We start from the raw sequence: 217,041 nt of genomic DNA, 5'->3' as shown, positions 1-217,041 counted from the left end.
TTTAAAATATATGTGTTCAAGTATACTTACATCATCAGGAAAACGTCGTCTAGGGGATTTCGTTAACACTAAAATCTATTTGTCATAAATCATACTTTTTAAGTTATGCCATTATGAAAAAGTAATAATATGTTAGAGCCTGATTGTTCATTTAAAGTTGGGTTCTGTATCCGTATAAAATAAGCTTCAAGAATTTTTCTTTTAAGAAAATCCCGAGGCGCTTTTGAAATTATTTTCCGCATAAACCAGTGACCACTATATGCAACAACATGCACGGCTGGCTCTGACTTTCCTTTCATTGATTCATGCTCTCTCCAACGGATTTCTGCATTACGGATTGTTTCGCCAATGTAATTCTCGCCACACGAGCACACTCCTTCGTATATACCACAGGATGGATATTTTTTTTTTCTGTTTTTTAAAGGAAACAAAGATTTTACTTTCTTTGTTGACTATAATACAATAAAAATAAAACGGTTATCAGTAAACTCATTAAGTTTGTTAATAATTTTTTTAACATCCTTTTTATTTTGTTCTCAAAATAGTGAAATGTGAAAAATGTGAAAAAAAAATGTGAAAAAAAAATTTTCTTTTCTTCAAACAACCATTCAGGAAAAAAGTCACCTTCTTTTCGTTGAAATTATTCCATCTACCATTGTTTCGAATGTATTACCTTTTCTAATAATGTGTGTATCAAGAAATTTCGTTGGGTTCTTCTTGACAGTCAATTTAATATTTGGGTGATAACTCTTAAGTGGTTCATATAATGAATCTCATGTTCATTTCTTTTTCTTTTAGTACATATGTCATCGACAAAAAGATTGTAAAAGTTTGGTTTTATGAGTAACACCGCGTCACATTCCATTTTATTCATGTATATTCCCGAAAATGTTACGGAAATGGGTTCCCCCATTGGGCGACAATTTATTTGTCCAATCAGGCGACCATTTACAGTGAATATGCAATCAGATGACAATCGGATAAGTAATTTTTTAAATATGCTTTCCTTACACATTGGTTTTAAGGCTTTTTCACATAAATTTGGTGGCATATGTAATTTATCGTATCCATTACAGGAATACTGGTGAAGAGTGCTTTTACATCGTAAGATACCAATTGTTCGCCGTCTTATTTTATACTGTTATTTTAGTAAATCAGAGTAATTGTTATGTCTACCGACTTTCCTAATCCCGACTGCCTCCTTTTGTACTTATTCTTGGCTTTCTATAAAGATTGCAAGGTAAATTACTGTATAGTAATTTAGAAGCCAATGAAGTCATATTAATGGTCTTGATAAACTTCTCAAAGGCTTTTGATACTATCTGTTGCAACAAACCAAAGAAAATGACTTCACAAGGTTTTTCTGTAGATTTTCTTACTTGGACCCTATCTTATTTTTCGGATAGACAACAGTTTGTGCAAATTGATAGCAATAATTCAAATCAATTACCATCATTATTCGGAGTACTGCAAGGTTCAATCTTTGGCCCCATATTATTCAATTTATACGTCAATGATTTGCAGGACGCAGATGATACAACGATTTATAGATCATGTGAACTTGCAAATATTGTGAATACAGAAATTTCCATTAACTATACACTAAATGAGCTTGACAAATGGGCCGAAGAAAATTCTCTTTCGGCTAATGTAGCAAAAACTAAATTCATGTTGATTTCGACCAAACGCTTGTCCAATATTCATATTTTTAATGAACACAGTTCGACGATCAAGCTAGGGAGTACTCCACTTAATCGTGTTGAGACTTGTTCACTATTGGGACTAACAATTGATGAACACTTTAAATGGAACGTACAAATCGGCAAAACTTTGAAAAAATGTTATGGGAAAATATCTGTGCTACGAACTTCACAAGCTTCAGACTACGAAAAGAGTTAATTGAAACCTTAATTTTTTCTCAAATTGATAATAACGACTTTACCATGTCGCTGAGTGAAGCACAAATGAAAAGATTACAAAAACTTCAAAAGGTTGTATGTAATTTTGTTATTGATATGTCCGTTGCTCGCCAACCTCGTTCCCAGGGCATATTGTATCTTTTCTGATTCCGGGACGGCGATACGAACATGGCCCTGGAAGTGGCTGGTCCGATATAACACCTGATTGGCTACATAATTATTGGGTCATACAAAACATTTTGGCAAGGCGGCGAGTCTGTGACGAACAAGAGGAGAGGAAGCTGTTCGTATTAAAATGGCGGAGGGGCTGTATCAGTATCATGTTTTTTTTTTAAGTGAAAAATTTAATAAAAAGCGTTACTAAGCATTGAGAGTATAAAATAAGACATCATAAAGTAATACTGCTTACATGACAATATTTCAATAGCTGGGAATGTTTAATAAAGCTAGAAAAGTAGCTAGCTAGCACACTATACCTAGCAAACTATCAAGATAAGAACAAAAGAAAGAAACTCAACACGGCCAGGTTTAATTTGCAGCTTTATGCAAAGAATGACGTTACATAAAATTACTAGCTGTGAGACCTAGTACCGCCCACGTCCAATAATTTTTTTCCAATAATAATTTTGCAGAAAATATTGAACAGTGTTTTTTTTACAAAATATATGTATCATTACGTTTTAAATTATATCAGGTTGTTATTAGTGGACATGTTTTATTACCTTATATGCTTTGGTTACAATAAAAAATATAAAAAGCCAGTAGGTTAACCGTCGGAGCCATTTTATCATTGACTGCACGTTTACCCAGCCTAATTCAAGAAAATTCAAAGTGCAATAACTTCGGTAAAAAAATAAAGTTATTAACTTGAAACTAGTTATGGAGTACTTTTAGACCAATCCGATAAAACATAATTTTACGCAAGGCATAAAAAAAGTACACAGTCATTTTGAGGAAGAGAAAAGGTAGGAAGATTTTTTAACGCTATAAAGAAATTTCAGAAAATCTAACTCAATCAAATTTTAATACACACTTTCATTAAGCGCTCAATCTGGCATATGGTTATATCCAGGATGTACTGAAGATAGTGGTAGATATTGAACAGCTCACCACTGTGATATATTATCTCAAGAGTTTTAATACTGATTACAAAGCAGCGAAAATAAAAAAAATAACAAAAAAGTCTAAACCGAGTATATAGTATATATAGCGTCCCATAACTTCAGTAAATTAAAATATTGACTTTAGATTTGGTATGATATGGTTTTAGGTTGGTTTGATGAAATTGAGCAAAAAATAGTTCTATTATTATCGTACTTTCTTAGCCGTATTTAGCGACGCCGATAAGTCATTTTTGACAGCATATCAATTTTGACTAAGTGTCGATTTCAATTTTCAAACCAGCATAATGCTTTTGATAAAATTTTCGGATTCTTTATGTTTTAAACAAAACAAGAAGCCCTGGGGGCTCTAAAAATTTCCGCTCGCTACCAAAATATTTGATAACAACCAGCTAATTCGTTGTGTTATCGTGCCAAACATTCGAAGAGGTTTGGTGCATGAAGCTCTGAAGATAAAGCACACAAGTGACACTATGTCTTACAGCAAACGCAAACAAAACGAAACATGTCAAAATAAACTCACGTTTTAAAAGAAATTGCTAACTAAAAATACAGCCTATTATTCATGGTTAAAGGTCTTGCAAAAAGGTATTTAGTTAACAAAAAATCAAAATTTTGAAGTGACCATTATGTTCAGCATACTTCTTTTGTTAACTGTGCCAAATTTTGTTGAAAACAAAGTAGTTTAAATTTTTGGACCAATTTTAGCCTAAAATGACATTTAAGGTGGCAAAAATCAAAATTATAATGTGACCATTATGTTCAGCATACTTTATTGTTAACTGTGCCAAATTTTGTCGAAAACAAATACCAATTTTGGCCTGAAACGTCATTTAGATGACTTTCCAGTGCTTAAGTTTAAAACTGTGACATCGCAATTGACCATTTGGGACAGGGTTAGTTAGTTGTCAGTTATACCAATACTATCCTGAACGACGTGAAATCCCAGGGTCGATTTTTTCTCAAAAAATGCTCCGAAAGAAAAAAACGACGGTTTTAAAGAATTTCCTACGCCTTCGGGCGCGGAAATTCATAAACCTTTGTTTTTGGGTATCTGTGTGTGCAATAAAATGTGAGCTTGTTAAGTAAAAAATAAAAAATTTCTGCCTAGCTACTTTCAGTCAGGCACCTAGATTGACACAACTATTTGAAAATTATGTAGCCATATTTGAACCTTAAACAACCAACGAAGTGCTATGGTCAGACGGGCAAATCATTTATCAATTTCCAAGTTTCTCCCAACTACAAGTTTCGCAACCCAGTGCTTGCTAGTCAACGAATTCAGTGAAATACACATAACTAAATTGCTTAAATTTCTTCAAATAAACAGCAGCCTAAATAACATTATTGTATATTAATACATTTACACAAAACAATCAAGGGCAGTATGCGAGAAGTTTGTGTGTTGCGATGAGAGAAATCAAAACAAACTCGCCGCACGTAAATGTGACGTAAAACGCCAATCTCGCTTAGCTCTGCAAGGTTATCTATAAAACTTTGGTTAATTGAGACAAATCTCATTAAATATTACAAACAGAAAAACTGTGTATTGGAGGGTCACGTGACGAGGCCTCCTCCAGGGCCTTGTTCGTATCGCCGTCCCGGGGTCAGAAAAGATACAAGATGCCCTGGAGGACGAGGTTGGATGCTCGCTTTTCCGATAGTTTATTCTGATAGTTTGTCGAATCAATTCTTTTTTTCACGCGTTTTATTATCTTTTCGATTTTTATTTTCATTTTGTTTTTTTGCAGCTACTGCCAATTTCTCTTTGCGATGTGATTCCCTTTGGCTTGACACTCGCGTATACGCGATTGAAAAATAGATGGCGTATCGTCCGCTTTAAATATTGAGAGAAATTCTATTGACTTAATCATAGTACACGCTTAGACTTGCCTACATTATTCCTGATTGAAAAAAAACTTTATCGCAATTTCCAGTTAAATAAAAACACAGAAAACAACCTGCCGTTATCTCGTCCAGCTAAAACAATCACTCATCAAGTTTTCATGGCAGTAATGAAAGGGATACCTACCTAACTGCATTTAGCATAAGAATTATTGATTAAGAATTTTGTTGAAGCCAAACAGCATTTGACTACTTTTACTTTTTGACTTGGCAAAATAGAAGACAACCCTTGAAGTAAACAGAATTGTTTGATTTGATTAACTATATATTTATCAAGAAAATATGAAACCCTTTTGAGAAGTCTACTATTTTCATCAAATATTATAGACAAGGTAATGTTAACATGAAGCCTGCAGTTTTATGATTTCGTAAGTTCCTGTAGGGTTCTAAGATAAAACATTGATGCTTTACTACAACCAAAAAGTATAGTCGTTAAATTTTTAAAGTTAATGGGAGCTTTTTTGAGCAATATAGACGGATTTTATCTACACGCATGCTGTTTATGCTTTATAAACCTCTTACTAAAATCAGCAGGCAAAATAATGCAGGCGGTAAACGGTGGACCGAAGTCTATTGCCTGTCGATTTTTCTGATTTTTCCCGCACAAGTGCGAAAATCCTTTAAAATTAACAATGCTAAGCTAACTTGAAAGCCACCGTATTTCCGTCAAGTTGTAAGGTAAAAACTACCTAGCCAATAATACATTTCTCACTTTTATCCAGCTAAATCCAGCTATAAAAGAAATAAAATAATTTTTTCAGTGGCTATCTCAGTGACTTTACAATCAGCAAGAATGATGGCGAACATTTGGCCACAGAAAGTTCTGGCCACACAAAGAATACAATCTATTCGTAAGCTGCCCAACATAATCAGATTACTTACAATCTGTATAAAGATTGGTCAAAAAATTGGATAACAATGAATAGAGGCATTCTTGTTGGCTTTTGAGAAAATAGAAATTAAAGGTTAAAATTTGATGTTAAATGTTTCAGCCTAAATACCGTTGTTCTTATTCGTTGTTCGGCGTTCACTGCCTTCCTCTTTCCCAGGCGATTTTAAAGATTCCACCTCGCGTGAAGGAAATCAATAAAGCTTTTGTGCTGGATGACGAAAAAGCCTTGTTGTTTGCCTATAACTTGATTCGCTTGTGCGTTACTTGAGCTAAGCATTCAGTTTGCAGTCACATCTATCTCTTTAATAATAGCCTTTTTTTTTCAGTCTCTGCGCGGACCCCCCCCCCCACCCTCATTTAGAAAGACTTGCTACGGAAACACTCTGCTGGGACGGGTAAATTTAAAAAACGGGCGAACCCGTGGATTTTCTCATGGACTAATGACTGGTCTATATTATAATACCCGTATACGTCCGTCTGTCACGCAAAATGGTAGCTTAGCTGCGCAAGTAGCGAGACGCATGCAATGCGGTATAAAAAGGACGGCGCACCCGTGAGTTTTGTCACGGGCCACCGACTAGTTTCTACATATTCTTTGACCAAGGATCTCAACAAATGTTGCCCAAATTGAAATATCGTTCACAGAACGCACGCAATGAATACAATTTAAAGAAAGATTCCTCTGTCGCATTTTTAAAGAATAGTCAATTGATTCTTTTATGTTTACTGATAAATTTATCTGTTTGCTTTTTTCCGCCCAATACAGTAATAAAATTTTTCTAAAAATGTCAATAAAAGAGAATATGGCTATGTAGCATATATGGTAAACTCGCTTTATATTGCTATTTCTCTTTCAATTTAAAAGTAAAAACAGTCCGATTTTTTTCTTATTTTGTGTTGTTATTCTATCTAGGATTCGAAGTCGGCCATTACTTCATGTTTCACTTCGCTTAAAATGTAAGTAACAGTCGACGCTCGATATCTTGAACTGTTAGGGGACCGAAGAAGAAAAATTCGAATAATCGATAGTTAGAGATAAAGAATAGTCGAGATATCGAGCGTCGAAGGCTTTTAAAGTTTGAGATATCAAAAAGCCGTAATTGTTTACGACAGTTTACGTTCTTGATTAGATTGCTTAGCTGAAAACGAGGAGCAAAGAAAAAAGATTGAGCATAATAGTATGTATTTGTTACTAAAAGAAAAAACAATGCTTTAAAGAGAATTAGTCAAATTATTATCTGCAAAAAAAACATAAAATACTACCAAAAATTCACAAATGTAAATTCAGGATAAAGTGATAAAATGAGCTGAAGGGTACGGAAAAATAGTTGGAGACAGCTAAAGCTCGAGATAACGGAGTTCGGGATATCGAGTGTCGACTGTACTCCAAAACCACGTTTAGAGATTGTAAAAGTTTCCATTATTAACAATAGTATATTTTCACACTATTTTATATACACATCATTTCTTTTGTTTCTTATTTGTTTCTCAATTTTTTCACAATTCATACCAACCCAAATATGAGAAGATGAACATCGTCTTCTTCGTTTCTGTGCAGTAACACTTGGAGCTTTCGTTGTCCTAAATCTTTTTTTATATTCCGATTTGGAGCAAATGGAACACCACAAGTCATAATTGTATCTCTGTATAGAAATACCAGTTTTGCAATTATGGGTTCGGTGGCACTGTAACTGCCATGTCCTGAAGTCTAAAATGGGATAAGAAGATTTTTCAGGTAATCTTTCTTTTCAGCAACGGCCTGTAAAAAGGGGAAAAGCTAAAAAGAGAAATGCTTGGGTTGTAACAGTCAAACCAATTTGGAGTGTTCAATAAGATCATGTATGGGTAGCGCACAGAAGAGTTAGAATATTGCAGGTTTTTCAGGATACATCCACGTCAACCGTCCCCTCGTTATCTTTAGTACGTATTAAATTTCGCAGACACTGCCAAAATAAACGACGCAACCAATATCGGTTAAGGTAAAGCTCCCAGCCACGTTTTTATCGTAAACTACTTTCAACGCCCATAATCTCTTTGCTTCGCCTATCTTTTTTTCTGAACTTATATTATGAACGAACATACACGTAAACCATTAAAAGGAACAACAGAACCTTTATTGCGCGGAGTTTCAAAATAGTTTATGTTCCTCTTGGAAAAAGTAGAATCACCCAATACAAACAAAAATAATATATCGATGTTGAAAATATAAACGTTTGTGGAGTACTTTGATAAGTATACCCTTGTTAAATTTACGTAACGTAAAATATGTGGTAAGTCACGCAAAAGTATATTGAATGGCCAATAAAAATATCGGTGTAATTTGAAGAAACATTTTATTCTCCTATTTTTAACGAAGGAAAGATAAAGTTAGGTTTATCATCACCTAAGTAAACACAGTTGGTAGAAAATTAGAACACAGATCTATACAAAGTTGAGAATTTTCAAGGCTGGCTTTTAAAAAGTATACTGTAAGTATAATTTCTAAGTAGCTAATAAAACGTATTCTACACGTCACTTGTACAATTAAAAACATGAAAACATTGAACCTGTTCTATTTCAGCCCCATTTTTTTAACGTATGCATTAAGTAAAAACCTTTTGACGTTTTTGTAAAAGTATGCAACTTTTTGTCTTTATTAAAACAGACTTTTTTTAGATATGGCGAAACGTTTTGCTTTAAAAAGCTTTGTAACTCTTGAAAAATTGTCATTGCGCCAAACAAAAAAATTGAAAAACAATTTTGGAGCATTATATTCTCTTGATATATCCTTATAATTATCTCTTTAATAATAGCCGTCGTCTGTCTGTGTGTCCGCGAAAGCCGTGTCCAGTAACGGAAACACGAAATTTTTAAAATGGGCACCAATACCAAATGCGATATATTTCTGTCCCCTTTGTTGCAACGAGTTAATTTATAGGACGGGCGACCCCGTGGGTTTTTCCACGAGCTAACGACTATCTATATTATAATGCCCGTATACGTCTGTCCGTCCGTCCGTCTGTCTGTCACGCAAAATGGTAGCTTAGCTGCGCAGGTAGCGAGACACACGCAATGCGGTATAAAAAGGACTGGCGAAACCGTGGATTTTTCCACGGGCTAAAGACTAGTATACATTATAATCTCGAAAACCCGAACCCGTTTGTGCCGTATTATGTAATAAACGGCTCATTTTGTAATAAAGTAAACAAAAGAAATTATTTTTAAAACAGTTTAATCGTTGCCTCCATTATGTAGAGCTTGAAGCTCTGATCAAGAAAATGTATAGGAATGTGTGCTTTTGACGAAAGGTTGAAGAGATGCTAGAGTTTAAGTATATGTTGATGGCGTCATCGATCTATCTATTTTAAAACGCTTGGGTTGGCTCAGAAGTAGCCTATTAATATCAGGCCATACAGGTTAAATTCTGTTACTAACACGCCTAATATGATATTTTCAATTATTTCTTTTACAGAAATTAAATTGATCATTTACAAGAGATACAAATGTTTTCTTTAAGGTGGTACAATAATATGCAATAATATAAACAATGTACTGCATAATGCATATGAAGATACTGCTAAGGAAAGTAGTTTCCTTGCAGCTAAAGAAACGAAGAAAAAAAATCTCCAAAAATATCTCACTGGCACTGACATGGCAAAAAGGAAGACACGCATCAATGAACGGTGTTGTAACCCTGATGTCAAAAGATAATGGAAAATGTATTGACACGCATACACTATCTAAAAAATGTCAAGCTTGTTACTACTGGGGAGGGTAAAACTAACAAACCTGGTTATTTTGATTGGAAGAACAATCATGTTTGCAATGCAAATCACGATAAATCTTCAGGCTCTATGGAAGGTGAAGATGTTTGGACGTTCCATCGAAAAAACAATTTGAGATATACATCGTACATTGGGGATGTGATACCTCTCTTTCAATGAAGTAGTTGCCACACAACCATATGGTGCAGATATTGTTATTGACAAAAAAGAATGTGTAGGACATGTGCAAAAAAGAATGGGGAATAGATTAAGGACTTTACGACAAAATAAAAAAGGTGCAGTGTTATCAGATAGGAAAAATTATGTGAAAAGGAAGACTAACTGATAAACCAATAAATACACTCCAAAACTATTATGGAATGGCAATAAGGCAGATTACAGATAACATTTATGCAATGAAGAAATCTGTGTGGGCAGTGCTATACCACATTTTAAAGATCGATGATGTAAAGGAGCGACTTAAGTTTTGTTCCCTAACACCCAACAGCTGGTGTCTGCGGCAATCAGACACCAGCTAACTGGTGAATCTAAAGTAAAGTTAAGTTCACCTTGCGTGAGTGATCATGGTTGTCCACGACACAAACTCACCAGTCACTTTCTTATGGTTCATGCATTTGCTGTCCTAAGGCGTATAAGTGACTAGTTAAGTAACTAGCTCTACACAATACTGGAACAAGTTCTTTGTTCATCGACAGGTCATTGCTGACGCCAGTCAAATTAAATGACAAACTTTTATTTATTTCTTGCTTAAATAGTTTTTTTTCAATGGCTTAATCGACTAGTCTCATATATGTTAATATGGCAAGTTTGTCTGTGACTGAAAATCCGAACCAGAAGAAATTCGGCTTACCAAAGGTGTTTTTTTACTCGCAAAGAATGCGCAAATAAATGTAATTTGTTAAACATTACGTAATTACAAATTTTATTCAGCTTTATATTTATGAAGCAAGTAGGGCGCTCAACGAGAGAATGGTACGTCCCGAAAACAACTGATGCAGACTAGAGGTGATGCAAACAGTTCAGATTTTGTTGAATAGAGTTAGTCCTTTTGCTGCTGCCTACAGATACATGACTGAGATTAAAGCTGAAGAGTTAAATCAGGCAACAGTTGCAAATCGTTCTTCGTCTTAAGTGCGCATGTATATTAGTGTTGTAAGCGATCAAAGACGATATAAATTGCCAAATCACTACGAAGTAGCTGCAGTGTTTGTTGGCCAAGATGAAGCTCCTCCTGAAAACAGGGATGTTATTATGAGAAGATTAATTACGAAATATGTCCATATTGTCTGCGAGCTTGGATCCAATGGCTTACCCTTTGTTTTTTCCGAGTGATGAACCAGTTGCCAGTACACTGGCCTAATACTATCATTTTTAATGCATCATTTTGTTGTTGGATTGGTTTGGTAGCATGTTATTTCCAACATCTACAAACTCTGTAAATTTCTAACGTTAGTACGTTCAAAACAGTTTGAAAACACTTGAATTTTTCAATGGAATGTTTACAATTCAAGTGTGTCAATAAGAAACATTTGCAATTACAGGTAGAGCAGGGCAAAACACAGTTACTCATTTGACCAGGTGAAATCAAATGGAACATCTTATTCTTTCACATCAATTCTTAACTATTCCCTGAATCTGAGCCTGTCTTCGATTCTAAATTCCTTTATGATTAATATTACAATATCCATTTTGCCCTCTTTATCAATATTTTTTCACCACGTTTTGGCTTTTCGTCATCTGACAAGCACTGCAGACCTCTTGTCATCCGCCATTTTGTTTTTAAAGAATGAATGAACGATCAAACTTTCAAACGTTCAAATGTTGGATGAAAGAAGTGTCCACAAACCTATAATCTTACCTCATCCAACAATAAAGTTTTTTATCCAACGTTTCATCCAACATGGAAGAAGTGTGTTGGATGAAAAGTTGGACTGGTTTGCCTTGGCCTTTACGTCGGAGGATTAAAATCGCCAATTGGACAGGGAATTATCTGAGTACAGGGTGCTTTAAGATATTTATTTCGCACTTAGACAATTCGGTAAATCGCTTACTGATTTTAATTTTCATGCTTCTCCTTATGCCACAGAAAACGACTAAAGAGTCTGTGTTTATTTGACGAAGCCCCCATGATTCCCAAGCATGCTTTTTCTGCTATAAATCGTCTTTTACAAGACAGGTATAATAATGACCTTCCATTTGGTGATTTTTCACAGTTGCTGCTTATTGAAAATCAACTTATGTTGTAAGGATGTGCTTCAAATTTTCAACATATGGCACTTAATAGACAAATTTTGATTTCTTCGCAACATGGGAACAATGCTGGGTGAAAAGAAAATGCTGCATGGCTTCTGCAGCTTGAGAAAGGTGTTTTACCAGTTCGGGAGCACCATGCCAAGGCATGTAATGTTAATGCTTGCTTAGGAATTTTTCACCAGAAAATATGGCATCTTCTGTATCACTGACACCTACAAATACTGATTCGCTTATCATTAATGATAAGGTGTTGGCGTTGTTTCTTGGTGAAGAAAATTACAGAAGTTTTAATCTATTCCTTATACAAAATGCTTCCTTAGATATTGCGTTGTAACACAACGAATAAAACATGCAATCAATCTTTCAGGTTTTAGAGAAATATCGCCACTTTTACAACCAACAACATTAATAAAACGATACATTATTTTTATTAGATCCTAAAAATTCCAAAAACATTTGAAAATCCACCACCTCAATTCACCATACTCAATCATTTAACATCTAATCAATCCACTATTTAGCAAGATCCCAACTAGTTATTAAACTAACTGCCAACAAATTACAACGACCTAACCAGCTAAATGCATAAAATAACAAGCAATTACCTGCATAATAAAATCGAAACAAAAACATAATAAACGATAATTTGGTTTTCGACAACTAGTTAAAGCAAAAATAAACGACCAGCAATTCCTCCATTACAAAATATCTTTTCTCTCCATACAAATAATACAATAACGTCGGTTGATTGACACTAGTACCTATTTGGATCAGTAGCTTCTCCTTCCAACCATCCAACTTACAATCCCATGCAAATATCTTACAGAGTTGCCCACTTGCAATAACAATTCACTATGCTTCCTTGGTCTTTAAAAACCCTGATAAATACTATCTAACTTAATCGTAATATTATTCTAATAATCTAGTCTTATCCTTATTAATACCATCAAGCACATCCTGCAACTCATTCATCTCTTTCCTATATTGAGAACTGAACAATGTTTCCCCCAATGTTCTATTGAAACTTTTGATAATACCCTGAGTTCTATGTTGTTTTGAATCATCTCGTTCGATGCATGTGGAGTGTTTTTGAATAATCTCGTGATATAACAATAAAATTCCTCTTCCTCGTCGATTATTAATATGTCAGGGTACTATACTAAAGAACCGGAGTGGATAGATATAAAACAGGCGATGTTTATAAAAAGATATGGGTTGGATTATTCTTCCGTTCCCATTGCCAATCGTTTTTGAGATAAAAGGAAATAAGTTGTTTTATAAAGTCCAGGGTTCTGCAGATTTGACAAATAACGATGGCAATTGAAGGCTCTGAGAAAATTGTTGCAGGTCTTGACTAAGGGGTGGCTAGAAAGTTTTCCCTTCGATGTTATTGACAAAGAATTTAAATCAAGGCAAAATTCGTTGGAAGGAATTAAGATACAAGAGATAGTGGATAGGATAACGCAGGTGAAATAAATAAGTTGGGGTGATGAGTTGGTTGGGTTTGTGGATGAGATTGTCAAAAATGCTGGAGATGTGAGAAACATTGTTACGGAAGGACAGACGCTTGAGTTTAGCAAGTAATAAGGGAGGTTGTTGGTCTCGATAAGTTGTTGCAGGGTATTAGAATTGAGTTAAAGACTGATTCAGTGAAATATGTTATGTGGAGTATCAAAAATAGAAAACTATTATTATTATTGAGTTGAGTGATGATTATTTTGAGATAAGGCAGTATGTTAAGGATAGACTACAGAGGCTTCAGGGTGAACTGATATGCATAACAAGGAAATATCAATTTTAAAGAGCAAGTTGTCTGGTGAGGCTGCAAAGATTAAGGTGTCGTTAAAGGTGTCGTTTAAGGTATCTAAAATGTAAAGACGTTGTAAAGACGTTAAGGGAGCATGGGATAACCATTGCCTCTAAACCATTGTGTTAGCTATGGAGGGTGGTGGTAACGGTAGTGGTGTTTATACTGGTGGTAGGTGCAAGTAAGTGGATTAGGAAACAGTCGGGAGCTTTGTCTGGGTTATTGGGTAAAATTGGAGAGAAGGAGATACAATTCCTAGTTTTATTCGGTCTTTTGTGGCATGGGTGTTTAATGCTGCTAAAGAGACTGCAAAGTTCGTTGCTGATTATTTATGTACGACGACATTTGCTGGTATAGGGGAAATATTTATATTTTATCTCACTAGAAAACGAATATTTATAAATAAAAATCGGTGTGATTTATCCGATTGGGAATAGAAATGATAATAGAATTGGCGGTTATGCGTTAAAAGTGAACGATTTACATAAACGTCGGAAATATGTTAAGTCCAAGGACTTTTTTGATACTGAGTTTTTGAATGTGTTTCTGAATTATGTTTTCAGTATCACACGTGCCTGTCACTAGGGTGTCATTAGAAATAGTGTGGATGTGGCATTATTGAGCAATGATAGGTATTTTTGTCATTGGTCTGTTCAGCTTTAGTTTGCTATTTATTGTGCCTGTTTCTGCTTAGGTGTTTCTGCCAGACATTTAAAGTAAGTTAGTGAGATGTTAAAAACTTTTTATATGTATCATAATACAATCTCTTCAGGAGAAGATCCCTGGTGAAAGAGCATTTTTTCAATATTATAATAATTGGTCAGGTCATAATAGTGTTTGTATTGCATATTATGCTGTTAGGGACGTGAGATATGGTTCTGAGGGGTTGTTTTATGTACTGGAATAAAAATGGTCAGGGTGATTGATTGGAGAATTATTTGTATTTACGGTGGATAATTGATAAAAGTAGGGGCTTGACGAAAAATCCTTTAACATTGATTTCTGAAATATTGTTATTTGTTCATCGTTAGTCTGGTTGGTCTGAAAAGAAGTAATTATTACTCGAATGCTAGGAGGGGTTATCTACAATAGCTTGAGGTTATTGTTAAGAGAGTCGTTGATTGATTGTTGATGATGATATTAGAAAATATGAGATTTTGTTATAATATTCCAGTAGTAAAGTCGATTTTTCTGTGGTTTATGGTATAAATATGTTGCCGTCAGATATTTTAGTCAGACTTGATGATGTGGAGGATTATATTTATAACACTCTGCTTTCGGAGGTTGCTATGAGGAGGGGGGCTAATATTAGGGTTAATAGTTTTCATGTTTATTTTACATACATATGCGCTGTTTCTGTCCGTCATTATGCTGATGTTGTTGGTAGTCAACACGTGGCCAAGGTAAATAGATCCTTGAATTTCGGGAGAGCATGAGAATGAGAAGTCTGCGTTGTTTTTTTTGGTTTGTGGTGGAATTCGATTATTTTTAGATTTAAGTAAATGCCGAATGAGATAGCGATGATGATTGGTTCGACTGTGGTTAATGCTGCTGCGTTTAGTGGTGGTGGTGTGTTCACAAGAAAACGTAGTGGTAGTGATGAGGAGAGGATTAGACGTAATAAGACTTTGGTGAGACTACGAAAACCAGGGATAGATTTAGATATAGGATTTGCATGATTAGTAACACTTTTAAGGAAAATGCTATAAGTGAGTTTGCCGGATTTGACAGAACCTAAGTTGAGTGACTATTATGTGCTTAGCAAGGAATAGAAGATTGGGGAGATTATGTTCTTTGTTGGTGGGATTGGATTTTTGGGAAATTATTTTTAGGGTAGGCAAATGTATGTGAGGATTACGCATATTAATAAAGTTTGTATTATGTTATATTAGGAATGTCTATGATATTGGGGTTAGGCTGGTTAGTGCAATTATTTTTAGTGTTATAGTGTTATTGTGGATTAGAGGGTTTCCTAAGGCGGTAAAGAGAAAATCTTGAAGGCGGGATTTTATATATTTAGTCAGCTTATGGAACTTGTTGGGGGGTCAACTTCGATAGGTAAAGTGATAGCGCCAGTATTGATGCTGATTTCGTTGTGTCTAAATATTTGAGGGAAACGACTGTGAAACTTTGTACGTTTAATGGTATTAGGTTGTTGTCATTTAGATTGAAAAAGTTAAATAGTTGGGATAATTTAGTTGCTGGTGTGAGGTGTACGGATTTATATACGTAGCAAATAGGTGGGAAGGAAATTCATTATGGTAAGTCTTAAATATTTATTTTAAATATTTATAATGTAGATGGTAATTGAAATAATATTGGTATGCACTATCACATCAAGGTTGCTTTACATTATAAAAAAAATCTGGGTGAATAAAATATAAGGCTGATAGTGTTTGGAATTTTTGTTTTACTACATTGGGGGAAGACACATTTTGCAAGTGCAAAAGGAAATATTGTCGGGAGGAATGAATATGGGAGATTATTATTCGAGTAAGTTTGCGTTGTGGATTGATTTAGAGCTACCGAGGATGTCAGGCTTTATAGATAAAACATTCTCAAATCTTTTATTTGAAAATGTTTATGAGGGATCCTTGTTCGGTGTTAAATGTGGAAATTTAGTAGTCCTTTTGAATATATTGTGTTTTTGTGTTCTACTTTAAGGTGAAATAAGGAAGTGATTGTCGGCTGATGATTGTATATTTTTGTCGAAACTAGACGATAAATTGCTTCAGGTTATTGGGTTATTTAGTAGGGAAATGGCTTTTTGCAAGATTCTGTTTGTTGTAGATTGCTGAGTTGGGTAAGAGGTAAGAGGAGACAACCTTTGCCCGTCTTCAGTATAAGTGGTAGGCATAGATTACATTCTTTGTGGTTGTTGACTTAGGTTTATTCGGCAATACTAACAAATATTACAAGGTAACAGAAGTTGCTTTTTTTATTTTAATTCCTATCAACATCTCGATAATTATATGATTGACGAGGAGATTAGTGTGATTGGTAAGAGAAATGATTATTAAGAGATTGAAAGAGACTAAAAGTACTCGTGTTTATATATTTGATTAAAGTATCCAGTTGGTTAGTCACTTGTTCAAGGTTTTTGTATTAAAAAATAATTTATTAATGTTAAATTTATTGTTTTCCTCTCACTACCCAGACTTTTGAAAATTTTCCGCGTTTGTATTTTACATGTAAATTATGCGATATTGTATTTAGGACCCTCTTTTAATCCATTCAAGCTGGAGAAGTTCTTCTTGCTAGTGATATGTAAACTAATTGTCGCACGGTGAAGACTGCAAGTTCCTAACCCTTATTATACCTGGGGTATGGGGCACATTTACATCAAACTATATGATGCTATATATACAACAGCGTTTTAAGCTCTATACAAAATAAACAACGAACATACAAATTTTTCAAAACAATTTCTCGTATCTTGACCGATCTTTGCTGACGTCAGCAAAATTGTTAGGCTCTTATATCATACATTCACCTTAACTGATCGTCAAAAGCACATGCTTCTATATATATTTTTTTGACCGTTTCAATCTCTACACTTTAGAAGCAACAAGTATACAAAACATTTTGAGTACTGACGGATGACGCCATCGAATGTTTTCCTGCCTAGAATTTTGTTACTTGTCTCAATATTTATTTATAACTTTCATCTTAGTTGTAATAAAAAAGAAATCAGGGGTATTGAATAAGTAAGCAGGGGAATAAATTTTGTGCTGGCATTAATATAAGATGTGGTATTTGTTATAAAAATACTTATTGCATGTATGTTGGTCACTATCAAGCCGACACAAGACGTCTAAAGGACGTTTAAATTAAGTCTATTTTACGTCTTTGAAGCACACGTTGCTGCTAGCCGTCTTCCAAACCTCTTTTAGACGTCTAGTTATATCGTGTTTAGTTACGACGTCTAAAAGACGTCCTTTCTTGGCTTTATAAAAGACGGAATTTAAAAGGTATTTAAAAAGACGTTTATTAGACGTCTTGTAGAGGTATAGCAAAAAATGTCATTTGTAAGACGTCCTTTAAATCAATTTCAAACGAGAATTTTTTTTCGATGTGTTTTGATTAAAACTTGGACGGTGGTTTATCCTGGAGATATCTGTTTTGTTTATTCATTTTTGAAATAAAATTAAACAAGAAACACTGCACTAAATATAAACCTTATATACTTTAGTTTAAATTTATTTTTGTAAAATATAAGTTCAAAGCCTGTCTAAGTACTTTATTAACTTCCTAATTCAATGTTTTTGTGATTAAAGCAACGACTTTCGTAACAACAAGGCTTTGAAGAAAAACTGTACATTTTCGGTAGGTTCGCATACATTTTTATACCGTGAGAGATAGTTTTGGAGATTTTAAATAAATCTCTTTAGATTTGGAAAGTTATTTTTTTATGCATCTTCTTCATGTAGCAATATGAAGAAGATGTATATATGATTGTAAACCGTAAACACAGGTTAAAGTTAAAGTTTAGATAATGTTTGGGTATTTATTGCAATCATTATTTGACTCTGGGCTTAGTTATTTTTTTCTTACACAACTGTTCCTTATGTTATATAACACTTTCTTATAAAACTTTTTTTTGGAAATTATATTATTTTACAAGCAGGTTCTTGAATATTTTTATCATCCTGGATAAAAACCATACAATATTCTCAAATTTTTTTTGGAAAATACTATGCTTATTTTTTACAAAAAAAACACAAGTTATGTTTCGACGTCTAAAAGAAGCATTTTACGACGTTCAAAAGCGTTCACTCTAGTCGTCTTTAAAACGGTTTAATAAAAACGTCCATAAAACGTCTAAAACTAGTCTATTTTGTTCACTTTTTAGACGTCTTAAGTGCGTCCATTACAAGACGTTTTAAAAACGTCTTTTCCTCGACGTCTAACGGGCGTCTTGCGAAAGACATCTTAAAAGCGGACAAAATGGACCAGATTTAGATGTTTTCTAGACTTCGATGCATGGGTCTTTAGACGTTTTTTAGACGTCCTTGTGGGTGGTTACAAAGGGGTTTCTAAGGTCATATATGGGTTCTAGGGATAGATTACGAAATAGATTTGAGAGAAATACTCCACCAGAATGACGTCATATTTTTTTGCAGTTTTGACTAGGCATACTTGTAGAAAGTCTAAATACACGCAGATTCCAGGTAAAAAAATAATTTGATGAGGACATTGGGTTAAGAAAAGACGTCTAAAAAGATGCCTAAAATTGCTCAATTTCCTAATTTTACAATAAATGTCAACACACAATAGATTTCTCAGGTATTACTGAAGATACTGACTTAATTCTCAGTAGATTTACTTACTGGATAAAAAAAAATATTTATTATAAAAACAATCAATTTTAATCACGTTATTGGGATCAAAAAAAATTTCGTGTGTTTTTTCTGCTAATTTTCTGTGGCAAAAGGTACATGCAATATACCGAAAGAACTAATTTTAAATATTTTCCTGATTTTTTTTTGGTTTACGGAGTTCTTTTCCTGCAAAGATTTCTAAAAATAAAGTGCAGAAATTTCTTATTTTTAAAATGTAAACTTAATTTGTTCCAAATTGTGGTTTTGGCATTTTCGTGTAGGAGTTTTTGGGCAAAGACATAATCAGCATGCTGAAAAACTGACTTTTGTTGATTTAGAATTGTTAACACAAACATTTTTTTAAATTTAATGAATATAAAGTTTTGTGCGTATAGCCACATTCAATACACCAAAAGATCTACTTTGTTGTTTTCGATTTTATAGTCTTTGTAAGCTATTTCTTTCTTCTTTTTGACATTTTGGATTAACTTATTGTTGTAGAAGGCATATAAAATATGCGTATAAAAACTGTAATTTAGCAAACTTGTGTTTTACCACTCAATTTTTACTTTTTTTTAAAAAAGACCTTTGGGACAAGATGGTATGAAATAGACCAAAATATACCTGATCTTAGTTGTTTTTAATTTACAGGTTGTGGCTTTTTATTATTATTATTATTATTATCATTGAACAATATTGTGACAACATTGGGATCAGAAATGACGCCATTTCAGTTACATGGTATTTACTTCAAATCTCCTCAGTGATAGGGTTAAGCGTGAGAAGCTTGGGGTTAATGGCACGAAATTAATTTTGCTCCAAAAAAAATTTAGATCATTTTTACCTTGCACAACTTGGTCATCGATAACATCTGCACCATCATCATCGTCATCTTTGTCGTCGTCAGCATCCTCATCATTCTCATCATTAACGTTATCAACCTCATCATTGTAGTCGTCATTAATCTTGAATGCTTCATTAACTGCGTCTTCAATATCATCTTGGTATTCGTAATATTTGTAGGCGCATTCTAAGAAAAATATTTTAAAAAGTGATAAAACTATCAGTAAAACTATCCATACACCTAAAAACTTGCTACATAACGTAATAAAAAAAGGTTGTAATTTGACAGGGGATAGGATATAGAAGTAGCACATTACCTGTATTCCAAAATAAAGCAAGTAAAAAAAAGCTTAATGCTATCCAGGTTGTTCTCGTCATTTTGACGAGCAGAGCTATACTTCTACGTCTTAGATCATCGAACAGAGTAAAAATAAAACATAAAAATCAGTTGTTATACTCTCAGTGATGGGAAAGTACTTACGGTATTTCGTTTGTTTGTTTTTTTAGTAGAGATGTATCAGCTATACTTTGTCTGACTCCTCCCTACTTCTCTATTTCCAAGTAATTATTACCTAACCATAACAATGTTGTCAAACACATGTTGTGATGAAAAACACCATGTAACAATTTTAATACTACTAACATTGGAGAAAACATAACAACAGAAACATATACAACAGAAACATATACAACAGCGTGCTGCCAGAAATGAAAACACTGATAAAAGATGAAATCACAGGAAACCGCTAGACTATATGTTCAATTGAGTCAATTGTAATGATCGTTTTGAAAGAAAACATTGTTGAATGCAAAACGAACCATTTATTGAAATTGTTGGAAATAACTACCACGCAAATAAAATAATTTCAAAATTTATAGTGCGGCAAATTACCGGTGTTTGTTAAATTAGTTTTACAACTCAAGGGCTTAATGTAAAGGTGTGTAACTAATGTCAACAGAAAATTGTCGTTTGATGAAATAATATACATAATAACGTCATTTTGTGTTTATCTTGTTGGTACTGTTGGTGGGTTGAATTTTACAATGGATTTGAACAGCTTTTTTAGCAGGTTATTTTGCTCTGTTTATCTATAACTTTGCTTATAATGGCCGAACATTTTTGTATAATTTAGTTTAATATTTATTTTATACTTCTTATTTCTGTTTCATACCTTTCCAACTACTTGAAGTTTCTCTGACTTTGAAACGAAACTGAAAGATGGACTTTCGCATCACAAAATGGGTATCGTTTTTGCTCACATCATAACCTTTTCATAAAAATATCTCTATATGTATAATAGCCGTTGTCCATCTGCCAAACCCGGGTCGTGCTAATGCACGCACAAATCTTGCAGCTGCAAGTCATAGATGTCACATATCTTTACTGACTTTGTTGGAAACGCTCACGTGTAGTGAACCAATCACGATGCGTGATTTTTACGGATAACCAATGAGCCAGTTTCTCGCGGCATCCAATTATCACGAAGGAACATTAAACGACTAGAGCTAGATTTACAACAATCATTTTGAATGATGTGTTGTTGAGGTTTGACATCTATTTTTTTTTTGTCACATAAACGCATTTAATTTTTGTAATATTTGTTTCTAATAAATCGTTACATGTTGAGATAAGTATATCAAGATAAGTATATCATGTTCTCCATGTATAGATTTAGACAAACCAATTTTATGATTTTAGCTACAAACATACATCGTAAGAGTTTTATTTATGTTGTTGTGTTAAGACTTTTTTTCAGTTTTGATAACCTATGACCTCAATTCCTGCTAAACATGTAAAGCACTCACTTTTTAGTGGTCTAGTTTATGGCGATGTAACTTTGTGGTTATAACCCTCGCACCTTGTGCGGAAGACTGAATTTCAGTTCCCCTCAGCGGCGATTACATATGCGCGAGTGAATGTTATTATTGCACCGGGTTAACGGGAAAGTAGGGAGATGTTACGCTGTGCGGTCTATTGAATGTGGCAAGCAGTTTTTCGGTAGTTGTTCGGTAGAACACGGACCCTTATTAAGTTTGCGTAGCGTAAAATCAACATCTAAGCCATGACCCCTCCTGGCAGAATAATTCCTTAAAAAAAACATCTTGAAAAATATTTGAAAAACATCTTAAAAAATATTTACAGCAACTTGCTAAAAAATCGCGACGTATAGTACATAATGAAGACCTACTGATCGATTTGGAGACTGGTGTTGTAATCGGTTGCGAAATCGATGATAAACGCATGTAGTTTTGTAGGAATATTTTCCTATAAACCCCAAGACATCATATGGGTACCCAATTGGGTACCCCTCTCAACTATACTTCTACCTATATCAAATAAGGTAGGGGTTTATCTAAGTACCGCTGACAATCTGTACAGATTGAAGTTTTTTTTAAATTTCCTCTTGACCTTCTTGTCTGCCCTTTGCAACTAGCTGAGCACGTCCCCGCTCATTGATATTATTGACGATACGTTTAACTCTTTGCCTTATCTGTTCCTTTAATACCATATAGCGCTGTTTTTCCTGCATTATTAAGCTAAACTCATAATCACTGATAACACCATTTTCGATTGCCTTTGATATAAAATCAACGACAGAATTTAACTTTTATTCAGCAAGTAGCCTTATACTTTCATGTTTCTGTGATTTTGCGCCTAACATTTTTGAAGCATTCCTCAGGCCAGCCTGCCCTATTCCCATGGCTAATGCAATACCTCCCATAGCAATAGACAAGGGAGCTACAAATCCCGTGGCTGATGCACCAATGCCAATTCCTGTAGTGATACATTTAAACTTAATAGTCCATGGTCACAATAGCGAACCCAGGTGCCATGCATCTTGAACTTTTTTGCAAGTCCGTCCCGTTCCTCGATGTCCTTGCGTAAATATTGTTCAATCTCTTCAATCTTTTTTAATCGGTAGACGTGACTTTCATCATCCTCAGGCGCGCTTGACGGTAAGGTAGGATATAATTTCATAGTATCATCCGTGTTCTTTCATTATATAATTCTATAAGCAACTGCATCGTGAATCCTGTAAAAGATGCGTTTTTTCCAGGGTGATAATCGTCACTCAGCATGAATTCGAGTCTGTCTGTCGATCCTTTCAGAGCAAGATATGTCGGAGTCTCGAAATTCCATGTAAGCATATCTCCCCAAGCATTTAACTCTTTGGTGGGCAGCATCGCGAGAATCTTTGATTTTTTACCATCAAGGAAACAATTATCTTCATCAATCTGAGGGCAAACTAGTCTCAGCCGAATGTATACATCGCTCTTGTAGTATACATCATAGTCACCTTTCGTATAATTCTTTCCGTCAATAGGATCATTCAAACCCATGAGCTCTTGCAGTGTTCTGTTAATAACAACTTTAAATCCGTCATTTACAAGTAGTCGGCAGTAACCATAATTCAACACAAAATCTCTGCCTTTCCATTAGCCTGTTTGTTGATAATAGCTGCTAGATCCTCGATCTTGTACAAAGGAGGAAGCAAAAGCATCCTTGCTAGGTTCTGGCGCAGACAATTATACAGCGAGGCAAATTCTGCAACAAAAGTTTGAAAGTATGGTTCGGAGAGAAGAAAATGTAGGGTAAGGCATAACACTTTACCAAAAGGTGTTCCACTATGCGCAAACTCCCGTCAATTTTGCTGTCATGCCCAGCGTGTACATGTTACCCTCAAATATGAATCTTCGTATTGGTAAAATTGAGGGTTATAATAACAATGTCTTGATTGCACCTGCAAAGGCAAACATTGGGGTTCAAGCTAATCTAAACAAGATGAAGCAGCCTGTTGAGACCTCAACTAAACGCTGCCCGCCACAGGTGAGCCACGTTATCCGTAAACATCACCTAGCGGCCCCGCAGGTGCACGAGGCAATAGAAGCAGAGCAACATGCAGATAACAAGGCTGTCTTGGTTACGACCGGAATAGGTCTCATCATCCCTTATATCTGGTTAAAGTAGGAAACATTCGTGTGTGTTTGCTTTGCACACACGACTCTATTTACGATCTTTTGCCATGTACAAATGCTTAGCCACAAATTTGACAACTTTTGCAGCAACTCTAAAGAAGAAGGAGACTATCGCATCCCCATGATACCAGGTAGTGCTATCCCTGCCAAGTATTATAAAAAAAATCTAAGTCTTTCAAGTTGTTTTCGTACAAAACGTTTACTAGCACTACCGCTTCCCGCTGCTGCAGCAGCAGCTGCTGCTCCACCTCCTGTCGAGGCTTGCACAATGGTGGATATGAGTAATCCAACAGCTGAAAAGTTGTGAAGCCTAGATCCCTTACAAGGCCGACCTTCAGGTTCGTTGTTATTGCACCAACTGATCGGAATTCCCCGCTTTTTTGATACACAAGGCCGGTTATATCTACACCTTTAAAGACAAGCCGATCCCCCTCCACTCGAAATTCATGATATTGTCTCGCAGTCGATAGCGTTAGTGTCTCCTCAAGATGGTCATAAAGAGCGTCGATCTTCGATTGTTTGACCCGTTCCATCTGACGAGTTAGCTTGGTGCCCTCCTGCATTTCTATTTATTTAGGTGTTTGCGTCGAGCTAGTGCCAGGCTGGGATATTTTCCTCAGGTGTAAAATCGTCTCCTTTATATGTTGGATTATCCATTTTATTTTAACAAAAAATCATCTAATAATAAACTAGCTATGAGTAATAACATATTTTGAAAAACCCTCGATCCCTATGCAGAATTAAGAACGATGTTTGCAATTAGGGCGTAAAAGCAGCGTGTAAAGGTGATTCATGTCCCATCTACAATCAATATGTCAACGTAACAAATATGGGACAGAATGATGTCATTTTTCCTCGGAGCCTTAAACTCTTGTTAAATCTCGAACTAGCTGGGTCAAACACGAAGCGTATTATTGTTTCCAATATCGGTAAGAGCCTGGGCATCTAAATTCGAGCGCGAAAACAACTTGATTCAAGGAGGTATTAAACCTAAAGATGGTACTATCCGTGCAAGTAAAAACTAGCGAAGACGAAGAAAAAGCGATCGCTGCAGCCTATGGTAATACTTTCTGTATCCCTCTGGGAAAGATGTTTGATTGACAAAATATTTACTGTTCTACCAACCTGGATTACACGACAGGTTACAATTTGTTATTCATTTTGCATCGTATGGATCTACTGCAGCAAAAGCGGCAGATACTACTTACAAGATCACCAATAATTAATTAGGGTTTGATAAAGTAAACCACGACGGGCTTGCAAGTGCTATGGTATCACGCTATAATTTATTAGCACTACCCTTTGAGAGAATACTTCGAAGCAAGGTGATCACCATTAAAAAAGAGAATACCAACTATAATCTCCAAATTGATACCCCTGCGAAAAGTTTGAAAGGTGTCCTATTGCTGTTCGTAGACCTGTTAAAAGTTAAAGCGTACTCTGGGTTGAACGAAGTATTCTACAATCCGAAGATCGACAATATATCCATCACTGTTGAAGGTGAACCCAATGATCTATATTCGCACGCAGTGCTTGGGGAGGATCAATTTGAGCAAATTGTGAATCTATTCGGTCGGCATGATTCCACGGTAACAATAGGTCAATTCATGACTGAGAGATATGCACTTTTTATCGATTTTCGATCATCTCCTGATCATAATCTGCATGGTACTGGGAGACCTTTACAGAGATTGTCGGTCGGTATCACACTTAAGATGACGAAGAAAGCCGATGGAACAGGGGATGTTAAATGTTATATCTATCTGCTCCAAGATGCCCAACTGAGCATTCTGGATGGTAGATTTCATAGCGTCGAGTATTAAAGTTTTAAATAAATGGCTCAAATAGACATTGTTTTAGAGCCCCATACTACAATCTTTACAGGACCAACGTCTTGTGGGAAAACACAACAAGTCTTCTAGAAGGTGAATACAAAAAAAATGTTCACAATATAGTTATTCGTTACCCGACTATACAATGGAACAGCATTTACCTTGATAGATCCTCCGTTTTGGAAAGATGATTATATATTTTTGATCTACCCCAAGGATCAAATTTTTGAATGGATTGAAAAACTATCGTCACTCCTAACTGGCGAAGATACTATGTTCATTATCGACGACTGCATAGCAGACGAGAATCTCGATATAAAAAGACAATCTCTGCTTGAAATAGCGATTTTAGGCAGACATAGAAAGCACTCTTTGTGGCTCCTTTTAAAGTCTTATACCGCTTTACCGAAAAATCTTCGAAGACAAAAAAGCAGCTCTTCCTCTGGTACCCACACGAACGGTCAGATATGAAGCTTCTTGATGAAGAAATCAACATGATCAGCATTTGGGAAGAGATCAAAACTCAACTGAAAAAATCAAAACATGCCTGCTTGTACATTAGGTTGGAGCACCCTAGGAGTTATAGAATTCTCGAGCGAATGGTGGTTTTATGGATCGATTTGGTCCACAAAACTACGATCATTGATGTCAACTCAGCAGTGTACCCGCGGAACCCTCGGTTTAAAGCATATAGCTACATCAACAACTAAGTTTAGTGGTGTTTGTATGCATAAAAGAAGTGAATTTCAAAACCCCCAACGGTTGGGGTGTTGATCTGGACCTAAAAATCACCAGAACAAATCAGATATTTTTCTATCCTTGACAGCCGCGTTGGGTTTCCTGAGCTCTTTTCTACTTTATGTAAAAAAAAAATTTTTCTTGGACTATCCATGAAAAAAATATGTTCGGTTTAAAAAAATTAACATGATAAGAATGTATCTTGTAATGGTTGATTATTTCCAAGGAATACAAGTCCGATCCTTTTATGTCCAGGATAAAGATCAATGTATCGTTACCTCTGATGTATGGAGAGGTGTAGGATATAAAGAAAGGCTGGGGTACAAGCAATAAAGCCACTTGTTCCTGAGAAGTATAAAGCTAGGCGACGCTATTACTGGTCTCGGGGGTGTCCTCAACTCTGAGTATACCCAACCAAACACAGTTTTGCTGACGGAACCCGGACTTTATTGTTTCTTCTTAAGGTGTGGTAAACCTGAAGCAGAACAATTTATGGAGTGGGTTGTAGAAGAGGTGTTGCCTAGAGAAATGCGAAAACTTGCTGGGATTGTTAAAGAAAAAGATACGGCTCAGGAAATCCTTGGAGATGACCTTCAAGTTGAAAGAGAGCAGAATGTAGAGCTACGCCAGGAGATCGAACAACTACAACCGCGCTATGTTCCATATCGAATTCCTATAGATACTGTGCTATGTGTAGTCGATAAGAACGATCTTCACGAGCATGGAATGACTGGCAGACATAACCACTACATGATCCGATCTCAGCATAAACAGCTCACGAAGAGAATAAATCTTCTAAGAGTAAGGTACCCTGATATGATAGTAATAGAACCTGAATGCGACAATCCTAATGCCGTACATGCACGGAGCCTATTCAAAGAAGATATCCTTGGCACGTACAATTTTACATGAACCACTGTACACTGCCTGATAAAGATACGTGGGAACTTTTCGAAGAGATGTTCGGTATCGATATGGTGTAAGCAGGCGATAATTTTGTGACTTTTTGCGAGTTACCAAAAAATAAATAAATAATATTACTTAATCACTATGGATGTAGAAAAAAGTAATGGAATATAAAAACAAATATGGAAGCATACGTACAATTACAATTTACGGATCTTTACAATACCTCTGTACCTTTGTTATAATGTTGTATCAAAGCAGCGCCAGTGTCTGGTTATTGCCCGCAATGCTTGGAAAATTTTAGATTTCGAAATGGATTATACTACGAATGATTTGAGTATCCAATTGATGAAGATGAACAGCTTTTACACAGAGTAGCAGCAAGAAAAAAAGCATGGGCAACATTCGCAAGACTTGAGATCGACATGGAGTTAGAAAATGATATAAAACGATTAGGTATATGGTTAGTGCGGGTGTGAACAAATACGGTGTTATGTGTTATGAGGTTATAAAAAATCAACAACTAAAGTTATCAGATTTAGCTGATTTGGAAAAGATAAGCGGAATCCTAACCGAAGCGCTCCAATATGTTCCAGAACATTTGAAGACAAAGAAAATTCTCGGCTATGACCGGTTCAGAAGTCTGCTGGTTGAAATCAACCTTAATGATAACGACCCAAATGTAAATTTTATTAAAGTCATAGATAGCCTACTGGTTGACATCAACCTCGATAACGAGCCAAATGTTATTAAAGGAATCGTGTATGGATATCCGTTCTATACCTTGCACCCCTATGATTATCTGCGAGTATAGGGAATATATACAGGTAGGTTCTTGTAAGTCTCATGAGACTTAAAAGATGACAACAACGCGGAACATACCATTTCACCACTTCATGATACGCTCTGGAGGTATTTCGACATCTTCTGGTACTAGCATTAATTCTTCTGCAACAAAACTACGGTTGGGCCCTTCTTTCAAATAATACAAGACACGACTATTAGGGTCTGCTACAATACGATCCAGCCTATACGTCCTTTTGCTCCAAAAAGCATCGGTTGCACGTCTTTTTTAGTCTCCATGCTCTTCTCCAGGTTGAAGTAGATAGAAGTAGAGACCATCCTCTGGTAGTGGCTTTTCCACGTGGAACTCTTCACTTTTCACAAGTGGTACGTCTTTCAACTTGATAGCTTTTGACGGTTTCATTCCAACCATTATAGCCTTACTATTGTTGAGGTTTTTCACCCAACAATACTAATTGGGTCCTCAGTGACCTCTGCAAGCACTTTGTTATACGACTCAACGAACTCTGTAAAGGTGTGATGATGCTTTGTGGTGGTTCTAGAAATTCTCACCCCTTTACCTTCCAAAAGTTTTGTTACTTCCGATTTAAATTCCGAACCGTTATCGTATTTTGATGGATTTTCTACCAACCCAAAGATGTTCAGGCTGATAGTAAATGCTACTCAACTTTTCTGCATCTTCCTCTGTAACGATATGTTTTGCTAGTGACTTCTTTACTTTGACATGTTTATTACATGTTAAAATGTGTGCTTTTTTATTACAAATATTTATACGCTGCACACCCCGGAAGAGCTAGGTACAATGAAGGTAAGTTCACCGTCCTGTTGATGTTTGGAAGGGACATAGAAATCAGACAGCTTAGGGGCTTTATCAATTGTAGCAATGTAGTATTCTCGCGTACTCATCTCAATTTCTTTCGAATCATCACCTGCTTGCCTCTTCAGCTCTCGTTGTTTATTATTCCAGTCCATTTTTGCTTGTCTATCGCGCACCCACTGAGATTGCGCAGCCTGAAATTCCTCTATAGCCTTATCGTGCCTCTTTCTCTCTTCTTCGCCATTACCCGGAAGCTTCCTAAATAGGTAATTACTTCCGCTAAATGCTAATGCGTTAATTGCTGAAACGGCTACAAGAAAGCCGATAGTCGACATGTTTATTATATTTACTTATTTGGAAGCAAACATTGTTCCAAAAAAGTAAATTCACCCAAAAGATAAATCCACCCCTTTTTCACAGCCATTTCTCGACCTGCACGCCCTGCTGCGAAGTACCCTGTCATTTTCAACATATCGGTTATGTCCATTTTTGCAGAGGGTCGTGTAATCCATAAAAATCTCTTACCTGCCAATGCATACTCGAGTGTGAAGTCTCATAGAGCATATCGATAATTTCTTTTTCTTGTGGTGTTATATTGGAAGTCATTTATTATAGTGTTGAAGAAGGCATTTTAAAAATATCTATTTTCTGAGGTTGAACTTTTTTTCAATAGGAGGCGGCTGCTCTGATGATTTTTCCTGATGCTGCTGCTGTTTTTGTTGCTTCAAAAATTTGCACTAAACACCAACAACTACTGTAATAATTACCGTTACTGCTATCGCTCATAAAATGGCGGTAGAACTTGATCATGGGCTTGACAAGGTACTTGATGTACTTGGTATTGAACTGTCCCAAGAAGAGTGCCTCAGTTATTCTTTCTTCTTCATAAGTGTTGCTAGATTATGACCTTGTGCTACTCGACCTGGATTCTTTATAGGTTTTGTAATTATATGCTGTTCTGCACCCTGTTGTGTACTGTCGCTCATTTATTATTATTACACTTATATAGAAGATGTACCTCTATAAAATTTCAATCACACAACTCACACTATTCTCGATAAAATTCAAATCATTTTTCTTATATAAACATTTCAAACACTTTTCACCTAGCTCTAACTCACAGACATGGACTGGAAAGCTACCTGCAGGCGGAGTGATTATAATTTTTCGATTCACAGCTAAGCCATAACTGAGTAATGTGTCAAAACTTGGCATAACCCCACATTGATCATATACTTCATGTAACCCTACAACTACTTTTAACGTATTCTTAAAGATAGGGTAAGAATTACAAATGTATCCTTCAATCTCTTCCTACCGACACGAACTCAACATAAAACTCAATACAGTCATAAAAACTGGGGCGAGAATTAGCGCACATGCAGCGGTGGAGAGCTTCAGCTAGGGCTCTCCATCGCTTTATGCCCTCTACTTCTTACAATATTGTTCCCCATCTTCTTCTTCTTCTTTTTAAGATCTTCTCCGCTTATATTTTTTTGGACAGCTGAGTGTAGTTAATTCTATGAGCAGCAACGAGAATGGGCGCTAGAAATTTACCAAAGGCAGAGTAGATGAGGATCCCCAAATCAGCCATACTATCCTTGATAATTGGATCTTCCTCGATATCTCGCTTTAAACCCTCAGCACTATCAATTTGAACAACATTCCCTACAATATTGGCGTACAAACTAATTGCATGCGAAGAGAGTACTTTAGTAGTTTTTTCTCCCTTCTCATGACTTTCACGTTGAACATATTCCGCATATGCCTTTTCGGTTGCACCGTTTGGCGCCTTTTCTACGAAGCCCTCAGTACACTTCTTCGGTAAAAGATGTCCTTTGCCTTTGCGTAGAGCATCCCTCAAAGCTTGACGTTTATCTACTTTTTCCGGCTGTTGCAAGGCTTCTGCAGGAGTATCAACAACATCAAATATGTTCTGCGAGTATTCCACTCAGAACCTTTGGTTTTCCATCTCCGAGATGTTTTTTTAGTGCTGTCCTGCTTTGCAGGCTTACCGTGCTTGGTCTTGATACTCTATACAGAATGTCGTGCTGGTCCACGCATTAACGAACACACCTTTTTAAGTGTGAACTTTCAGAGGCCGTTCCTGCACACTGACATTTTGGCACAATTTTTCCCAGCATGATACAACCAACAAACTGGGGCTAGACAGCCGCTTCCAGGTAAGGCATGCTCTAGCCTGCGCATCCCTACCTTTCAGCCAGGAGCTAAGCCTGGTACCACATTTCTACTATATTCTCACGTTTTATATAGCCATTCAGTATTACCTTGAGTATTGTACGTGTGGCAAACGACGCATCACCGGGCAAACCTTCGTAGTGTAGATATACCGATTACAACGCTAAAGCTACCATATGCACATTATCCTCTCAAACGCGACGTTTATCGTAGAACGCTGAAAACCCTTGATTATTCAGAAATGTTGTAAACATTTTTGAATAGATGAGACAAATGAGGTTTGATCTTGTATTTACCGCTTTATACTGATGAGGGGTGACTCAGTTGTGCTTCGTAGTGTAGATATACCGATTACAACGCTAAAGCTACCATATGCACATTATCCTCTCAAACGCGACGTTTATCGTAGAACGCTGAGAGCCCTAGCATACTTTGCTCATATGTGACCATCCCTTGATCATAAACTCTGAACTCTGTATTTTTTTCAGTGTCTACATGTTCTTTCAACGCGTTCATATATCGTTGCCATATCATCTCGTTTTGTTTTTTTGACTTTACATCAAAACTTGATGCCTTCTTTTCCTTCGACGAAGTAGCACTTGGGTGTGTCTGCAACCATCCTAAACCCTATAAATTCTAGTTTGAATAACCATCCGGTGCGTTTCGAGTAATCGTCCGTCACCAGCCAGTTTTCCACATCTTTTTCGTACTCCTCGAGCAGCTCAGAACGCAGAACATCTCGCAATTCTTCTCCAGAGATGCCAAAATAAGCAGAGTCGGTATCCATATAGATATACTCGAAGTCTTGACGATCTACATACTTATCCAAGAAATCGTATTAAAATTTAAGCATGCGAAGTTTTGCAAGTTGGTACACTGCAATCCCACATTGGTAGGCTCTGTCAATGCTACGCTTGCGCTTGCCCTCTCTAATCTCATAAACATCGCCTATCGGCTCCAAGTCTTCGAGATATGGATCGCTTGATCAATCTTCTTTTCGTTGCTCGTGAACATTGTATTTACATGTCTTGCTAGATCTTCGATCATCTTCCCGTAGAATGAATTACCCTTAAATTTTGGTGTGTCCCCCGAAATCTTTTTATCTGATATTTATCCGCTTCGCGTCGTGCATTCGCGATTTCCTCAGGAAACCAATCAAATGGCTTACCTCGCTTATACTTGAGAATTTGGTGGATAGCTGTCACTTGTAAACCATGATCAAGGTACCATTTTAGAAGAGGTGTATAGCGCAGGATCTTTTCTGCTTTCATCACCCCAAGGAGCTTACGTGTGAACACGCTTGCGTCCTGTTGCTTTTAAATAATCGTGCATATGCTGCGGAATTGCTTAATCGGGTATCTCCTTTACCACAAATAGAGGCGACATCTCGGAGAATTTCTCATGCAATTTCTCATCCGCGGGTACTTCAATGTCAACTTGGACAAACCCAAACAAGGAGCCTGCTTGCACACGTCGTGTTAGTTTCTCAACTTTTTGCGGCGACTTAGGCTCAGCAATCGTGATTAATTTTTCTTTACAACAAGGAAAGTCGTATATCAGTGTGCTAGGTTACAACATGTTTGCATCTAAACCCAAAATTGTATTGCACTGTTTTGCCTTCGTGTAGATGTAGGATCTGATCCCTGTCACACCACGCTCGTGGTAATTACAAAATACGATCGCCGGATCTCCTAACATACCCGTTTGTAGCAGCTCATAAGCCTCGTTCTTCGTACATTCCGTACAGGCTTTCTCTTTGCAACCTTTACAGGTCTTGCTGTAGCAGTCTTCTTTAAACTTGTGGTTACAAGGTTCACCAGGCGCATAGAGCTCGAACTTTGGGTTCAACTGGAGCGACTTGTTCAGCACATATCTCATCGAGATGCCCGGGATACTAACTGCATCTTTCAAAATGTCGATATCAGCTCCGTAATATTGACGTCTGGTTTTATCAACTGCTTCGATGAAGGGTTCAACGTCGCCCATGTTGTATTCACCTAACCAGTCCATCATTGTGACACAGCCTCGATTATAGAATTATGTGCAGAAGGATTCGTACTCCTCGGGTGATAGTGTATTTTTATCCTTTAATCGGTTATAGAAGTCCTCGTGTGCGACAAGTCCAACGTGATTCAACTTGTCATAACTAGAGAGCCAGTCGTATGGAAACACGAGCTTTTCTAGCTTACATTCGAAAGACTTGCACCATCGTTTTTAGCTCATCCCTGGTGCAAGAAAGTTTTTGATATCCAGAAATTTCAAATTTGATATTATCACGAACATATAATTGTTGTCTTTCTTTGCAACCTTGACCTTTCGCTTTCGTTTTTCGCAATTTGCTCAATAAAGTAGCGCTTGATCATATTTTCAACTGTTGAACCCAATCACAGCAACCTGCTTCATCCATTCGTTCCACGCATCCTGGGTATTTTTGGGAAGCATGTCGAAATCTGTAGGTCTCGGGTACATTATTTCCACTTCGGCCACAATAAGAGCGTGTCTCTTTTTCAGTTCTTCCACAAAAAGTTTCAATAAAAGTTTAGGATCTTCATTTTCTAAGAACGTTGGGTAGTCATTCAAACTATCGTGAATACCGACAGTATATGTCTCGAAAGTTATGTCAAATCAGATGTTTGGTGGTAATTCAGAGGTGACGAGAGCGCCTCGAAATCAAACACGATATAATGAGGATACCTGATAAATTTTATGTCGGTTGATCTTGGAGGGATTTTCACATCCCCACACTGTGATGAGGTTGTATCCCTGTCTGCGTATCATATTTATGTATAAGGCTCTGGCTGACTGGGGCATCCGTGCCAGTAACATTCGTGGTACTCGTACACGGTCTTCATGATAGGATCATAACCGTCTACTTTCCACTCCTTCCCTTTTTCATCACATATCACAAGTTCACTACCATGACCACATAAAGCATGATGTATATGTCTTCCTGTTTCCCCCGACATGTCTTCTAACCATTTAGATGCATCATAGCTATAACCTTCACCATAGAATATCTTCTCTGACCTGTTTTTTTTCAACACCTTGATATCTTTAATGTAGAAGCAGTGGCCTTCCAACAATCTAATAGTGATGTCATCTAACCCTTTCTTATGCTGCTTCTGAACATAAATAAGTCGCCATGGTGCTTTCTCCTTGTTTGATTTAGGTTCATATATTTTGATGTTGATTTTAAAGTGCTTTACAATACCTTCCATATCCACCAGCTTTGTAGGGCGCACATCCTTACGCTTTAGCTTGGAGTCCTCGTAGTACTCTCGGCCCAATGTAAGAGATTCCTTTGTTAGGCGTTCCACGTTCTACGTTAGCCCTATTTATTACCGCTAAACATCTCCAGAAGCATAGATTGTCCGTTCTCTCTTTACCATCCATAGCGTAGATACATCTCTTCTTTCCCAGCCAGTCTGAAAGGGGTCCGCATCTCAACAGAGGCTCACGCGTGCTTATGATCTTGATCTGTACATGATCGAAGACGATTTTCCCTTCATATGCTCCTAGGGCCTCGATGGTTCAGACTGGTGGTAAATATGCCTTGCTCCAAAACTCACCATCCTCCAGATCCAGACGCTTCATTTCACATTCCTCTATGAATGCTTCAATCTCTGCGATGCTTGATAAAGACTTGGAGCTCTTACTTTTGTGATAGAAAGATACACCACCTCCACCTTGGTGAATGTTGCAGCTGAAACTGTAAACAAGATTTACTCGCATATCTATGTATGGTGTAATTTTTCGCATGATCGCATCTGTTATCGGTTGGTTCAGATTCTTGTTGATTCTCCAAGTTTTGACTCGAGTTCCATCTTCCAACATATTCATGTCGTGTTCATCAAATATGTGTTGGATGTCTTCAACTCCAGTGTAGTTTTCTTGGTTGTCTTCGGCATCATGATAGTCTTCCTGTGCCTCAGCTTCGATTTCATCATGTAGTGTTGGCTTTATTGAAATTTGCTTCTTTACTTTATTGTAATAATAAGTAACAGTATCTCGCACACTATGCAGTCGATCGGCAAGAGTATCGCGAGTTGACGCTACTGGCGCTGATACAGTGTCGTATAATTTTGTCATTGCATTTCTAAACCAACTCGTGTCTCTTTTATTATATACAGATTTTATTTATCAATAAATTTTTTAGATGGACAGAAAATTTTGAATTAGGGGATTTCCCTTGTTCAGCATGATGCCGTCGGATTCTGTCAGATTTATCAGATTTTTGCGCATGCGCAGATGTTTTTGCTGATGTCAGCAGAATTTATCATTTATAATAATTTATGATTTCATTGATTTTACGGGGGTGTCGGGGGATCTCTAGAGAAGCGGTGGGGTTTACGCCTGAACCCCAAAAGTGTGATTTGAGCAACTCCCTGTACGTGCGGCACGTAGTGTAGTGGGTTCGTCTGCGGCTCCCAGTTCTGGGGACCGCGGATCGAATCCCGCTCACTGCCAGGCAGTATGTTAATGATGAACAAAGTAGTTCTCTTTCAATATGACTTACACGCATTATACTCGCCCATCATGATCAGAGATCTGATCGGGGTGAAGCATTCTCTGTTGAGAATGAAATACGGATGTGCTATGATAAATATTCAGCTATGTATATTTCCTAAAGTTGAGAAAAGCTTCTTTTCTGTCCTAGCCGTACTAAATTTAAGCTACACTCGTACTGTAAAGAAACTATACCATGCTTGACTATTCTAAAAGTTACAATAGCTTCATAAAGTTAACGTGACGTGCTTGTTACGCGACTCAGTTGACATTAATAAAAACTATATTAATTTCTATTTGACTTATTTAAACCACTGTTATTTTCAGCCAGACTTAGTTCAGTCCATGTTCATTCCTATTGCAGTATTTTCAAAAAATAATGTCGCAGAATCAGGAACTCAGCAGACACTCAATTTTTAAGGGGGATTTAAGACTCAGAAAGAGTAAAAAAAGACCTCTGCTTAAGTAATAAATATTAACTATGATAGATAAGTAATCTTTTTTTTACTACAGGGTGAATGAGTGCGCACGGTTACTAACCTTTAAAAAAAATTAGTCGATTTAAGGTGAAATTTTTTACCTTTTATGAGTTGTATTAATATTTTCCAACAAAATCGCGTTAATTTTACCACAGTTGAATTCTTTTCGCTCTCGCTCTTTCGACCTCTAATCCCTAGCATGACAAAAGAAGCAATTATTTGCGTTAATTTTTGATAACGGTAAAATATTTTAGGCATTATTTTGCGTAACAAAATATTTCTATTTTTATGTGATTCTTAGTAGTCAGATCATGTTTGAATTATTTAAATATCTATTCTAAAGAACAACAAAACGCACATCGTTCGTAAACTTTCTCGCACATCCTGCTGTATTTTTGCTCTCTATGTAAAACAATAAATCGCTAATTTGGCAGAAATCGGGAGTAAGTACATGCGAAATACAAATATTCTAGTTCTAGGCTACTGTTTTAACATCTCTAGACAACGGAGGTACGGTATATCTAACACACGGGTAGTTCAAGTATAGGAAGTACATGTTTTGTAATCTAAGATAAAAAATACAGTATTTATTTTTAAAAACTTATTTTTCTTAAAAATTAATTATTTAGGGAAGTAAAACGCACACATTAAATGGAGTTCGCAAAACAAGGTAAACATTTAGAGACAATATTGTATACTAGTCGTTAGCCCGTGTAAAATCCATGGGTTCGCCCGTCCTTTTTATACCGCATTTCATGCTTCTCGCTATTGCGCAGCTAAGCTACCATTTTGCATGACAGACAGACAGACAGACAGACAGACAGACAGACAGACAGACAGACAGACAGACAGACAGACAGACAGACAGACAGACAGACAGACAGACAGACAGACAGACAGACAGACAGACAGACAGACAGACAGACAGACAGACAGACAGACAGACAGACAGACAGACAGACAGACAGACAGACAGACAGACAGACAGACAGACAGACAGACAGACAGACAGACAGACAGACAGACAGACAGACAGACAGACAGACAGACAGACAGACAGACAGACAGACAGACAGACAGACAGACAGACAGACAGACAGACAGACAGACAGACAGACAGACAGACAGACAGACAGACAGACAGACAGACAGACAGACAGACATGCGTATACAGGCATAATAATATAGATTAAGATTGGGTCGGCTTGAGATTTGTGAGAAGTTGCAATTATTTAATATGTTAAATAATTTTAAAGAGATTTGCGCCTATTAATTATTCAGCCATAGATAGTAAAAATAAATAAAAGATTAATAGTTTATTATTTCTGAATAAATCAATAGATTCTTTTGTAAAAGTAAACAATGTCTATTTGTCACATTTTAAGCAAGGCATACCATGGAAGAATATATAATAAGTTGTTAACCAGTGGAAAAATCCACGGGGTCGCCTGTCCTTTATATATCACATTTCGTGTTTCCGTAACAGGACGCGCCTTTCGCGGACACACAGACAGATGACGGCTATTATTAAAGAGATATGGATATATAAAGGTTCTTTCAATTCAAAAAGTATGCTAAATAAAAGTAGTTATGTGCTGAAGTAACCTGAGAAAATTTGGGTATGGTTACACAATCAGCAGCAGTCTATCAATTGTTACTATACAATTTTTTTGAAACAATCATTATTGCATCAGCTGCTCAGGTATGTACTACATGTCCACGTGTAACAATAGTTTTGTGATTTGACAAACACGGTATGTCAAGGGTTGGTGTCTTCACGCATTACCATGCAATAGATACATGATTGCAATTTTAAAACAAGCAAAATTTGGAATTTTTACAATCAGCTGCCGTTGAATAAATATAGTTAAAATTAGTTGGTATATAATAATTCTCCTCAAGTCAGGTTTATGGCTTTGATGATAACATCTACAAAATCAATATACTTAGCATATTTTCTTTATTTAATTTTGGCACACCCATAACTCACAGAAAATAATTTACGTGAGGACTATCTTTAAACTAAAACTGTAATTCTCTGACATAATACGTCATTTTCCCCAAGAAAACATTTATTACAATGTCTTTAAAATAAATACTGAAAATGTTACTCGATATTGAAGATGCTTTGCGCATATCGTTCTAAGTAGGACAGACAGGACCAATTCATTCCAACGTAAATCAGCACAAGATAGTTTTATAAAAATGCTGGTAACACCAATTGCTTTACCATAGCTTAAATTTCTAGAATGAATCTCTCTTTCTATGTATAAATATGAGTTTATAGTCCTCATGAAGTGACATCTTTCATCTGCTGCAACAAAAACATTTACATTATCCTTAAAATTTAAGGTGAGCATTCCAGCTGTTAAGCCATCACCTTTTACGTTTTTAAAGCTACGTTAATTAGTTAGTTAGTTTTTTATGAAGCACAGAATGTACAAAGAATATATAATTTAATTGAAGACAGCGAAAGCATGCAACTATAGTATTAAATTAAAAAATTGTCTTTGTTTCTTTCCCGTGTGTAAAATTTATGTCTTATATAATTCAGTTAACGTTGATTAAAATATTCGCAAGGAGGGTACATTTCGTTCAACATTGTGATTTCTTTTCGGAAATGGATACAGATAGGCTACTTCCTCACGATGTTTGTCTTGGGATAACCCAGGATCACAGAATCTTCATAATGATATATTTTGCAACAATGCAACAATGCAGTTATTCTGTTTCGGCCATTTGCATTTTCCTGATTATAAGGATTTCAAGAGATTTTTAGGGGTAGTTGCAAATAATAGCCAATATCAAAGCCCCTGACAAAGGAGAAACTTTGGCACGCATGTGTCTAATAGATAAATATGAAACTCAGTAAGTATCATAGCCATCAAACGCTTATGCTGTATAAAGGAGTTATTAAAAAAAACATTTATATATTACATAGATTTTCGAGGCAGCAACCTGCTAAAGCCAGCTAACAATAGCTATCCTTTTTTATTCCTATCCTTTTAAGTTCTATTCAGTTTGTTATATTATTATTATACTTTTATGTTAAGCTGGACTATCTAGCTCAGACTAAAAAGGGAAAGTAGCCATATTCAGTTTGGCCTACGATAAAATTCTTAATCAATAATTCCTATGCTAATTGCAGTTAGCTAGGTAGCTGCACCTTTTATTACTGTCATGAAAACTTATTCTATAAAATAAAATTGCTGAGTAATTGTTTTAGCTAGATCGGGTATCGCCAGACTATTTTCTATGTTTTCATTTAAACCGAGACTGGAATAAAGATTTTTCGGAAAAGGGTACTACTCCTTTATGGATGTGCGACATGGTGTATATCTATACCTGTGTACAAGTGCCCAGCCCGGTGTCATGGTTAATTTTTAAACTTCCACATAGACTTATTCCGCAAAATAAAATATTATTTATTGACTGATTTTTTTCGCTATGACAGGGTAACAACGCGTTGTAAACTGTGTTTTTTTTTCCGCTAAAGTTGTAAGTAAGGTTATTATTAAAAAATATATTACACCTGAACCACCGACATACTGCATACCTGTACTAAAATACTCCACCTAATCGTATGTCACAGTTTACGGCTCTTATTAAGCGCTCCACCAACTGTTTAATACCGAGTCTCACAGTTACTTGCGACTTGACCCGTAGTTTCGACACCGGGTGCCCCGTCTAGTTTCTTTAATAATTTCTTTCTGTTCCAAAGAGTTACGCCGCAGATTTATTTTAGAAAATTTCCATAGAACTCGATTTTTACGGATTTTGTTTTAGAACTAAGCTACGAATGACGACAACTGGTTAGTTAATTTAGGATTTAGCATTGCAAAAGGAATAAGAAAAGAACGGCATAATGGACTGCAATAAAAATTAACTATTTCCTGTTTTTAAATAATTACATAATTACATATAATTACGTAACTATTTACTCAATTTACATATTATATATATTTTTATTTTTTTTGACTTTTTGCAAAGAAATAGAAAATCCGTGCATCAATCCTTTCAGATTTTATCAAACAGACGAAATTTCTATGTGTTACGGAAGAGCTGTAATTTGGGAAGTCAGCCTAATGAATTTCTTCAAGGAGTTACATCGAGCTGTTGTGATAATCGTATAGCTAAACAACATCCATTTTTTAGCATGTAGCTAATTTCAATACTCCTTTCTTCTCTTTATCATCATAAAACTTCGTTAACAGAGCAAAACTTGTAAATGCATTAATCATGTGTTTAAATTCACTTTTGACTGAAGCTTCACTTTGCTTACAATGCTCCTTGGGATATAAATTCTATATAAATTCTTCTTTAAATATTAAATTGATTCTGGTATTGTAAGTAACACTTGTCGTTCAGGTAACTGGATTGCATGTCGACGGTAAAAACCAATGAGCTCAGGTATTGAGTTGAATTTCTAGATAAAAATGTAGAAACTTTTGTTTTCTGTTTAAAGACTGCCAACTTCATTTTTAATAAGCCTTTAGGTTGATTGTTATTTTAATTACTGCTTGAACTGTTACCTGGAGCCTGTGCAAATTTGTAGCTGTATTCAAACAATCATTTTACCTAACAGCCTTTTTTTTACCAGCAATTGCAAAATTGTCGTATGTGAGTGTTTATTGACATTTTGACTGTCACATTGACCATTAAAACATACCGAACATAGTGATGTCATTACCCTTTCAACTGGTTGTAATTTAACACTATTTTAGGCTAAAATTGGCTAATAACAAATTTAGATAAGTATGGTAATTTTACCTGGTTAACAAAATTACCAAGGATATAGTCGTCAGCTTCATCTTTTGTTATGCTAAAAGATAAACTTCGAAAGATATTTTCTAAAGTTAAGAAAAGCTTCTTTTCCATTCTAGCCGTACTAAATTTAAGCTACACCCATACTGTAATAAAACTACACTATACTTGAATATTTTTAAAGTTACAATCGCTTCACGAAATTAACGTGACGTGCTTGTTACGCGACTCAGTTGACATTAGTAAAACCTATGTCAATTTGAATTATCTAAACAACTGTTATTTTCAAGCGGACTCAGTTCAGGCCATGTTTATTCCAATTACGGTATTTTTAAAAAATAATGTCGCAGACACTCAATTTTTAAGGGACAGATGGGATTTTAAACTCAACGTAAAAAGGGTAAAAATAAGTACTCTGCTTAAGTAATAAATATTAACTATGATAGGAAGGTATTTTTTTTTACTTCAGGAAGGATGGGTGCCTTAGCCTGTAGATTTTTCCACGGGCTAACGGAATCTCTATATTAATAACCATCGTCTGTCTGTCTCTGTGCGAAATTGTAACGCAAGTAGCGAGACACAGGCAACGTGGTATACAAAAGACAGGCTAGCCTGTGGATTTATCCATGAAGCACTGGCTAGTTTCTTAAAGACATGTCATGTTCTACTGCACTTTCTGAGTTGTCTCTCTGCTGGTACTATGCTATTTACATTAAGTAATATGGAAATAAACAAAACAATCTTACAGAAGTGGAATAATACTTTGGTTATGATACGCAAGGATGAGGTAACCAGAATCCGTTATAATCACCATGAAAGCTCCTTCCTAAAAATAAACACACAATGAAGAATTAATACCTATTATGCCTTTAATTTACTTTTATTATGCATTAAACATTATCATCCCGAAGTTACTACAAAACAAGCTGTTCATTTTTGACTTTAGCGATTGACTTAAAATTGAAAATACAAATAATAAAAATACAGCCCTTTTGTTATCTTTGCCTTAACAATGATTTAAATGCAAAAACCATGATTTAAAAATCTTTTTATTGTAATAACTGCCAACATGGCATTTTTAACAAATACTCGTGTTGTTTTTGCTTTCTTATCAAAACAAAGTCACTAATGTCGAAAATCAACAACTCGTGTTGTAGCCCCTTTGAAAGTAACGTTTTTAATTCTCTTTTTAATTCTTAAACTTAATCATTGGGATTTTAAGCAACTTTTTTATTCCTAATTTTACGTACAATTGATATCAACCTGGAGGTAGCAAGATGGGATTTGGTATTCCATTATTAGAACAGTCTAGAATTATCCAAAGCAGTAAAAAAGTAAACTAAAATGGCTACTTCCTAATGCTCAGTCGTTCCAAAAATAATATAAATATTTTAATAAACATTTTAAGATTAACATTAGAAACGTTCTTAGAAGCATAAGAATACCTGACATAAATATATATATACCTCATCTCGTCGCTTTAACTCATCTTGTGCTTTTTCGGGCGTTGCTTCACCATCAAACCAAGGATAATTTCGAAAAGCCTCGCTTTGAGGTAGGATTCCTAGAAATGATTTAAACATGTTGTAAACGTGCACATTTCTTTATAACTCAGTCATACTTCGAAGCAATATTAAAGATAAAATACAAAATAATTTCTTAATTCGACCGGGTGTGATGCGTCCACGCTCGAATGAGCGCCTACCCTTTTTGTTATTTTTTTGAGCGTCCCTATCGAATAAGCGCACAGAGGCACTTGTTCAAATATTTTTGAATTTAAGAAAAAATGAACACAGCTTTCATCTTAAAATGATCTACAACATAAAATTTCATGTCAAAATGTGTACATCTATACATCTAGCTATATTCTCAATTTCTTCTTAACTTATTCTTTTGTAATGGTACCAAAAGTATTGACACAATGACGACGAGACGCACGTAATGCTGTATAAAGAGACGGGCAAATCTATAGAGTTTTCCACGGGCCGATTAGTTATCCACGGGCCGACTAGTTTATAAAATTCTTGATTTCCTACCCTTCACTGTTTGTGCATTTGACGCAATTGATCCACAAATGATTTCATAGGGATTTTCATCTGAAATAAAAGAATATGTTATAAAGTGGCAAATTTCTCCCCATTATCTGCCACCACTGTACAACCTCCCCCCTTCTATTACTGCCCAACTAACTTTAAATCCAGCCATTATATAGTTACAAATAAACTGCGCAACAATACTTCAATGCAATCTAATTCCAACTTAATATTACCTTCAATAGTGACTATTAAACTGTCTTTTTCTTATTTTTTTTGTCATAATACTAAAATTTCACACTTTACCATTTCCATCAGACCATTTCCGACGAAAAACAAGTATTAAAGGAAATAAATTACATTTAGTTACAAAGGGCCAACTATTAAGGTTTGAATATAGCCCTGTTATTTTTAATCATGTTAGGCTTTACAATCCAACTATTAAAATTACCTCCAATTGCAATGCAATAATATATGTAACAACTTCTTAAACTGTTCTTTTCATAATTTTTGTCTTCATACTAAAGTTCCAGTAAATTAATCCATCGCTATATTTCAATTTATCGACAAGGTCAAATAAATAATGAATCAATTTTACCTTGTGATGTATCCAACGAAGCTCCGTTAGATGGTACGTCGTATTCTGAAGGGACAGGAACGTCATAGATTGATGATTCGTTTTGTTTTGTTGGCATAATTTCATACGCATTATCTAATTAAAAAAATGAGTATAAATGAAAATAATTTGTCTTCGGTTACAAAAGTGCCAACTATTAGAAGTTTTTCATTAGCTCTATTAAGTTTCACTCTAATTATGTTGTAAATTTTTATTTATACCGCCGCCATTTTACAGATTAATTTTCTTTATGATCTTGAATGACATATCTTGTTAACAATGTGGTATGCAACAAAAATTTAGCTAAGTTGTACATTTATGTCGTTGATAATCTCATTAATAACAGTCACATTTCGCCTGTTTGTTTGTACGCAAGAACAGGTCGTGTTACGGACACACGAAATGTTTGTGCACAGCCTGAATGGTTAAGTTTTAAGTTTTTTAGTTTTTCGCGTAGTTTCACAAAAGTTAAATTTAAATATTTTCTTCTACACGCGACATGTCAAGTCAACTTATAGTATTCCCTTGATGCAGTTTCTTTGTTATAAATATGTATACTGAGAAAGTTGCAGACGATTAATAATGCCTTTTTGGAGAAATTAACAAAATAAGTTTATGATGAGAGAAGAACAGTAAATGTAAGGATTTACGTAGATGGATTGTGTGTTGACTAGTTTATTCCCGCCTTTTAATTAAAATAATTAAATCGAATGATAAATAAAGAAAAAAGCAAATAAGCAAAATAAAATTGTCTAATGATTGTCACACAACTGTCGCCTGTGTTACCCCGGTAGCAAATGCGATAACGTTTCTTTCAAAAATTATTACACTCATAAGCATTGTATTGCTGGGCTCGATTCACTGGATTTGCGACATATTATGTACCTGCACTAAGGCATGATTAAGTGCTTAACCTGATATTTAACATTGGAAAGGCTTAATTGCTGTAAGCGCTTCACTGGATTTGTGACACGCCGCTACTTGCACTAAAAGCTCAAAACCTCTACGGACATGGCCCACCTGCACCTAAGCGCTCGGCCTGACATTCATCGCTTTATTTATGATGTCGTAACCCGACGTTTCGACCCTTGATCTCCCTGCTGTGGTAAAAATAAAGTGAGTAGCTTACAGTCGAAATTTTATGAATATGTTTTTATTTTTAATATTTATTAATATTTAATTAAGTCATTTAATATAATAAAAACTAATAAATAGATAAACTACCTTCTTTCAACATTTCATACCCATCTGATGAAGATTTCTATTAAGAAAAAAAAAGGTTACTCCAGCTTTCTGAATAAATTTAAAATTAACAAGAAGCCCTGGGGGCTCTAAGAATTTCCGCGCGCTACCAAAATATTTGATGAAAACCTGCTAATTCGTTGTGTTATTGTGCCAAACATTGCATGAACCTCTGAAGATAAAGCATGAACTGTGCATGAACCTCTGAAGATAAAGCACACCAGTGACATTATATCTTACAACAAACGCAAACAAAACGAAACGTGTCATAATAAACTCACATTTTAAAAGAAATTGCTAACAAAAAATACAGCCTATCATTCATGGTTGAAAGTCTTGCGATTGAAACGTTTTTGGTCTTAAACGGCATTAGTTGACAAAAAATCAAAATTTTGATGTGACCATCATTTTCAGCATACTTTTTTTATTAACTGTGTCAATTTTTGTCGAAAATAAAGCAGTTTTAATTTTTGGATAAATTTTGGCCTGAAATGACATTTAGGTAAGAAGAAATCAAACTTTTGTACCATAATCATTTTCAGCATACTTTATTTGTTAACTGTGCCAGATTTAGCCGAAAATGAAGTGATTTCAATTTTTGGACTAATTTTGGCCTAAAATGGCATTTAGGTGACAAAAATCAAAATTTTGATGTCACCATTAGGTTCAGCATACTTTTTTGTTAATTGTGCCAAAATTTGTCAAAAATAAAGTAGTTTTAATTTTTGGACCAACTTTGGCCTAAAATGACATTTCAGGTGGCAAAAAACCAAAATTTTGATGTCACCATCATGTTCACCATACTTTTTTTGTTAATTGTGCCAAAATTTGTCAAAAATAAAGTAGTTTTAATTTTGGGACCAACTTTGGCCTAAAATGACATTTAGGTAACAAGAAGTCAAAATTTTCATGTCACCATCATGTTCACCATACTTTTTTTGTTAATTGTGCCAAAATTTGTCAAAAATAAAGTAGTTTTAATTTTTGGACCAACTTTGGCCTAAAATGACATTTAGGTAACAAGAAATCAAAATTTTCATGTCACCATCATGTTCAGCATACTTTAATTGTTTACTGTGCCAAATTTTGTTAAAAATAAAGTAGTTTCAATTTTTGGACCAATTTTGGCCTGAAATGACATTTAGGTGAAAAGAAATCAAAATTTTGATGTCACTATCATGTTCAGCATACTTTATTTGTTAAGTGTTCCAAATTTTGTTGAAAATAAAGTAGTTCTAATTTTTGGACCAATTTTGGCCTAAAATGACATTTAGGTGACAAAAATCAAAATTATTATGTCACCATTATGTTCAGCATACTTTTTTGTTAACTGTGCCAAATTTTGTCGAAAACAAATACAAATTTTGGCCTGAAGCGTCAATACTAGACTTCCCAGTAGTTAAGGAGCTTGGGTACGAAGTTTACATCTGTGACGGACCAACGTGAAATCCCAGGGTCGATTTTTTCTCAAAAAATGCTCCGAAATAAAAAAACGACGGTTTTAAAGAATTTCCTACGCCTTCGGGCGCGGAAATTCAATTAAATAAAAACGTTTTTTTTTTATAAATTTTTGCCTAAAACTTTGCAGAACAACCACATGCTCATCATGTCCAGAACATCTGTTTATAGAAGTTAGTTACAAAGTACCAGTTTTTACTCTTATCCTCTAATGTTGAGTTATATGGTTCATTATTTTCACACATTTGCCAAACTGGTGGTTAGATTCAGGAACATGATTAGATCTTTCTCTATGTTGTGATGGCGCGTCCATGGTCACACAGTTTTATCAAAAATAATAAAGAAGAAAAAAGTGAAAAATCAAAATATCTATTAGTTGAATAACACGACAAAATTATTTTTTTTTTATTCCTGACCTTACTGAACTAATTCATAGGTTGATATAAGATAAAAAAATAAAGATTTGTAAATAAAGCCGAAACCGCGATCTTGCACGCTCGTTTTGTTGTTGAAAATTCCCGGTCTGTGTATTTATCAAATTTGGCGCCCACAAACTTTATTGTTCGAAGCTGGAAGTATGTTGTAAAATAGCGAACCAAATTACAAAAAAAACATTATTATTAGCCCTGGCCGATGTTTATAAAGTTCCAAGAAGTATTAAGCTGGATTTCCATCAGTGCAAATTCTCTTATCGCTCTGGCTTTTTTGACCCATTGATCTTTTTTCGCACTAGTGGAAATTGCAGAGCGACACTTTTTTTGCTCTTATCGCCCAATTTCAGTGCGATAGTCAGAGCGACAATTATCAAAAAGTTTTGATATTTATCGCTCTGAGTTTTCGCCCAAAAGTGCAACTTCAAAGAAATACCGAATGTCCATTAAAAAAAATTGAATAGATTCTATTGAAATTTAACTTCAGCACATGCTTACACGTGTTGAGTACAAGAAATAGTTTCATATGTGTTGTGAACCGAGCAGTGTTGTAAAAAAAGTATTTATAAAATGGGAAAAACAAATAGGTGCGACTTAAGGGAAGATGAATATTTAGCAGAGGCTGTTCGAATTTTTTCATGTCTGTACGACAAAAGTTGCAAAGAGTATCGAGAAAAAGATCGAGTGGCAAATGCTTGGAAGAATGTTGAGGAGGAGTTAGGATGTGAAGAGGGTAAAGTTTATCCTTGTTTGTCAGTTCAATGCGCTACATTTTTGCGCTGTTAAAACTTGAGCGTATTCAGCTTGTTCTATTACTTATTTGGAAAAAAAATGTTTTTAAATTCAACTGTTTTAAGGTGAAGCTATTCGAAGATGGGACAACTTGAAAAAAAGATACAGCAAGAAAAAGAATAACCTAAAAAAGAAATCTGCATCGGGATCAGGTTTGGCTGACGTTGAATCATGTGTCAAAGATTTGAAAGAATACTCTTTTTTATCTTGGCTTGATAAGCATTATCAAATGAGAGACACAAAATCAAATATAGCGGCTCCGGAGGATGAGGAAGATATTGATTCTTATTCGGAGGCAGTGGTTGAAGATTATTTAAATAACGAGAATGACCCTGCTACAAAATCACCAAATTTGGCCAAGATGACAACTATTGATCCACCATCTGTTACTTCAACAAAGAGGAGCGGGCGTAAGAGTACGAAAGAAGAAACAGAAACGTTTGCTTTGAAGAGCATCGGCGAGGCTTTTGCATTGAAAGCAACTCAACGTGGTAGTGCTAAAAAGGACGCAGATGGCCTGTTTGGGGAAATGGTTGCTGAAGAATTAAGACAAGTATCTGGGCGAAGCAAGATTATGCTAAAGCACAAAATTCAAACCGCAATCTATGAATGTCAAATGGAGGCTTGGAATGGGTCGCAGCCTAAACGACAGCTACACATGATGTCCCCACCCTCAACTCCTAGTTTTGGTAATTCTCTCCATTTCAACGCCTATGGAAGCCCCGTATACCAGCAACAGCAGCCATTGCATGAAGATAAAACCGATCATAAAGGGTATTACACAAATTTGTTGAATGAAAAACAATAGTTTTTTTTTGCATAAAACAAAACTGTAAATACAACATTGTAAAAGGTCTTTTCAAAATATTTATGTACGCCTTACATGTCGGTACTGCCATTCAACAGCACCCTCTTCACTATTCACAAAATCCTTGATTGCTTCCCGCATTTCTGTAGCACTTCTTTCTGGCCGGGAGCCCCGTACATTACATAAGACATAAAGACATCCTTCGTTCTGCCCCACCTGTCTTCTCCATTCCCCAGGCGTAATCTCCCTATTCGTGTCTGTACTATCAACAAAACTATTTGGACAATACATTGCGGCTTCAGTTTGGCGTAAGTAATTGTGTAAAGCAATTGCTCCGAGCGTAAAATTTTCAACATTTTTACCGATGCTTTTATTGGGCGGCTAAATATTCTCCATCTAGCCCGCAATAAGCCGAACGCGTTTTCAATAACACGCCTGGCACAAGAGAGGCGATAGTTATATACTCTCTCAGGCTCGTTCAGCTTGCCAGGATATGGGCGCATCATATTTTTCTTTAAGGGGAAGGCTTCATCTCCAACTAGAAAATAAGGTAATGGGTCAAATTTACATCCAGCTAGTGACGGAGGTGGTGGGATTTGAAGGGATTGATTTTCCAGTTGCATTCCAATTTGACTCTTTGATAAGACACCACAGCCGTTGTTACTTCCATATTGTCCTACATCTACGAGAATGAAGTTGTACTTAGCATCACAGACTGCTAACAGTATGATGCTGTAGAACCCCTTGTAATTGTAATAGAGCGATCCTGAATTGGGAGGGTTTTCCATGGCAATATGTTTCCCATCGATTGCCCCTATACAATGTGTGAAATTCCACGTGTCTTGGAATTCATTTTCGATTCTTAACCACTCTTCTTTGGACATAGGGGGTCTTACATATTCGCTTAGGTTCTCCCAAATTGCTGCAGCTGTTTCAGACAGAATTCGTGAAATAGCACTCGCGCTAATGCGAAAGTTGAATGATAGAGATTGTTGAGAATCTCCTGAGGCAAGATAACGTAAAGTAAGAGCCAAGCGTTCAGCTGCAGGAATTGAATTTCGAAAATTTGTGTCTCTTTTTTGGATTGATGGACCTACCAGAGACAATAAATGTTCGAATCTATCAGGAGACATTCGAAGAAATCTATGAAATAAAATATTAAATAAAGTTTCAAAGAAAGAAATAATAGAAATGCTCTCCATAACTATCAAAAGGAAGCAAACTTGGAACTAAAATTTACTAGATACCTAAAGTAAAATTCTCTATCGTGCAATTTCATTTCTTGAAGCAGTTGATTATACACTCCTTTCAATTGTCTTTCTCTATAAATTTGATGAACCCAAGAAAATGGCGATTTTCTTCGTCTCTTTTTCCTTATACTTCTAATGACTATTAAGGCATCTACAGCTTCTTCTTCTTCTGAACTGTCTGCCATCTTGAAATGTGTGTGTTCACATAAGAAAATTTCGCACAAAAAATAATTTGTATTGGCATGCTATCGCACTGAAACTCATTTGCAGCGTAGAACTCCTGTCGCACTAAAATTTTGTGTAATTTTAGAGCGATAGAAAGATTCGCACTGGTGGAAATCCGCCTTTAACGAAGGTTATAAAATGCTGGCACTACGATTATATGTATGTAGAATATTTTTGGCTATCTTGAATTAAATATCTTGTTTCTGTGTTTATTGGTAAGTACATCTCAAACTTGCTTCTTTTTGCCCTACATGACCATAAAAACTTTGTGAAAAATGTCTCTAGGACAGAATATGAATATTTAGTATTTAAACAGAAGTTCCTTAATTTTTGCTACCTTGATTACAAATTATGTTGTGGCTGTCACAAAAAGAGTTTTTTTTCGGGCTCCCTTAGCGAGTTAAAAAATTGCTGGCACTACGATTGTATTAAAATATTTTGGATTATCTTGAGTTAATGATATCATTTTTTGATGTTTAAACCAGATTTCCAATGAAAAAAAAATGATGCGCGAACGAGTTCCGCTTTTTATTTGCGCGTTCGATGGGCAAGGTTGTCACGCAAGCACCAGCGTCATTGTTTTCTATCTCCTCATTTTGTAATTTCTTCTATCATTTCTCTTCCAGCCTTTTCTCTTCATTTTGTTCATTTCTAAAAGAACTACTTGCAATTTTAAATGGTGATTGATTAGCAACTTGCAAAACACTGAAATAAGATCCTGCGAGATTTTTTGTTGTTGTTGCTGCTGCGACACCATCTTGCATTTAAATGAAATGTATAAATGCTCATTCAGCAAAAAAAAGAAAATCAAGAGTCCTGATTGGTCAAATTCAAAAAACGATACGTTTGTTTTTTTTCTTTATTGTGCGCATGCGTCGTTGAAAGATTTGCTCTAATAAACGTATTATTTATTTCCAGTTATTTTAGTAAATTTAGGGATATAGAAAATTCCTTAATTTTTGTTCTACCGCTTAAAATTGATTTTGTGGCTGCCACAAAATAGCTTTTTGTTCGCCTTTTCTAAAAAGTATAATCGAACATCAGAAGTACAGTAGAGTCTCCATAACTCGAACCTCTATAACTCGAATCTCTCCTTAACTCGAACAAATTCGTTGGCACCGTGAAAATTTCCTAATAAACTCTTATAAAAAAACCTCTACAACTCGAACCTCCATAACTCGAATCTTCCCTTAACTCGAACAAATTTTTTTGTCCCTTGGAGACTTTTCTCTCCATAACTCGAATTTTCTGACATCATAATCAAAATTCGAACAGTTTTCCTGATAAATTGGGTCTAAAAATCTTGTTAATACGTGTTTTGCAGGCCTTATTATTAATTCGAATGATTAATGATGCGTCATCCAAACCTTTCGAACGTCTTTTTCGAACGTTTTCGAGAAAATCTAAAGAATTTCAAAAGAAAGACACTCTCATAACAATGTCGTCTGTGGCAGGATCAAAGCGTCGAATTGACAATAAGTCGTGCAAAATCAAGTACAAAGCTCTTAAAGCGTTGGAAAAGGGTACTGCGCCAAAGGATGTGGCAAAAGAGTTCAAAATTCCTCCAAGCACCCTGTCAACTTGGAAAAAAAATAAAGAAAAGATTTACAAGCAGTTTAACAAATACAAAATACAATACTTTCATTAACCTAATAGCCCCCTTAAAGTTAGACTTAAGATTAAATATAACGTTTTTATCCAGCTGGTTCACGTAAAGGGAGGATATTGCGCTAAAAGTTGAAAACCTCTACAACTCGAATGTCTCCATATCTCGAACGATTTCCTTTTCCCCGTGGCTGTTCGAGTTATGGAGACTCTACTGTATATGCTTACCAGAACCGTGTAGTGATTTTTTGCCGATGGGGGTGGAAACTCTTCTGTGTCTACTGCTGCTTTTGGTGGTATCAGAAGCTGGTGGTTAGTCTCTGGCGATGAATAATTTTTTTTTGAATTTAATGCAAGTTTTGACGGTGTAAATTGATTATTAAGTGCTACTGTAGGTGACTTACTCTTTGGTTTAGTTACAGGTGATGCCGATTGTTGCTTTAGCGTGTCTGTTGAGTTTGGTAATAGCTTCTTTGGTTTAGATGCAGTCGGGGGTGGTTGTGACTTAGAACTTGCCAGCTTCGTTGGTTTCGTTGGTGGCGGTGGTGGGGGCTGCCCTGACAGCAAATGTAAAGTTCGTTATTAGATGTTACAAGAATGGTATAAGGAGGAAGATGTATAACTTGCAGGTTCCGAAGGGCAAGACTGTAATAATAACCTTCAATGAAACATTCAAATGAAACATTAAAAAAGATTTTAATGTGCTCTTATCCCAGGATATTGCCTTATTAAAGAAGTCACGTAAAGATAGGAAAGGTAAAATACTACGAATAACTGAGTTTTGATGCTTTCCAGAAACAAAAACTACAGAATTAGTACTTAGTACTAGACGAAATAAATTTTTCCTCACACTTTCTGATATTGAAATGGCTGACCTTCTAATATGTATCTGGTATAAAAAATCGTCTCTATTATAGACATGACTGTCTTCAATGCTAAAAACGGGTTTGGATTTTTTAATTTGTTTAATATAAAAAAAGAGCTGATTTACTCACTTTTATTGTTCCCTGCCATGGGTTTCACATTCTCTGAGTTCGTTTGTTTATTCATGTTGCGTTTTAATTGCCTTTCTAAAAAAATTCAGAATAAACTTTCATTCTTGCAGTCGAAATAAATATCCCGCATATCCTCTATTAAATAGCCGGAGCTTTTTTTAGTTTTTTTGTATTTTATCACATAAATTAACCCAAATTTTTTTGTCGTGTAAAATGAGCTTTATTGCTGTTCAAAACAATGTTTATTTCACATTTCACAGTGTGTTTTGTTATTATTATTATTATTATTTGTGATTTTGTTATTAGTCCTTTTAAATTCTTATCTTCACACCAATTTTAGGTATTTCGCAAACGCAAATATAACTACCATTTTCTGGCCTCTTTCTTGTGTCCCTGTGATGCGGGTGCAAAGTATTTGTGCGCCCTGTTCACACAAGATATTTGTAACAATAATCAAGGCAGATAAGACTTACTATCCTCAACTTATTGTTAGTGGAATCGTTTTTGAATAAAATTTCTATTTATTACTTATCTTGCGATTTTGTTGTTGTTCTTGTTGACAAGGAAATTCAATATTTTAATAAACGTCTTGGTCAAAATCCCTCACCCTCAAACGTGGGAAAAACTTTTAAAAAAACGATATATGACCCTTCCCTATTATATCACTATAAGGGTAGGTATATATAATTCATGAAAAGAATGCATACAAAACAGCAGTATAAAAAACCCCTTTGTATGTAGTGCAGCAGTGAATTCGGACTTGGAAATGTCCGTATTTATTTATTGGTAACTACACTAATCACTAGGATGCAGCTGAGACAGGATAAATGTTGTTTTTTATCATTGCGTGACGAGCGAATTGTTTACATTTTGAAGCTGCCATTACAGCTTTTCACGCTGGTATCGCAGAGCAAGTTAAGTGGACTATAAATGTGACACTATTTTGGGCTTAGGAAATTTACTTGGTTTTGTTAATTAAAGATTTTGTTTTTAATAAAGTACATTTTAAAGTAAAGAAGATGCAGAAGCTGCATAAACTATCTCGCTATAAAAAAGGTGCAACTAAAATACGTTCACAATAGTGACACACCCATTTCTGTTGTTTAATTTACACTCGGAAAAAAACAAAATGGTTTATATTACTTGTTCTGTGACCGCAAGTCATGCTAGATTTTAAAGACTATTTAAGGCCAGTCACTAAATGAACATTTTGGACACGATAAAAACTTAAGGAGTTAAAATACACAAGAAGTAGCCACTCAGTCTGCGGAAATTGAAAGCAACTAATTTGGGTGACCAACGATATTTAAAAAAAGAAAAAAAAAATTGAGAAAACGATTTCAAAAATGTGATGCTTTAAGGTATACACGCTTTTTTATACAAAAAATCAAAATTCTAATTCTTAAAACCAAATTCTTTTAAAAAAAGCGTGTATTGCTACATCATCAGCAAGATAAACAATAGAACAGTGGTGGTTATTATAACGAATATTAAAGGTTGCTGACAAAAGAAAAACGGGGAGAACGGTATGTTTAGTATTTCTTTAAAAGAAGAAATAACACTTTTTGCGCTCACGAAGTGTTAAGCAACACGCATTCGAAAATTATCCCCAGTCAGCAAAAATAAATCCGTGTCGTAAAGCATATTTTTTTAAAAAACTTGATATTAGCTTTTGCAAAACAAAACTTATATGTGCTTGCAACAGCTTGTAATACATTCACGAAAACTTTTGCACCACAAGCAACAATATTGATTAAATTAATATGTTTTGAAAAAATGTTCCGCACGTATATGTACTTGTGTATCGCTAGTCTGTTCAGATTGTTGCTTCTATATTCTGCAAAATAAACAAAGAACACAAAATAATCCCAAATACGTCTTGACAACTTAAAAATGCTAAGATAGGCGAATAAGCAACCGGACCCTACCTAGAACGCAATCTATACACCTATTTTTTATGATAAAAACTTGAATTTAGTTTCGCTCATAAATTCACAGACGAGAGAAATACTTGAATCCTTCCTTTTATCAAAAGCATATTTCTACTTAATTTTTACTTGATGAAATTTGTGTGGGTCTAGCTTCGCTCGTAAATTCACAGACGGGGGAAATACCCTAAATACTTCCCTTTGTTAAATGCATATATTTCTTATTCTTCCGCCTCCATTCCATATCAAATCTCGCGAAATTAGGAAAAGGCTAATATCTAATAAACGCAAAATTTTGTTATTCTGTTACAACAACACTGAATGACTTCATCCTAACAATTGTTGTTTAAATATTTCTTAAATTGAGCCTTGATGATTCTTTTAAAAAGAATTTGTTAAGAAAAATGTATGTACAATTAAAAAGAGTGGAGCATAAGCCTAGTTAAAACTTTTTTACCACAACTTTAGCACACTCAACTTTTGATGTATGTTTATCTAAAAAGTGTTCCATACCTTGTTTCTCTTCCGACTATTCACTGCAAAAACGTTTTTACACTACCTGTTTATATAATAGTGTAATAAAATATATAAAATATAATATATAAAAAGAGTGTTTTTCTATTAACTATGATCTGAAACGTTACCGAAAGTTTTTCTATTAACTATGATCTGATAGCCTGAAACGTTACCGAAACTAGTTATATTCCTTTTAATAAATATATAATAGCTTATTAAATGTAATATATAAAACACTCCAGGTCCAGTTTATGTATAAAAAACATTTTCACGCTTTTTTTATGTGATATGAGGCTGTTTGTTCTTATTTTTTGTTTTGTTTTTTGTTTTTTTGTTAGCTAAATTTGTTCCTAACTTGTTGCTAATATGGGTTCTATACGCATGGGGCTGTTTTTATTGTCCTCATTTTTCGTTAAAACCTTACTCGAGTTTTTCTTTTTATATATAGCTGAAGTGTCGAGCGCAAACCAAAAGATAACAAATTTATCAAGATTGAGTACCGTTTAGGCAAGAATTTTATTTTTTGGTGTTGGATTTAAAAAATTTATAGCTATCATTTTGTTCTTTTAATACATTAATTTTGGTTTATTCAGCGGTTTTTCATAGTGGAGGGGAAGCCCCTTGATCAATAAATTCTGAATTTGGCTGTTCTACAATCTCATCCCCAGGGCTTTTATACGCCTATGATATGATGGGACGGCTCCATCAGAATATCATAGGCTTAGAAAAAAGCTCTTACTTACCTGCATTATTATATTAAACGAACGAAAGAGATAGCAATATAATTTTACGAATGAAATACCGAACGTCTACTTTATGAAGAGAATGATGTACTATACTCATTTATTTCAGTAATCAGTACCTGTATCCAGTGTTAGTGTACGACATGTTCCAAGAGCGAAAATCGTCCATAATCTTGTTTTTCCAAATTTCCAGGTAAGAGATATCGGGAAAACAGAAAATTGGGAAATCAGAAAATCGGGGGTTAGTCACGTTAAAAATACAATGCTCAAAACATCACAAAAAAGGTCTATCAACAATATTTACAAGGTAAGTTTTAAGAGGGAGGTTCACGAAGCGAATTGGACGGCAAATTTGCCGGCGAAATGTATCTCAGCATGCAACCTCGATCCCAGGGCTCTTTTCTCTCTTTTTGATATAAGGACGGCGAGACAGAAATAGCCCCGGCACTGGCCGATCTTAAACACCGCAAAATGTGCGGTGTTTGCTCGAATACCGGCCGTATTTTAAGCGAGCGAGACAAACTACCAGACAAGCTCGTCGAGTTCATGAGGTTGATTGCTTCAGCGCAGCAATACAAATAGAACACTTAACATATTTATTCACCAGAATTTAAATCTCTTTGGAAGAATGTAAAATAAAAGGGTTTTTGTTAAAACCAAAACAAGTCAAAGCGCTTGATTTTCTTTTAATTGGTAAAGATGTTATCAGTGTTCTCCCTACTGGCTATGCCAAATCTTTAATATATCAGCTTTTACCGTATTTATACCCTGTAAAAAAGAAAAAGAATATAGTTATCGTCGTAAGCCTACTTAATTCCATAATCGAGGACCAAATTGCTATTCTGAAGGGTAGAGGAGCTTCTGGTGCAGTTTTACCTAATGCATATGAACAAAATAACAAAGAACTACAACCTCTTTTTTCAACATCTAAAATCTCAGCTAATACAGAAGACAGCTGTGGTCAAAAGTTTTCAGAATTCATCTGGTAATTTCAGTTATCTGTTTGGTATCTTTTTTATACATATTACAAATATATAGCTATCTATATAATAATACGCCAGTTCCGTGTGTCTGTGACAGGCAAAGTTGATATCGTCATTTTCCTTTGATGTTGCCGAAATTCTCTTTGAAGTCGCCGAAAAAATTATGTCCATTTTGCTAGCGTGTTTACTTTGTTTACATCACGTGATGAAAACGACTCAATTTGATTTGCTGAAATAAATTTAACGGCTAACTTTCGAAAAATGGTGTCCTCTCGCCACCAAAAAACCCCACAAAAGAACTATCTTGAAAAAAGTAAAATAAGTAGTTCAAAAAAGCATATTTAAAAAGAAATAAGTCCAAGTGAAGAAGTCGAAAAGTGAAGTTGGAAGTGAAAGTGGAGCTACGTGGAGCTAGATGTAAAGTAAATTTAGAAGTAGAAAATAAAAGGCCACCAAAAAAAGCACAGAAGAACGATCCCTTTACCTTGAAAAAGGAATAATGGTGGTTTAAAAAAGCATAGGTTTATATTTAAAAAAAAAAAAGAGTCCAAGTGAAGGAGTGAATAAGTAGGAAAGTGAAGTGAGAAGTGGAGCTAGATGTAAAGTAAAGTTAGAAGTAGGAAACAAAGGCTAGAGTTTAAAGTGGATTTGAAATCACAAATAGTAAGAACTTTGGTATTTATAGACGTTTGGTTTTTTTATGTCGGTGGAGCAAGCATTTCCCAGGAAAAGCCACAGTTTTATATTTTACCGCGTATGTAGCCATATTTGTTTACGTTTGTTGCATAATTCATGTGCCCTGGCGCGTAACTAATGTATTGTCCTAAAGTTCAAAATGCTACATAAAGCTGTTGGCTGACTAAAAAACGGAAAACTTTTGTTTGTTGAACTGTAGCTATAGTCTTATTAATTTTACATTAATATTGCTTCTCTTTATATGTGTTTTACTAAGCATAAATAGCTAGCTTTAGTTTTAGGTAAGTGTTCCCAGTTTAATTATATTTAACTGGGTGTCTTATCTACTGTTAGCTAGCTAATCTTAGCCTCAAAGTCCAGCTCCCCATCCCATGGCTAGCTCTAACCTATGACTTCTGTTGTTATTCCCTTTTTTAATTATCTATAGCTAACTACTATAGTTTCCAAATTTCTCTTCTATTATGAGGACGAATTATGATGTAACAAGCTAGATAGCTACCTTCAAAAACTTATTTTTAATTTTTGAAAAAATAATTATTTTTGTTGATTTAGATGTGTTTCTCAAAAACCAATCTGTTCTACATTTTGTGTAAACTTTTGTTTACGAACCGTATACAATGTTTCCAAAATAATGATCTTTTTTAATTCAAGTTTATTCTTTGCTTATTGATTTTTTGTCATTTAGGTTCAGAATTGTTGATAAAGGGTAGTACGGATCATCATACTAAAAAAGAAAAATTCTTTAACTGGCTGATTTTTACATTTGTGTAAATTTTTGTGGGAGAGAATGGTATGCAACTGAAATGACTGATTTTTGAAGATTTACATTTAATGTTTTCTAAACTATGGCTTTTTCATATTTTTGTATAAGCTTTTATGGGAAAGACAATATTTAAAATGTGTAAAGAACTTATTTTTGTTGATTTGTGCTAACTTTTACAGGCCAACTTTTTGACATTTTAGAATAAAATACTGAGGGTTTTCAACATAATCACTTATAAGATGTACATATTTGAGATGCGTTATTTCTGACATTGTTATTATCTGTGGTGTTGTGTTGTGTCATTACCTACTGCCACCATAAATATTTCCTGAAACTTAAAAAAAATATGGGAGATATATTTCAAACAAATTTATAACTGAAAGATAGGTTTTCCTTTGTTAAACTACCCAGAAGACCAATCATAATTATTTAAGAGGGCAGCATGTGACCAAACCGGCTTGTGCTTATTGGTTGATTCTGATTCGGGGTTTGCTGTGAGGTGTATTTTAATTTTATGGATTTGTCGTGACATTTGTTTAAGTTTAAGGTTTCGTTTGAAAGAAACTGAATTAAATATCCTCAAAAAAATTAGTTAACTAGGCTATTGTTAAGCTGGCATACACGAATCGAATAAGGGAAATACCCTTTTTTATCAGAAATACCCTTTTTTATCAGAAATAAAATTTTACGACCTAACAAACAAGAAAAATCATTCAGTTTGATCACACACTCGGATCGTTACAAGATATCGGAGAATTGAAAGCTAGTTGTCAGTTGTCACTATAAAATATCCTGGAAAGATTTGCGCTGTAACCAAATCTCCAACAAGCGGGACGAAATTTATGCGCAGCATCAAGCATAAAATAGGTTCGTCTGCTGTAAGATTCTACGTAATCACTCGAAGATAACATGATAAAAAAGGAAAAGGCCGAACTGATTAAAGGCAATTTTATAGACTCTGGTGTAATTTTGATGAGACAGTAATTTTAGTAACCTGATATATCAATTATAGATTACCATGGAAAAGGGAAATTCTCGGGTGCCTATTTTGCTTTCATATTCATCTCGTGGAGAATTAAGATATCTTAGAAAGCATATTTGCTTTCCTTGACTCCAATAAAAAATTTCTAAAGTGTTTGATCCTGAAGATTTGCAGGTAATGCGTTTATTAGATCGCAGCAGGCTGGATTTACCAATTTTTGAATCATTTTCTGACAGGCGCGAGAATTATGGCGTTGTGTACGATAAATAAACGTCTTGGGTCATTTTATCAAAGTGAACATAAAAATCCCGTTTTTCTGTACGTTGTGTTAACAATTAAATGCAACGTGTAGGGGTGGGCCTAAACTTGGAGGAAGAAGGTTCTCCAAAAATAGATTATCAAGTTTAGAAGGTTTTGAAGTAACATATAGAATCTACGTTTGAGCCTTTCATAACATTTCCATTAATAATTTTGTGGGTAACCGAATTAAAAAAAATGGATTTTCGGAAAACGAAAAGAAAAGCACTGTAAAGTTCTAAATAAAGCACCCGATGCAAGTAAATGAAGAGAAAACCTCGTTCCCAGCGCCTCTTTCAAAAAATCTTAGGAATAAAAGGTAATAGAAGCGAAAAAATAATACTGATGGGGTTTTACATTTTATATAAATTTACATAATTTACAAATTTATCCAAAAAAAATTGTGTAGTGAGTTACATCATGGAAAGATGTGACTCAATACACTATTTTTCCTTTCTATCTTTATTTATCCACCATAACAACGAAATATTACCACAAAAGAGGGTTCTAAAAAAAATCTTTAACCTATGTATGTATTCTAAAATCACTTTCGCCCAATTTATGTGTCCTTTTACCGAAAGATAACTTTTATTTCGCCGAAGAGTACAAAGCACAGCCGCAACATTCCAGCCTGTTTTTAAAATAAGTGCAGCGTCAGCTGAAATTTAGAAGTTCTTATATAAAAAAACTTGTATTCCCATGGAATTGAAGCTTCGAATTTTACGCAATCATCCTCGGCACTGCATATACTTTTACAGAATTATGTTAACGTCAGCAAAACGAGCGAGCGATGCAATTTAATGGCGTGTTTGCGATGAAACAAAATGAGCTCCGGGATAGAGTTGAACTTCTATAAAACAATAAAATGATTTTGTATGTATACCTGTAAATTTTTCCATACCCTATGACTACTTACTTCTAAAAACAAATATTTTTTTACCTGATTACAAAAATCAGCTAGGATAAAGTTTTCATCTGTGTCTTTTGATATGCTAAAGATAAATTCGAATGTTACAACCACTAAAAAAAATCTATCAACTGAAGAAAGTATTAGTATATAAATTTATAAAACACTCCCCCTCAAGAATTTGCGGAACCGAATTCAAAAATACTATTTGTGTTTTGATCATTACTTTTGACTAATAGCAACCTCGTCTCCAGAGATAATTAATCTTTTAAGTGAGACTGGCGCCTCAAGTAAGCTCTAGGGCCTTGACATCAGGTAACAATCACTGAGAACGAGGATGCCAAAATAAGAAAAGTATTCCATTAAAATTATTTTATTCTTTCAAATAACGTTCTTAAAAGTAAGTACAAAAAAAAATTGGTAATTTAATTTGACGTACAGCAATTAAAAAAAATTAGCTACAAAAAGTTGGCAAAATTTTATAAAATCACCAATTTTCTTTTTAGCCAATATTTTTGCTCTGAAACAAAACATACTTACGTAAGTTGTACGATCTGTCCTCTGTGATAAACAAGCAGTAGAAATTTGAAAGTCGTCTTATGCACCACAACAAGAAATGCCCCTTCCTAGATTTAAAACAAGTAAATAAATTCTACTGTGATTTTGACATTTTCAATTCACTTCCTTAAAAAAGATGTAATTTTAAAATGTTAGACTTTACTACGCCTACGCTAGATGACGTTAATTCTTTTAACTTGGCGTAAAAATGACTCTTAGCGGAAGATTGTAAACATCAAACTAGAGGAATTATCATTTTTAAAATTAAATAATGTACACAACAATTTTAAAGAACCTTTTAAAAGATCTAAAAAAACATCAAGAAAATGGTAAGCTTGGTTTTTATTAGCATTAAAATTGTTGAGCAACTGTTGAATCAGTGCGACTTTAATAGAAACACATTGCCAAAGACGTGTTTTACAACACTTTCTGCATTCTAATGGCGACCTTTAGGCAGAGAAAATCTATTTAGTGTTTTCATCGCTCAATGTAAAGCAAAAAATTGCGCGACAAATATTATTACCGGCAAAAGCTTTCGCTAAACTTCTCACAACAATTGGTACTTCAGTAGTGCAAACATATTTACCTCACCCAGCTGACACAACATGTCTTCTGCTTCTTCAGTGGTCGCGTTACCTTTGAACCAAGGATAGTTCCAAAGAACTTCAAATTGAGGTAAAATTCCTAAAAGAGGGTTATAAATACTATCATTGCTAAGTTTTTAAGATATACAAGTACAAACTTTAATTTTCGAGGGACTGTCAATTTTACATGCTATCGTTTTCCTGCAAGTCTTTAATATCTTCTCCTTATGGTTTTTAGTGAAACTATAGTTAAGATTTTCTCGTGGAGGGAAAAGAATTAAAGCTATAGTTTGTTATATCTTTGAAGAGTAAATAATATACATGACAATAGAGTAAGTTTTAATAACATACCTTGCATCTGCTCTTTATTTTCATATTCGTTCTGTAAAAAAAAAAAATTAATTTATGGTATTTTTATTAGCATATTTTTCTTATTCGCAATAGGGCAAGAATAAGCACCAGTTCGTGTCATAGCTTAAACTCCCTAATGGATATGTAGTTTGTTAGCGCAGTTCTAAGAACTGCATACCTATTACGGTAGAGGCCCGTACAATTCCCATGAATAGAAAGCATGACTTGATATTCAAGCAGAACTGCATACAGAGCATTATTGTTATTTGCTATACCTTTCTTATTTAGGCTTTTTCGACAGTTTTTATTAGTAACTCTTTATATGGTCAAGATGTTTGTCATTTAAGCAGAAAGCATTGATTTTAATTTACCTGATTAACCGCCTGTGGCTTAGGAGATGTGTGAGAGGTACTAATGTCAAAAACGTAAGCATTTGGAATACATTGTGTCCTCGATGAATGTATTTTGTTTCCTGTACGCACTAAAAATATAAAAATAGTTTTATCAGTACGAAAAAATTTTATAGTATCATATACAACTCAATATCTTATCGATATAATTCTAAAAATAATTTTACTACTAAAAGCAAGTTACCTTATAAAACAACCCCTTTACATTCGAACTTCAAGTTTGATATTAATGATTGATGATTGGCATTAGGATAGAAAATTTAAGTTAGTAATTCAAGTACTGTTCAACTTACATTTCCCCATCAGTTCTGATAAAAGTGGATTTTTTTGGTTTGGTTCTTCCTTAGAATGTAGAGAAATTACATCATCATATGTTTCATCATTTGTTTCATCTGAAAATTAATATATTTTTTCAGAATACTTGTCTACATAGTTTCTATACAACATTTTTGTTTTTTGTTAAATTTTGTATCGAATGTACAGGAATCAAATCATTATATATCCTAGCAGAAAATTCTCTCACACAACACTACATCCTAGGTTGCATTTTAAGACGCAAATATGGTAAATATATAGTAAGCTACCTGTTGATGCAGATAACAAATCCTGCTGATTTTGATAAATAAATGAGGTGATGTCATCATATTCGTCTTCATCACTCGATATATTTGTATACAGGGATTCTTCTCGTCTAGCTGAAGATGAAATTGGTTCATCAACAGTGTCGTTGTTGCTTGCAATCGTTCGGTAATTTATTTCCTTTTTAGGAATACAATTTAATTCTTTCGAAGAAAGTTTCTTCTTTTTATTTCTATCTTCAAGAATTTGGTGATAACTGCTAGCCCTACCAGGTTGAACTGGTGTTTGGCGTGGATTTGGGATAGGTAATGGCAACTGCGGTCTGTTTAGTAATGGCAGTGGTTTTTTGGCTACTGCTGCTGGTGGGAGCATGGGCTGTTTTGGTTTTGATTTTCTGTCACCAGGCCGGTTCCGTATGCGACCTAAATTGGAAGTAACAGATAGTACATCAGAAGGGATACACGAGAATATTTAATGTAAGTCAAAGTAGTAATAACTATTCGTAGATTTAACAGAATTTAAATAGATCTTGGAGTTCCTCCAAGAATAGATTGAAGCTAGGAGGATAGATAGTCAATAAAAGAAATATAAAAGTTAATTAAAATAAAATAAGCAATTCGAATTATTCAGGTTTAAATGAAGTGAAAAACAATATTTCAAAAAGTCAAACGAGTCAGCATGCTTTAAAAGATACATCTCAAATCATACATCGAGATGCACAAAACCATGCACAATCATGTATAATCATACACAGTGGTACACAATCATACAAAGTCGTACATAATCATACACAGTCGTACATAATCATACACAATCATGCATAATCATATACAATCATACACAATCATGCATAATCATAGACAATCATGCATAATCATGCATAATCATACACAGTGGTACATAACCATACACAAGTTTTACGTAATACAAAATCTCCACTTACTCTTATCACTTCCTGTGGAGTTCTCGTAGATTCCCTGATTTGGCTTCATTTCTGAAAAAGTAATAGAATTTTGTGTGCGATACCTAAAATGTATATACAAAAGTTCAGCTTCTGCAAATTCAGTGCTTCATTTATAAACTATAGTTATTTAAATGGATGTAGAAGTAACGCTGATAGCGGCTGAAAGCAACTATTTAATTATAAGATCTATCTAGGGTTTCCTTGCTAAGATGTATATAATATGCTTATTGAACAAGCTTAGCGAATACAATAAGAACATAGCTAACTGCTATACAGATAGAAAATTAAAGCTGTTTGAGTGGGAGTTTAAAAAGTTGAGAAAGTTTCGTGTCTTTATTAGATCTTGTTATACGCTGTGTATAGCTATATGTTTGTGTATAGAAGATGCCTATATTCATTTGTTTCGTTTCCGACATTTTTTTTTAAAAGTATAACAAAGGTTGTATTAGTATAGACAGATGTATAAAATATTTAGCCAGTCAAGTGCTGAGAACTGCGGAGTCTAAGTTAAGTTATCCAAACATGATGTAACTGGCGGGTTGGGCTCTTAAAATGGCTGTAAACTTGAAAAAAAATCTTTAAGTGTCTTTCAATCTTAAAGTTGTTAGCTCAAATTGTAGCTGCCCGAAAAAATTTAAATCAGCCTGTCCGAAATTTTATACAGACAAACTTAATAATGGCACAACTAAAACATCTTACAAAACTGAAATAAACCCACAAAACATTGAAAAAGTGCAGACAGAACCTTATTAGTGTTATCAAAACCAGGGACCCCGTACAGGGGTAAACTCGCTTTTTTTTCCCGCAATTTAATTTGACTTTGTAATAGTTACAACCAGGTGATCCAACTGTAATCCCTGTACGTACTAAAGCTATGCGTACTAGAAAATTGCTCACTGCAAATTAGGATCTTGTCCAGTGTGCACTAAAATGTCGAAGGTGCATTAAAATCACTTAATGCACACAAGTTTGTCGTATACTAAATTGCGTTACTGTAAGGTTAATTTTAAAAATGCTTAACTTACCAATGTTTTTTGGCGGTTATGTCAGATATCAATCGACAATATTTCATTTTATAGTAGCATGGTTTAACAACTTGTGCTATACTGTTTTTACAAAAAAAATACAAAAAAAAAACTGCTATCAATGTCCGTCTTGTCTGAGAATAAAAATGAAAAAAGCAGTAAAAACAGTAAAAACGATAAAAACAAACAAAAAATTGATCAACTAGAAATGCAACAGTATGCAGACAAGGTGTGAAGTGACTTCATGTGGGAGCTAAATAAGACATGGCACAGTTCAAAACATTAATCCCACTTAGCTAAACTTGAAGCAGACTGGACGGCACAGTGACTAAGATAGCCGCTGAGAGTGCACATCGCCCAATAGCTGGTATCGTCTATTAAGAGAAGTACCCTCTGAGCGCCTTCATAAGAAGAGACATTTTATCGATTTTTCGAATTTCAAGTGGCAGTGAATTATACAGTTTACACCCTGCAAAATAGAAACTCTGCCGGGCGATTTCTAGTTTGACCCGAGGTAACCTGATAATGCAGCCGTTATTTCGTGTGTTATTGTCATGTTGTTGGCTGACAAAATAATTGTCAAAATGTTCAGATGTTAGTTCATTTAGTAGACACTTTTTAACGAGTACACAAATATTACGGTTGACGAGTCCTGTGATGGATGGAATATTATCACTCTGGACAATCGATCTAGCACGGTTCTCAACCGATTTTAATTTGTTGAGCTGTGTATTTGTGATAGGTATTCTCAATGCACTATTATAAGTAATTAAAGGTACAATCATTATCGAGAAAATATTGTGTGCGGCTTCAGCGGTAAGGTACGGTCGTAATCCTTGTAGTAGGCGTAAACGGCTGCTGGCGCTTTTATATGATCGGTCGAAGTTGTCATTAAGCATTAACTTGCTGTCGATTACTGTTCCCAGATACTTATATTCATATTATTCATATTCTCATATCGTGTATTTTTATATTGTGTACAGAATTATGTCTTCTTTGCTTCTGTATTATATTGGCTATACTTTGCAGTGCGCGCAATTATGTTTGCTCCTGCTCAATAAAATCTTTGGAACACTAATTTATTATCATCAAGTGCCTCCTGATACTGCTTTCTAGCGCTCTGTAAAGTTACCAATGTGACCACGGCGCATTAAAATTTTGATTTAGCTGAAAGATGGCAAAGCAAACGCCTATAGGATTTTTAAGCGAAAAAAAATGGATCCAAACTAACTTAAAAAATCTGCTAAGCTTAGCATATCCTTCGAGGCTTCCTAATTTTCAAAATATTAAATGTCTAGTTTTTAATAAAAAGGACTTGTTATTTTTGAAAACATCGGCCAAAATCCAAACGTGGGAAGACAGTGATTGTCCGTGTTGTTGGGAAATAATAATAAAAATAGTAGCTTCTTGTATAAATATACATAAAAACATGTATTTTCCATTCCTACGCAAAGAACAGATTTTGACAACAAGTCACGCTTAATCGCGCTACTGGGAAATTTTTTCATGATAACATATCTTGGCATATAACCCGAACTTAAAAGGAATTAGTTATACTTGTTCTGGCGCTTTGTAAATTATCCACATGCTAATGACTAGTCTCTGTAACAAAAACCTTTGTGTGTATGTCAGCCAAAACGGGGTGCTGCTAAGCCACGCACGAAATCTCCAAGCTGTTGTGACGGGGGAATTCCCGTCGATTAAGGCTAATGACAATTCTTTATATTAATAATCGCCGTATTCTGTCCTTGCGCGGGAAAATAGTCGTTCTATGGAAACACGAAATGCAATATACAAAAAGCCGGCGAACCCGTAGATTTTTCCACGGGCTACCGACTACTTTGATTTATATTCCGTTATGTAAGACGGCCACCTATCAGATCTTTACCACAGATCTTTTTAGATAACCCAAATAAGAAGGATAGGTCTTTAGAAGCACTATGAGTTTTTTAACACATTTGTGCAACTTCATCCCCAGGTTCTTCTACGCCTATAATATTCTGACGGAACGGCCCGTGCACAAACACTAAACACATAAACGGTAAAATTTTACTTCTGTTGAAGCATATATTACTCTGCACGAAGCACATTGAATGCGTAAATATAGATCAATTTCTGCTGCACGAAATTACCACACTGTAAAATTATGCTCCCTAACAAACACAATAAATACTAACCTCCGTAGCTATTTGTGATGATTGATTTTACATAAGCATAAGGCGGTTCATTCATTTCTTTTTTATTTACAATTCTAAAAAACATTACTAAAAATAATAAAAAAAATTCATTTACTACCAAGTAAAAAATCGAGACTAGACATTCTTGCCGAGAACTCATGTTTCGTGTAAGTATTAACTTTTGCGAATGAAATTATTTCGCGTTTATAAATTTTGGCGAATCGAGGCTAAATGTATCAGCATTTGAATAGCGTTCTAACGTAACATTGGAAAAAGCTTAGATTTTTATCAAAACACAGGCAAACTTTTTATAAAGGCGCAGGAAATGTCCTAGGTAGTTGTAAAGTAAGGGAATTGAGATAAGATAATAAATAAATAACACATCGACGTTTAGCATTATTGATCTTAGGACTTTCCCTGCTTTTAAAACTTCCTACTTTATTAGGGTTACACTTATAAATGGATGAGAAGTAAGCGAGACAACAACTCAAGTAACGAGAATAAACCGGTGATTTTATGGCTAAAGAATTTATTAAATTTGAAATAAAAAATGACACTTAGACCCTGAAAGACGTCGATACACGTTCGTCAGTGCACCTTCCACGGCCCAGTGCTTTGATGTCCTTAACTTTTGACCGGTACCAATTACCCTATTTGGTATGATCCTAGGGGCATATACCCGCGTTTCATAACTTTTAACAGACTTTGAGTTTTGACAAACTTGGAACAATTGTATGGTTCAAAACATATCTTCCGATTTGCGCACATAAAATGGATAAGTATTGTCAAAATCCTGAAAAATCCGATATATTTCTTACATCAGATCAAAGTCGTAAAATCGGGGAAAACGGACAGGTGGCAAAACTCAGCCGAAGATTTTCTGAAATTATCTTATATGACCAATAGAACAGAAATTTGTAGCATTTTTCATTCTAAAGAATTCATATGACGGTTTTGAGCAATGGCTCATAATTTGTGACGTCATCAAACGGTGAAGTCAAAATATTTGGAAAAGGATTCCAGTCGTAAAATACTGATAATCACAAAGTTTCAAATTTGAATAAGGGCGCGGGCAACATCAACCCACCCTTCCACACCCAATTGACAACACAACGTCAAAAAAGGTTAATGCATATAGCATTTTGAAAATCTAAATCAAAGATTAATAGTACTGAAGATTAACAGGGTATGCTTTTAATTGTAGTACTTTTAGGCTGTTTTTAAAGACATATTAGCAAAACGTTTTGTAATTCTTTTTAAAAAAACGCTCAATTAATGTTTGCAACTCGAATGTTTTTTTGTGGGAAATTAACTACTTTCATTTTGTATTTTTGAATTTTTCCCAATGACAGTGATAAACAAAAGAATGTTTCAGCACATTTTACTAACCTTCTTAAGGACTTTGAAATGTTTTTGCTATTTGTTTTTGCGAAAATGCGAACTATTTTGTGATTGGTAGCTCGCTCTTACAAAGAAACGGCGAAATAATGTTTACGATTGAAAACATGGATCGAGGTACTTTAATCTTGTTTGCATATTGAGCATATTCCCAAAGGAATCTGGTAACAAAGTGTTTCTGCAAAAAATATACTACGTGAAATATTTTAATTTACGTTAATAAAAAAGATCATCGCTTCACTCATCATTTTTGCGATTCATCAAATTTTGCTAAATTTCGTGGAGCTTAAATTTGCGATTTAATTTTTAAATTCTTATTTTCGGCAATTAATTTTGCGAATAAAAGTGAGTACTGTTATAATTTCTGCCAGCAAAACTGTTTCCCTAAAGGTATTTCAAGATTTTAAGAATACAAAGGAAATTTTTCCGTGCAACCAAAACAGTCTGAATAACTAAAATTGAACACTACAGGAAATTTAAACTATTATCTTGCAAATATTTACACTTCAAGGATTTCAGAATCACAACTCTTACTGACTAGTACGTTTCAAGCTAGCTGATAAAAGGTTTTTCAATCTTTAACATCCACGGTTAAACTTTATTAAACCAAAACTCCTTAATTTTACACTCGACAACAATTTGACGTAGCGATGTAAAAAAATTAACATCAGTATCGGAAAAAAGTCAATCCAGATATATTCGAGATGCGCAAGAAAAAAATGGAGGCACTTTCGTTGCAATAACATTTTTAAATTAAAGAAAAAAAATAGAATAAAAATATAACAAAACAGCAATATTTTTTAATTTCGTAATTTCGCTGTAAACTAATATGTCCGCTGAAAACACGATTTAAATTGAAGGAGTCAAAAAACTGAAGTATTGAATTAAAATGAAACTCAATTTTACGTAACATAATAAAATGACACTAACAAAAATTATGTTTGCTAATAAATAACTACACGTATTTTTTTAAAGAAACCATTGAAAGGCTCTGGTACTGGCAGTTTGGTAATTTTGTGAAAATTTTAATACTGCATGTTTATTTGCTTTCTTAAACTCAAATTGCATCCAATAACCTTGTCCCCACTATTGTTACCATTGTTCTATCGGATGAAAACAAGGATTGGAAAACCGTGCGATTATACAGTTTAAAAAGGTGATGATACTACAACATGATATCGAATGAACTTACCATCGACTTGTTTCGTTTAAAAAAATATTATTTTATGGAAAATTTAGTTTCACAAGTTTCTTAATTGACTTATACTCAAAAAAAAATATCCTGTACAGGTTTCTGATTTTTTGAAAGCTCTAGCCTCTAGTTTCTTATAAACTGGTTTCTTTTTAAAAAAATGCGTGTACAACTCTTATTTTTGTCCAATCCAGCATCAACACACTATAAAAAATACTTCTTTTTTACCAAAACATTTACATCACGTCCAACCAAGCTTAGGACATTTCTTATGTGTTTCTTAAGAATAGTTAATGCAATCCGCTCTTTCAAAGTCGGCGTAAATACACCATTGTTCGATTATTACAAGCTTGAAAAAAGTCAAGACCTGGTTTCCACTAGAGTTTACTTGTTTAGTATGTCAATCACGTATTGGTTTCCACATGCTAACACTTCCTCTTTTATCGCAGTTACACTCTTCACCAGTTCGTCATCGTTAAGTTTAGCTTCATGTAAGGAACGTAATTTTTCTACAAATTTTCTGATTATCTCATCTCCTTCCTAATAAAAATAAAAAAATAAAATACAAAATAACAAATACAAAATATACGGTCATACAAAAACGTGCTGAGCAATCATGTTATTAGCATTTAATGAAAGATTCGTTCGTTTATTAATCAAGATTACATATATAAACGATGTCATTTCATGGCGCTCATGTTCAAGCTTCATTAATCAAACTACATTTTCTTCACAAGATTCTTCTTTTTGCTCTACATTAGAAACGAAAATTATCGGATGGAAAAACTTTCGAATTTTTTTTTTGTCCGAAAATTTTTTCGTCCGAAATTTGTCTGCCAAAAAAAATTCGTCCGAAAATGTTGGTTTTTCTAAATTTTTTTAAAGGACAAGTGCATAAAAATTATATATAGGGTAATCAGAAAATCATTATTATTTTCGTTATTTTCACATTTGTCTGAGGCTCTATCTGTAACCCTAAAGACCTTTTTTTAGATCTTGATTGAATATATGTACACTTTAAATGCTTCTACCCTTCTTTTTGTGTCATTTGCCGTAATCATTGCTTTTGATATTTAGTTAAAATTCGTTCAGAAAACTCACCCATACATTTTTTGACTTTATAAATCCTGTTCAAAATTTTTCCGCTAAAATAAAAAATTGTGTCCGAAAGTTTTTCCGCCGAAAATTTTAGTTCTTAATTTATTTAAACTAAATTTGCGTAATTAAGAATTTCGATATGTGGTAAGATTCAATTTTGTGAAGCAAGAAAATGAAACAATTTTCATGGTATTTATTCTCCGCGATGTTATTCTTTTTATTCACTTGATAAAATTATGGAGGTATAAAAAACCTCCATGGTAAAATTAATATACGTGCAGATTGGAACAGCAGGGGTAGATTTCGATTTGTTTCACAAGACTGCTTTTCTCGTGACAAAAGCTTAATAAAAACAATTTAATTTTTTCCCCATCCACTTATACCTTTTTCTCAGAGCGACGTTTCTTAGCATCTGGTTCGCCGGACAATGCTTCGTTGTCTAAAACGAATAAAAAATCCATATAGTCGGTGTTTACAAAATTTCAAACTTGTTCCAGCGTGTTTAAACGTAAGTTTATCTGCTGTTCATTTGTGGCGTAAATATCTCGTGAAAAATGTAAGCACTCCATTGATTTCACACAAACTCACATATATTTTAGGGGGAAATATATAAAGCATTATTTACTTCAAGGTATTTTTGTTCGAAACATAGAAACAACCACAAGATCTTATCTCTTTCATCTAAATAACACGATCAGGGAAAGTTTGATTGTTACACAATCCCACAATGCTTTCAATAAGTTAATTTCGTATCACACTGACACACTAAAATCATAACTCACACTGGTCACACTCCTTGTCATTAGATAACACTTGGAAGTCCTCTAATTCCTTAGCCTTTTCTTTAGCAAAGTCGACCACGTGTTTCGGGAAATGAGCTATTTCCGCGACATGTATACCAAAGCTTTGGTCACACACACCAGGTTTAACTTTATACAATAGAGTTAATTGTTCTTTCGATGTTAAAGCGGTGACATGGAAATTGCGTACTGTTGATATTTCATCAGCAAGTGATGTCAACTCGTGAAAATGAGTCGCAAACACGCAGAATGACTTAATGCTCGTCGAAATGTGCCTGATGTATGCAAAAAGAAATATATATTTTTAAAAAAAATTTGTAAAACAAACAAACAAAAAAGCAAACAAACAAACAAAAACAAAGAGCCGCCAGCAACAACAAATTTAAAGTGCAAATTGGTTCTCTAACCCGCAAAGATAAAAAAAGTCAACTCGCTTACTCTGAAATTGCCCATGCCAAACCAAATCCATCATAGGTGGATGTACCGCGTCCAAGTTCGTCGATAATAATTAACGAATCTTTTGTAGCAGCCTATGTATTGACAACGTAAACAAAAATAATGTGAAAAAGACGAAGTAAAACAACAATTCTTCTGTCGAAATAGTAGAACAGCAAATTATGTAAAACAAGACGTTTTTACGACTGCAAATATTTAAGTAACGTAACCTAGACTAAAGCATGTTTACCAATTTCAGTGTTTTTTTCGATATTTTTGGGATGATTTTCAAGGTCTTTTATTATAGGATTCCGAAGCACAAAAAAAAACCAACTACGCAAAAAGTAATGAAAAAAAGTGGCGGGCCTTTAAATCTACGCGGAGTTAATTACCTAAAAGGAGCAAATTTTTCCGAACAGAAATTTTCTCTTAATATATTTCCGCGACTTGTGTTTCTAAAAATCATGATCCGTGCAAAAGATATTTTCGCGAATCGAGACGGAAAAAATAATTAAGTGGAAAATATTTTCCTCGATTTTTTTAATAGAAGGCAGATTTCACGTAGGTTATTTTAGCGATTTAAGCAAATATAACACTTTTGAGGGGGCTGAGACTACTTCAAATCTCTCGCATTGTTAATTTTGAGAAAATCTAAAGGACTTTTGTTGATTGATGTTATGTATCAACAAAAGCCTTGTTTTTTATATGTATTAATTACAACACTTCTTATTTTGAAAAAAAAATTCGAGGAATATATTTTCGTGAGTTGCTAATTTTACTTAAATTTCGCGAAAGATATTTTCGCGACGTGACAGCTTTATTTTAATTTTGCGAAATGAACTCAAATTCGCGATAACGCCTTCCGCAAAATTTCTAAAAGCAATAATTTCTTTCCCTAATTTATTTTCAAAAAGCTGCGAAAAGTAAGAGGCAATGTATCATAACTAGACAAAATGATTTTTAAAGTATTTATAATTCAAGGTTTAAAGTTCTTCTCGGGAGAATAATTGATACTAAGGGGTCATCCATAAAGTACGTCTGCACCTTGGGGTAGGGGGAGAAGGGGTAGCAAAACTGGAGACAAAAGGGGACAGGGGGAGGGGGTTTGGGAATTTACCCATAACCGGAGATCCTTTACAGACTTCTTTGTATTTTTTGTCGATTCAGTTGCGCCCCAGTCTGATTTTAAGGTTTTCAAGGTCACCAAATTCAACTAGATGAAGTTTTGCGCTCATACTCTTTTCTCTTTTAAATATAGTATTTCATAAAAAAAGACGTGTTATTCTTGTTCTAAAGACAGCTTACATATATATTCCTGTTTGTCCAAAAGACTTATTATTTGAACACCACGAGTATTTCAGCTCGTGGATGTCAAGTCGTCACAACGAGACTCAAAGTGAACCTCGTGTGTACCTAAAACATTACAAAAAACTACATACCCTCAATATGGAGGCTGTCTCCAACATTTCCGACATGAATGTAGATACTCCTTTCAACTGACTATCGCCAGCACCAACTCGAGCTAAAATACTATCCACTATGCTTATTTCAGCTTGATCACATGGTACAAAACTACCTATTTGCGCCATTAGAGTGATAAGACCAACCTAAATTTAAAACAAAAATAATGTTTACATTTCGCAACTATTAAACAAAATTTGATTTAGCTACAAAAACCACCAATAGAAATCATTTTTGTGGATTTTGTTCTCAGGAAGAAAAAAAAAGCCAAAAAACGGGAAATTTCAGGTTATAAATAATAAGTCTATTGTTAAGAACAATAGCCAGCCTGGTTAGAATTTTGCTATTCTTATAAAAACATGCGCACAGTGCTATGTCAAACGAGCAAAGCAATATGTCTACGCAATTAAATATACCTGTCGGATATAGGTAGACTTTCCACCCATGTTGGGCCCAGTGATAATAAGAAACTCTTGATCATCTAAATCAAATGTAAATCTAACACGTTATTAATTAACCAATCAAATAAGAGAGAAACATCTAGTTAATCAATCAAAATTAGAAAGAGCTTTTTTAACTTTTAATTTCAATGTTTATTTTTACAATGGGCGAGTGGGAATAAAGTACATTTCTGCTTAACATACGTTCAAGGTCACAATGCGTTGACGCAGAAACAAAGCACTATAAATGATAAAAATTAAGGGGAAAAAATGAGTATATTGAGAAATTTCAGCAACTTTTACCCCGTTCCGTACAATCCTTGTTACCATTAATTTTTTCACACTCTGCATTTAGAACCTGGTAAAAATTATCTAGATATCACTTGAAAATTGTTACACTTCTTATTGAAATAATTTCACAAAAACAATAACACTGGAAAATGATCAAATTTTTACTGATTCTTATTTGTCTTAAAAATACGCCACGTTCATTGGAAACATAATCTTTCAAGACAGAAATAATCGCCGAATCAAATATTGAGATTCTTCAAAATTTGTATTTTGATGAATTGGATCGCAAAACGTAAATCAACTTTTAAACAAAAAAAAGCTCCTAGTATAGAAACAAATGAAAAATATTTCAGGCTGACAATAAATAAATAAATAAATAAATAAATAAAGACCAAAATGAAATTCGCTATTCTTTTGTAGGAGGTTTGGTATCTAAGTGTATCAAGTGTAGGTTGTGAAAAATTTTAAAAAATTGATTTGCATTTTACGAATTATTTTTTCTTTTCTACCAATTAATATTTTTCTTATTTTATATTTGCTAAAGTTTTAAAACCCTTTTAACAAACATGCTCACTCGTTTTAAAAACATTTAAAGAATGTAAAATAAAAAATTTGGGACTTTTTGTCATTCAATGCGTTTTTTTAACGTGCATAAAAAACTATTAAAGAATATCGGCCAAAAAAAATTCTCTTAATTTTCTTTCTTTTCGCTTCTGTAAAAAAAAACTATAAAAAAGTATTAAAAAATATTGTGTTTGTTTTTTTCATTTTCTTTTTTTCGCTTCCACCAAAACAGTTAATAGCAAAATGATAAATTATTTGACGTGCCAAAACCTTTGAAGCTCTCAGATTTTACAAACTGGATATAAAATGACCCAGGGATCTTTTAAAATTTTATAACAAAGTATGGATGACGTAATAATTCTCCAATCATATCGAGTTATGTTAATATCGCGCGAAAGAAATTTATCTTTCTGCAATCTACACAACATCCGCCTGAACAAAAAAAACCTAAAAGAAGAACATATCCCAGCTGCTTTCAAAATAAAAAAAATTTGTTTTCTCTTCATTTTAAAAATATTCTGTTTTTCTTTCATTTCTCTCATTAATATATTCAAGACTTCGTCACAATAAGAACAAATTCGAAAATTTACAATCACAAATAGCAGCTGCTTTAAAAGCCATTAAATCAGGGGGGTAACGCGATATTTTTCCAGGTGAGAAGGGATTATTTACATTCTCTGTTTATTATTATTTTTTCCCAAAATTATTTGTTATAAATAAAAATCATAATCATAAAAAAATAACAGTCTCATTTTTTTATCCCACAAAAAAAGAAATAGGACAGTGAGGAAATATCTATCTATCTTAGCCCCCTTATTGATACAGGAAATTGCAGCTAGGAATTTCGGAATTATAAAGGAACGATTGGCTAATCCATTTCTTTCCTTTTATCTCTTAATGAAAAAAGAAAATAGCATCTCCTTTCTCGTGTGTGAGTACAGGAAAAAATTATAACTTATTCTCTTGGTGCCATATCAAGAATAAATACTTTGAAAAATAACAAAGAATAACAAAGAAAGTAACTTTAACAATCAACCAAAATGGAAAAAGAAAATGAAGAACGCAATTGGTAATAGTGATTTCACATACACTCGCTATCTCCTGTCGAAAAGAAAACAAAAGCTTTACATCTCAGAACTTTTTCACGATATGAAAAAAATGCATTTCTATGACAGTGACTGGAAGTTTTATTCAAATTTATGACTGCGCGAAGTGCTGATGTCAGCGTTTTCATATGATAATACAGCTTGCAAATTACACTCGATATGTCTGGCTTGCTTAACCGACAAACAAAGAAGTCACTACCTCTTAGATCGTCTTCCGTCTTCACTGAGATTAAAGGATTCACGGCCCGCACGACAGCCTTCTTGACGTACTACAACGACCACAGGAAAGAGATCGAAGGATTGTTTGTGTTTCCGCTGGAGCACACACACATTGTAGCAGAGTTTGAAGCTGTTGTAGAAGGGCATTACATTTTTGCTGACATCAAGCACACTTCAGATTTGATTGAGAAAACGATACTACACAGAGATGAAGAGATGCATGATGGGATATTCAATGTGTCAATAGGCAAAATTCCACCTTGGATTATTGTGGAGATACAAGTTACTACAGTTTGTGAAGTGGGAGTGTTGTTTTATGGAGATGCACTGCGATACACATTGCCGCAAACGTTTTCGCCAAAAGTAACAACATATGAAAACGACAGGAACGACGAGCCGTATAAGGCTGTATCCACACTTGGCTATAGTTTTCAATTAGAAATTCTAATCGAAGCGCCCTGCTTATTATGTGGGGTGCAATCAAACACTCATCAAATACAAGTGGATGCACCGCCCTTGTCACAAACAGGTTCCAAATTACGTGTCTCTTTGCCCGATGACTTTGCATCCACAGATTCGATTTTTGAGCTTTTAATGTTTCTATGTCGTCCAAGAGAGCCGTATATTATCATAGAAGAACCCAAGACGGAGGATCAAAAACAAAATGAAAAAAATCCCATCAGTAACATTATGAGCAATCCGATCCTCATGCTAAGCTATTCACCTGACATATCAAACTTTGAAAAAGAACTCCATGATAATTCCACCAATCAAGTTGGTGAATTCATTCTCATGATAAACTTTAGTACATCGCTTAACGCCACTTCAGCCAATCAATTTTTAGAATCATGCATGCTGCTTTTGAAATGTCTGCCGTCAAATTGCTTTTTTAATCTGTTAGTACTGACCTCTTCATATGACACTCTTTTCACAACAAGCCAAAAGTACTCGCAAGAAAATGTAGACAATGCACTAGCTTTCCTAAGCTCTTTGAAAGCACACGATCACAACGCGTCACTATTGGAAGCGTTCACGTGGCTGTATCAACAAGAGGACGCGAGAAGTATCCCCCGACAAGTTTTTATCTTGACTAGCGGAAATATAAACAACTCAAATGAGTTGAGTGAGCAAGTTTCGAGGAAGCATCACATAGCGAGGTGAAACATAGATTTTTTTTGTTTTAAACTGCTTTTTCCATACGTGAACCAAATTTTCAACCAAATTTGATATCTGACAGAAGTACTACTGTCTTCCCAACTTACTCTCCCTCGCAAGTCAGAAAAGAACGCCTAAAATTAATTTCTAAGGATACATAATTTTAGATCGTGGGGACATTTTTGATGTGAAATTTTTTATCACTATCTTTCATATATTTATACTATTCTCTTAGGCAAATATATAACGAGACATACAATAACTGGCACCAATAAAAGATCTGTAAATCTCTACTCTGATTAGATAAGAAATAATTTATCCCGAGCAGACAAATTCGACAACCAAACAAATGGATCTCCTCTCCACGGAACATGCAGTACACTTCGCACTGCTATCAATTGTTTTCGATCTATTTACACATCGATTCATCCACTCATTTACTCACTCGCACAATCATTTTACTCATCCACTCATTCACTCACTCGCACACTCCTTTACTCATTCACTCATTCATCCATTCATTCTAACACTTTTATTAATATATTTTCTTACATTAGATGTTTTACATTCCACTTCGGCTCGTCAAACAAAAAAAGAACATTGGAAAGCATTGCAACGGTAACCAAGGGACAACACTACAACATCAGTGAAGGAGAGCGACCACACAAAAAGGTTAGTGAATGCAACTTACTTTGCGCGGAATACAAGAAAGTGGGGTCGAAGATCCAGGGGACCTAGAAGATTGGCCCTGGTACGCAGGGCAAATATTCAAGTTTAAAATATTAGTTATTAGTAATACAGGTAGTAATAGCTGTCAGAGTGCCAAAAGATTTACACGATAGGTAAAAAGGGAAAGTTTATTTCAAATTCACTATAGAAAAAATGTTTAGATAGTAGCGCAAATAGAGATCGTGTTTATAAAGCTTTATTAACTAGTTTCAGACATGTTAAAAAAAACTGGATTAACAGAGCCATCCAACTGTAAATGTAAAAGTGAAGAAGGATTTATACTTTTACTTCTCTCCTGTTTGCCTTAGAACGCAAAGAACTCTTTCCGACTCATTCATCACATTATTCTTCTTCTGCCAGCCTAGTTAACTAAGTTTTCTCGACGGTTAAAACCCAGTTCAACACCGTATTCCTCCTGATTTATTCACCTATACCTGTACGAAGCAGACATGTAGTTTAATTCCGTATAGGTATGCATACTCCAAATAGAACACCTGCTCTCATCGTTTCAATATACCGAGATATTACTTGTCTGGTCTTGGAAACGTTTCCATTTAAAAAATAGCCTGCGCCCAGGGTGTCGGGTTCCACCCACTAGAGTTTTATATATATTTTTTGTCTTTTAAACTTATTTTTACTTTTGAATATTTTATTTTATTATAAACAGATGTAATAGGACAATGCAACGATCAAAGCACAACAACATACCAATATCCTCTTTTCTCTTTACCTTTAGGTGATTGAATGTCTTGAAAGAGCTATTCAGCCGGCTATTACAAACCTAAAAGTAGCCTGGATTCTACCCGACGCTTACGACGTTATTTACACGCCGGAAAACCTATCGTGTTTATATCTTGGAGATCGTATGAACTTGTACGCCATACTTGCGAATAAAGAAGCAGAATTAAATAATCGAGAAAAACCTAGTGGCTCGATGAGTTCAGTTAAAGAGTTCTGGTTCGATGACTTCGACCCGTTTGAAGAACTTGTCGAAAAACAATGCTCCAGCCATGATTTATTAACCAATGAGACGACCGAAGAGAACACCCCAGGGAATAACAACATATCACAAAGCTTCTTAAGAGAACACATCGAACTTCCTACGCAAGAAAATGAAAACGAGGTCTTCCTCACTGAGGAAGAAGTATCGCGGTTAGAACATAGAATTGGATGGAATAAACGTTCTTCCTTAGATAGGGTGCAGTCATGGAAAGTTTCAAAGTTTCCCGAAAACAATGCGGTTGATTTGGTAAACGACAAAAAAGAGACCTTTGACAGCAACGATGTGGATAGGCTTTACTCAAAATATCATACCAATCGCCGGAAAAAAAGCAGTGATGGAGGAGAGAGTATAGGAAGTTCGAATTCGCAAGGCTCAAATATGAGCAGCGGGAGTCACTTAGCTTTCCCAGGGTACCCAACAAGACTGAGTTCGTGCAGAAGCGTCGAGGCTAGGTCACCACATGTACCCAAGCACAGCGACGACCCAGTTACCTTCACGTTCAGTGATCACACGAAAGACAGATATACCAACATGTCAGCGTCAAACGAAAAAATTTACAAGGAAAGAGAATTCAAAGCAAGAAAGAAGTTAACGCAAGCACTTATCGACGAGCATGCTAACACACATTTACTCGATCAGTCAAATGAAGATGTCATCGAGCGCCTATTGGAAAGCATAACAACAGAGAAAAGACACAAGTTGGATGATTGGTTGAGACTACAAGAGGAGATGACTAATTGCAATTGGCCTACAATAGACCAGGAGCAGAGGAAATGTTTGTCAGAGAAAATTATATGGAAAGAAACTCACAGAGACAGTGGCATAGGACATCGGTCTCTATCTGAGCCAAGAACAAGCGACATGGAAGATGAGCACTGTATATCTCACAAAAAGAGTGGGCAGTTTTCCAAATCCTCGAGCGGATACTTCGAGCAAGAAGCTAACGAAGCTACAAACACGCATTGGGTGGACTCTGAAAATCGCTTGAAAAATGTCGACACAAAGCAACCAACTCGCTCACAAAATTTCGCAAGCATTCCAGACTTAAGTAAAAAACCGATCAGCGAGACAAAACAACATAAAAAGAAAATACGACCGCGATTCATGTGGAATGCTATAATAGACAAAGTCAAAACCCTAACAACTGCAGTGACAGAAAGATCAGGTGAAACTAATTTTAAAGTAGACAAGAATTTAAAAATAAAAGAAAAAATTAAACGATTTGATGAAAACTTCGACACTAAAAACTCCAGCAAAACTGAACTAAGCAAGGACTCAGAACAAAGAGAAACCGTATTAGTCTCCACAACATGGCCACAAAGCGAAGCACCCTCAACGAATGTGGGAAAAAGCGAATCGAGTAAGAAGTATGGTAGATCGAGACAAAGATACATTCGAAATCGGCCGCGAATTGAGAATTCTCGTACAATAAGTACCTCATCAATGTTTGAGATCGGCCAATCAGAAATCGGTGACGTTGACAATCTGCACTTGTTACCCAGTCATGCGTTAATTTACTTGTCTGGTCAATTTGGCAAACGATCATTCAAGCGAATCATACCGTTCCAGTTGGTTTTCAGTGAATCAAAACAAAGCACGCCTTCAGAAACAACCGTGCATCAACTAGCGGCAAAATCAATCATACGAGATCTGGAAATCCAAATGGATCAGGATGAAATGTTAGTTAACAGTGGTCGGAATTACGTCAAAAATTTGATTAGTGACGTCAGCAGTTCAGCACACATCATGTCGAAATATACAGCGGTGGTTACCATTGACGACAAATCAAAAGAGAATGAAATACTGAGTGTTCTGAAGTACAACGAACACAAACTTAGGTAATAAAAGATGGAAGTTCTTTCAATTTTAATAAGAGAATGAAAAAACTACAGGTTTTTTTAAAACACAATTTATAAAAACAGGAGCCTCAGATTCAGCAAAAACATTAGAACAAAATTTTAACAGATTCAAGTTTAAATCATTATTTTAAAAAAAAATGAGAACAACTCAAGGCTAAATAAATTGCCATAAAAGTAGAACATGATGTGAATTCTCTTGCACTTGTCTTTCAAGTTACCAATAACTGATTTTACTTGTGATCATTTACTTTTTTCTACAATAACTACAAAAAAACTCAATTTGGCTTGATTGTTCATCAACAGAATTCTACTAGCAACAAAGTACCCATTTTTTATTTAAAACATCAATCTCGAAGAAATTTGAGGTTAAATTTGAAAGTTGTGTGTTTGCCATTAAAAACTAAATAAGAACGACAAAAGGTTCGTACAATAAGAATAGCCAGCCTCAGGTCAGATTTGACTGATTCTTTTATATAAAAACGTGTACGACAGTGACATGGTAAATTAGATGGATGGATTTAAACAGTGAGTGGCAGATACAACATTACATCAATAAATTAAATCTCACAATACATAGCATTTCACATTGAGTTTGCATCAAGTTCTGTACAAACAGTCCATAAGGAGGGGGGAAATTTCGCGCAAGTTACATCGCCACAATTAAGGATTTTATAAAACACTTTTTTATCAAATAAATAAAAATACCCAACGAAAAATAGAATTCGAAAATTTAATTAGCGTCCGAATAATTTGCGAATTTTTAAGGTCATCTACCTTTTTTTAGCATTGTTTAATATTGAATTTTTGCTATCTTCCGTAGTTTTTGCTCGTCATTATCTCGCAAACCATTTGTCATTAATAATGATCTACGTCGCTCAGTGGATGCGTTAAATCTCCATGACAAGCAACCTTTATATGAGATCAATAGCGAAAAAAGCGGTACCGATAGTACAATATGGCACACCAAGCTTACGCTAAAGCGACCCTACTACAGTCAGCAAAAAATAGACAACAAGAATTTGTCCACGTACAATTTCTCAAGTCAAACAAAATACCAAGACAAAACACTCTACATGAAAATGGTTGACTTGATGATCTCAGACGGTAACTGGAGTTTGACTCACCTATTCGCCGAAGTGTTAGCAATAAACTTTTCTCACTTACGGGAAAGTTGCCCGTTTGCAGATCCAGTATTGAAAAAGGGGAGTAAATATTACGAGAATTTATACCCGGTCAGTGACGTATACGAAAGCGTCTGGGCTACAACAATCGCACTAAATTGGCTACATATCTATTGTAACGAGCATCGCGATGAATGGGCGTTGATTGAAATAAAAGCAAAACAATGGCTGAAAAGACAAAAACTACCCAAAGGTTTTATGTTAGAGGATTGCTTTCTTATTTCTCAGCAGACATTAAAAATTTTGAAAAGTACATCTAGAAGAACTTCAGTAAGCTCGACTACCACATAACATGTGTTGTCTTGATCTACTCTATAACATGTACTGCCTCGATTACTAAGATTTTTTTTCTGTTTGTGTCTGTTTCTAACTAGGAGCTTCCATGCCTGCATGCATCGGATATAAAAGTCATTTAACTAGAAAGATAAAGTATTGCTCAATCTGTCTATCAATACGAAGACCATCGTAGTTGTTTGAAGTGTGGCTTTTCTGTCCAATCTCACTTTATTCAATTTGCCCTTTGAAAGATTAACAGTTAAAGATGAAAGTTTAAAGAAATAGAATACGAGTTTACCGACATTGTTTTAAAACTTTTAGAAACCTTTTATATTAAAATCTCTTAGATTATTTAGCTACAAAAATGTTAAAAATATATATCAGAATTAACTTTTTTATGAAAAAAATTAATTGTATATATTATACATATCTGAAAAATGGGATTTTTTTTTCTTATATAACCACAAAGTTGTGATATTTATCCACAGTACCAGAGAACTGCACATCTCGATAAAATGTTCGCTATAGGTTCTTCTATATGTTCTAAGGGAAATCACAACTCGCAATTTTCGTGTATATGAGCCTACAACGCTTACAATCCCTTATCATAGTGTGATTTTATGCTCTATATTTTTCATCCGCATGAAACTAATCAAACAATCCTAATAAACTACTCTTTATCACTGTTCCAAACAAAAAGATTGGTCCAATTACCTTTTATTAGGCTAACATCATTTGCAATGAAAGAGACATCATCTTGAGCTTCTAAGCAAGGATGCCTTGATCCTTTCAAAACAATTTTCCCTTTACCTAAACACATACAAAAAATTATATCCAGTTTACGTTGATGTAACAGGGTCACCATTTAATTTCAAAATGTAAATTTGAAAGAAAAAAATAAATTTCCTGACGACTTTGAGAACCTAGGTGTGAACAAAAAATTGGTTCAAAAAATTATTTTCTAGAAGTTTTTGTTTTGCAAATTCCAGGAATTCTTTTAAAGATGGCCAGACTATGTAGTCTCATAAGGCAAATATGTTTTATTGCTGACGACATATTCTAGTTAGAATATAAAAATTAACGAGCTTACCTTTTGGGTGCACCACAGGGCGAACGTATGGTGTAGGTGCTTGAGACGCCACTGTAGCAAAGCTAGAAAAGTTTATACTTTGCATCTTACGTTTTTGGAAAGACATTTCATTTAAAAGTCAAAAAAAAACATTAGCTATGTAATCGGTTGTTTTGTTTGTTTTTCTCTAGAGATATTAAATTCTTCGTATATAATATAGAGATATATATATAATATAGAGATATTAAATTCTTCGTATATTTTAGCTATTACACTTCCCACACTACCATTTTCTACCCCTCTTAAGGATAGGTGGGCGGTAGCAGATACGCCCAAATATAGAAGACTGCTTTTTGATACTGTTTGACTATACGAGATCTTTAATTCCTAATATTTACGAAATAATTAAACATCATTGGTGATACTGTTTTTGTGCTTTAACAAGACAACTGCAATATTATGGTTGTCATCTTCATGACAAAAAAACTTAAAGCAAAGCTAGATGGAGAAAGCAAACATAGATTAACAAATTTCTTTCAATTGGACGTTACCTTAATAAGACATCTAGGTAAGCGATTTGATCACTCAGCGTTTGCAATGGATCCGAATAACCAGCTAGAAAGAAAAAAGTTTTAATAGCTAAAACTTATCATTGGTAGCCAATCAACATCCATTATAAACTAGTCGTTAGCCCGTGGAAAAATCCACGGGTTCGCCCGTCCTTTTTAAACCGCATTGCGTGCGTCTAGCTACCTGTGCAGCTAAGCTACCATTTTGCGTGACAGACAGACGGACGGATGGACAGACGTATACGGGTATTATAATATAGATTCTGTTGTTATCTAAAGTTTTAATTGACACTATCGAAATACTAATAGTCCTTTCTTATATTCAATTAGCAATCATGTTGCTTATTTTCAAGACAAGGAAGAACTATTCAATAATTTATATGGTGGTTTCACAAAGTCATACTCAATTGCAATATGCTATTTGGAATGACAGTAAATCAATCCTAGGATTAATTAAAGGCAATCAACTTATTAACATATTTCACCTCACCCACCTGCTATTTTAATAACTTCATTCGCAAGTTGTGTTTGCAACTCAGAATAAGTATCTTTATGAGATTTATATTCGATGCCAAGTGATTTTAAAGAAGAGTTTACAAATCTTACACCATCTTTTCTCGTCTCAACGGTAGTGTACTTCTTGTTATTGCGTAGCGCTTTTTCCTCCTAAAAAATAAAAGAAGTAAAAAACATTAAGCTATAGTTGCTGAAAACTAGTAACAATAACACCTTAGAACATTTCTCTCTATCCCCGGCAGTTTCTTAAAGCTCTTGTAGATTGACAACTCTAGAGCAAAAATTCAACAGAATGAGAGCACAAAAAGAAGTATCATTCAAGCATATTGTTTTAAGTTATTTTTCAGATATATGTCCCAAGCTTTTGCAGAATGTTCCATATAGGTACCAACTGAAACAAATAATGTTTAAGGCATTTTCTTATAAAAATGTTAAAAGTTTAAGAAACAGAAAGAACAGGTTAGAATTTGTTGTAAAGTTTACAAATGTTTGTCATAACCTAGACATGATTAAACTAACCTTCAAGGTGACACGAAAATAATGACCCAGTGGGCTGTTCGATTCTAATTTGATCGTTTTACCCTTTTCCAATCCCAAATCTCGAGCTGCTTTGCTTAACTCTGATTCCAATTGTGTAACAACATAATCCAAATTGTCTTTACATTCTTGAAGCGACTCATCAAACTCAGCTTTGATAAGATACTCGTGATTCTCGACTTCATCCAAATCAACAGTAGTTTCAACTAACTCCATAAATTTTGAGAAATCGTTCACAGCGTCCTATAAATAATCTAGGGCTTCAAAAAGTAGAAATATTGATACTTCGTTTCTTTGAATAATTGGCGTTTAGGCTCGCAGATTGTGTACCGCAAATTGAAAAAAAAACAAAAAATATATAAGCATATGTTAAAATGTTCTTCTACGAATAATGAAACAGGAAACATGTAGTCAAATGCACCAAATTTAGTTAAATTGCACAGAAGACAAAGAAATTTCAGAGGAAAGAAAAAGAAATAAGACACAACTGATTCTATTGTATTAAAGCACGTTTATGCTACCGGGTCACAATTCCAGTAAGTTTTTAAATTTCGGTATTTAAAATTATGCTAATTATAACATAACATGATTGATTTTCAACAAAAATTCAATAAATGACTTGTTAATTTTTTAATAGATATGAAATCAATAGAAAGTTTATTTACATGTCGAAGAAAAAAAAAAGTTAGACTGAAATAAATGTGTGTTGAGAAACATTTTATATGCATCAAGGTGACACTTTTAAACACATTTCAAGCTACTTTAGGGTACACTAAGCTTTTTTTTTTAGAAAACTGCGTTTTAAAAAGGTTAAAAGAATGTAAAATGTGATTGACATTTAGAAGAAGTTGGCTGAGAGTTTCGTCTTTCTATTTCACGAATGTATAAATAATGACAAAATTAAACAAAAAAATTAAACACGCATAGAATTTTAGTTGTGTATCCCCTCTTTTCATTCCCTCAAAGCTGAAATATACTAAGACAAAGTTGCTTAAGATAGCGGTTAGGTTCTTACCTGAAATGGCTTACAGAACACCTCCTCCATTATCACCTTATGTTCACCATCATACTTTTTTAGTGTTGTCAGTAGATGGGGCAATTGTCTGATGGCTTGATACACACGCACGCAATCCTAAAAAAATGTTGTGAATTTGTTACATATACTAGACATGGTAGCAAATTACCTCCATATGACTGGCTTTAATAATTATGGAAACCATTTTTAAATATAACCACAACAAATGGTTCATTATTCGATGGTTCAATTTAAAAACTTATAAATATGTAAAAATCATGCATATAATGAGATTATGGAACACAGCTTCTAACATACCTGTAGGTTGGCTCGCTTTTGTTGAAATTTTTTGGACAATCGAGACAAATCTGGTATTCGCCTTAGTGAACCATCCTACACATTAAAAACAAATACTTATGCAACAGCAAATATTTACATAATTTGTTACATCTTAAAAAGCAAGACATTAAAACTACCTGCACAGAAAGTCGTATATCATCATTGTTGAAAAATATATCAACAATATCAAGTCTTTCCTCTAAATTTGAAAAACAAAATGATTTTTCAATTGCACAACCAAACAGTTTTGAAGTAAAGTTTAAAACATTACCAATTTTTTTTGCATCCATTAACGGTTGTTTTACCCACTGCCCAAGCAGACGTTGACCAGGAGTTGTTTTACACAAGTTTAACAAACCGGACAGACACATAGTCTTGTTTCCTCCTGAAATTTTAATTAAAATAGTTCCAATCATACCCAGCAACAGTCACAGCAGCTTTTGCCACAATTTCTAATAGATCAGTTTGATTTTGGAAACGATATTACATTTTGATACTGTAGACAATGAAATCCTTAAGACTGCATGTTTCTTATAAGAAACCAACCCTAAATTGAAGCATTACTTCAAAATTCTGACTTGAAGCTTTCTGTTACAAATCACTTTATGAGTGGCCCTGAAGAGCTACAAAATTAAGTTATGCTCCAAGCGGGATTATTCAAGGAGGACCTATTATTTTGCAAAATTGATATGGATACTAGAAACTTATCAATCATGTATGGTAATCCAAATATCTTATACCTTTTACAGATATAAAATTTCACTTCTAGCTTAATACAAAAATGTAGTCTTACCATCAGTCAATGAAGGCAGTATGTTTAATGCTCGAACAGCTGCTGCATCAAGGCGCATGTACTGACTTAAATCAAACGACTTTAATGTGTACTGATGAAATGCTGAGTCATCAGACAGAAGCTTAAAAATGTAAATAAAATGCAAAATTCCACAAAATAATTATCAAATTACCATACACAAACTCTTTTGCTGCAATGTAAAATCTGCATAATCTCTTTAGTAACTCGGAAACTTGAAAGTGAATATGATAACTGCATGTGCATGCCTACTCTTTTTTGGATTTTAGTTTTCCTAGAAACTGTTTGCTTTCAAAGAACTGCAATGAACCTGAGATTTATCAATCACATTTGTGTTTCGCAAACTTCTCTGACTAGTTTATATATTGATTGATTTAAAAGTTCAGACAATTACTTTAAGTAAAATCCACAAAACCAAAAATGAGTGAAATAATTAGTTAAAATTGTACAATTTTGATATATATAGATACCTCACACCAAGAAAAAAAAACATTAAACATATACCTCCAAATACTTTATGATTGATGATAGACAAGATACTGCATGAGGCAGGTCTAACTCCCCTAAATAAATATAAAAAAAATTAAAGTTGAGACTAAATTAAAAATTGGTTTAATAACACTGTTCACTGTGCTGGAATCAGCATTTAAGTTTACTTTAATGCTGCTTTTTTAGTATTGATTAACTTGTGTTACATTTTGTAAAAACAACCAATTTAGGTTTTGAAACAAAGGTCTAAACAATCCTTTTGTAGCTATATGAAAATACATGTAGGAACATATATACCGTGTGTTATTTATGTGTGTGAGTTATTTTTGTTTCTATAATAGAGTATATAATACACACACATGACCGAATTGGCTCAAAAGTTTTATATATATATCTATGTATGTATGAAAGTATAAACATGAACATATATATGAAAGCATATATATGAACATATATATGAAAGTATCTAATATAAACGTATATATGAGAGTATATATATGAAGGTATATATGAAAGTATATATATGAACATCTATATGAAAGTATATATAAAATCCAGAACACTAACGTCTTGCTGCACTGCCGCATGAATTTGATTTCAATAATCTATCCAAATCCTGAGTAACATCTTTTGAACTGAAATCAGCTATAACAAAAATAGTAATTGTGCTGCAAATGAAAACAAATAAGAGAAAGTGAGTCAGGGAATCAAACATTCATTAAAGCAAAAAAAATATTTGGTTCTTTTTGTTTTGGTTCTTTTTGTTTATATCTTTAGAAAGTAATATTTAAAACTTTTATTTTTTTACACACAAACTCTAAGATGCAATTCTTCCTACAGTAGGAGTGGTTTGCAATGTGTAACATTTCCTTTTTTTTAAAGACATAACAGAAAGTAAAAACTGAGAATAAACCCTACCTTTTTTAGCTTCCGTGACCAAAACATTAGATCTCTCCAACACAATCTTTAACTTGCTGCCTTCTGCACTTAAATCTTGTCGTTGAATCAGACATTCTTTCGGACCCACCTGCATAAGCAGTGTCTTAAAAATAAATTAATGGTGTGCATAATGTTATGGAAAATGGCAGTTTTAATTTTTGAAAATGGCAAAACAGAATCGCCTAAAACATATAATGCAGATTTATAGGGCAGGTTAGCAACGTCGAAATGAGCTAGTCGCAGTTTCTGCATTGTCTACAATTATAAAAGAATTAACGTGATGGCCCACAAAACTCCAGGACAACAAGAAAATGGGACATGCTGTCAGCAGAAATTATCACAGTCAGATCTAAACAAACAACTCAAGATCATAAGTCCTATGTCTGTAGTTAGTATTGACAAGTTTAAAGCATGTGGGCCTAATATTAAAAGGCTGAAAATCATTGCTTGTGAGTAGTTCTTTGAAAATAATCCTGTATTCAAAAACAATATCAAATCGTAATGTCTTCTTAACCGTTTGAACCGTAATTTAAGCAGTTTTTACTAATTATTTTACCACTGATGTTTCAAATTAAAGCCTAATAAAGCCAAACCTACTAGTAACCACTTGTATAAGACAAACACTTGTATAAGACAACCACTTGTTTTAAATGAACACATTTTGGGTGCCCTCAAATGTATTTTATGGTCATTTGCTATTCTTTAAAATGACCTCCTGCTTAATAGGACCAGGAATTGTTATTTTTCATCTGGTAGACAGAATGATGAATACAAAACAAATGACCACTTTTTTCAACCATGAAACAAAAGCAGAGAAAAGCAGTTACATTTATATTAGAACTTGTTATAGATCACAAAGCTTGCATAATTTTAAATTCACATTCAACGTGATCATGCTTAAAAGGAAAAAAATAAGGTTGGCTATCTAAAAGAGGTCTTTTTTAAGATAACCACCTGCGTAAGATGACCACTTCTTTCCAGTTCCCAGAGTGACATCTTATACAGGTTTCACTGTAAACTGAACCTTAGTTTAAACACTGAAGGGTAAGAGTTCTCTCTGCAATTATATCTAGGTTATCTTATAATAATAAATGTAAACACTTATTTTCACCCTTTCAGACAAAAAAACTTACTTCCACATTAGAAAATTGATCGTTGTCTGAAAATTCACACACATTAAAGATCTGTAAAGCTGCATCTGCAAAAGCTGCACCAACAACCTAAAAAAGATATTTTTCAATGTTACAAGTGATTTAAAAACACCAAGATGGTGCATTTATTCAAATAGCTCACTTAAATTTTAGATATCCATGAGAAAATACTGGTGAAGACTTTAATATCTGTGAAAATTTTTGCAATAGATTAAATAAGGATACTAAAAAGTCTGTTATTGGTCAACAGTATAAGACTTATTCTTATTATTATATTCTTTCCATTATAACCCAATATTAAATAGCTTATATGTTCTAGAATGTAACTGAAAAAAATGCATAGGGAAATTTATTCCCCTCTCCTGAGTCTCGTAATATAGTTTTCCTTGGGAATTCTATAAACTTAATGTAGCGATGATTATGCTTCACCAACATAAACGTTTTACTACACCGAAATAAACAGCGAAACAATCTTTACACTGGATTTCATAAAAAATATTTCATTGATTCTGTAGACATATTTTGTCTTTCTGACTACATCGACTACTCTATCAGCAATGAGGACACTACAATTTCTTTGCAGGACATTTGGTGATCAGATGTGTAGTTAAGATTTTCACCAGTATGTGTTGACTTGCTGTATGCTGATACTGATAAGTTAACACCGTTGTGGGACATTAGTGTTAAAAAAACTAGATTGAAAATATTTTAAAAGACCTTTGTCTATACTGCAAACAGACAACACTCTTTGCAAGTCGGAAATTGTTGCAGGAGAGAATTCATCTGAATCATGTTTTGAGAAATAATCTGCAGAGTAGAATAACAGAATTAACGGGAATATGCATGCAGTAGTGTTGGGCAATTATTACAACCAAATATCGAAAATGAGATTGAGCAAAGCCAAATATCTCAAGAAGTTCTTAAATAAATCTATAAACAAGTGGTTGTAGAAAATACTTTCATTGATACATCAAAGTAGGTTATGAACATCTCTTTCAAACAATTATCAGAGCAAGAAAACAATGTTCTATCGATCTATCTTACCTTATCTTATTGACTAACTCTAACAATTTTACCAACTACAGAACAGCTTTTGTAAATAGCCAAGGTACTCAGCATTTGCCAACATAATAGTCAACGTATTTTTAAAACATATAACCACTAAATTTATAAAATTTAATAAAAATTTAATAAAAATTCTGGAATATTAAAAGCTCTTAGTGAAAATGAATTAACATATTTTTTGCGCTTTAGGTACATCATTAAATCGTTGCTGAAAACGTTCAGGCATTTTTTTATCACATCATGTCCCTGATCACAAGCCTTTTTAGCAAAAAAACACATTTTTCATAACTTTTATAATATCAGCTAAGTCCTGGTTTGACTCCGGAAATAGACAATTCCAGGGCTTGAAATCTGACGCTAGTCCGCGAGTCAGACTCGCGCTGGGACTTGCGTAAGTCATGGTGACACGAGTCCACTTGGACTCACGCTAAAAGTTTAGAAAATAAGGTTTAGCTATTTAGATTTATTCAAGCATATTTTATTGTGCATTAATTTTAGTTACTTTTCAGTTAGTTTCGTTGTATGTTATAACCAATTAAGCGATAGTAAAGAGCTTTTATTTAAACTTAATAACCAAGCATAGTAAGTAATGTCCCATCCGCCATTTTGCACATTATGCCAACGTCGCTATGTTTTGCTGCCCTACGACGGTCAGACTTACCAAGTTAAATCCTGCGATGAAATCGGCAGATTACCCTGGGGTTGTGTAAAAAATGTTTAACTTTCAGGGGAAAAACCTAATGTACTTTCGAAAGTAGAATTATGTTTCTTGTACAGCTGCTTATAAGAACATTCTGAATGCCAAATACTTGTGTAATTGATAACCTGATTTACTTTTGTAGAATTCCTGGATGCTGCTTTTGTCAGAGACGCGAGGTTCCGAATTTTACAAAATGACCAAGAACCAATACTATGTAACAAATTTTAAATATAGAAAAAATATATATATCATGTTTTTGTGTTTAAAAAAAAAGAAGTATATATTAAAAAACGGTTTTTCTCCTTGTTATTCATTCGTCACCTGCATGTTAACAGCCAAGCACGTTGAAAAACCTTATATCAATAGTGGCTAAAAATAACATCTTTTGAAATAATAACAATAATCGAATATGGAAATGGAACATCAGTTTGCGAGGCCAAAAAATTCTTTATCTTATAATCGAAAATGGAGCAAGCAACAACTTCAAAAAAAAGGATATCAAAAATTGCATTTTTAAAATGGCCAGAAAGATTAAACAATTTGGAACCAACTTATAACGAGGATGGCACATTTGTGATTCCCACGAAGTGTAACATTTGTAAAAAAAATGTGGACAGAGTGAAACATTTATATATAGGAAAAATTTGTGATGATGTAATTAAATATGGAATACAGGGTTCCAGTTGGATGCTTAAGTTTAATTTTGAACGACACTTTAACTCTGCGGCCACACAAAATGCCTAGAGCTAGACACTGGTGTATCTGCTATCTCAGAGCAGAGCAGTATTGATATTTCTTTTGGGACATTGAGGCAACGTGGGTTAGAGGCTGTAACACCACTCTTTCGTAGGGCTCTTCATATTGGTAGGAAAGAAAAACCTTTTACTGAGTTCGCAGATTTGATAGAACTGAACAATGACAATGGAGTGCACTTAACTACGGCATACAACAATAATAACAGTTGCAAGTTGTTTATCCATTTAATTGTGGAAGAATTGCGCAACGACATTCGTACAGAAGTTAGTAATGGCAAATCTAACTTCTGTAGTTGGCTCATTGATGGGTCACAGGCTGCTAAAAAAAAGCCAACATACGAGGGTGAATTATTATACCTTCGAACAGCCCCCCATTGCAAGCCAAAGATTGAACTATTCGATTTTGTTACTATGAAGCTTTATGTTTCCGTAAATGCAGCAAATTTATATCACGCTACGCTAAAGTCGCTTATAACGATTTTTAACCCAACATTTGCCAGTAATGATGATACAACCTTTAGAAGACTTGGAATTATAAATGAAGAAATATGTTATGCAGATTATTGGCGCGGGAGCAGATGGAGCGAGTGTAAACTTCGGACGTAGAAATGGGTTGCTAGCTAAATGGAATCACATAGCGGAGTGGTTAGTGAAAGTCTATTGTTTCTCACATCGTCTCGAATTAGCTGGTGGTGTCTCTCTCTATGAGCATTATGGTGACGTAGACGAATTTTTAACTTTGTTTTTCCTTCACTTTCAAAATAGCTCCAAGGAATGGACTGGTCTGCAAAAAGTGGCTGAGCAGATTGGCTTTGTTTTAATTTCAATTCCGAAACCATTTGGAACTCGATTTGTGGCGCATAAAAAAACAGCTCTTTATGCGATGCGAATGAATTGGGTACCACTCATCATTTTTTTTCCTGACAAACGAGAAACTCAAAACTGTGAAGAATCCGCTGGTTGGTTGAGAAATTATTTTTTGAATTTTGTGTTTTATATGCATTGTCATGCCTATGCTGACATATTGGATTGGATGTCATCGGCTTCCCTTGCATTACAGACTGGTAAGAACGGGAAGTCGATATCGGATGTTGCAAATATTGTCCAGGGTTTATGCTTGAAATTAAAAACCATGCAAGCTGATCCTGGCATTTTGGAAAGTACATCTGTCGATCAATTAGCAACAGCTACTGCAGTTCTTGAAGAAGATATTCCCCAAGTGGGAAGACACGTCAAGCTGGCACCCTGCAAGATTGTGACCGCTACAGAGCAGTCAAATTGATGGCTAAGTCACCACTAACAAAAAAAATTGAAAGTTTCGACGAAGATTTTGTTTTCACTGTTAAACCTGATGCAGTCAACTTAGTTAGCCAGCGAAGAATTTTAGCATCATCTTCGTTATTAGAAAGCCTTGGTGAAAGATTTTCCGAATTCTCCGATGAGTCCAACTTCTGTAGTTGGCTCATTGATGGGTCACAGGCTGCTAAAAAAAAGCCAACATACGAGGGTGAATTATTATACCTTCGAACAGCCCCCCATTGCAAGCCAAAGATTGAACTATTCGATTTTGTTACTATGAAGCTTTATGTTTCCGTAAATGCAGCAAATTTATATCACGCTACGCTAAAGTCGCTTATAACGATTTTTAACCCAACATTTGCCAGTAATGATGATACAACCTTTAGAAGACTTGGAATTATAAATGAAGAAATATGTTATGCAGATTATTGGCGCGGGAGCAGATGGAGCGAGTGTAAACTTCGGACGTAGAAATGGGTTGCTAGCTAAATGGAATCACATAGCGGAGTGGTTAGTGAAAGTCTATTGTTTCTCACATCGTCTCGAATTAGCTGGTGGTGTCTCTCTCTATGAGCATTATGGTGACGTAGACGAATTTTTAACTTTGTTTTTCCTTCACTTTCAAAATAGCTCCAAGGAATGGACTGGTCTGCAAAAAGTGGCTGAGCAGATTGGCTTTGTTTTAATTTCAATTCCGAAACCATTTGGAACTCGATTTGTGGCGCATAAAAGAACAGCTCTTTATGCGATGCGAATGAATTGGGTACCACTCATCATTTTTTTTCCTGACAAACGAGAAACTCAAAACTGTGAAGAATCCGCTGGTTGGTTGAGAAATTATTTTTTGAATTTTGTGTTTTATATGCATTGTCATGCCTATGCTGACATATTGGATTGGATGTCATCGGCTTCCCTTGCATTACAGACTGGTAAGAACGGGAAGTCGATATCGGATGTTGCAAATATTGTCCAGGGTTTATGCTTGAAATTAAAAACCATGCAAGCTGATCCTGGCATTTTGGAAAGTACATCTGTCGATCAATTAGCAACAGCTACTGCAGTTCTTGAAGAAGATATTCCCCAAGTGGGAAGACACGTCAAGCTGGCACCCTGCAAGATTGTGACCGCTACAGAGCAGTCAAATTGATGGCTAAGTCACCACTAACAAAAAAAATTGAAAGTTTCGACGAAGATTTTGTTTTCACTGTTAAACCTGATGCAGTCAACTTAGTTAGCCAGCGAAGAATTTTAGCATCATCTTCGTTATTAGAAAGCCTTGGTGAAAGATTTTCCGAATTCTCCGATGAGTCCAACTTCTGTAGTTGGCTCATTGATGGGTCACAGGCTGCTAAAAAAAAGCCAACATACGAGGGTGAATTATTATACCTTCGAACAGCCCCCCATTGCAAGCCAAAGATTGAACTATTCGATTTTGTTACTATGAAGCTTTATGTTTCCGTAAATGCAGCAAATTTATATCACGCTACGCTAAAGTCGCTTATAACGATTTTTAACCCAACATTTGCCAGTAATGATGATACAACCTTTAGAAGACTTGGAATTATAAATGAAGAAATATGTTATGCAGATTATTGGCGCGGGAGCAGATGGAGCGAGTGTAAACTTCGGACGTAGAAATGGGTTGCTAGCTAAATGGAATCACATAGCGGAGTGGTTAGTGAAAGTCTATTGTTTCTCACATCGTCTCGAATTAGCTGGTGGTGTCTCTCTCTATGAGCATTATGGTGACGTAGACGAATTTTTAACTTTGTTTTTCCTTCACTTTCAAAATAGCTCCAAGGAATGGACTGGTCTGCAAAAAGTGGCTGAGCAGATTGGCTTTGTTTTAATTTCAATTCCGAAACCATTTGGAACTCGATTTGTGGCGCATAAAAGAACAGCTCTTTATGCGATGCGAATGAATTGGGTACCACTCATCATTTTTTTTCCTGACAAACGAGAAACTCAAAACTGTGAAGAATCCGCTGGTTGGTTGAGAAATTATTTTTTGAATTTTGTGTTTTATATGCATTGTCATGCCTATGCTGACATATTGGATTGGATGTCATCGGCTTCCCTTGCATTACAGACTGGTAAGAACGGGAAGTCGATATCGGATGTTGCAAATATTGTCCAGGGTTTATGCTTGAAATTAAAAACCATGCAAGCTGATCCTGGCATTTTGGAAAGTACATCTGTCGATCAATTAGCAACAGCTACTGCAGTTCTTGAAGAAGATATTCCCCAAGTGGGAAGACACGTCAAGCTGGCACCCTGCAAGATTGTGACCGCTACAGAGCAGTCAAATTGATGGCTAAGTCACCACTAACAAAAAAAATTGAAAGTTTCGACGAAGATTTTGTTTTCACTGTTAAACCTGATGCAGTCAACTTAGTTAGCCAGCGAAGAATTTTAGCATCATCTTCGTTATTAGAAAGCCTTGGTGAAAGATTTTCCGAATTCTCCGATGAGTCCAACTTCTGTAGTTGGCTCATTGATGGGTCACAGGCTGCTAAAAAAAAGCCAACATACGAGGGTGAATTATTATACCTTCGAACAGCCCCCCATTGCAAGCCAAAGATTGAACTATTCGATTTTGTTACTATGAAGCTTTATGTTTCCGTAAATGCAGCAAATTTATATCACGCTACGCTAAAGTCGCTTATAACGATTTTTAACCCAACATTTGCCAGTAATGATGATACAACCTTTAGAAGACTTGGAATTATAAATGAAGAAATATGTTATGCAGATTATTGGCGCGGGAGCAGATGGAGCGAGTGTAAACTTCGGACGTAGAAATGGGTTGCTAGCTAAATGGAATCACATAGCGGAGTGGTTAGTGAAAGTCTATTGTTTCTCACATCGTCTCGAATTAGCTGGTGGTGTCTCTCTCTATGAGCATTATGGTGACGTAGACGAATTTTTAACTTTGTTTTTCCTTCACTTTCAAAATAGCTCCAAGGAATGGACTGGTCTGCAAAAAGTGGCTGAGCAGATTGGCTTTGTTTTAATTTCAATTCCGAAACCATTTGGAACTCGATTTGTGGCGCATAAAAGAACAGCTCTTTATGCGATGCGAATGAATTGGGTACCACTCATCATTTTTTTTCCTGACAAACGAGAAACTCAAAACTGTGAAGAATCCGCTGGTTGGTTGAGAAATTATTTTTTGAATTTTGTGTTTTATATGCATTGTCATGCCTATGCTGACATATTGGATTGGATGTCATCGGCTTCCCTTGCATTACAGACTGGTAAGAACGGGAAGTCGATATCGGATGTTGCAAATATTGTCCAGGGTTTATGCTTGAAATTAAAAACCATGCAAGCTGATCCTGGCATTTTGGAAAGTACATCTGTCGATCAATTAGCAACAGCTACTGCAGTTCTTGAAGAAGATATTCCCCAAGTGGGAAGACACGTCAAGCTGGCACCCTGCAAGATTGTGACCGCTACAGAGCAGTCAAATTGATGGCTAAGTCACCACTAACAAAAAAAATTGAAAGTTTCGACGAAGATTTTGTTTTCACTGTTAAACCTGATGCAGTCAACTTAGTTAGCCAGCGAAGAATTTTAGCATCATCTTCGTTATTAGAAAGCCTTGGTGAAAGATTTTCCGAATTCTCCGATGAATCCAGCATTTTTGGCAAATTATCTTGGATGAATAATAGAAACTGGGTGTCGATTGTTGAATCAGGAACAGCCAATTAACAAGAGCAGGCATTGGCCCTTGTCAATTTTGGAAAGAGTGATGTTGAAAGCTTGTTTAACCAGTTTAAGGTTCGTTTTGTTCAATTTTCTTCTTTTCTTTTTCTATAAATAACAAAGGAATATATCACCTTTTAATAAATCACATTTTTTCCTTATAGGTACCCTTAGAAAAGGCAGGATTAACTTGTGTTGCTGATTTGCTTAAAGAGTTTGAAGATTTCAAATTCCGATACCAAGATGCAACGCAGCGCAGAAAGGATCCTGCAGAATTTTGGGCGAATGCGTATATTGAGACACATCAAGTGTACTCAAACTTATTTTTGATGGTAGAATTGCTTTTATGTTTCCCATTCAGTAACGCTATAGTAGAACGTGGATTCAGCACTGTTAGGCGCATTCTTACGGATTGGAGTGGGAGCCTTGGTCATGACACAATCAAGGATTTATTGATGGTTGCCACACGAAAAGAAGGCCTCGAATCTAAAAGTAATCGAGAAAATTTAATTACGAAAACAGCTGAGAGATTTATAGATGGAGACGGTGAGTCCGATCGAGGACTAAGCAAACGACGAATTAACAAAGTTCTTAAAGTTGAACCACCTTCAAAGAAATCTAAGCTGGATGAAGAATTGTTGTGTTTTCAGCTATCGGACAGTGATGAAGAGTGACACTGACTTTATACTTACTTTGTTTTAAGACTCTTTTGTTTCTTTTACAGTAGATCGTTCTGTTTTTATTTTTGATTTTGTTGACCTATCGTTCTGTCTTTACTTTTGATTTTGTTGAACAAAAGATCCAAAACTGATGAGATTAAATTGACTTCTCCTGGCTTAACAACCTGTTAGTTCTAGTTTTTCCTTAAAATAAACCCCTTTAGCTTACATATTTTGGTGGATGGTTGCTGTATTTCCATATGTAACAAGTATTGGGTTCTTTGTTCAGATTATATTATTTTAAAAATGTGATTCAATTCATGTCATAAAACAGGTTCCACACAGAGTGGAGTAAAGCAATTGTCACACTCATAAGACGATTCTCTTCCCAGTCGTTTTCTCTTAGGAGTATTATTTCGCTGATCCATTTCCCTTCTGGCGGAAACATATACACGACATGATCGACTAACTCGATATTTTTTGCTTCTTGAGATATTTTTCTATGGAAATCTCAGGGCTTGAAATCTGACACCAGTCCGATTCGCGCTGAGACTCGCATAAGTCAGGGTCATGGGAGTCACAAGGGACTCTCGCAAAAAGCTTAGAATGAAGCTTAGCTAATTAGATTTTTTCAAGGATATTTTATTGTGCATTTTTAATTTACTTTATTTACTAAATGTTCTAGTCAAACTTATTAGGTTAAATGCTGTAATTCTATGTGTAAAAAGTATTGGGTTCATATAAAAAAACTTAGCAGAGATTATATTATTTTTAATATGTTTAATCATGTAATTTTGTTAAACATGAAGTAAAAAAATAACATTCAAAAAAATTAAACGCTTGTTACTTATTTTTACGAGATTCTTAAAAGACTCGGTTGACTGGCGCAATGTATTTGACGCGAGTGTGAAAAGACTCCCCTGAAATGGGTTGGATTTCAAGCCCTGAATGTCTACCAGAAAGTCTGTGTATTTCTAAAGAATTAGAATTAAAATTGACCGTAAGCATGTGACATTGCTATCCACTGCTTACAACTGCCAACTTAGTGATACCAGGAAAAAGCATTGTCAAACTAAGGAGAAAATCGGGAGTCCTGATATCATATGTATGTACAATAAATATACGGCTGGTGTTGACATGGGGCAACTCTCGTAACTTCTTGTCACCAGATTTCCATTGCCCCATTTTTCAACTAGGAGGGCTTGGTTCCTTTCTAGCTTTCTTCGAACTAGGTTCTGCTAATTCATCATTATCAGTTGAACTTTCATCAACACATTCTTCCTCACCATCAGAAAATCCAAAAAAATCTCTGTCTTCACTATAACTCTGGCCAAATAATCTGTTAATTGGATCACCACTTGCTACTACATCCTCATCACTATCCTCTTCAAGGTTTAGTTCATTGATAAAGAAGCCAAATAAAGCATTACTGCTGCTAAAAGGCAAAGATCTAGAGCCACAGCTAACGCTTAATTCAGTCGCCATCTTTGTTTTAATTTTGAAAAGTAAGTCTGCATAATAATTTAAAAATCATCAGATCAGGCGTAAATGAGAGATAAATTATTCTAATGTTAAAAAATCGATCTTATTAATTTTAAAGATACCGGGCGGCTGTGAAGGCCGTTCAAAGTTGTCCTAATAAAATCCTGGACCTGTCTGGGATCAGAATTATTTTAGTGTAGCAATATCCCAGACTAGTCCGGAAATGGGACAAGAAGGGTTAACAGTTATATTTTAGAACAAAAGTACAGACACAGAGAATCACTGTTTTACTGCAATCCCCTAAAATGTCGTAAAAACCATATATTTTAGAATGTTTTAGCTTATTTTACACAGAAATTTACCATTTTTGAGCAGTAAAGATTTTACACAGAAAACTGACTTAGTCACATTTGAAGGTCTATTGTTCCTTCTCATTGCGCAAAACATCAGAAAAACTCAACTCAAATCAACTAAAAATTTTTGGACCAGTTTTGGCTCATTTTGCACAAAAAACTTCCATATTTAAACCGATAAGATTTTTTTTAAACAAATTGACTATGTCACTTTCGAGGGTCTATTGTTATATCTATCTTCGTGCAAAAAAAACAGAAAAAACTAATGATTCAATTCTAAGAAAAACTGGTAACGGACACAAGGACGCATACAGGTTATTTTACAGTAGGTCAACAAAATTACAAGTAGGAAAACGGCAAAAATCAACAAACTGAGAAATGTTGAAACTAAACAAACCCTTTGTCCATTTGCATCACTTGCAAGACGAAGACTCATTACTATAGCAGATGCTGACATGTCAATATTGTTGAAAAGAATTTCTTCAAATTGTTGCAAGTTTCCAGGTGATCCCTGTAAAGCAGTAAACAAATTACATTAATTGCAGACTTTTTTCATTTAAAATCGATATAACCTCTTCCAAGTCCTTTTATCACAAGGTACAGAAATTAAATTGAAATTAAATTAATATAATAAGTGTTACCATCTTTATAGCTTCCTATCTTAAAAATACAGACATTTCTCGTAAAAAGATATGATGCCCTGTTATTACATTTTTTGAAACATTGTTACTGAAAGTATGTGACTAGTTTGTAAACACTGCAGCTTTTTATTTATAATTTAGAACATTTAACATTTAATCTATATATTATATAACTGAAATTGAATTGATGTGCATTTACATACACATGATCAGGTAAGGTGACACTATTATTTAATCAATGCACCTTAGCAAGGATGTACAAATTACTTTAGGAAGTGACAAATTGGCATTAAAATTTCTTACTTTTCCAATAAGTTCCCATTGGTTAGATTTGCTTGCTTTGTTTCTGTACAGCTCCACGCGATATTGCCAAGTAAGCAATAAGTCCCGAAGGAATGTTTCAAAGTTCATTTTACTTAGCACAACGGATGGAACCTTGGTACTTCCTTAAAAAATAAAAAATATGCGATACTGAGATGACCCAATAAAATCATGTATAACGTACCAACTTACAACTTTAATGTTTCTTTCCATCATTATGACTGTTTTTAAGGATTTGTGCCATATTATACGAATCACACGAATGCTAGGGAGGTATTTAAAAACTAGAAACATCTACTTACAACAAGGAAATGGATTATAACTACAATTCTGGTCAAAATATGTTAAGACAAGACAGCAGATCAAAGTTTACCACCACATAGGGTATTTCAAATTCACCCATTCGCATTTTGAAAAGTGCACTTGCCAATGCTCAGCTTGTATTTAGAATTTAGGATCTTAGGTTAAATCCAAATTCATTAAATGTCCTGTTGCTGATGTCAACATGGTCATTTTTATGAATTTTAGTACCTTCGTAACCTCAATGTGGATTAGTTCGTTGTGCTGGCGTACAACAGAATACGCCCAGCAAATATGAAACACTGTTCTCCTGGCCTGTGCTTGTACAATTCTTAAGTTTACAAACTACAGAGCATTGACAATCACACTTTTGTACATATGTGGAAAATAACAAAATAAAAATGCCATAGTCTAAATACTTTTGTTTAAGATTGTAGATAGAAGTGTTTTCAGAGATATTTGTTTATTCTCTACAAAATGATGGAAATTAAATGTTTACTCAAGGTTTTACAAATTTTTCAGATCCTGATTATCTGTGGCTGTCTTAAATGTATTAGCATAAGATCGCCAGAACAGAATGAAAAACTGAATTCACAGGGCTAAACTATTTAGAATTTGAAACAATAGACTATTTTTCTTTTTCTTTAAAGGTCAAATGTCATAAGAATTTAGCATGGTACACAAACCTTTCCCAAGCTCTTTGATGACAGTATAAGTTTTGAAAAATTCTTTGGCAGCAAATTTTGCATCCTCATTGTGAACCGTGTAATATTCCTTTAATAAAAAAAATGTGGTTTTGCAAAACAATGGCACATAAAGCTCTCTATTTAAGAGCAGAGAAAAGATTTTTAATGACTCGCACACTACAACAATGTTAAAACACATACAACATGTCTAAATATGAGCAAAAATAGGTTCTGCTCAGGGTGTAATCCAGTAATCTCAGTGGCTATTTCCTAATTGAAATTTACCGCAAAATTTTCCAATGTAATGAAGCTATTAGCTCAGAAATATAGCAATTCAATAAGCAATGTTACTTTTTGGAATTATTAAAGGAATAAAATTTCACTAGTACACCACACAACATTATTTCATTTCTAAACCAAATAATCTTTTAAATGATATATGGTGGTGGGTGTAGAAATAAAACATGCAAAACTTTAAGATATAGAATTACGGTTATCAGATGCTACTTTAATCTGGAATTGAACTGTTTTAAAGCGTTGGAGAAGATAAATCCATTATCTCCCCTGGGACACATTTTGTACTACATCTGGGAGATCCTTTAATAAAATTTCCAATTTTGATCCCACAGCCACTATTTCCAATTTTTAAATTACATCCTGGTGCTGCACTCACCCCTCGGTCGAATATTCTTAACGTTGTGCTTGGTTTCTAAAATTTAATAAAACAAAACTCAAATGTAACAGTTATTTCAACACAAATTTTTCGATATCATAACCATTCCATGAAACAATCATTATTTACAAAATTATCAATAATCTGTGTACTTAAGATTTAGGCCTAAAAATTCGTACTAGTTTTATTTTGCTCTAAAACGTTTAGTGTGAAAATTTTAAATGGTGGTACAAACAATATGAAAAACTTTTTTTAAGAATAAAAACAATTACAAATTATTTTACACTCAAATAAAATTCCAACTGGTTCCAATTAAAGTCACATTGATAAAAATTAATTTCTTGTAAAAAAATCCTTCTTCTTTACTTGCAACTATTATTATACTTAAATGTACCTCGTGTTTTTTAAAATCAGGTTGTTTAGAAAAAAAGTGTATTTGTTAAAAAGCTAATTAATTTAATACTACCCAGGATCCACCCAGGCTTTGCCAGACCAACTGAATGCCAATTTTGCGGAGTTCATAGTTCGTTTGTTTTCATTAGTTTTGTCAAAAATATCTAATGAAAAACTTTCAGCTAGAACAGTAATATATATTTCATTATTGCATAGTCATGAAATGTGCGTTTATTGCATTACATTTCTATAACAAACAGGTGCTAAAGAGAACCATAAATATTGGCTATTGAAACAGGTGCCCATTATGACAGAATTTGTGAAAACCTGAATTTTAAAATTTTTTGTGCAGGTTTTAAGTTTTTTTAATTCTTGCACAGCTGGGTTTAGCACACATTTCATTTTTGCGCACTTCTTACAGGAAAATACAATAAAACACACCCAAATATGTTACACATCTTTAAAAATATTTTACAAACTTAACAGGTTTGCAGAGCTAATTAGTGCTTAATATATTTTTCAATCTTGGACATACACCAGCCAACACTGCTTATATTATAATTTATGTAAAAAATGATAAAAATCTTAAATTTCATTTTTCAACCTTTTTATACAAACTAAATTTGTGCATCTTTTGAAAAAAATATTTTAGACATAATTTTTACACAGTCAAATATGCAAAAAAATAGCATTTCACACAACCAATTGTTTATGCAGTGTCTCTGCATGAAAATTAGTGTGCAAAAAATTCTTGCAAATTAACATGATTAGATGCTTAGAATCTAAGGTGTTCGATTAAGCAACATGCGAAATCATATAAAATGTATAGCTACCATAAATTCTTTATTTACCCTGCATTTATTTTTACTCTTGATTTTTAGCCCACTTCGAGAAGATAATTTACATACAAAAAATTAATTAAAACAGGGTAGCTAGTCAATTAGCAGGGTAGCTAATCATTTCTTACTTTGATATTTTCTTAATAATGCTGCCATGTTTCCCACCACATTCTAGACTTAATGCTTGTCTGTCATAACACTCTTCTTTGTTACGATAACTCTAATTAATGACAAATAGTGAGTTGGCTTCTTGTACATTGCAGAATATACAAAGTTTAACAATACATTACCACAAAACAAAAAGTTGTTTGGTTGTGCCAGTTGTATTTCAACAAAGAGCAAACCTTGAGGTAATCGCTATCACAGGTTTAACTACTACTAAAATCGAATGGGTGTTTTCTGCGAGGGTTATTATATAACTAAATTCTTGTTTATAGAGGTGGCCCTAAACAAAGGTTTTACTGTATTTATTAAAGAAGACTTGAAACAGTTTGAAAAAATAAAAGATAAATGTTGCTTACCAGAAAATTTTTTTTTACAAGATGCACTGTGTAGTAAATCATTCTTACCTCACCTAAACTGGATAAGTAGGATAAAAAACCTTGCTCTCCGATGTTGTCAGCTAAAAGTAGAAACATATATAGCATGTTAATCAACATTGAATATGAAATTCATTAAAAGAAATATGGCTACAAAAATTGCACGAAATAATATAATAATAATTTTTAATAAAATGAAATTACCAAAGGAAATTTGTTGGTTTGATTGAAGTGCAGCCATCGAAATTCCTTGTTCATGAAATTACTCAAATCAAAACATTTACACGTGCTTCCAGACTACTTTCCCGCGTAGCCCCTGCGATCACTCCCCTAATGTACCCATAAATTTGTACTTTGGTCCACGGTGGAGAACATTCTAGTTAAATATGGTAGCTTGAACTGTGTGAAAATTCTCAGAAAAATTTTAATTTTCGCAATCTCAAGTCCTTGCATCTGGCGCGTTCCTGACATTACTGGATCTTTTTCTTCCCCTGATCAGTAGTCCTGCCACTTATCTTTTAATATCAATGTCTTAAAACATGTTGCTTATTAATATCAAAATAAAAAGGTGAGTCTGGAAAAAAAGAAGTTTTTGTCCTGTGGCTAAAACTTGTGTTTTTATTTTATGATGATATAGCTAGTTTAAAAAATAGTAGTCTGAAGAAATACCATTCAGAGTATAGATTAACCAGCTCTTATGAACGTTGCACCATTCAGAACTGATACCACATTATAATCATATGCCAATTTGTGGAAAACGTCACAACCAACTGAATGCACAGATGCTCTTTTTTCCATACACTGCTCAATTGTTAGTGGATGGTTATTTCGCATTTTAAGATATAAGTTGGCACAAATGCTGGACTTAGTTCTGCTTAGTTGGTGACTTCAAATTGGACTCCACATAGCTACATGGTTTTTGTCTTACAATGCAATACACCTGTACGATAATTCAATTGTACATGTGTTCCTACAGCTCTCCATCGTTTTACAATATCGGAAAAAAAGGAGGTAAAAATCGTGTTTTTATGAGATTTTGTTAGAGACGAAAGCGTTTTTTCTCCATTTTTTTAACTTCTGTTGTATCAATTTCTTTCAAATTTTCAGGAAACGTTAATAATAATAATAAGATACAACTTATGTGTTTTTTTCATTAAAAACAAAGTGCGGCAAGAAAGTTTATCATGAAAAAACGTGTTTTCTCATTAATAAACTCTTATAAAAGTGTGATGTTTACCTCCTCTGATCACTAAAAAAGCTGCGATGGAGTGTTAGTTTTCCTGAATTATCGTAAAGGTGTATTGATGCTTTAGTCACTCGTGCCAGAACACTCCATCTTGCTCAATCGCTCCAGATTTCTTCCGTGATGGCTCCCTTTATTATACATCACAATATTCTGATCTCCTTGAATTCCTTTAATATTACAAACCTTTTCCTAACCTCAATAGCTGAGTATCAACGGTTGAGAAGCTGTCAACACCAAATTATTGTTATTAGGTGTTAAAATTTCACAGCAATTGTTTTTTTTAGTGTGTTGTTTCAGCATTGCTGTTGTCAGAAAAACCATATATCACTTATTGGGTGCAGAATTACATGTGAAGACAACTAACAGGGATTATAAAAACACGTATATAGCTACCTAATTTGATTTGCTCACCTCCCTAACTGAGCAAGCAAGCATGTGAATTTAGTTTTGCCCAGGTCAACAAGCAACAAATAAGTGACATTTTTAAGTTATTCACAAAAAGTAAAATCCAGCAAAACTTTTTACAAGTAAATTACTGCAAAAATGACCCTTGAAATAAAAATTAGTGCCATTAAAACTTTGAGTTATTTTTTTTTAATTTTGGCCTCTTAAGCAGGAGGGAATGAGATAACATCTGTTCCAAGTAACACTTTTTGATTTGTGGCTCACCCACTAGTTAATAAATCTATGAAACCAGTTTTTTTATAACAAGGCCTTCATCACAGGAAACAAGCATTTTATTAATCAAAAACAACAGGACAAATGTTTAGTAAGTATAGCTCAGTTTTGAAGCCTGTTTTTTTTTTGAGGACAAAATTTGTCACATTCAGTGTGTCTAAGATACATTGAAAAATTTAAGATGTGGCTTTTATGTGGCTTAAAACCTAGAATATCTTAAAAAAGCCTTTTTGATATAGTTATGAAAGTTGTTTAAGAATACCATCTTTCAGAGTTTTTTTCCCTGATTGTGTCATAGTTTTTTCATCTGTGTGCTTCTTTTATAAAAACCTTAAAAATGACATTGTTATAAGAATGGTCTAAATTTAGTCTGATGTTGGATGTTCTTTTACTTTCGTAGAACTAAGGATGAAATTGTTTTTGTTAGCATTTTACTTTTTATGTCATTTGTGTACATTATGCAATCTAGAAAATATGCAAAATGGAAGGTAACACACAACAGCAGGATGGAGATAAACACAGTACTTCACCAGAGCTTCCAGATATAAAAAAAGTTCAAATAGAAGATGTTGAAGATGAAGAGAATAAGACATCTAGTACCTGTGAAAATAAAAATTTAAATACGACCTGTGAAAATAAAAATGTAAATACGACCTGTGAAAATAAAAATGTGAATGCAAAGAAAACAAAGAAAGATTATGAAAATTACAGTGGAAAGAAAAATACTGATGAAACAGAGGTTGAGGAGATTTTAACTGAAGATGTTAAAAAGGTATAAAGCATACCAATTTTCCTTAAATTTTGTGTTGTTTGCCGCGAAACAAAAACTTGCACTTGAACCTAGGTTTAGAGCAATGGTGTTTTTATAGAATTTGATGTTTCTGAAGAAAGTCTTTGTTGTCTAAGCACTAATAAAACGGAATTTTTTTTTTTAAAAAAAATTGAATTACCATTGTTTAAACAGCATTTGTAAATAGATAAAGAAAAAAGGCATATAGAGTATGTCTTCTATGGTTAAAATGTTTCCTTTATTTTTAGCAAAAACACGAAGATGCTTTGGAATTTAAAGAAAATGGAAATAAACTTTTTATGGAAGCAAGTAAGTGTTATATTTATTATATATGGAGAAATGTCTAGGTTCACAAAGAAAGAACTATGTGTGAATATTTTTTTCTGTGTTTAGATTTTGAAAAAGCAATCACTCTCTACTCGAAAGGTGTTGATATGTGCCCTAAATCATATGCAAAAACCTTAGCAATTCTTTATTCAAATAGAGCTGCTTCCTATGTAAAATTGGTGAGTATTGTTGTGGTCAGAAAGGGATGTTTTCCGCACTTCCCTCTATTCCTGCTTCTGCCCCTTAACCCAGGCAAAATAACTAGAAAACAGAGAATGTGGGGAAAAAATTCTTGATTGTTAGTCTATCTATACATCAGGTTTATTTCGGGTATATTCAGTCTCTGCACTGTATATAATTATTACATTTAAAAGACACCACCCAGCCTGCTAAAAATATCACTCCCAATTACTTTTCACCCCATATTATATTTTTCTTTTCAGTAATGTAACAACCTAACTGTTATCTATTATTTATTCTATCTTTTATTATTTATTATTATTATTTATTATTTATTGTTATCTGTTATTGTTTATTATTTATTATTATTTGTTAGTATTTATTTTTAGGAACAAAAGGAAATGGCAATACAAGATTGCACATTAGGTGAGTTATATCATCCATTTCGGACTCACTAAAATATATTTCATATTAATTTGTGTACAAATTAATAAATATATAGCGAGAGGTCGTGGGTTCAAGTCCCACTCGATCCATCATCTTTGCAGCACTTGGGAAGATAATGTGCATGATTACTTATACAGAAATTAATAGTTCTTTCGAATGTAAAAATTGAAAAAAACTGTCCAAAAACATTGCATTCCTTATTTGTGAAAAACAGAATAGTGAAACCCTTATTAAATGGATGTCTCTTTAAAACAGACAGTTTTTTTTTTGTTCCTGAAAAGTTTTTAAAGAGACTTTAGCAAAAAGCCCTCTCTAAGGCAGACTCTTCGATAAAACACTCACCCGATATATATGCAGACATTTTGTCGAGTCCTGCGTGAGCATTTGTCCGGAATTAACCTGAAAATCTGATATTTATTTACTTACTTTTGTTCTAGCATTTTTATGTATGTTCATTTCACGGGATAGCAGTTATTATTACTGACACTTTAATCTGTATGTCTGTCGCAACTTAAAAATCTTGAAATAAGACTAGGCTACCTTAAAAACCATTAATATTCATCACTTCCTGGAGACAAATCTAAAAAACTTTAAAATATGAATAGAAATATTCAAGAATTCTTATGTTAGTTACTTTTGTTGTGGGTCCTATTAGAAGGAGTTTGGAGTATCCAAAGAAGTAGGAAGATTTGCTCCAAGTTAATAAACATTTAGTAGTTGTGGTTTGGGGATTTGGAAGAAATATCTTTACACTTTTTTATCTGTTGAAATTAGGAGTTACAAGCAATTGTAACAATTGTTTTTGTTGACCATAGTTACTTAATAGTTATGGAATTAAAAACTCTTTTAAAAAATTAATAGCCAGGATTTGATAGAAAAATGACGGGGTAAAATTTAAATTAATATGCTTTGGACTATGAGGCCCTAAAGGGCAGTCTGTTTTAAAAAAGACACCTTTTTTATAGTCAACAAACTGTCAGCTGGAAACTTGAGCTGCGAATTGGTAACTGAAAACCATGTTTGTTAACAATATATGACTGCTTTCAATACTGACCTATCCTCAGGAATTTTGACGGTTCATTCATGGGGTTGTTTTTGCCTGGTTTTGCCTGCATATGTGCTGGACCCATCCTTTAAGGATTAGGCACAGGAGAGAATGTAATGTCTTGGTAGTAAAATGCTGTGTTGTGCTTTTTGTAATTGACTTCCCCTATGTTTAAATTTTTGGGTATTTTACATTACCTAATTTTGTTTCTGATTATAAATCTTGTGTCTACATATGCATTGAAAAGAGCCTTGTTAAAAAAATGGTTATAACCTTGACTTCAGCTGTTATAAAATTTCGAAACCGGTTGAGGACCTGTAAAACAGTCGTCTTTAGAGAGTCTCCACTGTAAACAAAATAATTATTTATTTATCTTACGCAAAAGTTAGTAAGTGACGCTATTCTTTCTGTGCATAAATGAATACAAATAGGGTTGGTTTGAGTGATGTTTTTTTCCATCAGACTTTTTTTACGATTTTAGCATTGGAGCACGATTCATACTACACAAAAGCGAGATTACGTCGTGCACAAATGTTTGAAGCTGTTGACAGATTGGAGGATGCTTTGCAAGGTACGATTTTTTACATCATTCTTCGCAACTCCATTGTGTTAATTATTGTAAAACATTTTGCCGTCACTAGTTTTATAAAAACAGACCATATTAAATAATTGGATTGTCAAGAGCCTATTACTTTTACAGCTGGGAATTTTTACGTAATTCACATAGAACCGTGCGAATGTTCATTTCGTTTGACACTGATTTATTTCTGTTGCATTTTTCCCATGTTTGTTTGTTTTGTATTTGTGTTTGACTCCCCATAGTTTGTTGTCAAATTTTGAGAGGAAAATACGCTATTAGAACATGATGTTTTTTAGATTATAAGGAAATATTAACATACGACAAATCCTGTCAACAAGCAGGTGAAGCAGCATTGGTAAGTTTGTGTAGGTTTTTAAAAAAACTTTTATCCTTCATGAACATTTCCTTATCTTTTTAAACCTTTTTTAAAACCTTATATTTTTAGCGTCTTCCGGAACAAATAAACGAAAGAAACGAGAAACTTAAAGCAGAAATGTTTAGTAAGTAGAGTGTTACAACTCGATGTTTTATTTGTTGTGACACAGGCTACCAAGCAAATTTGGAATCCATAATTTTGCGAGAAATTTAATTTCGCGTGATTATTGCGCTTTTTTTTTCCAGGTAAACTGAAAGAGCTTGGGAACATGTGCTTGAATCCGTTTGGATTGTCAACAGATAACTTCAAAATGACGCAGGATCCCAATACTGGTGGATACTCCATAAACTTTCAAAAGTGACCCATATCGACAGACCAAGTATCATTGTGAGCACAGCACGGAAGCAATAAAAAGAAGATGGAACAGTACTTTAAGCTATATAGGGAAATAAAGAAACTCTGGATGAGCTTTATGTTGTATATTATTTTAATGAATCTAAAGAAATTTTAATGTAATCCATGCAGCTAAAAAAGTTAATTTTTTTCCTTGAAGTTTTTTATTATTAGGAGAATGTAATATAAAAACGAAGCTGTGAACTGACTGTCTAGTGCAAAGTCATATGAACCAAGGCAAAAAATCGCATTGAGTCGTGAGCGCTTGTGTAAAAGTCCTGTTTTTTAGCGGGCATGGCGACATAAAATGTTAATTTTTGTCACATAAAATTCTACTTCCGTCTGAGTACACTCTTTCATAGCGTCAGTTCCGTGACCATTTTATTCTGCAAAATACTAATTTTTCAGGAAAAGCAGCACCGCTGTGATAGGTAAACAATATGGTGGCTGATATGTACATTGGAAAATCTCAATGGCGCCACATAAAGATTGTTTTAAATTCTCCAACATTTTGTTGCTAATATAGCAATTTTATTTTTGGTAGAACCAAAGTATTGCATTACGGTGATAATATTTAGTGTTAGGAAATTATCATGGTTCCGTTGGATATCATAAATAACCAGCGGAAAGGGCACTGCAAAAAATAGTTGTATTTTAGTACTTACTACACATTCTACTACAGTTCAAAAAAGTATAATGAACATGGAGAATTTAATGTTCCTCTTAAATCTATGCAAGTAACGGAAAAGAACATTGGTTTCCTGTAATATTTGCTTTGATTAACATAGCATCTCTTTGAAATACTCCTCGAAGCTTAAAGAGCTCTGGGGATGAGAATGAAAAATCCTCCATTGGCCTCAAAACCCAAAATTGAGATTGATTTTTAAATCATTAAAACGAATTTTAAATTCCTTTTGTCGTGCAGAAATTCACCACAATGTTATTCATACTAAAAGAAAGACTTGTAACAAATTAATAGTAATAAAATAGTGAGTAAATTTATTTACAAGAGTAATAAACAAAAAGTACAACAACAAAAACGTTTTTCTACCCAGGAGTTTTAATTCGAATATGTTATCAACCTCGTCCCCAGGGGTTCTTGCTTTTACATCACGCAACTAACCTTGGTGACGAGGATGTCATGTAAGCCTATTTTTTTTCATCAAAATTCACTGGAATTTTAGCTAAACTGGGTCTCCTGCCTAATTTTAAGTTCCCCATTGAAACGAGCGAAAAAAAATTAATCCCAAAGCTTAAAAACGTTTTTTTGACGACTCGTCACTTTTTAACATCTTTCTTTTTTTCTTCAAATAAATAAAAGGACTAGATGACTTGCTATCTTGATAAATTTTTTTGTGTTTATTTTTTTGGCAGGCAAAATAAAACAATTCAATTGGCTAATAATTCTTTTTAGAAGATCTGATTGGTTAAAAAAAAGTATTTGCCTGCTGAAGAAAATCTAAACAAAGCTTATATCAAGTCATCTATAGTATATGTAAATAAGTTTTCTGGACAACGGCTAAGCTTTCTTTGCGACTAGTAATATATCTTTTGCTTTTTTACCCAACCTCAAATATATTTTTCTGTTATTGTAGCAAATGACACATTTTTCAATCATACTCACACCAAAACGCCGTTCATGGCACACTCCAGCCAGCGCCGTCTACAACGCTTTAACTTCTTATAGTTACTATATGTTAATACTAAATAAATTAAATAGGTAAAAATATACAGACAGGTTTCAAGTACTGGTTTCTTATAAAAACACGTGCAATAAATTAATCCTTCCACTTTTAAAAAGCTTGTCTATCAAACGTAAGAAGCAGCCTTGTTGAATACACTGTTATCCAAGTTATGCATCTGAGTTGCCTGATACATCATTGTGTCTCAGTTGAGTAACAGTCTCTGAATCATTTTCGGACCTTGGCAAACTCAAGCCCATAACAATCGGCTGCTCTCCGGGTAGATCTTGTAAGCTCGGTTGACTTGCGTAAGGTGGTAATTCCCCTAACCGGGTTAATGATTCCTCTTGATGATTTAAAGCTGGAGTTGCCGCCCGGGAGCTGTAATCTGGTGGCGGATCGCTAAGCACGTCTTCAATATTGTATGGGTCAGCGAGTCGTGCTTCTACAAACGTCGTGATTGGTGGTTTTTCCTCACTGTCGAATTTAACCCAATCATTACCCAAATTTGCCTTTTCGTCAGTAATTCCGCCACCAGTCGCACCAGCTGTATTAGAAGTAGGGTTTGTTTGGAGATCGTTGGTCTCGTTGTATCTCGGTGGTAACGACACAGTTGAAGCAGCTACATCGTTATAAAGTTCGTTTTCAAACGACCAATGAACACCAGAGTTGCTTCTTGCGCTGGCAGGTTCGTTGTTGGGCGGTGGTGGTTTTGATTTCCTGTTAAAAAAAATCAATTAGACATTAAAAACTGGATCCACAGCAATGTAAACTTCAACAAAGATTATTTTTTACTAAGCTTAATAAGACTAATGCTGCAACGATAGCGTTTGTCTTATTAAGTCTATCTACATTTTACGATTAAAGCCTTAGAGTCTTCGTTTAAATGTATTTTTGCCATTTTTCTCGCATTTACGGCGAATACAGCCACCCATATAGCATTGACTTACTTCTTTTTAATATACCAGATCAAAGAAGCAATAAGCACGACCAAAATGAAGACAATAAAAAGTATGGTCAACACTTTCATGGTTGATTTTTTGCTCGTCTTCTTCTTTGTTTGTGGTGCAGAATTTGGGATAGAGGTGCCAGTATACTTCAGTTTAAGAGGTGTTGCAATAGCTTCTCCGTATTCTTTGAAGCCAGCCTGAACCGAATAGCGAGATAAGTAACCATCTATTGGCATTGCGAACCAATTCGGTCTTAAGATCAATATTTCAGCAGAAACTTTATTTTTTATGTCTTTGTATTCATAAAAAACAATGTCTGTCGCAAAAAAGACAGGAATGGCAACGGATGTTCGGCGTCTAAAAAAATATGTGATGAAATTCAATGAGTAATTGCTAATGTTATGTTTGGAAAAAATGATTACTACTTTTCTTTTTTATTAACTTACGTTCTAGAATGTTCTTTGGAAGTGAATGAGCACGATTTGAGCATGCAATACGCAGAGAAACGGTTCGCAATACTTCTTGCCAGAGCTTTTTTGCTTATCTAAACATAACAAGGAGAATTTAAATTAGCTTCTTTAACGTTCACGTGATTGCTTAGAAAGAATATTTTATCTTCTTCATGCGTGAAAGCTTCTACATACTACGCAAAACCCTATCAATTACCAGGAAATATAAAAGCTACACTCGTGCAAACAAGGCACGTGATTGGAAGTGAGACTAAAAATGATTTATGATTATTTTAATAAATCACATTTATTTAGGCGTGGTAATAGGTGCAAAAAGCCATGTTAGGTTCCTTAAGTGTTTGTTTCAAAAACAATGCATCGTGTAACAAAGGACGTTGCATTAATGGGTTATTTTAAATACAAGACTTTTGTTTACCAAAACAAATATTAACTAAGAGCTATTTCTTTCATTACTGTTTGAATGAAGTAACTACAGTCGAAGAAACAGAAAAGAAATCAGCAGATTCGATGCAAAAGTACTTACGCTTGACTTAGGATCCGTTTTCCTGAAATTCACGATCACTTTTCCTTTCTCTAAAAGTTAAATCACCAACCGTAAATACATGACGCTCATATTCTCTTCTGAAGTATATATTAGTTTTTACATCTTGCGAAAATTAGAAAAAGAAAAATAAGAAAAATATTACCTGCGTTCAAAGTACATGTCTTTCCAACCCACTTCTTTGAGCACGCGCACTTAAAGTTAAACCCAAATCTACCAGCCTCACTACACGTGCCGCCATTTTTACATGGGCTTGATTGACAGCCGCCAGGAGTATCTATGGTGATGTCAAAACACTTAAAATTATAAATTAAATAACAGATAACATCTTTTCCAACCTTCCTGCTAAAAAAGAATTTTTCTTATTTATTTTATACCCAGGACACTATTATTCCAATGCATCATGGTTGCTTTGGACTGTTTTTAAATCATAGCTACCTACAGTTCTAAATATTTTAAAGTGTGTTTTGAATTTATTCTAATAAACATCAAGATTATTGTCCAGCTCACCTTTCATACAGTACGAGACACAATGAGCTGACGAATTGAAATTGTTGTCGTTCGATAAGCAACCTCCCCAAGTAAACGATTCACATTTCTGGCTTTTATTGTTGTAATAGTATCTTCTGCGATGTCCCTTGCATGGACCCACTTTTTTCGGTTGTTGGCAAACAATATAGGCTGAAAAAATCAACCAACATAGAGAAAGTGTCGTTACTTATTTAGTTTTGTAGAGTACTAGACATATGTATAACACACAGAAATATCTTTGTTCTTCTTTGTTATTTCATGGGCAACTAAGAATAATTTCCATTTCCTGCCTTCTTTGAGCTATTCGATATGTGGCTGACGCCGCATTGAAACGCATAACAAAAGGAAAAAAAGAAGTTCTGGAGATGAGATAGTGATATACAAAATAAATTACTCTTTATCCTAGAAGTAACTTAAGTTCTGTACTTACTACACGCTTTGTAGCAAGATAACTCGTTTTCGAATCTGTTCTCGTTTCCATCACAGCCGCCGTAAACGAATTCCTTGCATTGTTTTGTTTTGATATCAAAATACCAACTTTTGATGTGCGCTTCACATCTTCCAGTGACGGCTGGTTGATAGCACTTTGGTAAAGGCTTAGGAACTATGGTTAAATAAAAGAAGGATAAACATTTAATAACACAAAGTGACTCTTACAAAACCAACTATAGCGAACTTTTAATTAATTAATAATAAGTCTAAAGTAGTAAGTTTCGCGGGTGTTATTTTTGCTGCTTTTCGCGGATTTTGGCTAAATTTCTGAGATTATATACCCGGGGAATATTTTTGGAAAGTACAGAGAATCATATACCATTGAAACCCATTAAGTTTTCTGTGACTGGTGTTAAATTAAAAAAAAAAAACATTTTATCTACACAAAGAAAAAATAAAACGAAAAAATAAAACAATCAGAGAATCTTTAAAAGTACCATTCTGAAAAAATGCTTCATTGTGGATAAGTTTTTTTCCAACAACATTTGATAAAATTTTCACTTCATTCGCTAAGATTTATGCCCGCAAAACTTGTTTGGAAATAATCATTCGCAAATGTAATTTTTTTGACCCCCCAAATTGGCACCATTGGGGATAGATCAAGATAAGGTCAAGCTAACCTGGGTTTTGACATGTCTTCTTGTTACAAGACTGTAGACCACAACAAAGCTGTTTCCCTTTACATGGTGACGTCAGTGTACACTGGTTTTGTTGTGCAACCACCTCACATTTCGGATTTGCACTGACAGATGGGCATTCACCTACAAAAAAGTAACTCAGTAGGATCGATATTAATATATATAAAATTTTTTAGCCTTTAAAATCCTTTTTTAGCGGTCAATTTAGAGCAAAATCTCACCGGCATTTCTTCGTTAGTCTATTTGCATAATTATTTTCAGTTTTTCTATTTTAAAACGTTTAGTTCTAGAAATTTCTTTTCGATAATTTTAATAAAAAAAGAAGCAAAAATATTGCAGTGTAACTTTAAATAATTTTAACTTTCGTCGAATTATGTTTTTAAGGGAATTCCATGTGTGTTTTCCAAGTAAATATGGCTTGTGATAATGTCAGATTGATGCACCGTATCAAGAACAAAAAAGGTTTCCTTGGCCTTACGTACCTGCGCATGCGTGTTCGCAAAGTACTTGGCTGTCAAAGTTATTTTCGTTTCCACCACAACCGCCATATTTGAATTGCTCACATTTCTTTGTTTTTGAGTTAAAATACCATCTCCTTATTGATGCGTACGAATGACAGGGACCACTGTCTTTTGGAAGTGCACACACATCTTCAGTAAGAGTTTCTAAAACAAAAACACAACCAGTTTGTATTTTTTTGGCATTGCTGTACTGTCGTTAAATTCGCATAATATGACCGCGCATTGTCGCTAACTCGCAAAATATAATTGCATTGTCGCTAACCTCGTAAAATATGTCGTTAAAAGCGTAAACTTATGCCTGTACAGATTTTAAAATTTGTGAACTATGCTCGTACCGTTTAATCTACTGCAGTTCATTCCAGTCGGGTCCAGTCCCATACCATCTGGACATGTGCATTCGTATGAATTCGACTTAGCAAGACAAAAATGGCTACATCCACCATTATTAATTGTACACGGATGATCTATCAGAAAATAAATATAACAAATAATAAGTAATTAAGGATGCTTTGTGTGAATTTATTGTGTATGTGTATATATATGAGATTAGGATAAAAAATATTTTTAAAGCATATGCAAGAAAACACAGCATGTAATATTCTCTAGCGTCAGCAGCCTCGCTTTTAGGGCATTTTGCCTTTTCAATTTAGGTCTGCTTCTCCAGGCCGCATCCTGTAAAAATGTGCTGTGGACCAGCAAGAAAATAAATAAGTTAATTTAAATATACCTTTATAGTTTTTTTTAACCAGCATTATTCAATGATTATTTTGTGCTATTATCGTTATTCTATGTAGTTGTCTTTTTAAATGGTTGTAACGCTTTAGTTGCTTAAAACTGGTTGTAAATCGAGCAACATCTACGGGTTTGTCTATTAGTATAGTTAAATAGATACTCTATTAGCTAAGCACTATGCTTTACGCTGTAAGAAACTAGCTGTCTGCCTGTCAAAAGATTGACAAGAATTCGACTGTCGTTCTTTTTTTATGTCACTGTATCTCTGGCCAGGAGACCCAGCAAAATTTTCTTTACCACTGTTACATCAACAAAAGTTGAAGTAAAAAAGATTACGCTGGGTCGCAAACGAATATCCCGCGGTCCGAGTACTGACCACGCTTTTTGATTGGTTACTTTACTCACGTGATTATGATCATGAAGTCATTTGTTTGGGCACAAAAGACCTAACTCATCTAAACATATATAATTAACTCTATTACCACGAAAGAGGGTAAGATGTGACAACACTGGCATTATGTTCATCAGCTGATTTTAGTTCGGGGCTTGCTCTGAGAAATTATTTTTTGTTAATGGCCGGATTGGTATTAGGGGTTTGCTCTGGCCCATTCAGTTGACTGTATGCTTTCGTAAATGTGATATCCTCGAAGAAAGCTTAGTTACCTAGACTCCGCTATATCGTGCAACTTTTTTTCCTGTTAGCATGAAATAATTACATTACTCTGCGGGAGATCCGGAATAAAGCTGTGCACTGACATTTTGAAAAAAAAGACGTCGGATAATTAATCTATATAACTATAAAAATTCACGGATTCGCCTGTCCTCATATTTTTTTCCCGCATTGGTATTTTGTTTTGTCCGCCTGTTAACATGAAGTAATAAAATTACTCAAACGGGGGGATAAAATAAAGCTTCGGGGCAGCCGGTTAGAAAAAACAGACAAAATACAGTTATTAAATCTTCTATATAATAATAGCCGTTATCTGTGTGTCGCTCATAACCGGATCATTTTAAGCAACGCACGAAATCTTCCAGCAAAAAATAATAAATATATTTTTTATTATTTTTATCAACTTCGGTGCGACGGATATTTGACGGGTTAAAGTATAGAGATAAAAATAAAGATCAAATAGAAGTAAGAGAAGTGAGAAAGGAAATATAAATAAACTCACCAGTTTTCTGGATAACATCAGAGCATACTCTCCCGCATTCAGCTTGACAACATTTTTTGCTGCCCTTGCACTCATCGTCATTTTTACATTGATCGTTATCGGCAACACATATTGCTTTTGCTTTATATGGACATACCCCCGGCTTTACCTCTAAAATTTAAAAAGATTTTGCCAAAGAATTTGCGAAACTTATTTAATTAAAAAAAAATTTTGAGGGTAAAAAACATTGCATAAGTATAGACAGTTATGCACGATAAATTATGTGTAAAGATTTGTAGCAGTAAAATCCAACAAAAAATCAATCACCTTGGACGCACTGCCGCACTTTAAACCTCATGAATGGTTTTTTTGGATGACATCCTTGTACTGTAGCATAAGCTCTTTGCGCGCATGTCATCCAGTTTGTACATGGACATTTAAATCTTCCTCCTACCACATCCGAGCAGTTGGCGCAATTGTCTACCACACCAGTGTCTTTGTATCCTGGTGGACATTTTGCTGGATCTTTTAGGAACGTATAATACCGGGATGTGCAGGCATTGGTTAGAGAGCATCTTGCATAGTTAGGTCTTATAAATTGTTTAGATATAGAAAATTTGTAGACCTTTCGATACTCTAGTTTAAAGAAATATACACTAGAAGATATAAAAAAATAATAACAGATCGAATTAGAGATTAAATGAATAAATTAATTCATGAATAAATGAATGAATGAATGAATGAATGAATGAATGAATGAATGAATGAATGAATGAATGAATGAATGAATGAATGAATGAATCGATCAATTAATCAATCAATCAATAAACGAATGAACAAATGAACAAATGAACGAATGAACGAATGAACGAATGAATGAATGAATGAATGAATGAATGAATGAATGAATGAATGAATGAATGAATTAATAAATAAATGAATGAATGAATAATAAAATAAATGAATGAATGAATGAGTGAATGAATGAATGAAGATTAAGTGAATAAATAAACAAATGAATGAATAAATGATAAATGAATGAATGGATGAATAATGAATGAATGAATGAATGAATGAATGAATAAATGAATTAATTAATGATTGAATAAATGGATGGATAGATGGATGGATGGATGGGTGAATAAATGAGTTAATGCAGCAATCAATCATAAGTATATAATTTTATTTCACATTCAATTAACATGTATACAAGCTCACCTGTTGTCAAATAATTCCTGTAAACATGCATATCTCTTGGATGATCGAGTCCACCTGTGATGTATTCGATGTTACCACCACTTCTTTTATCTGCTGAGAATATTGCTCGTTTATATGAGTCTGTCCAGTACATTTTTTCACCAAGAATAGTGAGACCAAAAGGTTTTACTACGTTTCCATGGTTTCTGACTATCCAAAATACACCGAATCGGTACACAGTTTGTTGCACAATCTTTCTTTTGTCTTTAAAATTTAAATCTGTTGATTCGATACTGTAATACTCTTCGTCGCACCAATAAATCCTGTCCTCAATTTTATCTACAGCAAGACCTGTTGCATGAATATCTTCCCTTTTGTTTCGTGTGGATATCATTCCAGTACCATCTGTGTTGATGCGCCCAATGTAATGATATTTTTGTTCGGTAAAATACACATAACCCTTCTCTTCATACAAAGCTATATCACGTGGATTGTCTAACCCAGTCTTTAGAATTGTTTTAGTCAATGCTCCATCGAGAGATGACATCATTAATTTTTTGCCATTATCATTAAACCAAAAGATGGTCCTGCTTAAGCCATCTACTGCAATTCCATGCGATGCGCCGGATGTTTGTCTCATAATGACTTTGTAGTTACTACCATCCTCTTTCATGCGATAAGTCTAATAAAATTAAATATAAGAAAATATAATTAAATATAATAATAAATAACAACTCTTACAAAAAGAAGGGCGGTTCTGGAATGTTTAAAGCTAACAGTTGAGCTTTAGAAACCACTGAGATCTCAAAAGTGGTGTGTCTTGCAATTTTATGATGATATAACTATTTATAAACGTCCTGTTTTAACAACCGTTAGGGTTAGAATTAAAACTCTTTTTCGAGAGGAAATTCGTCACCCGTCTGTGTGATTATTATTTTTTTTTTCTAAGGAAACTAAATAAATTAATTAAAAACGAAAATTTGATTATTGTTTTATTATTTCATCCCTAATTTTAATTAAAAAACAATTTAGGTAAAATCGCCAGAAAAAATTCTCGTCGGACTATTATTTCATCAGTTATGATTTTTCGTCGGGCAAAAATTTCGTCACCTGTCAAATATTTCGTTACTTTCAACCCACATATTTTAACTAATAAGGTAATAAGCGCACGGGCAGTTAATAGAGCTGATACAATACTTTCATTTTCTCGGCGTATTACGCATACTTATAACACTTTGAAATTACAAGTTCATCGGCAAACGAATCAAAGATTAAAAGTTTAGTGGATTTTCTTTATCTCGGAACTGCACGGGACAAAGAAATTTCTCGGGTAAAGAAAAAAATTAGAAAATATCACAAGGAGAGGTTCTGCGGATTTGTAATTTATAGTGGCAGCTTGCTTACATTGACAAAAACCATAATTATTGTTACTATAGATGCTTGTTAAGCATTGATTATAACTTGCAATATATGTCACAAAACTGTTAATGTGGAATATAGCTATAAACTTAAAATGATATACCTTTTTAGTTTTCCGGTCTGTCCAATAAATATATTCCTCCAATGGATCGTAATCTAGTGCAACTGGGTAGTCAATCCTTTCGTTCGACGGCGTCACTAAAGGCCGTATACTGAAACCACTCTGGTTGACATACTTCACTAAGTGATTGACAGTTTTTGCATGACTGTCAGCAAAGTAGATTTCAAAATCTTTTTTTACATCAACACATAAAGTTGGCGAAGTGGATGACAAAGTCATGCCAGTTGGACAATCACAGACGAACGTATTTTCAGACGCTTTCAAACACAAATGAGAACAATTATTTTGACTGGATAAGCAAGGTTTCTTTACTAACATAAAAAGAAAAAATACAAGTTAACAACCTGTATCATTTTTGTTGGTTACTGTAAAATATCGACACAATTATTAATGATTTTCATAAAATAGACGCCGCATAAAGACTAATCTCGTTCCCAAGGTTTTCTTCGCTTTCTGCTAGAAAGAATATTAGAAAAAGAAAATACCCTAGGGACGAGATTGCGTAGAGACACCTATGAGAATAGACGTTGTTAATACATTGCGTACAACTACAAGATAAACAATTAATAATTCTCTGGACAAGTGTTTCTTCACTCGATAAATTTTCTCACCCTCTCCAGAACAATTTTTTCTACACAGACTGGGATATATTTCCCCGTACAATTTCTCTACAAAGTTTCAAAACAGAGTTGTGGGAATATAGATTTAGGTCAAGATCAAAGATCATACATAGAAAAGTGATTTACCTTTTTTTAGGATTACGTTTGCGAAAATTCGCACTTGTCCAATATTTTTCTTTTTATTTGAATTCTGAAACAAAAGTTTAGATTGCAAACGAGTGGTGATGTTTCCACGAGCATAAACAGCGTCTTCATACCAGTCGGTATAAAATGCTATATGTTTTGGAGCATAATACGCCATACTGTAGGGATGAATGCTTTTGGAATACGAAATAAAAATCTTTTTTCTATCTCGCCCGTTCAACAAAACAGACTCGATAAAATCCCGATACGCATCGACCCAGTATAATCTGTCCGAAGTATAGTCTATGGCTAAATCGTTCGGCCACTTAATCGTTTTATTAACTACAGTAACTCGATGATCTCCCGATAAAGTTGAGCGTTCAATCTTTGGCTTTTCACCCCAGTCCGTCCAAAAGAGATATCTACAACAAACAAATTCCTGTCACAAAAGCAGTAAAATAAATCAATAATTGTCTAGAAAACTTGAATTTAAAATAGCTGCTAAGATATTATACTGACACCGTGTATGGCATTATATAAACGCTCGTAGTCGTTGAGCGAAAATAGATTTTATTGCTACATGTTGGTTAGAGGCTGGTGCTAAAACAGGATTACCAATGACTAATTTTAATTTTTAGGCTTATGCTATGAAATGGAATTAGAAGCAAGGGGATATGGAATACAAACGGCTCAAACCATTTATCCACAAAATTATTTTTCTTTAGAAGCCAGCAACACATTTTTCTAACATTTTAAGAACCTTACCCGTGGCTAGGGTCAACACATATCCCTCTTGGTTGATCACCATTGTTGAACTTAAAAAGAACTTTCCGATTAAAACCTCTTGTATCAGAGAGTTCCAACATTTTCATTAAGCTGTCTGTCCAATACAAAATATTAGACGACCAATCAACGGCTATGCCTTGCGGATAGCCAATAGCATACGAGAAAAGTGTCGTTTTGTTCGACCCATCCATTGAACTTTTCTTGATAGTGTTGTGTCGAAGATCACCCCAGTATAACTGTTCGTTGACTTGATCAACTTCCAGGGAGCGAATATGTCCTTTAGATTTAAAAATAATCTGCGGTTTCTTGCTATCTGGTAATCCCGAGGACGAATTTAACGGAAAACGAAAAATAGAGGATACATTAGTTAAATACAAACACGGTCGTGGACATTCTGCTGCGCCTAAAAGTAAAATTTATAAATGTTACAATTTCCTGCCTAGGGGTTTACGGTTATGTACAACCTTGTCCCAGGGTCTTGTAGCCCCTGAGCCGTTATTCATTAAAAAGGCAAAATGCCCTGGGAACAAGGTTGGGTTATGTACATTCCGACTGTTTAATTTGCAACCTTGTTACCAGCAGCTCCCCTAGTTTTAATGCAAAATCTAATGATAGTTTAGCGAAGCAACAAACTTAGACCGGACGACACTATAATGGTCTACGTGTCATACTTTCTACGTTTTTATTGGTATTGTCATAAAAATTGTTGAAAGGAAACACGTTTCTTAATTTTTCACTATATTTTTTCGTTTCTTTTTCAAACTTTCATCCTAACTGTAAGTAACAAGAATTCCAAAAGCTTAAAAATGGATGTCATAAAACGAGACGGATGAGTTTACTTTTTGCAATCAAGCAGGTTAATTTTTAATAAATTTCCCTGGCGCGACCATGGTAGGCCCTTCATACTAAAATATGATAAAATATGAAATATGCTTCAAAATTAGTTACTTTTTTAAAAAGTGACAATGATTTTCAATCACTTGTGTAAGAATATTACAAAAATTTAAACATTTATCATCAAGTAACGAATGTTAAAATGAACACGCGTCCGGTTAACCACGGTTGAATTGAAACCTCGTGCGAACGTGGTAGACAACGCCTAGGTCACGCGGGGAAAACGGCCTATTCATTTTTACTTTAGAGGCTTACACGAAAGTCGAGCTGATGGCGGAGAGAAAGTTACCAGCTCTGGGGCAGCTTTATATGTTTCTAAATTATCTTATCTTAAACAAAAATGATAGGACATATATCTTGCATCCATAATAATTATTTTATCAACACTTTTAATTCAAAAGAAATTGCATGCGGAAGTAAAAATTGTTTTTCAGTATTTCTAGACTCGCATTAATTTGTCCTTATAGTTCTTATATAGGATTTTAGGTTTTGATATGCATCTTAAAAACTAGGTTCCTTTAAAAAACCTTCGGGACAACGTCGCTAGAATTAAAGTAAATATTCTACACTCTATTTTAAAAAATTACTAAAATATGACCCATTTTGTTTTTAACAGTAAGAATACAACTGCAGAATTTAGCCTGTTAATATAAAAGAACATGTGTTTTTGTTGCTCATGAAGATCTGTAGCTAATTCATGTTCATGAAAAATCGAGAGAGAAGAAAACAATCATTTGAGAGTATTTCAAGAAAAATTAGCTCATAGAATGTTCTTATTTTTGTAAAATTCATACTCCAGTTGTTCTTTGACTGAGAACAACTAGGGTAAAACTTTTAAGCTACACAAAAGTTTTATTATTTCAGCAAACATCACCTTTGCTTTCTGTTACATCTCGCATAGTAAATAATTTATATTGTGAAAAGTTTAAATATAAATAATACGTACCACCTTGAGCCATCAATAATATCAGCAAGGAAACAACCATTCTGAAAACATTAACTTTCCCTACCACGATCTCGAATTGTTTTATTGTTACGCTAACATAAAAAAAATTTTGATGAGTAATGGTCTAAAGAATCAATCACATTTGCACGAATAGCTCTCCATCCTAGATTGAAAATTAATTTGTTTTCAAGAAAGAGTCTTGAATAATTAATGTTGTTTCTAATTACAAAACTTTTGCTTTTATTTTATTTTTTCAAGTAGTGAAGTAAAAACCATCAAAATGCCAGACAAAGCAGGAAACATAAAATCAAAGCGTTGATGTAGCTAAACAATTTAGGACTCTTTTTTAACACCTGCGGCGAAGAGTCAAAAAGCGGTTATTTCCATATTAATATAAAATATTCACAGAGGAGATGTTAATTTAAGTCAAACTTATGAAATGACAACTGTCTTGACAGTAAAGATAGTTTAAAGTCAGACTCATGTCTTCTTTTTAGAGACACATGTTCTTAACTCTTTCATTTTAAAGCCTCGAAATGTTCTTAAATCTTCCTTAATTTTGCTCTTATTTTATCACTATTGAAGTGTAAAAGATAATTTCAGTACTGGTGTAGACAAAGCCTTAAATATTAGGAAAATGTTCTAAAGTGTTGGATCTCTGAAGCCATATGTTCTTATATAGTTTGTTATGACGTGTATATTGAATCTTCTGCTGTATGTTTCATTTTCACTTTACTAAATTCTAGAGACATGTAAAGTTTCATATATTCTTAAGTGTAAGATTTGGGTTGTCTGATATCAAATTTCGTCCAGTTTTATTTACTAAAAAATTTCTAAATCTATTTTGTAACTGACTGTTATGTTATTATATAACTTTACAATTCTAATTTTATGCCAAGTATAACATAGAACGCTTATAAGACTTTCTTTAACTCGTAAGCTACATACCATATTATATTTAAATTACATTTCTTGTAAGTTTTCGGATATTCTTCAAGAAAAATCAATTTTGCACCAAATAACATTACTTCGAACTTCACGTCAAGCTTATAGTGCTAATAATAAAAAGAATATATGAATATATAAATATATATATATATAAAACGTTCTGAAATGTTTTCCACATAAAATCTGTTAGCTGTTTGCAATTTATTTTCCAGACTGTAAGTTCCACCTCATGCATATACTTCAACTTTTTATTTTTTGTTTTATTTTTATGAATACTAATGTTGAATTATTTATTTTTATTATATACATTTTAATAATATATATAAATATAACATTTAAAAAAACGCACGAACAAAAACATACGAATATGTCTTTTATATTTTTTTGTTATCAAAATGAAAAAGTATTTATGCAAAGCATACAGACAACCTCTGTCTCAGGTTTTCGAACATTTTTATCCCACTGTAAAAAGATCCTGGAAACAAGGTTGACATTTAGTTTTAAATACTTACGAGGGGGTTACCATTTTACAGCGAAGTTATTATTTATTTATTTTTTTTTTTTTTTGTTTTCTTTAATAGTAAACTACTACTTCTGATTCTAATCTCATTTTGTCTTATCATTTTTTTTTTCTTAAATTTCTCGGAAATTTATGTTTATATAAAAACAGCTGTTTTGTTGCAAATCGAGTTCTGTAACGGTGTTCATGAACAATCAAGTCAATAAGAAAATTCTTTTGCTGTTATTCTATGTGCAGAAAGAAGAGCCGCTCAATTACTAAGAATTTAGCTACATCTTTGATTGCTTTTAATTCATTTAAGGTAAAATTTAAACTTAGCCCGCAGCTGTTCTTATGTTGTTCTTAATTTTCAGCAAAACTTGAAGCTCGTGTTCTTAATTTTATTGAATTTAAATAATGACAGAACCAATATACAACAAAACAGAATCATGACAACAAAATATTTCATTCGTAAGAGCTTGTAAACTAAACATGTAATATAAAACAACAAAGCATAAAAAGAAGAGGCTGTTATTTCTTTATAAATGTTTATGTTTTCTCTTCACTTTAGTTCGCTCATTTATACTATTTATATTTAGACAAAATATTGAGTCAAAGGCAGTTTTTTTCTCATTTTTCAAATATGGACAAAAGTGTCAAACATTCACACAAACGTGGCCAGACAGATGAAAACTTTTCGAAAGAAAAGTTGCTGAAATAATCCACGTTGGGGCACACGAAGTCTCTAGAATTCCTAAAGATAAGGCCATGCTGACGTCAGCAATAATTAGCACATGTCCAGAGTTTGGACTTAACCAAACAACTTAATTCCTAAGTTCACTCTACAGAAATTAGAAAAAATTTTCCCAAAAAAATAAGTTGAGTTTATTTTTCTTTCTATTATACCTTACCTTACTTTGATTAAAAACCCAACCTCGTCCCCAGGGCATCTTGTATCTTTTCTGACCCCGGGACGGCGATATTTGTATCGCCGTCCCAGCGTCAGAAAAGATACAAGATGCCCTGGGGACGAGGTTGTTAAAAACCAGCTTAAAATAAACTAAAAACAAATATCGGCCTATTAGACACCAGCTCGCCGTAGAGATTAGCTGTTGCTGTACCCCTGACGTTTCTAATTCTTATAATAAGAACTTGAAGAATTACACCACCTAAATATCCTAAATCTAAATATGGATTATAGGAGATTTAGGTGGAAGTGTGATCTCTTAGGGCGAGTTCACACTTATTCGCCGTGGTTGCACGAGAAAGCAACCATGAATCTGCACATGCGCAATATTTATTTTTAACATACCATGAAATTTTCTCTCATTCCCCAGCTTCGTCGCAGTAGATGGAATAAGTTCAATTACTACGCCGATTGAAAATTTATCAACCAGTAAGATTTTGAAATACAATTTTAAAACGAGGTTTGGAATTTTAAAATGAAAACAAAGTTGATGTGCAAGAAAAGTTTAACTTTTTGTGTGCAATATTTAATGCAAGCATAAAATGTATGATAAATAAATAACTGTCATTCGCAACTAATATAATTTTAGTATTTTCCTTTTTCAAACGACTACGACGATTGGCTGGGAACCTAGATAAACGTTTGATTGATTCTTCACAATCTCTGATAATCAATGAAAGCATGGTTAATCCGGTATATTCCATGAATTAGTGAACCATGGGTATCAAAAGATAACAGCATACCTAGAAATTTTAAGCGTTTATTTATTTCCATTTTCCTACTTCGTTAGGAAACCTGTAATCTAAAATATCTTATCCCGGGGTGTAACCCTAACCCTAACCCTAACTGCGTTGCAAGATTAAAACTTGCAGCTGCTGGGTTTTTAATTTGTATGACGTTCAGTTATTACGTGACGTTATGTTATTATTGTTTTTCATTTTATTTAAATAAAATTATTCAAACTTTTCCTATTTAAATTGCCATATGGCTCAAATTATTGTTTTGTGATGAAATGATTTTTGCATCTTCATATATTATCTGTACTGTCTTAACAATACACCAGCCTTTATGCATGTTGAACTATTCTTTCAGATTTGCAATGACACAGATCCATATTTAGTATAGCTAGTATATTTTGATGCTGGATGGTGTGTAAGTTTTCATAACCCACACGAACAATGTTTCGATTTTTTGCTGAGATCATCAATTAACGGGATATCTAGGACCAGAAAAGGAGGGTTTTTTTAGAGAGAGTCCCGCGCACCAACATCTATGACAAAATTATCTTGATATTAAACATTTAGTTTGTTGCAGTGAATGTTTAAAGTTAAAATCCAAAACAATGTGAAGCTGTTACTCACTATAAAAAGCGAAAACAATATTTAATCATGTATTAAATATATATTTCCATTGACAAATGCTTTTATAAATAATTTCTTTGTAGGAAACAAGTAAATATTATTACTATGAGCATTTACAATAGATTCCAACATCATATGTAGAAGGTGTACCAGCTAACGAAGCAATTCCCTTCTCAAAACTTAAAGGTGCGTACGCGCGTTTCTCCATGTGCGTTCTACATTTGCTTTTACTTCGCTCAAAACAAGCCATCTCCTCAACATTTAGTTTACACTCGTCTGTTCGGACGTAATTAGCTGGAACGAAACCAACAATCTTAGATGAAGCAGATGGATCAAACATAACTTGATATGTTCCATTTGGCATCAAAACAAGTGAAGTTACAGCTGGACAAAGTTGCGTGGCTACTCGCTTGTTCCTCTCGGAAACCCATTTGTATTTTTTTAGACCGTTACTGGTGGAAGATGATAAATTATATTTTTTCAACTCGTTCAACACGTTGGTGAAGTTGATAACGCCATATGTTTCTTTAGCTGTACTACCTGGAAGCAATATAATGGGTGGAACATCATCCATGGGTAAACCGCAGGATGGTGTGACAGCTATCAAGAATAATACTATTAGCATCATCCTTATAAAACCTAAATAAGAAAAAGAAAGTTGATGCTTGATGAATACATTACAGACAAGAGTTTGCAGGCATTTCAATCGAGCTTATCTGAACAAAATAACAACTGTTCAACTGTGTTCAAATGTAATATATTAAAAGGATTACCTGAAATGTTTTGGGTGGAAACACGTTCGCAATCTCTTCAACAATTTTTGGTGTTGTAAGAACATTTTCTTGTGACTTTTATAGTGTCTTTTGTGGACATTTCTTTGATGGCAATGAAACCGGAAAAAGATAGACGAAACTTTTGACTGTACAATGCTCTTCTTCATTCATTGTTAACAATCGGTTGTCTTGGTGGATATCTGCTTCGAAGGAATGCCCTCAGTTTAAAGGAAATTTTTTATTTATGTAAATTGATTGACTGGGTATCTTCGTTTTGTAAACTGACCGGGCCTTAAGTGTTTACAAGTTATTGCAGCCGATTTTTTGAAAGACGCTTTGTTACCTTTCGCGTCAGTCATACGAGCACTTGTACTTACTTGATATGCTCTGCAATGAATGGATACAAATATTGTTTAAGATAAACATAAAGTGGTTGTGTTTAATGTCAAACAAAAATGCTAAAACGTGCCCATCTCTTATACAGTACACTTATACTGCACACGTGACAACAAAGAATAGTCTTGTTTCAAATATTGAAACAGAGGTTTTCTTGGCAATCTATAAATTTGGTCATGAAATTAACAAAGTTAATACTCTGGCCCAGTATGCTAGATTTATACTTATGCGAAGTAAGCAGAAAACGTTCGTGATATAAACCTGATAATCTAACACGCCAGCATTGCAAAAAAATACAAATCCACACTCACAGAAGCCTATAGATGGGACATGCTGGCAGGCTGAGATCCTTCATAGTTAGTACATTTGATTTTATACGTAACGAAAAAAGGTTTTTTACAAATGCTTGCAGAACGAACGAAAGAAATATACATTTGTAGTTTTCAACATAATTTTTAATGCACTTCCAAACAGGTTATGCTTTTAATTCCCGCGCTACTTTTTCCCTAAAATATTTTTTAAATCACAACACTCGGATATACACTTATGCGGAGTTAAACAAATCACTTGAAAATTCTTTAAATTCTCGGAAAAATCAATATATTTAAAACTTCAAAAGATGTAACCCTCTCTTTACGTCGTATTGATGTTAAAGAGAGGGTTAAATCTTTTGGTTAAAGAGAGTGTACTTTTTGACCTGTGACTCACCTCTCATCAAAAGCACCGTTTCTAACCTTGATAGAAAAGTAAGGAAAAAATAAAGTGAGTATTAAACCTATATCCAAAACCATGTATCGAAATTTCATGAACAAAAACTTTCGCTAATTTACTTTCGTTTCCTTTTAGCGGAGACGTGTAGTTGTAGCGCATCCAGCGTGTAATCATATGGTTTCAAGTTCGAGTCCCCACTCTGGTGCATTTTAAATGTAATGTTGTCAGCCCATTTGGTGCCAGCTGCTGACCGCTAACCGGTTTGTGTGGCAGACAAGCAAGTTAGAGCAATGATACACGTATTTCTGGCAGTAATGTAACATAGTTACAGTCGAATCCGCAAGGACATTAAAACTTCCCGTTACTTCTTACTTTTAATTACGATTAATTTCATGTTAATTTCAATCATTCAAATTGTTCAAGCATTAATTTATTTTCTTTTACTTATACCTGATTGGTTGAAAATATTCTAAAAATAAATTGAGTTTGTGAACACTTAAAAACGCATTTTGCACTTGAAAACACTGAAGGCAACAAACAGATATAAATTCATAAAAGGGATATTACACGCATGTATATTTTTTGCCGACGAAATTTTTTACCGTCGATTAATTTTTGTCGGCAATTAATTTTTATCAACGAATTGAGATTTTTTATAGAGCAGTATTTTTTATTCCGTATCTTAAAACTTAAATTATTTATTTGATCACAGATTTGATTAAATTAAAGACATAAGGAGAAATAGATTGTGTAAAAAAAAATAGAATGTTTTTTTCAACAAATAAAAATTAATAAGAATATGATGTTATTACATTTGTCGTTTCTGAGGAAAAAGGTTTTCAACTCTCCCCAATAAATAATAAATCTAACTAAAAAAAATAAATTATGGTAAAAAGATCGTCAGTAAAAACTGACGAATTGGCAAATTTAGCAGGTGGCGAATATTTTTACCGATGAATTTTTTACAGATAACCTATTAGGAGTATCCACCCTCGGTAATAAGCATCAGGAACTATGTATGTAAAATCGTGGAATGGTTGAATGAATTGGATATACTGTTAGAGTTATTTTATTCAAAAATCTAATTTAACTTTTGTTTTTCTTTGAAATTTGTGATCAATTAATTATTACCCGCTCTACCTAATTCGTTTGAAGTATTTAAAATGATTGAGGTGGAAAATTGCGAAAATAGACAAACCCTCTATTTATTTCTCAAAACGCATTTAATTCAAAATGCAACAAACAAAATTGATTCGATATATAATAAAAGTGATATCCTATGTTTATTTTGATCCTACGCCAAAAATCCCCATTTTTCTTTTAGTTTTTTAATGCCCATATGTCTGACTGCCACATCAAAACCGGTAAGACACACATAAGCTCCTTTTACCAAGCACCTGATACGCGCACAATACCACATGAATACTACTTAAGACATAGAATGGGAGTAACTTTACGCATGCACACAATTTTTTTGTATATTAATTTTTTGTTTTGTTTTGTTTGTTTTTTATCGTTTGTTGGCTTCTTGCTTATTTGGATTGATATGCAAAAAAGTTTGTCGGGGTCATGTTCCCAGTTAATTGAAACAAAAATGAATCACTTTCTATTGATGACATATTTAGATGACAAACTTTTATCAAAGCATTAACCTTGCGCCATATACGTCACGAAAGTTTCGAAAATGTTATGCTCTCCTAGACCAAATGATGCCGCGATTCAAAGAAATATAACATGAGCAATTTATGGTCGTTTCAAAGGCATTTGACTGTGTCCCCCACGATCTACTTATAGCCAAACTTCATGCTTACGGTTTTGATATAAATCCACACGAGTAAATGCGGAGTATAGTATATTTGAATTAATTTTGTCGGTTGTGCCTCAGGGTTCTGTGTTGGGCCCAATTATTTTAATATATTTATGAATGACTTATTTTATTTCATTCTAAATGGTGACCTAAATAATTACGCAGACAACAATACAATATCAGCTTATTCAAACGCTATTAAAAATCTCATTAAGACTTTAGAAAGGGAATCCAAAATAGCCCTTTCTTGGTTAAATAATAACAAAATGATAGCAAATCCAAACAAATTTCATTCGATCCTTTTATCAAGAGCCAAAATTTATAACTCGAAGCTTGAAATAAACATTGGCGATAATCAGAAAGGTCCGTAAAACTTTTAGGAGTAACAATTGATGATAAATTAAATTTCAACTTGCACATTAGTAATCTTTGTCGAAAAGCTTCAGCCCCCAGCTGAATGCATTTTTTAGATTTAAAAACGTACTGTCTTTCCAAAAAAGATCTATTTTAGCACAAAGCTTCGTGTATGCAAATTTTAATTATTGCCCCTTAGTTTGGCATTTCTCTTCTTCGAAATCTCTTTTGAAAATTGAAAAACTCCACATCAGGGCTTTAAGTTTTATTTATGATAACCCAAGACCAGTTGATTGCCTCCCAAATAAACATTATATGGAATTACTAAGGCACAGACATTTATGTATACAAATATTTAAAATTCTGAGAAACATCAGTCCTTCTTTCATGAAAGATATTTTCTTTTTTGAGGAAACTGATAGGCCAGTAAGAAGTCAAAACATGAACAACCTAAAAACCATCAGTCTAAAAACAAGCACCTTTGGTCTAAACCGTTTGCGATGTTTAGCCCCAAAGTTTGGAATAAACTTCCTTTTTACACGAAAAGTTGTAAAGATCTAGTTAAATTTAAGCAAATGATTAAAAAATGGAATGGCTCTCACTGTTCATGCACAGAGTGTCGGCAATTGATTCCATAACTTGCGTAATCAATACGAAAATGGGAGAGGGGGAATGTTTATCTTTTATTTATTATTTATTCATTATTTATTTATTATAGTTTTTATCTAAATTGTAAATATATAAAAATATTTGGTCGGTTTTGATTAGTTTTTTGCAAAATTTTACTTTTTAAAGAACTATTGTATATAATAACCGACGGTAAATAAATTAAATCAATCAGTCAATCGACCGTGATAATCAACCTAATTATTAAACTCCCCAAGACTCTTTTCATACAGTACATGTCATTACTTTCCAGAAATAGTGTTCACCGTGATAGTATCTTAACACCCGGAAGGTTTAATCAACCTTCCTTTTTGCTAAAATATTTGGAAAACAATTTCAAAATACTGGATGACAACAGGAACGTTGAAGGTGTTGATTGTGTTTCCATAACAGAGAACACAGAGAGGTTGACTCAGTGGAATATACACATATTTGAAGCAGCGGAATAAATTTGTATTTCTCTTTCAATATAACAACATCACTTTCCATATACACTATCCATCGTCGCTAATATTCGCGACACTACAGCATCCTGGTAGAAGACACTGAGTAAGTACCAAGGATGCAATAATAGGGAAGCTTTTTCTTCACTAATTTTGCCATAAACCAGTATTATGATGACAAGAATAAAGATCTTGATGTCACTGTCACTTTCAGCATGCTTTTTTTTTGTTTACTATGCCAATTTTTGATAAGCATCGGTCAGTAAATTAGATCGGGGAACCAACCAGGGTAGATAGGAAAAAACGGAGCTCCGTACGTACAAACAAGGCATATTGGTGAATGAGGCATAAAAAGATCTTATCGTGACTGCAAGAGCATAAATCATTCTACTCCAAATCAGTTTTTTGAAACATTTTTTTATATATCATTTATATAATCTATACAGATTTTTATATTAATCAAAATTACAAATGTTATTTAAATGCAAAAAAAAAAATAATTAAACAACTAAAATGGTAGAAAATTTTAAAATAAGAATCCAATTTACAACACAAAATAATTTGAGAATTAAAGGCCAGTTTTCATTTAGGTGTTCTTGACCATAGGTCCAAAAGTTTTATCCACACATGTTTCTTAACAATTTTACTGGTCATGCAGTTTTACCTTTAGCAGTTTTAAAGTTGACAATAGCCAACCCCCGAACTGTTCAGCGAGGAACCATTTTAACCAATCAAACGTCGAGATGCTCAGCAAGAAACTTTTTAACCCTTTAAACGGCGATCCGTTCAGCGAAGAACTATCAAACGTCGCCCCCTTTTCGGTCATGCAAATTGAACATGTTGAGCGTCAATGTTCAAGCGTTGAGTGGTGTGTCCAAGAACACGTTTACAAAAATCGGTCTGAAGTAACAAAATAAAAAATAAAAGCTCGTTCAATATCTTCACACTTCGTTCCATACACATGGCCTATTTCTAGAAAAACATTATTTCTAGCCATGAAGTGTACCATTGTTTGTTCAGCTGAAAATAGTAACTGACCAACATTGGTCCGGTAACAAAAAACTGTACATACAAATTTGTTCAAATCACTAGGCATGAAAATAAAATCGCACAACGATAATGTTTAGTTAAAAATTTCTATTTGTAAAACTACAAGTTTAAATAATTGCTGCTTTCATAATGTTATCATTATTGAGGCCAGAATTTTGAAATACGAACAGCTATTTTCTCAGCAGGGTAGAAACGTGTATATTTCCCTTTATTGTGCCACACATCGCAGTGGAGCAATTTGGCGACGACGTCCAGTCTAGTGTCACCGCTTCTGAGCTAGGTGATAATATATGCATGACTTCTTCCATTTCCGTTTTAGGTTTAACCTAAAAATAAAGTAAGTTATTTGCTGCATTGTTATTTTCAACAGCTACTACAAAATTACTAAATGCGTCTGCAATTTAAAGTTTCGGACTTTGAAGAAAAACAAAACACCAAAAAAAAAAGATAATTTCGTATAAATCCAATCACCTTAATCTACACAAAACTACTTAAAAAACTTATCAGTTTAAAAAATTCGCGGTATAACGAATTACTTTTAATAAGCAGTCATTGCTTTGTTACATATATATTGAGTGTCTGAACGACACCCCGGGGCGTATATGCGTGCATTTGGAACACAACCAAGCATCACAAACCTTGTAAATCATCAATCCACTGGGACCACACGCCATCATATGTTGACCTTCCGAATCACAATCCAACAGTTTGCCGCACGGTACATCCTCCATGTTGTGTACATGTAATTCACCTGATTTACAGTAATGCTTGATACCAGTACTTCCCAAGTGCAACGGAAACTCTGCTATCTTCGAGCTCACTTTATTTATATCCCATACGCAAACCTAATAAAAACAATGAAAAAAAATATCAAACGGGCGTTTATTTGAAAGGCGTTTAATTGGGTAGGGCGTTTATTTATAAACAATTCTTTGTAGTATGACTGTGGCAGATTATAAATTTGTAACTGGATCTTGCTTGCAAACCAAAATATACAGGCATTCTTAATTCAAATATTATCATGGCACTAGCTTAGTTACCATTTTAAGTTTCATGTATGAGAAAAAACGTTATAGAGAGATTTTAATGATTAATCATTTAATTTCATTCCCCTCCCCCACACCACTTTTCATCTTTAATGGAACTGTGGAATTATTTTAAGTATTTTGAAAAAGGAGATAAAATTTTATTATATTGTGTCAAAATTTAAGTATTATCGTTCTGGATTGTGCACTCCCATGACTAGGTGCATCTCTCGGTTAAATGCTACACTTTATAAGTCGACAAGCGCAACTCTCGCACCTCAAACAGAATTTAGCGTTTATTTGAAGCATTTTTCAAACTTATTCGAGACAATTTTTTCTTATCAGAAACATTATGAACGATACATCATCTAATTTAAAAAGTATTTTTCTTCTCTGTTTTCACTATTCAACATGTAAACAAAGCTTTTTTAGTAAAACACTTAGGAAATAAAAATAATATTTCCTAAAATATTGTTTTGTTTTTGAATTGTTTCTCTTGTGTTGGCGTCGATGAAACGACGAACCAAAAATCAACCTTCAACATTTGATAAACAAACCTAACTATTACCACACGCTTTTTCTTTTATAAAAATCTGCTTTATATGAATATCAGGCTGCAATTTCAGATTATAACAATACGTCCATTTCAACAGAAATTAAATAAAAGGAAGAAATTGGCCATTCGCGAAAATAAATTCTCGCAAAATTTTTAATCGCGAAATTAATTTCTCGCGTAAATTAATTCTCACGAAAATATATTCCTTTTAAAAATTGTTTTTTAGCGAGAAAGATTTGAACTGTAATAAGAACATAAGAACATAATGAAAAGAGTTGAAGGGGAAAACTACAAAATAAATGAGTCCGAAAGTATTCCTGGGGTAGACAACTAAGATGAAATATAATTATTCTTTTAAAATTTAAACAAATGACAGACTTACTTTTCCATCTGCTCCGATACTGTATATAGAAGTTTCATCTGGGTCAAACATAACGTCGAGTACATTTGTGGAGTGTGCGTGCCAACCGATTAAACAATCACAATTGCGGACGTCTAAATGATACGATTGCTACCTTCAGGTTATACATACCATGTAAGCTAACATGTGCCATTACCATGAATTATACTAAGTAAGGGTGTCCATGAAATTTATTAGAATATTAATCATTACAATGTCAAAAACTAATTTTATAAATCAAATGAGAACTACACAGCAAGAATCGACGTGATGAAAATGTATAGATGAACTATTTTTCCACCTTTAAACCAATCACAAAGATTTAAAAGTCTCCGTTAGCTAATAGTTTAATTTATTGATTTGATCATCCACAGCTCCAGATTTGTAAACCATGTAAGCTTACAAGGCGCCATTTTGTAACTTTTATATATTCTTTTTCAGGTATACAAAGACTATAAAATATTAAAATAAAAACAAATATAAATACCATATAGTCGAACCATTCCGTCTGCTCCTCCGGTGACTAACAACGTTCCATTATGATTGTAAGATAGGGAGTGGATACATACAGGAAATGGGTCTAAGCAAAGCTCATTCTAAGAAGATAATAATATAGATAGTTAATAAAGAATGATTAAAAACTTAGTCTGATCACGTGGTATTAGCACTTTTTGTGATGAATGCCTTAGTTTATAAAACTGTTCTCTGAATGATAATTTAAGTATTTTTGAGTCGAATGGAAGGATGGAAGTTTTTAAAATAGAATTTTTTTTCTTTTTGCTTCCGCTGAGAAATAATTTAGACAGAAGGAACTGAAGACTCCGTGAGTAAAATTTATTGTCTTTACAACCAAAAATACAATCACTTATTTTGACTGAAAGAATTCGGAATCACATTAATGCATAAGATTATTTGTGATATAACTTTATTTATTATTGGTAAACTTTTTTATATGTAATCTTTTTTCTGTTTTTAACGATCTCTAAGACACTGGCTTTACTCAAAACAAGGCTATGTAGATACATTTTGAATTGGAAGATAAAAAAGGGTGAAAATTTCCGTACACTGAATCTGTTATCCGTAAAATTTATGTCATAAGGAACGCAACAGTAAATTACCTTATGCTGTCCCGTTTGAAGGTCCCAAACAGAAAGGTAGCCAGGTCGTGAAGCATTTGAACTATTGAACGATGTGTACTCCCTCATCCTGATCATTTTTTGCGAAGAATTTTTACTTCCATGCGATGAGTTGCGTTTGTTTTCAACCACAGGTGAAGCTGCACTGCAAACGCCACTTGCAGCCACAGGATTACATGCAACTGAGACAATTCTATAATATAGATAATAGAAATTTGTATACGTTTTTATACTCCAATGGAGGTGGCACATACAAAAACAACACATTGGAGAAGAATGATAGCTTTTTTCGAAGAGCTGTCAATCAACTACTATCATGGTGTATTTTAATTATTTAAACACTTTTAAGGTTCTAATGTCATTTTGGTTGGTTTGTTGTTTTTGCTTGTACTTTTAGTTATAGTTATATGCTACATCTACAAGCACACAGAAACAAGGAAAATCGCTAGGGACAATCAAGAAAAATATAAGAAAAACGTAACAAATGTAAAAAGTAAGAAAGAGAAAAACAAAGGACATTAACAAACATTAAAACTAACAGGAAAAGTAGAATTAAAATTACGGTGCAGTAACAATAAGTTACTAAGGGAAAAATTAGATAGAATAGTTTTGGAAATGTTAAATATCAAGGTTTTAAATTTTTTTTCTAGAGGACGATAACTTTAAAGATTTAACCTACTGTGATAGGTTCAACAATTGAGTGGTCACCGAGTATTCATGTTAGAAACATTGATTTTCTGATTTAGCATACAACACATCTTTGTATTAAAAACAACTTGCCTTTTATAGCGTTGATTGACAGATGATTCCCACATAGTTTTTCGCAGGTTTATATCATAGATGGACAACTGACCACTAGCTTTTCCTAACATTAGCTACAAAGAAAAACAAGAACTAAACAGAAAATTTTATGAAGACAACAAGAAGTAACCTGTTGTACACATTTGTCCTGACTGACTTCTGTGAGATAGAATTCTTAATGAAATAATGAATGGAAGAAAGCATCGTGAAAGAATAAAAATGAAAAAAATAATTTTCGCATGGGCGTGGTCATTTGTAATCTTTTATTCTGTATTGTACCATATTTCCAGTTTGTTTGAACCACGCTGTGACTTTAGTATAAATTTTACTTCAGTTTGAGGAAGTCAGTTACCAAGAAGCTAACTGAAGTAACTAATTTTCAATGTTGCTGTCAAACAAAAAGCCTGCAGTGTTCTCTGTGGTTCTTTAGTATAAATACAGAAATCATCCAGGTGCAAAATTTTAGTTAGAAAGGTACTTATTTTTCGTTGTCAAAAATTTTATTATGTGTTATTAAAGAAAAATGACACGACTAAATCAAGAAATTAAAAAACATTTTTAGTAAACCTTAATCCCTGACAGTAAATGATGACCACTTGATAACCTACCCTGCTTTCCGCTTTAGGAAGCCAATCAAACGAGAGTATATCTGCTTTTAAACTAATTGACGAAGAGTGTGCAACCGTTGGATAGCATTGCCAGATTCTAAAAGGATTGGAAAATCCTTACTCGCGACAAAACAAAAAATCAACATTTCCTAGCCCTTTGCGCGTTGCTTGGGTACAATCATACTTTTAATGTTATTGAATAAAATTAATTATCTTACTTTAGGATTCCATCCAAATCTAAGCTGCTGACCAAATTATTATTTTCAGAGAATTTGCAAGAGACAATAGCTGATGTGTGTTCCTTGAACTCGTCCTGCAAAAATTGGAAAGTGGTTAAGTCTTTAGGGGAGAGTTTACTTGAACGTTTTAGTTAGTAAAATTCTCTTCAGACCCTTTTAAAAGACTCATTCTTTACTGATAAAAGAAAGGTTACTTCGGTCAAATTTTTGACAAAAGTGTATTTTTGACAAGAGCGTAATTTCACTGCAGTTGTGAAAATCTTGTGTGTAAAACTTAGTGAGTGCTACTGGTAGTTAACAATGGTTAGCATAAAAAAAATTTAGCCAAATATTTTTATTTTGTAAGTAAAGTAATAAAACTTTCGTAAAATTGCATGAGTCTACCTGAATAAAGTCACAAGTAACATTAACAACAATCATGAAGTTTATTTTTTTTGAATCGTTTCCCACCAACCTTTCCCTAAATCTTTCAAGCTATACCAAAACAAAAACAGACATGTTTACAAAATTACCTGACTCACAATGGCAAATTTTTAATGGTGCAATTTTTCTTTAAAGTGTATTTATAGCTTAAACCTACAGAAGTTTTTTTCTTATTTTCTTTTGTAATTGAACAGTTGTTTGTGGTTAGGAGCAAAAAATTGCTAACTTGAAACCCAAGTTTGCTGATCTGAAATACATGTGCTGACGTGAAACAGGCAAATGGCATTTCATGTTGAAAATTTTTTACAGATGCCAAACAAATTAACTTACAAATGCTGTTTAGATCACTTAAATTATAATACGAAGTATGCAAACATTTCTAATATTAGCAAATGTTAAAAAAAAACAATGACAGAAAAGATTGAACTGAACAGACCTGACTAAGGATAATGAATGGAGTTTCTGTAATATTCTCTGCGTAGTATGACGATGTACTGGAAGAAAAAGGCTTCTTACTGTTCCCTTCTGAATAACTAATTGATTTTTGTAATGGCTCTCCTGGTTTTTGTATAGCTTTATCTTCCAGTGCTGCATAGAAAGTGGACCCCAAATTTACTTCCTCATCTTGAGCAGAACAAGTGGAACTGTTTGATGATGTATCCTTTTCTTTGTCAGATGATGACAATGAATTATCTGTAGTAGTCATAGCACTGCCAGTCAGTAAACCTTTTTGCTTGCGTAGCGCCGTCTCATCTAACGACTTGTGAAGGTTTGTTTCCACTGCTTTGTCACAGAGATCATTGTCTTTCTGTGAAGTTTTGTTATCTTTATCTTTTGAGCCCAAAAGCTTCCAGCCAAATCTTGGCCTGGCTAGCGGAGACTTTCGTCTACCCCTAAAGATTTAGAGTGCATCCAAAACATATCAAAGAATATAGCTATTATGAAGGAAATGCAAAATACAACTCTGACTAATGTTTAGTAAAAAAACAAGGAATAATAAAATTTGCATACTTGGAGTTATCTTGAACATCCATGTTATTATCATTTGTCTGTGAAGCACAACTCACTTTTCCAAGTTGACTCTCCTTTCGAAAATATGCAATTTCTTCCTGCAGAACATCTATTTGCTCTTTTAATTTTATCCTTTCTTCATTTAGGTAAGTTAGGTTTGCTCTTTCTTTCTCAAAATTTAATAATGCGGGCAAGGCTATATGTTAAAATTAAGGATTCTAACAAAGCTTTAACTTTCTTTCAAGCGAATTACGGATCTTTCAAGTTTATCTTTTGTTATATCACAAGAAGGCAATACTTGCTATAAAATTTACATTTACCCCTTTTATCGATTTTGGCCAAACAAGTGAAATTAAACACAGACGAAATATACCATGAAAGATAACTACATCCATGGGAATTAACGGTAGAATTCAGTAATGCCTTAATAAGTGCTTTTATACTGACCAGGTCAAAATAAAGTCATTGTTTTTTATAGCCCTTTCCATGAAATGAGTAACATACATTACAACCAATTATTACCTCCTTTTTTTATTATCATAGTAGGTTCTGGTTACAGAAAACAGGAGTTTTTAAACCTCATTTTCTTACGATCAATCGATCAATTTGTCTCAACATTAATAACTCTTTCATCAAATAAATTAAATGTTCAAAGCAGAATTTTGCATACCTAATAATAATAATGTACATAGATAGCTCCTGGTAAACTTTACTTGAATGTTCTTTAGCATTTCTAATGTGTTGATACTTTCATTATGTTCACATAGTTGGAACCCTATCTTGAAACTCTATGTCTTTCATTGAAAAGTTACATCCCATTATTTATATTAATATAATTCATGTTTCTCCTTATTAAAACCCTATTAAACAATTGTGAAAGATTCAATAAATTCAGTAACTAAGCTTGTGACAATTTTCAAAATTGGAAACAGAAAATTTGATTAATCTATGCATTAAAGATCTTGCTGAAATTTTTAGCCACATTTGGTGGCAATAAAAGACAAAAAAAGTAAACAAATGAAATTAGCAAGAGCACAATCTAATTTGCTGAAACTTTTTCTTACTATCAATTTGTTGTAACTAATTTTAATATCATTTTTAGTAGGTTCCATGTATTTTTTAACAACAACAACAACTAAAAAAATGCTTTTTGGGTCTCTAAATTGTAAGAGAAGACGTGAAATTACAAGAGAATCACAGATAATAATAAAGGAACACACATGTATGCCTTAAATTACAAAAAAAGATTCTACAGAAAAGATACACATATGAGTAAATATTGTGTTCAAACAATTCGCTAGAGATAACATCACAGATTCTTGCCATATTTTTGTGAAATATATTGTAAATGATTTGTTTTGCTCTGGGTTTCTCATGTAAGGTAGTACTGCAGAAATAAAAAATGACAAGATTATTGTACGATAAGTAAATTAATTTTGAAAACCTCAGCCTTCTTTCTCTAAGTAATGCTGATTTTATGACAATGTCAGTAATTCTTTTGAAACATTTTTCAAAATAAAGTAGTCTTGTTTATGCAGGGTTCAAAGACTGTCAAATAATGTTTATATAACTGTAGCTGTCTGTCTGTGAAAAATGGTTCATGCTAAATCAGGTAAACTTCAATTTAAACTTTTTTATTTTTTTATTATGTTTTTATTGATTTCGCTATATAACAGGCTAATTTCCATGGCTCCACACACATGGGCTAGGCACTAGTCTATATTTTAATGCTGGCCACCTGCCTGCCTCTCAACTTAAATGTAGTTGCCAGTAGCAGTAGGCAGGCCTCCCAGGGGAAATTGTCATACAAAATATATGAATATATGACCAAAATTAGGGCAGGAGAATATATGAATATTTTCAGGTAAATACATGAGAAATTGACAAAATATATGATAAAAAGTAGGCTTGAAAATAAAAACTAAGCCAAATACCTGTCAAAATTAGGCTAAAAAATTGGATTTCAGATATTGTTATAGAAGCACGTTAGCACTAACAAAGATTGGTAAAATAGTAAATTATTAGCTTAAATACAAACTTAAAAACTTAAAAATCTTTTGACTTATTGAGATGAGCACAATTTACACAAGATCAATAAGAAAAATCAAGAAGAAACAATCATAATATATGATGACATATGAAAAATCTATGAAGATATATGATAAATTAAATGAATTTTCTAAATGTATGAAATATATGACGGCTGGGAGGCCTGAGTAGGCAAGTTCCTTTGGACCTTTCCACAAGCCAACAACTGGAAGTGAAATAAGAACCGTAACAATACAGTACAGCACGAATGTAACTTTACAATAGTTATCTGTTGATCTTCTATTAGTAACAAGAACCACTTGGTGGTGGGGTTTTAATTGTGTTGAACCAGTATCACCTTCGCACGAGCTTTCGGTAGTGTCAGAACTTTTGTTGTTAGTGTTAACCTATTGTTAAATACATGAGTTATTTTTGCATGTTGAAAACAATAGAATTCATGTCTTGTTTGCGAAAATTAATTAGCTCTTGTGAAGTGCGTATGTCCCATTGCTATACTTGCTATAGTTGTCAATAGATCAACAAAAGAAAAGAAAATTTAACAAAGATTTAAGTTTCGTTAGATCGCATTTTAAAAGTTTAAGAAAAAAAAGCGGCGATAGAAAAAGCTTTGTTAGATCGTGTTTTAAAGATTTAAGAACGAAAAATAGTGTTAGAGAAGTTTTGTTAGATCACATTTTAAAAGTTTCAGAACATAAAACAGTGATAGAAAAGCTTTGTTAGATTGTGTTTTAAAGAACGAAAACGGCAATAGAGAAGCTTCGTTAGATTATGTTTTAAAAGTTTAAGAACGAAAAATAGCGATAAAAATGCTTTGTTAGATCATGTTTTAAAAATGTAAGAACGAAAAGTGGCAATAGAAATGCTTTTAACATGTTATGTTTGTTCATTTTTCTAAAATAATATTTCAATAGCCTTCGTGATCTTTAACACTCTTAAACAATAACATGTGTGTTACATGTTACAATAAAAGGATCTTATTGTTTTGGTTCACGCACAACGATAACAATAAAAAACAATTAAGCTCGTGTATAAAGAAATATATGTGAACATTCTTTATGTAGACATGAGGTCGTTTCATGAGGTCGTAAAACATGTAAAGTTACATTCGAGCAGTCTGTATATAACATTTTATTTGTACTGAACAACATACCAAACCAATCTTTCCACGATTCTTCATGCTGTAACTCGACAATATACTTCTCGAAGAATTCAGAAACTTTCTCAATTTTATTTGTTTGCAGTGCATGCACAACATATAAACGAAGAACACATGTTTCCAGTCGTTTAATTAGTTTGTACGTATCATGTCCAAGATGACAAAAGTAAGATTTATCAAAATATTTCCAATAATGCTTTAAACCAATAATATCGTATGTTTGAATGAAAGATGAAAATTGGTCTACGATGCACTCTACCTGAAACAAGATAAAATGTAAATAAGTCATCTGACATTACAATGCAGATTGAGAACTAAACTGTCAAAACTCTTGCATTAGGATTAAATGACAATGACTTATCAGAATCAAATTATTTGACAAACTTACCCTAACTGTTTCAATGATTTTATAATTATATAGATTTTATAACAGTAAATAATTTCTTTATATCCTGATAACAAAATAATTTCCCTCTTCGTGAATTGATTTTACCTGTGAGCTGCAGCTATGGACAGGGTTAACAATTATTTAGGCTATGGTATAATATGGTACAATAATAACTGATTTCCCTAAGCTGTATCCATCGCTTAAGATAACGATAACAATCAGTCACTCACTACCAAAATGTAAAATTTGATTGTGTATACGCACAATTGCACACCATTCCGACCAGGCCTAGGCATTGTAGCAAAAGGCAACTGAATTATGCTCCAGAAATAGTCATACCTAATATATATAAAGTCCAAAACTGACCCATAAAAACAGTACTCTCTCTCAATTCCATTGATTTTAAGAGTGACTTTATTAACCATTAACTAATTAAGCAATTAGTATGAATACCAAATAAAGCCTTTTAGGTTTCACACACCAGCAAACGTTTAACAAACTTTGTCCACAGCATCATTTGCAGTTTGTCCATCATTATGTGAAAGTTATGTGCAGGATCTTGTCCCATCGTTAACACACTCCTGCCACTAGGCATGTTTTTCTTGTTGATAGACAAAGTAACATAATGAAATATATTCTGTTTTTTCATCTAAAGTTCCTGATTGGTTTTGAGAAACAACATTATTTTTTTACTTCTACCAAAAAGAATGTTTTCTTAAACTGAATTCAAACATTTATTCATTATTCTTCCCGTCACATATATAATTGATGAACAAGAAGGGACAGGTGCTAGCCTTTTTTTGTACCAGCCAAGGCAACAAGGTTTAATTTTAAACGTTACATGTTTAACTGTGAACAGATTGTAGAATGTTATTGAAGATATTATTTCGGTTTGTCTGTTCAGTATTCATATTACTGTGGAAAGTTTATCATTTCTTGAACATGATAGTTTAGTAGGCGACGTTTCGGGAGATCCTTCTCCCATCATCGGGCAAAGTAAAATGATGTTGCGCATGTATTTATATAATTGCAGAGGATCGAAATTCATAAAAATTAACCAATCAGAAACGAGCTGATAATTACAGTTAATTACGGTAATTAACATTTTCGGACCTGGATGTAGGTAACTACTTCTTCTGTAGGGCTGGTAACCAAATCTCAGGAAGTTGATACGAGATGCTGTTTATGTGTTTGTTACGTTCTACACTGTTGATGGTTTCTTTAATCTTCCTGGCCGTTGTTCTGGATTCTCTGTCAATGATTTTCTTCTCATCCCAATTAAACTGATGACTTCTGCTCCAGCTGTGGTCTGTAGATTGTAGAATTCTGCTCCAGCTGTGGTCTGTAGATTGTAGAATGCTGCTTTTAGTGGTTATCCCTGGCTGTTTAATTTACACATTCATATTAAGCCTTTTTTTGAAAATATGTTATTGTTTGCGTCTGCAGCCTGATTTATTTAGCTTTTAAAAACCTGGGTCAGCAAGTGTTGTTGCAAAGTTGATTTATGGAACTGAAAACGAATTTGCTTTTGCCAATCAAAAAAGCCCAGGGAAAAATCCAGCCAACTGACCAACTTATTTTAGCAAAAAATTCAGGATATAAACCTGACAACATTTTTGGCCACCGTTGCCCTTTCTTTGCTTTTATTGCAATTTAAAAACTTATAAAAAAATTTTGGGTGACACAGGGAGGTGCACATAGCATAAATGTGTGTGTCTACATGGTTTAAAGATAAATGAAAATAAATGAAATACATGTTTGTGCACCCTGCAACCTTGTGTTGTAGCTATATCTCAAGAGGGTGCCGATAAGCCGCAAATGGCAGCATATAAAAGGGCAAGTTTGGGCGATTTTTTAAATTAAATTGACGGTTGCATGCCAAAACCTCCCGAACATTCCCGAACACGCCAGAACTCGCTGGGAACGTTCCTGGAATGCAACACCTTCTAACATAAACATGGCGAACGACAGTTGACAGAATGCGCTTGAAGAAAAAGCAGTTAATAAAATTTATATATAAGTTATTTATCAAGTAAAATCTTTTAAGAACTCAGCTACCACATTATATAGTTAGTTTATTTTAATTTTTATATAATTAAATAATTTTTTCGAGAGTCATTTGTGGTGAATCTTTTTTTTCTTCAGGCATTGTATGGGACTATACGGGTTTTTCAGGCAAATACCTGAATTTTTTGAAAAACGCTGAACTCACCCGCACTTTTTACAGCGTATGCGGCTTATCGGCACCCTCGTTATATCTCTAACTATAGCTAGATGACTTGCCAATGTTTACAAAAGTTAAAAAGTTTGGTGTTTTAGCCAGGCCCAAGCATTTCTGTAGGCAGAAAAATTTAAACAACAGACCACAATAATCATAGAAATCCATCGAAAAAAGAAATATTCACTCAAAATTAGTGAATTTTTTTAAGAAGAATTAGAAGAATAGCTAGCTATAGCTATTATAGTTAAAATTTAATTCCAGTTCAACTTGGAACTTTGCAACCCCTAAAAATTTTTAATTTGCATTAATAACCCTGTGAGAGTCCTGCTTTTTTAATTACAAAAAAGTGCGCACATGCCCATTGTTTTCAAAATGAAATCAAAACAACTACGACACGCTTTGGAAAGTGGTTTATATAGAAGCTAGCTAGCTATAGTTAGCTAACCAATCACATAAGACGTAGCCAGTTATATAGGTACCTAGATTAGGATTTATTAAGCCATGATGTTTTCTCTGACTTGAATTTCCCATTTTAAGAGATCTTATTAACTACCACATCAGATACACAATATCCTGTTAAGTTAAAGCGATTGTTGTCTCCCAGAGGAGTACGAACGGCGCAAAATAAAATTCGTTTTCAATATAAAGGTACATGTAGCACAACTCTCTTTCACACATCGTAAAAATTTTTAAAAATAGTTCAACCTTAAAACTCTTGTTTCTATCTAGCTTGATATCATTTTCAAAGCTCTTTAATGACGTGGTAAAGCCACGAAAAATTAGGTACTCTTTTACCAAAGCGTCAACTGCTGCAGCGGCGATCGCCATCTTTTTGTTGTTGATTCCAAAAAACAGTCTGTATCTAAAAAACACAGACGGCTGACTCCGCGCAAAGTGTAGGATATTTACCGGGTCGCGCCGAAGCAACTAAAGACATTTTTTTTTCTGATTGAACTGGAAACAGGGATTTTCACAAAGCGAAATGGAATCGAATGTTTAAATATTGCTTTGAAAAACTCACATCCTCAAATAGTAGAAACAGTCCCTTCGTTGGAAACTTTTAACAAATCAAAGCGCAATCTTCAGTATTTATTCTTAGAAAAACTGATTTTCTAAAATAATTTAAAATAACTGATTTACATTCAGTATTTTAAATTTGTCACAATTTTTTTGACATAATGGAAATTGAAAAAAAAATCAAAATGATTTTATATATCGGATTAAAATCGTAAAAAATCGGGGAAAACGGATTCTGAAGTGTTTGAATTGAGAACATAAACACTTTATAACATTTTATGTCTGAACGAATATCAGACCAGAATTTTTAGTATTTTCCATTTTAAATAGTTTACTATGGAGGTTTTGAGTCGTGACATTTTAATAACAGGTGGAGTCACAAAACCTGGAATATAATATGCCAGTCATAGTCATAGAGCAAATAATTCAGAAGATATTAAATTTAAACAAGAAGCCCTGTGGCTTAAAATTTTCCGCCATAATAATAATCTGAAAAAGTACTGAACTTTGAAGAGGACTGGGGGAACAAAATCATTGTATATTCTAAAATTTTAAAATTCAATTTTTGATTATTATTGTAACTGTAAATCATAGCTAACTTAACTTACATAAACTTTATTTCTCTATATAAGAACAATTTTAAAAGAAAAATAATAAACCTGAAAATTGACGAATAATAAAAGCAAAATAAGAACAACGGCAAGGTTAAAAATTTATCTATTTTCTCCTTTTCTCTGAAAAATAACTTAGAAAATATCTTTAAAGGTGGCAGCAATTTTTTTTTTTTTTTTTTACATTATCAGTTAGGAAAGTTTATTTTCAGACTACATATTCTTATTTTTTTCTTTCATGACATATTGTCACGATTTTGTAGCTATAAATCTTTCACCAAAAATATTCAGCCTCAACAATTCCTCTAAATTAAAATTCATGAATAATTAGCTTTACGTGCTTGCAAAATTGTACAGAGGGAAATGACGTTAATAACATCAAAGATGGCGCATAAGGCGATCTTCATTATGCTACACTGCACGAGCTTTAACTTTCGATTATAAACTTTAAAATAAAGTAATGTTCATTGGATAATAAAACAATTTGTTGCACTGTTATTCTTATTGGCTTAAAACTCAATTTAGCCTCGTTCTCAGAAAAAAATCTGTCAAAACGAGGATTTAAGCTTTAGCCTGGATAAGTTTTAGGCGTCCAGGCTCTGGGCTGTCTCTATCTATCTATCTTTCTATAGCTTGGTTCTCACTATGGGCTAACGATGAGCTAACCATAGTGCGCATGTTGTGTTAGCCGATTTCAATTTTTGAGCTACAGGTACCTGATATGTTCATTTCACGTTCACACAACAGCGCATCGTTAGCTCTTTTGTAGCCGAAACTAAAACGAGAAGGAGCTATGAAAAAGAAAGAACGAAAAAATGTCTTGTTGTTATTGTTACTTCGAAGAAGACGACGTAGCCTAGAAAGAAGAGCATTAACAAAATTGCAAAGAAGGAAAATATTTTGGGTCAGAGAAATCTTTCTTAGAAGAAAAGAGCTTGGAGAATACCATCGTTTATTTCAAGAACTTAAAGTTTCCGACAGAGAGTATTTCTTTAGGTAAAATTATGTTCGCTGATCCTACAGTCAGTTGTATTTGCATATCACGATTAGGGTGTCGGTGTTAATTTTATTAAGGTACTTGCGCATGTCACCGGACCGATTCGAACATCTGTTGTCGTTGGTTGGTCCAGTAATTCAAAGACAAGACACTCATATGAGAGAATCGATATCAGCGGAACAGCGGCTGGTCATTACCATAAGGTATCTATCAAGTGGTGATGCTCAGCAATCTTTATGCTATTCCTTCCGTATTAGCAAATCAACAATATCATCAATTATTTCGGAAACGTGTATTGCAATCTACGAGCAGCTCAAAATCAAGTATTTGAACGCTCCAAATGCGCAGGAAGATTGGCTAAGAATTGCAGATACCTTTGAAGCGAATTGGAACATGCCACATGTAATAGGAGCAATAGATGGGAAGCATATCAGGATCCAATGTCCAAAATTCACAGGCACACAATATTATAACTATAAAGGTTTTTTTAGTTTAGTTTTAATGGCAGTTTGTGATGCCAATTATTGTTTCACAATGTATGATGTGGGACAATTTGGAAGCAACAATGACAGTGTTGTACTGGCCAATTCAGCAATGGGAAAGGCATTGGAAGAAGATGCATTGAATGTTCCCAAGGGCACGATTATTAATCAAAACACCGGAGCAGTTCCTTTTTATCTTGTTGGAGATGAAATTTTTCCTCTTAAAACTTGGTTAATGAGACCCTACCCTGGATCTGTTCTTACCAGTGAAGAAAAGAGAATCTTTAATTATCGGCTTTCCAGAGCAAGAAGGGTAATTGAGAACGCATTTGGCATCCTTGGCACCAGATGGAGAATCTTTCACAAGCCCATCAAAGCTACCGTTAAAAATGTGGAAGATTACACTCTCGCTTGCCTCAGTCTTCATAACTATTTGAGACAAACCGACAACGCTATGTATACTCCGCAGGGTTTCCTTGACTCTGAAAGCAAAGATGAACAGATTAAGGAGGGAGAGTGGAGTTCGATGAGAAAAAATCTTACAACGATGTTTCAAAACCTAAATCCGATTCGCGGGTCTAGATATAGTAAAGATGCCCTTCAAATGAGGAATACTATTACAGATTATGTTAATAGTGCTGTTGCTGCAGTCTCGTGGCAATACGATTATATAAGGAGAACAAGTCACCACTCTTTCGGTTTTTAGTTTTTATATATTATGAAAAACGGTTATATATTACATGTACACTGTTTCATTTGATGCCTAGTGTAATATTTACAAGAAAAAATATCTTAATTATGCACCATTCGCGTGTAAAATCCATTCCCCGGTGTACTCATTGCATCATTTTGGTTTGATGCAGTCGGTGTAACAATACTATTGTGAACTGGACTAAAATGTGCCATTTGGTATTTAAATAAAACTCCTTGAATTTCGTGTTTCACCAAAATATATTCCCGCTCTGACAGCTTTCGCAAATCAGCCGCCAGTGACTTCACATACAAATCGATTGCATCCATCTCTTTTTCGGTGGAATCAGCCTTAATTGATTTACCCAAATCACGAACTAAATTGAGTTCCATGTCATCGAGGTATTCGTTTTTGTTTGTTCTTCTTCGTTTTGCAGCGTCCTTGTCATCTTTCGCTTGTCCGTTTGCAGGTCGACCTCTTTTTTTTAGAGTGCGCTGTTGTTGCTGTGGCACAGGTGAGGTTAAAGAACTTGTCCTACTGAAGGTTTCAGATGCCCCATCGTCGTTATCGTCCTCATGTTCGGTGAGATCAACGGGCAGCTCCGTGTCTTCATCTCCCTCTTCATCAGAACTATAATCCGTATGAATGTTGCTTCTACCCTCACGGACGTATATGAAGTTATCTAGCCAGGAAAGATATTTGTACAACTCCAAAGCCTTTTCAGCTTTTTCACTCTCTTTGGTGGTTGTGCCAGATTTTTTTGACTTCTTAAAATCATTCTTCTTTTTATTATACCTTTTTTGAAGCTTCTCAAAGGAGGTCTTGGCAGCATTCCCTAGAAGTAAAAACAATAATCTTTCGTAAATTTCCAGTATGCGTTTTTAACAAGAATACTTTAAAGCTGGTTTGACTTGAAAAAACAGATAATACACATTGCCAATTTGCACTTACCATTTTCAAGGAATTCGAGAGAATTAGCCACTTCTTCCCACGCATTTTTTACACAGTCTTTTTCTTTGTACCCCCTATCCGTTTTGTCAAAAAGACAGGGATAATCTTTCACCCTGAATGCTAACTTTTCTTCTTCTTCAAACGAACGTTTTTTTATTTTGTCAGCCATTTTAGTTTTGAAATGACCTTTTACAAAGAAGCATACTACTATTTGTAAACTAGCCATAGTTACCACTAATGCGCCCCGAATTACTAATAACGATTTCAAACATTCAAATTTAGAACGGGATTTAAAATTAAAATGGAAAATGGTGGACGTTTGAAATCTATAAAAACTGCAGTGTTAGAACTTATTATTTTCGTTATTTTCACATTTGGCTAAGGCTCTATCTATAAAGTTAGATCTTGATTAAATATATGTACACTTTAAACGCCTCTAGCCTTCTTGTTGTGTAATTTCACGTAATCATTGCTTTTGATTTTTGGTTAAAATTCGTTCAAAAGACTTACGCATACATTTATGACTTATCCAAACTCCAAAAATTCTTGTGCTGTAATAACAAATTGTGTCTGAAAGCTATTCTGCTGAAACATTTTCCGCCAAATATGACGAATATGATAGAAATGCAGTACGGAATTGCATAGAGGCTTGTGAATAAGCTTATTGCCCAGGGGAAAATTTTTAAATAAGAAGCCCTGCGACTTGAAGATTTCCGTCATTAGCCTAAAAGATTCTGAAATTTGAAGTAGACTTTAAAACGGAGAACAATGGGGTATATAAACACATCATAAGTATCCTAATTCTCAATTATTATTGCGTAAAATACAACTTGATAAATAAAAAATAATTTTTTTTTTACATATATATAGTATATATTCTAAAACAATAGTTAAAACTTTAACTGGATTTTTTTATAACTGATCTCGAAAATTCCAGGATGCAGGATTGCTATGTATGAACTTCACGATTCGAATATATATAATAACTTCTGAACAATTTCAATTTCAATGAATTATTACTCTGTTAAGTTACCAATAAAATCCTTAAAAATTTCTCTCGTTGAAGATTTTTCGAAACTGCTGATGGTGCATGGTTTCATAACAAATGATCTGAAAAAGAAAGTATATTTAAAATTGAGAAAGAAGAATACAATTTTACCAGAACTGAATTAATACTAGGTTGTTTAATTATTGTCTACTTATCTGATTTAAAGTTAGAATTTATTAAAAAGATACAAATCAATGCCATGTAATACACAAAAGGTATACTATATAAATAAAAATATATATATAAATTTAGTCAAGCTGGCTTTGATATCATTGTTAAACAAGTATAATATTAAGCAGGCGATACAAGATTTTCAAACCTGTGGACAATACAGGACTTATTTTGTTGAAATCGATTTATTGAATTTTACAAATTTGATTGTTTATTATCGGAAAGTTTATTATAGGAAATTGATTGGTCATTGTTTTCGAATTGAATTGAACAAGTTGATACAAAAAAGGGTAGACACTCAATTAATAAATTTGTCAGATTTGATAAATCAACAACATCATTTATAATTTCAAGAAAAAACATAAAAAAGGGAAGAAAACAAAGAAACCTGTAACATACTGTGGGTAGCGTCTAGTTGTACTGCAAGGGCTAACTATGTTATGTTATTGGTTAATTTATCAGTTCAACTTGACTGTTCCGTGCAATGAACAACAATATTTTTTCATGATTCAACAAATATCTTTTTATATATATTCTTGCGGTCTGATTCGTGTCAACCAATCACGGGCAGCCATTATGAAATGGGGTACAAATGCCGTAATTAATGTTTTTGTGGTGAAATCTTCATAAATACAATACTGGATTTTTCAAAGAATTCTTTTTTTTTAGTCAAATCTTTAATATGTTTTAGATACTGCTTAATTTTTGCTACTTTGCGACATTTTAACGACGTTTTACTTGTAAATTCTGTTTAAGTAAGGTTGCTACTTTGAAGGTTTGACCGTGAAAAGGCCACTTTGTTCTCCATCGGATAGCAACGAAGGAGAACATTCTGACCGCAAGAATACATGATAGCAGCCTCACAAAGGTTCCTTTAGAAGTTATTTTACTCACCCAAAACGCCTATACTTTTTACGGTGTATGTGGCTTATCAGCACCCTCGTTGATAAAATTACACAGGGCAGGATAAAAGTTTTTTGTTGCTTCTGAAAAAAAGGACTCTAATGAAAGCACTATTTTGTGCAGTTCTAGCTTGATAGCTGTAGTACAAGTGAGAGTAGTTTTACGACTATTAACTTATAAAATGCAAGAATTTAAAAATAAGTATTTAGCTCCCTAGCTACATAATTAAAGCTATTACGACAAGCCAGACCATCGGGAAGGGAAGACCAACAAAATGCAAGCAGTTTTAGTCATGGCCATACACGGAATGTTCTGTTCTTGATTGACTTTAAATTGTGATGCATTTATAAATTGCGGCCTTTGGATCAACGCCATAAACCGTTCTGAGTTTAATTTCATATAAAATATAAGTAATCCTTCTACTTACTGTTAACAAGTTTCGAAACAACTTGGACAAAGAAAAACAAACCTTTTCTTGAAGATGAATTCACGTGGGCTGCAGTGACATTTAAGCATATTAAACGAGACAATATTACAAAGCTTTAAATTAACATAACAAAACAATCTCGATTAATATTTTTTATGGCAGTCAAATCTTCAGAGACAACAAAGAAACCGAGACAAGATAAGTTTTGCTCGATCAGTGTTATTTTTGTCTTGATGGTACCAAACACACAGGTTGTGTTATATCAAACCTAGGTTGGATGTTCGAGCCGAAGTTCCCCCGCGAAGTTGAGAGTAAGAAAAAAACTTCTCCCATACATAAAACTAGCCATAGTTACCACTAATGCGCCCCGAATTACTAATAACGATTTCAAACATTCAAATTTAGAACGGGATTTAAAATTAAAATGGAAAATGGTGGACGTTTGAAATCTATAAAAACTGCAGTGTTAGAACTTATTATTTTCGTTATTTTCACATTTGGCTAAGGCTCTATCTATAAAGTTAGATCTTGATTAAATATATGTACACTTTAAACGCCTCTAGCCTTCTTGTTGTGTAATTTCACGTAATCATTGCTTTTGATTTTTGGTTAAAATTCGTTCAAAAGACTTACGCATACATTTTTGACTTATCAAATCTCCAAAAATTCTTGTGCTGTAATAACAAATTGTGTCTGAAAGCTATTCTGCTGAAACATTTTCCGCCAAATATGACGAATATGATAGAAATGCAGTACGGAATTGCATAGAGGCTTGTGAATAAGCTTATTGCCCAGGGGAAAATTTTTAAATAAGAAGCCCTGCGACTTGAAGATTTCCGTCATTAGCCTAAAAGATTCTGAAATTTGAAGTAGACTTTAAAACGGAGAACAATGGGGTATATAAACACATCATAAGTATCCTAATTTTCAATTATTATTGCGTAAAATACAACTTGATAAATAAAAAATAATTTTTTTTTTACATATATATAGTATATATTCTAAAACAATAGTTAAAACTTTAACTGGATTTTTTTATAACTGATCTCGAAAATTCCAGGATGCAGGATTGCTATGTATGAACTTCACGATTCGAATATATATAATAACTTCTGAACAGTTTCAATTTCAATGAATTATTACTCTGTTAAGTTACCAATAAAATCCTTAAAAATTTCTCTCGTTGAAGATTTTTCGAAACTGCTGATGGTGCATGGTTTCATAACAAATGATCTGAAAAAGAAAGTATATTTAAAATTGAGAAAGAAGAATACAATTTTACCAGAACTGAATTAATACTAGGTTGTTTAATTATTGTCTACTTATCTGATTTAAAGTTAGAATTTATTAAAAAGATACAAATCAATGCCATGTGATACACAAAAGGTATACTATATAAATAAAAATATATATATAAATTTAGTCAAGCTGGCTTTGATATCATTGTTAAACAAGTATAATATTAAGCAGGCGATACAAGATTTTCAAACCTGTGGACAATACAGGACTTATTTTGTTGAAATCGATTTATTGAATTTTACAAATTTGATTGTTTATTATCGAGGAAATTGATTGGTCATTGTTTTCGAATTGAATTGAACAAGTTGATACAAAAAAGGGTAGACACTCATTAATAAATTTGTCAGATTTGATAAATCAACAACATCATTTATAATTTCAAGAAAAAACATAAAAAAGGGAAGAAAACAAAGAAACCTGTAACATACTGTTGGTAGCGTCTAGTTGTACTGCAAGGGCTAACTATGTTATGTTATTGGTTAATCTATCAGTTCAACTTGACTGTTCCGTGCAATGAACAACAATATTTTTTCATGATTCAACAAATATCTTTTTATATATATTCTTGCGGTCGGATTCGTGTCAACCAATCACGGGCAGCCATTATGAAATGGGGTACAAATGCCGTAATTAATGTTTTTGTGGTGAAATCTTCATAAATACAATACTGGATTTTTCAAGGAATTCTTTTTTTTTTTTAGTCAAATCTTTAATATGTTTTAGATACTGCTTAATTTTTGCCATTTTGCGACATTTTAACGACGTTTTACTTGTAAATTCTGTTAAGTAAGGTTGCTACTTTGAAGGTTTGACCGTGAAAAGTCCACTTTGTTCTCCATCGGATAGCAACGAAGGAGAACATTCTGACCGCAAGAATACATGATAGCAGCCTCACAAAGGTTCCTTCAGAAGTTATTTTACTCACCCAAAACGCCTATACTTTTTACGGTGTATGTGGCTTATCAGCACCCTCGTTGATAAAATTACACAGGGCAGGATAAAAGTTTTTTGTTGCTTCTGAAAAAAGGGACTCTAATGAAAGCACTATTTTGTGCAGTTCTAGCTTGATAGCTGTAGTACAAGTGAGAGTAGTTTTACGACTATTAACTTATAAAATGCAAGAATTTAAAAATAAGTATTTAGCTCCCTAGCTACATCATTAAAGCTATTACGACAAGCCAGACCATCGGGAAGGGAAGACCAACAAAATGCAAGCAGTTTTAGTCATGGCCATACACGGAATGTTCTGTTCTTGATTGACTTTAAATTGTGATGCATTTATAAATTGCGGCCTTTGGATCAACGCCATAAACCGTTCTGAGTTTAATTTCATATAAAATATAAGTAATCCTTCTACTTACTGTTAACAAGTTTCGAAACAACTTAGACAAAGAAAAACAAACCTTTTCTTGAAGATAAATTCACGTGGGCTGCAGTGACATTTAAGCATATTAAACGAGACAATATTACAAAGCTTTAAATTAACATAACAAAAGAATCTCGATTAATATTTTTTATGGCAGTCAAATCTTCAGAGACAACAAAGAAACCGAGACAAGATAAGTTTTGCTCGATCAGTGTTATTTTTGTCTTGATGGTACCAAACACACAGGTTGTGTTATATCAAACCTAGGTTGGATGTTCGAGCCGAAGTTCCCCCGCGAAGTAAAGAGTGGAAAATTTTTTTGCCATACACAACACAAACACTATATACCCGCGGTCCACTAAATGTGCGCCCCTTCGGTGGGGCGCAACTAGCCATAGTTACCACTAATGCGCCCCGAATTACTAATAACGATTTCAAACATTCAAATTTAGAACGGGATTTAAAATTAAAATGGAAAATGGTGGACGTTTGAAATCTATAAAAACTGCAGTGTTAGAACTTATTATTTTCGTTATTTTCACATTTGGCTAAGGCTCTATCTATAAAGTTAGATCTTGATTAAATATATGTACACTTTAAACGCCTCTAGCCTTCTTGTTGTGTAATTTCACGTAATCATTGCTTTTGATTTTTGGTTAAAATTCGTTCAAAAGACTTACGCATACATTTTTGACTTATCAAATCTCCAAAAATTCTTGTGCTGTAATAACAAATTGTGTCTGAAAGCTATTCTGCTGAAACATTTTCCGCCAAATATGACGAATATGATAGAAATGCAGTACGGAATTGCATAGAGGCTTGTGAATAAGCTTATTGCCCAGGGGAAAATTTTTAAATAAGAAGCCCTGCGACTTGAAGATTTCCGTCATTAGCCTAAAAGATTCTGAAATTTGAAGTAGACTTTAAAACGGAGAACAATGGGGTATATAAACACATCATAAGTATCCTAATTCTCAATTATTATTGCGTAAAATACAACTTGATAAATAAAAAATAATTTTTTTTTACATATATATAGTATATATTCTAAAACAATAGTTAAAACTTTAACTGGATTTTTTTATAACTGATCTCGAAAATTCCAGGATGCAGGATTGCTATGTATGAACTTCACGATTCGAATATATATAATAACTTCTGAACAATTTCAATTTCAATGAATTATTACTCTGTTAAGTTACCAATAAAATCCTTAAAAATTTCTCTCCTTGAAGATTTTTCGAAACTGCTGATGGTGCATGGTTTCATAACAAATGATCTGAAAAAGAAAGTATATTTAAAATTAAGAAAGAAGAATACAATTTTACCAGAACTGAATTAATACTAGGTTGTTTAATTATTGTCTACTTATCTGATTTAAAGTTAGAATTTATTAAAAAGATACAAATCAACGCCATGTGATACACAAAAGGTATACTATATAAATAAAAATATATATATAAATTTAGTCAAGCTGGCTTTGATATCATTGTTAAACAAGTATAATATTAAGCAGGCGATACAAGATTTTCAAACCTGTGGACAATACAGGACTTATTTTGTTGAAATCGATTTATTGATTGGTCATTGTTTTCGAATTGAATTGAACAAGTTGATACAAAAAAGGGTAGACACTCAATTAATAAATTTGTCAGATTTGATAAATCAACAACATCATTTATAATTTCAAGAAAAAACATAAAAAAAGGGAAGAAAACAAAGAAACCTGTAACATACTGTGGGTAGCGTCTAGTTGTACTGCAAGGGCTAACTATGTTATGTTATTGGTTAATTTATCAGTTCAACTTGACTGTTCCGTGCAATGAACAACAATATTTTTTCATGATTCAACAAATATCTTTTTATATATATTCTTGCGGTCTGATTCGTGTCAACCAATCACGGGCAGCCATTATGAAATGGGGTACAAATGCCGTAATTAATGTTTTTGTGGTGAAATCTTCATAAATACAATACTGGATTTTTCAAGGAATTCTTTTTTTTTAGTCAAATCTTTAATATGTTTTAGATACTGCTTAATTTTTGCCATTTTGCGACATTTTAACGACGTTTTACTTGTAAATTCTGTTTAAGTAAGGTTGCTACTTTGAAGGTTTGACCGTGAAAAGTCCACTTTGTTCTCCATCGGATAGCAACGAAGGAGAACATTCTGACCGCAAGAATACATGATAGCAGCCTCACAAAGGTTCCTTTAGAAGTTATTTTACTCACCCAAAACGCCTATACTTTTTACGGTGTATGTGGCTTATCAGCACCCTCGTTGATAAAATTACACAGGGCAGGATAAAAGTTTTTTGTTGCTTCTGAAAAAAGGGACTCTAATGAAAGCACTATTTTGTGCAGTTCTAGCTTGATAGCTGTAGTACAAGTGAGAGTAGTTTTACGACTATTAACTTATAAAATGCAAGAATTTAAAAATAAGTATTTAGCTCCCTAGCTACATCATTAAAGCTATTACGACAAGCCAGACCATCGGGAAGGGAAGACCAACAAAATGCAAGCAGTTTTAGTCATGGCCATACACGGAATGTTCTGTTCTTGATTGACTTTAAATTGTGATGCATTTATAAATTGCGGCCTTTGGATCAACGCCATAAACCGTTCTGAGTTTAATTTCATATAAAATATAAGTAATCCTTCTACTTACTGTTAACAAGTTTCGAAACAACTTGGACAAAGAAAAACAAACCTTTTCTTGAAGATAAATTCACGTGGGCTGCAGTGACATTTAAGCATATTAAACGAGACAATATTACAAAGCTTTAAATTAACATAACAAAAGAATCTCGATTAATATTTTTTATGGCGGTTAAATCTTCAGAGACAACAAAGAAACCGAGACAAGATAAGTTTTGCTCGATCAGTGTTATTTTTGTCTTGATGGTACCAAACACACAGGTTGTGTTATATCAAACCTAGGTTGGATGTTCGAGCCGAAGTTCGCCCGCGAAGTTGAGAGTAAGAAAAAAACTTCTCCCATACATAAAACTAGCCATAGTTACCACTAATGCGCCCCGAATTACTAATAACGATTTCAAACATTTAAATTTAGAACGGGATTTAAAATTAAAATGGAAAATGGTGGACGTTTGAAATTTATAAAAACTGCAGTGTTAGAACTTATTATTTTCGTTATTTTCACATTTGGCTAAGGCTCTATCTATAAAGTTAGATCTTGATTAAATATATGTACACTTTAAACGCCTCTAGCCTTCTTGTTGTGTAATTTCACGTAATCATTGCTTTTGATTTTTGGTTAAAATTCGTTCAAAAGACTTACTCATACATTTATGACTTATCCAAACTCCAAAAATTCTTGTGCTGTAATAACAAATTGTGTCTGAAAGCTATTCTGCTGAAACATTTTCCGCCAAATATGACGAATATGATAGAAATGCAGTACGGAATTGCATAGAGGCTTGTGAATAAGCTTATTGCCCAGGGGAAAATTTTTAAATAAGAAGCCCTGCGACTTGAAGATTTCCGTCATTAGCCTAAAAGATTCTAAAATTTGAAGTAGACTTTAAAACGGAGAACAATGGGGTATATAAACACATCATAAGTATCCTAATTCTCAATTATTATTGCGTAAAATACAACTTGATAAATAAAAAATAATTTTTTTTTTACATATATATAGTATATATTCTAAAACAATAGTTAAAACTTTAACTGGATTTTTTTATAACTGATCTCGAAAATTCCAGGATGCAGGATTGCTATGTATGAACTTCACGATTCGAATATATATAATAACTTCTGAACAATTTCAATTTCAATGAATTATTACTCTGTTAAGTTACCAATAAAATCCTTAAAAATTTCTCTCGTTGAAGATTTTTCGAAAATGCTGATGGTGCATGGTTTCATAACAAATGATCTGAAAAAGAAAGTATATTTAAAATTGAGAAAGAAGAATACAATTTTACCAGAACTGAATTAATACTAGGTTGTTTAATTATTGTCTACTTATCTGATTTAAAGTTAGAATTTATTAAAAAGATACAAATCAATGCCATGTGATACACAAAAGGTATACTATATAAATAAAAATATATATATAAATTTAGTCAAGCTGGCTTTGATATCATTGTTAAACAAGTATAATATTAAGCAGGCGATACAAGATTTTCAAACCTGTGGACAATACAGGACTTATTTTGTTGAAATCGATTTATTGAATTTTACAAATTTGATTGTTTATTATCGAGGAAATTGATTGGTCATTGTTTTCGAATTGAATTGAACAAGTTGATACAAAAAAGGGTAGACACTCAATTAATAAATTTGTCAGATTTGATAAATCAACAACATCATTTATAATTTCAAGAAAAAACATAAAAAAGGGAAGAAAACAAAGAAACCTGTAACATACTGTGGGTAGCGTCTAGTTGTACTGCAAGGGCTAACTATGTTATGTTATTGGTTAATTTATCAGTTCAACTTGACTGTTGCGTGCAATGAACAACAATATTTTTTCATGATTCAACAAATATCTTTTTATATATATTCTTGCGGTCTGATTTGTGTCAACCAATCACGGGCAGCCATTATGAAATGGGGTACAAATGCCGTAATTAATGTTTTTGTGGTGAAATCTTCATAAATACAATACTGGATTTTTCAAGGAATTTTTTTTTTTTTAGTCAAATCTTTAATATGTTTTAGATACTGCTTGACATTTTAACGACGTTTTACTTGTAAATTCTGTTTAAGTAAGGTTGCTACTTTGAAGGTTTGACCGTGAAAAGTCCACTTTGTTCTCCATCGGATAGCAACGAAGGAGAACATTCTGACCGCAAGAATACATGATAGCAGCCTCACAAAGGTTCCTTTAGAAGTTATTTTACTCACCCAAAACGCCTATACTTTTTACGGTGTATGTGGCTTATCAGCACCCTCGTTGATAAAATTACACAGGGCAGGATAAAAGTTTTTTGTTGCTTCTGAAAAAAGGGACTCTAATGAAAGCACTATTTTGTGCAGTTCTAGCTTGATAGCTGTAGTACAAGTGAGAGTAGTTTTACGACTATTAACTTATAAAATGCAAGAATTTAAAAATAAGTATTTAGCTCCCTAGCTACATCATTAAAGCTATTACGACAAGCCAGACCATCGGGAAGGGAAGACCAACAAAATGCGAGCAGTTTTAGTCATGGCCATACACGGAATGTTCTGTTCTTGATTGACTTTAACTTGTGATGCATTTATAAATTGCGGCCTTTGGATCAACGCCATAAACCGTTCTGAGTTTAATTTCATATAAAATATAAGTAATCCTTCTACTTACTGTTAACAAGTTTCGAAACAACTTGGACAAAGAAAAACAAACCTTTTCTTGAAGATAAATTCACGTGGGCTGCAGTGACATTTAAGCATATTAAACGAGACAATATTACAAAGCTTTAAATTAACATAACAAAAGAATCTCGATTAATATTTTTTATGGCAGTCAAATCTTCAGAGACAACAAAGAAACCGAGACAAGATAAGTTTTGCTCGATCAGTGTTATTTTTGTCTTGATGGTACCAAACACACAGGTTGTGTTATATCAAACCTAGGTTGGATGTTCGAGCCGAAGTTCCCCCGCGAAGTTGAGAGTAAGAAAAAAACTTCTCCCATACATAAAACAAACACTATATACCCGCGGTCCACTAAATGTGCGCCCCTTCGGCGGGGCGCAACAAACACTATATACCCGCGGTCCACTAAATGTGCGCCCCTTCGGCGGGGCGCAACAAACACTATATACCCGCGGTCCACTAAATGTGCGCCCCTTCGGCGGGGCGCAACAAACACTATATACCCGCGGTCCACTAAATGTGCGCCCCTTCGGCGGGGCGCAAAAAGTAAATCGCTTTGAGCACGATTTATGTCGGCTTCCTTTGAAGATCGCTGAAAGTGAGCTTATCTCACTGTTAGCCGAAAAAAAAATATCAAGAAATTTTGATTTTAAAAAATCGGCTAACGATGAGCTAACGAAGAGTTTAGCGAAGAGCTAAGCAGGTACTTTTACGTTCACACTATGGGCTAAGGTCTTAGCGCATGATGCGCACTATGGTTAGCTCATCGTTAGCCCATAGTGAGAACCAAGCTTATCTCTCTCTCTATCTTCCCAGGCGATATTAAAGATTCCGCCTTCGCCGGCGGAAATCAGTTACCTGCGGGCTCTTTATAGCTATATATTCTCCGAAACTGGTACAAAAACTATTCCAAATGTAAGGACAACGGTAGGAAATGGAGAACGGACTGATTTTACTTTCTTTATTTCTAGGCATCATAGTAAGTATTTTTGTCAGCCTCAGTACACTTATGAAAATCTTACATGCTTACAATATCTTTATGGGTTACTTACAAAAAACGATAATGTATTATTCAACTATTTTTACAAAGAAACCACGCAAATGATAAAAAGAGGGACAAGGGTATTAAACTTATAGCTCACAAAAATGTGTATACTTTGTGGGCTATAATGCCACGGTTACACGCAAAAATTTTTCAGGCGATAGTAAATTTTTGCTGATTATTATGTATATTTTGGTGGGTTTAATAAATGGCAACTGGTTTAATTTTTAGGTACCTGAAAGCAAATAGGTTGGGGACGAGGTTGTGCTACCTGGCAAACAATCAAATATATAAGGCTTGAGTTAAAAAAAGCTTAGCTTTTTTCTTTGCCAAACCAGCTATATATTACAAAAATCATAAAATAAAACGTTGAGAAAAGGTCAACCTCAATGCATAAACAGACATGGCTGCAGGAAATAACACGAACTCAATAGATCAGGAATCAAGTTTTAAGTAACTTTAAATGGCTGAATTCAAAAAGTAAATTTTCCTCTAATTTAATTTTAAAACTAATGAGGTTCTAAATTTTAGGCTGGTAGTAGTCGAGAGATTTCATTAATATTGACATTTCACGAAAACTGATTCTGTCCAAATTAATCCCTGTGTTAAGGAATCTCTTGTATTGTAATCGCTATGATAGTCTTTTATATAATTCACATCAATAGAACTTCTCCATTACGCATGATGTTAACATTCGTCTCGTTTGTTTTTTCAACATTTTCGTAAATAGGATTTACACTACTCTTCCAATCCATTGTCTTCATATCGTTCAAAAATTCATCCATTTTCGCTTGATTGATAGCACTATGCAACGAGACCAATGGATGAAGAGAGGGTAATGTCTCGATTATCTCTGCTCCTGTCAAAAAAAAAACAACGAAAAATGAACATAGCGTAATCGCCGTTTAATTCTAATGCCGATTAGTTAGAAGTATACTGGACCTCCAATTGTTTTTTGTGTTTTCCTTCTCCTTACTCCCCATAGTACTTTTTGCGACTATCATTAACTTACAAAAGTGGCCGGTTAGCTCACGTACATTTCTCGCACATATTTCAGATGACTCGAATTTGGACTCGGTGGACCAATGTCTATCGCATTATCTTAAAAGAATCATCCTGGTAAATTTTGTTTTCGCTTAAAGTACCTCAACAACCAAAAACTATTGTAAACTCAAATTTTTATTTTCAAATCCCTAATTTTTGAGTTATCGAGAGTTCTATTAGTTGAACATATTTCCATTTTCCTTGCAGCTTTGAGCTAAGCGGTGGCTATTGTATTTGTAACTTTTAAATCAGAAAATCAGGGCATTTCTACAAAATGTTTAAAAATTTATTAATGATGTTATTAGCGACCTTTCTTGAGATATTTATTTAGATTTCTAAGAACAATTGACTTGGTGTTTTAAATATGTTAAAATTATTCACTATTAAAGGTCTAGTTCACCCTCGTCCCCAGGGTTTTTTGACTTTTTGATATGAAAGATGACTATGAAAACTCGTGATGTGTGTAACAATATTCCCAATTACAGCAGCATCCAAAACAAACACAAAAACACTATTAAATTTAAATGCTATATATAATCTAGGAGTATAGATAGAACATATACCAACAGACCTCTGATGTTAACAGTTTCATCCATAATAAGCGAGGAAGAAGTAGGGAAGATAGTTTCTAAAGTGGACTGTCGCACCAGTTTAATTGGTTTTGCGTGTGAAAATTTCCTCGATGTTGGGTGTAAAAAAAAAAGAATAATGATAATAACCACGATTTTAACACATACTTCAACTTTGTGTTTTGCTTTGCTTCAAGGTTAGTTGATCAAAATTACATTTTAAGAGGTCAAAAAAACTAATAAAGAAAATCTCTCTTTCTATCCTCCCAGGATTGACAGGTCATAAAGAAGAAATAGTTGACCAGGAAAAGATTTTTATTCTGTCCCTTATTTTGACGCGTGGTCCCACTCTTTCAAAAGGAACCTAATGCTAAATTACCTGTGTCATTTCGTACACGACCGTTCATCTCAAAGTTGTTATACAGACTATAAGCATTGTCAAAACTTGAAGCTCGTCGAAGTTTTATTAACCGCTTCGCCCGTTTTCTTACTTCAGCTAAAATATAAGGTAATAAATGCTTTTTTATACTTTTCATTGAGCATTTATTTACAATCTTTTTTCTTTCTCCTTTCCCAAGATTCTAAACTCTGACCTTCTCTCTTTTCTTCCCTCTCTTTTTGTTTCTCATTTTGGTATATCTTTGGCAGGGCGTAGTCTAAGCGATTACACAAAGACTCGTCTTGCAACTGCATAGCGATCTCGGGTGAGTTTGGTGTTTTCAACCCAGGGCTTAAAAAGCAAAAGAAGCACATGATACAACGTCAATTTAAAGAAATTAGCGGTAAGAGATTATTTACGGAATCAAAAAATAGCAAAGTTGAGGAAAGTTTCAACTTGGATGACAGAAAGAATTAAAACAGAAGTTAGAAAACGTGAAACGAACTTACCTGAAAAATATTTCAATTCGAAAACGATCTTTCGATGACGGGCTAACCGTTAAATCCTCATATTGCATGAAAACAATCTGAGTTAGATAATTTAGTTCAGCAGTGTTATTTAGTAAATCGATAGCTTTCTTCCATTCGTAATCCACTAAACCCTAAAAATAATAGATTTTGGCAAAACACGTCGTTAACGCGTGCAAAATTCCACCCGTCGTGCATATTTCCGCGTCGCTATTTCGTGCACGAAGTAATAAACTATAGGGATAAAACCCCTGTCTCGCAAAAAGACAGTGAGTATTATAATATGGATGTGTGCTTGCTTTATGTTATACTGATCAACATACTTAATTCATTAAAATATCTTTATGCAGTCACGAAAAGTTTGTAAATAAAGCTATCAGGAAGAATATAAATATTTAGTTAGTAGTCTGTAAAAGAATTCACTTCAGCAGAAGAACATTGAAAAAGTTTCGTTATTTAAACGTTGATGACGTCAGAAATGACCCGTCGTTACACCATAAAATATCTCTTAAAAATTCATTCACCTGTTGCTTCTATTGCGTAACGTTTGACGAACAGTTAAAGAAACATTGGGATTAAAGGTTTTTTGATGACGTCATGATCCCTTCGAGTCCGAAACGATCCCGCTTAGGAAATTGGTCCCATCTTGGTCATTAATTACCCGCTCGGTTAAAAATAACTGACGTCACCACCTCGTTTCCAAGTTTATTTGGCATTGTAATGGCTTTATTTAGTTTAAATTAAACATTGTGACGTTTAATTTGTCGATAAAAATTTGATAAATGCATTTTTCAGTGACTTCAAAGAAAAATTTAAAGAACATATTATTATATAAGATAAGTCGATGAAAAAATCCAGTAACGCATAAAAATAATCGAAAAGTTGGTTATAGGAATTTTGATGAGGTCAGTAGTGCATATTCAAAAAAATTTTTAGAACTTTTTTCATTTTTTCCCCGTATTGCGTAGAGAAAAAGTTTAGGACGACGTCTTTTTAACAACCGCGGAGATATCAAAGTGACTCAGTTAACCCACGCAGGAGATCCCACCCGTTTTCAAGTTTTTTGGTCCTAAATTTAAAAGTGCAGTGTAAAGGCTTTGTTAATTTTAAATGCTAAATCTATGCCAAGGTGGAGCCGTAGATTAGTGGTTATAGATCTCGTCTTCCGTGCGGGAGACCGGTGTTCGATTCCTCTTGAGGGCAATTCAACATGGGCGAGTGAATGTTACTATAGCCCCTGGTTAACCCAAGCCATGTGAGGGAAATTGGGAAGATGGCTCCATGTGTGGGCCGTTGGATGTTGCCAGGAGTTGTATAATAGAGCGCGGCCCCTAATTGGGCCTGTGTAGCTCAAAATGAGCATTAAATACTCTAGGACTCTCCATCTAAGCCATGGCCCCTCCTGGAAATAATAGACATATCCCTCGATATTAGTGAGGCAAGCCATGTAAAATATGCACAACTATCTATCTATCTGCTATTTACCTTAGTTTCAAGTGCAATTACGCCGTAACGTAACTTCCATAAATTCATCCAATTAGACATTACAAACAGACACAGAACCTGATTCGACCCAAACCCAGGTCGAGATTTAAAGATAGTTACAACAAAAGAGATTTTCAAAGCGAACATTCCTACCTGAGAGAGGACTCCATGTTTTAAAGCATTGATTACAGAGTGTACGTGACTTTCACTAGTAAAGTATAATCGTGTTCGGACATGTTGGTGTGGATCTTCTACGCCGATAGACTCCCTGAGGAAATGTTGAATTTTATATACAAAAAAAAACTGCCCTGACCTCAAATTTATATGGTTGTTACGAAAATGCAATATCGCAATTATTTCAATTCTTAATTCAAACCAGGGTTGATACCTTTTTCTGCTATGATTATACATCAGATGTTTTGTCCACAACTAGAAACTGTATTAGAGGTTAGCGTTTTGAATTAGTTATTACCAGCACGTTTCTACACACATAGCCTGCGCCCCACCCTACTCTCACACTCCCCCACGCAAAATGACTACGCCCCAGGACATCGTATCAATTTTCTGTTATCGCAGCAGGTCAAAAAACTGAGCACATTTTACCTTGGATCCAATCTATTTACAGATTCGTTCAATTGATTGACATTATATTGTAAATCTGCTTGTATCTTCTTGAAAAAGCTGCTGCAGAGTTGCTTTGAAATCTTTAATTTCTCTTCACTCGAAATTCCGTATTCCTAAAAAAGGAAGTGGAAAAAACATATTTAAATTTTGATAACGCTCATTTACAGCAATGTTGGAAGGATGTCCCCACATACTCTTTTACTACGGCTATTAATAAAATAAAATTTGTCCTGTCAACATTATGTAATGTTAAGGTTTTTAAGAAACTAAAAAACATTGACGAGGGGTAAAAAATACGAAGAACATACTCAAAGGATTTTTTACACATAAACTTTTTAAATTTACTTTGTAATTTGTAAATGTAGCTGAAAAAATGATTGTGCTGTACGTACTTGAGGTATAACGATATCTGCTAACGCTTTCGTCAAGTGATACAGTTCTGGTATCCATTGCAACTCAAGTGACCTACATTTCATAAATATTTTTTTTTTAAAAAAAAGCAATTACTGTCTATGCATTTACACAAATTCAAATTTCTTCTAAGCTAAATGACAAAACTACGAATTATAAGCCAGCCAAAAGAAATCCTCATCCAATAATGCATTATTACCCTCAAAGGATCACACGTGGCGCTCATTTTCTTCTTAAACTTTAAAAAGGGGCGCTCATTTAAGAGATACGCTCATTAAATGTATTTACAAAACATTGAAAATAATACTCAATGTTCAAAGAAAAAGAAAAAGAAGACATACTAAAAACCTTTGTATGACACCACTTTCACAAAATAAAAATAGGCCTACGAACTGATATAGTTTTAATTGAATAATTTCCAAATGTGCATCCTTCTTCAACCACGATTTTATTAAATGATCGTTTTTTAATAAAATAGAGAGGACAAAAACCATTTGCATTTCCAACATATGCAAGAGAACTAAATATGTAGCGGGGTTATCAGTTCCTATTTTTAAAGGTTTTAGTGTGAAAAAAATATATACCTGTTATGTTGATAATCGTACTTTACACAATCGTATATATCAGGTATCAGACTGATGTCAAACTCGTTTTCATTTTTAAAGTCTTTTTTCAGCTTCTCCCATCGTAGTTTCATTAAGTTTAAATTTTCTTCGTAATACAATGGAATGCTTCCTTCGTCCATTCTGCCATTTTCACACATTTTAGTGATCTGGTCTGTCAAATGTTCAACAAGTTCGTAAACCTTTTCACACATTTCTTGAGGATTTCTAACTATCTCCATGGCTTTAGCTACAGCAGAGTTCTCAGTTGTGGCAAGCTTTAAGCAAATATATAAAAAAGCTAAAGGGAAATCTAGTCTCTAGGTCTTCTTAGAATATTCACATTGGGGAAGGATGAAGGAACTTAGGTTCATACTGTAACAAAAAAATCAAAAGTCTTGATGACAAAGTTGCTTAAATGCCAATTTCCTATTTCGACAATTTTTTCACTGGAACGGAACACCAAGATTCAGTCTTAAGTGCACAAGCCAGTAATAAGCAGCGATTGAGTTTTCTTCTCATTTGAAGGGACAAAGCAAATATTTCGTTTGAAAGACTCTACCTTTTGAAAATCTTCTTCTATGAAATCGGTGGTGGAATGCAGATGATTGTGAAGCCTGGATTTAACTCTAGTTTAAAGTAAAAATGATTTACAGATTTATAAAATAAGTTATGGAAAATACAAATACAGGGGAAAATGTTCAGTAGAAACAAAAGCAAAGTATGAAGAACTCCAAAAGTACAACATCAACATTTACTTAGCTTATTTAACCAAAAACGCATTTACAAAGGCTTACAAAATTAACATTAATGATCAAAACAATTCATTTTTATCCTCGTGCTGGCTCACCTTATTAAAGTTCCACTGACATCATTTGGAGAGTCGAGCATATTAGTAACATATTTATCACTGTTGACCAGACTAACCAACACTGGCGTCAATTCTCCTTCTAACGCAAGCAACCCCTGATAAAAATAACACAATACACATTTATTTATTTATTTATGCGAGGTCATTTTGAGACTGATTTCATAATTTTTGGGGTCTGTAGTACCTACTGTTAATGCAACTAATAAGGTCTTGAGAATATCGAGAAGGGATGCACAATACTGCTCTACAAGACTCCAGCAACAGCAGTTGTGCAAGAATAACAACTACTTCAGGGTAAAACATGTTTATTAAAAAAATAGAAAAGAAATATTCGCTTGTGACAGAAAGAAGTAGATTGCGCGGAGTTGGTTTTCACAGTTGATCAAAAAAGTTTATAAATATTTATCAGAAAACAACTTGAAATGCAATAGAAGTGGGTTTTATGTTACAGCCAAAAATTTCGTTCCAAGAAAGTTGCAAAATAACAAAAATCCCGATCTTGCGCAGAGTTAATCTCCAACGCTAAGTAGACCAACGCTATTTTTGTTAGCTTTTGTGAATACAAAGATACAATACAAGACATTAAAAAAGATATAGAGTACATACCTTAGCAAACGCAGCCGCCGTCATTTGAACCCGCCCTTCATCAGAGGCGTATATTTTCAAATCATGTCTGTACGTACTATGAAGGCGTAGAAGACCACATCCTGGTATGCGACCATATGTTCCTGCGTAGATTATTGAATTTTTTTACATACTGGTATGAGCAAACGCTAAAGCAACGCCTTTAACGCTATATTGATGTAAATAAAGTTGATCTTTTTACTTCCAGCAATAGACAGAATAATCTTATATATTACCTGTAGATATACTATATTTCTTCACTTATAGGCCCTAGGCTTTTCTAATTTTGTAAGATATATTTTTCAACAGGTTTTATCCGCGACAAAAGTAATACAGTATAACAAAAAATGTGTTTTTGCGTTTTCTGGCCATAGCATCCAGGACCTTAGCTAAGATTCTTCTTAGACAGAGCATGAAGTTTATTGGAAACTAGCCAACGTAAACGCAAAAGATCTAAGAAACTCTAAAACCGTTAGCCAAAAAAATATATTTAATTTTTGGATTTAGGCCCGGTATTTATGGTGGCTACGGGAATAACCATCCGCATGCAAGACACCCATATAAGGACATGTAAACTAATACATAACATTTGCGATACCTTCTCCACCAGGATACACACACCGGAAAGCTCTCCCAAGATTTTCTGCTTGATATTTTCCCATTGGAGTCAGCTCACCACCCCATTTTACAATGACTAACAAATTTGCTTCCACTGTTCCTTCTTCCATCTCATTTCGACCACGTAATTTAGCAAACATCCCTACGTTTCTTTTATCGTTCATAGCCTTCATTTGAACTTTTCTGTTGATCCCATCAAATCGTCCATACCTAATCAAAAGTTATAACTTCGGTCTTAATGTCTTAATGTGTTAGCAAAAACATTTTGCGTTAAGGTACTGATATTGGTGTGTATTAAGAAATGTTTTGATAAGCCATACATAAAAAACATGCAACTTCTACAAAAGTTCAGTTTTAAAACTTAGAACTATATAAGGCAATTTAGGCCGTACAGTGGACTGTCTGTACCTTAATCTTTAAGGTACCGAAATATTTGTTCGTGACGAATAAATATTTTGGCCCCTTGCTGTTTTTTCATTCCTTATTTCCTTATTTCTCAAACTTCCTCTATCTGAAACAAATCTTGCGGTTCCTTGCAATTTTAAGAGGTTCCATTACAAATGGCTTTTGACAATAATAAAAAATGACGGATATGCGCATTTTCTTCTTGTTTTTATAAAAAAGACAACAATAAATTACTAATTTTAAGCCGTTTTGTGATATTAGTAGCTATAACAGCTATGCTATAACCTCAGAAGATGTCGGACGTTTTAAAGTTTGGAATACCACTTACATTTCAAGTACAGTTCTCATTTGTATAAGTTTTGATTTCACCTCAGTTATTGGTTGTAAACTTTCCTCGTCATAACCATCGATCAGCTTTCGAACGATTTCTAAAATTTCTTGCAAATGTTTTGGCTTTTTCAGCTTTAATCTTCCCTCTTCATCGCCACCATACTTGTAGAACATTTCAAAAAATCTAAGTAAAACATTCTACTAATCTAGAATTTACAGATGTGAAATGTAGTATACGACCATTTTAACTTAACCTCAATTACAGAGTCTTGTTTGTTGTGTTTTTGTGTTTTTTGTAATATCTAACACGCCGCGTGACATCTACGATATCAAAAGGCGAAAAAAAAACCCTGGGGATTTAATTGAGTTTCACGTTTTCTTAAATGTCAGTGTCAGTTGTACTGCTATTTATAGATTAGACAGATGTGTACATAAGGAAACAAAAGTTAGCGAGAACTAAGTTCAAATTTAAAAATAAAATAAAATCACTCGCTTGTCCGACAAGACTGCGAAATCTGGGAACAATGTTTGTACATACTAAATAACAAAATATAAGTAAACTTACAAGCGATGAGATACCACAATCTTCATTTTTTGCTTTGGAGTTCGGTCTCCATGCCGCATAATAGCTACGACGCTTCTTAGCTCTATACCACGCGAAGCTGAAGGAGGGAACTGGAACTGTTCAAAGAACGGTTCACCAGGAGATTTACGCAGGGTGGGTTGCCAACGTTGAGGGGCTAAATTTTGCAGTATGATATCAGCCAATAGTTGAGAACAATCGTCATAGTATTTTTTTGATGTCTTAACAAAACTAAATCCATTGACATCGCATACCAATGATTTACCATTTGTCCTTAGAAAATCAAAACCACAAACGGTTTGCTAAAAGTAATTTTTTAGTTCAAAATTAAAAATTACGTTTGTGATATCATTTGGTATATGAATAATAGCAAGAAGCCCTGCGGCTTTAAGATTTCCGTCATTAGGCTAAAGGATTTTGAAATTTAAAGTAGACCTTGACAACGGAGAATTATAGGGTAAACAAATCACAAGTGTCATAATTCTCAACTATTTTTGTAACTAACCTGCAATGTTAAAATACAACTCAATAAATAAAAAATAAATATTTTACATAGCTATATAAAAGTATTCTAAAATAACAGTTAAAACTTAAACTGGATATTTTTTAAAAGTAATCAGGAAAATTCTGGAGATTCCAGAATACAAATCTTGCTATGTAGAAACTTGACGATTCGAATATAATAACTTCTGAACGAGCTCAATTTGAATGATGAAGTAGTTCATTGTTTATTAATTCAGTAAAAAATACATATTAGCTTTTGAATATTTCAGTATTTAGGCCTTCAAAATTTACTTTCTTGTTGAAAATTTTTTGAAAATGCTGATGGTACATGGTCTAATAACAGCTGATCTAAAAAAGGTACGTTTAAAAGAAGAACAAGAATACAATTTTACCATAAACTGCATTAGAACCAGGTTGTTTAATTATTGTCTCTTTAACCTCTCTTTGCCTCTTTAATTTAAAAAGGGAATTTAAAGGTAACCCGAGGTACAAAATGAGGTGGGACTTATATTATAGAGCTTAAAAAGTTAGCTAACAAGTCTTTTTAAATTTTTTAAAAAGCTCTTTTCGTTCTCACGATATTCACATTTAAAGAATTTCAGATTTAATTATGCTGCATGAATTATGATGTCATATTCAGTAATAGCAAATTTGAACATTTTCTTTCATCAGTAAATTTAGACCTGTTAAGGGGTGTGCATTCAAACTTTATCAATGCATAGATATTATAAAGGTTAATTGATTAACATAAATTTTTTTGCCAAAATGGCACTCGCTTGCTCATCCCAGGCCTCTTATTTTTTTGCTGACGACTCAATAACTCGGGATCTGCAACTTGGTTTGAAATCAAATTTTGTGGGTAAGCTTGTATAAGCCCTATATGTTTACTCACAAAATTTGATTGCAAACCGACCTGGAAAACCTTCCAGAATATATATTAACCTCCAGAATTCTTCTTTACAGAAAATTTGATTGGGGTGTGATTGAACTAGCTTAGGTAATAAATATTTAACTTATGCTTTCCTGTACCTAGCTAGCTAGCTACTGTATTTTTTTGCATTTAACAGGACACAGTATTTTAAGTATAGCTATAGGCTGGCTATATTTAGATAAGTTTTCAATGTTTACAAAGTTAGCTAGCTATGGAAAATGGAGTACAACATAGGCAAATTGGCTTCTAACTTTACTGATTTTAGATAGAAAAGCAACTAGAATTTGTTTGTCTAACTTCTCTTTTTAAAGCTTACCTCCCACTTCAAAACAACTAAACATCACTCTTTACCATTATTATTTTTTGTCAAGATCAGGTTAAATTTAAAATATTTTTAAGTGATTAACCATTTAAATATGACGCAAGTGGACAAAAATACAATCTTTAAGTTTACATTACGTTTTTCACAATATACCAATTTTTTTTTGTTCAATACTAAGGCTGTCCTTACATGTTCGTTTGCCGTTTTCCGACTCGTAATTTTATTGCAGCTTTGAGGCATGCATAATGTAAACGTTGCACCGACTGACATTAAAATATCAAAATAAACTTATATTTAGCTAGATGTTTTCATTGTGTGTTAAAAAATTAACTCCAATTAGAGCACATGCTTATCGCAAATTAGCACCAGATGGAAACCAAGCTTTAGTGGCAAATATTTCTAGACCAATGAGAAATCAATAAACTGGGGCGAGGGATAACCTAGAGCTTAATATATTTAGTTATGGACTGATGCTATCATCAGAAGATGTTGTCAGTTAAATTGTTACTTTATCTTTTATAAAACTTTAACTTGTTTTTAAAATAGACTGATATTTTTGCAGCTGACCGCTACATAACAGTCACACCAAACATTGGCACCATCTTTACTAAGTTGAAGCACGTGAGCATAAATACAATCAATTAATACCAATCATTATAAACAAATATGGCAGCTGCTTAAAGTGTGTAAAGCTGCGTAAAGTGTGTTATTGAGGGGTGCTCTGTTGTTTTTGTTTTTCATTTGTTGAAAGACTTGCTTGCAACATTTTTATTTATACTTCTAACTTTAGAGAAAATTAATTTGAGTAAGTACAGTTTAACTCTTTGGGTCGTGAATCAGTGAAATACTGGAAATATAAACAGAATGTTGAAAAATATTGCATCAAACTTTTTGTAGTCTGCAAAAAAATGTGTAGGTTTTTCAGAAAATGGTAAACAAATAAGTTTTTAAGGAAAACCTAATCTATATAACTAGTCGGTAGTCCATGAATACATCCACGGGTTCGTCGTAGTTTATTAATGCATTTTGTGTGTCTTGCTACTGCTGTTACCATTTTGCGTGACAGACAGACAGACATATACGGGTATTATAATATAGATAATAGATAATACAAAAGTTGTGTCTGTCTGTGCCCAGCAAAGTGAATATTATTTTTGAAACCCTCAAAAAACTGAACCATGGACCCTCAACCCATTTCGGAATCAAAATGTTGATGATGTCATCACAAGTCTATTCATTTTCTTGATCAGTGTTTTCAGATTTTTACGATGAAGGCAACTAGTATACAAATTTTCTTGTTCTTTGGAGAAGAACTTTGCTGACGTCAGCAAAATTTTAAAACCTTTATCTATATCTCATTAACCGTTTGTCAAAAGCGCATGATCCGAGACATTTTCTTGAACAGAGCTTCACGCTATACATAGATGCAATAGGTAAACAAATTCTGGATAAAGTTTTGTGTACATTGGCTGTTTTTTACTGATGTCAGGAAAAGTTTTAAACCCTTGTATCTTCTTAAGAGTTTGCAGAAAGCACATGATCAAATAGTTTCTAATTTTTTTTCCCATATGGACGGGTCATTCAGGCCTTTTAGGTAGAGGCATTCAATAGCACGCTACACCTCCACACACACAAAATGGGTTAGGCGTGCTATTGATAGCACCTGCAAAATGACAAATTTTATAAGAATTTAACCAGTGCACACACCCAAAAGCACACCTAAAATACTTGAGGTGTATTTTTTGGCACACACTTTTGCTAACCTGTATATATACTTATACAACAGCCTAACCTGAAGACCAGAATATGTAGGACCAGCGAATTCGTAGATTTCAACAGGCTAACTAGTATTTTGTAAAAGTTTTTGAAGGTATAACTTATTTGGGAGTGGGAGGTAAGCTTTAAGTGCAAGTTTCAACAAATTTCTTCTTTTCAACTTGATTTTTTTTATGTTGTTTATATATTTTGCCTATGTGATGCGTGAGGATGGCAAAACTGAAAATCTCAACATGTACGTCACCCCACAACTCATCTCATGTCCGCCAGATTAGATAGAATACCGTGAGGTCTTGGTATTCTATCTAATCCTGCAAACATGTAAATTTAAACATACCTTGCCAATGAGGGAACGAAGGAACAAAGTTGTACACGAGCCTAGGTTACACAAACCAGTACTTAAGTGCAACTGACCTCCCAAATAGTTTGACTGTTGAAAACGAGGTCATACAAATACAAGTTTAGAAAATATTTCTCATATTGTTGTAGATAATAGCACTACTTTACGTACATTTCATAATTCATCACATTCCGATAAAGGACAAGGAATGTTGGGCATTATAAGCAGTGTTAGTTTTGCTATAATTTGGGGGCACCCACAAATTTATTTATTTGATCCTCATAGCCGAAATAGTTTTGGACAAATACCAGAATGTGGTATCCCTCCTTTTCAAATTTGATTTATTACAAGAAGTTGAAAACTACATACGCGAAATATACGTGTCCCCTGGTCAAGGAAGGTGTCTTGAAACTCAGTATTTTAAAATACTGACAACTGAACAGATAACTGATAAATTATGCTTTCCGTTCGTAGAAAGAGAAAACTAAATCAAAACAAAAAGCATCATAAATCCGAAAGAGCTTTCACGCAGGACAGATCTATGTTGCATTAAGTCAAGTCACAAGCTTAGAGGGTTTATACTTAACGGGACATTTTCCAGATCAGCTATTAAATCAGACACATGAGCAACCGAGCAATACAATTATATGCGAGAACACTCAAAATTGACATCAAAGGATACTGGCGTAATCAGTGAAAATTCAATCATAGTAACTTTGGTTAATACAAAATCCTACAACAAACATAAAAATGATATTAAGTCCGATCGCATTCTCATGGAAAGTGATTTATTATGCCTAACAGAAACTCAGATACCATTTAAGTCATACTGCAACACAAAACTAGATTACTTTACTTTAATTCCAAACAACAATGTGTATAGGTTTTCTACTTTTTTGGTTGGTCATAATAAAACTATAAAGAAAATTCCAGGTGCAATATTTTTTAAAATGACGAAGAAAACGTTTCAAAAAAAGGCTGTTAGTTTTCTACTTCTATATCGTAAAAATTCACTTAATCGAGATGAGTCATTATACCTTATTCAACATTTTTTGGGAAACGAAATCGTTGATGTTATGCTCGGAGATTTTAATTTAAATGCATTTAGTGACAAAAACTATTTCCTTGATTTTCTCAATGAATAAAACAGGTTGTAATCTCTTCAACTTATATATCCGGTTCACTTATTGACCACATCTACATCCATAAGAATGTTCTAAACACCTTTGAAGTTGATACGCTCATCAAAAATGTATATTTCAGTTATCATGACGCAGTCAGGCTTAGGCTTTCCCTAACATGATGTTTACGAAATCTTCTAGAAGGGCTACTTCAAATCAATTTCGTCCTCAGAACGACAGATATTTACGTTGGGTTTACTTCATTGTTTTCTTTTTGTTTTATAATTTGGTTGCATTGCAGATAACAGGCATGCCGTTTTTGTTCTCTGAGAATAGTCTCACACTATATACTTATTATCTATGCTGATGGCGGAAATCTTCAAGCCATCAGGCTTCTTGTTGCATGTTGAAAACAATAGAGTTCATGTCTTGTTCATGTGAACTTCGTGTGTCCCATTGTTGTATTTAATTGTTACAGTCGTCAAGAGATCAACAAAAGAAAATAGTATTTAACAAAGATTTGAGTATCTATTGCTTTTACTTACTTTACTTAAAAATTAAGAACGAAAAACGGCAATAGAAAAGCTTTATTAGATTGCATTTTAAAACTTTAAGAACGAAACACGGCGATAGAAAAGCTTTGTTAGGTCGTGTTTTAAAACTCCAAGAACGAAAAACGGCGATAGAAAAGCTTCGTTAGATCGCATTTTAAAACTTTAAGAACGAAAAATGGTGATAGAAAAGATCGCATTTTAAAATATTTCGATAGCCTTCGTGATCTTTATCACTTTTAAACAATAACATGCATGTTACATGTGACAACAACATAAATCTTATTGTTCTGACTTGCGCATGACGATAACAATAGAAAACAATTAAGTTTGTGTGTAAACAAAAGATATGTAAAGGTTCTTTATGTAGACATGAGATCGTTACATGAGGTCGTAAAGCTTGCGTACATGTAAAGTTATATGCAAGCGGTACTGTATATATATAATCAGGCCTGATTTTGATATCTTTGTTAAACAAGTAACATATTAAGCAGGTGATGCATGATTTTGAAACCTATGGACAATACAGGATTTATTTTGTTGAAATTGATTTATTGAATTTAACTGATTGTTTATTCTTTTTTGATTCAAATTCTCAAATTTGAATTTCTTTCAGGGAGTCGGATTAGCTGCAAGTTTTCATTTTGAGGAAACTGATTGGTCATTGTTTTGTTTGGCAAATTGACAAATTGAATCCAACAAGTTGAAACATAAAAGGGTACACACATAATAAATTTGTGGAGTATTCATATTGCTGTGGAAAGTTTATCATTTCTTGAACATGATAGTTTAGTAGGCTACGTTTCAGGAGATCCTTCTCCCATCGTCGGGCAAAGTAAAATGATGTTGCGCATGTATTTATATAATTGCAGAGGATCGAAATTCATAAAAATTAACCAATCAGAAACAAGCTGATAATTACAGTTAATTACGGTAATTAACATTTTCGGACCTAGATGTAGGTAACTACTTCTTCTGTAGGGGTGGTAACCAAATCTCAGGAAGTTGATACGAGATGCTGTTTATTCTGATTTCAAGAAAAAAACATGGAAAAGACGCAGTTAGCTGTAAAGAACACAAAGAAGCTTTTAACGTCTAATTATACTAGGTGTAGCATCTAATTATCCTGCATCGGCTAACTATATATTGTTACAGGTTTATTGTCAGTTCATCGGCTGCTCAGTGCAAGCAACAATAAACTTTTTCCACGTTTCGACAACTTTTTTGCAAAATATATAAAAAAAATCCTGTGCTAATATATATATCTTTTTGTCTGATAGAATTAGTACCACAAAGTGTCATTTAGAAGTTATTTTTAGCCCCCTTTTTCCCATAAGAACAACATAGCCTTTCATGGCTATCAAAAGGGGTGTGTCAGCACCAATCAAAAGGGGATCCAAGTCAGCACAAAAAACTGATATAGCTAGCTAGCCAGCACACCTTTCTCACTTAGCTATATATAAAATAATTCTTACCTGATAAAATACACAAATTTAAAAAATAGTGCTTAGCTCCCCATCAATATAAGCTACTACGACAAAATCAAAGAAACCAGCAAGGGCTCGACCAACAAAATGTAAGCACTTTTAGTCACGGGCGCACACGGAATGTTCTGGCCACACGAAGTAACTCTCTGTTCAGATTGGTCATTTAATTAACAGATATTAAAATAAAGCATCTTCATTGGCTTTCGAAAAAATGGAATTTTCCGAGAAAAATTTAGGTATAACATACTTCGACGTCGACCGAATACTATTTTTTGTCGATGGATGTCGACCAATTCAACTTGTTCGACAATTTTCGTTTAGGAGGAAACCCTATCCTCGTGCCCATGGTCTTTTGGCCCCTAAGCTGTTATTACGAAGCGGAAGGTATTGCTGCTATCAAATTATTCAAAATGGCGAGAAGCCCCAAGAACGAGGTTGTGGAATCCCGTCCTAATACTAAAAGTTTCTTTGTGAATGATTTATTTGGGTGTTACTGTGAATAAAAAGAGCACCTAAGCAAAATAAATGACATTGGATACATAAAGGTCACAGCACGTCAGGACTAAGGCAGTCATTTATGTTAGTACGACACAAAATTTGTAAACACACCTACATTCTCTTACCTTAAAAACTTTTGTTACTTTCTGTGCAATCAACTTTTCATATGCACTTAGTATGACTGGATACCTGACTTCCTTTCCTCTGCTGTCGCGCTCAACTTTGCCATCAAGGGCAGGAGATTTTCTGGCTTCAGCATGCGCATACTCTGCTCCCACTGTGTAAACCTGAAATAAATATCGGACACTTTACAAATTCTTTACATCAACCTCGTGTCCAGGGTTTTTCGATTTTTTAATATCCGAGAAAAAAAGTAAAAAAATTGCCCTAGGAACGAGGTTCTCTAATTTACGTATTAGAGAAAATATACCAAATTATGTTATTTTATGCTAAGTCTGAATGTTTCGGCTTAAGAGGGTGCCGATAAGCCGCAAACGCCCGCATATATACGGGCGAGTTCGGGCGACTTTTCGAATAAAATTGGCGGTTGTCCCCCGAAACCGCCCGCACTTTCCCGAAGCTCGCACGGAACATTCCTGAAATGCAATTCCTTGTGACAAACCATGCGGACGATAGTTGGGAAGAAGGCGCTAGAAGAGAAAGGAGTTAATAAAGTTTATATATAAGTTATTTATAAAGTAAACTTTATCAAAAACCATCAAAAACAGTTCTTTTAAGAACTTTGCTACCACATAGTAAGTTTATTTTAATTTTTATAGTTTTTATGAATCATATTAGTGTCTGTTTTTTTTTGTTTTTAGGCCTATGCGGTTTTTTTCGGGTAAATACTTGAATTTTTTACAAAACGCCGAACTCACCTGAAAACGCCCGCACTTTTTACGGCGTATGCGGCTTATCGGCACCCTCGTTTCGGCTTTGACGAATATTTAGGTCAGGCTACCATTGCTCAAAATACGATAGCCACACTACCCTACCCAACACGCACACAATTTAAAAATAAAAAAATTGAAATATACTGAGTAGATATTATGTTAGTGGCGGCTGACTCGGCAATCTGAGCTGGCCCACAAGCTGGGCTGGTTTGCAACTTGTTTATAAGCTAAAAAACATCGTTAGGACGGGCGGGCTCTAAGCAATGAGAACATTAACACAATGCAAGAAAAGAGAAAGAAATAACTTTTTTTAAACAGGAATGGTTGTGTGAGCAAAAGAAACTTTAAGCCGCCAAAAAAAGTGGTATAAGATCAAACCTTCACATCTGTTCCATCAGTGGGCATGAAGTCTTCGTAAATATATGAGCCTTGTCTTCTAATGAGACCATTTGATGAATATTCACTACTACGATCACCTATTTTGCGAAATAAGTTTTGACAGCCACCTCCCGCAGAAGATTGGTAATATATACAAATTCTATGATCCTCTGCGCTGATCGGTTTTTCTACAAATGGTTTCTTAAACGTAACTCCATTTACAATGATTATATCATCGACTTCTTCGATTTCTTCGCACCCATTTTCAGGCTCGTTGTTTTCGTTCCGGTTGAAGATGGCATATCGTGGTAGTTCAATATCATTTGCTTCGAGTGTGCGATATACCTTACGTCTAAATACAACATTTTTTATGTACATTAAAGAACAGAAGTATGAAGAACGGAAAAAGTTTGAAACACGTGTTTAGCGATACTTCTTATTGTACCACTATCGAGTCATTAGTGGTTTTTTGTTATGTAGTCGTAGAAACGCATGACAAGCCACAAAAGGCGATATTTCTACTAGACGGGAAATACTTGCATCAACCTCGTTTTCAGGGTTTTTCCTATTAAACCTCAAGTTCGTTAATCAACAAAGCGACAACGACTTTGACATCATATCAAAAAGTCTTTTATTCGTTAAGTTCTTTTGTCATTTTTACTATCGCAATTAGGGATCATCAAAACTGATGTATCTCCGTTGAGAAGCTTATAGACCTGGCCTTGCGATGCATTATATCTTAACTGGTTTAATAAATTAAAGATGCTAAGACCAAATTACTATTACAAATCTGCATACAGTTATAGTTAAAGATTACTTTTATCAGTACCTATCTAATAAATATTCTTGCATTTTCAAATCGTTTAATATCAGTGGTTTTCTCAGTTCCGCATATTTCACAGCTTTTTGTAATGGAAAGCCATTTGAATAAAAAGACACCAAACAATCAACAATGGGCCAGTCTTCAATAGGCGAGTTTTGGATAGTGTCATCAGAAAATAAGATAAAGTCGAGAAATTTAAATCGCTTTAAGCGTGACAGTATTTCCTTCATCGGCATAGACGATGTCTAAAAGTGTAAAAAAATATGATTATATAACAAATGAGTTAATAAATATGCGGAGATGGTGTAGTGGTAGCGCATTCGGCTTGCAGTCATAGGTTTTCCGGTTCGAGTTTAACCCATTTAGTGCCATCTAGCTACTGACCGCAAACCGGCTGGTGTGGAAGGCAAGAAAGTTAGAGGCATGCTATGCGTATCTCTGAAGGTATGTAACACTGTTAGAGTCAGCCGTTAGGATAAATCTGCATTTATTAATAATTAATTTTAAAGTAAGTTTAAAAATTTATTCAACCTAATAGCCTAAAAAATGATGGACAATCTCGAACCATTGGTTTAACTAAGAATAAGCCTAAGCCTTGTTCTTATCCCACAAAAAAGCGGGATAAGTACGTTTGGTCCCTGTTTCGGTGTGATGATAAATGCCTGTAACTAACCAATGCTGTCAAAAAGGAAATCTCGTCCAATACCTTTTTGTTCATTGCACAAATCCCTACTAAAATCGTTGGCATGTTGATTTTCTCCTTTTCTTCTTCTACTTTTTCTTCTTCTTCTTCCAGAAGATTGTCAGATATGTTATTCTTCAAGTGCACTAAAAACAAAACAAAAAAATATAATTTGCAAGCAACGAAAATATAGGCGGTTTGAAAGGAATTTGTTCGATTTATTTAGCAGAATATTTCTACCATGAAGCTAGCTAAAACATGATCCAATTGAATCTTTTAAGAGTAGGTTAAGTGGTCTGTCTCGCTGTTCCAGTTTAGTTGTTGTTGTTGTTTTTCTTTCATTGTGCAAAGAGGATAGAAAGATCCCCTTATTAGAAATTTAAATTATAGTGAAGTTTCTTTATAAGAAACAAGTTTATAAGGAATTTTTCGAAAGTAAAATAAGTTTAATTTGTTATAAGGAACTTTAAATAACTGAAAAACGAGCTTTTTTGCGTAGCAGGTTTCGGTAATATAACACAACTAGTCGTTGCCCGTGGAAAAATCCACGGGTTCGCCCGTCCTTTATATTTACCCGTCGCAACAAAGTGGATAAAAATATATCGCATTCGATATTCGTGTTTCCGTAACATCATTTTCTAACTCAGGGGGGGTCCGCGCAGAGACAGACAGACAGCGGCTATTATTATAGAGACTAGCCGTTAATCCGTGGAAAAATCCACGGGGTCGCCCGTCGCGTTCGCTCGTCTTTTAAATTTACCCGTCGCAACAAAGTGGATAAAAATATATCGCGTTTGATATTCGTGCGCATTTTAAAAATTTCGTGTTTCCGTTACGGAACGCCTCTTTCGCAGACAGACAGACAAAATACGGCTATTATTAAAGAGATAAACGACGATAGGTTTTTTACAAAAGACCTCTTTTACGTCCAATTTGAAAATCCGGTTTTTTTTTAATTTAAATTTCACAACTAAACTGTTTTTTAATCAAAATACAAGAAAAAGCAAACAGAACTAAATGAATAGTTAACAAACCCTTAAAAGGCGGTTAAGTAAACGGACAAACATTGTGCAAAATCCTCATAGTTGGACAATCATAACTCTTGAAAGCCAAGTTGTCAAGAAACGTGCTCTTATGTTTTGGAAAGAGGATAAATAGGACTACCTAACAAAACTGTGTAAGTTCTCCGCCGCCACCAATTGCGGTTCAAGCTGGATATTTTGTTGACTAAAAAAGTTTATTATTGAAAAAAAGGTTTTAAAGCCAGCTTCGTTGTTAGGTTTTTCCTAAAATTAAAAAAATATACAACGACTTGTACCTTCATGACTTCCCACATGAAACATCTCAAACTCGTGATCTGTTAAGCTATAATCGCAAGAATAACATTATCGCACACAATAAAAGTGATGGTGTGACCACGAACATAACGAATGACGTACACATCTGGAAATAATATAAAAAAAACAAGACAAAACACACAAGCATAAAAAACAGGTGGTCCTTCTTCCATCCTGATCTCGTTAGTTTCATATAACTTAGCTATGAAATCACTGTTAGGATTTATGGTCAAGAGGTATATCTAAGGCGATAATCGAACATTTTATGTCCTTGCACGTTTTTTTATTGTAGACATGCTGGACGGAGTTTTATGAAGCTAACACTTTTGTGGTTTTGTAAATGAAACTTAAGGTTACTGGTTTGACAACAGTTTGCGCGATAGCAAACTGAAAAACATTCAGGATAAAAATAGCAGAAGATGAAGTATAAAAGAGAAGTTGAATATATATTTTATGTTTGACATTAGGTTTGCATGCAAGTAGGATAAGATCTCTCTTTCTCTCTCTCCCTCTCTGGGTCCTAATTTACAACGAACAGTTCAAAGAAACCACAGAAGAAGGTGAACTAAATAACTCACCGTTAGCAGAATGTATATTTTACACTAAAATACTTGTGAACAGAAAATATAGTAGTAAATGAAAATGTAAAAAACATACATATTATTAGAAAGTATTATTTAAAAATGGCATTTATAAACATTAAAATATCCACACAATTCACTCAAAAGTAAATAAACATTTGGACGTAATCTGAAACCGTCAATGCTCGTTTATAATGTCATTAACAAAAACTAAAAAGGAAAAGCACTGAATGCAACATCTGAGGTGTGAGTTGACTTGTTGTTTATAATTTTGACAAATTCCCATCTGCACGCTCTCTTAAGAATAATAAACGAAGCAATTAAATAGTATTAAATGTTATTTTAAAAATTTTTGCAAGACGTCAACATGACTTATACACATATCAAAATATTGACACAAATTTATTGTTATTAACCGCCAATTAAAATAATTAAAACATCTAGTCTAGTTGACTAGCTTTGTTGTGTTTAATAATCTCTCTAAATTACTAATCTTATTAATATATACTGTGTACTGTTTAATCCAACCACGAGATTCAAAGACTATATGTGGAACAAAAAGATAAGATAAGAGGTAGTTGAAGCATTGGGATAAAAAAAATTAAAAAGAAGGAAGCGACGGAAAACGTTTTTTTTTACGTTGGTCAGACTTGTTGCACGTTTTAGATTGAGAGCAATAAAGAAACTGTTATCTAACTTTCCACGTTTGTCATATAAGCCAGCATATCAGTTTTAAGACGTTTTAGTAATTCTTTTCACATCTTCCTGACAAACACAAAAAACTACTTTTTTTGGTGAACATTGGTATTTCGCGCTGGCTGAAGTCCGGGTTTTCGCGCTGCCTGAAATCGTTGAAATTCGTCGTGAATAATGTACAAGTTCAAGTAATACAAGTAAAGTTTACAACGAGAAGGTCGACGTGAGATCATTGCACAAAAAACGATTACTTTTATTGTAATCGCCTCCTACTCCAGGAGAAAAACCACCGTATTCTGTACCAAACTAGAGGTTCTTATTGCTTTTTTCGGTTGGGAAAACCTTTGAGATTGCTACACAATGATGACGACGTAAGCAGTTACTAACATAATTTCCTCTTTAACAATGTTTAGACAGAATAACAAATATTGAACTATCGTTGTTTGTTGCGTCATCTTTTATCTTGAAGATTTGTTTTGGAAAAACAAATCTTCCATGTCTCTTGCTTAAATTTATTAGGTGGTGTCTTGTTTTGTCGAGTTCGACATAACATATAAAGGGAAAAAACAATTATTAAGTATTGAAGTTAACGATAACAGCTTGTTGCGAGGGAGAAGGAACAGCATCTAACTGTTAAATATATATTAAACGCGCTCTAAACAATGCATGCGCGTAATTTACGCACTAATTGCAGTGCAGAATCCGAAAAGAAACTTTGTTTATCGAAATCTTCGAAACCGGAAAACATCGATAATCAAGTATTTTAAAATTATCGCAAATCTTCAAAAAACATTTTTAAATTAATGTAGTGGCCATTTGACCAAAGAAAAGAATTATTTTAAAATATTTTACTTATTCTGCAACCTATAAACTTGGGAAAAGTAATTTTAGCATCTATTAATTTTCTCGCAAAACGCCTAATCCTTTTCAAAATTTCGCGCAAAGTATGAATATTTTTATTTTTAAACAAAATTTAGAGCATCAACTTTACGAGATACCATGTTTTTGTGCAATCTTATCGAAAAGTTTTTTGTAGGTGGACAGTTATCAATAATACACCTTTCCCGAGACTTATTCTTTTGATGTGCCGCAACTTTTTTTGTTGAGTTTTATGAAAAGCAGACAACAGATTTGAATTCCTTATCAAAAATGTCATAAACAAAGAAAATTTCGAAACAATGCAGCAAGTAAACAACCTGCTATTCTAATTTTAAGATTTGTGGCATGTCCAACCTCTTTTTGAAAACGAGGCGGACATGGTAACTTGAGCCTTAAGAAGACTTTAACTGTGATATATATCTCCTCAAAATAGCACTTTCTGTTGGCGTATCAAGTTAAACTTTTACACATAAATTAAACAAACCATGCTGAATTCAAATATGGTATTCATATTTTACGAGTTTAAAAAAAGTATGACTCGTGGTCTCGGGAAAGGTGTATTTGACGAAAAAATAAACTTTCGAGGAAAGAATACTTTTTCCCTTAAATGAAAAGATTTCCACACGCCAACAAAAGGTAAACAAATAAAAAGTCTTTTTATTTTCTTATAACCACAAACCCTGAGTCTGTGGGATTTTATAATATGAGGATGATCCTGTCCGCTATGGTTCTAAAATCTTGGTATGCTTTTATAGAGAGAAAATAGTGCTTCCTCGTAGCCAAAAGCTTGAAATACGCTTTTTAATGACTTTATAATTGTGTGAAATGTAAATAAATCCACCACATCTGATCCCTACTATGACAATTAAGCCCACATTCTGAAAAACTTCCATGAGAATCTATTTGAACTATTATAAATCTTCTATCATTGGAAGCTAAACCTGGTGAAATTGAAATGCGCACCTTTAAAAGTGCTTATCGATGAATATGAGGTTTTATTCTTTTTGGATTTTTAAAAGAAGTTGCATTGTTAAAATTGTCTTGTCTTATTTTCTCGAAGATGTAATTTGTATCATTTCAAAGATTTGTTACTAGTGTCAATTCTACTCTTGAATTGCAAAAACTTCAGAAAGAAAAACAGCACACTTTAATTTATCCCGCCTAGTGGAGACAAACCTTATAAAATTTTGTCGTGTTGCTCAGAATTAGCAGCTATTGATGAATCGGACAGGAAGGACTACATCTGGATACATGATGATCCTCACATGTGATTGAGGAAGTAACACCTCGTCCCCAGGGTTTGTTTTATATGTCAAAGCCCCTAGCGCTTACTTGGCGGCCTTGATGGCAAAAAGACAGAAGATCCTTGGAACGAGGTTGATGAAATGAAGAGGAGTGACGTCGGAAAAAAGTATGCTGGTTCATTAAAAACATTTCCCAATTGTCTTGTCTTCCAGGTGTAGAGAAAAAGTTCTCTTTCTGATAATCTTGAGCACCGTGTTCGAGATTACCGAGATTATCGACCCTGCAGCTTTACAAGAGAAGCAGGAATACTAGAGAGGCGGGAATAAAAGTAAATAGTATAGTAAATACTATTCTACACTATATCTCCTTCAAGAAGTAAAAAACAACACAGTCACGCAAAAAAGAAAAAAAAAAGCACGGAACGGTCGGCGATGGATTTTAAAAGTGGTTGGGCGGAACATACCAACCGAAGCGAGTGAATAAGAACGCTTTTCAATGTTGAGTACCGAAACGTTTTTAATTTCAGAAACTCTTGAATGACCTAAAAAATTTATTATAGGAGTAGTTTGTTGTTTGAACAACACATAGCGCACAGTAGTTATCGGATACTTTTGTTTCAGAAATTTTGCCAAGCTGGCCTTTTTTTGCTCCTTTTTTCCCCTTATAAAATTCATATTGGTTTATTAATTTCATGAGGTTTGTACTTCCATTAGTTCTAACTCTGTTTAGTCTAAATATTTTATCTTTTAAGTTGTTTTTGTTTCTGACTTTTCACAACAATTTTTCGAACAATTCGGTGCACACGGATACAGCCGCCACGGGACCGTAAGAAAAGCTGGTCTGTAAATTTACTGTTTTGTCAAATTTACCATTTTTGTTTCGAAAAACTGGTGCTTCTGCTATTTCAAGGAAGACGCATTGAGCTTTACAACCAATATAATCCGAGGTAAAGAAAATGACAGAAGCAGACATGCAAGCTGAAAATAAGGTAAAAGTCATTTTGTTTACTTAACTTAACCAATTAACTTAAACTTTATCCTATGTTCGTGTATTAGCAAACTAAATATCACGGGAACATATTGTACTTTTCTAGCTAGCTACGCCACTTCTTATTAGGTTTTGCATACTAATCTTTTGTTGTAAAAACGTTTTCCTCATTACGCAAATCTATTCTGAAATTTAGCAAAGGGTTAACTTATATCTATCATGCTATTAAATTTCATGAACCGGCCACATGTTGCTAGCTAACCCTAATCATTGGGAAATCAATTGGAATTTCTGTCCAGGAAATGTGATTGAATGTGATTGTCAGTCAGGGAAAACTTCTACTTAAGTGTGTTGCTACTACTAATTTTACTGCCCTATTCAGATCAATATTAAAGTCTAATTTAGGTGATTGATGCCTAATTAAGTTCCACAAAACACAATACTGGAGTTCGCAGTTTCCAAAATTATGTGCGTGTGCATCACGGCTGTTTCGAAGCGGACAAAAATGTTACGAAAAAATAATTCGAATTACCCTCTCAGTTAAAACAGGATATCTCAAGAACGAAATAAAATTTTTATATTCTGTAAAAAGAATAATAATCTCAGATAAATTGTCCATATTATTAAAAGAAAAAAATTTTTGGACACCTGTCCGAAATTGGTATATTTAGGCCAAAATGTCTAAAAATGACTTAAAAATTATCATTTAGATGAATGTCTTCCACAATATCTCTAGAATAAAGTTAAGGAAACATGTTTTTTATGATCCACAGGTTAGGTTAAATATCTGGATGAAAATTACTTAATTTTATTACTGTCTGAAATTGTCCAAAGGGTTATTTTTGGGCCAAATGTGAGACCTATGTGAAAAACGGCCTTTAGAGCCTCAATGTATGCTTAAAGTTTGTTTATTAACTGAATTAAAACATTACTTTGGATTCTAAGGCCATTAAAGATGATGTAAATGACATATTAGTCTGTCTGAAATTGTCCAAAGGGTTATTTTTGGGCCAAATGTGAGAAATTATGTGAAAAACGGCCTTTAGAGCCTGAATGTATGCTTAAAATTCGTTTATTAACTGAATAAAAAACATTACTTTGGATTCTGAGGCCATTAAAGATGATGTAGATGTAATATTTATCTGTCCGAAATTGTCCAAAGGGTCACTTTTGGTCCTAAGGGTTTTCGGGCCAAGTATGTGACATCATACATTAAATAAAACGTCATTCAGAGTCGACAGTTTCAACATTCTAGTTTATCATGCTAGTAGAAAATATCCCAAGTTGTGCATAAATAGTTTATTTACTATATACATTAAATATATACAAAGCAATCATTTTGTGTTTCTTTATAAATTGTATAAAATAGCACCCAATTTTGTGAATGATAAAGCCAAGATTAGCTAGCTAGCTATTCATAAACATCTTTGATTTCAACAATTTCATCTTGAGAAAGCCCACCAAAGTCTTATCTAAATATAAAAAAGAAGTATTAAGTGACTTATCTATAAAACATGACGCAAAATGCAAAACTGTAGGACCAAAAAATAGCTACTCTTTACAGAAAAATACAAAACAGAAGAAAAAAGATTAAAAAAGATAACAATTAGCCACGTTTGAAGTTTTACAAGCTATAAAACAATTTCTTAAAATCAAGGGTGATCTTAAAACAAAAAAATAATATTAAAATCCCTGCAAAATAAAGTAGTTTACTGTTTTGTCCCTTACCTCGTGCTCTGCCAAACTTTAGCTAGCTTCAAAATTGCTAAGACACCGTTGTCTTGCTTATTCCAACATTTTAAAAAAATCCCGGTTTCGGACTAGGATTCCTGGGTCGAGCAATCAAGTCAAAAGTAAACACCGGGTTGCCGTAATTTTGCTGGGAAAAACCATACCTACCAAAACATTAAACGCCATCACTGTGACTTGCTTAGAAATTTAGATAATTATTTAATTAGACAGAGAAGGGATCACACTACATCAAATCGCCGTGCACCACTTTGGCAACTTTTTCTCCTCTTTTTTAGCGCCTAAAGAAGACTTTAACTTAAAATTTAAGTAGTTTATAGTTTGCGAGACGAACGGTGCTCGGTACCGGCCAATAGAACCATGTTTCCAGGCCCCCATACCAATTTTCAAGTCCGTAGCCAGTAGCTCGGAGTTGGCACAAGGTTGGAAAGATGGTATACTTTCGCCAAAAATAATGTTTTTTTAGTTTTGTGTGTTTTGTTTGACGAAATAACTCGAAATTTATAACACACATGTATAACACATATATTTAAAAAGGAGAAAAGTAGATCGTTTTAATACTTTTTAATTCAGTAAAATTAAAACAATACAAATAAAGTTTCAATAACTTAAAAAAATGATAAAAATACAAAATTTCCAAAAAAATTGTGGAAACCATCTTAATTTTGTCCGCGGTTTGACAGTAGCGAAACAGCCGTGGCATATATAATGATTACGTAATTAAGATGCGCGCGCATAATCGGAAGATAAAATGTAAACAAAGATGGCAGTAGTAAACAAAAGTGACTATCGTTTCAGAGTGTTTTTCCTCGGTAAAGGCTCTAAATGCATAAAAAACTGTCAATTTTATATTCCAGCTTGTTTTGATGGTTTCGGTATATTACAAAATCTGTCGATGTTACTTAAAACGTCACTACGTTTAGTAAACATGCGAGCAAAGAGTTTGTTTTTATTTTGTCACAACTGTACCGCAATATTTATTTACATTATCAGCCTTGGTTGGATTTTTTTATAGAACATATTTGAGTGTGTTCAATTACGTATTTTTTGCGCTTCCTTGACAACAACGCGAGGAGAGCACATGGTGGGAAAAAATGTAAGCAGTTAACGTACAACAACGGCACTGAAAAAACTTGTAAAAATGTTGACCAGTAAGGAAGTTAGTGGTGAAAATATGACATGCTATGACGTACTACGAAACCGTCTTGTACAAGTTCGTTAGGTAATTGGAACGTACCAAGAGGTTGTAAAAGTGTACTTGTTCACAAACCTATTTCGGAGCTGATATTCCACAAACATCATTACAAAACATATGGGAAGACCACAAAAAATTATCTTGCAGAAAGTAATAAAACTTTTCGTCGGTTTTCTAGCTTTGCTAATCCATCACCGCTTGAATTACTTCAAAATCCAAACAAACAAAGAGAGCACCTATTTGAAAAGCTAAAACCTGTAGCACCTGACAGTTGTTTTATTGAAATTACACAAGGTGAGCGTAGAGTTGAGCCAAAAATGATACAACTGAAAATTTTACCTTGTAATGTAATAGAAGCGGCAAAATCATTCAAAATTGAAAACAACAAGAGTATAGAAGAAAATGTATCTATATATGCACTAACAATCTTAAAATAGATAAAACAAAATTATGGGTGTATAATTATCATAGAAGAAGATGTCCCTGAAGAATCGGAATTGTGGATTTGCTCGTTTTGTAAAAAAGACAGTTCATAGTTAATGTTATAAAAAATACACACTGCAAGACATTTTAAATCTTTGATATTTTTTACATGTAACATTTAAAAATTTACACATTAAAATGAATTTTCAAAGATTTCAAAATTTCTTTTTCACATTATCAATATATATATATATATATATATATATATATATATATATATATATATATATATATATATATATATATATATATATATATATATATATATATATATATATATATATATATATATATATATATATATATATATATATATATATATATATATATATATATATATATATATATATATATATATAGTATAATAAACCTATAAAAATGTTATAATTAATCAAGATAAATAGGTTTTCTCATATTGATTAGGACTGCACATATCGTTTCCACATAGTCACACAGTTTTAACATGGAAATAGGGTACTCTGTTGCCAGTATGCGAAAAGTTTTCATTTGTCTGAAGACTTGTTCCACTAAAATCCTCAAATTTAAAATGTGTTTCTTTTTTTAACTTCTGCAGGTGCCATCTGTGCAGCTCCTTTTCGTCCAGGAGGTACCATATATGAAGTAAACCGTTGCGAACATTCTTCATGAATTCTGAAACCTTTGTCAAATATTATTTGGGAATATTAGGTACCATATCAAGATAGCCACAACGGTTTGTTATTTCCTTATCTGATATAGAACCTCCATATGCTTTATAAACAAACACAATCATAGAATTAGGCGCAACACATACCAAAGTTTTTAAAGTGTTGTGGTGTTTATACTCACTCCAAGTTAACTTTTGAAGGTCCAGTTTTTCGGCATTTCAATAAAAAATTCAGTGCCATCTAAAATTGAATCCATTTTGGCCGATGACTTAAATCTTTTTGGTAGAGTATTGGATATTTTATCTTTGTCTGGTACATACATACAATAGGTCTCAATAATGCTGCTGAAGCAGCTTTCAATCATGAAGCTATAATGTTGCTAGTTAAGCCAACAGATATTTTGAAGCGATCAGCAAGATCTTCATTAAGAAGTGCTAAACGCAACTTCATCAAAACTCACTTGTAATGGTTTTTCACAGCAACAAGAATTCCTCACAACTTTGTGGGTTTCACAAGTTTGGCTGTCCAAACATCGTACTAACTATGACTGCAGTTATGGAACGCTTTCTTTTTCCACTCTCGACAGTTTTTTCCATATTTTTAACAAAATTTTCTATACTACTTACAAATATCCACGAGGTCCTACTGGCGTGAGTTGAAAATAAGAATGTTTTCTTCTGATTGTGTGCGCGCATATATTGTTTTAACAATGACATAATGGTCATGTGATCTTTGCACATGGAAATTCACGGAACTGTGAAGAGGTGTATTGTTGATTAAACCAAGAGGGCTGTCAACAAAAATGTTATGAAGAAATAATTTGATTTACCCTCTCAGTTAAAACAGGATACAGTACTGGAAAAAGGTTGTTTAACATCGCGCTTCGCGTACTGCGACGGTGTTCTCGATCTGTGATAAGCGTTTTTTTACTTTCAAATTGTATCGAGACAGAGAGACAGAAAGAGTTCAGATGAGCTGAGAAGCAGGCTAAGTCTCCGCAGAATTAAAGATGTTATCCAGTTAAGAAGATTAAATTGGCTGGGGCACTTGGAAAGAATGGAGGAGGATAGTTGGGTAAGAAAGTGTATAGACTTGATAGTTCCTTGGGCAAAGCCCATAGGCAGACCGAGAAAGACTTGGCAGGAGGTTATAAGGACAGACTTGATACAGAGGAAGTTGAGTTTAGATCTAACACAGTCTAGATCAGATTGGAAGAGGGTCATTAATATACCCCGTCCAACCCATGCTAGCATGTAAAACAGACGTTAAACCGAGAATGATGATGATGATGATGATGATTGAGAGGGCTTTGCGATGCATCCGTCTCGATGTCATTCTCAAAGCTATCGAGGCCATTAACACTTTTTCACAATAGAACTATTTTAAAAATAAGAGTGTATTCAACAATTATCGTGGATGTTTAAATATAATTATACTTCTTTTGTGTTATATTTTTTAACTTATGCATAACAATCTAGGGTATACAAGCTAGCGTTAATCTTTCTTTTTTAGATCACATTTTACAAAAATTAAGAACTGAGAACGGCGATAGAAAAGCTGTTAATCTTCCATTCTAGGCGATTACTAATAAGAATCAATTGGTGGTGGGGTTTACTTGTGTTGAACCAATCTTGCTGGTGAAATCATTGTGTTTATAATAGTGGTATATATTGTGTTGTGTGTAAATCAATTGGGTTTATTTGGTGTTGCGTTATTAGGAGAACTGTGAAGATAACCTACAGGTTAGTCATACACATTTTGCGAGTTTAACAAATGGTGTAAATTGACTTCTGTCTTCAACAGCGGAGAAAACATTGTTGTCTTGCTAGTTGGTTAATTCTTTAAATTTCGCATTCAAGACCTCGTCCTCAATAGTTGGTTTTATCGCTAATAATAATTCTTTAGTGTCATTGGCTTCAACAACGGGTTACCATTCACTCACATATCTTTTGAAATCTAACCAATTAATTTCACCTGTGTCTTCATTCTGCACATTTAAACAGCTGCCATATTGCCTGCCTTCTTTTCCTTTTCTACTCACTTTACCTGCTCTGCTGTGAACTAATCTTTTAATTCACTCACTGTCTGGAGTTAGCTTATAGATGATTCTGGTTTTTAACTTTGGTATTCCTTGAAATATAGAGGTATTGCCTTTTTTTTCATTGACTGTGGTTTCACTTTTTGATGTTTCATTAGATCTTTCCTCTATTGTTGTCCCATTAGTTTGTGAATTATTAATGGCCGCATCCTCAGTTACTGCCGGTTCTGTTACTGGTACTTCCGTAGTAGTACTTTCAAGATCAACTATGTCAAAAGTTTCATCTTCCAGTGAAACACAGTTGTCCAACTGCATAGTTGTTACTTCTGGGCTCTTTTCAGAGTCTTGTGATGGTTTCTGTGAATGTACTACTTTATTTACCTTTTGCAACCGACAAATGTGGACTCTCACATAACTTCCACCATGCTTGACAAGTACTTGTTTATTTTCTTGTCCAATTACAGTGCCTGGTCCATGCCATTTTTCTCTGTCTTTTCTTTTATAAAAGACTTTATCTCCAGTTACATACTGCACATCATTGTACCACTGGACATTATGCCGCAATGCTCTACGTATTCTTTCAGAAGATTCTGATGCTATGAATGCACTTAGTGATGCATGCATCACAGCAAGGTTATGGGCCACAGTCTTACTTGAAACTGTATCATTCATGGCTGGTAACTGATCAGTGAGGATGCAGGGATAGTCATAGTTTTTACCAAAAACAAGCTGGTTTGGTGAAAATCCATTGTTGTTTGATAAAGAATTCTTGGCACTAATAGCCCAGAATAGTGCTCAATTAGGTGTACATCTCGTATCCTCTATAATCTTACTCAGCATTTCCTTAATGATACCATTGTTTTGCTCACATAGCCCATTCGACCAATGACTTTCGGCTGCTGTTGATGAAAACTGTTAAATTGTTCACACATTTCTTCATACGCTTTATTGATAAATTCTCCTCCATTGTCAGCCAGAAACTTTCTTGGTTGACCAAATCTTGCTAACCAAATTTCAAAGATAATGTCTGTTATCACATCTTTATCTTTTGTCTTTGTTAACTTTGAAGATGAAAATCTTGTGAAAGTATCTATGATATGAATAAACCACAATAATTGTGAAAGTTGCACAAATCTAAAGCCAAACACTGATTGAATTTCAACGACATTGGTAAGCTAACAATAGGACAAGGTCTTGGTTTTCTATACTTAAGGCATACTTTACAAGAGTGTGAGACATTATCAATTAATTTCATGATTTCACTCCGGTCCTCTAAAAAGGAATTTGATGCTTTAATAAGAGATTTTAATTTCTCAGCACTTGGATGACAGAACTGACGATGAAGTTTGACGATCTTGTTTTTTTTGGATTTTTAACTTGTGGATACAAAGGCAACTTGAGAAGGCAAATGGTCATAATTCTTTTCATCTAAGTCTATTCTGTTGTTGTTTAAAGGTATGCAACAGTGGCCTGTGGTGGTAAAAGGATGGCATTCTCCAAACATTTTAACAGTATCGTTGCTAAAATCTAAAACTGCATCTGCTTTTCTCATAGATGTTTGACTCAAAAGCAAAGGTATTTCATTGGGTACAACTTCTGTTTCTAGATTAACCTCTTTTGAACCAATGATTACAGGTAAGATTACTCGTTTTATGGAACAAACTGATTGGCTATCTCCAAATTTAAATCTTGTTCCACCTGGATACTCTTCTGGCAGTTTATCACTATCAATATTATCAATGAAACATTGGTACCAATTCTTACCATAGACTGTTTTCGTACAACCACAGTCTAAAACTGCACATGACAAAGTTTCACCAACAAGGGATTGCATTTCACTTTCTTTAATTTTAGAAAAAAATGTAACTTTTGAACGACTCTCTTCCTTTTTTATATCTTCAGACTCCTGATTCTCATAAGAATGGGGACAATTCACAGCCCAGTGATAAATGGACTGACAAATATTGCACTTTGAAATATTTCCAAATTCATCAGGCGGTTTTATTACTCTGTTACTGGATCTGGTTTTCCTTCATCCATATCTTTGATTTGGTGCTGCAACCCTTCTTCTTTTAAACCTTGAACGCTGATATCCACCTCTTTTAGTGATGTAATTCTGCTCCGTAGAATCTGCACTCTCCTGTAAAACAGGCTTTATCTTTACAGCATCATTTGACACAGATGAGGCCACAGTATCACCAAATATTTTCTTTAACTGTAATACCATTGAATCATAGCATAATTCATTTATGGTTGCTCTACCCACTGTTGCTGCTCTGGTGTAAGATTAGCGCTTTGTAAAACTTGGTATGCCAAAACTCCATCAGGAAGTTCCATACGGTGAACTTGGATTTTGTGATATAATCGTTCAAACTCTATAAGGTAATCATTCATGCTTATCTAAGAGGGTCGTTTAAATTTTTCAAATGTTTCATAAGCCAGGTATGCAGTTTGATTTTCATCCTTTGAGTAAATTTTGTCCAATCTGTCAGTAATAGCTTTTACCCCAGTTGTGGCACTGATTTGTTCAATTTCCAATACTGCTTCTTTAGCTTCCTTTCAAACCCATGAATATAGCTGGCCCTTGTTTTTCCGCCTTAAGTTCTGTGAGTACTTGCCATATTTGAACTTCGTTTTCCAGTCTTTGTAACTGGACTCTGTATTCAATGATGGTGGGGGTACCCAACTTTTCGACATATCTCTATGATACTTTGCAATTTTATTCCTCTGCCACCATTTGCTAAACTCGCAATATGTGTATGACTAACCTGTAGGTTATCTTCACAGTTCTCCTAATAACGCAACACCAAATAAACCCAGCTTAAGAACAAATTGCGGTGATAGAAATGTTTTTTTAGATCGCATTTTCAAAGTTTAAGAACAGAAAGTAGCGTTAGAAAAAAATACGTTTAAAAAGTAATGCGCTAGAATTACTTCAATAAATACGAAAGTTAAAATTTTTCTTATAATATACACCTATTTAAAATATGAAAAAAAATAAAGCAGAGATGTGTTTGAAATAAAAAAAACTTTCTCTCTATTCTCATTAAAAGAACTTTTTCTTTATTCTCATTATCACCTACCATCACGACACATCGAGACGGATTTTGTCACGATACTAGATTCTCAATAGATCGCGACAATTTATTTTAATTGTTTCTTATTATAAAGCGGTACATCGCACATGCACTCGCTTGTACACTCATATTTACAAGTGCTTTTTATCGCCCTTGTGAATTTTTCCTTTTTGTGAAATATTATAGAGTGATGAAAAAGGCTATTACGCTGATTACAAAACATTTATTTCTTCGTGATTGAATTGTTTAAAAAGTATAGAGAACATTAAAGTCGCCCCTTTCCTTTATGCTGACACTCTTATGCTCGGCTGGTGCATTACACTGAGACTCGAACGAAAGACGGAGGACCATTTGGAACCACGCATCAAGTCAGTCCAACCTTCATCGTCACAGAGAACACTACGAGAAGAGTGCGCACGCATGCAAGTTAAATATAACCAGAACATGAGAGATACAGCTTTCAGAAGAATGTTTTCGTGATGTAATACCAAAGAAAAAACATGTTGAATAAAGTTTAAAAAATTTTTAAAAGGGAAAAAAGAAATCAAAAATGTCTAGAAATATATTTAATGCCAAAAACATATAGGGAACCATCACGTCCAACGTTTCAACCTTGCACTTGTGGTTAATGCGTTTTACAAAATTCATTTCTATACAAAAACAAAAAATAGTTAAGTGTGAATCACACTTGCAAATATTCACATCGCACTTGTAAATTTTGCTTACGAGTGCGATTTTTCGCACACCATAGCACTCATATTTTTTTTAGCGGGTGCTTTTTGTAGCTCTGGCATAGTTTTATTCAAGAAAAGGCCTGGTATCGAGAGAGTTCACACATGTTGCGCGCTCGATATGTTAAACAACCTTTTTCCAGTACTGTATCTCAAGGACGAAATAAGGTTTTTATATTCTGTAAAAAGAATAACAGGCCTGGTCATCAGTTTTTCACATGGTGCGTTGTGCATCGCGCACCTGTATTTATTGAGGTGCGCAATCATTATCACGCATCTTGATTTTCTTAGATGCATGATTTTAAACCTTATAACAAAAACAGCACCATTTAGCATTTTTAACATAGCAAAGTAACCATAAATTATTTAAAATAAAATAACTGACTATTTTAAAAGTTTAAAAACGAATAGCGATGATAGAAATGTTTCTTTAGATTGCATTTTAAATTTTTTTTTTCTTCATCACGAGAACTTTCGTAATTTCTCTTTTTATACTTGTTTAATTTTTTCACATAAATTTAATTCTTTAACCACAAGCAGATACAAACTAAGTTTAATGGCATTAATAACAACTAACGAAAATCGGATCTCTATTACTGGGGTAACTTGTTAATGCTTGACCATGATGATTTACCGTCATCCATGGTGGTGCAGTGTTTGGGGTTCACTGCTGATGAACCTTGCTCTGTAAACGTCCCCCAACCCCTATAATATTTTAAACTTTGTGCCAGCCCTCTGAATCAGCTAAAATGTTAATTTATTGGAGAGAATGGACATCCGTAGCTCGTTTGGAACTTTCGTTGGACAAAACATCTGATAGATTTCCGTCTTGGTCGGACACCCCCCCCACTTTCAGATCTCAGAATTATTAAATAGTCCTGGTCCTTTTAATCCACGAGCAAGCCTATTCATAGCCAACCGGATCATCCTAATGTAGACATGAATCTCTTTTGCCTGGCCCCTTTGTCGTTGGTAACCAGGTCTTACGCAAAAATCCAGCCATGCGGTTCTTAACTAATGTGGAGGTGAACGCCGTTGAAGCATGGATGAAGCAAGTCCGCAAAACTGCACTTACAGGTGGAACAGACATTTTATCATGGATTTAATTGTAGATAATTTTTTCATTTGACAAAACAATTGAAAACCATAGCAGGTCCGAATTTAATTGATTTTTTTCTTTATGTCACAAGTGTTATTCAAACAATTTAAAAACGAAACCCACATGCATATTTTCTGTATAAATTTTGTTAAAATATAGCTGAACTTTCCAAACAAATTTTGAAGTTTTAAGCCATGTGAGTAAAGATTTTTTTTTAATTTGAAAACGAAGTGTATTTTTGCCTATTTGCTTGTGATGACCTGAAAAATAACCAATAAATTTTTGAAAATGACAGTATAGTCATGCATACTATTTTGGACATGCAGAAAAGGAAGTTACGATTGAGAGAGTCGCTATAAGTAGATGCTCCATCATCAGACCTTGTCAAGAATGGCGTGCGATCGCACGCACACACGCCCACACACGCCATGTTTGAATGTGCCCGTGCGATCTTCGCACGCCAAAAAAAACACTACATACCTCAGGCGTGCGCTAATCACACACCAAAGTAACATCTTTCACAGTACGGGTACAAATAAATGTGATAAAATAGTCCAGAGTGAGAGTACGATGCCAGTGCGAGTAAAATAAATACGAAAAATCTTTTTATAAAACGCAAATACGTAATAATTAAACTACTCGCAAGTACATCTTTAAAAATATATATATCATGTTACTCGTGATTTATATTAAAGAAAAACATAAGACATTAATTTTAATTCACCATTAATTTTGTTTTAATTTAGTTGCTCTTTTTAAATTAAAAAAAAAAAAAATTAAAAAAATAATTTTAAAGTTCAACTTTTCCGTCACTTGCTTCTTTAAATGCTTTTTCTACTTTCAATATATGAAATCACTTCCAGCATGTTCTTTCGCAAACACAGAGTCAGCATGATATCTAGTTGTAGTTATTGTAATCAATTGCCATATGCAGACCACTTCGCTTTCTGAATATTTTTCAATAAACATTGCTTTATAACTCAGACAACAATCTGTATAATTTTAAAATATTGCTATAAAATTAGGACATCACAAAGCTTTTTTCTTTTTGTTTGTGAGGGATGTTTTAAGATCGAAGTAACAATAATAACGTGATTAAAAAAAACAGTTTAATGTTTAACGACATTTTTTTTGAAAAATTTAAAAATATAATAATATTTACATCTAAAAAAAGAGTTTTATGACTGTAGCATTTCAGTTTCGTCGCAACAAATTACCTGCTTTTCAAAACATGGAAAAATTAGTGTTGCTGTATGCGAGTTCTATGATTACTTGAACAAAACATGAACAAAAAAGAGCACACACCATCGCATGCCATTGGAAATTATGCCGTGCGAACATAGCACTCCTCAAGATGATTGAAGAATATCATCACATGTGAAGCTTGCATGCCAGCATTTTTCTTCCTGATGAGGCCGGGATCATCATGTTTAGGGTTCATGATTCAAAACGTCCCCCACTTTTCTTCAGCAAAATGAATGCGAAACTTGCACGCGTAACATCCTTTGCACGTACATTTTACATCACACGCATTACTTGATTCAAATATTCCTGAAAAAGACTGATGCATGGCATGATCTAACAAAGACTTGTTTGATAAAATAAATAAGTAGCTAGCAAGATTAGTAAGATGGAAAGAGTACTTTTATTTTTGTTCAGTCTATAAACCACTATGACAAAATTTTGCTGTCTTGGAGGTCGACCACCACGGTATTCACGACGGCAAAAGCTGAATGCCGTCGTGGATTCAGAGGGCTGTTTGTGCACTGTGCAAAGTAACGGAAATACTGTTGTTCAAGTCTACACAAGAAAGTCTTGTTATGGGAATGGATGTTTGTATGAATTTTGCCATGGTGCATCTAATTTTGGAAGGCGCGTGATTCATCACGCACCTAGGTGCGTGGGGAGGCGTGGGCGTGTAATCACGCGCCTTATATGACCAGGCCCGAATAATAATTTCAGATAAATTGTCCATACTATAGAAAGAAAAAAAAAGTTTGACACCTGTCTGGAATTGGTAAATTTAGGCCAAAATGTCTAAAAATGTCTTGAAAATTATCATTTAGATGAATGTCTTCCACAATATCTCTGAAATAAAAAGAGACTTCACATGTACGCGAGTTTTATGGCTTCTCGTGTAACGATCTCATGACTACATAAGGAAGCTTCACATATCTTTTGTTAACACATCAGCCTTTTTTAGGAGAGATGACGATTGCACGCGCACGTCTTGGCACACGCCTAAATCGTTTCAGGCGTGTGATTAATCGAATGTCCGATAAATTTCCGTCTTGGTCGGACTCTTTAAATCTCAGAAGTATTGAATATTTCTGGTCCTTTTAATCCACAAGCAAGCCTATTCAAGGAAACTGCATCATAGTAGCGAAGGGAGCACCGTAAATCGTTTAAAAATCATGAAGATGGAATCCTAGGAAGGAAAAAACATTACTCTAGATCGTTTAAAAGTCATGAAAACGGCATTGTAGAAAGCAAAAAGATCGTTGTAGATTGTTTAAAAGTAATGAAAATAGGATGTTAGAAAGTGAAAAGATCACCGTAAATCGTTTAAAAATCATGAAAACAGGATCGTAAAAATGATAGTTTCAATTCGATCAAAATGTAAAACGATGGTGGAGATGGTCCCTAAGTAAAATACAACATGTATGTTTGTGTAAAAACAATAAAACTACACGCAAAAAATAAGATTCTATCAAAGTATCATAATAAATTGCAGGTAAAAACGACAGATAATGCATTGCCGTTCAAGATAAAAAACAATAAAAACTTGAATTTATATTTTTGCTTCCGCTGATCCCTTGACGGGTGTGGTATTTAAATACAACAATGAGTTATGCACTGATTAAAGTTTGCATGTGAGACATGAACTCTATTGTTTCCAACATGCAAAAATAAAAACATGTTTTTAATAGGTTTACAATAACAACAAAAGTTCTGAAGCTACCGAAGGTTCGTGTGAAGGTGACAAGTGCACATGTAAAGTAACATTTAAGAAGTACTGTAGATGAAATATTAATCTGTCCGAAATTCTCCTAAGGGTTATTTTTGGGCCAAATGGGAGAAATATGTGAAGAAGAAGATTTTAACTTTATAGTTTGCGAAACGAATGGTGCATGGTACTGGTCGATAGAACCATGTTTCCAGGCCCCCATAGGAATTGTCAAATCAGTACCTAGTAGCACTACGCTGACACAAGGTTGGAAAGATGGTATATACTCTTGTCATAAGAATTGTTTTTTATAATTTTGTGTTTTTTTGACGAAATAACTCAAAATCCATAACACACATAACATATTTTTATATTTAAAAAAAAGAAAAGTAGATCGTTTTAATATTTTTTATTTTAAGAAGATTAAAAGAATACAAAAAAAAGTTTCAAATACAAAATTCTAAAAAAAATTGTGAAAGCCATTTTAATTTTATCCACGGTTTGACCGTAAACAGCCATGAGTTTGGGTCGAGTAACAAAAAACAAAATTATTTCTATATCTAAAACCTTTCCTAAACTGGAAGCAAAAAGAAAAACCAATCCAAGTGAGAAAATTGTCCTGATCAGAAAACTTTTCCACAGCACTAGAGTGTTTTCTGCAATTTCTTACCTCAACCAATTAAAATCAGCACAAAAATTAGAAGTAATTTACTGTGGTTTTTATAATTCTGCTGAGTGATTTTTGTGAAATTGTGAACACAAAAGTTCCCATAGTTTTATCTCTTAATTTTATGGTAGCAATATTATAAAAATTTATAAAATAGTTATAATTCGTCTTTAGCTATACCTTAAAGGGAACCCGAGGTATAAAATGATGCTGGACTTATATTATAGAGCTTAAAAAGTCTTTTTAATTTTTTTAAAAAGCTCTTTTCGTTCTCAAGATATTCACATTTAAAGAATTTCAGATTTAATTATGCTGAATGAATTATGATGCCATATTTCAATAATAGCAAATTTGGATATTTTCTTTCATCAGTAAATTTAGAACTGTTAAGGGGTGTGCATTCAAACTGTACCAATGCATAGATATTATAAAGGTTGATTGATTAACATAAATTTTTTTGCCAAAATGACACTCGCTTGCTCGTCCCAGCCTCTTATTTTTTGCTGACAATTCAACTCGAGATCTGCAACTTGGTTTGCAATCAAGTTTTGTGGGTAAGCTTGTATAAGCCCTATATGTTTACTCACAAAATTTGATTGCAGATCCCAAATTATGTATTCGTCAACAAAAAATTAAAAGGCCAGGGACGCTTAAGCAAGTGTCATTTTGGAAAATAAAAATATTTGCCAGAGCTGATGCAGTGAACAGCTATTTTTTTCATTTTTTTTCTTCTATCTAAGCGTTGATGACTTGCATCACTTACTTGAGTAAAAATTTGCTAAAATAGGTGTTCAGGAAATTTGTGGTCTCAAACAACTGGGACCTTCGGCGTTTCTTTAAAATTGCATGGTTACAGACCCTTGCTTCATTTTAGAAAGGTTACTTAATAAATTTGTGACTCGGTTTTGATTTAAAGAGGTTTATCTGGTGTCTCAAAAAACTGATCCCTTCTAAATGGATGTGGACTGTTAATTATTCTTCTATAGTACTCCAAATTTAGAGAATTACCTAATTAGCAATACATACTTAGCAGTTTTTACTGACTAAATATGACTCCCACTTGGGATACTACTCTACCTTACCCACTGTTATAAATATATATATATATATATGATATACATCCAGGCTAAATGTATGTAAGATGGATGTTATTTATAAGTTCGCCATGCTACCATTAAGTTCTCCATATTGTTTCCTTTATGTCACTTGTGCTCATAATATGATTAATATTTTTGGCAAATACTAATAACAAGTAATAAATTGCTTTAAAACCAGAAAACAAGAAAAATCTTTAGACTTATAAAGACACTGTGTGATGAATGTGTTACTTGCTTTAACCTTTACTACATGTCATGTTGGAATATATACTATGTGGTTAGTGCTATGTAGGGCAGTTATATATCTTGTTATTCAAAAACATATGACATTGGAGTTGATAATGTTATTGTCCCCTGCCAAAGAAAATTTGAAGTAGCAAACTTACCTGCTTGGCAAACTTACACAAACCTGCAGATTTAAATTGAAATAACTATTTTGTGTGGGTTTTGTGAATAATTTTTTTCATTAAATAGGTGAGTGCCACAGCTATGGATGTCGATAAACCTACAGAAACAACAACTAATCAGGAGCCACCAGCACCTACGAAACGGCGCCGTAGAAATATGTTTGATGTCAAACCAGAAGGTAAGAATTTTGAATGTGTAAGCATGCAATGTTTTTATTGAACAAATGTTACGAACTGACAAAATTATCAACATTTTTACTTCAAACAACTTTACCAAGTTGCCAGCTATAACTCTTGAAAAACATGCTCTATAATGATGTTTGTTAGTTAGTATCATTAAAAACAATTTATTAGTATAAATCTTTTTATAATTTATTTTACAGGAAATTCAAGAACACCAAAAAATATGATAGTCCTTTCTTTTTCTTTCATTCTAGAGATCATAACCATCCTATAAATGGCAGCAGCATATGTATTCTTGCTCAATAAACTGTGTCGTTGTTGTTGTTGTCTCTACCTAATATTGCAAACTAAATTCGTAATTTTTTAAGTATAACGTTCCCTATTGATTTCTTGGTATAAATGTAATGGCTTTCTTTTCTATGTTAAATGGTCAAAACTTAAATTTTTCAAATGACAATAAATTTTACATCAAGGAACTGTACTTCCTAATATTCCTACATATACTGCAAATTCTAATTTAACGTGCACAGCATTTGGTGCAACTGCTATCGAGAATATTGGTTTTACTGTGTATAATCATACATGTTGTGTTTTCTTTCTGTGTTTTTATAAGATTTGACAAGCTCAAATGCTAAGGCAGCATCCTGAATTATCAGGCTCACTTCGTATTACGAAGCAAGAGAGCGAGTGAGTAGCAATAGATGACAATTTATATACGGTAAAGTTGTTAGGGAATCAGTGCTTGTATATCTTTATAAAATTTTGTTGCAAATTTAAAATGAAAACCCTGATCAATTTGTTGTTTAATTATTTTTTTCTAAATTGATCAATGAGATTTTCACAATCACAGATTTTTTCATACATGAATAAAATATTTAACTATAAAACACAAAAAAAGTTGTAAAATATGTACTTTCTTTAACAGTTTTAACATGAATAATTCTGAAAGCGCTAAATAAACAAATTGGTTTTGGGTTTTTAAATTATTTGATCTAATGCTGAAATACAGGGTACTTGTTTTAGAGCTGGGCGTTGTTCCAAAGGTTGAAGCTTTAGATCAACCAAAAGATGATGAGTCTGGCGAACTGATTATCGGGCCAGGGTCTGGAGGATTGCAAGCACGATTTTCAGAAGCGAAAAAAGCATTGCCACCTATTGTTCGTGACCAAGAAGAAAGACTTGCACAAGCAAAACGATTTGCCATGGAGCAATCTGTTCAACATGTATTTTTTTATTTGATTTCTTTACTAATCTTAAATACTTGTCCTACAATTTTCATTTAAAAAAGAGAGGGAACTGAGTAGAAATAAACAAGTTCTAAGGTAATTTGGGAGAAATATAATTAAAAAATAATTATAATTATTGGAAATTATTAATGCAGTCAAATGATGTTGATGTTTTTCAATTTGTTTTAAAATTTAAGTTAGTCTTCATCTTATTTCAGGTATTAGCAAAGCAAAAAGTTGTCCAAACACAGGACGCATCTCAGCTCCACAGCTCTGCACAGAGACAAAGAGCCTTGGCACTTATGTGCAGGTCAGTTGCTTCATGTTTTTTGTGTCTGTTTGTTCTTAAAACAGTGTTCGAATTAGCAGTTCGCAATTTGTGATTTGCAAATCGAAATGTCATTTTTGCGATTCACTTTGTGAAGAAAATGATAAAATTGCGAATCAAATATTTTTAAGTGGCGATAGAAATGCTTTTTTAGATCACATTTCAAAAGTTTCAGAACGAAGAACGGCGATAAGAAGATTTTTTAGATCGCATTTTAAGAACTTAATAACGCAAAACGGCGATAGAAAGGTTTTTTAGATCGCATTTTAAAAGTTTAAGAACGAAGAACGGCGATAGAAAAATGGTAGGTATCTAAGGTGTTCCCAGACCACATCTAGATGGTGGTTTACTTGTTACAGAGTGCCAAAATTTTTGCGAACTGACTTTACTTTTCTAATTCGAAACCTGTAAAATTTATTATTTAATTAGCATTTTTAAAAACAATGTTTAGCTGGCATGGCATAAAGAAATCATCATGAAGTTCACCCTTTTTAGTTGCGTTCTAATTATTAAAAACAATCAAAATTTGTTGTTTCTTTCAGAGTGTATATTGGCAGTATAAACTTTCAGCTGGATGAAGAAGCTGTCCGAGCATCTTTTATTCCATTTGGTCCAATTAGAATGATTGATTTATCACGTGATTCAACTACAGGGAGGCATAAGGTAAGTGGCAATTAGAATGTTTTGCACTGTTTTTAGCATAGCAATAGTTTTTAGTTACCAATTGCTTATCAACATGACGTCAGGCACATTTACAACCAGTTAAATTTGTAACTAATTAGTTTGAACTGTAATTACTGTTTTTGAAAATACTCTCTATATATCCCACAAAGTGGTTTTCATAAGTGAGGTCAAGATGATTAAATATACACGTTTTTATCCATGGTTTTGTAATCCATTCAAACCTTAATGTAAAGGGTATAATATTTTATTTACAACACACTCAGTTGTAAGCTAATTACTCTTCTCTAAATCAAAGCTATTCACATAGGATTACAGATCTATTCCCTTCACAGTGCAATAAAAGAATGGAATGTTATTAAATATTGTTTAAATAAGTGAACACATTATTTTTACTCAGAGAAAGCAGATTTAATATTTTATTTTACTAGAAAAGTTTTAAGAAATAGGGATGAGATATTATTGGCTGTGGTAAGGATGTAAAAAGCAGTGACTTCATGATTACAACTAGAAATTTGTGTTGGAATGACCAAAAGTATTAATTACTTTTGTTTCAAACAGTAAATGTAAATGGACAAACTTAGCAAACAAAAGCTTATGACAATGTGCAATCAGCTTTTACCTACTTTTCTCTTCAGGGTTTTGCATTTGTCGAGTATGAGATTCCTGAAGCTGCCCAATTAGCTCTGGAGCAAATGAATAATGTGATGATGGGTGGCAGAAATATAAAGGTAAATATTGTATATATATGTGGCTAAAGCTCAACTTCTTTTTGGTTGAGTTCACAAAGTAGTGTGTTTAGTTTTTGTGCAAAAAATTATATCAGTATTAATGATCACGACAAATTTACCAAGTTGAATTTTGAATTATGAAACCCCATCCTCATTTAATGAATGACAACATATATTCCCTTGAAAATAAATTAAATTTTAGTAAAAAAACATGCAACAACATTTCTAAATACATTCTACAGTTGTAAAATTTATGATGAGCGATATCTGGTCTTAAATATTTATCAAGTGGCATAAAATTAACTTTAACACTGCCTTTCACTCTAATTGAAAATGCCATTAAGATCTCTGCTTAACTTTTTTCATAACCATAAGGTGCACAAAAGGTCCAAATACGTTGCCAGGTAGAGTACTCAGCACAGTTTATTGTGTATCAATGCTGCTTTTAGTGTATGACACTGCATCTCCACGTTATAGGTGTAACTTATTTTTTCAACTGTTTTCTGCAACAACAGGTTGGAAGGCCCAGTAATGTACCTCAAGCAGCTCCATGGATAGAACAAATACTAGAAGAAGCAAGACAATATGCTCGAATTTACATCTCATCTATACACCCTGACCTGACTGAGACTGATATCAAAAGGTATGATTTGTTCATGATGTAATTTTAATTATAAGCCATTAAATATCTTTTTTGTAGTATTTTGTGTGCAATGTTTTGAGCAGGATGACCTCTTGTTTCACTTTCAAGACATGTTTTATATTTCCTCTTCTGTTTGACCAAAACTCTCAGCATGTGAATATAAAGGTGGTGATGTTGTGCCAGGAAAATATTTGGCATTATGTTAAGGGGAAACTGAAAATTTGTTATTGTTGTTATTGTTGTTGTTGAATTTCCTGTAAATATATTGGAAATCTCATGTCAATCCGTCAAAAATTAGCCTTCACTTTTTTCTACATATTCATCAGCAATGCTGTGTTTTTTAATTGAAAGCTTCTTTAGTGGCTATCATTATGTGTTAGAAAGCTTATGTGAGATAAAGGACTCGATATTTGCTTGTCAAGTTGTTATTGCATATTTCTAGCAATTTCTAAATTCAATACCTGATCTATCTTATTAAATTGGATAATAAATGGCATAAAAGGAGATAGGGGCAATAAAAAAGATTTTTCGAGAAGAGGATTTTGGAGGAGCAAAAAAATAGTTTCACAAAAATTTCATAGAATCCTTTATGTCCTGTATGTTTGACTTTTTTCAATATTACAAATAATGTATGTTTTACTGTTTTAGTGTATTTGAAGCATTTGGGACGGTGATAAGTTGCAAGCTCTCACCTGATCAACTCACAGGAAAACACAAAGGATTTGGTTTCATCGAATACACAACACAGCAAGCAGCAAATGACGCCATAGTCGCTATGAATCTGTTTGATCTGGGCGGACAGTATATACGTGTTGGAAAGGTAATACTCGATTTTAATTTCTTATTTCTTTATTTTTTTTCCTTATTTTCTTTTAATAGCAATATAATATTAAAATGCTTTTCCTACGAATTGTCTGAACAAAATAGTAAAAAACTTTATGTGCATTAAGATACTAATCAAGTTAAATAAGGGTTAAGTTCTAAGTCTCCAGTGTCAGCATTAAAATATTGCAGATCCGCCTGTTTAACCTTAAGTAAATATCACTAGTTATTTAAACCTGTATCCACTTACAAAGTTCCCAAAATTTATTGTATATATCACAAAACGGTTTTCTTGTTAATTTTATCATAAGGAAATAGGCAACAACAATAACCACGTTAATTAATTGCCCGTGACTTTGCCGTACATTAATTTAACTTTTGCTATTTTTAGCTACCTTGTTTATTTTATCTTGCTTTTGACATTATTTCTCGAAAAATTCATGCATCAGCCTATGCAGCAAAACACACTTGGTTCTTTTATGAGGTTGTTTTTGGAATGTTAACTGAGTTTTCACATTTTCTACACACATGGTCTCGTTTTCAGAAAGCAATCCTGTACATAACTACACTGCTTTTAAAATACGAAACCAGTTCACAAAAACTATTATTTAGTTTATACACGCAGTATTTTTTTACTACTGACAATTCCTTCATCCTATATAATAATTCCTTATCTTTATTATAATACACTAAGCACTAAGAAAGAAACGAACAGATGCATGAATGAACAACTTAAAGGGGAATATGGTAATATTTATGCATTTTTTGTGTTATGGTTTTTGCTTTTAGGCCATAACACCACCTACGTCTGCGATGGCACAGGGACCACCACCAGCTGCATCTATGTTAGCTGCATCTGCTATATCAGCAAGTATACAAGGACAAGAAGCTGTGTCAACACATGGAGGTATTTGTTTCTTTGTTTTTGTTTGAGAACGTTGCCAAGTCTTCAATTCATGCCATAACTAATTTCTGTTCTCTGTCTATTTTTCAGAAAGAAAATTTAATTTCTTGAGTTGAAAATTTTTTTTCTTCCTGTGTTTTTAGCAAGTGCATTGACTAAAAATCCACTTAATCCAATGCTGAGTGTCAGTCAAGTTGCAACACCTCCTACTAACAATCAGTTGATGACATCAGCAGCTTCAACGTCAGTTGCATCACCTGTAACAGCTTCAGTACACGGCATAAATGGTAGCACTGGCTCACCAGTAGTTTCATCTAACGGTCAAACGTCTTCTGCCATGTCTACTATGCTTTCGTCTCAATCGTCTGGGAATCAACCTGTTCCAGAAGAAAAATTAAATGCTCGACAACAACGCAAAAAGCAGGAGTTGTTGGATCATAAGCATGCTGGTGAACAAAATTTAGAACGGGAGGAGAAATTAGAAATATCAGGCAAAGATGCAAGATACATGATGATGCAGAAGTTGTCTCGAGGAGCTGCTGTATGAGTTTTATATTACTTATGATTGGATATTAACTTTCAACCTTTTAAGTAGTTCTTTGTAACCTCATCGTCTACAGATTTGTTAGTAGGTAGTTCACAAGAATATTCAAACTAAATGATTTCAATCAGACATACTTTATTTAAACAAAGGAAGCAATGCTGGAAATAGATTTTTCTAGATTTGTTTTTGTTTTTTACCAGCGCAAATTTTTTAAAATCACGTCTAGCGAAAATTCTATTTAAAATAAGAAAACTTTTCTTTTTAGTCTGGAGTTTTGGTACTGCGCAACATGGTAGGTGCAGAGGAGGTCGATGAAGACCTTGAAGAAGAAGTCACAGAAGAATGTAGTCGCTTTGGGGAAGTTAAAAAAGTCGTTATATACCAAGAAAAGCAAGGCGAAGAAGAAAGCGCTGAAGTGATCGTTAAAATCTTTGTTGAATTCGCCAAAACTGAATGTAAGTGAAAAAAATTATGAATCCCTTTTAAATTCTTCGTTTCTGTTGTTACTGGATTTAAGAAGTTGCTTGAGCTTATAATTCTTTTTGCTTTGGTAGATCAAAGGGCTGTGCAAATTCTAGGTAAAAAAATGTGTACTCCAATCTTTAACTGACATAGGTCTAAAGGTATGCGCATGCGCATAATATACAAATACACAGAATGAAATTCACGCACATACTTTTGGGTAACCTAAACGCAGTACATCTATCAAGCAAACAAAATACTGCTCAGATTCTAAAACAGAGTTCGTCAAGCTTGTAAAGCATAACCCTTAATGACCTGAAAAAAATGTCCTTCTAAAATCTTTTTTTCTAACATGACATCCGAAAATCTAAATTTATTTTTACCAATAATATATACATATCTTGTATTATTTCTGACTTAGCATTATCTCCTACCTTTATTCTATAAAATCATCTAAAATGTCCTAATTTTTAAAATAAAAAGTTCACTGGCCACCCTGTAGGATATCAAAGTAAACACACCCAAAATCTCCTAAATAACCTAAAAAAGGCTTTTCTAAATCACCTAAGATTTGGACCTAAAATATTGACTTGTCCTAAAATCTCCTAAAAATTGTTTGCTGAGATCCATATTTTTCCAAGACTAACTTAGTGTGTCTCATGTGACAACAACCTAAGAGTATTATAACTTATTTTCTCCAACTATTGGTTACTAGAAAGTAAACTATCTAATTTTTTAGCTGCTGAAACTGCACAAACAGCTCTTCACGGTAGATGGTTTGGTGGACGGAATATACAAGCGCAGGTTTACGATGAAGACAAATTTAAAGCGCAAGACTATACTGACTGAACATTATTTCATGCTGTTTGGTAAATCGAGAAAAGATGTTGATTAATGGAAAAGACGATGTGATTAATGTATAGCTTTACGTGCGAAAACAACAATTGTTTCATGCATATTTCATTCTCATTTTCGTAAGGATTGTGAAAAATTAATAATAATGTTATATTGCATGGACATACTGTAAATATATTTTTTATTTTTAATGAAAAAATAAATTAAAAATTGGACAATACAATGTCTACACGTTCTCCTTCGCTCTCGTTATACACATTTATAAGTTGTCTGTGTTCTCACTATTGCATAACTGTCACAGTCGTTACTAAAAACATTTATGATTGTAAGTGTGGCATTATAGTTGTGTTACAAAAGTGCTAAGGGTGATTCGCAACAAAGTTTAGCTACATTTTTTGCAACATATTTTTTCTCCAGTAAAACGTTACAAGCATATTTAGTGACAACTTATGACGTTTTTCGTCGAACATTTTGCTAAAAAATGTACTTGGAAATCTTTCTTGACACAACTACTGTTATTCATAACACTCGGTGCTTAAGTAGCGTTTTTCTCCAACAAATATGTTGTCTTTTTTTCCGAATCAAGTTTAAAATTTAATTTAAACATAAATTGATGACTAATCTAAGAATTGTAGTAAGGTTTTAACGAGACAAAATACAGTACTGGTGATATGCATGAATAACTTTCAGGTTTGGGCGATATTTAAGGGGAAATCATTGATCAACTAGAAAACAAGCTTTTGAGTTTTTGACCCAGTGAAAATTTTTTTAATGTAAATCTTAGAAGTCACCTTAAGGTAATCTCATCTTGCACTGTTGCATTTTTATGACTTGTGTGTTTTGTAATTTATCCATACTGTCTATTGTATAATGTTATGCGGTAATGTCAGCACAGTGATAAATACCGTTTTTTGGTATAGGTTTTGTCAATGATGCAGGGCTTTTAAAACAGTAACGCATTTTTTTAGATTACCCGGTTTGATTATTTACGTCTATTTTTTTCAGGGTTATAAAATTAAAATAAATTATACATTGTAAAACTAATAACATATTTTAACAGGTATGTTGTTTTCGTTATTGTTTTTTCCGTCTGAATATTGTAGTCAACACTTGCTAAAATCTACTTGCAATGATATCAATATGGTCGTTGGGCATTTGCTGGGTGTACACAGTCGAAAAAACAGAATCATATGAGTGTGATTGTTATTTTTAGACTTTTTTTTAGTAACAATGCAATCTTTACGACAAGGAGTTCCAGGTGAATGGGAAAAGGTATGTTATAATTTTTTTATTTCTCATTCTGCGTATAAGAATAAAAACGAGATACCTATCTCAAGCTCCTTACGTTAAATACTTCGGGTCCCCTGTCTCTGGGCCGAAATAATATCATAACTAGTACGAAACAGGGCAAGCCGTCAAATTATATAAAGCGCCGAAACTACGTGTATATTTTTGTTAAAATGGGACTGAAATGTTTTTGCTGATCTGGCGCCTATTTCTTTGTTTTTGGCTAGTATTGTTTTTTTTTTGTTTTTGTTTTTTACTGTAACGTTTGTAACATTGTATTTATCATATAACTAAACTAAATATTAAACCTGATTTCTTCTCTCGTAGGAAAGAGTCAACGATGTTTTGGCGCAATTCGTTGTTTCACGCGAAACTTTAGAAAGCGTTATGTTAAAGTTTAATGAAGACTTCACTTTAGGACTGTCTTCAGAGCTGACCAAAAGGGACCAAAGTCCAGTGAAAATGTTACCAACATATGTCCGCTCAATACCAGATGGTACTGAAGAAGGGGATTATTTTGCGCTTGATTTAGGTGGTACCAATTTCCGCGTTCTTCTTGTCAGCATTAAAAATAATCAAATTTCGATGAGTCACAAGACATACCCGATGGGTTCAGCTATCATGGAGGGAACAGCAGAAAATCTTTTTGGCTACATAGCGCAATGTCTTGCTGAGTTTGGCAAAGAAAAGCTCGGTGAAGATTTAAAGAAAATAGCCGCGGTTGGATTCACGTTTTCATTTCCAGTTGAACAAACCAGCTTGACGTCAGGTAATCTAATCAAATGGACGAAAGGTTACAACGTGGCAGGCGTGGAAGGCAACGATATTATCAAACTGCTTACAGATGCTATCGAAAGACGTAAAGTAAGTCACACACTCCATACTGTATTATCATGTTTGTTTTTACGTATTTCTAAAATGATACATAGAAAAATATGATTTTTTACAGTCCAGACCCAGTTTAATGGCGTTATTACGCAAGGGCTTGGAAAAGCATTGTTGTTTCGTAATCTCTCGTTTCCTAGAAGTTCAAGAAATTTTACTGGCTTAGCTAAGAAATTGTGGAAGTTTCCATGCAAACGTGCAAAATTATTTTTGAAAATTTCGAAAAAAACTGCGCTTTTAAGATTTCGCAAAGGTTTTGTAGATATTTTTGTCCGTTACCTGTTCGCGTGTTTAATTGTAATGTTGTTTTTTGTTTATCAAAATTACATTTGAATTTAAATACATCCTGAAGACCTTATTTTTGCATTAAGAATTAAATCACTTTCTTATCTACAAGTTAAGCTCCCAAGAATTTGTTTTCTGTTAACCCTCTGCTTATGTATCTCGTTTACTTCTTTCTTGCAGGAGATTGAAGTTGAGCAGATTGCTCTACTTAATGACACAACCGGCGTGATGATGTCTTGTGCGTTTTACGATCAAGCTGTTGCGATTGGTCTCATCTTAGGTACTGGAACGAATGCTTGCTATATGGAGGATATCAGCAGCGTGAAGAAATGGGACGGTGATCTCAACGAACCCAAACAAGTTATAGTCAATACTGAGTGGGGTGCTTTCGGAGAAAAGGGAGAGTTACGATGCGTTGCTACTCAATTTGATGATATTGTCGATCAGGAATCACTTTATCCAGGACAGCAACTGTGAGCATTGGTTATTTGTTTTGTTGTAAATATGAAAATAATCTTTTCAACAAGTAGTATTGTCGATAATCCAGAGGAAATGTTAGTAGTTAGGGACATCTTAACTTTTTGATGTTATCAAATAATTTGCAAATTGTTATAACAGCATAACTAACAAACTTCTTATTATTCAATGTAGTAAGTTTCTAGTACTTGTCTACGGTTCCTAATTGGTACATCCTTCATTTAGTTACGAGAAGATGATCTCCGGCATGTATCTCGGCGAAATTGTGCGGCAATGTCTTCTACATCTCATTAAAATGTTTGTGCTGTTCAGAGGAAAAGTTTCGTCACAGTTAGCCGTTCAAAATAGTTTTCTCACGATGTATGTTTCAGATTTTTGCAGGTAAATATTAAACTTTAGTGTCTACTTTCTAAGGCTATATTTGGATGTTTACGTCATACCTCAGTTTTTCTAGAAAATTAAATGTCATTGCCTTATTTAAACCAGAGTTTTTGACACAGGGTGTCAGGTTCGAGTCCCACACTCTGGCGCACTTTAGATGTAGTGTTATCTACCGACCTCAAACCAGCTTGTGTTGCAGGCAAGGAGCTATACGCTATCGTATCTCTGGAGATATTGGAACATAATTACAAGTCAGTGGTGAGGAAGAACCAACGGTTAGAGAAAAATCCACAAGGACATTAAAACATCCCCTTACTTACTTTTTTAAGGAATTTTGTTAAATGTATAAAGAATGAATTCATTTTTTTTTAGTGGTGAAGTTAAAAATATTCACGAAATCCTCAAACTGCTTGGTTACGAGCAAGCAACATTATTTGAATGTCAAGTCATCCAAGACGTTTGTAATGTAGTGTCGTTGAGAGCTGCCAGATTAGCTGCTGCTGGTCTTACTACTATCGTTAGGGTAAGGACTTTATGAAAGAAAATCTGTCTTAAACAAATTCTGGGTTGGGTAGATTCAGTAATGTTTTATTTACTCGTGTTGTTGCTTATCATGTTCTTTGTTGTCTTTTTTTTTTTGGAACTATTTTCTCCTTAAACGAAAAAGATCAGGAAAAAATCCTGTATCAACCGCAAAATTAGTAGAAATGCTAAAACACCTAGTAAAAATAATGTATAACTTCTTTTGACGTCAGCATTTCTAGTCCATAGCCTTAATACTATCTGTTCATATGCGTGTAAAAAATTCTGAGTTTTGCAAATTTTGTTTATGTGAAAATAAACCCCGTGATTAACGTTTGAGGCCCTCATAAGGCGAAAGCAGACAAAACTCTCATTAATTTTATGTGAACAACTTTCATTAGCTGTTTTTTACCCACTTGATTAAAATGTTTGCACTTTTTTTATCATAAGCAGTCTAGAGTATCTAGTTCCTAATTTTATTTCTTGTAGCGATTGGATAAAAACTCTCTCACAGTAGCTGTTGATGGTAGTTTGTTCAAGAAACATCCCACTTTTAAGCGATTCATGTACGAAGCTTTAGACGAATTGCTTCCAACCACTCAAGTGAAGTTACGCTTAGCTGAAGATGGGTCTGGACAAGGCGCTGCATTGGTTGCTGCTGTTGCTAATAGATTGTCTAAAAAATAAATATTTTTTAAATTCATGGGCGGTCGTTTACATGAGAGTTTCACTTTGTCAGAAGTGAATTTCATCTCTTCGATCTCCTTTGGGACCCCCTTCTCGAAGGAGAAACTCGCTTTGGTCTTAATTTTACTTCGGTCTTTTCGATAGAAGTAAACTTTTCTCTGCATGTATAAAAACTTAATGTAAACACATTGAAGGAAAGTCAAGCGAAGTCAGTGCAATTCCGCATGTGCGTGAGGAGGTCGGCAATTTGATGTAGTGGAACTTTCATGTGAACGCCGCTTAGTGTAGTAAAGCACTTAATTAGAATTCTTTTAAACACTGCCACTGCAAACTATCCTGTAGGGCACCTCTATGGGATATCCGTAAGCGAACATTTTTTCTCCTGTACTACATGGGAACCTTCTAGAATTTATTGACCTCTTATACATTTCCACAACAACTATCCTCGTTTCGAATAAAAGTTATTTTTAATTTCAAAGAATTTTTTTTTTTTGAATTTTGTCTATTAAGCCGACTCTTTTTTTAAATACACCTTTGTCTTTGTATAGCATGCCTGTGAAGAATATAAGCGGCTTTTGTTAAATTCGGGGAAAATTTAGCGTACCTCTTCAAAGCAGACAACTCTAAAAGCGGGTGTCCCCTTTAGGGAACTTTTTTTTATTGATTATTGTTTTTCTTTTTTTTTGGATGTAAAATTTTATGTATGTAAATACAAATATACGTGTCGAATTCTCTGTGTCACTTGTAAATTTTGCGAATTAATTTAGTAAAAGAAAAATAATTTTTACACTGAATTTATTTTTTTCAATGAGTTGCCTAAAAAAGCTGTGAAATGAAATATCGTGTGTAGTATTTATTTTTTACAAGCTCGTGAGCTTGTTACAAGCTCGTGAGCTTGTATTAAAACGCAAATGTGTCCTACAAGAGGAAATTTTTGCCTCTCTGAGCACCGACACGGGAGTAGTCGTGTGTTCGAATCTCATCTTGGTAACTATTTTTACTTTTTTTTTCTTTTTACTAACTCGTAACTAACTATGTCCGAAATAATCAATTGCAACTTCACAGATTCAGTTTCAGGCCAAATTTGGTATTTGTTTTCGACAAAACTTGGCACAGTTAACAAAAAAAGTATGCTGAACATAATAGTGACACCATAATTTTGATTTTTGTCACTTTACGTCATTTTAGGCCAAATTGGTCCAAAAATTAAAACTGTTTTAGACAAAACTTGGCAAAGTTAACAAAAAAAGTATGCCGAACATGGTGACATTAAAATTTTGATTTTTTGTCACCTAAATGTCATTTTAGGCCAAAATTAGTTCGAAAATTAAAATACTTTATTTTTGACAAAATGTGGCACAGTTAACAAAAAAAGTATGCTGAATATGATAGTGACATCAAAATTTTGATTTTTGTCACCTAAATTGAGTTTAAGCTCATAAACGTTTCAATTGCGCGACTTTCAACCATGAATGATAGGCTGTATTTTTTGTTAGCAGAAATTGTAAAATTGGGTTGCATTGTGGATGTTTCATAGTTGTGCATTTTCAATAGCGAGATAGTTTATGCAGCGCCTGCATATTGTTTATTTTTTAAAAAGATAAGATTAGTGTTCACAAGCTTTATTTAACTAACTGGTAAAGTAAAGGTGTTTCCACCAAAGTTTTCAAAAGTGAATATAGGCAGAATTAAGGTCTCCCCAAATGCCTGGAAAGTAGTCTGCGAAAAATAAAATTTCCACAAGAATACGTAAGAGAAAAACGAAGACGCTCCACCATATATAAATAATTACGAGAACGAAATTCTTTTTGTAGCGAAAAGAATTTCTCGTTTTCGCTTTCTTCTTTCTGTCAGTCAGTTTACCCCAGACTGACCCAACGAAA

The 217,041-nt window shown here is 33.9% G+C and overlaps 12 protein-coding genes and 1 long non-coding RNA gene across 24 annotated transcripts; 5 read left to right on the top strand and 8 right to left on the bottom strand.

Moving 5' to 3' along the window:
- Positions 1–7,027: 7,027 nt before the first annotated feature.
- On the bottom strand, positions 7,028–21,042 carry LOC130645643 (uncharacterized). Its single transcript, XM_057451696.1, has 2 exons — positions 19,827–21,042; positions 7,028–7,545 (listed from the first exon to the last, which is right to left on the bottom strand). The coding sequence occupies exons 1-2, from the start codon at positions 20,137–20,139 to the stop codon at positions 7,283–7,285; spliced, it is 576 nt and encodes a 191-aa protein (XP_057307679.1). The 5' UTR covers positions 20,140–21,042; the 3' UTR covers positions 7,028–7,282.
- An 18,908-nt stretch (positions 21,043–39,950) lies between these two features.
- Positions 39,951–54,911, bottom strand: LOC130645642 (uncharacterized). Of its 3 annotated transcripts, XM_057451695.1 has the most exons (11): positions 54,745–54,911; positions 52,304–52,378; positions 51,713–51,865; positions 51,537–51,628; positions 44,722–44,758; positions 43,480–43,593; positions 42,885–42,944; positions 42,315–42,412; positions 41,595–41,674; positions 40,855–40,906; positions 39,951–40,510 (listed from the first exon to the last, which is right to left on the bottom strand). In XM_057451695.1, exons 2-11 carry the CDS (start codon positions 52,356–52,358, stop codon positions 40,412–40,414), a joined length of 840 nt encoding a protein of 279 aa, XP_057307678.1. In that variant the 5' UTR covers positions 52,359–52,378; positions 54,745–54,911; the 3' UTR covers positions 39,951–40,411. The 3 variants fall into 3 exon arrangements, with proteins under 3 accessions (XP_057307678.1, XP_057307676.1, XP_057307677.1); XM_057451693.1 differs by having other exon boundaries at positions 51,537–51,865; XM_057451694.1 differs by lacking the exon at positions 54,745–54,911 and having other exon boundaries at positions 51,537–51,865; positions 52,304–53,013.
- Positions 54,912–59,560: 4,649 nt separating this feature from the next.
- On the bottom strand, positions 59,561–66,859 carry LOC130645641 (uncharacterized). 2 transcript variants are annotated; one of them, XM_057451692.1, is made up of 10 exons: positions 66,767–66,859; positions 63,544–63,626; positions 62,606–63,022; positions 62,315–62,413; positions 61,983–62,092; positions 61,612–61,642; positions 61,263–61,360; positions 60,659–60,744; positions 60,152–60,203; positions 59,561–60,061 (listed from the first exon to the last, which is right to left on the bottom strand). In XM_057451692.1, the coding sequence occupies exons 2-10, from the start codon at positions 63,590–63,592 to the stop codon at positions 59,972–59,974; spliced, it is 1,032 nt and encodes a 343-aa protein (XP_057307675.1). In that variant the 5' UTR covers positions 63,593–63,626; positions 66,767–66,859; the 3' UTR covers positions 59,561–59,971. The 2 variants fall into 2 exon arrangements, with proteins under 2 accessions (XP_057307675.1, XP_057307674.1); XM_057451691.1 differs by having other exon boundaries at positions 63,544–63,594; positions 66,767–66,853.
- A 1,882-nt stretch (positions 66,860–68,741) lies between these two features.
- On the bottom strand, positions 68,742–104,143 carry LOC130645640 (DNA mismatch repair protein Msh2-like). Its single transcript, XM_057451690.1, has 26 exons — positions 104,026–104,143; positions 103,852–103,904; positions 102,051–102,086; positions 101,378–101,465; positions 100,374–100,516; positions 99,827–99,940; positions 89,391–89,477; positions 88,237–88,360; positions 87,886–87,963; positions 87,334–87,392; positions 86,812–86,932; positions 86,290–86,403; positions 86,156–86,217; positions 85,998–86,072; positions 85,680–85,796; positions 84,647–84,907; positions 84,106–84,277; positions 83,594–83,657; positions 83,064–83,125; positions 82,688–82,783; positions 73,567–73,631; positions 73,129–73,296; positions 71,693–71,784; positions 71,237–71,529; positions 70,838–70,893; positions 68,742–69,896 (listed from the first exon to the last, which is right to left on the bottom strand). The coding sequence occupies exons 1-26, from the start codon at positions 104,060–104,062 to the stop codon at positions 69,741–69,743; spliced, it is 2,793 nt and encodes a 930-aa protein (XP_057307673.1). The 5' UTR covers positions 104,063–104,143; the 3' UTR covers positions 68,742–69,740.
- On the top strand, positions 75,350–82,353 carry LOC130645639 (uncharacterized). Its single transcript, XM_057451689.1, has 4 exons — positions 75,350–76,927; positions 77,483–77,597; positions 78,391–80,495; positions 81,337–82,353. The coding sequence occupies exons 1-4, from the start codon at positions 75,711–75,713 to the stop codon at positions 81,986–81,988; spliced, it is 4,089 nt and encodes a 1,362-aa protein (XP_057307672.1). The 5' UTR covers positions 75,350–75,710; the 3' UTR covers positions 81,989–82,353.
- A 112-nt stretch (positions 104,144–104,255) lies between the features above and the next one.
- On the top strand, positions 104,256–110,036 carry LOC130645638 (tetratricopeptide repeat protein 1-like). The gene is made up of 9 exons (XM_057451687.1): positions 104,256–104,389; positions 106,215–106,517; positions 106,784–106,844; positions 106,929–107,041; positions 107,432–107,468; positions 109,016–109,105; positions 109,411–109,469; positions 109,560–109,614; positions 109,736–110,036. The coding sequence occupies exons 2-9, from the start codon at positions 106,227–106,229 to the stop codon at positions 109,849–109,851; spliced, it is 822 nt and encodes a 273-aa protein (XP_057307670.1). The 5' UTR covers positions 104,256–104,389; positions 106,215–106,226; the 3' UTR covers positions 109,852–110,036.
- Positions 110,037–110,855: 819 nt separating this feature from the next.
- Positions 110,856–124,854, bottom strand: LOC130645637 (low-density lipoprotein receptor-related protein 2-like). The gene is made up of 18 exons (XM_057451686.1): positions 124,646–124,854; positions 123,698–123,789; positions 121,837–122,260; positions 121,075–121,493; positions 120,311–120,639; positions 118,810–119,470; positions 117,919–118,227; positions 117,613–117,762; positions 116,044–116,172; positions 115,670–115,852; positions 115,170–115,310; positions 114,488–114,661; positions 114,037–114,207; positions 113,672–113,803; positions 113,509–113,558; positions 112,962–113,059; positions 112,516–112,872; positions 110,856–112,285 (listed from the first exon to the last, which is right to left on the bottom strand). Exons 1-18 carry the CDS (start codon positions 124,720–124,722, stop codon positions 111,736–111,738), a joined length of 4,446 nt encoding a protein of 1,481 aa, XP_057307669.1. The 5' UTR covers positions 124,723–124,854; the 3' UTR covers positions 110,856–111,735.
- An 8,165-nt stretch (positions 124,855–133,019) lies between these two features.
- Positions 133,020–146,576, bottom strand: LOC130645636 (WD repeat-containing protein 91-like). Its single transcript, XM_057451685.1, has 13 exons — positions 146,391–146,576; positions 143,071–143,335; positions 141,136–141,258; positions 139,872–140,067; positions 139,297–139,753; positions 138,417–138,511; positions 138,199–138,295; positions 137,570–137,664; positions 136,772–136,982; positions 136,141–136,249; positions 135,636–135,748; positions 134,311–134,517; positions 133,020–133,998 (listed from the first exon to the last, which is right to left on the bottom strand). The coding sequence occupies exons 1-13, from the start codon at positions 146,511–146,513 to the stop codon at positions 133,843–133,845; spliced, it is 2,247 nt and encodes a 748-aa protein (XP_057307668.1). The 5' UTR covers positions 146,514–146,576; the 3' UTR covers positions 133,020–133,842.
- A 1,339-nt stretch (positions 146,577–147,915) lies between these two features.
- LOC130645634 (uncharacterized) lies at positions 147,916–149,615 on the top strand. The gene is made up of 2 exons (XM_057451684.1): positions 147,916–148,309; positions 148,388–149,615. The coding sequence occupies exons 1-2, from the start codon at positions 148,107–148,109 to the stop codon at positions 149,496–149,498; spliced, it is 1,314 nt and encodes a 437-aa protein (XP_057307667.1). The 5' UTR covers positions 147,916–148,106; the 3' UTR covers positions 149,499–149,615.
- A 4,284-nt stretch (positions 149,616–153,899) lies between these two features.
- On the bottom strand, positions 153,900–155,685 carry LOC130645633 (uncharacterized). Its single transcript, XR_008982719.1, has 2 exons — positions 155,644–155,685; positions 153,900–154,216 (listed from the first exon to the last, which is right to left on the bottom strand). It is a non-coding gene; the product is annotated as an uncharacterized LOC130645633 (long non-coding RNA).
- Positions 155,686–160,915: 5,230 nt separating this feature from the next.
- LOC130645631 (hexokinase-1-like) lies at positions 160,916–215,952 on the top strand. 3 transcript variants are annotated; one of them, XM_057451680.1, is made up of 8 exons: positions 160,916–160,925; positions 211,639–211,694; positions 211,860–211,906; positions 212,249–212,785; positions 213,272–213,564; positions 213,794–213,949; positions 214,322–214,472; positions 214,961–215,952. In XM_057451680.1, the coding sequence occupies exons 3-8, from the start codon at positions 211,865–211,867 to the stop codon at positions 215,156–215,158; spliced, it is 1,377 nt and encodes a 458-aa protein (XP_057307663.1). In that variant the 5' UTR covers positions 160,916–160,925; positions 211,639–211,694; positions 211,860–211,864; the 3' UTR covers positions 215,159–215,952. The 3 variants fall into 3 exon arrangements, with proteins under 3 accessions (XP_057307663.1, XP_057307662.1, XP_057307664.1); XM_057451679.1 differs by lacking the exon at positions 160,916–160,925 and having other exon boundaries at positions 211,602–211,694; XM_057451681.1 differs by lacking the exon at positions 160,916–160,925 and having other exon boundaries at positions 211,646–211,694; positions 211,848–211,906.
- Positions 162,318–183,469, bottom strand: LOC130645628 (inositol hexakisphosphate and diphosphoinositol-pentakisphosphate kinase 2-like). 3 transcript variants are annotated; one of them, XM_057451668.1, is made up of 21 exons: positions 183,309–183,469; positions 182,712–182,758; positions 181,418–181,539; positions 180,718–180,956; positions 179,889–180,240; positions 178,743–178,904; positions 171,070–171,389; positions 170,503–170,688; positions 169,750–169,979; positions 169,134–169,255; positions 168,507–168,622; positions 168,219–168,285; positions 167,639–167,934; positions 167,036–167,108; positions 166,623–166,756; positions 166,173–166,287; positions 164,517–164,668; positions 164,222–164,358; positions 164,008–164,124; positions 163,631–163,750; positions 162,318–162,874 (listed from the first exon to the last, which is right to left on the bottom strand). In XM_057451668.1, exons 2-21 carry the CDS (start codon positions 182,734–182,736, stop codon positions 162,669–162,671), a joined length of 3,291 nt encoding a protein of 1,096 aa, XP_057307651.1. In that variant the 5' UTR covers positions 182,737–182,758; positions 183,309–183,469; the 3' UTR covers positions 162,318–162,668. The 3 variants fall into 3 exon arrangements, with proteins under 3 accessions (XP_057307651.1, XP_057307650.1, XP_057307652.1); XM_057451667.1 differs by lacking the exon at positions 183,309–183,469 and adding an exon at positions 182,558–182,620 and having other exon boundaries at positions 182,712–182,751; XM_057451669.1 differs by lacking the exons at positions 163,631–163,750; positions 183,309–183,469 and adding an exon at positions 182,558–182,620 and having other exon boundaries at positions 182,712–182,751.
- LOC130645630 (poly(U)-binding-splicing factor PUF60-like) lies at positions 186,961–210,863 on the top strand. 5 transcript variants are annotated; one of them, XM_057451673.1, is made up of 13 exons: positions 187,017–187,119; positions 192,770–192,829; positions 203,323–203,434; positions 204,462–204,661; positions 204,883–204,974; positions 205,535–205,655; positions 206,312–206,404; positions 206,920–207,047; positions 207,696–207,867; positions 208,659–208,776; positions 208,917–209,314; positions 209,583–209,772; positions 210,519–210,863. In XM_057451673.1, exons 1-13 carry the CDS (start codon positions 187,087–187,089, stop codon positions 210,626–210,628), a joined length of 1,827 nt encoding a protein of 608 aa, XP_057307656.1. In that variant the 5' UTR covers positions 187,017–187,086; the 3' UTR covers positions 210,629–210,863. The 5 variants fall into 5 exon arrangements, with proteins under 5 accessions (XP_057307657.1, XP_057307656.1, XP_057307659.1 ...); XM_057451674.1 differs by lacking the exon at positions 192,770–192,829 and having other exon boundaries at positions 186,961–187,119; XM_057451676.1 differs by lacking the exon at positions 187,017–187,119 and having other exon boundaries at positions 192,809–192,934.
- Positions 215,953–217,041: the final 1,089 nt, after the last annotated feature.

Source organism: Hydractinia symbiolongicarpus, chromosome 5, assembly GCF_029227915.1.
Source record: "Hydractinia symbiolongicarpus strain clone_291-10 chromosome 5, HSymV2.1, whole genome shotgun sequence".
NCBI lineage: Eukaryota > Metazoa > Cnidaria > Hydrozoa > Anthoathecata > Hydractiniidae > Hydractinia > Hydractinia symbiolongicarpus.
This window is presented reverse-complemented; position numbering and strand designations above follow the sequence as displayed.

Bases quoted from the DNA above. Each gene is read 5' to 3' on its own strand.
- LOC130645637 (XM_057451686.1), bottom strand. From the start codon at position 124,722: ATGTTATTTGGTGCAAAATTGATTTTTCTTGAAGAATATCCGAAAACT. The intron at 118,228-118,809 runs GTGAGCTTGTAT...TCTTTAAACTAG, and splicing joins CAGGAATTATTTGACAACAG to AGTATCGAAAGGTCTACAAA. The intron at 113,559-113,671 runs GTAATATTTTTC...TTTAACTTTTAG, and splicing joins GACATGTACTTTGAACGCAG to AGAAAGGAAAAGTGATCGTG.
- LOC130645630 (XM_057451673.1), top strand. From the start codon at position 187,087: ATGACAGAAGCAGACATGCAAGCTGAAAATAAG. The intron at 207,868-208,658 runs GTAATACTCGAT...TTTTGCTTTTAG, and splicing joins AGTATATACGTGTTGGAAAG to GCCATAACACCACCTACGTC. The intron at 209,315-209,582 runs GTATGAGTTTTA...TTTTCTTTTTAG, and splicing joins AGTTGTCTCGAGGAGCTGCT to TCTGGAGTTTTGGTACTGCG.
- LOC130645639 (XM_057451689.1), top strand. From the start codon at position 75,711: ATGTCTGGCTTGCTTAACCGACAAACAAAGAAGTCACTACCTCTTAGA. The intron at 76,928-77,482 runs GTGAAACATAGA...TTCTTACATTAG, and splicing joins AGGAAGCATCACATAGCGAG to ATGTTTTACATTCCACTTCG. The intron at 77,598-78,390 runs GTTAGTGAATGC...CTTTACCTTTAG, and splicing joins GAGAGCGACCACACAAAAAG to GTGATTGAATGTCTTGAAAG.
- LOC130645640 (XM_057451690.1), bottom strand. From the start codon at position 104,062: ATGGCTGCACTTCAATCAAACCAACAAATTTCCTTTG. The intron at 100,517-101,377 runs GTTTGTGTACCA...TTATTTTTTAAG, and splicing joins CATCAAAGAGCTTGGGAAAG to GAAGTACCAAGGTTCCATCC. The intron at 86,933-87,333 runs GTATATGTTTAA...TACATTTTTAAG, and splicing joins CAATCATAAAGTATTTGGAG to CTTCTGTCTGATGACTCAGC.
- LOC130645638 (XM_057451687.1), top strand. From the start codon at position 106,227: ATGGAAGGTAACACACAACAGCAGGATGGAGATAAACACAGTACTTCA. The intron at 106,518-106,783 runs GTATAAAGCATA...CTTTATTTTTAG, and splicing joins TAACTGAAGATGTTAAAAAG to CAAAAACACGAAGATGCTTT. The intron at 109,470-109,559 runs GTAAGTTTGTGT...TTATATTTTTAG, and splicing joins AAGCAGGTGAAGCAGCATTG to CGTCTTCCGGAACAAATAAA.
- LOC130645636 (XM_057451685.1), bottom strand. From the start codon at position 146,513: ATGGCGATCGCCGCTGCAGCAGTTGACGCTTTGGTAAAAGAGTACCTA. The intron at 138,296-138,416 runs GTAAGATAATTA...CAATCCTTTTAG, and splicing joins GATTTGGATGGAATCCTAAA to AATCTGGCAATGCTATCCAA. The intron at 135,749-136,140 runs GTATTTATATTT...CGTATCATTTAG, and splicing joins CGGAATGGTTCGACTATATG to ACGTCCGCAATTGTGATTGT.
- LOC130645642 (XM_057451693.1), bottom strand. From the start codon at position 52,358: ATGAATAAACAAACGAACTCAGAGAATGTGAAACCCATGGCAGGGAAC. The intron at 51,866-52,303 runs GTGAGTAAATCA...ATTTGCTGTCAG, and splicing joins CATGGCAGGGAACAATAAAA to GGCAGCCCCCACCACCGCCA. The intron at 40,907-41,594 runs GTAAGATTGTTT...TTTATCTTTTAG, and splicing joins CAAAGTATTATTCCACTTCT to CATAACAAAAGATGAAGCTG.
- LOC130645634 (XM_057451684.1), top strand. From the start codon at position 148,107: ATGAAAAAGAAAGAACGAAAAAATGTCTTGTTGTTATTGTTACTTCGA. The intron at 148,310-148,387 runs GTAAAATTATGT...AATTTTATTAAG, and splicing joins GACAGAGAGTATTTCTTTAG to GTACTTGCGCATGTCACCGG.
- LOC130645643 (XM_057451696.1), bottom strand. From the start codon at position 20,139: ATGTGCTACTTCTATATCCTATCCCCTGTCAAATTACAACCTTTTTTT. The intron at 7,546-19,826 runs GTAAAAATGATC...ATCCCATTTTAG, and splicing joins CGATGACCAAGTTGTGCAAG to ACTTCAGGACATGGCAGTTA.
- LOC130645631 (XM_057451680.1), top strand. From the start codon at position 211,865: ATGCAATCTTTACGACAAGGAGTTCCAGGTGAATGGGAAAAG. The intron at 213,950-214,321 runs GTAAATATTAAA...ATTTTTTTTTAG, and splicing joins TATGTTTCAGATTTTTGCAG to TGGTGAAGTTAAAAATATTC. The intron at 214,473-214,960 runs GTAAGGACTTTA...TATTTCTTGTAG, and splicing joins GTCTTACTACTATCGTTAGG to CGATTGGATAAAAACTCTCT.
- LOC130645628 (XM_057451667.1), bottom strand. From the start codon at position 182,736: ATGTTTCATGTGGGAAGTCATGAAG. The intron at 168,286-168,506 runs GTGAGCCAGCAC...ACTTTAAACTAG, and splicing joins GTCAGTGGAACTTTAATAAG to AGTTAAATCCAGGCTTCACA. The intron at 167,109-167,638 runs GTATATATTTTT...TATGAAATGTAG, and splicing joins TACGATTATCAACATAACAG to GTCACTTGAGTTGCAATGGA.
- LOC130645641 (XM_057451691.1), bottom strand. From the start codon at position 66,851: ATGTTTTTTAGAATTGTAAATAAAAAAGAAATGAATGAACCGCCTTAT. The intron at 61,361-61,611 runs GTATGTTATTAA...ACCCTCTTTTAG, and splicing joins AAATAAAGAGCAGATGCAAG to GAATTTTACCTCAATTTGAA. The intron at 60,062-60,151 runs GTAAAAAAATAT...ATTGTTTTATAG, and splicing joins TAGCTGATTTTTGTAATCAG to AAGTTCAACTCTATCCCGGA.